At 38.9% G+C, this 288358-nt stretch overlaps 1 protein-coding gene across 5 annotated transcripts; it reads right to left on the bottom strand.

Annotated features, from left to right (window-relative positions):
- Positions 1 to 77911: 77911 nt before the first annotated feature.
- Positions 77912 to 270493, bottom strand: GRIN2A (glutamate ionotropic receptor NMDA type subunit 2A). 5 transcript variants are annotated; one of them, XM_074918787.1, is made up of 15 exons: positions 270244 to 270493; positions 269112 to 269379; positions 267226 to 267648; positions 166299 to 166891; positions 153009 to 153123; positions 139941 to 140146; positions 137849 to 138017; positions 137571 to 137724; positions 132831 to 132956; positions 130040 to 130269; positions 123488 to 123648; positions 106440 to 106627; positions 91910 to 92148; positions 88681 to 90341; positions 77912 to 85112 (listed from the first exon to the last, which is right to left on the bottom strand). In XM_074918787.1, the coding sequence occupies exons 3-15, from the start codon at positions 267628 to 267630 to the stop codon at positions 85097 to 85099; spliced, it is 4263 nt and encodes a 1420-aa protein (XP_074774888.1). In that variant the 5' UTR covers positions 267631 to 267648; positions 269112 to 269379; positions 270244 to 270493; the 3' UTR covers positions 77912 to 85096. The 5 variants fall into 5 exon arrangements, with proteins under 5 accessions (XP_074774888.1, XP_074774884.1, XP_074774883.1 ...); XM_074918783.1 differs by having other exon boundaries at positions 77912 to 90341; XM_074918782.1 differs by lacking the exon at positions 269112 to 269379 and having other exon boundaries at positions 77912 to 90341.
- Positions 270494 to 288358: the final 17865 nt, after the last annotated feature.

Here is a 288358-nt window from a genome sequence, read left to right as displayed (position 1 = left end):
ATTCACTCTCAGTATAAGTGCATATGGTATCCTCCAGAGTAAGGCTACTATCTGTTAGTTGCCAGTGTCTTGATTAGAGGAAGTATTATATCGAGGTACCAAAAAAAAAAAAAAAAAAAAATTAAAGATAAAAATAAAGAAAACCAAAGCTCTCAGTTGAAGTGGATATCCTTTCATTATTTATGATGGCCAGAAAATTTATTTACAATTGCTGGGTGAGAAGGCGGCAATGTCAGTTGGAAGCCAATTTTTAAAAATAGCAAAAATCACACTCTTCTTTTTAATATCTTTCATAGCATAAGAAATCCTGCAGTTATTTACACTAAAATGAATTGAAATGGAAAAACTGAAATAATTTAAATTTTTCCCAAAGTACCCCTGTTCCTGTCTGAAAGTTCAAGCAGAGGCCAAAGCCATCAGGGATCCAGGAATATGCATCCACATATTTAGGAAGCTCAGTGCATATTTCATAGAATTCTTGAAATAAACATACACATAAAGTGGGGTTTAGTTAGGTACAAGAATGGAGTATGGAGCAATAGTATGGCACTAACTCAAAGCAAGCACATGTCCCCAGTATTTTTACAATATTAATTACTATAACAAATCCATTTTCCTTGCATCAGAGGATACCAACCTATGTCTTTTCGTAGAATCACAGAATCATCTTGGTTGGAAAAGACCTTGAAGATCATCCAGTCCAACCATTAACCCAACACTGACAGTTCCCAACTCCACCAGATCCCTCAGTGCTGGGTCAACCCGACTGTTCAACCCCCCCAGGGATGGGGACTCCCCCCCTGCCCTGGGCAGCCCATCCCAACGCCTGACAACCCGTCCTGGAAAGAAATGCTTCCTAATATCCAGTCTAAACCTTCCCTGGTGCAGCCTGAGGCCATTCCCTCTTGTCCTATCGCTTGTTCCTTGGTTAAAGAGACTCATCCCCCCTCTCTGCACCCTCCTGTCAGGGAGCTGTAGAGGGCGATGAGGTCTCCCCTCAGCCTCCTCTTCTCCAGACTGAACCCCCCCAGTTCCCCCAGCCGCTCCCCAGCAGACCTGTGCTCCAGACCCTGCCCCAGCTCCGTTGCCCTTCTCTGGACACGCTCGAGTCATTCAATGTTCTTTTCATAGTGAAGGGCCCAAAACTGAACCCAGTAATTTTGAACGGATTGTGCCCATTAGCAGCTCATGGGCAGCTCCTAAGCCAGGCCTACAGCAAGTGATGGCAGACTGGCAGCAGGACTGAACTGACACAGTGGCTCCTGCTTAATATATCACCTCTGCTGGAAAAGAAAATGATCCAGAGGAACTTACATTAGCAGGATCTCTTAAGAATTAGCTTTCTTACTCTTGTACCCAACCTAACCTCACATGAAGCAGCTGGTGCCCTGACAAGCTGCCAGCTTTTTCCACCTATGAGTTATCCCTGTATTTCTCCTTCAACCAAATATGTGAAATGCAGATCTCTTCCTCTGCAGGTTACAGATAACAGCCAAACCCATTTCACACTGCATGCCCTGCCTAGGAAAACGGCAATCCCAAACCAGAAAAAACCAACCAGTGCTGACTCATAACATTCATCACAAACAAATGAAAAAGCGAACAAGCTAAAGCTGTATAACCTCGTGTCAGCTTAGTGCTGGTAAGGCAGATCAAACCCTTTTTGATTCAGTATCTCTAATCTAAGTCAGCGAGCACAGATGTCGTCTAATACATCAGTGAATCAGACTTTGCAGTTCCTTCTCCAGGAGGCTGACACATAGCACCCCAGGGAAGAGTCTAAAAGAAGTAACTGTAAACTTTAATACACTACCATATTAAGTGGCATCTGTGCTCCCTGGCTGGGCTTGTTTATTTATTTATTTATTACAGCATTCTAATGTTCGCAGAACTATGTGTTAAAGGAAATTCTTTTCTTTTAATGTAATTGAACCTAAATAGCACAGCTGCACTTGAAATTGGCAAAATTTGGGTAATTTCAATATTAAAGCTGCCATTTGTTTGCATTCCTACAGCTTGGTTTTATGTTACTTGTTTATCTCAGAAAATTCAGCACTCACTTTTTCACAGAACATTTTATTTGCATTGTCTGGCTTTGGTTGTTTTGTGTCATGGGTGCAGCACAGTTTAAAACTGAGAATTTCAAGGGCTCTCTGGAGTCAAGGGCAATGGAGGATTCTCTACTTTAGCAGAACACAGTTAGACCCACAGCTACTACCACTATATTTTTCAGCTCTAAATGATGTATCATTAAAGCAGAATATGTTTTCAGGCTTTTAAAGGCAGCATTCAAAGCAGAAGTTACTTAGCCAAGGCATCCTTGGGAGTACAGCTGTGGAAAGGCAATATAGCCCATTGATCATTGTGCCTCTTCAATAGAATTTGAGACAGATGATGTGCATGAAGATCATAGCAGTGTTGAAGAGATTTCTGCTCTTATTCCTCTTAGGCAACATCTCAAAGACATTACCATCTCTGTAAACTGAACAATACTAGAAAAATTCTTTGTTACCTACTATGAAGTATCTTTGTGCCAGCAGTGCCTTCAGTGGTACTTCAAAACTCCACATACAAACATGCAGAGTAATTCTGTTTCTCTTGCTACATATGGTAAAAAACAGTGTTCACAAAGACGTGAAGCAAGATTGCTCCTGAACTACTATTTCATGAAAGGACAACTGGTCTGAAGATTACAACATCAGTTATGTATACAGCACCAATAGTATTTTTGAATTCTCTCCAGTACTCTGTGAATGACACCAATAATAGTGCCATGTGTCGTTTCAATTTGTTGCTCCTTTGTTATCCACCTCCATTATCATGGAAAAAAGAAACCATTTCCTAAGGAGCTATGAGAGGACACCAAAATATGGAGAAAGCAAAGTTGGTCACCCATGCTGACAGAGATGAAGCCAAACGTTGGTCTTTAAATCAGTCTTAAATACCATCTGCTAAATATCCTGCAGTGCTTCCCGTTCTCTCCAAGGTAGCACCTTCATGCTACGTGTTTCCATTTTACAGAACTGTACTTGACCCCTAGGATACACCAAAGTGCAGCAAATTACATTAATTTGAAATTTATTTTCACTATAAACAGATTAAAAAAAATAAAATCAACATTTCCTGCTCTATTTTTTACAATTATTTATTTCTTGGTTAATACCTGGTTACTTTTAAGTCAAATCAGTGCCTTTGAACGAGTATATAAGCGTTAATGCTTAAATTATGGGACAGGACAGGACAAAAAAAACAGCATCTCTGGATGTGCAATGAGAAGGGTGCAAAGGGAAGAGCACACTTCCACTGTGACCAAGACGACTTGCATCAAAGCTTGATCCAATGCACTCCACGTACCCGTATTTCAGGTATATCTTTCAGTACATTTTACATTTCAGCACATATTATATCTCAGTAATATTTAATGTACACATGTGAAAGAAAAGAAGCTTTGATGTCAATGACAGTGACAAAAGAAAAGCAAAGTCTCCATTTCCACAGGGTTCAGCTTTTAAAAAATACTTATGAAAGTCATTGGTTTACTCTTTTTAGCTGAAAAAAACATAAAAGATAAATTATACAATGTTATCTGCAAATAGGGAGCTAACCCACTGAGATGAAACGATTCACCCAAGGTCACATAAAAGAAACTTTGGCAGAAGATAGAAGTGATTTTTGATCTCAACCTGATTCCAAAAGGCCATTCTCACACCTTGGGCTCAGGCAGCACTAACATAAACAAGCAGGACTGGAAATGGAAAAACAGGAATTACTTCATGTACTGTAAGAGCTGGCACTGGCCCATGAAATCACTTTATATGAACACTAAGTGTATAGCTGGAGATAGTTCCAAGCTGACACTAATGCAACCAGCAATATCATTCATAATCTGAGCTGTGCAAAATACCTCAAGAGTAAAAAAGCATCTTCGGTTAATGTTAGCTTGCACATTTCATGATATGAACCAAAGTCTTTTTTAACAGAAAAATACACTTGAAGTTGAGCAATGTTGCTTAGAATTTTTTTAAAACATTAAATAGCAGAGAGGTTTGCAGAGAAATCTCTGCAAGTGGTTGTCAGACTTAATATGCAACACAAAAGAATAGCAAGTACTATGGGTTTAGATTCCTGGTGTTTTCTCACATTAATTAGATGTGAATCTTGTAAATTATTCAGCATTTTTTCAGAAATATGTTATCCAAAGAGAATATGGCCCTGAAATTAAGGTAGAACACTAACCATTGCAAACAATTAATATAAACTCTGTATGACCGTGTACAGTACTGGTGTTTTCTTGTGCACAGTGTAGTGAGTGGTTCTTTGATATGGTAATATAGAGAGTAACAAAAGCAAGTGTCAAAATTATCTGCTTAATAAAATCTTTTCCAGGAAATCTAAAAGGTACTCTCCAACTATATGATATAAATCAAATTTTCTAGAACACGTTCATTACCATGGAAATGAGAAGATTCTGTACCCACAGTTACCTCATCACTTCCAGTAGGAAAAATAACTAACATCTGCCATCATCCCATTCCAGGGGGAAATGTGAGTGGTCTTTTAAGGTTTTTTTTTCTTACCACTCACTCAAACATGGACACAAATACAGAGACACTGCTGTAGGTATATCTAAGCAAAGACCAGTCAGAGAATTGCACTGCAATCCTGACAGTGGTTAGTTCATATCTTCTGCAATGCTCACCTCAGAAACGCTTGTCTTCTCTTAGATAAGGATGCCAGGGGAGTAAAGTATATAAAAAACCAAAAAGTAGAGAACGGTCTAAATCAACAACCCTATATAAACAGGCTATTTATTGAGACATATGCTTCATCGGGGGAAAAAAGGAAAACTGGTGACAGACAAGACACACATTTTTAAATGCTCCTAGAAGAAAAGTTGTCAATTCTGCCCAGTGAAATTCCACCTTCTGCACAAAGTTAGATAAATGGTAAATTTTCAGGGATGGGTTTACACTGCTTAATTTAATGCACCTAACAATAAGTGTTAAAGCTAGGGAACTGGCCTTCCTGACGTTCTTGCAGAGAGGAAGAAAGCAGACTCTCCAAAGAATGATTAAAAGTGATATGCTGACAGATTCCTACCTGCAGGTGGTGAGCCTGGGAGTGCTTTTCCTTTTAACTGCAAGGGTTTCACCTCCCACGTCATTCAACATTCACTTATTCACCACTTCCCAAAATCAATATTCCTCAACTTGGAGGTAACTGCCTGGTTTCCTAAGGAAGTTGTGCGCACCCTGTGACATGAAACCAGTTGTTCATGTTGACAAATCTGGCAGAGGTCTCAAAGCACTCAATTTCTACAAATCCTGTCAAAGCATATGTCTAGGCAAAAGAGAGTGACCCTACTACACTACACGCTGTGGCACAAGCACCAACTTTCTTAGGCATTAAGGAATCCATGCACAAACTCCACCTCCAGAGCAAACTCAAGAATTCAGGGTTTGTTTTTTGCTGTTAATAAACCCAGAACAACCAACAGAGCTGGACTTTTCCTCTGCAAAGAGAGGATATACAAATCAAACCACAAATTAAACCTGAAGACTCTGTCTTGCTTTATCTTATAGCTTCTTTTTTTCCTTATCATTAATTTTGCCTTTCAGTTATCTGGCATTATTTCCTTCAAAGAGTACTGCCTATCTGAAGTAACACAGTCCAATAAGAACTTCAATGCCTATTTCCAAAGAACTTCAATCTTAGTGAATATAGGTTTACTTGACAATAAAATGTCTCCCAGCTAACCTTAAAACTTGGAATGAGAGCTCGTTAAGTTGTGATTTATTTTATATGGCAGTTCATCTTAAAAAAATTAGAAAACAAAGGAAGGAAAATTGCTCTGTTCAGTTTTGGGCCCCTCACTACAAAAAGGCCATCGAATGACTCGAGCATGTCCAGAGAAGGGCAACGGAGCTGGTGCAGGGTCTGGAGCACATGTCCTATGAGGAGCGGCTGAGGGAACTGGGGGGGTGTAGTCTGGAGAAGAGGAGGCTGAGGAGAGACCTCATCACCCTCTACAGCTCCCCGAAAGGAGAGTCTCTTTAACCAAGTAACAAGCGATAGGACAAGAGGGAATGGCCTCAAGCTGCACCAGGGAAGGTTTAGACTAGATGTCAGGAAGTATTTCTTTCCAGAACAGGTTGTCAGGTGTTGGGATGGGCTGCCCAGGGCAGGGGGGGAGTCCCCATCCCTAGAGGGGTTTAAGAGTTGGGTCAACATAGCGCTGAGGGATCTGGTGGAGTTGAGAACTGTCAATGTTAGGTTAATGGTTGGACTGGATGATCTTCAAGGTCTTTTCCAACCCAGATGATTCTGTGAAAACATGGAAAAGGTTGGAAAGAAATCAATATTTTCCAAATTATTCAGCTGAAGAAAGAAAAAGTATTATTTGGGTCTAAACTGAAACTGTTTGATTGGCTTCAGAATGAAGTGTTTCTGGGTGCGTGTTCTAAAGAAGGATGGGACAAAATGCTCACAATTTTTAATTTTTTTTTCATTATTTATCTAATGAATCTAATGATTGACATTTGTCCAGAAGGAGAGAGGCTTACTTTCATTCACTGGCCCCTGCCCAGGTGAATTAACAACATTCAGTTCAAAACCTTACAAACTGCTAAGTTTTGTCTTCCACCAAAAAAAAAAAAGTTTTACCTAACTCAATTTGAAAAAAAACCATCTCCACTCTTTATCAGTCTACAGAACAAGCCAACAAAGCAGTAATGTAGCTGAACAAATTGAAGACATTTTCTTAGGAGATTCAATTTTCAGTTAATATCTCTTCTCTCTATCCTGCATATGCTCAATAAGCAGTTGAGGCCAAAGACTATAATGACTGTGTTTAGCATCTTTTGCTTTTGTCTTAAGCTTCACTTCACTTGCTCCCTTGCAAGTACATCTGCCTGCTTCTATCACGAAGACATCCCCTTTCAGAAAGGACACAAAAAAGCCATTTGTCATCCCAGAGGGGCCTGTATCTGGTATCTAGCACTGTTCTCTCACTACTATTAGATCCCAGATTAAGTGCAAGTTATCACCTGCCACAAATGTGAGGTTTTTTTCTTTACAGCCTGTGTCTTCTTGGAGCACAGTGAGAGGACAGGACCCCTGCAGCCCTTTATTCTCAGGAGCTGTAAAAGGACTTGACGTTGGGATGCTTTATGGTTAGAGGCTTCTTCAGCTCCAGAGAGCTGTAAATGTTTTTACCCTCAGATTTCTACAGCAGCTCCTTGTCATGTTCTTTCCTGTCAGTACTGCTCAGTTTGTTGATGTCTGGGGATGGGTGAATGCAAGAGCTTTCTACTACTTTTCAAAGTTTTCCTCCTGGGTGAAAGCAGATTCCCTTGTCCTCCTCTGACATTTCAATAGCTTGTGTTGAATCTGGAAAGTCTCTGAAAAATTGGTTCAGTTCAACTAATCACTCAAAAGACTGGAAACTTTTTGAGGATTATTCTAGACCACGGGGTTTAGCTTTTTCTCTTCAGTATTTGAGACTTTTTTCTCCCAAACAACTCTCTTTCCCCTTCTACCTCATCTCTTTTCTTTCATCTGAGCTCTGCAGCAAAGACAAGCCTACAGCTTCCTCCATTCCTATGTGTCATTGTCATTTCCAGAAGGAACCCAGGTACTCTGGTGTTTGTGTTTAACACAGCTTCGTGTGCTCTGCCTTGGAGGGAAGCAATACTGGTAAAACCCCAAAGTGGGCAGAATTTGATTTTTTCAGCCACCCTCACAAAAGTCCAACCAAAACAATTATCAGCAGCAATAATGTAAATCAAAGAAGCTGAATTAAATTGTTTACCCGTTTACCCTCTGGGAAAGACTGTTACATAGCAAAACATTGCTTGCTTCTTTTACCTAAGAAAATGCCCACAAATGGGCAAAACTGCTGAATAATTATTGATTTTTTTTTTACACAAAGAATGAGGGATAGGCATGCATTACTGACCCCTTAAACCCATTATGAAAAATTATTATCTTCTTACAATCCAAATAGTTGGAGGCCTAATTAAATTATCAATTTCTTTTAGGTGACATTCAATACAGAGGCCTCAAAGAGCTGGTAAAGAAAATACCTTGTCACCCTGCCAGAAGCTCATGCTGCTCAGCATGTCCTGTTATATGTCTTTAATCAGGAATGATGGCTGTTATGTCCCTTTTTTAAGAGAGACAATGCATTAGACTACCTGTGATTTGGGCGTTAGTCTTGACATTGTGGGATGTCAGGTACAGTACAGCCACATACAGTACACATATTCAGGTGAGAACAAGAAGGGGAACAGGGAGAAAATAGCCTAAATATAAAGGAGCTACTGTCCACCTGGGTTTCTGCCTCACTCACTTCACTGATCTCAGAGGGACTGACCACTGCACGGGACAGTATGGAATTTGCCATGCTACAGATCATTATTATACTTTTAATTTTTTAATTATACTTAAACTAAAAAGGTTTGGTTTTTATTTCGCCTATATGTGGTTTAGCAGAATCTTCCTTTCCCCCTCCTGACTGCCATGTGTTTACCTGAGGGGATAAGATCCTTGATTTACCAGCAGGGCTAATGACTGACAAAATGAGGTTCTTCTATCAATATTCCAAAGAAGATGGGCTGCATCAGGAAGCATGAACTCCACCCAAAATGTCAAGATTTCAAAAGCTTTCAACATTTTTTACTTAAAACGAAAGGAAACCAGAGATAAAAAGAGTAGAATCTGGAGATTATATTCAGGGCAGGGATCTGAATCTGTTTCCCCCATAGCTTAGTTTGAATATCCTGGGCTGTAAGCTAGCGTCTGTTCTGAGATCTTCCTACTGTCAGTTGATATGTTTCCACAAAAAGTTTTCATTTTGATGAATTTGCCAAGGAGACAGTTCTGCTGAAAATGCCCTTACCAGGTTTGTATTCATCTCCATGGTAATTCACATGTTTCTAGTTTCCATGCTGGCATTTTTTTGTGCATCTATCACTAGTACCTGCTGCTACAGAAATAATTCCATCTGATCCCAAAGTTGTGATTCTCCTGAGTTACCATTTGTGCTTCAAAAATCAGAGCTCTTCTGTAGCAGGAATCTGAGAAGGTTTAGCTAAAGTTGGAGGCGTGTGATCTATCACCCTTTCTGAGTCTGATGTTGGAACATGCTTTCCTGCTGGGCTCTGTCAGGCACCAGTGAGTGGACCAAGTAGGCTGAACTATGAATCATGGCATGGGAAATAATAATAGTTAAGACTGTCCAGTTTTCCATCTGCTCCAAGGGCTCAGACAGAAGTTATACTGCAGAAGCAGAATGCTACTTGCTATTCCACAATGAGCAAAGAGCAGCTGAAGATACCACCCAAGCCTGTTACCTAAGTTCAAATGGAAAAGAGCTGTCAGAAATTACGAAGGATAATGACACTCTCTGCACAGTTATCACATAGAAAGGAAAGGATAAGGTCCGAGCAAGAGTGGCAAAAAGATCACAAGACAAACTACTGCAAGAGAAGGCAACTAAATTCCACCTCAGCTGACCCAGCTGCTTTCCCAAGGTAGCGACAACCCTGTTTTTCTCTGTGTCTTTCCTGTTTACCCTTTTCCACATCCCATTACACAGGGATGTGTAAACTAAACTTTAAAGCTGCACCAAACACAGTCCATCTGCCCACCACGCACCCATGTACCTCTGTAAAAGGGTCAAGTTCAACTATCATACAGAGCCCTTACTTCCACACAACTTCTACCAGTATTCAGGACTGATTAAACACTAGTTAGCAGCTCCAGGAGCCAGGCAAAGCAAATATGTCAAGGCTAAACAGGTTTCAAATGCAGTGAAGATGTGTTAGAAAGTGTCCAGAATTGAGCAAAGAGCAGTGTCCATTCCTTCAGCTTTGCATGTTGATTCAGACCTTCCCAGAGCCACTTTCAGACAAATGACACCTTGTACCCAAAACTGTATTTGGAAGTTTTACAAGTGGATATATAATCAACATGTCAGCTAATGTTGAATCACTGACTTCAAATCAGAAAAAGTGCTGTGCTCCACACTTCTAAAGGATATTTCCAAGAGCCTTAGATCAAGATTAAAAAAAAAAAAAAAAAAAAAAAAAAAGTTAGAATAGTTTTAACTGTTACTTTAACTGTTATCCAAGAATTCTGCCAAAATAAACTACAAAACCCTAAAATTACATTAAGATGCTTGCAACTAGTGTAGGAATAAATGTATCCTCATGTGAAGTTAACTTAATACATGGAGAGCAAGAAAACTTTCTCTCTAAGCTTCATGCCAGGCTGAACAAAGATTTGAAATTAGTAGCAATTAGCAAGTATTTTTTGCTTTTAACAATCCTCTTTCCTCCCTCTAAACATTCCTCTTCTAAACAAAAAACTCTAAATTATTTTGACTGTCAGATCACACACCACAGCAAGTCAATAGAAATGTTTGCTTTCCTCCATTATCTTTCCTCCTGCAAAGTGTAGTGTTAGGACACTGAATTCACTTACGAAAATAAATGCATCACCTTTTAATGTGTGACTAAAGCATACAGAAATTTAATACCAGACACCAGCAAAATATACAGTGAGGGTTTAGTTATGCACTTCGATACACTTGAGTCAAGAAGGCTCTTTGTACAGGCTATTACAGCAAGCAGTGCCGTTATAAGTTGTCAAGCCTTAAAACATGGAATGAAGACCCCATAACAAAACAGACACAGAGATGGTAAGAATGAAGAGTAAGAAAAGATACAAAACACTTGCAGCAGGATTAAACAGAAGAAGTTGCACTGTGTTAGAAGAAGCCTCTGTTTCAAGAAAATATGTAACAATATTCAGAGGAACACAAAAAAAGAAAGGCCTGGCTTTTCTTCTGGTCTATTTTACTGCAAAAGTGCCACCAACATACAATTCAAATCTCCAGACTTCTGATATGCATTCTGGCTAAGACTGACACCAGTAGTAAGACTACTTTGAGCAAGACTGGAGAGCGCAGCACTATGATGTACTTGCAAAGCTGATGAGCAATAGCAACCTACAAACTGGGACGCTATTGGGATTAACTCTAAGAAATGTACCCAGGGAGACACAGGCTGGTAGGTTAAATAAGGAAATGGCATTCCCTTCCTCTAGATAACAGTGGTGAGGACTAAATGCAGCATTTCTTATTTAAATTATATACAGCTTGTATCTATAAGGGATTCTGGAAGTAGGCCAGTAACAAACATTACAGCATTAGGCTCGTTTATGATAGCTGATAACTGAACAGTAGAGATGATTAAAGGCATAAAGGTTACAGAAGCATTGAGGATATATCAAGATTACATTTTAATTTTATTAAGATTTTTCAAGGGGATCAATTTTGTGCATTTCTTTTAGCATATGTCTAGACCAGCATATGTCTGGATGAGACGAACACCATGATCAGAGCAAATAGAGTGCAGATTTTACGGGGACATGCGAATTGTATTGTTTCAAAGCCATTCTGTTTCACTCAGCATTACAAGTTAAGAATACAGAGCTGCAAATAAAACACACTGCAAAATTACTTCCAATGAGCATAGCTGTATAAATCCCTGGGTTACGATTGCCATCTCTGAAAACCATGACCAGTGTGATACAGCCACAATATCTCTGCTAGCTGTTACTGAGCACAGCCACATACAGATCTGTGCCATTACTTTGTGAGACCCACTGAGACCCCAGTGATTTCACACAGATTGTGGCCCTCCCTTTCCTCTTTCCCCTGTGAGCAGTCCTCAAGTTGGGATTTTCACAAAACAGACGTAGCAGAAATGAACAGTGCTAGGAGATCAATGTTTCTGTCATTCTTAAGGTAAATCCTGAAACTACATGGTCTTTTAAATGGCAGAGAAACACAGATGGCAGCCCTCATTCCCAGCCTGAACAGAGATGCAGGTGTCAGAGCATCTACTCTGACCTGTGGGGCAGCAAACACTCTTCTGGGCATAGGCACCTACATCCCTTCACAACCAAAGGAGAGATACACAGGTGAGCAAATAAAAATTAACAATTCATTAAAGTAAGGTGCCAAGTCCAGCTGATTAATACGGAAACGGAAGCACGTACACCCATAATTTGGTGAATTAGATGTTTGCATCAGCATGTCCTTTTCAAAGACCTGTAACTGTCTGACCATCATGAACACATGTTTTTCACATCTACATGTCTGTCTGGTGAAGGACCCAAAGCAAAAAAACTGTATTCAGCACAACAGCAAGACACCTTGGTGTCTGGGAGGGATGTTAATATAGCATGCCCATTACTCCAATTTAACCTGCTAGATTTATCTGAGAAGACTTGTGTTCAAAGGAAGATCACTCAGGGAACCAACCCATGCCTATTCCACTGAGCTAATAAAAAATAAGCCTTTGATTCCATGACCATATTTGTTCCATTCAACCTCTTCCAGGTGTTGTGGCAAAATAATGTGACACCTTTTCTGAAAAAAATGGCAATAATAAAAAATTAAGTGATATTCTCAAAACCCCATAAAGCACCAAATATCAGAAGCCAATACAGAATGCATAATACCTACTTCATAGTCCCACGCACTGCCTATCCCCCTTATCCTGCACTTCTCACTTCAAAGAAGCTTAAAATACCTCCCTGACTGAAAATAATTTCCAGACTTTGCACAGAGATTATTTCACCCATCAGTAAAAGGCAGTCATTTCTGAAGTAGCATTTAACAGAGCACGGCAGCCTGGAACAAAAGGTGAAGAATAACTTATTTAAATGAAATGTGGGAGGAAATCTAGAAAGGCAGAACTTTCCTTTCAAAATTAGCTCAGGATATTGCGTTTAAAAAAAAATCTGCACGTTGTGAAAATTACAACAAGCCGTTGAAAGAACAAGATCTGAGATGTTTCACGAGTTGATCAGTCCATCTCCCCCCACCATCCTGATATAGAAACTGCATATTAACTCCACTGCTGAAGGGTTTTAGCTAGAAAGGCACCAACTGCAGCTCAGATGCATTCCTTGGTGACCCCTCATCCAACACTCACTAGGCTAATTCAAATAGCCTGGGGAAATCAGACAACAGGCAATGCAAAATATAACAAGGCTGTCATTTATATGGGAGTTCTTTCTTCCAGCAAGTTCAAGGCTCATCTAACAGATTTGCCCACCCGATCGTGAGTTTGCTGACCTGAAGCAAAACCCCATGGTTTCTTTTTGGGAAGCTATTTTTCATGTTGAAATGTGCCCTGGATTCTCTCTAACATGTCCCTCTCAGCGTAGGTGTGGGAGCACACTGTGGGCAGCTGTCTGGCCTGGGAATCCTTCCCTTAATAAATGCACTTACTGCACACAAACAGCATTTCAGCAGCTTAGACTTTCCATCTGTCTGGATGGCATTTTTCCCTGCACCCCTATTAACAGATTTTTACTAAGGTATACAGCTACCAGGCTGTTGAGGGACTTTGCCAGTCATCACGTTGCATACAGAATAAGACATTTCTATTAAAGGCGCTCCCTGTGCCAGGAACCAAGGGCTGGTATCACATCCTTTGAGACTTTCTCACACCTGCTATCTAATGTAAAAACCACTGCAACTCAGAGAAGAGGAAAGTACAGAGCTCATGGCCACTGCAGGAGGGCAAGAAGACAGCTTGCATTGCCTCACATGACTAGAAAAGCCATGAAGTTCAAGTCATCTGGCTGCCTAAGGACCAACAATGGGAAGGAACACACTAGAAAAGGTTCTGATATGAAATTTCATCACATAGCAGCGTATGAGAGACACAGGTATCAGACATTAGAGTTAACTGTACAGAGCTGATCCCACACAGGAAAAAAATGAAAGCTGCAGCAAATGGACAATCACGTGACATGAATATAACACACTTATACTCTTTTTTCCTTTACAAAGTTTCTGTACTCTCAGTATTTAAATGGCAAAGCCAAAGGAAGGAAAGCTTTTCCTTTCAGCGGTAGTTTCTATGGTACCCAGACAATTGTCCATACTGTTATTTTATGATTTCTCTGCCGCTTTTCTGTTACATTGAGATTTTGTGGAGTGATGAGGAGTTGCAGGGTACAAAGCCTCTGGGCAGGAGCTGTTTGATGCCTCATGAGGTTTGCCCTTCTGAGCAGTAAGAGCTCCAAGACGCTCATCTGTTAAAGATGGCTACTTGCTGTCAGCTTACACAGCTTCCCCCAGCTAGGGAGGATGAAGAGGGTTGCTGGAATTTTGTCCCATGAAAGTTGGAGCTACTTCAGGGGCAATTTTAGGGCAGAGTGAAAGACAGATGAAGTTATCACTCTGTGTTAACAGGAATAGGTGTCTTTCTTAAAGATGTTCACAGACATCTAATGCTAGAAATATTTTTATACAAAAATTTAAAAAAACAACAAAGCAGTAACAGTCTGCTCAGTCAATAATTCTTTGCTTATCCTGGATATTCTCAGAGATAATTATCTTTGAAAAAGAGGTCATTTATTGAGGTTTTCCCCTCCCAATTAATTTACCCTGACTGCTTTTGTAATGAAATTAAAATCTCATTCTCTCTTTAGGATTTAAAATAATCTACTTCCTGAAACCAGGCATCAGAAAACCACATTATAATTTTTGTTGAAGAGTAAAGAGGACTAAATAAAGAGAGTTAAGTGCCTTCTTTGGGATACAATTATCTTTCATAGCTTAAAAAAACCCAATGGTGTAAGAAATCACATATTATAAATGATTAAACACTGCAACATGAAAATCAGCCTATAACAAAAACCCACTCTAGAGAATATACCTGAATACCAATATCATCACTTCCTCACATGATCAGAATTCAGGATTTGTGCATCCCTCCACATTAGGTGTTAACTATTCTAACTAAAGCTGATAATCTCTCTATCTTGCAGCAATAACAAGAAGGTAGAGCACTCCATTGGCAGCCTCAAGAAGGAAGTACATTCCCAAGTTATGATGTTGCAAGTTAATTTCATTACTTTCATGGCTGGAATATAACAACATTATTTTATAATTAATACCATTTGCTTTGTGTCAAAGCCTGGACTGTTTTCCCATAATAATAACAGGTGAAGAGTTGTTTAAAGGCTTTATTCTTACTGTTGGGGGGAAAAAAAATTAGTTCGGTTCCAGCTATCAAATAATGTAAACTTCAGTGTCACCAAAATAATTCTAACATCCTTAAATCAATAGTGATGAAAAGATAAACCTCTCAAATAGCTTTTTATTAAATCCTTATCTGTGTTAGAATACTAGGTCTTTTCTGACCTTGTCTTGGCCTATGTAATTCTCTTGGCCTCTAACAGAGAATCATTTTACTTAACATACCATTAGACAGCTCAAGTAGCAGGCATCAAACCGTGATTTTCATGACTGGATTTACTGTATGAGCTCAAGTGGACATAATTCAGTAACTTCCATAATAAAACGTCAACAGTTATGATGCAAATATACATAACATCACTTCAGAATCACAGAAAAGAGTTCGAAAGAATCTTTAGAGGTCTCCAGCCCACCCTCCTTCAGAAAACATCTATATGACTGGGATGGGAAAAATCCCATTTCTTAATGTTCACCGAGTTCAGTTCTGGCCAGCCAGAAAGAAGTCCACTGGGACACAAAACCCATCAGCCATCTCTAACACTAACAAAACCAGTACAACCAATAAAAATACTAACAAGTGTTTCTTTTATCAAAATTCATCAACAAAGCTAGAATTGAAGCTGGGATCTTTCAGATATTTTATGACAACCATAGCGACTGTGGTTAGTGCATTGTAGTACTCACAACATACCACTGGCTTCACCAATGGGACATGGGTCACCCTAGTTCTTGCATGATGTGTCCCAGCCCCATCGGGGTGTCTTGGCTATTATAGAGAATCTGAAATGCCACGACTCTGCTGTATTAAGTCTGCATCACTGAATCCTGAATACACATAATGTATTCGTTAAAAGCTTGCTTCTTGCTTGGACTAACGGGACAATCTCACCCAACATCCAGCTTTGGAAAACTACAGTTTATATTTGTTCAAAAATGTGAATTTCTGACCAAATAGATACATATCAGGGTCTTTCAGTATTTTATTTCATAATAATAAGGCCATTAAATCTTAAATAGATCTTGTGTGCAGGCTTCAAATTCTAACGTTTTGCAGAGGGGGTATTTAGTGCATGGTGGTGTGTATATCCATTGCAACCCACAGACTGATGATATTGAAGGTGTTCTAAGTGCCCCAAGTCCTTTCCTTCCTCATTTTTTACAAGTGAAAAGTAAAATTTTGTAATAGGCACTTCTCTGAAAGAGCTTCTTAAAATAGCATTTATAAAATGGCCTTTGGTGGATTGCTGAGGTTAGAAGAGAAATAAATTCGGCAACATGAAATAAAAACCCAGATAAGAGCTAGAAAAATTGTTTCTATGTCTTTCTTAAATGCAGATCTGCACAAAGTTATACATCACTGGGCTGTTTGTATGTAACTTCAAAAAACAAGCAGCAATGAGCTTGTGTGTGTGTCTCCACCAGCTGCACAGAGCTGTTATCATTTTCACTCGATTTTCTTTCCACTCCATATTTTGGCTCTCAGCCTATTGCGTATCCAAGTCTTCCAGTCCCCGAGTACCTCTGTCATCCTTCTCTCACCTTCCTGGGGCTTCACTCAAAGGCGTGCACAACCACCAGCCAGGGTTTCACATGAACCAGATGGAATCTCTTGCTAAGTTCATGCTAGTGTCACATACGATTCAACTCAGAGGCCAGTAATTAGACCCTCTCCTGCTTCTGCCTGTATTTCTCACTGTTGGACATACACAAGCATCTTATATAATATTTAGGCTGCCTCCCTAGAGGGTGTCCCTAGAGAAAAACTGCCAGTATGTACAAAGATACCAATAGCCTCTTCATGTTTAGTACAACAATGCAAATTCATACTAGCAAAGGAATTGGTGCAATCACTTCAATCTACTTTAAATACAGAAGCAAACTTCATAACAAATTAACTCTCTGAACTGCCTTCAGCCCCTTCCAACCATCACTTATCTCCTTTGCAAGGGCACTTACTGCTATGGCTTCTTAGCATAGTTTTATATTATCTGAAGACTACAAATTATTTTTAAAATATTTTGAAAAGGCAACCTTTCTTCAAAGAACTATTTCTCTTCTCTTGGTAAAACTGCTACTAAATATAAGCAATGCTGTCTTTGAAAACCTACAGAGAGCTAGGAAATGAGACATGATTCCTTAAATAGAGCTTCCTATTTCTGAAGTGTACCTTTACCTAATACGTCCATAATGGCTAGAAAAGAATAGGACTGTGTAGGCACTTGTGCGGTGCTAGGAATGGGGAGGAGGAGGTGTTGCTTGCCTAGACTATTTCTAATAATTAAAAGATTTTCATGCAGCCTTTAACCTACTAAAAATTATATAATACATATTAAATCTCCTTTTTCCAGATCTTCAATCTTCGTAATCCATCCAGTGAAAGTAATGCTATGATCAGCTGTCATTGTAGAGTTAATGATGAATTTTATAATTTCTTGGATATTTTTGAAAGATTATCCCTCACAAAGACGACCATTACTTCCTTCTAACAACCTGACTCATCACACCCAAAGTCACCTGTCAGCTCCTGCACATATCCCTTTATTCAAAAGGGCTTGGCAGAGATGAGGATTTCTCTGAAGCACCAAAGCCACTTATCTGTCACTCCCTCCCTCTATCCTTCTCTCTTGATATCAAACCTTGCTGCCTGAATTGCTATCACATCCTATTATTCTTCCTCCTCTTTTTCAGTTCTTCTCATTTGGCCTTTCACAGAAAAGTGATAGACTGCATTTTTTTATTTATTTATTTTGCCTGAAAGTTAAGGACATGTGAAGTTTGACTGCAGTCTGAATTTCAGAAGTGACTTCTGCAAATGGTGCTATAGTTTTTCCCATCCCGCCCAAGTTAAACATATAAGGCATTTGAAACATATTGCCAATTATAAGACTGCTTAGAAATGCCATATTAATGTATTCTGAAACACATTGCAGATAACATTTGTGGTAGATTATATAAAAAGCAGCCATCGTTTTCTCTTTAGCTATACAGGCAAATTCACCTGCTGTTCCCTGTATAGCAATGAAATTCATAGTGATAAACAAAAACTCCCAAATTCAGACAAGATGTCTCATTACCATGGCGATAATGTGCCTGATACTATTAGAAACTCAGTCTCTAGCTACATCCGATGACTTCTGGGGAAGGAACAAATTACTAAAACTCAAACAGCTCCACCAAGGTCTATTGAGAGACAGTCACCCACAAGGACCAGATGAAAAATTTTAGCTCTTTTTATCAGTGAAAGACACAAAACCAGAGCTTACTGTGTTGCTCTGTGATGTCTTATCACAGACAATCTGCTTAGATAATACATACTTGGTTCAGCTGGTGATTTCTGCTTAGAGGAATCTCCCCAGACTCACAGACTTCTTATTTCAGGATTGAACTTCTATATGGAAAGTGTCCGAGTGTGACATTTTGCACACTGCCTTGTGCACCTGGCTAGGAGTCTCTAGACTCTGGGATGTGAATATGCAGTACCTACTGTGTGCACCTTCTTCATCTTTCAGGGGAATGTTTTTTTTTCCCTTCAACTGACAGAGTCAATGAGTGCAATGTCTCAAAGAAAACTTGGAATGACATTTCCATTCTAGACAGAGGGGAAAGTTGAACAAGGGAGAAAACATGGATCAACACTCATGGACTTAAATATGACCTCCTATGGTCCCTTCCAACCAGTTATCCTACAATTCTCTAATTGTTTATAAATGCAAAAATCCAGGGTAGGAAAAGGCTTCCTTCTTGATTCTAATTTATGACATAGTGGCTGTTACCAATTATGGGTTTTGATAGTTATGCTTTCTAGTGGTAACCATAAACTGAAAAATAGGAAAAATATTTCTCTCCCTGCACTACCAACTCCACTTGGCTTCCTAAACTACAGACACTGATTCATACCTGTTTATAGGTCTCTCAGTTCTGTCTGCCTCCATTTGTGTTATCCTTCTGAATCTTCCAATTTGCAGAATAGAGGGGGAAAGAAAATGTTAGTAGCTGAAAAGCCTAGTTATTTGTTTCTCAGTACAATCTTTCTTCAGGGATCAGTAAGATCTTAGGCTAAAGACAGTCAATTTTAATCACAGTTGGCTTTAATTAGGAGCATTGTGACAATAACAGTGGATTTACTAGATTTGTACTGCATGACCTGGAATTTTCTAGAATTCAGTTACTTCATTACTAAATAACTTGTTTTGTCAGTTGTTTCAAGGCACACCATTAAATTTAAGCCAAAATACCCATATTCCAGAATGACTTATTTCTTTTGTGGCACTTGCTTTACAGCAATAAATTCTTAGCAGGAATTATGGAACTGCTGAAAGATCTGTTTCTGCCGACTAGAAACAACCCAATCCCATAATATGTATGCTACGTTCCAGTGTAATTCTTTTTACAACTTTGATTTAGGTCTGATAAGACAGAGACTCGCTTTTCATAGACTTTGCCGTGAAAAAGACACCAACCTGTTTGTTGGCTGCATCACACAACCTATTTCAAAAGGCATAAGCAGCAACACATGATCTTCAAACTACTGCAACACCGTTTCCTTGTGTTGTAACTGTGGTGCAGTCACTGATTTCACACAGAAATATCATCCTTTTGCCATCCACTCACCACAATATTCCCCTTGCCCACCTCCCCTTACAAAACACCAAGCAACCTCCCTGCTTCCAGACTATTTCATTCTTTCTGTGACCACAGGAAGTTTTCAGTGATGTGTGTCAGCTTTGGCGTGCAGCAAGAGCTCAGCTCTGAAACATCACAACCCTTTAAGTTCAAGAGGTATCCCACAGTGAAATGCCACAGTGCTAAATCATGCCAGTTTAAGTCAGAACAATGAGTAACAGTTTTCTCTACATCATACAATAGAAGAAGTCGGTTAAATCCAGACATGGGGAAGGGAAAAAAAAAGTTGACTTTATGAATAAGTCCTCCTGAGCCAGCTCTGCCGGCCCAGCCCAGGGCAGGAGGGCAGTGAGGCAGTGCTGGAGTGTGCCTGGTTTGCAGAGCTCTGGGACAGAGCCCTGGCTCACACAGTGCCTCTCCAGGTACACACAGCTCCTGGGGATGGCAGAGGAATGACACTGGGATTGCCTTTGGGATGTTTTCTACAGTTCCTGCACGACGGCAGTTCAGTTACACATATACCATAGTACAAAGCTTTTTAAGCCTCTCCTTTCTGCTCTGATCCTTTTGTATATGAACATGAGTATATTGAACACACATTGAGAAATTCCCTCCCACTAAATGGGCAAATTTTGAATGATTCAAACTTGGAAGAAAACTCTGCTCAGCCTGCCTGGTAAATTATCTAGCAGAGACAAAATTTTTCCAAGCTATTTTATTTTTATGTGTTTTCTTCATTTCATTATGTGTTTGGTTTTTTTATTTATAGTTTCTTCTTGATGAAAGATAAGTAGCAAATATATTTTCCCTTTTTATGTCATAAATATCTTAGTAATACAGGTGTATATATCAATAATATAGGTATATGATAGAAGTTGGTTTTGATTTATTGATTAACATTCACCAATGCTTTAAAAATCCTTATTCAGAATGTGATTAGAGGTTAATTGCTTTCTTTATCATCTGCAACGACATTGACTCTATATTCAAGTTCAACCTTATTCATACTTGCATCAGAACCTGATTTATTTATGATGTATCAATTTACAGACACAGGAGAGCATTCCATGCAATGCTAAACAAAAATGCCCAGAAAGCAAAAAGTGGTTTTACTGAAAATGACAATATAAGTAGCGGGCTCAAAAATCAGAAGAGAAAAGTAGGGAAAAGACATACAAGCAACAGAGATGGTCTGACCAAAATACTGTACTGCAAAGTTTCTATCAGTGACCTTGAAAAGAAATCATTTAGGTGAGCTGGTTCCATAGAAAGGTGCCATGAGCTGAAAAGACTTAGAACAAATGCAAATGCAGATGGACTCCTGAGATGGTTAAGAATTGCCACAACCTCGGTTATCACTGAGGGTACAAGATAATATAAAATTACTCAATGATCTTAATTTTACAAAACAGTTTCTAAAATCTAGATTAAAATACGTGTTTACATAAGTTTTTCCAACCATTCAAGAATTTCAGAATCTTAAAGTGGGGGCAGCTGATACTATTTCACATAGATTTGTATATGCAGTTGAAATAGTATTCAGAAATATTACATTCACTAGATGCACATGGATACGGACACTTCAGGAGTTGTAACTGGAATTGTACAGACTCAGTGCATGGTCTTGATCAAGAGCCTTTTGAATTCAGTAGGAATTACAGATTTTGGTGTCTCCAAAGAACAGTGCCCTGGCTGCTCTGAGTCTCAATTTAAGTTTAGGTTTATGTGAAAATACCTTCCTTAATTATAGGGTCATTTTGCAGATAAATTTCTTAAAACTGTGATTAGCTAAAATGTTGTGATGATAATTACTAGGTATACATTAGTTGTGAATAGGCTTCTGAATAGAACCTGCAGCTTCTGATTGGACATCAGCCCTTTTTCTTCACTTAATTTTAAGGTTCACAAGCCAAATTCTTTCTCAGTTGCTTCAAGGTGAATATGGAATAACTCTAGAAATCATCATTTAGTTCCTGAAATCTTGTTCTTATACCAAGTACAGATGACTGTATTCAAGAGGACAGCAGGGTGCCTATAGTTGCTAAAGAAAAAAATCCTAAATTTTTAGGATACGAAACACCAAAATATTCCAAACCTGAAGCCATGCTAAGTTTTAGAGAGTCTTTCAGAAACTTTAACTCTAAAATTATAAATCTAACATTAGATGCTGGAATCTATATAAGCTACAATCTATATAAGCTACACCAGGTTTTCTTTTATAGAGTTCATAATAAGAAAAATCTGATGAAGATAAGCCAAACAATCCCTATTTAAAGATAACTTCTCCAACAAACATAACTTCTAAAATTCACTTGTGAGAATTGTCTTATCTGCTTCACACTCAAACTCTTGAACCAAAAATTCCACCATTGACAATCCTGAGATTGTTGCGGCAATATTTTCTCTAAGCACTAAGAAGGCACTTGACCACATGGACTAGCAGTCCATATTCCTTCTCAAAGAGTCTTGGGTGCATTTTGAAGCATGCACATTTACTGTACTGAAACCACAGGAATCTGTCAACAAAGGGTAAGTGACGACACTAGAAAAGGGTAGCTTAAAACTATTTCCACAGATAAACTATTCCACTCTTCAGATAAACGCTGCCAAATATTATTACGATACGTTAACATTTTCCCCACTTTCATTACAGAGATATTAAAATTAAAAGTCCATTTTTGTCAATACGCTTGATAATTACTGACATCAAATTGCAATGAAAATCTCAGAACTATTTAAGGGATATACCCTATGGTTTTAACCCATCAAAGTTGATACAAATCTTTCCAATGAGTCAGATACTGAATAGTCAAGCTAGAACTACATGAACGTGATTTATTCTTGTTCCATTCAGGCACAAACACATCTTTCAATAGGCCTTATCTGTTCTCTTAGTCTTACCAAATGATGTATGAACTAGGATAAATCAGAAAAAGTTCGCCTAAAAATATGTTATTTCCATAGTACTGGATACACTGTAAATATTGGCGTACTAGGAGTGAAAAAAATTGCCATTTTTTTGTATCAACTATAAATCATAGGATGCTTTAATATCCAAATAGTCTCTGACATCATAGATGTCTCTAGTTACACATTTTTCATACTGTGACAGTTAGAAGAGGTACATTTTTGCATACAATATGACACCATTCACTTACACAAATCCATGAGAGCTATGAGCTCTTTGCTTATTATCGAGTCCAGTTTAAGGTCTTCTTACACACCTCTGTTTTATGCCAAACATGTTTCTCTTTACACAAACTAATAAACCTGCTCACTAGGCAGAAAAAATAAAGTCATCAACTTTTCTCAGCACTGTTTTGAGGTTTTGCACATACACCATTACAAAGAGGAACAGCAGGTTTGGGGCTGAAGAGAAAAAAATAAAAAGAATAAATCTGGTAGCATTGCCTGGTATCACATGCTGATTAGCATAATGCCTTAATCCCTTCTTGCTTATGAAGAGTCTGGCGCTCTGCCCACTTGAGCATTTCTTGCTCCACATGGTCACCTAAATTGTTTGATCTTGGAGGTTTCTGGACAGCAACAAAACATAATCTCCAGTATTCTGGGAACCCTGGGATGCAATAATTACTCTGCCTCTGCTACTCTGACCCATCTCAGCAATTATTTTGGCACATTAATGCCTATTGTTGTCACTCTGCTGACAGAGCAGAAAGATCAAGGTACCATCTTACATGCAGGTTGATAGTGCAACAAAGCCAAGTGTTTATTTTTCCCGTCTCCTCATCAATAGAAATATATCGTTGCTAATCAATCAGCCAGCTCAGCCTAACAACTCAACCACCTCTTCCAGCCATTGTCTCAACAGCACCCTTTATAAAGCAGCTATCATGTAGTCAAATACAGAGTTTAGCTGCTGTTCGTTCACCCTGCAACCACGGAGAAGGTTTCCATGATTCAGCCATTATTTGTTCTCATTATGGATTTTTTCCTTTTTAAAAAAAGGTATATAGGTCTTCCTCATTTCTGAATTGAGGCTGCCACTGGCATTGCCAATCCTGTGACCCATGATGCTTCCCTCTGAAATTCCCATGTCAGTCATGCATTCAAAACTATATCTAGCCATCCATCTTAATGGCACTTTTTCACTGCTCAGGGGAAAAGTGATTTTTAGTTTTCATTTGATTGATGTTGCAATGTTCAGAATGAGAACAAATGATTAGAACCGATTATAGAGTGGACAAGGATTCTCTCTCAGCCACCTGTTTCCAGAAAACAAAGGAATGGCAACATTCATATGCCATAAAAAGGAGCTATGTCTGCACCATCCTCCACTGAAATCTACCCAAGGATTATACAGGATACACAGCACATCACATCACAATACATCTATGGTGATATAATCTACAGAGGCACTCACCCTTTTCAAAATGTTACACATTCCTTGCATGACAAATCGGTTAGAATCTGAAGACAGATGATGAAAAGAAACCCCAGCACCAGCCGTCCTAAATGTGAATAATTTAATTTTAAAAACTGTTTGGTGGGCTTTGTTTGTTTGTGCATTTCAGAATTTAAAAACAGTCTTTAATTTGAAAAACATCAATTTTGATATGGCCAAGATTTTCCCCTAAGACTCCACTAATTAAAGGTCTTTATCCTGGAAATATTATCTCCACAAGACAGGCAAGGCTGAGCATCACATATATCTGTTACTACCCTGTGTCATACCCTCTCTTCGTGGAAGTCTAAAGGTATCGTACTCTTCTGTGAGAGAATTGATTTGCTATCAAACAGCAGTTTGCTCGCTACAGATGAACAGTCTGCTACTTTGAGCTCATCAGCTAAGATACACGTCCTTTTTGGAATATATACTCAAACAATAGCAATATATCAAATTCCTTTTTTCACTGGCTTAATATACACATGTGAAGAATCATTCTGCAAATCTGAGCCTAGTGTTGGAAAAATTAAAGCCAAGTAACTGGCTTGAATTAACTAATCCTCTCCTATATCACCAAATAATCTACAATTCCAGATATGTCTATCTTGATGGAATATACACCCTCTTACGTGGGAACTCAGAGTGAGATGATGTGGTGGTGCGGAGGACGGAGGAAGCAAGCAGTCAATTCAATGTGAATGATAGAGCAAGCTTCAACTTTATTGAAAGAAATCATAAGCACTCTACAATAACCATGCATACTACTCACAAATCTATTGGATACATCTAAAAGGCTACATTATAATATCCCAGCCCCTTGTGGCATTTCAGGTATGTCACATCTTCCTTCTACTGGCTTGCTTTCTTTCCCAAGGTTGTTTTCCATCACACTCAAGGCCATTGTGTACCTCAGTTTCTCTCTTTGTTAACATAACAGTCCTTTGTTAGCATGACTGTACCCTGGGTTTTTTCCTTTGTTTACATCAGATGGCTGCAATCAGCTCCTGCACAGACCCATGGCCTTGCTCTGCAAGCCATTTTCCAACATGGTGGTTTGATTCTGGCTAAATGCCAGGTATCCACCAAGTCGCTCTATCACTTCACCCCCTTTCCTCTTGTTTTCTCAACAAGGCAAAGAGGGGAAAGAAAATAAGATAGACCAACCCTTGTGTGTAAAACAAAAGCAGTTTTAATATAAGCAAAGCGAAGCAAAGGTCCGCGTGCGGAAGCAAAAAAAAAGAAAACAGATTTATTCCCTACTTCCCATGGAGAGGCGATGTGAGGCCTCCTCAGGATCAGGGCTCCAATACACGGAGTGGTTGCCTCGGAGGACAAGGGTGACCCCTCCCTTCCTCCTTTCTCCCAGCTTTATACTGAGCAGACGTCACAGGGTCTGGAATATCCCTTGGGTCAGTTGGGGTCAGCTGTCATGGTTGTGTCCCCTACCAAGATCTTGCCCACCCCGTCCCACTGCAGGGGGAAAATGTCAGAAGGAGCCTTGGTGCTGTGTAAGCACCACTCAGCAGTAGCCACAGCACCAGGGTGCTATCAACACCCTACAGCTCCCAGCATAAACCACAGCACCGTGAGGGCTGCTGTAGGGAAAAACCAATTCCAGCTCAGCCAGACCCAGTACAGATGAGGAAGACAGAAAGGAACACCGAGCATTTCTAATTTTTCTTTTATATGATGATCACATTGAAGTTTACAATGGAGAATGAATAGTACTTTGCAGAGGGGGAGACTGAGACGGAGAGCAAGATGCAAGATCGAGAGCATCTCTTGCAAGATGATTTTGGCAAGGGACCACGATTTGTCCTAATGCACTGACTTCAGTGGACCTTGACTAATATCATTGCCTTCTGTAAGTTAATGAAATATGGTGGTTCTTTTCTAATGCATTAATACAATTCTTACTATTCATATTAATATCAGCATATCTCAGTATTATCATACGTTGGCTTCCACCTCAAAAGATCAGCTGAGTAAAGGGAAACCTAATAGCACTCAATCTTCAGACAGATGCAGCTTGTTAAGAAAAAACATCTGCAGCAATCTGTTCCAATGGGTTCTTCTGTTTATTAAAAATATTTTTGAAAACATTTCCACAGATATAAGGAAAAACAAAGGCCAGATAGCTTTGATAATCCCTTTCTTTTCCAAAACATTTGTTAGTTATAAACATCATGCAGCTCACCACGCAAACAAAGGCAACAACTGTTCAAGTCATGCTAAGACCACTCCCTATCAGTCTGACCAATCCTTTGCTTCCCTGTGCTCCCTTCCCTACCTGTTTCTCTTTATTTCTACAGAGATTAGTGTCTTCTGGGGGCATAGCCTGTCTTGTTCTGTGTTTGGACACACCATATCAGGGTATCTAATCTTTTTTGTGAAGTACAGCACAAGTGTACTAAGAAACTTTGCTGAAATAAAAGTAATGAGCAATTAGCCCACACTAGGTACATTTCCAATTCAGTGTCCTAGATCAATGCCAGATTTCTCTGTATGTGGACATATGAGATATGCTTAAATATAAGGAGAAAATCCTAAAATATGAACTACCTAACAATTGCAGGTAGCACAGCTGAAGCAACACTTTCAAGAGATGGAGAAACCAGCACAGTGTTATCTCATGTATTGATTTATCACATTCCCCATGTTGATTCACTGTCTATCATGATTGGTTTCTTTCTGCTTTGCAGAAGTAATACCTGGATAGGCTTCTGCCTGAAAATTATCATCATCCTGGTGAAGAGGGGCAGTCCAAACACAAATCCACATCCTTGAAGAACTCCCAAGATGCTCACATTGAAAGCTCTGACCGTTACATCTCCATCAGAGTATTTAAGGCAGAAGATAAAGGTGAGTATCAACACACTAACAGCTTTTACTAAATTCTGTGGAACTTGGAAACGTGCATTATTCCCTGTGAAATGATGTGCGCTTCTTCAAATCAAGCCTTAGTTTAGCACTTGGCAAAGAAGACACAGGTCTTTCACATGTCCCCAGACTATTTACAGTAGGAGACCAGTTTAATTTTTAAGCAGGTGAAGTAAGAGCAGAGGTTGGCACTACTACATAACTCATTCAAGACTTAACTTTATTCAACAGGGTTCTTGACCACTGAGGTCAGACTATGTGATCAAGGAACAAGTGCTGTTCTGCTTAGGGAACCAAAGACTTCAATAACCACATTTTTGTCCCCTCATTTTTGACATTTGTTTTCTGCCCGTGGTTAGATTTTGCTGTAATTTTGTCTCTGAAACAGGGATGATACGCATTACCAAGAAGTTTTTTCACAGTAATTGCTTCAGAGCATCTGGGGAAAAAAAATAAAGAAAAAAATGTGCTCTTGTGATAATATTGGCTCAATTTCTCAGTGTTGGCAGATGACTGGAAACATACCCACATTAGTGGAGTGGTTTCTTTTCCTTTAATACTGTGTTCATATTTGTCAAATAAAGAGCCCAAGTTTCTTCCAGATGACAGAGTGTCTTAGTACAATCAATAAGAAATTCCTGAATAAAAGAATCTGTGCACATGGTGCCATTTTTTTAATAATTGCTTCATTTCAGCAAGGCACAGACAGATTGATAGAAGATCCATACATCAGAATTTATGCACGCCCAAAGTTTTTTTACTTTTTGAGATATTATTCTAATGAAGCATTTGAAACTGGAGCCAAAAAAAGTGTGTTGAGTTTACACATCTAGGCCATTCCTCATTGACAAGTTGACTATCTTTTGCCACAAACTTCTCCAAGCTACTACACGTATGTTCAATATCATCCAGTGTGATGAGGAAGATAAATCAGTTGCCTTTTTAATCTAAAATATACAATCATCATAATTAAAAAGATGATTATCAAAACAAAAATATGTGTATTTTAGAAGCATGAGGCTTATTCTCTTAATACCTTTCTCTTTCTTCCTTGGTCTAGATTTGCTCTTGAAAAAGAAGCACAAGAATATGGAAATGAGAAGTAGGGAAAAGAGTGAGGGCTTTCTGTTGTTTGGTTTGGTTTTTTTTTAAAAAAAAAAAAAAAGTATTTGTTATAAAGTTCTTTAGGGTTTGCCCCCCCAGAAGTCAGGATTATTCTTCACTTCTTTTCCATGAGTCTGCTTTTGCAAGTGGTTGTCTGGGGGGGTGGGGTAGGGGGTGGCATTTCTCCTTTTTTCAATAAGGGCATGTCCTGGTTTTGGCTGGGATGGAGTTAATTTTCTTCCTAGTAGCTGGTACAAGCGCTGTGTTTTGGATTCAGTGTGAGGATAATGTTGATAACACACTGATGTTTTAGTTGTTGCTAAGTAGCACTTACCCTGAGTTAAGGATTTTTCAGTTCCCATGCTCTGCCAGCAGGCAGGGGCACAAGAAGCTGGGAGGGAGCACGGCCAGGAGAGCTGACCCGAACTAGCCAAAGGGCTAGTCCATACCACAGGGCATCATGCTCAGTGCAGAAACTGGGGGAGTTGGCTGGGGGGCGGATCGCTGCTCGGAGACGGGCTGGACATTGGTCAGCAGGCGGTGAGCAATTTCATTGTGCATCACTTGTTTTTCTTGGGTTTTATTTCTCTCTTTGTTATATTATTTTTCATTACAATTATTGTAAATTGTTATTATATTTTAATTATTAAACTATTCCTATCTCAACCCATGAGTTTTACTTTCTTTCCTGATTCTCCTCCCCGACCCACCAAGGTCGGGGGGAGGAGTGAGTGAGCAGTTGTGTGGTGCTAGGCTGCTGGCTGGAGTTAAACCATGACAGAGTATTTTAACACTGTGCTGAGACCATATTGCTGCCACAACAATGCCCACAGAAGAAAAATGAGTCATAAATCCATTCAAAATTATTTAGCCACTGTTGCTAGAAAAAAATAAACACCCACCTATTTCTTATGACAATACTGATAGGCATTTGTGTTACCAGTCTCATACTGGTGTACCAGTGAACCACATGCAAATGGAAGAATTTAGTTATAAAAATACATTTATGCCACTGTAATTGTGTCCTTTTTAAGGACTTTTGTTGACAGAATGACACTACATGTCACCTCTGAACAATATCACTTTGCCAACTAAAAGCTGCTGCATATGTGTGTGGCCTTACTCATACCTTTGTTTTACTTAAACATCAAATGAAGAAGCAATAATTGTTCTGCCATAAAAAGCAGTGTGATTAATGAATATTCCAAAGTTTATCAGCAGACAGTTCAGGTGCAGAGACAAAAAAATTGTCTGTGGCAAATACTGTGCCCCATTCTCCTCTCTAGAAATTATATCTCATCTTGGTAATGGTAGAAATTATACTGCTACTGAGATTTTGTCACTAGGCTTAGCTGTTGTAGTCATCTTAAAAACACAAAGGTCAAATCTTCCTTGGAGCCAAACTTTTAGCAGCTAATTGGAGGTTTTTTTCCAACAAACAATAACCAGTTAACATATACTGCTTCTCTTTTTCACTCTTGACAGAGAAATAGCTCTTGGATGTTTCCTTCTTGTTAATATTATGAATGAGACCTTTTTTTAAGGGAACAGGGAAATAGAAACTGTATAGCTCAGAAGCACATATCATCAGGAGGAGGAGAAAAAGACTAATGATTTTCTACAAATTTAATTATGGCGAAGGAGTTATAAGGTCATGCTGTTGCATTAACATGTAAAGTCAAGCTTTGCTAAAAGAAAGACCAGCTGCCTGCTGGCAATGCTAAAGAGACACCTCGACCCTCAGGAATCCAAGAGATGTGGGTTATGCATGTCACCTGCTGTTTCAGCCTCCTACCAGCCAGCAGGTAGGGACAATGAAAACAGTTCCTGGAACACCTGAACACCTTAAGGCTATGGGCATTTTTAGTGTACAAAGCAGAGGTCGATTCAGGTTACAAACCAATTGTTTTGCCAATTATTAGGCTTAGCATAAAGGACACAGCCAGCACAAAGATGGACCAATAACCAAATTGTATTTGAGACAAAATTGTCAGTACATGGGTGAGCACTGGGGGTACAAACAAGTCAGATAATACACAATCGACATCAATCCCACTGACCCCAACAATGACACCACACGACCAACAATGGGTGGAATAAATGGTGAAATGCAGTCTCCCATAGAAGGGACGGGAGACAACCGAGTCAACAAGCCAAATACATAAGACCAAGGAAGCCACACGCTGAATCTCTACACAGCCCGCGTTTACAAAAGCCAGACCTGACTGGAGCCCAGTCCCAGGGAGGCAGGAGGTCCTTCCCAAACAGGGAACTCTGCACAGTGCATCCACCTCACACAGACACTGCCCCTCCTGCAAGTGGTCCCAGCTTTTATCCCTGCGTGGGACACTTGACCTTTGTTTCCTTACTGCGGGACACCTGGGGCTCCTTTACCCAATGGCTCTGTCTGCAAGGCCCCCGCACCCTGGAGGTAAGCCTAAAGGCAAACTCACCCCCCCTTTGGGAAGGGCTGTGGGAATCACCCAGATGTCAGCCTTTCACCAATGTACAAGATAATAACCTTGGTCTTGAGTAGAACTGTGTATTTCAAGGAACCAGTGCTAAATCTGAACCACAGATCTAGAGCTGGGTGATAGGGAAATGTCTAGGCCAGATCTTCATAACAGAGAGCACATCCTCATCTCTTACATGGAAAGCAGCAGATACCCTGTAACACCTGTGGGACTGCTTTCCCTGAACCCAGACGCTGGATCTTCTACGGCCATAGAACAATTCGTTCAGATATTCCACACATACTCCAGTACTTGACACACTCTAGATGAAAGTTGCTCACTCTAAAAATCATTTATGTATGATGCACCCTGACACACTAATCCATTTACTGGTAATACCATTTCAGTGGCATGGACAAATAACCTGCATATAGTCATTTACTTTTGAAATGGTGCAGGGAATTTTCACAAGCTCAATTTATCAAGGCAGATCCCAGAAAATGCATGCAGGTGTCAGTGGGCATGATGGACACCTTATGAATACATTTCCATGCATTAATGGCCAGGTACCATCTCATTACTTCTTTTCAGAATCAGTCTTCTTTACATGAAGAAATATTTCCTCAGTAGAACAAGTAAACTGCAGTGGCTAGCTGAGAAAATCCTGAACAACTGACTACTCATTATTAATTATGCTTTATTTGCATGTTAAATTTTGGTGGCCTTAGAAAAGGAGACAAAAACATGACTTATCCCAGTCATTAGGCTGTTTTCCTCATTAAAGACTTCTTTGCACACACCCACAGGATGGCAGAACAACTATAATGGAAAAGAACAAAGTTGAGAAGGATCTCACGAGACCCATCAGAATAACCCTTCGGAGATTTGCAGCCACGTCACTGCTACTTCCCTAGCTAACTTGTCCTCTTCATGACTGACACCCCTTCCTGGAGAAATCTTAGAAGAGTTTAAAATGATAATTCCTAAAAGACCTTCTAGGGTATTGACAGCTCACAAATTTCAGGATAATGCAGTATTTTATTCAGCCAAAAAACATAAGCAGCTTTCTTTGATACCAGTATTTCATAAAGGGCTCTTACTCCTCTTAGTCCTTATTTGGAGATTTCAGCATGAAGTTGCTTAAATATTTAGCCATCGATGGCTTTGAAGGGCTACAGAAGGATGTGATACAGAAATGCAGAGATGCTCTTAAGATGCAGATGCATCTACAGCTCTATCTTAATGTTTCCACCAGCAGCACTGCAGAGAAGAGCTCCACAAGGTGCAGGAGCCATGAAATACGTACAACATTCTTCCACTTCAACCTGGTTCTGCAAATCCCACGTTGATACTGGCTTGCACAGACAGGTATCGGTGCAGAGACCAGCCTAAACCAATACCTATCACGCACTTGTCTACTACACAAAAAACCACTGCATTTTTGCTGGCATTTGTTCCGGTACCAGAACCTCTGGCAAGTCAAAAACTTCAGTAAAACCAAACAAATTAAATACAATGCTGTCCTGTTTAACTGCCTTATTGTGCATTATCTCTCACCTGAGGAATCCCTTGATTTTTTCAAAGTTGAATCAGGTCTCTCACCTTTTAGGGTTGGAGGTACAGGCTGATGAAATCTCATGTAAATGATTTGGAACAAAAAGTTTTAGTGAGAAAAAATTTAGTAAATTAATGTGTCTTCCTTTCCAGAGACAAAAATAAATATATCAGAGGCAACATGAAATAGCTGAGAATAAAAAAAATGTTCTGAAGATATAATGGGCAAAATATTTTATCCCAAGGCCAAAGTTCACCAGTTTTCACTTTGATTTATTTATGCATCACCACTTTGGAGTATGGTAAAATTATAGAACAACAGTCTTCTGAAGTTTGACGAATTTGTCATGTCAACAGATGGGCTGTAAGAACAGAAGCTCTGAACTGGGATTAAGGATGATTTGGTCTTGAATGATTCCATCTAAGTGCTAGTTACAGTTAAAACAGCTAGATATAAACTTAGATCGTTATCCATCTATTATAAATCATTCTGTTCATGATGTTGCTTGTTCAGAAAAACTACCTATATCTCTCCCTGTAAACTTTCCCCCGCTGTTCTGATTCTTTGAAAAAATTATGCCAGACATTGGATAGGGGGATTAATATAGGCTGACCAGAAAAAGGGATGCCTTCCCCTCTTGACATTCCAGCCATCACATTGAGTTATGTTGCTTAAATCTAATCATAGCGTGCTACCTTGTACCATGCTGTTACACCTGATGCAATAAATCACTAAATCCTGTTAGAATCAATCTATGCTCAGCTGCAGTACTGCTATCATACCCCACTGGTTTGTGCTGTGTTTAAAAGATCCAGCAGCAAACTCACATTGCAGCAGTGTGCTCTGTTTCACGTGTGTTGGAATTGGTTTTGATTTAAGGGCATGGATTTGGGTGATCAAGACTTCACCCTGTTTGTATTTTGAGGATGAAGAATTCCTGGGACTAAGGTCCTTGACTGCTCTAGGAAACCTAGGTAGTTCTTAGGTGGAATGGGCAACTTTGGGACCCTCATTGACTCTCATGTGTATGAAATCTATAGTAGGTTTGACCTAAAGCTAAACTTAGCCAAAGATTATGTTCACATACATTCGTGTATCCAAATACAACTCCCCTGGCTTAGAAAATCACATTCTTCTCCTGCATGAACCAGTTCATAGCTGCAAGCAGACAGACATATGAAGAAAGCTTCCCATAAACCATGTCATTAACCTGTATCTCCAGCTGCTTCTTCCAGGCCAATACAACGTTGCCATACCCATCTGAAACATGCTTGTCCTTGTGTAACACTCATAGGCTACTATTTCCCAGTTTGGTTTGACAGAGTGCTTCTCTTGGAAATAAAATGTCATACATATGTGTATGTGCAGATGTCATTTCAGGTCTAGAAAACTCCAAGTACTAGAATGACCTACAGAAGAAGAGTTGTTATTTCACAGCAAAGCCTAACCAGTAATCACACATAACTTTGGACTGAAGCATCAAAAAAAAAAACCCAAACAAACAAAAAAAAAAAACCCAAAACACACCAAAACTCTACTAGTCTGTGACCACAGCTTTGATAAATAAACCTCCAAAACCAGGCAAGGTAATAAAACTATCACAGCTGGCATTGGGGATTACTAATAAGAAAAATGACTCAAATGTTAATCTGTTACAGTACTTCATTAATTAGATCTTCAACTTGTAGAGCACAATTTGCAGAAAATACTGTGCAGTTAGGTACAGTAATTTACACAAAGACTGCCTGTCATACTCCATTTGTTTGGCTCATAATTTTCTTCTCTGCTCTGTCTTATTCACCCATTAACTGTTACAATAATTTCCAAGCATGAATCTACTGTAGCTTTCAAACACTATTTGCACACCTCAAGGTGCACAGACAGTGCAAACTGTACAGTCAATACAAATCAGCTTTATTGTATGTCAATGCAAAGGAATAAAACCTAATCCCAGGCTTTCTGAAGCCTGCCATTGAGAATCTCTCCCTACAAATAAACAGAAAAAAACAGGCCAGCCATTAAAAGGAGATAGGACAATTTCCATCATCAAATGTCAAAAGCATTTATTGGAATCTCCTTCCTAGAGTTAACTTTGCTAGTGCTCTTTCGTGTTTTATTTTTTAACCCCCATAAGGACATGAAATATGCTAGACTCATCCACCAAATTAGCATATTTGTGTCTCTGAAGAGCCATGAACCCTATTCCTGGTCATACTCATGTATCTGCAAGCTAGAACTATCAGTAAAACGTGCATTACACACACATCCATCTTCCAGTGCTTGTCCCACCCAAAGAGGATGGGTGTGACCAACAGCCACACCTAGGGACCAGGGAAATTTAGCTCTAGCTGTAAAGAAATACAGCTTCCTCCTCTGGCAACTGCCACTGGTGAGGCATACGATACCTCTTATGTTAGAATGTTTCTGGCTATATGCAAAGCTGTAGGGATTCTTTAGCAGAATTTAGAACTAAATTCAGATATCTTTGGTGAACAAAAATTTCAATGAATATGTAGTTTTCAGAGCTTTTTTTGAGACAGGTCTAATCTAACCCATATTTTAAAGCACAACTAAGCCTATCGATAACGGCCTGCTCTTTACTGGGAGAATGCTCTTGTGATTTGCACATTGCTTTGCTGTAGTGCCTCCTTTAGCATTTTAACGAATTACTTCGCTGCAGATGGTAACAGAATTTTGGTTTACATTTGGGATTGCCTAATTCTGAATCCTCTAGAGAAGAGAGGACAAAATGGTATGATCCAAATGCTGTTTTCTAAAGCACAGGTCTAAACAACATAATCAAAGCATTCCTTTGACCCGTTTACACAAAATACACAGCAGTTTACAAACAGTCATACAAAGTGAGGATTCTGCATTGCATGCAACTCTTGCCCTCTGCTAAACTGACCTCTTAGTCAACACCGGGATTTTAGTATTACAGAACTGACCTATGACTCCTGTAGCTGTATGAGTTTTCCATCTCCTCATTCCAAACCAACCTGCAGCAAGCTTGCGGTAGCCTTATCTTCTTAACAATGATCCAATTAACCACCAAGCCCCTGGCCCACCACTCTTTGCCATTCGGGAACTGACCGCCTTGATAGCCACAAGTGTCAGAATATGCATTTGTATGGGGACTGCTCAATTCCCAGCATAACTGCTCCAGGCCTTTCCATTGGATCGTTTCAGACAAGTCCCTTCCCTCCCCCCCAGACACTGGCAGAGCAGCATTTACCTCCAAAGTGCCAGCTTCTAGGGCTCTCTGGAGCAGGTATCCTTCCCTGTCAGGCCATGGGTCAGTAGGCTTAAACAAAAAACCGGAGGTCTTCAACAGCTACAGATTGAGCCACAATATGTGCAATCCTGTGTAAACAAACCTCAGAGGGGGGTAATGAGTGCAGAACTGCAAAATTTAATTTGAGAAAAGCATGGTTTCACAAGAGTAGATGAAATCGGGGGGGAGGGGGGTGTTGATGTATTATGGAGTGAGATGGAGAAAAGACTGGTTGTCTAAAACAAACTATTTGTTCAGCTTTGGATAATCTATCCTCAAACAGCATGTTCCAAGTCCTAATACTTGAGCAAGTAAATATGCTGCCAGCCTTACTATACTCATGGCAATTGCCTGACCACAGCTAATAGGGTTATCAACAGAAGCATTAGGAAAAAAAAAAAACCACACACTTTTAAAAAGTTATAAATAAGACCAATAAAAAGAAAACCTACTTTTATCCTTCATTAATTAAGTTCAATGAACTTCCAAGTTTAAATGGGAGTGATCCAAGTTGCAGAAATTTAGTATACCTTTAGAGAGTTATCACTGCAAGTAGATACTTTCCTTCCTTGCTTACACCTGCCACTTTTCCAACTCATAATGTTATCAGTGTAATGTCACTGACATCTATAATTCCCATTTTAATCACACTGGACCCCAAAACTGTATTACATGTGGCACTAGAGAATGCCTTGAGTGTATTCCCTATTAAACCTGAAGATTGACAAAGATGTATGTACTTCTCATTACAAAAATACATTACTCATCTATATCTGTCGTAGAATGATTCATGAGCAATTCGTTTGTAAGCTATGCAAAAACTATCCCTGTTCAGAGTTCCTTTCTAAATTTAGATTCCACAGCAGCACACTTTAAAAGTAATATTAACTCAGTGATGGGATGTGGAACATTTTTCTTTTAGATAAAAATAAGAGGTTGTCTGTGGATTCTAATTAGTTCAATAAGCTATGAATGAGTATAACTAACTTTAAATACTAAGAATAATTTTGCATCCCTGCTCCACTAATTAAGAAATACCTTTAGTTGTAGCTGAACTGAAGGGTGCTGTTAACTGTAACTAATAAGCCTAGGCTAGTTTCGATGACAATTGAAACAAGATAAACACATTAAAACTTTTTTCTGCCTTGGAAACAGTAATGATTTAGCTTCACAGTCTTGCCTCCAGCAATGCTTTACATAACTGCATTTTATAAAATGTCATCAGCTCTTTCAGTGCCTGAGGACCTACCATGAGGGAATGCCATAGTTCTATATATGTCACATATTCTGACTACTTACCAAAATAATAGGAACATCATTAACTTGATTGACTGCATATGGATCAAGAAGGGTTAAAAAGCTCTTTACACAACTTGACCCCAACATAAAAGTTTAGAGAACAACTTTAGTTAGATTCAAATTTCCAAATGGACCTCAGTTTTGCCTTTGAATGTGCGTTGTAGATTTCGCATAAACTTGCATTTACAATTGAATGTCAAAAAATCTTATTGTTCCTTGAAATTAGTGTACAGACAAACATTTTCTTTCCTTCTGCATACGTGGACCCCAATTAAATATTCCAATTCAACAAGAAAATTGTTTAAATTCAGCACATTTTGATGGCAATAAAAGTCTTAAGTTATACTTTACCTGCTAGGTACTTATCTCCAAAGTGGTAAAATTCCTAAGGATGAACCTGACACCCACCAACGTTTATGGGACAGATGATCAGAGATTATGGGCTGTTGATCAGAAACTCCCTAATGACACTGAATCCCACAGAGCAGCTCTAGCATGAGCGTGTAGACATTCAGCATAAAATTGTTTCTGTCCTAAGCTTCTAGGTTTCCAGCTGTAAAACAGGAGCCTCGGCAGTCTTGGAAGACCCAGCTTAAATAGAGCTCTCAGTACTTTTTATTTTAAAATTTATTTTGGATGCCCTTCTGGATACAGGATATAGCACATTTCAAAACATCTGACTTAGTACCTCTAAAATAGATATTCTTCTGCTGGAAGAGGCATTACTTAACACTTCCGGAAGCTAATTTTATTATAACATTTGTACTTTGCACAAATTTATACATAAGTGCAAATTGAAGCAAATTTTTAACTATAAATTGGTAATTTGGGAAAAAATATGTCATGATTAATTAATAATTGCACTCTGGTAACACTGTCAAGAAGGCCACGTAGGTAAACAGAGATATTATGATTCCATATTTCCAGCAGGGTGCAGAGGAAAAAGAGAAAACAGGGAAACTGCATCTGAGAAAGAGACAGAAAAGTGTATTTACGTGGCCTTTCATCTCTGGCAGAAAACATGGTGATCTGGGAATTCACCTTAGCAATCTTACCATTAGCTCACAGCCTGCCTAAAATGCACAGCTGACTGTGGGGAAAAAAAAAAAAAAAATGCATACAGCTTGCAGAGAAAAACAACATCTTGTTTCAGTAAGATCTATGTATTGCCACAGGACAGTGACATTAAAAAACAGGAAGATAGCCAACAGCAGTCCCTATAGCAAGTTTATGGTAAGAGCTTGAAGGTATGTGAGCAGTAGAGAAATTCAGCAATTAGCATCTGCTTTTTGATTTTGTATTAGGCATTTTCTAGTAATAAGCCAAATGAATCTGAAAGCCAATCCAAATCATATCAACGCCATATTATTTCTCTTAGAAAAAAAAATTTGTACCAGGTCAAATATCTCAACCAATTGACAATAAAATTGAGAACTACATCAGTGAATAAAAAAGAACTTCTGTGATCCTGAATAATCCTCTCCAAATGCAGTTCATAAAGCACAGTGAATAAAGCACATCTGCAGTCTATCCAAACTGCTTCCCAAGGCAAGGTGTCTCATGAATCCAACAGATAAATGCATGCAAAGAACTGTTTATTCTCTAATTATTTTTTTTTAATTGCTTTTTTCATGTAATAGAAATGAGTACACTGTTCCACTAGGGGACCCAGAATGTTGCTTTCTTTAAACATTTTATTTGAAAAGCTACAGATCCACTCAGGAGTCAAAAGCAGCAGTCATTGTCTTTCACCTCACAGGGTACAGGTCAAATCCTCTCCTGTGTCATGTCTCAGACTCATTCAAAAATTGTGCCTGAAAAAAACTCCAATTTCTTTCATACTCAGCATCACCCCTATGAGCACAAAAGAGCACACAAGACCCAAAACACCGGAAAATCACATATTGGTGATATAAGAGTCAAATATTATAAGCTGTTCTTAAGGCCACATTGTGATTTAACCCTAGCCAGCAACTTAGTAGCACACAGCCGCTTGCTCACTCCTCCCACCTCTCAGCGGAACAGGGACAAGAATTGGAAAAAAGTAAAACTCTTAAGTTGAGGAAATAACAGTTTAATAACTAAAATAATATATTAACAATAGGAAAAGGAATATATACAAAAAGAGGGAAAAATAAAACCCAGGAAAAACCACAACACAGTTGCTCACCACCCGCTGACCGATGCCCCAGCAGCGATCCGCCCCCCAGCCAACTCCCCCAGTTTCTGCACTGAGCACGACGCCCTGTGGTATGGAATAGCCCTTTGGCTAGTTCGGGTCAGCTCTCCTGGCCGTGCTCCCTCCCAGCTTCTTGTGCCCCTGCCTGCTGGCAGAGCATGGGAACTGAAAAATCCTTAACTCAGGCTAAGTGCTACTTAGCAACAACTAAAACATCAGTGTGTTATCAACATTATCCTCACACTGAATCCAAAACACAGCGCTTGTACCAGCTACTAGGAAGAAAATTAACTCCATCCCAGCCAAAACCAGGATAGATCAGAAAGAGGAACACCTGGTGAGGGAGTATGCAGCTATTGTGCATTTCCCCAGAGCTGAAAGACAGACTATGGGGGACACTTGGTGAGAAGAATCCGTGGAGGAAACTGCATGACATTGCAGGGCAGAGATCTGCCCAAAGGCCAAATGGCTTTTAGCTCCTCAGCTCAGCCAGCCACTCCTGCTAATACCATTTGGTTTCAAAACTCTGTTAAAAAAATATATACTCAAAAGATTTTTAAAAAGAGAGTAGGGAGGGGAGCAAATAACCAGGTCAAGCTCATGGCATACTTAAATTGCCAGAGTCCCATGTCTTTAAGGTGCAACAAATATGAAAAAAAAACCCCTAAACTAAGAGAGCCTACATGAACTAACATTAGTACTGTGCCAGGAGAGAATATGCCCATTGGCAAAGGCAAAGAAAGAGTTGATGAATGATGCAACTACAACAGCCAAAATATAAAACCCTATTCCCCATTTGAAATTTTATTTAACAAATAATTTAGTCATGTCAAAGGCAGACATATCTGTGCTTCCATACTGGCTGCCCTACAGAGATGAGAGCAGATAATGTTAGCCAGGACTAAGCAGGATTCAAAACATCATGTTGTTTACAGTCATCAGGAAACTGAAGTGTTTCTGCTCTTTCTGCTTTTGGTGCTGTGAAATCCTCAGAATTCACTGTTGCCTACCGACACCTTTTGCAATGGGTCCTGAGCAATTTTTATCCCTAAATTATGCTTCCGTTTTGCTTTTATCTTTTCATTCTCTCTTTTGCTAGCTTGAGTATCACAAGACAGGAGCAAAACTTTTTCACATTGATCTTCATTCTAGACCCTAAGAACCAGACACAGGCACTAAACAATTGCCTCAGGAAAGGATAGGCTGCTGCTTTCAGTTCTAGCCTCTCCCTGCAAACAACACACTCCTCAAATTGAAGTTAATCTGTCTCTAAAGAGCAGCCTTTTTCATGTAAAAGAGGCAGGTGTGAATTTATAGCACTGGATTTCAGTTCTTGATGCCAGTGGGTCTGCAACCAAGCTTGGTAGAAATGAAAGCCTGAAGGCTTGATCTTGAATTAACTGAAAGTTGGTAGCAAAACTTCTATTAATTTAAGAAACACAGTCCTCTAGCTGACTTGCTCAATCCATCTACCAATACCCACCTTACTCCTTGCTTTCTATGCTTGTAGGAAGAACTCTGCATATTGGCTATTCCGTCCCTTTCAATATCATAGCGAGCTGTGCAGAACAGCCTGTTTTATCCAACAGGAAGATTTGTTTAACCTGAAATTTATTCCTCAAGACAACATTATCCAAAGGAAAGCTTATCATCTTAATTGAAAAAGATAAAAGAGGGCATAGATATGTTTCTAACATCACCTATATCCCCAAAAAAACCCAAAATATTACATCCAGATTTAATGAGTTATAGCTTCCGGGCTCCATTTATCTAATGTGCTATTGGAGATAATTCCCCATTTTCTGAATTGTTGTGCAGGAGTATGAACTCAGGTTTCATAAAAATTCACTCCAATTGCTAAAGCCATTTAAACTGTCTATGGTATCAGTGCTACTAATCACATTTCCCATCCATGTCCCTCCTTCTCTTTTCCCTCTAAAATCCAATGAGATGCATCTATATCAACATTAAGTGAATTTGTTTGCTGCCCAGAAGCCAAATTAAATGTGTTTTTTTATACTCAGCACTCACAGAATAGGGAGAAATAAGAATAAATGAGAGCCATTAATTAAATCTCACAGGGAACCACATTGCTGCAAATGGAAAAGAAAACCTATTTTTCCCGTAACTACTATTTTATGCTAAATGCATCATAATTGCTATTCAAGACCAGATTAAGAGTTTGTTTTTCCAGCATGCACTTTCTTTTTAATCTGTGATCAGTCTGAAGACTAAGTCTGACTCTTTGCATTCAAACCTAAACATGAGTTTTCTGAGTCATGGGTATATCTGTGGTGCAAGTGTGATTGCAGAGACCCAAACAACAAGGCTAAGCAGCGTGGTGCTGTATGAGCCTCCCAGCACAGGCTGTCATAGGATACCATTGTTGGTGTCATTCTGTGCTCTTAATAATAAGACCTTCTAAATTCTTTGTCCCATGTGCCCAAGTTAAGGAGGGGAGAGTCTCTACAAGACAATAACCTGCAACTGCAGCACAGATGCACCTCTTATTTTGTACACCTTCGGGCACATGGCTTCATAAACAGAGTCTAGGCCAACAGCTCTGCAAGCCTTAAAGTCTTCTCTAGATCTGGCCTTAGAAAAAACCTTTCCTTGCTAAAAGCCCTTCAAGTTCAAACATGGTTTTAATTTAACTAATCGCAAGACTTCCCCTTTCTAAGAACTTTGGGGTATATTATGTTGAAATATCAAAAATGTCAGTTTTGTTTTCTGTTCATTTAGGTATCTGTCCCAGTGCAGATTGCAGAGAACATCCTAAACATCTTAAAAATCACACCTTGTGTGAAACAGCTTTTTTTTTATATATATATGAAGAGATAAATCCATACAGTTCCAAACTCATCCCCCTTCATTTTGTTACATTACACACGTATGAAAACTTTTCTAACTTTTATGACATAAATTACAGCAGACCATATAAAACCAAAGACAAGACATGCTGGAAAGCACCAGGAGTCCCACATTCTGAAAAGACAACCTGTGTTGAGAGCTAAATAGATATTTCTTATCTTGCTCTGGGGCAGTGGAATCACTCCTGCTCCCTGTGCTGGGGATCAAACTCCCCCCAAAAGCCTGGCATTACTGTGACCTGCACATCCTTGCTTTGCATCACACAGGGATTACTAACAGGCAGCAGTTGAAGACAATCTTTTCCCCATGGGCATGCTCAACCCTTTTAATCCCCAAAAGGCTCAAATCAAGTAAAAAAGGATCTTTAATAAAGGGAGAATCCCAGATCCCAGCAGCAGGAATGTAATCCTCACATGCCTGTACTCACAGAGAAGGCCTGGCAGTGCCTGTGAGTGTCCCAACAGCTGCACAGATGTTATTTCTAAATTGTACTTCCCATCTGAGCAAGTAGTTAAACAGTATGATCGTATCCTCCAAAGCAAATAAGTTTCAAAGCCAAGTTCTAACAGATGACAGCCCAAATGAGATGAAAGAAAATCTTCCACTGAATACACAGCAGAAAGAGACCCCATAGTTTCAGAGTGATGATAACTGACAAGCATAAACCAGTCTGGAGACTCTGGAAAAATAATACCCAGAAATATGTGACTAGCAAAGCAAAGATACTAAATGTGTGTGTATTCCCCCAGCTATACTCATCTAAAGATGAAGCTTCTTTCTGTTCACATGCACACAAAAACTACAAAGTCCTATCATGTAGTCTAACACTGTGTATATGCACACATATGAATTCTATAACCAATGATGGGTTTTCCCCATAATTTAAATTAATTGTTCCCGTCCTCTCACAAACCAGAGGACAGACTTTCCCGTTTTCTATTGCCTTAAGGCTTTTCACCGAGATCTTGCTTCTAAATTTCTTATTCAACAGCCCCCAACACAATCACACACACACACCCCATGAATTTCTCTAATCCACTGTGAATCCCTATTTGTCTCTATAGCTCTTTACAAGTGGTTCCATAATTTATACCTTGCTTTACATGAAAAAATACTTTCTTTGCTTTAAACTTTGTGCCAACTTGTTTTCCAGTTCAAGTCACCATTGTTTTTTAGGGGCAACTACAGTTTACCCACATACACAGTCTCCTCAAAGCCCAGTTATTCTATTCAGAATACCTTTATTTTACCCACATATAGAAGCCACTCCATCTCTTTCATCCCAGATATCCCTCCCCTCTTTTATACTTCTGGTTTGTGAGGTGATGAAGTCAGAATAACGGTGCTGTATTCTGCATGTGAATGTGTGAATGCATTCTCCCATAGAGTCAGAATGCAACTTTTTGTGTTGTTCAACTTCACATAATGGTTTCTAAGACTGTATTTAGGTTTTGACTACCAATAAACTCAGGACTGATGTTTTCAGAGAATTACCAATTATTCAAGCTCTATCTCTCTGTGTGTACACCCCATCATTACTGAGGCATTGATGTATTGTTATTTTTCTCCTGCGCATTAAATCTGCATTTAGCCCAAGGTTTTGTAACCCAGTAACTCAGTATTGTGATATTTACGTTATAATTAGAAAGCTTGTAATTCAATTAACAACAAAGGGCCATCGATTGACTTCAATAACCCTTCCCTTCTTGCAATTACTCTGGAATAAGGAAAGGGTTGATCACGGCATACAAGAAGAAATAACCTTCCATAGCCATCTTCTTTACAGGTCCATAGAGTAACCTTTAAAGTCTGGTAAAGCAATGTTTTACATGACAACATCAATTCTGTCAATACTTAACTGGCCAAAAAGAAAATAATTTCAGTCAGTCACAGCTTGGAAAAATACAATACTATGTTCCCTGAGCTCTTTTAATCAAATTATACCAATAATCTTTAATGAATATTCTCAAGCCTTTAAGTGCTGTATGTTTTAACAAAAAACAGTGACTTTTCAACAAGTTGATCTAATTGTTTCTAATAAACACACAAAAAGAGGGAATATAACTCCACCAAATAATTACGTAGGACAGTTTGTTGTTTGGGTGTTTCTGTTTGTTTTTTTTTTTTTAAATGTGCAGAAAGAACATTCTCTGTCAAGTTAAAAATCAAATTCCTAATCATTTACAGATTTTAGGGTAATTTCTACTGAATCCTGTGGGTTTATCCCTCATAATGTGATTCCAGGGGACTTTCCAACATGGGATGGTAACATTTTTACACCAACTCTTCTCATAAGCAATGATGCACAAAAAATTGCATTTATCAGGCAGTAATTCACACATTCTCAAACATCACCAAGAGATCATAGCAAATTATATTGTAATGCATTCAAATCTCAGTGCCATTGCCTTTTAAGCAGTAGTTTTATTTTTGGTTTTCTTATAAAGTAGGATTGATAGCACATGGCAGTGCAGCTCTTGGGTCAGTGGCCATCTCCTGGATTGCGCATACTGCCATAGGAGAAAAGATGGGCTTTTCAAGTGCTCAGCACTGACCTAACCCCAAAGCAGTTTTATTATCAGTTTGAATGGAAGTAGCATTATTTTACTGCCAGTTTGAATGGAAGTAGCATCAGGCCAAGGGTATGTCAGGCAAAATTAAGAAGTATGAGTTAGCTGCATCTGACACAGGACTGCTGAAACCAGCATGGATTCAGAGCCATAGAGTCTAATTAAAGTCTAAGTACTTAAAGTCTGATTTACTGTACTAGAAATAATTCATTCTCTTAAAATTCTCTGCATTTCCTTTATTCTTATTGCATTTAATTATAATTTAAATATTTTTCCAGGCCAAGAAAACTGCCATTTGCATGTTGAAAATGTTGAAATGAGATGCTCTCAGCAGTTGAAATCTGTTTCTTAAAGCTTTTTCCACAGAAAAAAAATGGATCAAATCAGCCCTTTCCCACACAATTCCGGTTTTGACAAATTGGCATTTCTAGATGAAGTATGTTCTTCTAAAACATCCTGTTCAGTTCTATTTAAATACATTAAAAAATGTGAGCAGTGAAACTATGTGATGAAGTATATTTTATCTGGGGCTCAAATCATGAAATATTGAACATGGCTACAGGAACCTTACTCAATAACAGCTCCAACGAAACAAACCAGACCAAATTGGTTTCTGGAGTTGCGAGGAGAGATCACTTAGAGAAAGTACCTGTGTTGCAAACAAAAGCATTTTCATGTCATTACTTCTCTCAAAGGTTGTCAGAATATCTAACTGCTATTTCAAGTAAAAGGCAGGTAAAATAGTGTGGTTTTAAACTTGATAGTGTGAAGCTCACTGCTGCCCAAACACAGCCGATTTAGGATGGGGTTACTTACACACAGCTGGGACAATATAAATAATTATACTCAATTTCAACAGCTAATTTAGATCTTATTACATGTTGCACAAAATAACACTTACAATTAGGATAACACTGGTTATTGTACCTTAATTTTTTGGATATTTGGATTATTTCTCCAACATCCAATACTGGTGACTGCCATAAGCTAATCATATCCATGAGGCTAATCAATGAACATAGACTGAATAGGCTGAAATTTTAATTCTCAAGCGTTCCTGTTGGTTTTTTTTTTTCAGAAATGCATAATTCAGTTTTGTAGATCTTCATAATTTGCTACCCTTCATTTAGTTTAATAATCATGTAATTAATTCATTTGTTTTAAAAATTTACTTTTTATGCTTATTGTCAAATAATAGGATTAAAAAATTGTAATAAGGCCTCTACATTGAGGAAAAGATCTAAAAATAAGTAAAACAAGGAGGTGACAAGGAATACAACGCTTAAAATGTAAAATTAAAACAGGAATTTAAATTCTTAATTATGTAGGTGACCTATTATGTGACTAAAACAATGGGAGATTGATAAAAATATTGGCAAAAAATGTAAATCGGGTAACTAAGATTCTCAATCATGTCTTAGGTAATAGACAGTAGCAGCCTTCACCACAGTCGTTACAGCAATCAATTTTAAAGAAAGTCCTGGTAAAATTTAAGCCCTAGCAGCAGCTGACTAGAGACTGGTTTGCAACAGTCTGAGACTGGCAATAAACATTTTCTTAATATTTTTGAAGATTAAAGCAAAAAGCAATTAACAGGAAAACTCAACCCCCATACTGTAGCCACAGCAGTACGGTAACAGGCTAAAATCGAGGAATCTCTGTATGCAAACTGCTAAACTTTGGTCCAGCTGTTACATACCAAATCAACGCACGTTCAAAACCAGTCTGAGGGTCCAATTGAAGCCAACCCAGGAAATTCATCTCCTGTCTCTAGAAGATTGCCCAGAACCAAGGACAACTAGGAAGAGTCAACAGCGTAAAGACAATAGATATGAACTCTGGGCATAGAAACAATTGGGGAAAAATCATAGAACATTATTGCAATAAAACTTAATAAACCACTTGTTGGTTGCTTCTAGGTGGCTTCTCAGTGGCTGCTAAACACAGACCACAACTGATCTGCCCTGATCTCTCACACATTACTCTTTCCCCATTTTTCTCAGAGTTTAGACAACAGGAAGAAATCTCAGACATATGGGAAGAACTTCCACATGTCTGAAAAGTGCTATTGATTTGCAATTGATTAACAATTTCTTGCAAAGGTCACATCAATAAACAGATAAGGAGCAATGATACCTTGTGTTGGGCCCCTGTTTCAAGGATGAATTCACGGGAGGGGTCAGATACAAACAGATAATGAAGGAAAAGAATGTTAATCCACTCCATGTGCCCCCCCCACCCCACCCCCAATCACAAAACGTTTTTGCGCCACTTTTGGGACCTGTAACGTCCCTGCTCTAATTAACGAATCGTCATGGGTTTCTTTGACACATTAACAAATATCCCCTCTAAGTGCATGTATTCTCTGAACACCTGCATATAATTGTATTTTCCTAGCACATGCAAAGCAGGATCTGAGAGCGTAACGTAGCCAGAACAGACAGTGTCTCTCCTGACCAGAGCATCAGGAAGCAGTCTGCATTGCCATCTAACCTGATACAAAACTCATACACTCGTTTTCTTATTTGCTGTTCTTTGCTGTGGATTATATTGTAAATGATTAAATTCTTAATTCCTCAAGCAGTATTGTCTGTATGATTAGACAGGGAAGTGCATGGCATCATTTCTATCTATTTACTGCAGCACTTTTTTCCTGCTGCATGTGTGATAGGGATTCAGACTGGGGTGGTAAAATTGCTAATATTTACTATCAAGAGGTCTGGCTAAGAAGTTATCTTTACTAAAGGAAGATTCTCTTTGCCTAAAAGCTAACAGCCTGTGATTGTTTCCAACAGCCCAGTTCTAAACTAAGGGAATATTGCATGTGTCAGCCCAGGCACCACCAAAAGCCATCTGTCCATATTGTCATGTTATTAAAATAGGGGCAGTTAGCAAGGTATTTAAGTAGTCCATCCCACCAGGAATGGATACCTGGCTTTGTTAACTTTTAAATTATTGTTTTTCCTCTCCTCTTTCTTCTTTCTCTGACAGCATATAGGTTGGGTCTGCAATCACTTGGCAGAGAACAGGGCAGCGGGGGCGAGATGCTGTCCAACTGTTCTCTCACAATGATCATAGTTAATAAAACTTCTGTCTGACCTGTCCTAAATTGCACTTGCTTTATTACACAGTTGGATTCCCCAGATTCTCTGACAACATGTAATCACTATTATGGAATGGTAATGCATGCAATGTTGAAATTTATTATATAAATTATTTATACCACAACTGATTGGGAAATTCACCAGATAAACTACTCATGATTATTATTCTGTTCGCTCTAAATTTCTTCTGAATTATGTACCTCTGAGAACAGGTTGCTTGTACTTGGGAGAGAAATCACTGAACCAGTATAATCTTTACTTGACATGTCAAGATATTGAAAGAAGTTTGTACCAATTCTTCTATGATATAGGAGTGTATATCTAACTGAGGACCTGTGTTTAATATCACCATTAATAAATATTTTGTAAAGTGCTTACAGGCCAGGATGAATAAATACACGTTGCAGCCTATGAAAAAGTCAGATGTGGAAAACAGGCTATAAAATAAAACAGTGATATTCATGAGTGGAAATACCTGTCTGCATGTGCAATTTACTGATTTTATTAGTTTCCATATACCTGTAAAATAAGTTTGACCTTGTTCTAGCCCTCACATTATAGTAGCTTGTGTTTGATCAATTGTCCTTTTTATATGAATAATTTAGTTCCAGTAATAGCACATTACTCTGAGAAATATAACTGCAGGGATGTCTCTCTGTACTTAAGTATCACAATAACTAATGTTACAAAAGCAAGCTTATTTTCACCTGTTAATGTTTTCAGAACTAGCAGAAGATAGTATATCTAAATTTACATTATTTTTTTTCAAAAATATTTTCATAGTAAGGGCAAAAATACCTAAGCTTCAGTGATTTCCTTTTTTAAAAAACTTACATATGTAAGTATCTCTGGCACAGAGGTGAAAAGAGAATCCAGACAAATCAGCAATATTCCAGTTTGCTGGACAGCTGGAAAACAATAAAACACAAAGCCAATTTTGTTTGGATCAACCTGATTCAAAGAGCACTTGACCCAGAATAAAACAGTAAGTTGCTTCCCATCAATTTCCATTAACATTTAAATAAAGAAGGAGAACAAAATACATAAAAACTAAGAATCAAACTGCTTAGGAGACTTTTATCATTAAAAAGAAAATCAATACTGCAAGGGATAAAATCTGTCTCTTAAGATTCTCTAAACACACTTCAGTTTCCTTATTCTTCCAACCACACTTTCATGAATATTGCCAAAGATGAGCAAAACAGTATGACGTTTCAGTGGCCACTGCATGAATTTCTCCCTCATTCATCTAGTGGGTCTCCCTCTCAAAGGAACCACCTCATCAATTGCCTTGGAACTGTTACGCTGTCATTCATCAAGTTACTTGGGCCTAACTTCAGCCATTCTGTTCTAAAATGTTCAGATGTGCCTGAAGGATGTAGTTCTGGCTCAGCATGAACCAAGCATCTTGCCTTTTTACAGGTTTGGTCTAATAGTATCCAAGACTATTTAGCACTGCATTGAACAGGAACAGAGATATCTGTCAATCACACATCCATTTATATTGCATCCACAGGAACATCAGAGTGGTTTAAAGTTAGCTCAGGATTCTTAGTATCCTTAAAGTTAGAGTCATCTGCTGAGCTCAGACTGCAACAGCAGACAGCAAGGTGGAAAATGAACAGGAATAAATGCTTCAAATTAAGACAAAACACGAATGAAACAAATAGTATCATAGTAAATACACAAAAACCCTGCAGTGCTTCATCTAGCCTCTGCAAGGACAGTAGATTCTTTAAATGAATTGCTGTGTCTAATTGGCACAGCCTGCAGATACTGCAGGGAAAAACACTTCTAAATATATCCACCATTGATCATATTGGGAAAAAATAAGAGATTTGCTAAAGCAAAACACTCAAATGCGGGTTTGCTTTTCCAGAACAAGTGACCAGTGTTCTTAATGTGTTTCTAATGCTGTATTACCAATTACCTCGCACACACACACTCCACACACTCCTGTGAAGTATTTCTTTTACCTGTGACTCTGGAAATGCAAATACTGAATTGTCTGGGGGCTGGACTAACAAATCCTAACCCACCAGGCCTCTCCTCTGGCCCTGCCGCACAGGCTCTCCACCAGCCTGGCACATTTCTCAGCTCACTGTATATCCAAGCTGCTCCTTCACATCTCCTCCTCCTCCTCCCCTGCCTGTTTGTCTGTAGCAGCACTCCAGCCACCTCAGCTGCCCTGTCAGGTCTCACTTACTCTGATGCTTCCTGCAGCTGTGCACCTACACATGAGATAAGCCTCTCCGTGCCCTGTTTTATCACTCCTGAGGTTTTCCCTGCTCCTGTCACCCTGCACCACTTGTTTTCAACCCTGTCCTCCTCTGCCTCACTTAGCTGGGACCTGTAACCTCCCTCCCACCACTCCTAGTGTCAAGCTCTCCTGAGCAGGCTGGCAAAGGTGTCCTTGTCCAGCCTTCTCCAGGCAGATCCCATCAGGAGTAGGCCCCACCTGGGCACACCTGCTGTTACAGATGCTCTCAGTTAAACAGCCAACCACCAAAAATAACAAAAAATTATCATTAACACAGGTAACTAGCTCTCTGTAAATTACAGGTTCAAATGTCTGTGAGAGGAGAACAGAATGGCTTTCTAGGGTTTAATGGCAACCCAGAACACATAACAAAGAACTCTATAGGGTTTAACGGCAACCCAAAACGCAGACAAAGACCCGCTCCCTGGGGTTTAACAACAACCCCAAACACTTTAAAGCCCTGCTACCTAGGGGTTAACAACAACCCAAAATTCTTTGTCACTTACCTGACAAGTGAGGGCTCTCAACCTCGAGGACCTGCTCAGGGCAGGTCCAGACCCAAGGTACCTTGAGGAGTTTCCTTGGGCAGAGTCCTGACCCAAGGGGTGAGTCTTCAACCACAGCTGCTGCTCCAGGGGACAAGCTCCAAGTAGCTCCCCCTGGGGGACTCCATTTATACCCAGGCTGAATCTGACCTGTAGTCCATAGCGGCTCTCGTTAGCCAAAAGCCCCAATTGCCACAAGGCCCTGAGAACAAAGGCAGCCCAAAGCTGCTACACTTCAGCAGCCAAGAAGCTCTGCTTTCATTGAGCAGATGCACCTGCCACACCTGCCCTGCCATTGACACTCAGGGGGATAAAGAGCAGGTGTAATAGCCCCAGCGCTGGGCAAGGCCTGGCAGCCTCCCCACAGCGGCCTGGCAGCCCAACAAGCCCCCACACACCCCCAAGGCAGCAGGTTGGGGCCCTATACCTGCAGGGTGCGCTCTGCTGCTAGCAATCCTCTCTGCAGAGGTGCTGTTGGGGTGTGGCAGATTTCACCCCCAGCGGCTACCAGGACACTGAGCCTCTTCTGCAGATCCGCAGGAGGAGCTGCCTTTCACAAGGGGCAAGCCGCCCCCATTTTGGGTTTGCCCGTACCACGTGCGGCCGTGGGCCTTCCTGCGCAGTGATGATGGGGGTTCAGGCCCTGTCTGCCCAGGGTTCCCACGAAGATCCTGTCGGTCTCCATCCCTCACTGCTGCCACCCAGCCGGACTGCCTGCTCCCTCCGCTCCTGGCTCCTCGCCCAGAGCAGGACCCGCAGGCCAGGGGGTCCCCTGGGCCTGCCCCAGCCCACATGGCCCCCTCCAGCCTCAGGCCCTTGGCACCCGTGGGCCAAGGCCTCTGATGTGCCAAGGCGGCTGTCCCAGCCGGTGCTCGTCAATTCCCAGCGGAATGTGAGGAAGGCCCCTTCTTGTTCCCGCTGATTTCAGCGGTGCCATACTAGACTGAGAGAAGCCATTGATTTAGGCAGGAGCCGGGGTATTGAACGCCTTGCGAGATCAGTCTCTTTCACCGCAAAACTGTTTAGAAGAGCTCATGACATTCTCCAACTTCTAATTTGCTGAGGTAGTTTCAGCGAGTTGGCGTGCACCGCATGACTGCATTTATGAGCCACCCCCACCTCAGGGCTACCCAGACAGATCTTTATCACCAGCTGCGTAAGCCAACAATATATTGGTCCAGAGATTTTTATTGATACAAATCCTCCTCCAAGGTAATTTGTCTGGATCAAACTTTGCCATGTCAATTTGTAAACTTAATTAACTGTGGTCTCAATAAAAGCCAAGATTAGGAACATAATGATTAATTAGATCCTTTTAGGTAATGCAATGGTTGAATTAGCTAAATAAAAATAGTGGAGAAGCTGGCAAGATAACGCTCCATTGATGGATGTAGGTTTGTCCTACAAAAGCAAATGCAAGAAACATTATGCATTAGCACAATAGAAATAACTACAACATTAATCACTGGAAGTAAGTTACATACATCTTTTTACATAAAGGCATAACTATTGTAACGATCTTACCCCAGAAAAAAGGGAAGATTCAACTTCTCCATATGATGTTAGAATTTAATAATTATCTTAAATCTCAGATAAGGAAACAGGGACCAGTCCTACTAACCTAATATTTTTGAGATGGGATGTTACATCGATGAAGATAATTCACAATTCCTTTCTCTTATTTATGTGGGAGTAGTAGGCCTTTAATTAACCGGTATTGCACATCGATACTAATTATTATTGTAATGTTTTAAAGCTGTCCTGAGATTGAGTTCTTTTTTTTCTCCAAGCATTCTGGTCACTGGCAAGAGTTCTGGGAACAATGCAAACACTGAGTGTTATAACAGAAACCCTAGCAGGTCCTTCCTTTCAAGAGTTTAGAATTGCACTAATGCAGATTTCTGGGAACTGATATCTGAGACACCAGTTCCTTTATAAGCTAAAGCTCTTTCCTCTATCTTTTGCAAATTTTAATTTAAAAAAAAGAAATAATCTATCATCTGCTTGGAAAGCATCTTAAAAACACAGGATATTATTATGCAGTTATTAGAAGAGTTGCTACACAATGGTCAGAATTTCACAGGTGCGTTAAGACTCTGGTTTTACAGTAATCAGGAAGAAGCTTCTAAAGCTTAAATACTTTTGGAGGATTTAATCAAGCCATTGTATATCTTAGCATTTATCAACTGGACCACATTGGCAAATCGGATGGAGAATATTTCTTTAGGTCTGCAGGTAATTGGTAGTAACCAAATGGATTTAGCACCGGTCCCAATAGTCTATTCTAGTTCTGCAAAGACCTTGCAGGCATCATTATTTATTTGTCCATCTTTTCCCTTTCACTGTCTTTTCTCAGTATAGACAGTTAGCTTGAACTAAAAGCCGTTTTGATCTGGGTACAATTAAACTGTTTCACTCCTAGCAAAATAAGACTTCAGCCTAACTTAAGTTTTCTTATAGTAAGTATAATACAAATCAGAACATAAAAATGGCTGATTACTTTCTGTATGCAGATAAGGCAAGTTTAATCTGCTCCTTATTTTCCACAACCATTCTTTAGACTAAAAAGATTTAGAGGATGGATATTTCTCGTGAGGATGATTCACAGTGGTATCTGCCTTACTTTGTTGAAGGAAGTCATACCACTTGTTTTTGTTCTAACTCACAACATCATCAAGTGAGTTAAAGGCGGAATGAATTTGGTTCCAGATGTTGGGGCTATTCATTGTGACAGGCATTGTTCTTTTTACTAGCCAGTACTGAAATTTACTGACATTACTGTTGTAGCATAACTATGCCAAGTAAGTTTAGTTGTGCTTAATTGATTCCCATATGCATTTAAATCTGCAATGGTTGTGATAACAACTAATAAATTGTGAGACTGAATTTCATAGGTAAATTCTAAAATTATTACAGACAAAAATGTGTGAAATAGATTGACATAAAAAAATCAAGAAAATCCCAAATTTTGCAGAGCTTTTTAGGAATAGAAAAGTAAAACTATATGTGCTACCTCTTTTATTCTCACTACAAAAACAGAACTGCAGCTGAGGAGCTGACTAACTCTATCATTTGCAATGAGTCACAATTAAATGGAGGTTGCCAGACTCAATTAACGTATCAGTTTAGTGCAGATATTGTTCTGTCAAACTGAAAGGAGAACTGGTTTTCTCAGGTCCCAGGAGTTGCCTGTGAAAAAAAAACATACTTCATTTGAGCATTTCTACCTCCTGTTGCCACTGTCTAACAGTATAGAAACAAAAGCCTAAGAACTGCAGCCTATTGAGACTCCACACATTAAAACACATGTTGGCCAAAACCAGGCACAATAAAACACTTGCATGTCTGTCATAAGTCATCTCAATGTGTTTTAAAATCATTGGCTATTATGTTTTAAGAATGATTAATGGGGCTTATGTGTGTGTGTTCTTATGTGTTTTGTTTTTTTTTTTTTCTTTAAAGCAACTGTGGTAAACAAATTAAGATTTACTGAAAGTATTAGACTTGCCCTTATAGGTGAGCATCTGAGTGGATTTTATTATGTCTAATAGGCATTGAACCAAGAGTCAAATGCACTCTGTAAGAAACCGTAGGGTTTTCCTCCTCCACCCAGCCACATTTCAACAAAAATTAACATTCTTTGCTAACTGTGGTTCAAAGTGGCCAGCAGTTTGAATGTGCAGTGAGACAAGGGGCCACTGGGCAGACAGAACAAAAGCCCATAATCCTCCTTCCCTCAAGGAACTGAGCTACAACGTGAAAGTGGGGAAGGTGGTTAAAGAACGGATGACTGTGCAACCATGTGGCTACAGGAGTCGGAAGGTGCCACAGCAACAGTTGTTATGAGGCTTTCTTTCACTCGAAGGCACAGCACGGGACTGTTTTCCCATAATCAACTCCCAGACTAATCCATCCACGCAGCAGCCCTACTCTTTTCAAACCAGAGGAGTCAGCTTCTCCAGAAAGTTGAAACCCACCTGTTGTCTTCAGCTACAAAATACCCTACTTCCATTTTCATACATCACTTTAAAATCTACAAGCAGTTTGAGCAGACTTATTCTCCTGAAACACAGCAGGGCAGGGGGTGGTGTGTGGAAATCCATCACTTTCCTAGCTGCTTTTTATTAGAAAATAAAATTTTACAGAATCTTATGATTATTTTTTTACAGAATCTCAAGATTATATTTTACAGAATCTCAAGATTACCACATAAAGAGAGGAGGAGCTGCCAAACAATCAAGTCCTAGCATATTGAGAAGACAAACTTGCACTCATAACTCACCCCATCAAGCATTTGGTTCCCTGTTCAAGTCCGTTTCATGTCAAGGACATGAGAAACAGAAGGGAGCATTATCCTCTACCCCAGGAAGGAGTGTGGCAGGACTCCAAAGGAGGAGCAAACCCTGATGCTGTCAAAATTTTTATTTATTAATTTAAAAGTGAACTCCCTTTAAGGCAGCCACATACTTGTAATAAGAAAAATTGATAATTTAGCCACTTAGCACAATTTCAGTAAATGCAGCACAATCCCTACTCCTGAAGTGCAACGACTATGTGTTATGTTATAGCACAACGACTATGTGTTGTGTTATAGCACTATGTGCTATGAACTTCAGAAGAAAGCTGCCTCACCAAATGACTGTAGGGTTTTTTTCTCTCTCTTTTTTTTTAATCTGTTTTTGTTTACTTTTAACTGGAGAAGGAGTAAGTGCTGTTGCTGATCGCATTATTCTGTTTACCCCCTTTGGCAAAGAAGACACTAGCATTTCAGTGCCACTTACCCTGTCGCTTTTCATTCCCATTCCTCCCAGCCGTACAGACTCCCACTGCTTTCCGCTTGCCTTGTAACTAAGGCCTGTGACGCTCTGTAAATAAGTATTGTGTCTCTCAGCTAATGGTCAGGCTCCGAAGCTGACAGACAATTAACCATCTTTCAGCGGCTCTTGGAGCATGTGCCTTTGCCAGCGTTTGAACACAATCCATTAAAATCAGCTCTAGCTAAGCACAGATGTTTTCCTGATTGCTTTCTGCAGACACAAGAGCACAATGAAACCGGCTGCCTGTGCGCAAGCACATTTCCCAAACGTGCACTGGCCTCTCTATGTCAGCATGAATTTCATATGGGAACAGACGTGAATCGCGAAGGTGCAATGTATTTGTATTCATTACCCAAAGAAAATCTGGGAAAATAAAAAACAAAACTCCCAAATAAAAATATTTTCAAAAGTCTTTAAAAATCTTGCTACATTGTTAGTTTATAATTTATTGAACATTAGAAACTTTCAGTACATTGACCTCAAACACATTAGCCCTAGGGAATCTCTTAATATTCATAATAATCCTTATTTCTCGTTAAGAAACAGATAAACAATTCAGAACATTTTGATATTATCCTGTCACAGTTGCGGAAAGATTTTTACATTAACTGTTTAAATTTTATGGTACTGTCTGCAGTATTTTCTGCCTTGCTACAAGAACAAAATTAAAGGACAGAGGAAAAACAATTTTTTCTAGCAGAACTGATTTCCAGACCATGCTTTAAGGCTCAAATATTATGCACTCATGAAAGGATAATAAAAATCTTTAATAACTACATGGAAGTATGCCCTGAAGGAATGAAATTTAGAAGACATGAATAGGTCATCTAAGGGAATTTCTTTGTGATTGAAACTAGAGAAATGTTGACAGCTGCAAAGGAGTAGTAACTATGCACATTATCTAATGATGTATTTACACAAAATACTCAGACAGTCCTGGGAACAAGGGCCAGAAGATGGAACTAAGCAGGCTGAGGATCTACTTCTCACTTTCTAACACTTTTTCATTAGCAAGTTAACCTTGCATTCTTAGCTGTGTGGCCTCAAATGTACCCTTATCTCACTCGCCTTGAACCTACGGCTAGCAGACTCCTTTTAGAAGTTTTAGCTTCTAAGTCCTACCTAAGCTACATAACATTTGCTAAACAGTTAAGTGCTAAATTGAATGTTGCTTAGATAATATGGGAAGAGTGATATATATTCACACATATTTTTTTATCATTTTTCTTTTCCCTCCTTCGAGAGCACAAGCCATACCATTTCAGCGGTTTTCCTTTTTATTTTGAAAAATTACTTAGAAAATGAGGAAGCAATACCTCTTTTTCCCTAGTAAAATAATATCTTAGCATTAGCTACGAGTAAAGGATTCAGCTAAGACTCTGCTCACACTACCCCCACACAATACATGAGCATACAAGTGGGCACGCACAAAACCACTGTTGGAATGACTGGAAATGCGAACAAAACCTGTTGGGTTTTTTTTCTCCTGTTTTGTCTGCTCACAGTGATCCACTGCCATGTTTTTACATAATGACTATAACCAAAATCAATGAGCTTTCCACTTTTTCTTCTGATCTTCTGTGATCATTCATATAACCACTAGGCAACACCATCAGTTAGAGAACACTCTTGTGCTCCACATACCTTAAAGCCTTTTTCAGGTTTACGGAAACCTAGCAAATACCTCCACCTGAGAAGACCAACTAACTGAGGAACACCAAATTGTTTAAGCAAGCTACACAGCTGAAAACTAAGAGGCATGTAAGGATGTTGCACTTGTTCAGAACAAGTTTATCCGTTTATCTCAGACTCTGTCTTCAGCAGCGGTCACAAACAGGCCTTGATGTACTTGAAGCTTCAGGTGTTTCATTCACTGTGTCTGGTATTTATTTTAACAAAGCCATGACACATTAGACAGTTTATAAGAATTCAATCTGTTCTCTAGGCCTGACCACAACATGGGGGATGCTTTATAAAACACAAATGTGCAGCATCCATCAACTTCAGTCATATACAACCTGTCCTAGGCCTTGGTGGCCATACAAGAGCCTCGGCACAAATATCTGACATGCAGCTCAGGTGTGGTATAGGACACTTCTGCTCTTACTGCAGGCCTCAGCAGTCACAAGTGCTGGTGCCAAGGAAACCCACTCCATTTAATTTAATTTCCCAGAAACAAGTGCTATTTATGAGAAGTTTCTCTTCCTAGAATAAAGGAAATTTATTATAGGAATGGAGGCCAAATCCAATAAGACCTTGCTATGCAGATCTTCCATCATGGTTCAACGTACCGTGGAGTAATCAGTAGCATTTCCGTTTTGCAGGACTTTATATGTGAATAGATAAAAGGTTTTACTTCTTTCCAGACAGCAAACAAAGAAGATATCAGTCAGGAAATTTATTCAAAGAAAGTTTATAGTTCGAAATTATTTTTCCTGGTAGTTATTGGTAACAGAGACTTCAACAGCTCGCTAGTTAAAATGTAATTTAAATAGTATTCATATTTAAACACCAGCACTACTAATTTTGAATGCACATATTGACAAGTATCAGCAGATAACTCACTACTGCAGAGAAGTTAATAACGCAGCACCAAGAACAGGTGTGCTGGTTCAAAAGAGTTCTCATAGTGTAGAAAGCAAAAGCTTCAGCTAAAAGGAAAAGGCATGTTTTGAAATGCAGAACACTATTGCATGTGAGGTTCATAAGGGAATCAAATGAATGGATACAGCTCATTGAGTCAATAGAGTTCATCAGTGAATTTGTCGGAGTGTATTCTGACATATCATAAAAAGGCATTTGCAGATTTATCCAATAGAGCAAAAAGTTATTTGCTTTTCCACTAATTCTTCAGATTTGTCCTGCCACATTTGGCAAACAATGAAATTCAAACAAAGTTCTGTCTCTACATACCATATTCATTTACATTCACATTTGGCCGGGGTGCCATAAAAATCAGGTTACAACGTTAATCATTTATGCCCCTGAACATTTAGAATGATCAGCATTTTATCATCATGTATTTCACTTTTAACTTGAAATCAGTTCGATTTTTCAGTGACAAACTGGGAATTTTCTATTCAAATGGAAGCACTTCAAACTAATTTCTTTTAAAGCGTATAAACATGGCATACAACCAAACATTATTCAATTTACAACAGGCTTAGTGCCAAGACTTCCTGACAGGTATGATAAGGATGGTTGTCTCTTTGGCCAGAAGGTTGTTGGAAGTTAGAAACAAAGAGAAAACTGGAATTAATTGCAGAGAAAAAGAGAAGACTAGTGGTGTGGTTCACTTGGAAAACTGCATGCTTGTACAATTACTATCCCAGGGAAGGCAGAGGCTGTGAGAGGATGCAGTATGTCCTGGAGAAAAAGATGCACAGACCTACACAGGCAGAGGCTCCTTGGAGATGACCAGCATGTAGAAGTCACTAGCTTGAGACTTACATGGGTAAAGAGCAAATGAACTGTAATATAAGGCTTTTCTTCATTTCACCTGGTGATTAGAAAATTCTTTAGTGTTTCTGGAAGAAGGAAATTCAAAGCTGAGTGCAACATCAGGTGCTATTTACATACAGTTATAATAAAATATATATTTCCCTTGAAGAAAACACTCTTTCTCTTCTGCTTTCCACCCAATATCTCCATAGCTATACATTAAAAAAATTAAAGGTTTTTTTTTTAAAAAAAAAAAAAAGAAATTGAAAAGCCTGGTAAAGTGATTTAGCACAGTCAATCTGCCTGTGTTACTATGAGTGGGTAGAATTTGTTATCAGAAACAGTCACTTTTCCCCTAATCTTCACTGATTCCAAAGGCTTTCTACATGGCCACATCAAAGAATATCAACACTTAAAAGACATTTGTACGATAATATTAATTCACACACAATTCACACCATCTTTTGATCAGGATTACTTTGATTATTATAGACAAGATGGTTTATATTGATTTTTTTCACCCTCTCAGCATCATACTGTGTAATTATTTGCTCACCTAATTGCCATGAAAAATCACATCAGCTGGAAATAGCACTGGTAAAAATATCTTAAATCTGATTTTTTTAAAAAAATCAGTGCTCCTATAGAGTAGGGCTGAAAGTAGATATACATTCATAAATAATTCCAATTATGACACTAATGACATAAAATGCTGTGAATTTCTCCTGGCATGTGCTAAGCTGTTAGATTACAGTGAATGGCCTACAAACACTACAACATCCTAAAACACTATTTTTACAAGCTAGAGCTTCACCATATTTTTAGGATATTAGTCAACGTATCTTTAGGATATGGTTCATCATATGTTTGTGTGCAGGTGAAGCACTGCAGCCTAGTGATTGCAGCATAGGACCAGGACTTAAGTTATGGATTCATTTCTGTTCTTTGATGCATTTGATAAGTGACATTACAAAAAGTCTTTACAATCAGTTTGCACCCTGAGGACAGTGATACTACCTCTGTTATAAATGACTTTGAGATCAACTGACTAAGTGCTCAAAAATTACAATTGTGAGAGACGTGGCATCAGCAATGGGCAGATTTTGGAGTGCCAGGGTGGCACACTGTCAGGGTACATCATGACAAAGTGTGACCTTCTGGCTGGAGGCCGAGTGGGAACAGAGAGCCTCTGTTGTCCCATCTGGTTCACAGGATGCTGTAACTATGCTTGTAGGGTCTCCACTGAAAATTAAGCAAGAATAAAGTGCTCTTCCAATCTACAACGGTACCATTTTCCTACTCTGCACACACATGTCCTCATGTTCTAGGAGCACAGGGAAAATGGCGTGAAGAAAAGCGTTTGGTTTCTGGGTGTTCACATTCCTGCATGCACTCTTCCGAGATTCATGGATTTAGAAGTCTCAGGCTGTGGACACTCACTCTGCAGACCTGGCCCTCAGTCAGTGCTGGCTGTGGGTGTCACTGACCCCAGCTAGGCCTGCAAAAGATTGTCTGTCAACAGGCGAAACCTCATTCACTGTTGGAGATGGACAACACCTCTCTTACGGTGCCACAGCCAGCTGGCATCTCAAAGGGCACCCACCAAAGCCACCACGTTCTGCGTGGAGCATAACCAGAGTTACTGCAGGGTACTCACACCAGAGCAAAACCCTTATGAACCAAACCTCTGCAACACAACTCAACCTCACAGGTTTCAAGTCTTACCTCAATAGAAAGCCTATAGGCAAATACAATCACAGATCTGCTTTAGTATGACCACATTAAAAGCACCAGTAACACCCAGCAGCTTCACCAGTTACAGTGCATCAAGGAAAGGCAAACAGCTGGCAGATGATCCACCACGAGGTCTTGCTCTGAATCAGGAGCTGACTTCCTTTGCTGTGGCAAGCATTTGGCACCACTGGAGAACAACCCAAGCGATTGTATGAAAAGTGCCAACAAGAAATCCCATCAGAACAGATTAAGCAGTGCTCATGCACAGGTCTCGAAGAGCTGGAGCACATCACATCCCACAGAAAGGGGGATGGGACACCCACCCTGTCCCCTCCCAGCACCACGTGCAGAAGATTACCTGCCTCTGCAGCCTGACAAAATCTGTGGAAGTTCTCCAGAGGCAGAATGGACACACTGTTGTTATTAAACAAATTAGGGAAGAGACGTATTTAAGACTTTTCTCTGATTTTTTTCTCTGAAAATCCATGATAAACTAGCAAAGGATTAAGATTTGGTGATTAGCACCTGAATAATAACAAGTAATTATTTTTGAGCCAAACAAGGATAGAGTATCCTGGGTAATTTATAGTGGGTAATTAAGGTAATGAATGCTTGAGAGTCTATCAAATAAATAGTCCCTAAAAGTGTCATTTTAATAGGTGCATGATTATAGGCAGCACTAAAGAGGACTGAAACAGATACGCTGTACCTGTTTCAGATGTGTTTAGAAAAGACATAAATCTTATCACTTAAGCTGTCACCTAAAGTCACCATTGAACAGGGCCTGTTCCTCTAAGCTTGTTTACATGGGCAAATCTACCATCCAATTAACTGGTATAGGTATGCCAGAATCACCACCTATGTGAACACTTACTTTAGATGCTTTTTGTTTGGCTTGTCTTGTACCAATTTGCACATGATATAATTGAACGAAAAATGGGCTCCTGTAGTGTTTCTCCCCATGGACAGGTGAGCAGATGGAGGGATCCCAGCAAAAGAGTTCATCTAATTTGCTATCCCTTTTGGAATACAAGGGTAATATTCCACCTTTGAGTACAGTGACAGGAAAACAGTGCAAGCATGGACTAATGTTTCCCGTACCACACCTCAGCAGGATAATAAACCAGGGAAAAGCTATTTAAAAAGCGTGTCCTGCCACAGAGCTGTTGTGTACTGAATCTAGCACTGAATCAACCCAGTTTTATTTCCTATGTCCTCCGGATAGGTAGGAGTTGCTTAAGCAGCACTCTGGTCCTCTAACATCCAGCATGGGCAGCAACTCATCCGTCTGAGTCCATTTGTGTGCCTTGGCCAGAGAAATGAAGCTGCAGTAATGGTGAGCTCTTGTTGACCGGCTCAGCAAGCCTGAACATTATTATGTTTTATAGCTCTCCTCAGTCAAATTATGGCCATTTCTTAGCACATCTTGAAAAGGGGATGACTCTTCCTCAACACAAAATGAAGGGAAAATACAGCTACAGTGGATTGAGGAGTCAACGTACATGGCCAGGACCCATCCTTGCACCTGGGCCAAGGCTAGGCATGTCTCCAAGTCACTCTGGTCTGGGAACAGCGTGGATCACACCACCTAGCTCAGTAAAATAACAATAATCAATAATCTGGGCTTTGCAAAGATGCAGTATGTCCCCCTGTGGTAGGACCCTATGTATAAGTTTGAAAGTGATAGCATGTTGGCAAGTTGTTGGATTTAATATGGGTATTAAATCCCCCTGCTAAATGATAATATGAAGTTGAAAGGATGGACTATGTTGAAATTTCCTTAATGAAAAGCTAACTGCTCCTAATATGACCTGCTTCACCAAGAGTCTTATGTCATGATTAATGAGAAAGCATTACTCTCATTGGTTTTCAGAGGTAAGATGAACCTTTAATATTTAATGAAATGTCCAACAAGTATTAGAAGAAAACTCTAAGCTGCAACAGAATATCCACTTGCATGTCTGAATGTTAGTATGTACTGACCAACTAACCAGTTGTAACCACACTAGCAACAGCCTTATAAAATGAGGGAGAAGGGGGCTTACATTGTTCAGAAGCCAATCTTTGGATTAACTGCAGGTTTATGCAGTTTTATTTCACTTCTTCATTCATCTTCGTGCCTCAGTTTTATATGACCTCTTGGTATGATGTCCAGCTTGGAATCTGGTCATGACTGATGGTTTGGAAGGTTTCATATATGGACTTCCATCTCTGCTTTAATAAAATGCTGAGTTTGATGGAAAATTAATTCACTGAGCCCCTTTGATCTTTCCTCAAAGCCAGCATAATTCTGGTTTTTTTTATTACATTTTGTTGTCTGATCAGAAAACTGGTGCTCCTCAGAAAATTTCTCCCTGTGTTTGCACACTTCTTGAACGTCTGGTTCAAAATTTTGCATGCCTATTTGAAAGCATAATGAAGTCTGTGATTATCTATTTCTTCCAGGCAGTTCACAAGTGTTGATGAATCCTTACTATTACTTCCCATAGAAATACGGGAGAGGATAATTCTGCTATCTTAGAAAATACCTTATTTTTTCTCACATAGGCACAAGCTATAATACTCAAAGTAATTTATTTCTGTGAAAAAAATCATATGCTAGAAAAATTATTTAATAAGCTAAACAATTAATCACTACGGCAACCGTACAGATATTCTTTCCTAACTGGTAATTAATATATTGCTGAATATTTTTCAATTTGTTTCTGGAAACAGTACTGCAGGCTCCACTATTTGCAGTCAGCAGCAGCACTATCCTTCAAGTGTTCATCTCAACACGACCGGTGGCATTGTACTTTGTGCTCTCTTTCTCTCCTTGCCGTGCACTACACTGTGTAGCACTTCCCATTCCACTCACTGTAAGTTTGAATTCCAGCACTTTCTGCTCAGGGATCAAATATTCTGCTCAAATCAAATATGAAGGTGGCGAACATAAGTCATCTCTAAGAAAAAAAAAATGGTGGTATTTTATTTTCCTCTTCGAAGATAAGTATAAAGTAGCCTAAAGTTGGAAATATTCCTGTAATTTGATCTTATGATTTACATAAAGTGACTGTAGTTTTGGCAGAACAATTAGATAAAATGAACCACATACAAAAGCTCCGCTTGGGTTAAATGGCTCTACTCCAATAGGAGCAAGAAGAAACCAGCAGATTGCATTTGGGAAAGAAAGCATGAGCATTCATCTGACAGTGACATTTCAACAACTTCATCGTGAATTGTCCCAGTGTTAAATATTAGCTGTTTTTGCAGCAAAGTGTGGAAAGTGTTCCTTAGTTAAACAGCAGATTTTTTTGTTTCTTCATTTAATAACAAATAAATTATGAGGAAACTTTTGTTTTCCATCATCTTGAGAATTGTATCACTGTTTTGCTGGAAATAAGAGCAGTTGGCGTTTTCTTCATGCCAGCATATGCATGTGAGTTGAATTGTCTCTGAGTTGCAAGCGATAGCACGGTAGTCCTTGTGCCAGAAAGCAATTATTTACTGCACTGCAGCAAGGTTAATCTCGCAGGTGGAAGCCCCCACCCCACAGACACGTGGCAGCCGCATCTTCGGCACTAAAGGAAGTGGACTCTAGGGTAATTGATAGTCCCTTTAAGTAGTAGAGACCTGCCCTCCGGAAATGTTATTAAAATTTCCACCTAATTTTATTAAAAAGAACCATCTTTCTAACCAAATGGAGAAAATATAGAAATAAAAGGTGCAACCAGAAGACTATAAATGGATTTTCCTAATGTTCAAAAGGATTTAAGGCCTAAGGCAATTTACCACTCTCATACAAATGACTTTTTCTGTCTATTAGAGACTCCAAAACCTGCTGTGAATTGGGATTTACAAGACAGGCACAAAACTAACTTTTCCTAGAAGATCGAAACCTATTGAAGTACTAGAGGAAACCGTTGCAAACGCTCTCAGTGATGAGTCAAGAAACTCCAAGTCCTGCAGGAAACGTTGCACCCTCAAAGCAGGAGGTATAGTGAGGAGGGCAGTAGAAGCCTTAGAAAAACACTTTTGTTTTCACTAAGAGAACACCAAAAGTTGATGAACTGTCTAATTAACTAGAGAATGAAAGCTTTTGTTTTGAAGCCCGCTAGCAAGAAGCCCTCCATAACTACACACAAATGTACAATGTAGCTTCAAATGGACGGATGTATTGTCTTCTACCTCTTTAGCAATGCTGTCACTCGGGTTACATAAACATGCCATGCACACTGAATTTCACATCACTGGTGCTGCTTGAAGCATGTCATAACATTTTCCGGCCAAATATATACGATCCTCCAACTCATATATATATATATACTTGTATCTCCACTATGCAGTTAATGAGATACACAGCTGATAAGACTCTTGTTCTACATGAAAGCAAGAAAAACTTGAGTTATAGGGAGACTTTTCCATTTCATCAGTACTGTCACTTATAATTCCAACATTATGTAAGAAACAGGAGAAACTGGCTCTGATCTGGCTAAAGGTTAATAAATGCAGTGGTTGGGGGAACTAGAGCAGAAGAATACTAATGGCTCCTGCACCTGGAACGCAGCTTTCCTCTTCATCCTAATTAGCTTCTCCCACATCAGTGCATTTTCAACGCATTTGTGACCAATGCATTTATTAAATAATGCAGGTCTTTGGCTTCAGTAAGTCAAGTTTAAGTCAAACAGAAGAAACAGGGTGTTAACAAACGACTGACCCTGTTATCACTACTTAGATAGCATAAAATAATATTGACAGCTCTTCTGCTCCTCTGTCCCCTTAAAAAAAAAAAAAAAAAAAAAAGAGGTGTTTTTCTCTGGGCTAATTCAAAATTCCATTTGTTTATTTTCCTATGTTAATATTTTTAGATTTCTCTGTAAATATTCTTCTTCTCATGCATCAACAGATGACAATTTCTTGTGAAACCATATTCTCAACAAAATGTGAAAAAACTAAACTCAATCAAAATACTTTAGCAAGAGATTTCCTGGCATTGAAGTGGTCAGGAATGCACACATTAAATTAAATGTCTAAGGGCAAAGGCAAGGGAGAGGCTTGAGGAGTGATGAACCACTCATCTCTCACAGCGCTGTCAGCAAGTGCAACAAGTTACGTGCAAGACATGCACGGGATGAAACACGGCTCCTTCTCCCTGTCAAAGTGTCCTCCCCTGCGGTGGCCTGGGGTCACTGTCATGCAGCATCACGGGGCTGACAGTCAGCCATTGCACCCCTTGCAGCCGTGAGATGAATGATCTCTCCCAGACTCTGCTCACCAATTGCCACTTAATCAGCCATCTGCTTTTTGTCATTAGTACCTCAGCGGAGAGTGGCAAAGTAAACTGGTCAGAGAAATTCAGACCACGTTTTCATCGTGAGGTGTGCCACATCATTTCTTAATTCTCCTTTTGGGTCTCTAGCTCTATAAATGACTCCCCAGAGCAGGAGTGCAAACCCAGCTCTCCTGGCTGACCACCAGGTTTTGGAGACATGGCCTCCACCACTGGCTGAATAGTTTGTGGTTGGTGGCACATGTTCAGCAGGAGAGACGCTGCTGGTATAACCAAAAGAGGGTAAGGGTATAAATGGCACATTAAATTAGGTATCAGAGGGAAAGCCAGTGGAGAGAGTCTAGGTTTGGTAAACTGCTTTTTTTCTGAGCACTGTCAAAGTGCATGAGATGATGCCCTTCAAACCAGGAAAAAACCCTGAGAGGCAGGAGACCTCCCCTCCTGCTTCCTGGGGCTGCCTCGCACCAGGCAGTGACCTGACCACAGTGGGGCTATGGCCAAGGCTGAGGCATCTCCCTCCAGCCCTCCAAACCCCCATAAAATGCCTGCACTATAAGTAGGACTGTTCTCTTGATCTGTTTTCTTGATCCAATTTCTTTTTCCAGGACAGGGAACCCATTCATTCAGCAATGGAAAGGGGATTTATTTTTGTAGATAAGACGCAGAGAGCATCGCCTGTTGCCAGAAGGAAATCATATGGAGAAAACCCACAGCAGCAGCTGGTGCAGCTGCCAGCATTCCCCGTCTGCTCACCACTTGGACCAAAGTCTCTCTTCAGGACTGAGGATCTGCCTCCTCTTGTGAAGAGTGCTTCTGCCAGCACAGCAAGCCGATTCCAGAGGCGGAGGTACATAAAGCAGCAATTCAGCGAATCCCAGGCATCGTTTCTAACTCTAACACCAGGGCAGGATGTCTGAGAGTGGCTGAGGGAAATGCAGACCTTCAGCCAGTTCCCAGACATGAGCATGAATCTACTGAGCAAACAAATATTTACCTCTACAGTAACCGATTCCATGTTACAGTTATATGTAAACCAGCAACTGTGGGTAGGGGCTACTTCAGGAGGAACTTCCGACTGTTGTGAGCATGTAATAGATATTCTTGCCCTCCAAATGGTTTTGTTAAACCTCTGGAAGGGTTTGTTTTGGTAAAGTGTGAGATGTAAAGCTTTAATTCTATATACCTGGTGTTCCTGTGGCATTTGGCCAGGTATTTTCAAAGGGTTGCAAGCTTGTGGCCAGTGCTATGGAGAACCAAGCTTTACCAGTGACCTAGATCACATCCTAAAACAATGACAAACCATTGGTAGCATGCAGATGTGTTTCAAACATGCACTAAATATATTTTCCTTTACTTCTTGACTGAAAAAAACCTGATACCTCCTGTCCTCATTTACCTGCTGATGTCAGCTTGTGCCCTGCCCCATACAGCATCTGCTTTCTGCCATCTCTGTACCAGAGGCCCTCAATTGTTGTTCCTCTCTACCTTCTTCCGGGCACACGGTGAGATACAACCGTACACAAAAGTGTACTCCTTGCTATGAAATTAGTCACTGCTGCCCTTGACACAGATTCCTCCTTGCATCATAATGTTTAATACCAAGGAAAGTTTAATTAAATTTTGCGGAACTATGGCACAGGTAGCTCATTCGGGACTTGTTTGCTTCTTTTATTTAAATTTTCATTAGTCCACATTAAGTTACATTACATGTTGTAGACACTTTCCCCTTCTTGCACTCAGCAGATCAACTCAGACGCTTCTAGGATTGTAAACAATGCAAGGTAATTAGCCCAAGTAACACTTGCTGCCTCCAGGAGTGATTTTTCTCATGGTGTACCTCCTGCCAAAGGAAACCAGCAGCCCCATGAGCTCCGAGGAGGAGGGCCAGGCTGTGAAATTCCTCCTGGAGGCACATATTCACTCCACAGAGTCAGTACAACATGCATCCCTCGGAGTGAGAAATCCACCTCTCCCATTGTGGGAGGTGGTGAAAATTACACATACCACAACTTACATGTTTTAGAAGCCACAAACTCTGGAGACACTTTCATGCAGCTGGATGCAGTTACCAGCATTTGGGCTCTGTGTAATACCACAGTGTCTTTCAGGCTGAGAAAAAATGAGGACCTAGTGCTTATGGCTGTGCCTCCCCCAAGGCCACCCGATGGGGAAACCCCTCGCTGTGGCAAAGAATCTCTCTTGCCCGACCCACTGCTTGGGCTCCTCTGGCACACACGTGTGTGCTGCTGGGCAGGGACCTGAGCAACTGTAACTAACTGGGCTGAGAAATAGCTGAGGAAAAAGTTAATGTAGAGAAATACCTCTTTTTTATCCTGAGTATGGCCCATCTGGTTCATGCCAGAGTGCTTCCGCACATGGGCAGGTGAAACAGAAAAACTCCTCAGTCAAAACATGGCAGAAATACAACTGTTCAGTCATGAGTGTGACAGACCTGCCACGTTGCTCTTACAAACTTGGTTGAATGTCTTCCAGTCCTTCAGGCTTTTCCCACAACTTGAGGTCTTGATGGCAGACACCTTTTCCATCTGACAGCCACAGCCCCAGACATGGCCCTTTGCACAACCAGCTCTCCACCTTGCAAGTTCAGGGTGAACCAGGAAAGGAAAAAGCCTGGCTAAAAGAAATAAGCAGTTTTATTTAGTTTTTGTTTCCTTTGTGAAGACCATCACTTGCATACCCAGTCCTCCGATGGCCTACACAAGTGTTTGTGCCAGAAGACCAGGAGCTGAACTTTCCCAGATCACAGGGGGGCCTCTTCTCATGCTGCTGCTCCTCATCAGGGTCTCCTGGACTCATGCTGCAGTTCCCCAGGGTCTAACCATACATTGTTTACCCTAGTTTCTTCACTTTCTCTAAATGCTATCCTCTCAGTTTCTCCCATATCTTCCGTTTTGGACATGATGACCTACTACAGGGGTATATGACTCCTTCCCTCGTCAGATACTTCCTCCATCTCTTCCCATGCACTCAGGCCAGCCTCCCCAAGCTGGTCCCATCGGTTCTTGTCATTGACAACTGGACAACTTGAAAAATGTGTTTTGACTCCCTGCACTTTCTGGAAGGTTTTGGCTGAGCAGGCCTGGCCATAGGACAAGTGTTGGAAAGAAGGATCAAAACGAGTGCTTTAGTTAAGCAGGAATTTCTATCAACTTGCATTTTGGTGGATGGATTTATGTTATCTAAAATAACTGAGCAGATGGTTTTCAATCTGAGAAATCTATGAAATCTACCTGATGATTTGCAGGGAGCACAGATGAATGGAGAGCAAGAAACATTATTTAGAAAAGCAAAAAAAAAAGAGTCCATAATGCCAAAGAACAATGAAGGAATGTTTCCAGGATGGGGTGTTAATGAAGAGTTGCTATGAAAAATGATTAAAAGCTGGTAGAAAATACAGGCTGTGCAAAACTGATGTTATCAGGTTCAATTTCTTTTCAGTCATTCAAGGTACTCAGTCAGAGTTATTATAACAACCAGTCAATGATCTCAATAGTTTTCCCTGCCTGCATGTTTATTATCAGTTTTTTTCAGATTAAGGCAAGAATAGTGAGCAGCTCATGTTAAAATACAAGGTTATGAGCACATTTTTTATAGGTTATAAAAACTGTATTTGCCAAGTTTCACATTGTCACATTGCAATGGAAAGAAATTAGAGAGCGTAAATCCATTTGCAGCTGTACTTTATACCAAAAGTAACCATGTGGGGAAATACAGGATTTTAAAACATCTACTACATGGTACACTCAAGATAAGAGTTCCACACTGGGGAAAACACATTTTCAAAGTTTTTCAACCTGACACAGAAGCCAATGGAGTCAACGGCATCCTTGGTACCTGCCTGAGCAATACATACACTTCAGCTTTTTTCTTACACTGCACACACCAGCTGAACACAAAATCTGACAAGGCCTTTCATACCCACCACTTACGACCTACCCTGGCGCTGTCTGAACTGGAAGATTTTGTTCTCTGTGCAACTTGTCCTATTTTTTTTTTTTTTCAGGATATGAATTTAGTGTTAGAAGAAAGAAAGTAGTTCATTGCTCACAGCTTAACAAGTATTTCTGCATCGGCACCTGCGTAGACAGTTTCTCTCATGAGTATGAAAGGACGTAACATCAAGGATGGCTGAATTGAAACCCACCCCTGCGATGCTCCACCACAACTAGGACAAACCTGATGCCAACAAGAAAACCAAAGGTAAGAGCATGAGTCCCATTGCACGAGGCTGAAATTTAGTGTCACATCACCCATGCACAAACCCTGACGTGGTCCTGCCATCCCCACCTGCTATTTTTCACCAGGTCCTCAATTCATTAGTTATTGTTGCAGATTTAACATAGAAGAAATACATATCTGAAGGTGGGAAGCTTCAAATTATTTAAAAGTCCATGACCTACCTGAAGACAACGCTGCCAGAGTCCACTGCATACATATGGCTCCTAAAAACTTATGATGCTGTCTCTGTCTGTCGGGGCACATCACAGTCTGTATTCCCAGGAGGAGGTAAAGTAGCACAGGAGAAAAAGTACTGGGGAAAATGAAAAAAAAAAAAAAAAAAGAACTGAAAGAAAAATTAAGTGTTATTTATTCTAAAAAAACTTGCTGCGTCAAAAAAAGCGCACTTAATTTCATTGAGAACTAAACATCTTGATGACTAAGAAATTTGCCACATGTGTTTTTCTTCCCCTCTATACATATGAGGACAGCAAGGTGCCGTGTATTGAAACAACCTAGGCCTGATTATATTTTATTTGAAATTATTTTTCACAGAGATGGAAAGTTTTGAAGAGAATTTCCACAATTAGTTAGACTGCATTAAACCAGCTTCATTAATGGAATAAAACTTCAAAGTAGAGAATTTATTCCATCTGTAGCAATCAAAATGTAAATAAATACAATAATTCAAATAAATAATACAAACATTTGGGGGAATTATATCACTTTTGGGAGGTGTAACACACCGGCACATCAGGGAATGGAAAACTGGCTCATTCACACTCAGGAGATTCATCTGAATCAGATGGCAGCACTATTGAATTAGACGGTACGTAGCAGGATGGCACTACACCTCCCACTACTCAGACCCTAAATCAGTATTGCTGTTGTATAACGTGTTCTGCAGCACCTCTTATTCAAAATACAAAACTTTTATTCAGCAGTTGGAAGCACTGATCAGTGTAAGGAGGGCTTTCTTCTGATAGCTGTATGTGTTAAATACTATTTTCCTTAAACAGAGAAAGTTGAGTGGGCCACTACCAGGTTAGATGCTATACTATGAGCAGCTGCTGTGTAGCTGCTCCATCCTGTCTCCAACGCTGTCATGCTCTGACCACTTCTCTTTCTGCACTGGGAAACAAGTTTCAGTAGCAAACACAACTTCTTACTCACAATTTCAGTACTCCTGAATCAGGGTTTCTGCTATGGATTTTTTTTTTTCTTTGAAACAGCCATTTAATACTTTGTTTTCTGTCAGTGGATGGACGGTTTGCATCAACCTGTTGAGTTACCCAGTGACACTCGTTCCTCTTGCTCCTCCTGTCTGTCCCTCCTCTCACCTGGCTGTTCAACGACGGGCTCCATGAACAGATGCATTGTGGGGTTTGGCAGGGAAGGCAATTAAAAGACATCACAATATTAAAATAGGACTGTCACCATCTTACATCCACAGAGAAGTTTTTAGTTTGATTGGTGGACCATTAAAACGCAGGCCCTTAATGAAGATGTAACTCTGGCACAAAGATGGTTTTTGGAATATGAATCAACTTGTTCTGATTAAATCTCTGAAACCACTATTACAGAACTTTTTATAACCTCTCATAAAATTTGGATCCCTTTTGTTATAGTTAGCTCAAATTCTCTCCTTAAGTCCTCTTTTATGATCATTTTTCTCATGCTGAAGCTATTAAGAAGAAACAAAGTTGTTTCCTCCGAAGGGATTTTCCTTTGTGCCCTTGTAAGGAGGACAGAGCAATAATGTTCAGGACAGCTGCTCTGCACTGTACACAACCAACCAGCCAGGAAAAACAGTGAAAAATTAAGCCAAAAAAGGAAACATTTTCATATTCATGGGTCCCTGAGGACACTTCAATGAGTTCACAGGGTTCTAATAAGCACCAAATGTCACAAGCATGGTCCACCGAAAATAGCATGTGGAAAAGGCTTTAAACAAAAATGATCCAACAACATAACTTATACAAGGTTAAAAGAAAATGAAGTTTCTGTCGAAGATCAGGACAAACAGTCCAACAAAGTTCAAAAAGAGTAGTGTTCTCCATGTGTTGCTGATAATTTCAGGTCTGCAGCTTTAAAAATGATACTTCCTCCATCTGCTCACACTGCAAACATCTCTCCTCGCTATGAAGAGCAACATGGTGTTGGTCCTGTCAAGGATTTACAGTTTGTCTTGCAGGTAGTTGTGGAATGACACCAGTTTGGAGGCTTATCTTCGTTGCTATGTTTCCTCTCAGATGTTCATGGCTGCAGAGACGTGCTCTGCTTTGTTACAGCTCTCTGTACATTGGGCGTCTGCTGACAAATGGGCAGATACAGTGAAGTTATGCCAATAGCCTTCAAGGTAGGAGAAAAATTAGTAATTGGGTATTTTTAACTATTTTATAGATGGAAAAGCATCTGACCTCTGCCAAGACTTTAGTGTCTGCTCCATATAAGAAAAATGGAGACAGTAACTCCGGCAAAGATCTTACCTGAAAACTGAAGAGGAGATGGAGGAAAACCAACGAGGTGAAGTGACTCACAAGATCCCATGACATGGTAATGACAGGACCAGCATTAGAAACCAATCTTTGTGATTCCCAGTTTTGCTCCCAACCAAAAATGAAGCAGGACTTTCATAAAATCAGTCAGGAAGGCACAAGATTTGATACCCCAGCCGTACTAGCAGCATACAGACCAGACAGCTGTCCCTGGCACCTGGCATTCTCAGGGTCTGTTCAGCACACACGGGCAAAGTTCCTCTGGCCTTACTGACCACTGAGCCATCAGTCCCCCCAGAAATCATTCATATGATTGCTGCTAAAATCAGCAAATGAGGGTCTGTAGTGGAAGTACTGTATTCACATTAGAGAGGATTTGAGAAGCTGTTTCTTTAAAATATGCACACACATGCACAGACACTAAAAAATGGGCAGCCCTGACTTAGTTTCAATAACAATCACATTTCTAGACTGCTCAAGCCCCGCAGTGCCTGGTAAAGACTAAGACTCTGGGACCAAGTTTTCCCCAGGTTACACCGGTATGATGAAGCCAGTGGGAACACTTTGCAATCAGGAAGATGGAAGGGTTCCCAGGTCTCAATTGGTCTTTGTGCACATCAGTGCAGCCGTTCATGCACAGGCTGCCGAGCCAGAGTTACTCTGCATGCTCACTGGGGTAATAGACTGCAGTTCACTCCAAGTTAATCTGTATTTAATTCATCATGGGTTGCCCATGTGTAAATAACTACATCCCAACTTCCCGTTTAAAACCACGAGATTCTGTTGTTACAGCACTGAGGCAAATATGGTACAGCTCTACAGTCTGAAACAGTAGACCACAGGCAGCAAGAGGGTACAAGCATCAGGCTGCAGATCACCTCACATCCTACTTTCCCTCTCAGCCTCAGGAAGAAGAAATATTTCTGCAGAAGCATGCAGAACCAGCTGGGGAATACACTGATGTGAGCAATGAGCTGGCATCTCTGGTTCATATACACTCCAATCTACCCGCCCACTCCTCTGAGAAATATGTAAAAATACGACGATCAAATAGGGTTACTTTCACCATTGACTCAATTTCTCCCTATAAGACTGGTTCTGCTACCTGCATACAGCTCTCCAAAGAAGTAAACCTGTGATTTTATTCAGACTGCAGTACAAAAGAACTGAAAGCGTGTGCCATTTTCTCAAGGCATCAATATTTAATACCTTTCTTGATAACCTAAACTCATTCTCTGACATCAAAGCATTTAGTGGTCTAACCCAGTACATCACATTACATAATCAAGCTTTTTTTTTTTTTTTTTAATGCTGAACATTAACTCAGAAAGTCCTCAGCACGTGGAATGAAATACCACAACACATAGGCATTCAGGTCACTGAAGAATGTAAATCTATCCGACATCCCTTAAAACACACAACTCCTAGCCCTAGCCCTGGTCTGTAGGTGACCTGCCATTTCTTTGCTATTCCAAGCTATACTGATTTGAAGGAGATCTAAAATGACCTATCAGACTCAAATATTAAGGAAAAAAAATGTTAGTGTTTGGAAATGCCAGAAAATAAATACAAACAGGGAGAAATAATTTAAGCTATCCAAATGTTTTGAGTGCAAAAATAACATCTGGGAAAAAAAGGTTATGGGTGTCATTATGCTCTGAATACTGAAATCATCTTCTCATTGCAGAGTAGCAGTGCAGAAATAATCAGAATGTTAGTTTTTATAGAGACAGAAATAGAAAAGAACATGGTGATTACAATGCTTTTAACTAACACATGGAAATGTGCTGACCATGCAGGTCGGTTCAAGGTGCAGCTCACACTTCCATGATGTTCTATCAGGGACAGAAATGGAGAAAGCTGTTAGGAGTAGACAGAGGGAATGGGAAATAAGAAGGAAGGTGATAATATCAGAGCTGTTCAGTTCAGAGAAGAGATATGTGAAAGCAAACAGAAGTACAAATATAGTTAAGGTCACACTGGGGACTCCCATTTGCTAAGATAATAGTGCATCCCTGGAAAGGAACAGCAGTGGATTTAAAGCTGAGCAAAACAGGACCTGATTATCATCCCAGCATTTATATTTAGGGTAACAATCTAAATGGAGTAACAATTTGAAATTTGATTTTTCATTAAAAATAATTTATTTTCTTGGTTGGTTAAGACCTACTGTGAACTGTCCGTGCAGGTGAGGGGCATATTCAAAGTGATTTATGCCATTTTTCTGCAGGATGTTTAGAGTTGTCTAGCCCTATGTGAAAGTTTTTCCCATAGCAAAACCCCTCATCATCCTCCCCACCCCTGTTTTTAAATATAAGCTCTTCACGCACCTTTACATATAAAATAAAAAGGGTAACAGGAATTAACATGCACTTCAGTTTTCAAAGCCCATATTTGGAAACACTCACTGTGGCCAAATCAATGCAACAGCAGTTTTGTTCTTAGAGGAAAATCAAAGTTATTCTAGTCATCCACATTCCTACTACTTTTATCCTCTCCAAGGTACACAAATGGTTCTTCTTTTATAACTACAGTGAAAGAACTCGGAGGCATTTCAGCTACCAGGAGAATTACACCATTTGCCATATTTCTCTTGCTGAGAAAGAGGAGGGTAAAATCAGCATCGTGATACTGCGATACCACATAGAAGCTGTTTCTTCATTGGGCAAACTGCTCAGCAGATAAAACTATCCCACCTCAGAAACTGTCCGAGAAATGTCCAAGGTCTCTGTTTTCCCTTGAGCATAGAGAAATGCCTGTTATGGTTCCTACTTGTTTTGCTTTTCCCCGTGCAGGACGGAGGGAAATTGCTGCTCACAACCAAGACTCTGAAATGCCAAACATCCGCAGTCCCCAAAGTTAATAACGCTTCTATAATGAGAGGGTCTTAGACATTCAAACCTGGTTAACAGAGTGGTTTTACTCTCTGGAGTCCTGTGCGCAGATTTTCTATTCTTTGTATGTTCCATAGCTCTTTACATACGGTGTAAAACGTTACCAGCCAGATGGCCAGTATGCTGAGTATGTGGTCTTTGAAAATGTTCAGTCATCTCACTAACTGCCACATCTAACTAGCAGGCTAAGGTCCACTCTAAAAAGGGAGAAAAAAACCCACCAGACCTTGAGCTTTTGCGGCACAAAGGGGTTTCTAAGGATTATTGCTGTGAAATTACACCTGGAGCTGCATGGAGACCACTGGAAAACGTCTTTGATCTTGCAGTAACCTTGTGTAAGCAATGTTAATCATGATTGTTTTCTATGTAACTGTCTCCTGTTGCCTACTGCAATGCTAAGAAACTTCAGTGCATTAAAATAGTTATTGCTATCCCTAAGGAACGATCATTGCTTACTTTATAAACATAGAATATTGTTAATAATAAGATTTGAGCATGCTGATTTGAACAGACTGCAGTCAACCTCTGTTATGATCAATCTGTGTAAGCTAACTAGTTGCAAACAAATAAATAAATAGGCAGTAAATTACCCCCACAGAAAGATTTTTGGGGAACTTCTAGAAAGAAAATATGGAAATCAATGCAGAGACCTTCCACGTGTGCTACTTCGACTTCCTTCCTTCAGTGGAAAGAAGGACCCAGTTACAACCTGTGCAGTACTTTGGGAGATGCCTGCTGAAGTAGACTGCTAAGTGGGAGAAGAGCAGTGACAGAGGATCACACGTTAGAGCAATAATGCAATTTGTGGAAGCCATGGTTTGGGTTTTGTACTGCAACAAATCTGCAAGGGGAAACTAATGCTGGCTGTAAACTGTTGGAAGAAGCGGAGAGACAAGAGGCTAATGTGATCAATGGGAAAACTCACCACGATAAGTAGGGTGTATGGTGTTTCTGTACATAGAGATGAGCAGACTTCATCTGTTGGCCTTAAAAGAGGTGGTTTTGCGTCCAAATTACAGGAAGAGACTTGCATTCATACCGGGTGAATTGCTCAGTTTGCTATGAATGCTGCTGGCAGCGCTATGCACAATATGTCAGACTTAAAAAGCTTCTGTTTCCCAGTCGTCACTTAAATTTTACTTTTTTTTAGTAAGCAAAGTCTTAGAGGACTGATAGTTGCCATAGACACATCAGCAAAGACTCAAAAGAATCATCTGGGAGAATATGACTATCTGTGAACTAGATCCCAAAGGGAATCAAAGCTGAAGCTGAGATGACTCACAGACACACAGAGAGAAGTCGGCTACCCTGGCAGGGAGAGCCTGGGTACAAACACCAGCTCAAGAAGGCAGGAGTCACAACGGTGTTTCCAGATCGAGTCGCAAAGGCTGTGTCCTGCATCACCCGTGTCCCTACAGAGACTCCTCTTCCCTTCATGTACCTGAAGGACTTGAATTGGGCCTTCGGTGGGCATCGCTGCAGGTGAGCCAAAGCCACTCAGATCACCATGCGGTGTTGTGCAGAACAAATTAACCTGTCCCTTGCATAAAACTAAAGATTCAAGATCAGATAAAGATTCTATAACCTGGGCACACTTAATTTTATTTCATGAAATGAGGACGTTTGGATAAAAATAAAGTGGGGTCCCTTTAAGGCAGTTTTCTAGCAGAGGACTAAGCCCACCAGTCTTTACTCATTAAAAACCCCATTAAGGACAGAATTCCAATTTTATATCTCATAATATTTGTGCAGTCATGTTTATCTTGGGAACAAATAGATAGGACTGTTCTGCCGTGAGACATCTGTGAGTAACCTTTCACCTCCTGTCATGTTTATGTTCAGCACAAAACACGTTTATCAAAATGCTGCTTTGGATTTATATAATGACTTTCATCCCACTGCCTCAAAGAACATTATTCTATTTGCCAAGGGTTTGTTTATGCCCATTTTGTGGAATAAAGGAAGATTTTCATTAGCTGATGAGACAACCTGGAAAATGGGGTACTACAGATCCCCTTTGGTGGTCATGTGAACCTTGCTCCTCTAGCTCCCCTGGCCAGGCAAATGGCCAAATCTTAGAAAAGATTTTAATTGCTCCACCAAAACCTCTATTTTTATTTAAGTCCCGATTAACAAATGTTAAACAAGCTTGCTGCTATCAAAGCCGCAGGAGATGTGAGACATCACTGACATTTTTCCACCCCCTGCTTTGCTCTCCCCCATCCTCACCTGACTGACCTCGGAGAGCGCTGCCACGCCGGGAGCACCCGCACCCCCAGCTCTCCTCAGGGATGGCACCGCGCCTGCCAGGACACCGCCGCCTCCTCCTCCTCCTCCTCCCTGGGCTGGACACTGCCCAAAGAGCTCCTGCATTTCTGCAGCCAAGATCACCTCCTCCTGCAGGCCCAACCGTGTTTTGTGCATCTGAGGTATTTCAGAATACGGGAAAAAGGTGCCAGAGGTTAATGAGCCGCCCTTCTCTTAGCTCCCACGGCTCCCTCTGCTGAGGGACCACCATTCAAAGCAGACTTCTCACACCGAATGAATTTTTCATAAGTTAATTGTCTCCGTCCTTTTCATGAATTAAATTAAACTGGGAACATCAAGCATATACTGTCAGCTTTAGCTTCAGGCATCTTCACCTTTAGGTAATTTCTAACAGCAAAGGATGGCTCAAAACATGTGGCTGTTAACACCTTTGAAATCAAATCAACAAATAAGGAAAAAACAAAGGTAACCCTTATTCATACAGAATGCTTCATCTTGTACCATTTATCAAGGAAGACGGACAAGAATGATACCATTGTTCATTTTCATATCAATTGGCAGAAATTATCTTTATTAGAAAAATGAATTTTTCATATATTTACAATTTTTACATCATGTTATACTTGGCACATGTGTTTTCCTCAAATAGTTATATACATTTCGGTACACACAGACATTCGAGTCCCCCATTCCCTTAATGTTTTTCTACATATTTAACAAAAATGAAGAACACAATACAATTTGTAAGACAACCATAATAATTATATATTTCTCTATCGTAAAAAGTTTGAAGCAAACATTTTTTTTATTTTTTTTATTTTTTTAAGATATGTTTCAAAATATTTATACAGTATTAGCACTCAGTCATGCACTGGGTTAAAATATGGTCGGGGTGAACTGCTGTGAGACGGGATGCGTGATGCGGGAGAGAAGCGTGTGACTCCCAGCTCCTTCAAGCTGCAACGTGTGCTGTTGGGTAGATCCCACCACCACCAGGATTTCAAAAGCAGGGACAAGGGGGTGCAGGGGCAGCCGGGTGTATGCGTATCTCTGCAACACAACAGTCAAAACTGTGTGTGTACACACCCTTGTGTGTTAAAACTCATTTCAGTTCACTAAACCTATCCAATAAAACAAGCAGTAATTGGAATGTCATAACTGGGTTTTAATTATTCTCTTTTTTCCCCAAACCTTTTCTTTTGAAGAATGCATTAGACTATGAATCGTATAATGAAATTCTGGATTCCCTTAAACATTAATTTATTTCATGCTTGATTCCAATTCACCAATATTCTTTTATTTCTACTCTAACATCCTGATTTATTTCCCCAGGTGCTGAGAGGTCTTCAAACCTCTACTATTCTTTGCTATCAATTGGAAATTTATTACTTACCCTTTGGTTTGAAATATGACACTCTTGAGAGTGTTACAGTAAATTGCACTAGTAAATAACAGAAGTGATAGGCTCTTTAATTTACTGTGTATGGAATCAAACGGTTCTAAGATTTCTGGTAAGATGCTATTTATGGAATGCAAATTTCTTCTACTGCAATGTAGATTAGTGCTCCGTGTAACCAGTACAAATTAGTACCCTTGGAGTTTTTTCCCCCCTTCAGAACAAGAATACTTTTGCAACTGTACTAATAACTAATTTACTTTCTGAGCAAAATCCTAAATTAATAGTGTGAATTCCTACTTTCTCGAGATACAAATGAAACTAAATTAGTCTCAGGATGATGACTGAAGATCCAACACTAATTTTGAGTTACATCTCATTTGTCAGAGTTCAACTGCAAATAACTTCTAATCAAACTCAAAATAGCAATACATTACTTGAAACTGTTAAGAAATAGTTGTAAAATCTTTGTCACAATGCTGAATTTTTGTCTTGCCCCTCATTCTCCCCCAAAACTTTATACATATACATATATATAAAGCTTATATATAGCTTATATATGTACATGTATGTATACAAAGACTAATCAGTACAACACATTAAATTTACATTATTCAAGTAAACAGGTAAAAATGTTTTTAAAAGTGTAATTTGAGATTCTAAAATATTTCTGGTGGTTTTTGTTTAGCAGCACAGAAATATTCGTGTTTCATCTAAGCCAGCAAAAATCATTAAACAGGATGAAAGGAAGCACAAAATGCCCTTTAGGCTTTGTGTAAATTTGAATCTGATGAATTAAAATTATTAACTCACAGGTGAAGCGCTTCTGAGAGAACCTGATATGTATGGATGCAAATTTTGCATAAAAATAGTATACTTAGTTAAGAATCAGGTAGGAGTTTGCCTAACACATTAATGAATTCTGTTTGAACCTTCTGGTTTCAACAGGGAAGACACAAGATATACTGTGCATGTGCACGTGGGTGTGAGGTGTGAAGACAGAGAGATCAAGCTGTTCTTCATCAGTGCAAAATGGACGTTCTGAAATGAGTAAGACTATATCAAAATATTATAGCTGATATGAAGTATAAACTGTAAACAGTTCTTATTAAAAATTGCACTAGTTACCTTCCTACCTGCACACAATTTTACATGATGCAACTTTCATACCTTTGCAACATGAGGTTTAGTTTTGTTTTTTTTTTTTAATTCTGAGCATGAGCTGCTCTCTCTAAGGATCTGCTCTCTCATCACTTAGACCTCCCTATTTAAGTCAAAAGGTATTTCACCCAAGTTTGGAATCCAGACTTAGGCCAGGTAAAAATGAGCTAACCAAAAATCTTCTTCTTGCAGATGAAGGACTTGGAACCAAGTTCTTCTTGTAACAAAGTGTAGACAAAATTTGACCCTACAGAATTTTCTGTTTCTGGGTTAAGGTAGAAAATTTAATAACTACCCAACTCTCCCTTTGAACAAAAACTTGGTAATTACTTCAAAACAAATGATTTCAAGGTATTTTTTGTCATAAGTTTTGGTTAGAGCACTGTAAATTTAGAAAAGAAGCCGAATACCACAATCATCTCTTGGTCAAAATCTCCCCGTCACCAGTTACAGAAAGCTCGAAAGCCTGTGCACTGAGAAAAGTGATCCTGACTTAAACACCGCTGCTAAACACTGCCTCTGTGTGCAAAACTGGTTTTGAAAACTGCACAGTCTGCATGGAAGCACATACGGGTGGCCACTGGTGCACACACCAGCTGATCTTTCCTGGAAAGTTTTGCTTTTTAGGTATCCTTCCTCAGCTACCTTAAGCAACATGCTTAATGACCAGATGATCTCATAAACTGACACAGAATTTTAAAGTCAGTCACCAGGCCAACAGACCCTCTCTGGCCAAGAATCTTCAAAACAGTATGAGAAGACATCCTTTTCCTATGGCTCTGTTATTTATAGTGAGTATCATTTCCAGCTCTTTCGGACAGGAACTCTCCTCTGACATGTTTTCATGTGTCCTAGCACAATGCAGTCCAGATCCCAGCAAGTCCTTTAGCCTCTGTAATAGGTATCAAACACTACAACAAATGCTGCTAGAGGCTCTGTGGATCTAGGAGGTTTGGAAAAGAGAGAAGAGAATCATTTAAAATAAAGCACTGCTGAAATGTGTCCCACGGCTTTGGGAGATTGCTCACACATGACTAGGTTGGAAAGTGTATGCACGCACATGTGTGTATACTGTATATATATTTAGGTTAACAAGTTTAAACTATTAATAAAGAGCTTCTTATAGTATTTGGTAATTAAAATATCAGGCTTGTATCATTCAAAATAGTGCAACCTACATAGCAATATACAGGAAAATTACACACATTTTTTTCCTATTACCATTAATATGCTTGTGCATATCAAGATGACAGGATACCCTTTTCCATAGGATTAACCTTTTGCATATTTAATTGTATTCTTTGGCCCATTTTCCGGTGAAACCTCGTATGACAACGTAAAGACTTTGGCTTTAAAAAAAAGAAAGCTCCCTTTTTTTTTTTTTTTTTTTTTTCCAGTGACTTTCAGAAACTTAAGTAGAATTCAAATCACTTTAGTTAAAAATTATCATTTCCTCCAGAAACCACACACCCCGCAGCCTGTCACAGACCACCCACTAGTGTAGATAACTGTGAACCTCCAATTTAATTTTTTTTTTTTTTTCACTTTTGAAGATCATCTACACTTCAAATGTTGCACAACACATCCTCCAAAATTCTTCTCGACTCCTCTAATCTTGTCCCAACAGTGAACAAGCAAGGTCTCCTTCCCCAACAGCACGGGAAGGCACGGCCACCTCGTGAGGGCCTTTGACTACATCACTGAGTCCAAATACAGGGTTTGCAATGTGAAACAGAAGCCAAAATATATTCCCAAAAGGTTTTTGCCATTAAATACCATTATTAAAAGGGCTCAATAAAAAAAATTATCAGACTAAACAATCCTGTAGTAATGATGTAACACAAATCCCTTCAAAACAGCTACTCTTACGTACTGCAATGCACAAAACAAATTTAAAAATGTATTCTCATAATGCATTTGCTGAGAAAAACAGATCATTTCTTCTAATAGTACTAGAAGTGCAAAACAAGACATTCTCCATTAAAATTTCATGTCACTGTAAATATTACCATTTGCCACATTAAAGCTTAGTACCATTTATGAGAAGTGAGGAAACCTTCATCAATTCCCAAGCAAAGTATCATCTCACTTGGAACTTTACAGTGCACTGAATAAGTATCACAATATTTATTGGTATTTATTTTCACAGTTTTCTAACGTGCACATAGAAATATAATTTTTGAAATATATTAGTAAAAACAAATACTAATACAAAAGGGAAAGGACAAAACATCTAGGAGTATAACTGCTTATCACCACTACTTTTTAAGAGTTGGAGAGTCAAAACCATATCTCTCTTAAATATGTAATACTATATTTAGTGTGGTTATCTACTAATAAAGGTATTGCATGACAATGTTACAGCATGTTTATATTCTCTACTAACTTAGCATTGTTTTCAATACAGGTAAAGAATTAAGCAAAAGGAGTAAAAAGTGTCATTTAAGTGCTAAACAACAAAAACCTGGTAACTAGTGAGGTAACTTAATTTTACTTATATTATTTCTGGTTCTTAAATCATAGATATGACAAAATCATCACAAAATCAGCAGTGGATTCTTACAGTTGTTAGACTGGCATTCATTTAAAAAACCTGGTTTCAACCACAGCAGATATATTCTGCAGTATGTAACAAAAAAGCTCATGAACCTGCAAGAAGAACGAGGGTGCATTTTCACTGCATTGCAGGGCGATGCACGCTTGTAATCCTGACTTCCAAAGTTGCAGGACATTGGAAGAGCACATATTTTTAGAGAGCGTACTCTGTACACAGGTCGGGTGAAGCAGGGCAAAGAAAAGTTAAAAGCTTGACAGGTGAAATAAATGAGGAGCTTATTTACAAAGAGTGCAGTAACCCTCCCCAGCAGAGAAGAGAGAAGCAAGGCAGGATTTCTGCTCCCATTTAACAGGGCAACAGACACCAGCGAGCACAAACAACCACCTCTCCATCCCACAGACATCACTGCGACACTGTAATGAAGGTGAAACATGGGATTAATTTGACAATGAAAGCTGAGCATCAACAAGAATTTTACACTATGTACAGTATGCGCACACCAGACAGAAAAGTCTGCATGATCAGAGTGATGCAAGAGGGGTGACAGTCTTGAGGATACCCCCATTTAACCACAGCTTCACAGGGAACTCCAGCCAGAGCAGGTTGAGCCTTTCCTCTATCACACCATAGCCCTGTCTGTACTTGCATGCACGTCCGCAGATACATATACGGCTGTGATTAAACTCCACTCCCTCCTAGTGACAGCAAATATTAACATGTTGCTAATACATTTAAATAAGACAGTACAGGTGAGTTTGGGCAGGGAAATTACTCATATCGTAGATCACACTTTTAAAAGCCTTTATGCTCTTTCAGAAGTTCCTTCAGCACTGTTACATTTTGAAGGCTCAGCTCTCAATAGAAGGACGTTTAGATTGAAAAAATAACATTGGTAAAACAATTTATCACTGGAAAACCGCTTTTATGTTGCAAACCAGATTGCCCTCCAACAGGAAAGATTGCTACTTTAAAAGGACTTTTGAGCTAAGATAGGACTAGAGCTGGGAAAGGAAGAGTTTAGCAAGGGATGGCTGACACTCCATTTTGAAAGAAGCACACGGTGCGATGATTAACACGTAACACAATCTAGCCAAGCCACAGGATAGTTACTGTTCTATATAAACTGAGAGAATTTTGCCATAAAAGGTTTGTTTTCACTAGGTTTTATATATCAAACATCTTAAAAGCAATGTAAAACAACAAAAAGATTCACCTCTTGAATTCTTCCTAAATCCAAGCTGACTCTTAGACCCTTAGATTCGTACCAAAACTCCTGTTCTATATTGATGAATCCAGCAAGGGAAGGAATAGTACCAAAATCTTCCCCAAGACTAAGATGCATATGCTACACTGCAGAAATGGGAAAACAGCAAGTTATTCTACTAGGAATAGATTCTGACACTTTTATTTCATGCTGGATAGTCGTGTGGAATAAAGAAAACAATGATACCGCCTAGGCTGCGAGTACTGCAGAACCCACAAACCCAGGTGCTACTTCAGCAACTACTTGCATAAGCACAAGAACTTATATGCACCCGCAAGGTTTACCTTGGTACTCACTTGCAGATTTAACTAGCAGAGTTTTGAGGCTGGGGATAAATGGACCATTACTTTCCTAAGCCCGCCTAACTGAGGTGTCTAAGTTAGGAGCCTATGCTTTCTAAAAAGTGAACAGAGAGGTAAAATCTTTCAGGACACATCACACACACAACTGCTCCCAAGCCTCTAGTGCTCTGAAGAACCTTCCAGAAGGAGCTTTCTCTCTCTCTCTCTCTCTCCCCACTGGCAACAGAAGGAGCTGAGCCTTCCAGCACAGAAACCCAAAGCTACACACGCTTCCTTCAAAACAATGTCAAAAGATTTCATCAGGAAAAAAAAAAAACAACCCACTCCTGACTTCCCTTGTGAGCCTTCCTTCACGTCCTAAGCGTTCCTGAAAGATCACAGAGAAAGAGACATGTATTTATGAGATGCTGCCAAAACACGGTGAGCTGGCGGTGATTTCATTTCTGTTTGTCCACAGCACTTTTTCTCCTAACCAAGCTTCTTAGATAGCAGAATAATGAATTCTGAGCAAAACCTGCAAAACATTAAATGAAATTTTCCAGAAATACAAAAACTCTTAATGTTCCTTAGTTTTATCTTATATATTAAAATATCTTATTTCCATGCGTTTAAGTCAGTGGGTGACTACACTGCTCTAAGAAACACAAGCAGAACACAAAATTCATTTCAAAGTAAAAAGGAAAATTTACTGTGGTGAAAAGGGAAAGACAAAAACATGAAGAAATTCTACAATGTCTTTAAAAGAGGAAAAAAGCAAGAGGCAGGTATGTCTATGTAGCTGTTTTTACCTCCATGTACCTACTCCATTCCTCAGCAATTCAATATCCTGCCTCCATAAAAGTTGTCGTCCAGGAGCAGTGTAACACTACAGGACATGCTACCAAGAATGGCCCATATCATTTACAGCCTGATTCAGTTCCAGCTGGAGTCACAGGAAATCTTGGTGATAGGAATGACCAACAAACTGCTAGAGCTGTAATCAGGAAAATGTAACAAGTCACCAGCACCATCCAGAAAGGTACAGAAAGGATGGCCACTTATGCAGGAAGATTCTTTTCTCCTCTTCAAGAATAGCAGCAGCTGGAGTGAGAGAGAGGGAAATACAGAAAGTCTTGATCTCAGTTTAATTGAAAGTCAGTGCAAATATATCAACAAAGCTCAGGCAATAATCCGAATTCCACGCGCTCTACGGCTGAGCCTCACAAGCTGTGGCTTGTGGCTGTACTGTTGAAGATTTTTCTTCAACTTCTCAGCTTCTTCTTCTTTACACATATACATCTGCAACCACACCAGCTACTCGCCTACGACCCTACACTTTAACCTCTTCTTCCCCCTTTATTCACTCATTATATACCAAGATCAAAACAACAAATGCATGCAGATTCTTATTCCCTCTACTTTCAGTATCTGGTTTGTTTGGGGTTTTTTTCTTCCTTAAGGCAGCATCTTTTATTTCCATGTGAACAACTGCTGTGCAACATTATCAATTCCTCCCTCCGTCTCTTTAATTTGTTTTGGTTTAGGGGAGGTGGTTGTATTGCATATTTGCAGTTAATAATAATAAATCTCTACAGTCACCAGAAATCTGCTCAAATCAGAAAAAGCAAACACTGCAATATATTTCTTTGTAGCTAATTTGCTTGTACATTTCACAGAAGGATAAATCCACCTGGGTTTAGGATGTTTACGTTTGAATCTCAACAGATTACTTAGAAAATGTCATAAATGGGAATTTTTCTTTCCCACAACTTCACATACGGTACTTAAATATATATTGAATTATGTGTGTCTAGTTAGATATAGATGATACAAAAGACTTGGAGTGATCAGCGAATATTTTGAGAGCTTTAAGACGATGCAAAAGAGAAGAGCCACTGCTGAGTTTTATGATTCACTTGGTAAAATTCTCAGTGACTTGCATGGTATTTTTGATATCAAAACTGTCAGTATGATATCACAGCACTGTGATATAAGCAAATACCATATCTGCTGAAACATAACAGATAGTGCAAAATACTTAATATTTTAATCCACTAAGATTTGGATTGGAAATTAAAATTTGCCTGAAATATTTTTATTAAACTCATTACAACAATATTCATGCCTTTAGTCCATTTGCCTTCCTGTGGACCTAAGACAAACTGTATACCTATGTCTTTGGGAAAAGGTTTTAGCTCATAAAAAGTAGTGTTCATCCCACAAACACCCTGGCCCTGCATAGCTCGTACAACTATTCCTAAGAAATGTGAAACTCTCTAAGGGCAGCTAAGGATCTTCTGTTTAGAAAAACCACATCCAGTGAGGAACCAGAAAGCATACCATGAGAATCAGGGCCAATAACTGTGACCAAATGTTGAATAAAGAATACTCAAAACGTATTTGCTTTGGACGGTGTATAGCTACCCATAGATATGCTTTCTGAACATACTTATGGTAAAGTATACCGAGATTTTTGAAATCTGGGAAGGGACTCAGAAGCCCAAATCTCATTACATTTCATCCCTTCAAAAATATTGTCCTTCACCATCATGGTAAATGTATAAATACATTTGTAAATACCAAGAACTTGTCCTGGACTGTTTGGTAATTAAGTCAGCTTAAATCTGTTTAATTAAAAAAAAAAGTAAACAAAATTCAAGAAGCTGTATTTTGTCTATCCCTATACATCTTTTCTGTTATCTCCCATCTTCAGTATGCTACTCCAAATTAAACAACTTGCATACTGTACCTCTGGCATGCAGATACTACAATTACACCTGACAGGCATGATGCTGTTGAAAAGAGTTTCAGTTTAGAGAAAAGTTGGGGTAATATTCCCATTTTCCAGTTCACAGTGGTAATGGTTTCCCTGCTCAGTGTTCTTCAGTGAAATTGTAGGGAATAATGCTTGAACAATCTAAACTTGGTCTACACAAAAAAACCCTAAAGCAATTCTCAGAGTAGCAGGAGAATGGGAGAGCACCACCTGTTGAATTCTTTCAGTATTTAAATATATTAGCAATTATATTTACTTCTTTAGTTTCATTTAAATTTGTACACTCTACTCACGAAAGGCTTCCTCTCTTCTCTTCCACACTCCCTTATGGTTAAAATCTAGTGGGTTTTGGGGTTTTTTTTCAGTGAGGGTGAGGAAGGGTGTGTAGCAGATATTTTATTTGTGAAATAATCTGATTGAACTTTACTAGAAGTCAAAGTCATATAACAATGCAACCCTGTTATGTGAATATCTTTGTATACCAGTAAGTGATAATAAAGATGCTGCTCCCTAGTTATGTGTGCATATATTCAATTTATATAACAGACTTGATCGGAGAGTTTAAAAAAAATGGTCTGATGTTTGACAAATATGCACAATATTCTCGAAGGAAGTCCCTCGAGAGGTGTTAAACCTTCACTGTATATGCAAATAAATGGTATTGCACTCCTCACTGATTACACTGAACGTATGGCTGTCGGTGTTCAATACTGTATTAACAGCTTTAATACTATCAACATACAAATAATTAGATGTCACTAATATACTATGAACAAAGAACTACAGTTGGTTGGGGTTTGGCTTGGGAAGTGAAGGAACAAAAGAAATACTATACAGCCCTGAGTAATCACCAGTAAGGGGCAAATGCAAACTTACGTACACATTAGGCCTCAAGGTTACTAATAAAGTCCACAGCTCTAGAATAAGTGCCATATAGTGGTATCTAAAAATATATACTCTGGATTAGGCAGCTGTGAAATTTCTGAGAAGATGACTGCAGACTTTTCAATGAATTAGTTTGCAATGGTAAGTGCATGTGAAATATAAGAAAAGCATTTGTACATCAACATTAACCAATATCCATGGGGCTTCCTTTTGGTACACAGCAGTTCACATGTTTGGCCCTACAGCCTTGCCTTTTATTTTCTGTTAGTCTAGAGTGAACATACTAATTTTGTGCTAACACACTGTATCTTACTTATTAAGGTCCTGGGGTTTGGGGTTCTTTTAATTATTATTTGGCTTTGAAAACACTTATGAAGCTAAAATATATTTCGGAAGTCTAGCTTTCTGTTCTCTTTGAGAGTCTTGCTTTTGAAACTGTGCAAATACATTCCTAATTCTTTTTGTCTGTGTCATACTACATGCATACCGTATTGCTTATCCAGTACTAGAAAATCATTAAACATTTCTAAGGACAAAAGTACATTGAATGATAGCAACATAAATTAGAATAACCAAAATAGTAAAATCATTAGATACAAAACAGCATAGTTGCCAACATATATTGGGGCTATTTCAGCACAGCTTGCCATTTATATATAAAGCATACATAAATGGCTGGGGTTTATCCTTTTCAACAACACATATTTTAAAAGGATAGTTAAGAGCATACTAGTTTACCTATTCATGTACAAAAGTACATTGGGAAAGGGAGAGGTTTACTTATCGTTTACCATAGCAGGATACAGTTAAAGGATAAATTCTCCCTCTAAGATGGTGGCAACTATTTTTTCCCTATAGATAAAGTGTTCATGGAAAATTTAAACATCTGATTCAATGCTAAGCATTTTCTTATACACACGTCTATTGCTACAGGAATTTAAAACCCTTGAAGTTGAGTACAAGCTATTCCTATTTGCAACATAAGGCAAAACATGCTCTGAAATGTACATGTCATTATGGATCCGACCATCCCTGGAACAGTATGATGCTGTAGACTTTATGGATGACCTTAAATAATTATCATTTCTTCCTCTTGTTGGTAATGAATGTTTATAAAGATCAGCTGGACCTCGCCTAAGAGATAAGTGCTGCTCATCACGATACGAGTGCAGAAAGGGATTGTCATCCGAGTGAACAGTATACAGGGACTTGCTCCTCTTACTGTCCTCTAGAGTGTGAGTTACAAGTGAGGCCTTGTTGCTCAACAGTTTGCTTGAGGGAACACTAAACATGCTTGCATATGGACTACTTTGTAGAAATTTCTCTCTTTCTTTCAAGCTTATACTACGAGAAGGTCTTCCACTATCCATTTCCCTGGACTTATCAGCGATATTATCAACAGAATGTTGCCTGCTAATCCTCAACTTATTTTTTTTATGATATTGAAGAGCGTTATTTTGTGACCAACTATGCTGGTAGATTTCTTCAGGAAGTGATAAGTTCGTTGTATCCTGCAGCATCTGATCTTCTTCAATGTCATAGAGGTTCCCCATCCGCAAGCATGCGTCGCATTTATAGGGAGATCTGGTCGTATAGTGTCCCGCATAAGTGGGCAAATTGGAAAGACAGCTCCTGCAGTGGGTAGAATTCTGTCTGTATCTATCATTCATGTCAACTAGGGAAGTGTTTTTATCTTTTAAAGTGTAGTGTTTTGCATAAAGTTTATACTGGTCATTATTTGGAAGACTGTCTTCATTATGCAAGGGAGTCCTGTTAGCATGTTCTGCTTTCCTGTAGTTGTCATTGTGATCTTGATAAACGTCAGGAAACTCTATAGTTTCTGGAAGGACAATGTTTTCAACGTACTGCGGTGTGTCCAAGCGGAATCCTGGCTCCTTGTCACCTTCAATCGTGTAGATTTTATCCCGTGGAGAGCTCTGTTTGGTTTTCAGATATGTCAGTTCCACTTCACTACAGTCTTTTGGGTATTTTGATGCTACTGTCCTTTTTTTAAAATTGTCCTTGGTTTTGTGGTGCTTGTTGTTGTTTTCAGGTTCCATATGGCAAGTAGCTCGGCTTGAAGTCTCTGATACATCTGAATGGACAACCTCTTCAGGAAGGTATCTTTGGCTTTTCACTGAAAGCTGCCTGTTTTCATCTGACTCATTTTCTCTCTGGGAACCTTGGCTCTGACGTACAGATTCCTGACGTAAAGATTCAACAGATTTCCTCCAAAGCTGCCTGGGTCTGGAGTTCGCTTTTGCTTCTGTTGTTACTGCAACCTCTACTGTATTTGGATTGGACTCATTCAGTGTGAGAGGATGCTGGCCTTGGAAAACATAGTTGTTAAGATTGTCCTTGTGTCGATTGCCAGGAAGTGTCTGCAGTTCACTCATGTTGTCACCAAAAAAGTTGTCCTTTGTCTGAAGGGATCTGTTATCAGAAAATATCAAGTTTCCCTTATCCATGACCATGTCCATAATCAAGGAACCCCTCTGAATAAAATCAGCCGTTCTTTTGGGGGAGTTAATTCTTGAAGGATTGATATTGGTCATGTTTTTTGCTGTTCGCAGTAGTTTTAACATGTTGGTTTGGGAATTGGTCAAAGTAAAGTCAGGAGACTTCTTTTTTTCTTCAATGTGTACTCCATGAATGCAGCTGTAAATACCCTGTAATATGAGTAATATAAAACAAATTAAATCACTAGGTGTAAATTTTAAATACCTGCATTCTATTTTTAAGTAGCAATAAAAAGAAATTAACCATTGCTTATCTAATGGCTGGCAAGATTAAAAGTACATATCTATCCTTTTAGCATTTCCCTTCATCAATATGGAAGAATAATTTCTTCCATAGTGTTGGAACTGTAAAGGAGAAAAAATTGTCAGTGTTTAACTAACCAGTGGTTCACGTTGGCTTCCCTTGCTTACTCCAGAAACCAAGATGAGAAGGGACCCCAGAAGGTTCTCTAGTCTCATCACAAAACTTAGATAACCTTCAGTAACGAAAATTCTATTAACTTAAACCAGTGATTAAGTTACCCCTCGAAACAAGTCTGCAGTCAGGCTATTTTCTTGGAAGTCAAGGCACTCTTCCCTTTCACTGAAATAAAAAGGCTTCTAGCCATCATATTTTAGATTTTCTGTTTATTATCCTGGTACATATGAAAAAATCCCAGCTCTTTCTAAAGCCTGAATTTGGGTTCATCTTGAGCCCATCTTTCAACTCCAACTTCTGCAGTCACTCCTGGGAGCAAAACTGATACTTCTGACCCTGTGAACTTGTAATTCTCAGAAATTTGCCTTTGAAATAAGTAATTTTTCTCCCTCTGCATTGGTTAGGAGAATTTCACATGTAAAAGGCCAAAAGTATAAAGTTCCAATGTAAAATATGGAGGGTAAAGTGTATATGCTTTTCTAGACAATCTCCGACAGGGTAGGGCAGAGTCGTTTTAATGCAGTTCCAATACAGTCCAATTTACTCAACAGGGTAATTTCAGCATATTTTAAAGATTAGGCATTTTAGTATAATTTTCAATTCTCCTCAGCTATATAAAAAACCCTAGCAAAACCTATTACCTAATAAAAGTAGTATGTGTTCAAAAAAAGAAGACAAAAACCAACGAATTTGTCAAAAATATAGCAAGGACATACTTCCCTTAATTTACGACAAGTATCAGTCATTTGGATATGTAAATCGACTTTGGGTTAGTCATTAAAGCCTGTCTTAGTGTCTAACCAAATATAAATGATACTTGTGTTTGACTTTTTCTCATATAATTTATTCAAGTTTGCTATCAAGAAAGCTTGGAAAAATATTCCAGCATATTTTTACTACTTAAAATCCACTTGTTTAATAAATACACAAAGCTGAGAGATAATGTTTGTCATCCATTTAGTATTTATTTTGTATGGATTTTTTTGTGGAAAATCGTCCACTTCCTGCATCTGAGCAGCTCTACCATTTCTGCACCAAAATTTCCCTAAATGTATTTGTTTTCAGCATTTGATTCCTGATTATCCTGGCATATGATAATTCATAACCTGGAATAATCCAATGGAGAAAAGACTTCCCATGGAGTGCGAGTACATCCTAAGCCCATTGGCTAGAACATCACACTGATGCTCTAACACGTATTTCAAATGTCAAAGTGGGATTAAAAGGAAAGATAAAGTTTTAGGGAGGCAGCACTTTCTCTGTCTGTTGCCTGAAGGGGGAAAATGAAAGTAATACTAACCCTGCTGATTGAGAACAACAATCCCGGCCTATCTGAGCAGACTCCAGTGAAGCAGAATCTAAGTTTCCAGTAAAATAAGTGTTCCCAGACAAAGGTTATTAAACTGAGTGCCATGGCTGCTGCAAGCATGTAAAACACTCCTGCCATGTTGTCAATGTCCAGCTGGCTGCTCATGACTTCATTCTTCTCATTGTGGCAAATACCAGTCAGCCACAGGGTTTCTAGCTCTTCCATTTCCCCTAGGGAGAGCAAGGAGTAAAACCAGTTAGAATGAAAAAGTTACTGCTCACAGGATGCGAAAATCAGTTTAAAAATACAGCACACCATTTAATGCTTCATTTGTGGAGCACTTTAGTCTTACCTACCGAGGATTTGCAAATATAGCAGATTTCAACTCGCAGCACCCTAGTTTCAGACGTCCTCAGATTTCATAAATTACGTGGGAAGCTGGCTGCTCTAGAAAGCAGGATCTGTGATTTGGGTAAAACTTTCTTCTGCTTGCTATAACTAGTATCACTTGTTCCAAAGAGTAGAACTGGAGGGTTCCCATCCCAGGGGATTCCTCCACCCCATCCACAAGAGCTGCACCCAGGAGGCTCCTCCCATCCCAGTCCAAGAGGTGCCACCAGTGCTGCCCAGCTGATGAGGACTGAAGTTTGCTAGTGAAACACGCACACACCATCACTTGTGTGATTCACAAACATCAGTATTTACAGACCCCCCAAACAGCAGCCGTATCTGTGCCCAGACCCTATACACCCCTTACCCTGGCACCAGCTTGGAGCTCAGGCCTTTACAGAACTCCCCTAACAGATCACATCTGCCCCCATGCTCACAAACACCAAACAGAAAGCAAGATTACATCAAAACCAGCTAGGAACGGAGTTTAGTAAAAGGATGGGACAGGCTGCAGCAATTAGACACAGGGCTCAGTCAGACAAACATCCTGACACACAAACTTTTATGCCCCCTCTTCTCCATTTTCCTACACTTGTTTCTCCCTGATCCACTCTAACCTCTCTCTTCGGTCCTTCCCTTATACATCACAAAATAAATTTCACATTTTCTAACAACCCCTTTAAAACATGCCATAAGAAGTTCGTTCTTTCTTGCGAGACCCACGATAACCTTATTTCCCTTTTTTGGGTAAGTTGCAACATTCTGGCTGAAGCTCTCCTGATATTTCTGGTCTTTGCTATTGTCTCTAGTATTTTTTGTTGCCCAGGGTTTGATTTATTAGCGTTCTGGTCTCTTGTTTTACTTTTTATTTTGAACAGCCACTAACCAGACAACCTCACAATCCAGGTATCTACATATCCTTTATATCCACATACCCCTTCCATATCTTGACTCCAGCCTCCCAGTCCAAGATGTTTCTGCATGTTAAAAGACAGACCATCCAAAACCACAAAGGTTAAATGGCAAGTTTAAAAACTCAGCACGAGCAATAGCACCCAGGTCCAGCAGTTGGCTGCCCCTGGATGCTGCACCGGGCCATCACTGCAGCAGTCACTAGTCTCATTTTCTCTCATAGCTGGCTGCATTTCAGTAATAGGTGAACTGATTTGAAGATGCAGTTTTAAACCACTTTCTGATCTGCAAGCACTTTAAAAAGAAAAGACGTTATTTAATCAAAACTTTCAAGTTTTCTTCCCCATAATAATGTTAATTATGGCAAAGCAATGACAATTCACCAACACTGGATGTAAAATCACCCAAAGCATTAGGTCTGGAGGTTACAGTAATGTTATATTGGAAATGGAAAGCTTGACTAGCTTTACCCATACAACACATGCAGCAAGTGAGGAAAAATACTTGTATATGCTACAGTATTAACAAAATTTACTGTGTTTCATAGGCCACCTGCTTTTCTATAGAAAATAACTGTCACTTAATGCCTGAATACTTTCAGGAATACAGTATGTCCCTTTTCCTGTTTATTTTTTAAAAATGTAATTCTAACTAGCACTATCTTTCAAATGCAGTTGTTCTCCTGGCTTTCTGCCTCTCTTCAGTTTTTGTTTGCCCCAGGAGACCTGGGCGATGCAGTAACTGCAAACCCTTCTGATGTCACATACTCCCTCTCTCTCATGGTGCCCTGGACACCTCCCTCTGCTCCTTCCTGGCCCTCTGGACCACCCGGCCTTTCTTCTTATGGTCTCCTCTGGCCTTCTGCTGCTGCCACTGCCAGCCTCTTGGGCAGCAGCAGAAGAAAAATAAGTAGTACCATCACCTGCCTGAGGTGAAGCATCCCTGGCTTCTGGCTCTGGTTATGCCATATCCTTACTGCCATTAAAATATTTCATCTACTTAAAGCTGTGGAAGCAGATCTACTCTCTCCCTCTGTTGCACATTGTTAGACTCAGAATCTGTATTTTCACTGATGAGATCCGGCCTCAGATGAAGGACACTATCACTTAACAGTGGTTGTTATTGCCAACATGGACAGAGGTGTGCAAGAAATTGTAACTGTTCCTGCCAAGACTGGGTTTTATATTGCATGATATATTCATTTTCAAACGGTTAGTGTTGTTCTTACTGAGGCATTGCATGTGCATACATGTCTTTTTACACTCTTGGGGATATAGTCAGCTGAGTAATTCTATTATTATTTTAAATTACATAAACTTCACTGTTTCTAGAAAATACAGCAGGCAATACAGAGGGCCAGAAAGTACAATATTAACTGGCTTGGTGTGTTTCCCAGTTTAGGACATGGCTTCAATTTGGGGGAAGAATTCCCATGCCACAGATCCTTAATGCTTACCCAGTGATTAGGGAATACATTTTCAGTATTATAATCCCTACATCATTGAAGTAAAGATCAGAAAAAAAATGGCTAGAAGCTATATTAACGTTCCAGCTACCTTCAGGCTAGACTAGAAGATCATTGACCTGCTGTGCAAGAGCATTTTGCAGGATAGAGTGCCAGGGCACTAGGAAAGCTGCAGCCCACAGATAATTTGGATGTGTGAGTTGAAAGTGGAACACAAGACTGTGATGGAGAAATTGCTTCTCATGGAATGTGAAGGAAAATTTGAAGTAGAAAGTAAAGTACTGAAGTACTTTAGCAAAGACATTCATTTCACAAATTTGTAAGATTATTCGGTTCCTAGTTTAGCTTTTGCTTGAAGCATGAATTGAACCTCTACATCTGAAAAAGATGGTGTATCTTCTTCCTGGTGCTCCCAGCACTCAAGCTTCAAAACACCTAAGAGCATCCCCAAAGAAGTAGGTAAATCCTAATGAATCTTTAAAAGTCTTCTAATCCAGGACATAGGGACAATGAATTATTAATTGTAATGGTATAGATATTGCACATTGTTGCTACATAGATAATTGGGGTTCATTATTGCATTTCCATGTCTTAGAACATTTGGATTTCTTTTGCTCTGCTAAACCTCAGTGGACTGTTCCCCTCAACTCCCTTTCAAGTCCTCCCCAAGGTCTGTAAATAAAACTCACAGAGGCTAGAGAAGAGAAAAGAACCCAGGCCCAAAGAGAGAGCAGTATTTCTGGTTTGTGCATTAGTAGCTGAAGCTCTGACAATCAGCCCTCATTACTTCCCACAGGAAAATTCACATCTCCCAAGATTGTCAAACATCAACTCGATTTGACTGCTGTGCCCTTTTACAATTCATAACAAAATTCACAAAGGAATTTAAACCTCTTTTTTATTACCGTTTACTCTGCATTTCTTTCCCTTTGGCATGTACATCTAAAGTAACTATTGATAATCCACTAACCTTTCCAAAACATCACTACAGAAACCAACCAGGCTTGTTTTGAGACCAGATAAATGACAGTGCCCTGACAAACTACAAAGAACAAAACATCCTAGAGTCTCGCAGATCCTGCTGCTGCAATATCCCTTCCATTATATCCGACAATGACAGAAATCGCTGTTAATTAATACCCAAAAGCAATCCACAATGTTATAGATTGCAAAGCACTGTGAATCACTGGATTTTCGTATTTATGAAATGACATTATCTGAGAATGGACAGATTAGGCTGGTAATTCTGGTCTATATATATATATATCAGTTACCATTTACAGTATGTGTTTATATACATGTGTGTTTATACACACAGAAACAGGGACACAGACAAACAGTTACTAATTTAACTGTAATAACACTTCAACATAGCTGACCCTATAAAACCAGCAAAAATACCCAATCTATTTATTGCTCTTTCTGCCCATTACGTTTTACCCAAGGTATTTTTATAATATTTTTATTACGAAATCTTCAAGTACGAGGCATTTTTAACTGGGGTGTTGATTCATTCCTTACAAAAATCAGTCATTTTCAAACGTGGCCTGGAGTTGGAATTCAAAACATTGAACTTTGAGACTAGTTAAACTTTGGTTCAGAAAAAAAAAAATATTTAAAAGAATCAAGTCCTTCTGGAAGACTGTTGTTCTTTCAAATCCTTTTGGGTGAATGTGTAAGGTGATGACACCTATAGCAATATACTAGTCTTGGCGATTGAAAGGCCAATAATTTGTGATTACGAAGCACTGAAGAGTTCAGTTGTCTCTATGCGTGCATAATTCTAATTGGCAAGAGCTCCAAACATTCCATAAGAAGGACCTTGGAAATCTAAGTCAGCAACCTCAATATATATAAAAGCCAGGCTTCAGTGAACCAAGTGTTAATGGAGTTCAAGTCTGCATCTAATAGGGCGGGTCTCAAGTTACTTATAAATATTAATCAGATTTATTTATTGTTTTCACTTCAGGCACTTATCAAAAACAATGTAATGCCACAGTCATTTTCTACCTTCATCCATGCGTGGACTAGTTTAACGATTAAATGAATAGTTGCAGATTTCAGCAACAAAGTACATCATGACACCAGCACAAGATTAGAAAACGAAGAGTTCCAATATATTTGACAAAAAAAAAAATAGTGTTTATTTTCTGCTTAATACGTTCAGAGTATATTTAACCTACAAAATTCACAAATAACTGCATGATGCCTACATGAAGATATTTTTAAAATTTCTATAGCGCTGTACCATAAAAAGTCTGCCTCGTTGACAGTGGAAGAACAAGTATAAGCAAGTATTTTAAAGATCCATATTTCAAGCAGTGTTGAGCCTCTGCATTATTCACTCAAAACACAGTATGGTCTTCTCTAATAAACTGCAAAATTCTAGCACTCTCAATGACAATTCAAGACTATTTACAATATTTTTAGGTTACAGTGCAAACAGTACTTGGATCCTTTGTAAGTCTCTTGGGTTTGTTCCTATGGCTATGGTGCTCTCTGCTCTGGCTGCTGTTTGCACAGAAACATGCCAGTTAGCCATTCTGACTGAATATCCCAGAAGCGCCTTTCTTTCTACATTTTAGCGTAACATTTCTAGCATATTTCACACTTTATCATTCTGGGAAGAAGTGATAAACTGTCTACTGTATTCCCTGAACAATTTCTTCACAATAAAAACATCATTATCCAGACACAGAAAAGATACAGATCAAAGGGTAGAATCACATGCTTTTCCTCATCATAGCTCTTAGCAGTTTTTGCAGGCTGTGGTGTCATTTGTCCCTGCCACCACCCTCTCAGAGGTGAAAAGCATGCTGCCCTTTTGCAGTCTCTGCCATTGTCTCTGGAGATGCGTCCATTCTCAGCGATTCTTTTAGGGGGGTTACTGGTGTCCCCAGATTCTGTTCATTTCCTAGGCTCAGCATCTGGTAAGGGTCTGGGATCCTCCCTTGGTTCTCCGCTTTGTTCATTAAACCACCTTCCTGAAAGAGGCAGTGTCTTCCCAAGTGATGGGCCAGCCTTGAGGTACTGACAGTTAAAGCTGTCTAATTTATGGGTCATTTCACTGATGCAATTTTGTTTTCTGAGTGCTTTTTCCCCTCTATGTCTAAACGTGCATTCAGGAAGATGCACACATACTGAAAATTACATGTTATTTATAAAAAAAGAGAAATCTCAAACCCACATAACCCATCATTCTCCACATGTACTTATAGAAAAGCAGTTTGGGGGAAGATTTTTTTTTTTTGAGATGGAATAACAGTTTTTCAATACTTGTCTGATGCCTGCCTTGTGATTAGTAAAAAAAACCCAAAATCTTTCATTATCACCCAAGTATGTCCCTAGTTACAAACTTGCCAGAAATAAGCAAGCACAAAGTTTTATAATTACATCCAAAAAGAGAACAAACAGACTAGGATCACTTTCTCTGCTGCTTATTTAAAAAGCAATTAATAAAATCAACTTGCTCTCTATTCCAGGAAAAAAAACAAGACCTCTGAAGCTTGAGTGGCACCTGAGCATCTTCCCCTCTCCCTGAGGATACAAATGTGGGGAAAACAGAGAGATGTGGAGTCCAACCCTGTATCCTCCTGATGGCAAAACCAGGAGTGTGCATTGACAGTCGGTAAGTAACAAGCATCAGAAGTGCTGCATGCCTGCCTGGTAGTGCCTCCAGCCCCCAACTCCAAACCACAGGGCTTTTACCCTTCTCCTCCCCACAGCTGCTGGCTGACAAGCACCAAAGGGCACAGTCCCAGCCAGTACAGTCATGGGCTGAGCTTCATCCTGGTAGAAAAACTCCCCCCAAAATCAAACAAAGCCCGTAATTTACTTCCTTTGATCTTCACTCTTGGGAAGTAAGCCAAGCCTGGGCTGGCTTTCAGTGTGATTTGGGAATACAGCCAGATTAAGCGCAGACTCCTGACAGTCCAAAATAGCAGTCAGAAGCCTGAGACACGGCTTGGGTTTAAAAGGTGTGCGGCATTCAGTCACCTCCAGGGGAAACAACACCAGCAGAAGTTTGAACAGGGTTTGATGGACGGAACTTGAAGAAATGATAACAGAAATATGACTTTGGACCTACCTCTACACATGAAATATGCCTGTCAAGAAGCCATTGAATAAAGAAGTTACATGAGGGAAGAATAAGCAGCAAAATAAAAACAGGGATTACAGTCAAAGCACTGACTAAGTGGAAAAGGAAACAGAAATGGGCCTAGGGAAGAATTTACTATTTACTTGTGTTTAACTTGTCTACATTCTCTGCAAGAACAGCTATCCTATCAGAGGAGTAATTACATTAATTTTATCAGATGTATAATTGGAAAATCAACTTTTAAATTTTGATTCTCTTATTATCCTCCAAATAATGAAATTAAATTGCTAAATAATTTGGTTTAATATTTTTGTAAGCACTAAAGTCTATAATTCAGAGTTCTTACTTTTCTTCTTTAAAAGACAGGTGGCTTTCTGCTCTACTTTAACCATGTAGGTTAAAGCCACAGGTTCCTGGAGATAATCACTGATGGTTCACAGGCTGCCTCAGCTGCTTCCTTGGGTACTCTGGAGGGGCATTTTCATCAAGTTCTTACCTTAATTTTAACTTTTTATATTATTCTCATACATAAAGGGAGAAGAAATCTATTTTATATGTCCCTTCCAGATTAAAAAAAAAAAAAAAAGATGTTTAACAGTCCATGTGCAGAATGACAATTTCAGGGTGGTTCAGAGTATCAGCCTGTAATTGCCCCTTATCGCAAACCAAAACCTGGCACTGAGGTGCCAACAGAAGAGAAACAGCAAATGTAAAACAAATCGAGGAAAAAATAATCTAATGGGGGTTTCTCTGGCAGTAGCATTTCTAAAATGGGCTACTGCTCCCTTGAGCAAGGGTGAGAGATTGGGTTTACACAGCGAGATCCTCTGCGCAAAGCCCGTGGACCGACCCGAGCTGGGAAAGCCCCAGCGGGGAAGGTCACCCTCCTCCGGCTCCAAGACACACTGCCTTGCATGAATGAGAGCTGTCTGCTGCCTACAGAAATTAATTCTCCCCTATATTGTGTTGCTTCACACACTGCAACCATCCCTACCTAAGTGTACTCTGCATATTTTGCAGGAGCATGCCTGGGACAAGTAAGGAAAGGATGCTCTGTCCAAGCTGAGCTGCAGCCTGATGTCTTTGTTGGTTTCTTGGTCAAGTACCACAGAGCTCTTGTGTCAGCCCATCCCCTAGACTTGTATAAGGTGCAGGGCAGGGGGAGGCCACCCCGCAAGAGATCCCAGTGCATGTGACAGAGCAGAAGGTGCAAAAAGAAACAGGCTGGTACTGACGGCATAAGGGTGGTGACTCCTGCACAAAGCGCTAACCTGAGGTTCAGCCTGAGGAGCCACCATGCAAGTGAACTGATATATGCAAATTATAGATCTTGAATAAAAGGGTTAAATATATACTTTCAGATTGGTCTGATGTAGGGCATCATCTTAAAAAGATTGTGGCTGCCCTAGCAGAATCGTCTGCTTATTCAGACTGGACAAACAGTTTTCAAATTAGGAACAGACCGTTTCCTGCTTACTTTGGTGAGAACTCCCACTAAGCGATGGGGGAGGAAGGTAGCACCCCATCGCTTGGAGACCCTAAAATTAGAGGCTCTTTACCCTGAATATAGGAGTCAGAAGCCAAATGGGTTACTGTGCATCTGGTTCAATAAGCTCATCAGTTTCAATTTGACCTAGTTAAACATGCAGCATGTTTCATAGAAAAGATTATATAAAAGCGCAGCAACTTTTTGAATTCAGTCTGGATCCCCCCAAACAATCTCTCTTACTCTTGTTTTCTGAGTTATTTACCCCCATAAAAATAGCAAGAAGAACACAGATGACTGACAGCAGTAAGCTTATTGTGAGCTAATGACTGCACTCTGCATGCCCTCATTAGTTAAGGATGAATTAACAGAACTGCTAAGCACAACTTTCAATATTACAGTCCCTCTAACTCTTGTACAAACACCCTCCACTTATACACTCACACTCTCCAGTCACATTTGTTCCACCCACTGCTTAAGGAGGACACTAAATATATAAACAGAAATCACTGGGATTGTGGGTGTATTCTGCCTGAGCAGCACGCACTGAAAATATGTCCTTATAATCGCATATGTATTTCCTTCTTGGTCTTTAACAGCCAGCGTGAGTCACACTGCTACACTTCCTTATAATCTAGACAGCGATTTGGAAGGCTTATGCTAAAATATGAAAAAAAAAAATAATATAGCAATGAGCTTTCCTCTTACAGATGTAAGGGGGCAAATCTCATTTCCACAGTTACCTATTATCCATAAGGAGTGGGAAGCAATTATCCACCCAGGAAAATAATTCTTAGTGTACTAAGCCATCCCAAAAAGCACATGAAGTTTAACCAGATCTGAAAGTTATTAGGAAGAGGAGAACAGACTCTCTGTGGAAACTCAAACCAAAACTAGTTTTCTTCTTTACATCTCTGTGTCTCTAATTGCTTTTAAGGGTTAAGGGCTTAACACAGGTGCCCCTCTTTTCCTGGAGATCTCTTCTAAAACCTTCTAAGCTCAGAACCTGCAGGCAGTGCAATACATTACAAATACCTCACATGAGTAGATGCTTAACTTGGCCAGCTGGCTGATACTCTCCCACTCCTCCCCAAACTCGCTCTCTTTACCCAGCATTTTTCTGTTCCTCATTTCCATCCATTTCTGCTGTTGTGCATCTTTCACCCCTCTATTTCTGCTGCCTCCCCCATAGCTAAAGGCTCCTTACTGTCTTTATCTCCATCCCATGCACACTCTGAAACCTGCTTACTTTCTTAACCCTAAAGCAGTTTTGTCATTTGTGGTTCAATAATCTCATTTGCTCACAAATGAAACAAAAAAAAAAAAAAAAGAGAAGGGAGAAAGACAGGAAAGCGAAAGGGGAAGGGGAAGGGGAAGGGAAAAAGGGAAAAAAAAGGGAAAAAGGGAAAAAGGGAAAATGGGAAAGGGGGGAGAGAGAGAGAGACACGAAGAAACTCTTCTCACCTACTATGCACGAGCGATTCTGCTCCATATTGCAAAGACATGATGCTATAGGTTTCAGCAATGTCTTTCAAACTACTTTGCGGAATATTTTTAGAAAAGTACCGCTCTGCTTTAAATGGCACCTTGCAGCCCAAGCCAGGGGGCAACTAGCAAATACCTGGGCCTTCAGACAGCTGGCCAAAAATTCCTACTATTGGAGGCTGGAGGAGCAGGGGTGCCTTCACAAAACTGCCGTCCAGCAGTTACAGACTGGCTAAATCCCGCAGGCGGTGTGCCTGCGCGTTCACGGCACTTACCAAAGGCCAAGCTAACACAAAAAGGCAGTTGACAGCTGCCAGGGTAACGTGCTGGATTCTGGGTATGTCAGCCTGCCTAGCTGCACTTTACAGAGGTTTATAAAAGAAATCAAAGCACGTATCATGCGATTCTTCAGTGCACAGCATTTCTGTTCTGACACATTCCTGTGGCTGTGGGCGGAAGATCCAAACAAAATGATGGTGTTGCTTCTTAGCAGCCATATCATTTCAGTTGCTTTTGAACTCCTCGGTGCTTCTATTTCTCAACAGAAGATTGAGAAATAGTCTTCTGTGTCTCAGTAGAAATATTTTTATTTCTCCGCTAAAAAGCAATTAAAGTTTTGTCTTGTGACCACAGGAAGCCAAAAAAAAAGCACAACCACCACTGCACTTCAGAGAATCACACTGATCATCAACTACTTTAAACAAAACTGCAGATGCTAATCATCAACTGGAAGTTTTTGCAGATAATGAGATGCGATGTACAGATAACAAGATGTACAAAGCCAGAAATTCACTAGTAATACACTTTACTTATATCCTTTATACAAAAAGAAAGCAACTCCTAACTTCATATTAAAATGATTCAGTGTTCCAAAGCAATTAATCTTATACTAAGAAATGCCCCAGAAAAGAAGTGATGAAATATTTTGGGGATAATTCTATTTCTGAGACAACTAAGTAGCTATCCTTTAAATTCCTCAGCAACTCCTTCCCATCCTCCTTCCCTCTGTCTCTTTTCCTCTTTGTTAGAGTAACAAATTTGGAGTCTTGTAGCCTGCTTCCTTCCACTGAGATTTCAGAGTCACTTTCATAGCGTAATTGTTAATTGTCGGTATAATTTGTGCACCCAGTAGAACTATCCTCAGGCTCAGAACACTACTCATGTAAATGTATCAAGTCATCCAGTCTAAGCTTAAAGTTTTCCCTACCACAAACCTACATCCCTCTGTATTTACCTTATTTTTTTTTTCCAGTGCCAACTAGATAAAAAAGAGGGTTCAAAGCCTTTGTCTTTAATCAGAAAGAGCATCATGCTCCTGCATGAACAAGTCATTAATACTTCAACTGGATGTTTTACATTAGCAAGGAAGAGGGAAAAGGTTCCTATCCACTGTGGAAAAATTTCATTTCAATGCGTAAGTGAACCGGCTTTGATAAGCAAATGATACAGAAGAAGCAAGGAAAAATCAAATGGGAAAAATTAAATGAGAAAAATCACAGGAGAAAGACACATGAAGAGGAAATTGAAAGCTCTAAAACACATTTCAAAAGTCTGTCTTAGTACTGTGTAAATGGAAAAGAGATGAGATCATGGCTTTTTGTAGGTGCAGTCAAGTATACTTTTAAACAAATTACTTGGTCTTATCCAAATATCTAGTATCATCCAAAAGGTTCTCTCCTCTTATTAACATAACACTCATCTGAAGAAAGTGTGTTTGTTCAACTCATTAGGATTTTTTTTCTTATGGTTATGAAACTCATTAGATTTATAATCATTCATTGAAATTATTCAATACTGTGATGAATGTTCTATAACATATGCTTAATAATTCAATACTATCAGATGCTTTGCTGTTTTATGTTCTTAGAGAATAATAAATCCTGTAGAGCTTGCAATTGGCTATACATATGAAAAAAGTATTTCTGCCTTCATTTGTGTTTGTCTCTTTATTTAAACAACCTCACCCAGACTGCACCAGGAGTATCATTTTAGGATGAAACTTTCCCCCCAACCACAATTGCTTTTAGTCTAGATAACATCAAAGTGATTTTTAGTGACACAGCAAAGTGATGTTGGTCTGAACTCTGGGTTCATCCCTGCTAATTCACCAAAACAGAGTTATGTAAGTTCACAGCTGAAAAGATTACTCATCAAACTACTGGTTAGACAGAGATTACAAAATCAGGTATTGCTAGTTCCAAACAATCACTCTTTATACTTAATTTCTTGGTGTTTTGTTCAGGTTCACCCGCAATGTACTTTATAAATCAGTAGAAGAAATTTCAATTTCAGTATCATTCTTAGGAGGGTTTTTTAGTGTTTTGGGGTGTTTTTTTTCTTTTTTTCTCCCCCATTTGGTTGGTTTGTTTTTTAAATTATCACCTAGATCTGTGACACAACAAAATGAGACAAGGTAGCAAACATTTCTGGGACTAAAGGAAGCATATCTACAATGATTCCTACACATCATGTATCTCCAACTGTTATTCTCTTTAATAGCACCCACACCATTTTCTGGATGAAATTATGGATCCTTTACAAGAGAAAATGAACATTTTAGAATTCATGGGTTGTTCAGAGTACCTTCTAAAGGTACTGAAAAATACCACTGAAAAAATTCCATAAAGACATTCACAATCCCGATGGTCTGTGCATTCAAAATTTTTGCTTATCTTCTGAAGTAATATCTGAGCAAGACAAACATGGGAGCAGACATTTCATGACAAGGTTTCATTCACTTGGGTGCATCTGTATCTACTGCAATTCTATAAATTATTCATACGAAATTTTAGTACTGGGGTTTGTATACAATTCACTTGTATTATTTTCAGCAACTAAAAACGGGTTAAAGATATAAGCATTCCTATGCTATGTAAATCCACAGATTAAAGTGTAAATGCACGATAAGATTTTTCCCTCTTTCCTCCCATCCATTTTTTTTCCTGATACTCAAAGTGATGCCTAAAAATGCCCTACCTTTGGTATTTTGGTGAGCTTTTTCTTGAATAGCTTCACATACTTTCCCTTCTATTTAATTTATTTTCTTTCCCTGTGATTTCGTTTCTTTTTGTTGGATGAGAAGTATCAAAAATGATGAAAGAGTAAGCATGAAGAAAATGCAAGGTGAAAAGAATGAAAAACTTCAGTGATGCTCTGGCCACATCTAGAGGGGCTAGCCCCAAACTGAGAAAGACACCTCAGATCCTCCTTCAGGCTACAGAAGCCTTTTCTTCTTTAGTATGGGACAAATAATTCACCTTCTCTGATTTAAGTTCCCCATCTAAATATGGGTCAGATTTACAACACCTAACACGTTGTAATAGTATCTCACAAATAGAAAAATACTCTATTCACAAAATACTTTCAAATTGGAAAATAAAGCAAATATTTCAGCCAATTGCAACTTTTAAAAACAAGAGTATGCAATCGATTGAAACCTGGCTGTTAGAGGTCATACACTCCTTCCTTAGCAGAGGTAAGCAATGCTTCTTTAACAAGCCTCTCTAAATCCAACAGTTCAGTAATGGTAACACTAGTATCTCTATATGGACCCCAGACAAAATGCATCAGTCATGATTACATCTCTGCCAGTTGTTTACTATTATAATAGGAATAAAATCCATGTGCTGGCAGACTAACACACTCACTGTCTCCAGTCTGAAAATTAATGTCTCAGTTTTTATGGAACAGGAGGCCACTATGCTAAGGTCCTGCACTTTGCCATTTAAACTGTCCTATTATACAGAAATTTACCACTCTTAGTCTCAGTGACATGGTATTGGTGACCTTAAGTGCATATTTATTTCTTCAATAAAGCCCTTTTTTTCACTGACAGAGAAATGTAAAGTTAACACATATATCTATGTAAAAAAAAAAATCAAAATTATCATGTAATACACACCATAATTCCAATCTGATGGAGGATTTTAGTCAGTTATAACAGAAATTTTTTAAGCCACCATGTTTTTATTTGCACGCATGTATGAAAGACATGAAGTTTCACTGTAGCAAAGACACATTTCTACAATCAAAATGTAGTTGAAGCACTACATGGAGAATGAGTCATTATTACTGTCTACAAATACATCAAAGATGTGCAGTAAGTTTTCTTGTCCTGAAGGGCAGAAGTGCCAAGAGGACATACAATTCTTCTATTTTTGTGTTAAAATGAAAAATATCTGTTTGAAATCCAATAAAACCAGTCATCCTACTTCAATTTCATAAACATTCTTTTACCAGAAGTTTAAATTAATCCATCCTGGATTAGGGACCACTCACACCAGTTCAGAACTGAGCTAAACATTTTTAAATAGCAAAACAGTCATGCTGAAAGATCAACTCATCTACCAAGTGAAAACTCCTCAATAATTTCTCAAAGGCAAAAAAACAAAAAAATAAAATAAATAAATTTAGAAATGCTCTCTAACATTGAGGCCAGTGTTACTTTGTGATGTGTATGAAAACACTTTCTGAAAATAGATGTTAACGTCCTTGGCGGTGAGGTGAGTTAGAACAGAGTGGAAGAGAATTTCTGTCTCAGCATCGAGAAATAATTTTACTCATTTGTTTCTGTTGTTTTTAAAAGACTGTAAGAGAACAGTAGTAAAAGGCTCAGAGCTACTAAAATTTAATTAACTGTGCATACATAGAGAATGAAAAGAAAGGAAAAAAGATTGGTCCCTACCATCTCCAACAAACTGAAGGAGGGCTAGATCAATTTGTCTCTTCCAAGGTGATCCTTTCTGAAGTGCTATTCCATAGCCCGTAGTGGCAAAGATGTACCCACTCCCTATTGTCACAAGTTTGCAGCCTTCATCTCTTCCAGCCTTGTAATTCAGCACCGCTGCATCGTAGATGAAAGCATCCAACTTCCTGAAATAAAAGAAAACATTTTACAAACCAAATCATCAGGGACAGCTGTTGTCAGACTTCTTTTCTCCTTGATGTTAGGACCTTGTTGAATATCACATGGATTCTTTGATATCATTAATACATCTACTGCTCCACTGTATCTAAAATTAACAAAAGGCATCTATTTTAGTGAGGGGAAAGTAGGACACACAGTTTTGCATTTCTATTTTAAGGGACGCTGTTAAAAAATACTGAGCAGGAGAAACCAAGCTACAAAAAGTCTTGCCCTGTTATCTTTGTATCTTTGCTCTCAAAATGGATAATAAATATCTTGAGGTGCAAAATGATCTCCAAAACCAACAGAAATGACAACAGAGAATTTAGAATTAAAACAACAATAACCAATTAGCTTATTTAAAATATTGAATGAGGCTGAAAATACGACTTCACCAGTTTTACACACACACTTATTTTATGTCTCTTTCCAAAAATAAACAATTAAGGTGGAGGTTAAGTCCCTGCTAAGACAGATGAAGATATTGGAGCATATCTGATACAGCTAAATCCTACTTAAAAATTATAGAAACTATTTCTTTATGATTCACAGTTCCAGGAGGAATAAAGGAACTTGTGGAAAAGTTTAAGCCTTTCAGTCCATCTTTCAACCCATGTCCATCTCATGTTAAACCAAGAGAAACATCAGGAGAGAGTGAGGTTGTTGGATTTAGTGTTCTCTTATGAAAAAAACCTGTAGCTTATTGCTTCCCTACTTACCCCAACGGTCACCATTCAAGTCATCAAACTGGAATTCAGTGAAGTAGTTAATTTAGAGAAAGTACAGGTGGCTCATGCAACCATTAAAAGAAATATCTGGGCCATCATTTCCTTTGTTTTTTCACTCTACCCTAAAACCCAGCTTAAAAGTCAGTTTAGCTCCATCAGTGCTAAAAATCTGACTCGCTCGTTCCTTTAAATGGGTAATTTAACATAGAGAATACAATTGCTAAACATCTGGTAGGCGATGTGTCACAAATTCAATCTGGAAATAAAATATGGATGGCTATCTCGCACTGAGGGTAACTAAACTGGAACTAGGCAAGAGGGTGCTGGGGTACTGCCCAAGCCTGCAGTCTTCAACACAAGAGCAGGCAGTTTTCTAAATGATGTGCTTTGATTCAGCACTTCGGAGACAATCTTTGGTTTGTGTAGAGAGAAAGAACAAAAATCCATATTCTTTGGGTAGGCACACAAGGGAAGAAAAAAAACCCTGCTTGCCCTACCCTCAAGCTGCTTATAACATTTCTGATCTACAGCAGACATTTACCATAATCAATACAATCCAATCTCATGCTTTTAGACCTCCACAGTTATCTGTGGGGAAGGAAGGACACTTCCCCTCTCAGTGGCTGCCTTTGGCTCAGGCAAGGGATTGGAAGGTAATGCTCCTCTCTGTGGGTACAGACACTGCTGCTACCAGACAACACTCTGGAATTTGTCATCTGTTTATTCTGGGATTTATAGTTTTGCAATGTAAGCATATAAAACACATGCTGGTAAACACAGAGAAAATATAGAGTCAGCTATTCTTCTGTCAAAACAGACTCAGTTAGAAATACAGAGGAAAAAGATATCTTTGCTAAAGACTCCAGGGCGAAAGCCCTGTGCTACCTCAGAAATCATGCTCTTCATATGCAGCTTGCCTCCTTAGGTATTGGCCAGTGTAATAAAACCTTGGGACAGAAAGACAAGGCACAATTGCAGTTTCAGTCACTTGCTGTGGACCCACATCCCAGCTTCCCAGAGAGTCACATGTCAGCTGCAGTGGGTACACACAAGGAAAGCGGGTTCTGAAGATGCCCAAGGCTTTACTTCTGAGGGTTTTCACTACTTCTCTAAGGTCACAATAAATCTCATTACACAAATCGATTTAAAAACATGAGGTACTTTCTTGACAGATGCTGAGTGCTGAAAGGTTCTGTTATCAGGTGCTGCCCAATGTCTGAACTGTAAATCAAAAAGTTGATTGCCCTGAAAAAGTCTGGCTGTCTACAAGTACAAACTCATATTCAGAATATATTTTCTCCATTTCCAACATAAATCTTATAAGCTCTCAAGGCTTAATTATCTCTTCATCATGTGCTGATTACACAAGTACTCTTCCTTGCAAAGCAAAGCTTCAGAACATGATGTACCCCTGCAGCGTGGGCAGGGAGTAACAAGCCACGACTGAAGCTCTCAGATGTTAGGGCATCCAACTCTTCCACCGCCAAGAGGTGAACTTCCCCACACTCTGAATTTTTAAGAACTTTCAGGCAACTTTAAACCTTCCTCGATAAGAGTTTCCAAAAACTGAGACAGCAAAATCTGGGCAAGTCTGAAAATTCGTCCCTTTCTGAGTTGTTTGCTAAGAGCATAAGCTCTGAAGACAAAGCGGGCATTTGCACAGGCCGGCAGGCTGCTGGGGCCACAGAGGACTTTCCTTCCTGCTATGTCTGCGTGGTGAAAGCCACATCTGCTGTTTTGCTTGGCACCGAGGGAAGAGCCAGGCTGCATCATGGCAGGGATTGCTGGACGCTGTAGCACATCCTTGTCTCGTCATTCTCAAGGCAGGACTGGCAAGTCTGGATCTGTGCTCCAGCTCTCTCCTTTCTTCTTTCTCTTCTTTCTCTACAGATGGATTGGCAAGCCCCAGGATCTTTGTTCTTGTGGCAGCAAAATTCAACTGTGCTACACAGCTGAGAAGCTTTGTATTGGTCTGAGTGACGACCACTCTGCTATTTAAGTTACATATTCACTGTAAAACAGCTTACACACACTGAGTACAGCTCCCCACATCAAGAAAAGCTCAAAGCCTCTTGCAAACCTTAGTCATGTAAAAATGAATCAATTAACTTGTCATTTCAGTGCAGCCACTTCAGTGGGTGAAAAGCTTTGTCACATTGTGTAGGTTTAAATAAACTGCTAAGAATTATTAAGAAGATGAAAGAGAACTATAGAAACTGGAATGCAGCAAGAAACAAGATTTATAACTGCCATGAAGTAGCCAAACGCACCAGGCATCTTCAATGAATGCAGGGGAACAGGACTACAGTGTTATGACTCATCTGAGCAACTGGCAGGTTTGTAAACTTCCTTGGAACTACTGCAATAATCCTAGCTAGGAAAGGAAATAAACATTTGGAATATTTATATAAGAGAGACTACAAAGGCAAATGTCCTTCATTACCTAGCAAGCACAAAGAAGAAAGGGGATGGGGAGAATAGTAGCTCACACAGCATAGGAGAACATCAGGCGTTATAAAATTATGAATTGGAATAGTTCTAAAAAAACCCCAAAGAGCACTACTGAATGTAATGATTTGAAGCTGGAGATCTGTGAAGAACAAATGTGGATGGTCTTGTACCTAAACATTTATGAGTCACCAAGAAGTATTAGATCTGAAAAATCAGAATAGCTATTGCAAAACCCCATCCTCTGAAGTGTAGCTGTACACATTCAAAAATGCCCGTGTAAAGAAAATTAAAGGAAAAGGTACAGAAAAGCAATTTCAGAAATGCTAAAAACACTTCCCTATAATTTTCCCCATCTTTATTATTGGCACATACTTTTCATCAAATTCCTATGATGAAAATTGGAAAGCAGGATTAGGAAAATGCTCCTTTATTAGTCATAGCTTATTGCTCAACAACAGAAGCATAACTCACTTGGAAAGATGTTACTTTGCTTCCTTAAACAACTATGTGATCCTTCAGCAATTTTGTTTTCTTGAAAAAGAAACAAGAGGGAAAAATCTAAAATGGCAATCTGCTTGGTAGTTCTGGGGACACAAACAGTAATCCAGCACACTAGAAATCAAACTCTTTCAGTTCCTTTGTGTCCTGCTATGACCTGTGTTGTAGTATTTAGAAAATGAGAGAGATGCTTTAATACAGCCCCGTTTAATCACATTCTTCTATTTTACTGTCAAGCACTGGAGTCTACGGAACAAATAATAATGTGTTTCCGTTGAGGATAAGAGAAACTGGAGCATGACTGAAGTCACCTTCCAGTTTTCAACTACTGCAGTAAATCCAAACATACAATATCTACAGCAGAATTAATTTCTTGCTAAAGTGGGTCCCATTCATCTGTCAGATCCAAGACATTAACTTCAGAATCAATTTTTCTCACTCTCATTTCTTTATGTTTTCTAACACGCTAAATATGTTATTTTCATGGCCAGACAAAAGCTGTGGATTATTGCTAACACAGATTTGACTTACACAAAACCAGAACACATGTAATATATGAAGTGCACCATCACAGCAGTTTGCTTGCACTGCATTTTGCTGTAAACAGGTGTATTGCAATGACTTTTCTACATCATTTTTGATGAACAGTACTTTTTAACTCAAATATGCACCTTCTGGGGCTTATTCTGAAAAATCAAAAGTCAATGACATATTTAAGAATAAGTATACATTGTAAATTGTATAAATTTTATTCTGAGGAAAAATAGTTAATGAAATCTGATCTATTTTTTATATTCGCCTAGGTGACTTAAAAAACTAAGACATTCCTCAAATTTGGTTGCAAATAAATGTAAAAGAGACTACAAAGATTATTACACAGCAAGTGTCATACCTACCTACTAAGGCTCCAGTCATGTCTTTTGAAAGGACAATATTTGAAATTACTGTTTTATTAAAAATATCAGACAGCAAATCAGTGACTCCTTAAACAACAATTTTAACACTACATTTGCCTTCACCTCTTTAGCCCCACCCGCATCATTCAAAACACTTTTACCCATTAAAGCTTTGTCTCCTGAATTTTCAATTCATTTTCAATTTCATTCACATTCAATTTCAGCTCATTTTCAAAACATTCTGGAAAAAAACCCCACTATTTTTCAGCTTTTTTGCTTTTAAAAATGAATTGCATAGTCTGCAGAATAGATGCCTTAAATGACCCTTAAAGTAACATTTATAATTTGATATTAGGCAAAAAAACTGGTAACCACTTAAGGCTGGATTAAACATAAGCATATATTTTAGAGACCATCTATACCATTGCTGGAAGGCAGGAAGTGCAAAAATATTGGTTTTAAAATACGATTGATTTACACTACAGATTATCAGATGTATTACAAATTTAATAATTTACATTTTATCCCTTCTTTATCCAGAGAAGAAAATAAATGAAAGTATGTCAAGAGTGCACAGTGAACGACACAACATCATTTGTGCATCTCTAAAACTATGTCCGGGGGATCTCATACCAACAGGTCACTATGGGATGATGCAGCCATGAAAGGGAAACAAGGCTGTTCTGAAGAGGAGGCTTCAATGAAAATGCTCTAGAGTGACACTTTGATATTGTTGGAGCAAGAGAAGCAGATATTTAACATTTAGCATGAAGGACTGATTATATCTTTTGCCCAGTTTTGACTAAAATGCATTTCAGGTTATCTGATGGCACTTCATCACGAGCAGTGACTTTATCTTTTAGCACATATTCAAATAGCTTCACGCAGATCTTAAGTTCACCTGCAGTGGATGGATTTCTTGACATTGCCAATTCATTAGGTTGGAAAATGTAACAACCACCCCCCTGCAGCAATGCAGGTTAGCAAAGCTTAACCCAGTTAAATGATGAACTCATTAGCGAGAATGAACTTTCAACTTTTCTCCCAGCTCAAACTGCCCTCTCTTCAATCTCCACACAGAAAATGTAGACACAAAATTCAAAAGAGCAATCTCTGACAGACATCAACACCATCATGAAAGATTGTGGAGGCTTCACCTCACCTCTCAGGGCAATCTCAGGCTGCCGGAAAACCCTCCTGCACCGCTTGGATGTGGTTGCCTGAATGGACAACCCTCTTCACTCACAGGAGCTCCCATTCACCACCCCTCTGAACAGCCACCTTCCCAGTCCCTGTAACATTTCCCTTACAACAAAATAATGGAAAATTTAGTCTGCCTTTGTGGTGAATTTATACTGTGGAATAGTGTCCCACTTCAGGTCTCAGAAGCCAAGCAATGAAGTACTTGCAAAGCATCAGTTTATCAAAATATAAAATTTGAAAAGTCAAGTAGGGGGAATATATTTTTAGATTAAAGGTTTTGTCCCAGTTACAATAGCATAATGAAGGATAAATTCAGCACATTTCATCAAGCACCTGATCTCATCCCCAAATCAAACGAATACTAAAACTCAGAATAGCTTCTCAAAAGAAGAGGGGGTAAATGGGATATAGCTACTTTCACCTGCTCATTTTGTTTCCAGATACTTTGTCATATTTAAAAACATTAGATAGATAACTGCATTACCTAAAAAATGATAATATAGACATAGGAGATAACCTTTTTTTAAAAAAAATAAATTAGAAGAGCACTCAGGTACTGAATAAAGGAATCAGAAATAAATCACTATAAACCATTTTTTTTTTCCTAGAGGCAAGTTGCTATGGATCAGCTGAACAGGAAAGACAGAATTATTTTTTATTTTATTTTTTAAAAAAAAGGTAGAAGTAAAAAGCAGCACATTTATATTATGGCCATGATGAAATTCCTGAGAATTGTGACCCAGCTTAAAAGGACATGATGATGTCTGGTTCTGTTTATAGGTAACATGAAACTATTGAGGTGTGAGCTTCCCCAGACATTTCAATGAGTGCCTTCGTAGATCTCAGTAACCCTCTAAACACCAATATTCGCGTTTGCCTGTTCTTGAAAGCCTGTAAGAACCAACCTCCCCCAGAAATTCCCCTGGAACAGCACATTAAGTTCTACCCAGTCCATTCTTTATTTAGACTAAACACATGTGGATGAAATATAAGAATGTGAGAATAACTGCATTTCCTGAAAGGACAGTAAGTGATGGGGAAACAGGGATCAGCCACCAGAAAAACTGATGCCAGAAAATCCTGCCACAAATGGAAATGCCATAGGAAGTCTTATCTGAGCTGCCAGCTTGGTGGCACTCTGTAGTCCAAACCCTGAACTCTGCCCACTTCAGTGGGAACACTTAGTGGTAAAAGCAGGAAAGCTATGCTGATTCAGGCACACATTTATTTTAAGTTATTAGCTTCCAGAAATGATACTTCAACAAGCGGATCATCTGAAAAATGCACCTAGATGGAAGATCAAATTTCAATGTTTTCATATCTCTGCAGTCTTTCGGCACAAATAGTAGTTGCCTAGTTGCAAACCAGCTTTCCAATTCCTAGCTTGGGTGACTACAGTTATAACATCAATTGAAAATCATTCCCCTCAGAGTGCAATACCAAAATGAATATAAGAATGAACACGGAAACAAATATTAGATTGAAGTCCAAAAGAAACATCGTAAGGAGAGTAGAAATTACGTTACCCCGGCCATCTGATGCCAGAGACTGGATGAAGCTATTGATTGCAGAAGTTGCCTGAACACAGTCAACCAGGAGAGAAAATACTGAATGGGCCAAACTGGGGGTTTTTTAACAGAATGTCAGAAAGAAAATCATTACTCACATTATTAGCTCCTTCAGATGGTTTGAAGGAAAGCGTATTTGTACAATAATTTAGTATTTATTGTCAAAATTGGTCGGGATAAATAGACATTCTGGAGCACGGCAAACATCTTGCTCTCCCAGGTAGTGTTGGATCTTTGTTCAGTGCTGTTTGCTGTTTCCCCAGAGGTTATACGGTTAGGAACACCCCTACATGGGTAGTAGATCCTTACTGGCATAGACTTAGGTCCCAATAATCTATGACACTAGCAATAAATAGATGCTTAAGGAGGAATAAAAGAAACAAGGCATGATACGGATGGTATTGTCACCGAATATATCTTCTTGGCTCCAGATGAATGGGTGTTTCATGAGCTGCAGGGTGTACTAAATCCCATCAAGTTTAACAGGTGCCAAATTATTCACCTTCCACCAATTCCTTCAGTTTCTTTCTGAGCTTGTTTCAATTTTGGTATTCACAGTACCTGATCTCTAGAATGTAACTCTGCGAATTTAACTGCACAAATGCAATATTCTATCACTACTGAACATCACAGAGGTCTGGTGCCAACCAAGGAAAAGACACAGAGAGAGATGAAGAGAGAGAGGAGAGAGTAAAGATGAGAGACCGACTGACGTTCACTTTTACTTTAAAAATGTCTCCAAGTATTCTACAGTTGTGATTATTTCAATTTGTCAGAACTAAAGAGTACTACAGAACAACAATTTCTGAAAGTATTTTACATTTCTATTTTCACTACAGCTAAGAGGCAGAAAGTATTCAGGCATAAAATATGATACTCAATACACAATTTATGGCAAAAGTTGCCTGAACTTAGTGTTTCAGACGTGGTCTAGCTCAGTTTCAGTTTTCATTTGACTGAGAAAATTAAAGCTCGGTTCAGCTTTGTTTCTAAGTTCCCATGGCCCTGTCTCACAGCTCTACTGAATTTTTTATTTTGTCTTTCAGACCAGCTGCAGAAATGGATGCTTCTAAGTATCAGCATCCAAAATTGTCCAAAAGTTATATCCAGAGAAATGGTCTAGTGGGTGCCTTTGTACAGGAGTAGAGCAATCCAGGAGCTAGTTAAAACACTCCTCTAAGTTATTTTATATTCCTGACTATTAGTTATAAGTACCATTGACAGTGAATTACCTGAAATATTAATTTCTCATCTTATGTCACACATCCACATTTTGGATTTATCACCTGCTTAAAGGCATGATCACCTGGCGCAATAAAATGCCCTTTCAGGGTTTGGCAAAAATCTTTTAAATTAATACCCTACAGATCTGATGAAAATACAGACAATAATTTTCTTAAACCTTTCTCCTTAATGAAATAACATTTAGAGATACAAATTGGATTCATCACTCAATACTTTCCTTTAAAAAAAAGGCTAATTCCTATCTTACATTTTAAGTTTTGTTGTAATAACCGCTGATGCAGACTCAGAAAATTATTTTGCCTATCACATGTGAATAAACAAGTTTCCAATTCAGTAGTTTAAACTGGTGAATTCTCAGTATCCCAAAAGATCTCTAAGGCTTTCATAATTTGAAAGACACCTTGAAAGAGGAGAATTAATAGTTCAATTACAGGCTGCTGTTTCAGTGACATCTTAAAAACGTGACCGGAGCAAGGATCACCCATCTAAAAACTGATTATTTCAGTTGTTGTATTTGATTTTTTTAATCCTGTTTTTGAAGCTTATGAGAAACAGGAAACCCAAGCAGGCTCGGAATAGAGAACTTTAACGAGTAGGCCATGAGAAAGCAGGAAAACATCCAGTTCTTAGAAGGATAGCTGGATATTAAAGATTTGATACATTATTTTGAAATTCAGTTGCATAAAGCAGTGTTTGTGCTAAAGCCGTCTCCAGCATAGCTTCTGTGTTCATGTATCGTAACAGGCATCCAACAGTGGTGCAAGCAATAAATTATTACAGACATCTCACACTGCCCACCAACTTTCCCTTTCTCCCTCAAACATATTTCAGAGTCAACCATCTCTGGCAATTTCTTAAAAATTTGGTAAAAGAATTGCTATATGTACTGCAACTTTAAAAGTCTAAGAGAAGAGTGAATATTCTCCATTACAAATACTGTAAGGTGTTGTCAATCAGAAACAGTCAAAAAATATTGAGCCACTAGATTAAAAGTTTAAAAATTTATGTCTGCTGAACATTTCTTTGAGTTCTGGTTGCAGGCTGTTATTATCTGCCCACAGGAATGATGAACTTGTGCTTTTTATGAAAAATTAAAATACATAATTTTTCTCTCAAACAGGTAATTTCTCTCATAGCTTTCCCCCCTCTTTTTAGGTGAAAAGGTATGAACCACAGAAAGAATAAAAACCAGAAAGCTTTTCCTTTGATGAAAATTTTTATGACAATTTTTCTGTATAAACAAACTGAAAATACTGAAAAAAAAAATAAATTGTTTTTTGCATCCAAGCGGAGATGTCAGCTGGTTGCTTAAAAGACAAGTTTGTTTTGTGTTTTCCTTTAGGCACACCACCACTTTAATTGACAGACCTAATTAACAGAAGGACCTGCTGGGCACAATCTGAAATGTGTTCCAGCTGACAGAAAGGGAGATGTTTGCCTCCTGGTTATGCCTGTGCCACGCTGTGGAAGCTGCCAGCACAGCCGCTGACCAGTTTGTATCTGTTCAGCAAACAACAGAGTGGGCAAAGCTGTGAACTAAATAGAATTATAAGCACCGTAAGCACAACAAAAAGCTAATTCAGGTTGATAAACATGAAGACTGAGGGTTCAAAGGGCATCAGAGCCTTCTAGGGTTTTCTCTTGCACTTTCTCAGCTTAGTACCATTAAAAAAACTCAACATGTTGCTTAGTACTATTAAAAAAATCATTAATAATCATATTGTTGTTTTCACATGGTAGAGTGTGCTTCCAGGGAGGAAATAACTTCTCACGCCATTCACACTTGTTCCGTCAGATACAGAATCACAGAATCAGCTAGGTTGGAACGGACCTTGAAGATCATCCAGTCCAACCGTTAACCCAGCACTGACAGTTCCCAACTCCACCACACCCCCCAGCGCTAAATCGATCCTACTCTTCAACCCCTCCAGGGATGGGGACTCCCCCCCTGCCCTGGGCAGCCCATCCCAACGCCTGACAACCCATCCTGGAAAGAAATGCTTCCTAATATCCAGTCTAAACCTTCCCTGGCGCAGCCTGAGGCCATTCCCTCTTGTCCTGTCGCTTACTACTTAGTTAAAGAGGCTCATCCCCAGCTCTCTGCACCCTCCTTTCAGGGAGCTGGAGAGGGTGAGATACTTTCAGGTGTTCTTCTAGCATTATTATTTATCATTAAAAAATGCTAAGCATTAGAACTATTACGTGTTCCTATCACAGCAAGTAGCAGCTCAGGACACATTTGCAGGCCAATAGCATCTTCTGAGGGGACAGCTCGAATCTGATAATCCCCTGCATCTGAGGCCGTGGCTGCTGAGGGTCCAGCAGGGGAGAAATAACCATCACCACAGCATTCCTTCCAAGCAGCTTCATATTTCCACCAGGCTGCCACAGGCCACTAGGGAACAAGGTATTAAACTCGATGTGTATAAACAACCAAGCATAGCAATCTTTAACAGGAAGGCAGATGGAGTCCCAAGTAAACTTTAGCATCAAATCCCTGAATATATAGTGACAGCTGGGGCTGTAAATAAAAACTGAAAGCAAGTCATGACAGCAAGGGGGTCTGCGGCTGTACAAGGGGCTGCTTGCCTGTGGAACACAAGGGATTCATTACTGCAGTTTCCTTGAAGCAAGTTATATTCTGAGCTTTTTGCAATGAAACTGAGATAAAGTCCTCACATCAACATGCTGCTATAACACAGCATCAGTTAGACCATCTCTTTTCTTGAAACAAGATATACACTGTGTGATTCTCAGCTGCAATCCTCATATCCAGGAAAATTAAGGAAGTGAAGAAAAAATTAGATGGATTCATCAGTGACAGGCAAGAGACAAGTGAAAGTTTCCCGTTTTATCTCTATAGTAAGAAGAGACTCTCCCAATTAAATTTTCTAAGTTCAGCCATTAGCAGTTAAATCCCAGACAATATTCCAGTGTAGATGTGCTGGGGCAAAGGTGGGAGCATGAAATGCATTTCCAGTTTACTGCCATTGCGTTTTCTCCTCTTGACAGTTTTAAAGCAGCAGACACGGAGAAACACGACATGCAAACTCAACAGCTATGGGCTCATACAGCCCACACCAAAAAATTACAACAAGTAAGGTGAGTTTGCTTGCAAAAAGAGAGCATTCTTTAACTATTACCTCCTCTGGAAAAATACAGCAAGGCATACAGAAGCACACAAACCCAAACAGCCACTGTAAACCTAACACAATAATTAACTACTTCCTATTCAAAGACTTACTCTGTCTTGAAAAAGCAAAATCAATAGGATCTGTCTCTCTGGTGCAGAGGGTTCTAGAAATGTAAATTAATTAAATGCAGCATAGACAGAAATGCTTGCGATGCATTTTTAGAACTTTATTTGATCAATAAACATCTGAAGAACACAGAGGAGCCACCGCAGCTCTAACAGAGCCGGACTTCACTCACCAAGAATACATTAGCTAATGTCTTACAGACTTTACTCTTCAGAATAATGCTCAGGAAATCACTGCCATTTCTGTTTCATTAAGGAAAAGGAAAAAAAAAAAAAACCAACTCTGGAGAATTCCTGAGCTCTTCAGTCCTGCCTAAAGAGGAATGTGAAGCTCTACAAGTAGCACAGTGCATGTGGTTCAGCTGATCCCTTATATGCACGAAATTTAGGGAAAAACACCAGTACATTTCTTTACAAGCTTGTAAAATCGTGATTACTTTCAGTACTAAACTGCATTGAAAGAGGGACAGTATTTTGTCTTTTTGAAAAATATTAAGTGTTGCTTGAGTAACAAGATGCATGAATTTTGCTCCCTTTTAACAGGCCTCGTTGCAAACTGATAGCTTTTAATTAATAAATACAGAAATTCTGCTGTTGTTCAAATGATCTTTCAGCAGCATTCTGAGAACTGTATGTGGGAATGTCAGAAATAAGACATTATCGACAAGTGGTAGATATTATCAAGACTTTACAGATAATTCTTTTTTATTATTTTCAGGAAAAAAAAGGTTGCTTTCTTATCAAACAAAGGGGAAAAGCCAATATAGATGATAAATTTACCTTCACCATTGATAGCAACAAGCCTTCATGAGTAAGCTGCAATGAGCCCCCCCCATGGGGATTCACCTGAAGGAGTAGGTATAATGTCAATGCCAGTCTAAAGCAAAAATCTCATTTCCATTTTGATTTGCAGTATTTCCCAGTTGATTCCTTTCTAGAATGATCTTAAACATTTTCAATGCTAATTGAACAAGATAGGTCAAAGCCTATTGCCCATGTAGTGAAGTTGTTTGTTCTAATTTAAAAAAAAATAACAAAAAAAAAAAAAACCAACAAATGCAGATGCTTTCCTGGTAAGTTAATATTTAAAACACTATTAGCTTCACCTCTCAAAGATGAAAACAAAGGGGCTGGGTATTTTGTTCAAGGCTTCCCAGACACGGATGTATGCACACATCTCTGCATGTACAGCAATACTCCAACACAAGACCTATCTAACCCCTACACCAGACCAGGAAATAAAGGCAGGAACGTAATTTATTTTATAAACATTTCTATCTGTATTTCTGCCCTTGAGGTTTTTCCTGGCCACATTAGTGACTGGACTGAAGCAGCTGACTTTTCACTTCTTGTGAGAAAGCAAGATAAAAAACCCAGATTGTTTTTCAATTTGTTTTCAGAATGAGGAAAGGGACATAAGCATGTCTCCAACAAAAAAAGAAATCTTAGAGAAATCCGTGCATCTGAAGCTTTATGTCTCCTTCCCACTTTTTCCTTTCAGTTCAACTCAATAATATTATGTATTAAACACAATGGTCTCAAAGATCAAGATATTCACATACATCTCAAGAGGCTAACACTAATTAAAGCTGATCAAAAGACTTAAAGAGTTTGAGATACAGCAAAACCAGGCTGAACTGTGACAAGAGACTACTCAATAGTTTGATTCTATTTAGATCAGATGCCACGTGTAGCATTATTCAGTCATTAAGTATTGCCTGATTGCTAGTATTTTTTGCTCTACTTTAAAATTAGAATCAAAAACTATATATAACTAATTAAAGGGGAATAAATCTTATGTCTTCAATTAAGCAAAAGTAGTTTTAAAAGTGAGATTGGAAATACATACAGGTTATACAAAAAATCTTCAGGAATAACACAGGTACTACTTATTTTGATTTGCAGCAGCCGTTATCAACCAGACAATCTCTGCAAGTCCTTCCCAGGTCTATAGTCTGTGATTGTACAATTACCAGGTAGTTCATATGGAAGAAAAATTGCTTCTTGTATGCTACCAATGATGAGGGTGAAAAAAGATAAAAGTGCAGGAATAACTTTGAGAACAGATAAAAATGAAAACAGACAAAATAGCTGTAATAAGGTAAACAAAACACATCCATACCGAAGAGGAAAATAGAAATTATATATTTGCTCAGAAGCAGTTTGAGGAAGGAGACACAGGTCATCCTCAAAACAGAAGTGGCAACATCGGCTCCATGGGTCAAGCTGTATTAAAAATCATGGGATCAAGCAAAGTATAAAAGGTGAAAGCTTGCTCAAGTCTAGATAAGGATGAAAGGGCAAACTTTACATGGAACGGAGACACAGTCTGACCAAATAAGTCACAAGGGAGAAAGGAAGAAGATAAAGCATGGGTATATAAAAAATGAGGAGTATACTGAGGAACAGAGCTGAAAATTTGGTAGAAAAAGTGAAAAATTATGTTTTTGAAGAATATGAATCTGGAGAAGGAGAAGAGGTAGGGACTACCAAATACCTATTCATGCTTTTCTATTCTCCTCTCTACAGAGAATCCAAGTTATTACAGTCCCATATTATACAGTCTCACCTCTTTCGCTCACAACACTTTTAGCTCCAGAGATCCCTGAGGTGTCATCAACGTGAACTGCATCACATCCTCACCAAATATCTTAGCCAAAAGGAAAATGTGGGTGGGCTCAAGGTGCAAGTGACAGGTGAGAATGACAGAGCCTGATCGGTTTGGACACCTAAATGAAATCATCTTTCCAGAAAGAGACAACTCTGAAGCAAAAAGAAGGTACAATCATGCTGCACGATCCATAACCGAGTTTACTGCCCACGATTACCACATTGATTGGGTCTTTGCACCCTTCTTGCTCTGCAGAAACTGAAGGCAGAAAATATGTAAGCCCACTTGACACTACTCTCCTGCTGGAATGTCCAAACCTGTGGTATAAGCAAACACAAAGTGACACTTCTATTGTGGGAAACTTCAGCAGCTGATGGCATGCTGTTTAATCCTTCTGTAGGTGCCATCAGACAAAATACTAAGGAGCGCAGCTGTATGTAGCAGTTACTTATATTGATCTGGAAAACCCCGCACATGGCAGCTTATCTGCACCATCTGCTGCAGAAATGTCAGTCACGGGGAGCAAGGCAGACACCTGAGGGTGTCCACACTGAGAAATCACTTAGAAGAGGAAAGAAACTTCAGCAGGGGAAAAAAAATCTATAAAAAATTAATAGCTTCTGCTGTCAAAAGGACTAAAGCTTTTGAGGAAGAGCAACTGGCACAAGAACAGCCAGCCTGAGTTTTAGTGAATATCATGAACTCCCCTGCAGTCAGGTAGCAACCTCCCTCCCTCAGTCCCTTTTCATGCTTGTGTCTGACAGGTGGCCTGATTTTAAATCTAACAGCAGTTTTCCAGAGCTTTCAGTGCCACAAATGGTTGGTGAAAAGTACAAGGAATATAAATGCCTTAAACTAACTATCCATCCAACTGAAGAAGTTCTAGCAATGGCTGAAATTAAGGATATCTTCTTCTTTAAAACTTCACAGCGGCAACGGTAGCATTCAGCTGACTATCTATAATGCTTAATCTAGTTGTCAACACAGGAAATATAACTTGCACAGGCTTGGGCAGAGCAGGAGCTCTGCCTCCCATTTGGAAGACCTTGGCCAAGGTTCATCTCACGTTATGATACGTGTCTATGTTAGGATAGGACAAACTGTGACTGAGAAATGGCAGTTGAGCATGCCTTGGGCAATGATGACAGAGGAAGTCCAGACAACAATATAGAGACAGCAGAGAGGGGAATAGTAGGAAGGATAACTTTTTAAAGAAGGGAAGTGCACTCTAAGGAAAGATTTGGGGACTTCAGGGTTTTTTGCGTAAGAAATATGTTACAATCCCCTACATGTTTGGGAGAAGGAGAGTAAAAATTAAAAGGTCAAGCAGTTACCAAAAAAGGACCAAAAGTGACAGCTTAATTTAGTATAGGAAAAAATGTGTCCTGTGTTGACTGTAAATAATAGCAGGCGAGATGTGCCTGCCTTGAAACAGTCACTAGAGTAGATGTACTTAAATCCACTATGGGTGATTTAGCCTTCTCACTTCAAAAAACCTGAACAAACTATATTGATAAATTATTATTATTGTAATGCAGTATTATTAACTAAAATACAGACTATTATCAAGCCTATATGTTTAGAAAAGATTACTAGAGCTAACACATTCCTGCCACCCAGATGAATACTGATACAAGTAGTGAGTCACTCTCATACTTTTTGATGATTAACAATGAAAATTCAGACTCTTTGTCCAACCAGGCAGAATGGGCTGTTTCAGAGGGATGGATGGCACTCAAGCCTAAATCTCAGATCTTAAGGAAGAAGGACAATAATATTTGCCAGAATATTTACCAAGATTGTCACAAGCAGGATTAGATCTCAACAGATTTTCTGAAGATCGAAGTCAATACTTCACATGTGACAGTAAAAATGTAAGAGTGGACCTAAAAACATACTGAAGGGACAAAGAGGTTGAAAAGAAATAACAAGTAGTTGAACACTGGCCAGACAAACAAGTTTTGTCAGAAATTCACCCTGTGAAAGCACATTTCTGAGAGAGTTCTGCAAAGGTAATGAGGGACTGTACAAAACATCATGTTCCGTGTTGAGCTCCCACCCATATCCAGGTCCACCTGTATCATCTCTCTGTAAATTTGAGAAATACTAATTCTGCTCTTTGAATCTATTTTACATCGGACATCAAAGCTTCCATGAAATGTTAAATGTCATACGAATCACAGGCAATCATTTTCCTTTTGGATATCCGTACAGTGCAGTTGAAAAAAAAAAAACAAACCAAACCAGTCATATACTACACAGCATGCCTGACATCAGTCTGTTCTGTATCACTTTAAGTACAGATCAATACTTCTCAGTTTCTGCAAAGTCTACTGTATTCTTTAAAATCCACGGAAAAAAGCTTACCCAGTTTTCAAGCTGACCAAAGCATCTTCAACTCCTTTCTGGTTATACTTCGTCATGTAAAGGTGCATATCAGGGTAGTTGTTTCTGATATTCCTCTCTGTGCTTCCATTTGGGACCGTTCCAAATCGAAAAGGAGGTGAATAATCATGCGGCCTTTGAAACTAGGGAGAAAAGGTAAAAGCAAAGTGTTTAAGGCATTCAAAATGTGAAGAAGGGCAATTTCAGGTTGAAAAAACCCAAAAGTTGTATAAGCTGCCTCAAATTTCTTCCTCAAATGCTGTGGGTTAATTCAGTGATATTATACCAGAAAGTGTGTCTTCACACTGACTGAACTTACAGAAACATACACATCCAAAGTAAAAACAGCTCAATTTTGCCACTCTAATGTGACTTTCTCCCACGCACTGTAATATAGCAGGACAGTAGAAACTGGAGAGATACTGTGGAAGATGTTCCTCATCCGCCAGCATCTCCCTAGAGAACCCAAACTACGAGCAGACACACTGGCAAACAGGAGTCAGAAGAAAACTATTTTGTTGGTAGTCATTTTGCGCTACCATCTCAGTTGAGACATTGTGGGTCCCCACACAAAGAAGGCAAAAGGATCATCTGCACTACTTGAAAGGGCACCTAACCCCCTGCTCCCGGAGGGGGCACAGGGTGAGGGCTGCCTTTCCTTCCACCACCCTGACTCAATGGGAATAAAAGTCCCTGCATCTTCCAAGGGGCTCAGCAGCTACATCACTTGACAAGAAAAGGGTTTCTGAGACCCTCACACCTATAATCCTAGTCCCTATATATTCCTACAATTTAAAACTACAAATTATTTACTTGAGGGCACACAGGTTTATTCTATAATTTTACTCTATATTACTATTGCATCAGCACAGACAAACAAGTCAGGGAATATCTGCAGAGGAATAGCAAGGCACCCTCAGATTTCAGATTTGGAAATCAGACAATCTCACATAAAATTTTGCTAACAGACCTGAAAATTTAATATGTGCCTTTTCAATAACTCCCTTTAAATACCAAGTGACACTTTAGGATTGAGTTGAAATATCTCTTTAAGAAGTAAATGAAAAAGGCCACTCAAATTAGAGAAACTATTGGCTAATGAGGAAATTCAATTGAGCATTGATAAAAGCAGTCACCCATGAATTCCATAGTAAAATGCACTCTGTCTTTACTGTTGGTTAGAAGAGCAATTTATATACCCTGTGCTGCAAGAGACAGCTAATATTTATATAGCTGCTGCTTCCTTCAGGCTACACAAGTAACAGCTCTCTTTTTAAAGTTTGGTCTAAGGGCATAAAGTATTCCCAGGATCCAGTGCCAATTTGCAAAGAGAATACAAATAGGCTTATACAAAAACTGGGAGTATTTTCAATTCCATCAAACCTTGACTGTGAAATTATTGCTGCAACAATATTTTCATGTTACAGAACTACAATTAAATGCTTCATTTTAATTAAGCATATTTTGACAAAGCAGAAAGGAATGAACTCTACTTTTCTCTATTCGTTTAGCTAACAGATGTCTTGCTTTTCTCATCTTCCTTTTTCACAGCTTTACTGTTTAAATTATTACTTTGCTACTACTTTACACATACTAATTGACCCATGCACTAAAATTACACTGTATACTAGTCATGGTTCTTAGTCTGTATCTGCTATTTCCTTTTTTAAGTTTATTATGCAGCACTGAAACAAACCCTGCTCTTAAATACATGTCCAGGGATTCTACTGATACAGGTGTAGCTTGCTATTAACTTTATTTAAATCTACAGATAATGAATCCCTGAAGTAGTGAGATGGCTTCCAATATCTGTATCAAATTTGCCAGTCAATAGAACTGGAAAAAAAAAAAAAAAATTAGAGAAACTATGTCTATTTTAAGAGCTGTAAAAATTGCTGCTGCTCATACACCTGACATTTTTTTGAAATTCAGCTGTGGTGAGCATTCTGCAAACTCAGTTCCTAATCCTGGGGTATAGCAGTGGAACTGGGGGAACAGGGATATTATGGTGGAGTACCCTGGTAATTCAGAAATGGAGTTTGGTTCTGAATATTCTCACTTTTCAAGGACATTCATATGAGTTTAAGACGTTGGGAGCAGTTTCCTCCCATAGGAATAGTGGAAGGAGCTGAGGTATGTGTCTCAAATTGAACATTTGTGGAACACAAAAATAGCAGGGGAGCAAAGATTAATAAAAAGTACTAGTTCATTCAAAGATCACAGGGATCACAAGCAGATGAATAATTCCAAACACCATACACAGACTGGAGTTTCTTGGCACAAGACACCCAACCAAAAAATTAAAAGTCACGAGGAGATTGTCTGTTACTACTGCCTGCCCACGGATTATTTGTAAAGAAGAAAGGGTTTAAAATCTTTTTACTAACAGTGAACTCATAACTAAGGTGTACAAAGTTCTCATCCATAATTTTAAACTTATATTCTGTGAATTGACATCTCCTGGAGAAGCATATAGGCTCTGTGATTGTAGCAAAGATCTACATGGCAGGCATGAGACAAGAAAGAAAAAAGGATCAAGTCTCTACATGCACTCATTTTCCCTGAAGCCCCATGATGGGAAATAAAATATATCATCTCTGCTAGGAAGCAATTTTCTTCCTAGACATTTTATGAAACTTTTTTTTTTTAAAAAATCATTAATAAAATCCTTCAATTGAATGCACAACCCCTGCTTCAATCACAATTGTGGAGATATCCACTGTTATTCAGAAGACTAACCAATTCGTTCTTGTTTCCCCATGCTCTGCCAGCTGCTAGACCGGTGGCACATGGCCACAAAACTCTGATATTTTGCTTTTATTTTGTTTTACCTATATACCTTAACAAAACTGACAATTTCATTAAATCGGTAAAGTGATCTTTCACAAACATTAAATACTGACTTAATCTGAAGATTTGAATGCTTGCCTGAAAAGGTTGGTATTCAGAGCAATTGTTGTATTTCTGGAGTATTTTAAGGAACTGTGGAAAACATTACAAAAACAGTAGAAAATAGTAAATATTAACCCTCTGCTAACACAGATATTAACAGGAATTATGGCTGGTTTGGAGTGATAGAAAAATACCCATATTTGAACTCTTTCTTCTTTTACCGGATGGAAAACACTGACAATCTGATTTGTGATCTTTGAAAAATACAGCTATTAGTAATTCCAAGACTATTATTATAATCATCGTTTAATGAAACACAGTTGATCTCTACGCCTGACAACCCTCAAAAAGCCCTTTAAAGGTCTAATGTTGAAGTGGAGAGATGGACTGGGGAAAGAGGGTCACCCCCAACTACCCCATCACCCATGCTGCCTGTTAACCTCAGCCTGCTCTGTTTTCACACAGACATATTTCTAAGTAACTACAGAATTTGTGATATCTTATTGCACAAAAATATAATGCCAAAGTGCAAGAATACTGTGAATCCTGCAAAAATACAGAACCTGTAAATGGCATAATTAAGGCTTCCTAATAAGGTTGAAGAGAATCCCCTAGAGCACACGCATGTGGGGCACTCCTAAAATGTTACTGTGCGGAGGAATCACAGCAGATAAACACTCTGCAAGAAAATTCTGTCCACTGCTATCTCCTCTCCCTTAGTAATCTCATCTCCTGTTCATTACATGAAAGAGGCGTAAGTGATCTCAGAAGTAACCAGTGCTATGAATGCCAGCTTTGCTGGATGCTTTTGGACTCATTTTCTGTACCATTTTGTGAGCACAAAGCTCTTAAAAATCTTTTACATACACAAGAATGTCAAACTATAATTTTCTTCTCATTTTCTGAATCATTTGAGTTTATGAACACCCACCCCTAGTAACTCCAGTACATGCTGTGCCATGTACTTCTGGGTGACACATAGATGACATGGCGTTCAGAAATTCATTAGCAACATTATGAATGTTGAGGAAACTATCAAGAAGTCTTAAAGTGAGGAATGGTAAATAGAACGTTATCATGTGTTCAGCAAATCTGGTGAACCACATGCTAGAGCATAACACATTTCCTGAATGGGAAGATACTGACTGCTGAGGGTCAGGGATGACTGCTCAGAGAGAGAAGGGTTTTTTTCCTGGCTCCTCTTCTCTGTAGTCTATCACATATGGAGCTGGACTGAGAAACCCCAGTGTCTCTAATTTGGAATAATTTATTTCATTCACAATACAGCATTGACAAAAGAGCTCAACTCTTCAGCCGTGGCAGTAGGAAAAAGGGGAGAGCAGGAAAAAATCAGATATCAGTAAACTGATTTACCAGCCCAGAAGGTTTTTTCAAAAATTACTGAACTCCTAGACATGACTTATTTTAAATTAATCTTACCCATACTTCTGGCCTTTCTCACTGGTCTTTGCCTACTACTGCTTTGCTTGAAGCAAGGGTCAGAGTTCTCTACTGAAAAACAGTAAAATTTTTGCAAATTCCTGAACTGTCCCCCTACCAACAACATTGCAGCAACAAGGCAAAGAGGGAAGAAAAACAATATAACATGAATCAGATTATATTCCCATAAATTATCCTAAATTATTTGAATTTCTAAAATCCAAGAAACCACGCAAAACCTGTGTATGACAAGAAGAATGTTTTGAACTAGACCCTTGCTTTTCTGGACTTCTGGCTTGTTAAATTTAATCAAAAAAGGCATGGCTCCCCTGATTTATCTCTATATGCTTCAGGCAAAATTTGAAGAACTGTAAAATAAAAACAAAGGTAGCAGATCAAATAAATGATCAGCAGACCACACAAAACCAGATGGTATTTTCTGATTCAAGTATTTTTCTATTTTTGTTTTGCTTTTTTGTGTAAATAACATCCTACTTAGGAGAGAGAACAGAAAAATTACAAAAATAAGGAAGTTATTAGCCAAAAGCTACAGAACAAATACTGACGTTTTCCTAGCCCATAGGTGAGAGTGGCAAACAGCCAGCAGAGAGAGGAAGGTAAGGGTGCACTGGCAGACCCAAAGGCTAGTGCTGTGCCAGGTGCAAGCCAAATCCTGCCAAAACCCAGACCTCCCAGGAAAACGCTCTGTACTTTCTCACAATCAGGAGAAAGACATTTCTCAGATTCTTTCTTTTTATCCTCAAGAGAATAGCTTTTATCTGTCTCTTATGAAGAATGCTATCGTGAAATAGAGGGATATTTAACAGTCTTCATACTCTTTCAAAGGTTTTGTGACAACACAAAATGAAAACAAAACTACTATCACTTTTTGTTTCTTTTTATCTGTCTTTCCTCTAGCCATGCTTGCAATTCATACTTTGATACTTCAGGCAATCAATCAAAGGGTGGTCATAAAAAGCAGTTAAAACAAAAAACAAACCAAGGCTACCTGAGCTGTTGCCTTCTTTTGAATAATATTTTCCTTTATTTTCTGTCCTTTGAGAAAAATCCCTTGTGAAGTTTTCCCTTGCGCTATACTCAATTTAAATATTACTTCATGTCAATATTTAATTTCATTTTAAAACAACAGGGGACAAACTTGAAAACAGCATGCCCTTCGTGTATTTTGTGCATATCCATCACATCAATAATTTTGGAAATGGACTTCAATCCCTGCATGCAATACCACTATTGCAAAGCAGCCATACAAATGAAATAAAAAAGAAGCGATAGCTGGGTTTCTTAGACTTATAAGACTATTGATTAAAATCCACAAGTACAAAGATCTGGGAAGTATACTTTCAGCAGAAGAAAGTTCAGTCAAGCTAGAACAATATGAAAAATAAGCATATTTATTATTTGTCATTTTGTGTGAAACTCAAGTAGGGTTTAAGTGAACTATCAGCGTCTACTGCTCAAAGTGAAATTCTCCCAGAAGTTCTTGAATTAGGAAAGCATCTTCCACAAACACATCAAAATTCTGTCCCTTATCCTATGTAATTTGCATCTCACTTCAATGTGATAACACAAAACCTGAACTTTTTGTATGTGTTTATTTTCATTACAGAATGTAAATTTTACAGAATGTTTACAGACAGTATGTACCACTTTTCATCATTTCTCTCTTTTTTTCTTTGTGCTGGCACCACTTTAAATCTGAATTCTTTCTATAACTTCCTTGCACACTACATAGAAAGCAAAAAGACGTATTTTCAGGAGCATTAACTTCCAATAATTACTGGATGGTTACTGGGTTTATGAGTATTTTGTCAATTAATATATTATTAATATTCCACACAGAGATGTTCAAGTCATTTTAAATATGCCTTCCCTGCATTCAAACTGACTTTTTCATTTTTCAAGCTTTTTTATGTTGGTGAGGCATTCCTTTCAATCAAACAGGAATTGATTGCCATCACACAAAATAAAGGCACTTTTCAATTAATGGAGTTACTCTTGAAAAGGCAACTCAAAGACTTTGAAAACAGTCTGATATTTTCATGCTTTGGGTCTTAGGTTCATTCACTGGAATGAAATCATCCAGTTTTAGCTTATTATCTTGGTCAGAGTTTTTTTAGGACAAAGTACAAATTTGTAGAATTATGAAGAATGGACTCTGACCTCTTTGAGCTGAAAACCTACCTTTTTATCACTCAGTCCAGTCACTTGATCAACAAATTCCTCTTGAATCATAAATGCAGCTAAATTGGCAGTATAACTGGCCAGGAAAATAACAGCAAAGAAAGCCCAAACTGACACCATGATTTTACTCGTCGTCCCTTTGGGGTTTTGCACGGGCACAGAGTTGTTGAATACCAAGCCCCAGAGTAACCACACTGCCTTTCCAATGGTAAAGGATGGTCCATGGGGATCTGTAATGGCAAAGAATGTTATTTTAGTTACAGTTAAATTAAACCTTGGCAAGATACCCTACAAAATAACAACAAATTACTCAAATATATATTCACTGTACTCCCAATGGAATCACAGGATTTCCCATAGGGACTCTCTATCGTAACGACATTAATTTCCATATTTGTAAAAAACGATTCAAAATTTTTCTATGTGGTATTTAGTTCAAAAATTTTAAAATGAAAACGGAAAACATAGGTTTGGAGGAGAAGCAAACTGGTATGTCTCTTGCAGTAAGGTGTGTGCCATGGTATTGTCCCTTTCAGTCTTCTGTGCCAGTGGACATGGAAAATGGAAACCTGTGGGTTTAAGTATTCATGATTCAATTCTAGTACTTTTCTTGCCCAAATTATTTTTTATCATCTCCAGTCGTCCATTATGTAGCTGTATTTAAGATACATCACCTAGTTTTAAGCAACTTTGCACTCAGAGGGCAAACCAGTAAGTCAACACAAAGGAGCTACCTGTATAGACACATAACTTAGAGCAAACCAGACTCTGGTTACCTCACACGTTCAGAGTCAGTTCTGTGGCTTCAAATGTGTTGGCATTACAGGTAAGAACCTATCCCAGCTAATCCATTCCATAATTTTTGTTATTCCTGTCTTCAGTCAGCTTTTAATTCATCCCAAATCAAGAAGTGGTCAGCACAATGCCCTCACGCCTGCACAGTGGCAGAAGTGGATTAGCAATGCTATTATCCACTTAAAAGGCTTTATTTGTAAGGCCCTGTGAGAATAGAGGGAATTTTGTTCTTACCCAGCTCTAGCTAAGTACAGTGCAGTCATCACATGCTGCTCATCATCTGGGCTCCTTTTATCCTCAGTGGAGAGAAACAGGCCTCTCCTGACTGTGATTCATTTTACCTTTTAATAAGGATCTATTTTTCAATTAAATGTCACTTCAGACAATGCACTCTAATGCAGACACCTGTACTATCACCTCCTTCCCCACCCTCTGCCTTCATCCAAGGAGATGCACATTACAAGCTCAGATTTAGTTATTAATTTAAATATGTTTTATTTTAATAATAATTTCATTACTGTTAAAAGAATAAAACCCAAAGTGGGTATACTTAGTGTATGTTCTCATTTCAGTATAAATGCTCTCTAATACAGTGCAAATCTTTCATGATACAGTCAAACACATCTTAGATTATCCTCTTTCTATTCTGCAGCAGTGCTAAGAAGATAGAGTGCAGTAAAATAAACACAATAGTGCTGACTTTTGGTTTATGAAACTACCTTCTAAAGCCGATTGAGCTGATACAGGGATAATATGTATTTTCTGAGCAACAATGATAAGGAAAGTATATGCCAAGAATGGAGTCCAAAGTTCTGTTTATGCTACTGGAGTTCGTACTACCGTTGAGCTTCATCCTGCCAATGCATAAGGAAAGAAGTAATCTACATAAAGATTCCTGTTCAGTTTAAACTTCCTGTGTTCCAAATGAACAGCAGCTGGATTCACGGCAAATCTCTAGAGCTAAGTTAGGATGGGCTAGTGCCATAATATGCCTTTATAGCTGTATGTACACTAAATAATCAATTCTAGCGCATGAGGTGGCACAGAAAAGAACAGCCTAGCCCCTAGATCCCCAGGGTCTATATTCACCTTTGATTTCCCATTCCTAAACACAGTGTTTATTTTGGACAGAGGTTACACATTTACCACCTTATCAAAATGATAACATCATCTGAATATTACAATAACCCTCTTTTTCAAGGAACGAGTCAATCATAATCTAGAAGAAACTATTAGCTTGTAAAAGTCTCCAGAACTTGTTCACCAAGTTGGAAGATCTCTTCTTATAAAATGGGGAAAGTATGACTTAGAAATTAAAAACAGGCTACACTCTCAACTGTAAGTAAAGAAAGGGAAGGATGATGGCACCACAATACATGAAATCCTCATTTTCAGGGCAAAGTGCTAATAATACACAACTGAAGCTTTCACTGAGAAAGGCAAGCTCTGTATTAAATTTTTTGTGCTGGTATATTTTGAAAACGAAGTTTCTATAACCATGGATGCTACACAGAAAGAAGTGATGCTTTTCTGCCACTGCCCTCATTTCAAGGCTGAGTTCATAAGATTTTTTTATAGGATCTACATAAAATTATATACAACGTAACTGCTATTTTTCAGATTATCCACCAAACCACACCGCTTTAGCTCATTTTCTCTGAGCTAACCATGAATTCATGAGTCGGGAGTCTGTAGAACTTATTCCAATCCTTTTTTGAGCTGACACTCTACGACCGATACAGTGTACTAACCAAGCACTGCCTGAATGTGACTCTCTCTGATATCACTTACCCTTCCACATGTCTTTATTCCAATGAATTAGAATACAAACATGAGCATATAAACCCTCAAGAAATCATATTTGAAATGAAAAGCAAACATAGTTTCATAGCTGCTTTTACTGCTTTATGCCTGTTATTTTAAAAAGATCAAGGGCAAGGGTTGGAAATACATGATTTTTTTATAGCTTTAGGATTGTGTAAAATGGAAAGCTTACCTCTCCCTTGTGCTAAGTTCCTGTTATATCCCACAGGACTGAAGTACTCAAATATAAAGACAGCCATGGCAGACACAATGAGAAGCATCACAAACATCATCACCCAGACAGAAGCACTAAAAGGTTCTGCAGCAAAACAGACAAGAGAAACAGAAACACAGTTCATTAAACCAGTTGCAGCACAGGAATTCAAATGTCTTTGGCTAGGCAAGCCCAGCAGCTTTCTTTAAGTTAGCTTTTACCAACCAAAATGTTGGCAAATAACTCAACAGCAATATATAAAGAACTGCAGTTAGTATATACATCCAAAATTCATAAAGTCTAAATCTTAAATGGAAGTTGCAATTCAAAAACAAAGGCTGCACACTTTTCTTTCACAAAGACTTCACTGAGTGGCAAATAATTGGTTTGACTCGCTGCTTATTAAGTCTACAATCAGGTAGCCCATTTCTATTCATCCTGAATGTTATCAACAGAATGGTCCAACCATTATGACTGTGTTTCTGCACAGCAGAAGCAATTAAGCATATGTTTAATACATTTGGTAATTCAGTGAAGTAGACTTCTCTCTTGCTTTCTATCCAACAAAATGTGTTAGGGAAAAAAGCTAAATAATTGCATTCAAGCCATTTTTTTTCCCCTCTGTGTTCACTTTCTTCTATCTGCAATGAAAATGTTGTTTTTACCAATTGCAAACACATCCTTTTGAAAGTCTCATTCTCATCTAGGAGCACGTTTCTGAAATCAAAAGATTTTCATGGAAAACTGAATGTCAGTTTGAATGACAGAAAACCCATGATTAGGTAGAAGTAGGTTGGAATAGAAAATTAAAAGTAGTTTCAAGTATCAGACTAAGCACCAACTTTTTGAAAGGATTGGATACGGTAATGGTATGGGATAACACAAAGTTCTTAAATGTCATCTTGCCCAAACACAAATTCTCTGTCATTTCAAGGAGTCCCTGTGGTAGCTGTCATGGTGTAAGTATATACATAAGAAAGGTTTTGTATGGCAAAGTAATATCTCTTTATCAAGGCGGATTATTTGGGGGTATTTTATATCCTAATTTTGGTAGATAATGCAAGTGTGAGTGTGGTTTGAAGTTTGAGAAAAAAGATCTTAGTATACTATTTCAAATTAGGACAAAATCAAGAAGCACTTGAAATCACAAGGAATTAGTGTGTACCGATGGTTTGTCTGTTTTTGAAAGCCATCCATCCTAGCTTCTTTGTCTTTGAATTTAAATTAAGATTTGAACCACTGAAAATTCTTCCATCATTGCAAAAAACGACTATGAGTGAGAGTTGAGGTGTGCTAAACCCATACGAACCTTGCCCGAGTTAGCACGAATGATTCACCCAGAACTAGAATGAAGCGTAATAATTTGGGCCCAAGCATGGAAAACTCATGAGATCATTTGCCTTTACTACAATTTTTTAAGAAACTTGGAACCAAGAAAAGACCAAATTCCAAACAGCACCAGGTGATTTTGGATGCAAACTAAAAGGGCAGGGCAGGGAAATTTTAAGTCAAACTTTTCTCTTTCTGTTTTTGAGATGAGATTATGGAACAGTATATTTATTTTATTTTACTTTTAAGAGAGGTTATGAAGTTCTTTCAATTACTATAATTAATTGTTTGGAAGAGAATAGTAAGTTCGCAAAATAACAGAATTCTTAAAAGGCAAAGAACAGGTAAAGGACATTATGTAGCCAAATAGAGTTAATTAATAACAAATATTCTATGAATTCACATATTAATTCTATTCAATTGGAATTCACATAAAACTACCATACAATTTTGACAGCATTCTCATAGAAGAAAGCAAGGCTGATAAAATTTATCAAAAGCAACAGTGTAGAAACAGCAGCAGTAATTTGTCAAAGTCTAAATAAGGCAAAGGCCAAAACAAGCTGATGTGAATGAGCTATAAACAACAATTTAAGCAGAATGCTCTTTAATAATTTAAGCAGTCTGGTAATGAGGTGGAGGATTAAAAGGAGCAACAGGAGAATAAAAAGCTATTTAGAATAGCAAGCAGTAAGATTGAACAAGTACAAAATAAATTGAATAACAAAGTCGATCCTCCTGTCATATTAGAGATCAAATTACACATTCAGCACTGTTCTTTGATTCTCAAAGGACAGAAAGAGAACCTCCCTCAGGCAAGCAGCAGGTTTTATAAGAATTTTCAATAAAGCTACGATACGGCAGAAAAATACTAATATATGACTTGCCAGCGTGCATGTCAAATGATTGGCAATGGAGAATATTGGGCAATTCAGAAAGATGTCTTACTCCACTAACTTCAAGTTTTACCTCCCACCAGCAAAAGCAATGCTTAATACATAAAATAAATGGGGGCATAGATTTCCTATTTCACCGATGCCTTCAAAAAAGAAAACCGACCTCACCTCTGAGCTTTCTCCCTCTTAATATATCGACATTTGTATTTGAGGTTTCCCTTATTTTGTTTGTTTAAATAAAGTTGACTCAAATCTCCACAGAATCTTAAAAAAAATTTATTCGTGGATCTAGTCTATATGAATTTTAGTATGATATAAAAATGACTTAATGTGGATAAAATTCTCATTTGAAGGAGACACCCCCATCAGAATCAGAACACAGCAGATAATGAGGAAGAGGCTGTCAGCCCATCAGTTACTTAGATCTATTGGATGCAACCACCAAATGGAAAACCTAGTTCAGATAAAACCCTGTATTTGTCTGCATTCATAGTAACAAATAACACAACCAGATATTTAACGAACTCTAATCAAGTGCTATTTAAGAAAAAAATATTGTATTTGACAGATTTTTTAAAAGCCTTTTAAAAGGATTATGTAAGATGACTCTGTTAGACATTCACTTAATTGAAACAAAATCAGTCTGTGAATAAATTCAGTTATCTGCCTGAGAGTATTTTGCATAACAAAGCATTTTACTACTATGCACACCTCTTCGAAACACACAGTCAATTCCGGTAAAGTGGCAGTTTCATCAACATCTAAAAAACCAGAACATACTTCGGAGAGCACAGACTTGATTTATTGGTGCAGTAAATCAGATTTCTTCAAAGTAATGCTATTCTATAGAGCTTTATAAGAAGGGGTTATTTTTACTTTTTGAATTATACGTACACCCAGCTAAACCAATAACATTAAATGCATTTTAGAAATCTAATAACTATGTTGTGAAGAATGCAAAAGCAGCATCTCTTTAGATGGTAGCTGTAAGCAGATTTTTAAGAGGTAAGCTGAGCCTGTGATAAAAATCAACTGGATTTGCAGCATATTTAGAAAACACCCCAGTACTTATATTTCAAATTATAATTTCAGCATGCTGCAACTGCAATTTAAAAAATGAATTCACTTTACAAGTCAATGACTTATCAAAACGGAAAGACACTATCTGAATATTTTCATTAGAAGTATAGCCTCTTATAATTTCATTTAAAGGTCTTTCATTCAGTAAACAAAAATATTAACCACCAACAAAATCTGTTTAGGTATCACCGTGTTTGGGAAGTTACTTGATTACTCACTGTGTTATATTTATTTGCATCATCTCTGTAATGTGCCTTTATGGAACAGGTATGAGAAAAGCTCTCTGCCTAACTGACGGTTCTTGTGCAAGAAAACCCAATTATTTGCTCACTTGTAGCTTACACTACACCAACAATCTGTTTCTCAATGGCCCCAAGTGATTTCAGTGGAAGTGAGGAATGTACACCTAGCAAGTGTGTTTCTTAAAAAGAAACCACATAATTGGTGATGCAAAACTGGCATCACTGCTGGCTCAATAGACTTGAACATACTAAACCATTCTGTAAGATATCTGGAAAATACTGGGTGTTCTGGTTTTTGGTTTGGGTGGGTGGTTTTTTTTTTTCAATGTCACTTGAATTATTTTAGCATCACTAGCAATATTTTCCTGTGCAAAATATCTTTACAAATACACCATGAGGAACATAACAACATTGTGAGCACTTCTGATCCATCTCATGGCTCATTCTCTTTTCAGCTTCAGGTAAATTCAGGCTAACCACCAACTACAGAAGTAAATAATAAGCACTGGAAGAGAAGGAGAGGGAAATAATGGAAGGAGAAGTGAGCAATTGAAACAAGAAGCAAACAAGGAAAGAAGACCAAAGTCCTTGTTTCTTTATATCCCACCTCCTTTCTGCTCTATCTCCAGTGTTTAAGTGCATCATCACAACTCTGCTGCTCAGTTGCATCAGTGGAGAAAACACTGAGAAGTTCTCCAGTGAAGTATAATGGTGTTCAGAAACCAGAGGTAACTGTTGTCAAATTAGCTGTCAGATCTCTTCTAATCATAAGGAAGTCTCTTTTGCTTAACTATTCTACAAGAGTTTTTAAAATTATTTTGTGAATGTGAATGTTAAAAAGATATGAAACCATTTATAAACAAGCATAAATTAGTTTGTAAAGAAGCAGTTTTTGAGAAAGTAATTTTTCCAGCTGAAGATTTTGGGGGAATTTCTTTGCATATTGAAATCGCTATCATTGGTTTTCACTTACTGCATCTGAAAACAACAGCACTATCTTCTTGTGCTAATAATGATGTTAATCAGCACATCAACACGGTACAAACTTCCTAATGTAAAATTCAAAACTTGACAGAAACATGTCAGAGCTCTATATAGCTTAAACAATAATAAAACCTACCCAGCTCTATAGAAATGCAATTAAATGATCTGGATGGGTTGGAGAATCATACCTAGAAAAGCAGATGGTGAAACTGTGCCATTGCTCCGTGACACCATGACACTAATCCCAGTCTCAACAAACGGTACTGAAAAGTCAACCACTTCAGAGCGTTCTTCGTTAATAGTGAGAGACCCCACAGCCATAACTGCACGATGATATACCACCTGATCCACAAAGAGAAGACACCACCAATATTACTCAGTAGAGAATACCTCATTTCTCCAAAAGAATTAAAAATAAACATTGCTAAGTTCTTACTTAAGAGCTCTTTTACCTAACAGAACTTACTTCACCAATCATTCCATTCCACACATTATTGACTTTTTTGCCATGTTTCCCATTAGTCACCAAATACAGGTCATATGTGAACTTGACAGTTTTAGACAACTTCTTCAAGATATCGATGCAGAATCCTTTGCAGCACTTCTTTACGTTAGTTCCCTCATTAGTTGAGTTGCTGTCAAGAGAGAAAAAAGACATAAACATTTCTACTGGGAAAACAGAAGAACCACAACAGCAAGATTCAGCTACTGCAAAACAATGTTTTGTCATACTTGTGAGTGACCACATTTTTCTTAATTGATGGAGAAATAATCCACAGGATGCTTTATATGGTGTTTGTAGCTCTTACTAATCATAATGCAGTTGCTTAATAAGAAGATAACGGTAGACCTTATATTACATTGTACGACCTTGAGTATTGTGTCCAGTTTTGGGCACCTCAATACAAGAGAGACATCGAGGGGCTGGAGCGAGGGCAGAGGAGGGCAACGAAGTTGGGGAAGGGCCTGGAGAATAAATCCTATGAGGAGAGATTGAAGGAGCTGAGACTGTTTAGTTTGAAGAGAAGGCGGCTGAGGGGAGACCTCATCACTCTCCACAGCTCCCTGAAAGGACATCGTAGAGAGGTGGGTGCTGGTCTCTTCTCACGGGTAATTAGTGACAGAACAAGAGGGAATGGCTTTAAACTGGAACAGGGGAGGATCAGACTGGACATTAGGAAAAAATTTTTCACAGAAAGAGTGGAACAGGCTGCACAGGGAGAGGGGGGAGTCCCCATCCCTGGGTGTGTTTAAGGGTCGTTTAGATGAGCTGTTGGGAATATGGTGTAGGGGAGAACTTTGTAGAGTAGGGCTGATGGTTAGACTCGATGGTCCCAAGGGTCTTTGACGTGCTTTCTGCTGCAGTATCCAGTCTACCGCACTTCTCCACCAAGACACGGTCTTCTCTTACTAATGTCTCTTTTACACTCCGATTAAACATTTATTATTTCTAGTCTCAAGACATAAGAGTACATGTCATTTAGCAACGGCAGAACTTCCCAACATGCAAGCTATACAAAGGCACAGCTGTTCACTGTAATGAAAATGTATGCTCAACCTTTTTCTGCACTTTGAGAAAGCGAATTTCAGGCTGCCCTTGAGTGCAAAGATGAGGGCTTTCCCTTTATTTTTTTTCTGAAATGTTCATTTCATGACCTCTAGAACCTTTTAGAATAAGCGTCTTCAGAAGCCAAGGCAATACTTTAGGGCCTTTGAAAGAATTCAAAATTAAAATAAAACTAGTTTAGAACTTGACTAAGTACAGTTATGTCAAAAAAAAAAAAAATGTTCCTCTGGACTTCAGGGAGCATATGCACAACCATTTAGCAGAAACATGCATTATATTCCCTAACACCTGCTTAGTAAAAAAATGTTATTATATGCAGTTCATAAATACATAGAGTGAAGCACAGAATGAGTGAAACAACATTGATAAATGCACAAAGAAAATTTTCCACTGATTTCTAATGACTGCTCCGAAGTTATAGAGCAATCAAAGCAGTGGACTTTTCTCTAGATGGTACATCACAGTGATATTTGATGCTGCAGTAGTTTATCCTGTACTAAATTTCAGCATAAACATAGATTTTCCACAGGAGTCATTCTCAATTTGTTAAAGACTAATTAAAACAGACATATTTCAACATAACTGGAAACAATTCAAAGAGGACTCATTAAAGGAATCCTATTTTAGAACAAATCTTCTTTCATGTGACTGAAAAGGGCTAACTCTAGTTGACTTTGAATTCACTATAAACTTACTGTCTTGTCCTTAATTCAATGTGACTTACATATATAACCAGAACCTTCCAACTCACTAAAAAGGAAGATGTGCAAACAAGAGCATACCATGTGGTAAGGGGAAAGAGAAGGAATAAATGAAATATAGAAGGAAGAGCAAAGATAGGAAGCAAGAGAAAAAGATCAGCAAAGTATCAGAAAACAATTATACAATGAAAGAAGCAAAGGCAAGAATTTATGAGAAAATAGAGGAATATATTTTGCATTAAGAAAAAAAAAAAAAAAAACAACATGATGAATGCTGTATATTTACTTACTTAATTTTGACAAATTTACGACATGGCACAGTGTTTTTTTGGCAACTTTCCATCAAAGGATCCACATCCTCAACAATGACAAAGGGAGCCTCCTCCAGGGTGACAATACTCAAATGGTTATCGTCTGGGTCGCTGTCTGCGAAAGAGCTGTACCTTGGCCAGACAGAGTACTTCAGGCTCAGCGAGTTGTTCTCCCATTTCCCCACCTGAAATGCCAAGATACACAGGCTGCTGGTATCTACTTGCTTGTTTTCAACAAATGAGATCTAATATTAAATGTGCTGGGATATGGGTACAGGAAACTACACTGCAGAGACAGTTGTCTTGGGGTTTTCTTATCAAAATTATCTTGGAACTTTTTAAGTAATTGCATGAAGTGAGAAAATGCACTGTGGTACAGACAAATAAGGTACCATTATAGACTGGATAACATCAGGTAACACTATCTACCACCTGGCTATAGTTGCACTGGAACTTGATATGCATCATTTCCATTTGAGCCAGAACTCTAATCAGATATTCCATTTGTAATCAGGATCAACTTGCAGTGATAAGAGAACAGTTCTCAAAAAATCAAACCAAACCAACCAAACAAAAAACCCTAACCCCACATCCACATCAGACTGATGACCAAAGTATCATAATATCATTTCTGTATCTTCTCAAAAGAGAAGACTCTACTATTATATTTTGAAAGCCATTGTGAAAGCCCTTACCTAGGGTTCCATTGTACCTGAGCCAGGCCAAACCACCTTTTTAGTAAACACAAGTTCAACAGTACATGATTTTGTTCTTATTGGAAATGATGTGTTTTATTTTGCTTTAGTTAATGACAACTGTTTGGAGACTTTAAGAAAGCACACCTCAATTTACATTAAAATTGTCTATTTGTTATAAACTATCCCTTCTAATTAATGTTCATTTCTTTCCGCTTCTAGAACACCAGAGAGGACACACGATTTCAATATTTTGAAAACTCTAGCATTTTCTTCCTCAGATTCTGTTTAACTACTTTGTATCCATAACACTAATTGCATGTTTTATCCCTGTAGCGATGACAGATAATATAAATGAGCTAACAATCCACAAAATTTATAACCTAATGCATTTTAATAACTCTTCAGTTGCTTAAGCTAAACAAATTATAACATAATCATGAGACTGCTAAAATATTTGTTTTGCAAGGAAAATGGTGGTAATTAACATTACAATGACACACTCAGGTCCTAAAAAAGAAACAAAAAAATTGTCACCTACCTTCTGTCTTCTAGAGACTCAAAAATGAATCACAAAAATTCCCAAAGAACATGGTTTATATCCATTCCTATTTAGGGAAGCATATAAGTACATGCCCTTTGCAGTTTCCTTTCCATCCTGTTTATAAGTCAAGACGTTTTGCTGAACTTTAATGTAGGAGGCAGAAATGTCAAAGCTCTATACACTTAAATTAGGAAATTCAAAATATCTCAAGGAAATTAGGAATTCACACCTAAATCAATGGGAACCAGGCACAGGATTTATACGTACATTTACAGTATGAAATTTAACCAAAACACAATGGAAGAAGCCTTTGTGAGAAAAACTATTTCATCACAGGGAAATAAATCTACTTAACTCTCTATGAGGCAGTTGCTTTGCAAAAATAGTTTAATTGTCAAATTATGGTATATAATCGCATTCACAGCAGAGTCTGTGCTGGTTTACGTTAGCTCACACAGTGTCGCTCATATCTATGCCCTAAGTGCCCCACGAAGTTGGCCATCTGGAAGTGGGAGATTTCCAGCCAGCTCAGTACTTCAGTCAAACAGCAAACGTGCCAAGTAACACAATGAATTTCAGAAGCGGAAAATGCGTCCGACCGTCTGCCTATTCCAACCAGCAAGAAGAAATGAAATGTGACTGAGGCCCCTTTGCATCTGGGTGTTCAGGACTATACCAGGGGCAGCACCTGCCCTTTGAAACCCCTCCTTGAGGAGACAGGTCTGCCGGGTCCTGAGGCACTTCCCTCCGTAAGCCACCCCCTGTGTTTGCATCACGGTCACACAGACCAACAGGAACACGAGTTGCCACCACACTGTGAGCTTATCTGATCCTACCAAAAATATAACGACTGCTTTGATGCTGTTTAAAGAGGAATCATGGCAGTCTTTCATACTTCAACTGGAGTAACTGCCATTTTATTGTTCTGAGGGGGATATAACCAGTCATAATTTTAAAACAGCTGAATTCAGAGAAATGCCAGTTTCTTTTGACATTTGTATCTGTATGGAAGTATTATGTGTTGAGCAAATCTCTGAAGTTTGGTCCAAAATATTTTTTCTGTTGCCTTCCATGGAATTATCTTAATATTCACTTCTTATATCCTTATTTTTTAAAAAATCATTAAAAATTAAAACCTTGCCTTGAGTCTTAGGGGCATCCCTACTTCTCTGCCCAAAGAGGTCTACTGCTGCAGTCCCAGGCTGTCACAGTGACTTCATCTGGGCTTTCTATGGTGCACAAATCACACGGCTCTTGCTGGTCAACCAGTACAACGAGTAACGCAGAGTGTCAGAAAGCACAATGAAAAAAGAAAGTACAAGAGAATGATACCATTGTCATGAAGAGTGGTAGAATAGCAAAAGGCAGAAAAGCTCTGAAAATCCTCACTGTTGGGCTGAGAATGGCAAATGAGGAAGAGCAGTAATTAGAAAGTCTGTAGGTCACTCCTTTTGTCTGGGAAATGTTTGTGTTGTATCTGTCTATTCTAATTAATAAACGGTTAGCACAGCCTTTGGATTTGCTCTGCTGCTGAACTCACAAGTTCCCATGTTTATTTGGTATTTTGATTTTAAAACAGTTACACAGTTTAAGGTTACAAGTTACACTTCAGTCATTCTGCTACAGTTTTGAAGGATCAAAACCACTTTTTCATTTATTTTAAGTGGAGGGTAAGAATTGAGTTTTATACAATTAAAGCAAGTAGTCAAAATATGGGAGGATTTTTGTATTTGTATTACAAGCCTCTTAGATTGTGCAGAACTGATTATAGCATTGTTATTAAGAATATGAATGGTATTAATTATTTACGCAATGTTTTGTATCTTCATATATTATTTAGTTCTTTCAACATCCTTATGCAATATCTAGTATCCCTTTTTTACAGGGTGAAGGGTTGAAATGACACAGAAAAGTTGTAGAATAAGCAAAACTAAAATATGAGCATGTTCGCATCGCAATAAAGAGAATTTATGAAATTGCATCCATCTGTAGGTGTCCTGAAGGATCAGCATTTATCTCACTTATGGAAGTCAGATCTAGTGTCAGGTCCAGTCAATATCTGTTTTGAATGCCTTTTAAACTTCATATGCTTATGGAAAAAACCAGCAGGTTCTAACAACTACCCATGCTCATTGTATTTCACAACATTATAAAGAGGTCTGCTTATATGCAAACCCAAATGTTAAGTCCTTATTCAACACTGACTGTTAAAGTGGCTGATCTATGACAAGAAAGGAAAATATGTGAGTTAAAAAAAGCATGCCAAGTCCTGGTTTCACCTGTGAATGTCATTATAAATCCTGTAGAATATGAAAAAGTTAATGTGTAGAATGTGAAAAATAGAATATGAAAAGTTCCGTTTCTGCTCTCAGTAGGAGACAATGGTGCTGTACGAATAAACCATTTTACAGTGAAATAGTTTATCTGCCTGGAGAGCTTCTAAATTCACTTGCCTCCAGTGTTTTGCAGCACTCATTTTCAATGTGCTACTTCATGATCTTTATAGCTACTGATGAAATCAACTAAATGTGGCATCCTCTGACCAAGTCCAAGCATCTAGATTTGAGGTAGAAGCGCTCTGTGTCTGAATTAGCATACTTACCTACCCAGTATTGGTATCCCTGATACAGAAATTCTTTATGCAGCATCTTCTAAATTTAATGACAAAATATTTGAGCACTAGACCACATTAACTTGCAGGTGAAACTACAAACCTCCAATATGGAACAGTAGTGAACAGTAACTCTACATACTCTTAGCAGAGACCAGAAACAATTTTCCTAGTCAGTCTATCAAAGACTAACAGGTCCACAAAAATAAAATAGTGGTAAACTCACATGAAGGATGGAAACACACTGTCTCTGCTGTGGAAATATTATCACTGTAGTGAAAAGTTACTATCTTATTCTTTCCATCTGCAGCCTAAAACTTCCTACTTCGATCGATCTCAAGGGAACTCTTGGCCATTCAGAAGCTTTTTCTTATCTCCTCAGTCTTCAAGCCATCACTGCTTGGAAAAGGGTAGCCCAGAAGACAACAAGGAGTTAAAATACTGTATAGGTCTGCTAGGTTTCCAAAATTATATTTTGCTAGGGTGGGAGATGAGTAGAAGAGAACTTTTCTGAGGATCATTTCCATTATCCTAATTTCTTGAAAGAAAACAGCTTAGAAATTGGGCGTTCTACTATTCAAAACATAAAACCACCATTTGAAACAGCTTGTAAACAGAAATAAAGATGTTTTAATAGAGACATTGCACTTATAGCTCTGGACTTGCTATCTAGAAATACATGCTAATCTATCAGAATAGGTAGAGATAAATGTGAGGTGAAAGAATTACAATGACTCCATTCTATTGCTTTGTTTTGTTTGGATTACTGATTCATAGAAATTGAATTTTTAACTTTTTTTTCTCTGAAACAGAATGAAAACATTTTTAAGATTTCAAAACTTTGTGTTGGTCAGGATAACCAATTCCCCTAGCTTCTGGAAACAAGACTACTGCCCCAGAGAGCTCACCTGAAAGCACAGCTCATTAACAGTTCACAACCAGAGACAAGTTCCTACTGAATCAAGAATAATCTCACCTATTTGAGTTGGTGTGGCAGGCCCAGCCATCCTGAATTTAAAATGAAGCCATTATAAGATAAAACATTTATAAGTGGTGTAGCCACTTGCCAATGACAGGAAATTTAGCTGTAGATGAATCAGGGCAGTTTGCTTGGTCCTACCTGCACCCCTTTCCTCACCTAGTTTTTTCCTCTTTTCTGGAAGATTAAAAATATTTAAGATCCCCATCAATCCCAATTTTGGTGTAACACAAAGTCATCTTCACGTTCAACCATTTGCTTGTTCAAAACCTCATGTGCTGTGTAATCATTTCCTTAGCACCTCTAGGCACACATAGCACATAGGAAAAATATAGCTACTTTTATGAAATGTGTTCTATAAAGTCGCTTTTTCATTTAGGCAACATGACTTCTTTAGAATGACAGCCATTTAACAGAGCATTAAAAAAAGCACAGGAAGAACATTTGGACTTCTGGATTATGCAACCTAAAAGATGAAACTACTGAATAGTTCAAAGACAGGTCTGAAAATTTGATTTATGCTCCAACCTTAAACCCAATTAACTACATTTAGTTACGGTCTATAGCAAGCCAAGCAATGGAGAAGAGAATAGCATGCTTAGAGTGCAAAGAGCACAAAAGTGTGTCTAGAAAAGAGCTCTCCTGCTTAGACTTCCTAAGAATCCAATTAGTAGAGAAAGTATGAATCTCCTACTAGTAGAGAAATTAAAAGTGAAAATGAGCTCGCTCTCAGCAGATACAATGGAATATCTGTGCTGCTAGATTAAAAAATGGAGGGGGAAGGTAAAATGGCATTAAGGAAGATTTTAAAGTAATAAACACAGTAGAGTGTATTTGTAAACCAAACATTTTAAAAAAGAAAATTCAAGCTGAGGATAATGCTCAAAAAATGTAGACATGCTCCATTACAGAACTGTGAAAAACTGCATGCAAATACATTTACTCTAGAAATAACACAAAATATCCAGAGATAGATGATAAAATTCTGTCGTTCCCAGTCAGACTGATAACGATGTGGGCTCAATCCCAGAGAAATACAGAAGATGGCCCTCACTTGAAAAAAGAACAAGAGAACAATTTTTAGGAAAAATCCTTGCCCAAATTATAAAAATCCTTATTTATGGCCAAAAAACCCCAGGACTCTCATTAAAAAATCCAGTCTCAATAGCAAATCAAACCTTTGATTCACTATTGTATGTGAATCAGCTTCAAGTACAGACTTGCAATGGTACGTGTACCACTATATTTCTTTTGACTGTGTACATTCTTTCCTATTTTCTCCATCTTCATATGCAGTCTGGAGTACTCCCTTTGGTTTAATCTCTACAGGATACAGGAAGGAAAGCAGAAAATGGCTGAGAGCACAGAAGAGCTTGTTTGATGTCAGACCGAATTAACAATCATAGGATCCTCATCTCATCCCCCATTGTATGAAGCACCTTACGAACTCCCTGTATTACATCGTTTGACCACCTCATTTATTTGACCGCCTATTTATTTTTTTGAAGATTGCGGCTGAGGAGGGTGATAGTGAAGTATTTGGCGTGTTTCTGTGTAACAGATAAACATAGTAAGCCTAAAACAGTCAACTTGCAAAGTTACACATTGCTGTACCTCAGAGAGACCCCTCTCCCACTGCACTCTAAAGCTGTCTCTAAATAACACAAGGATGACTGACATAATCCCAACCACACAGCCTCACAGAGACCATCGGATCCAAGAAAAAGAGCAAGGCCAGATCCTGAGCAGAAAGGGAAAAGAACAGAGCATGTTCTCCCTTGTGTGCCAACGCTGGCACGAAAAGAAAGTCTGTCACACCAGCATATCTCACAGAAAACAAACAAATAACTCGGTCCTATCACCCTCTTCCCAGCAGATGGGAACTGTACGCAATACACAGTCATCATCCTTTTGTAAGAAAAAATGTTACATGACAACATGGATACTAAATGCACTCCCAGGACTACTCGACCAAATCTCTGAAAAGAGAAAAATTTGCAGGGATATTCTTTCTACGTTAAACAGATATTACAAATATACTTTTTGAGCTGTCTCACTTTTGTGAGGAAAATAATGCTGAGCAAATGCAAAATCTAACTCATCTTGATTTAAAGACAAACTATTTATTAGGTTGTTTTCATCACACTTTTCCATTTAAAAGGAAGAGCTACTCTGGCAAGTTTTAAGTCAATAACTAGAAAGCATAAATTGAGGTTTTTGGGCTAGCAATACCAGGCAGCTGCAGAATAAAGCATAGGAGCAAAACTCTTTCCCCAGAAGCAGCATCTGTTGTATACCTTCTGCTGCAAACCTTTGTGTCGCTTCATGTTTCTGAAGGTCCATATTTCACAATGACGCTCTAAATTTAAATGACAAAATATGCTGTGAGCACTTTCACGTCTTATTAACAGGCAGTGTTTTACAGTCCTGCAGGAAGATGTCTGTTTAAAGACTCTGAAGTTTTCAAAATTTGCTGCAGAATCTCATATGGGGTATGTAAATGTACGGCTCTTCCCTCATGGCTGCTCCTTATGCTGACAGGAAGGCACCAATGCTGCGACCAGCCGGGCTCAAAGGCAAACACAGTATCCAGAGAGATTATAAACAAACAGGATGAGAAAGAAAAGCTACCACCTCCTGTAGTCTCATTTTTCAATACAGAATTCGCACTCACCAAATCCTCAGCGACGGGTATAGTTTTGGTACTCGGAAATGTCCCAACTAACTCCACGTAGCGCAGGATTTCAAGCCCATGCCAGGGAAGCTATTTAAATGTTATGTCATTAGAAAGGAAAAGAGCTAAAAAAATTGACAGCCCCTTCCTCCACCTCCCAGCTACAGAAGACTTTTTGTCACCTCTGCACTCAGTGATCTTACAGCTCTCCAGAAATGTCCAGCTATCCATACCTTTACCTCCAGAGAAGACGAGCTGCCCAGAAAGTCTTCCTACTCTTTAACCTCCTCTCAGATATTAGCTGTAAAGACCAGGAGCAAAGCACACTCCCTGCTTTCCATGGTAGCCGCAATTCCTGGGAACGCAGGATTTAAGGAACGCTGCATAATGATTGGTGTAATTCAAACCACTCAGTACAGTAAAGGCCTTCAGGCTAAGTAAAGGAAAAGCCTTTAGGCTAGGTAAAAGCTCACTGATACAGAAACAATACACAATTTTCACTTGACAGTGTCAGGAGAGGCGTATTTACAGGAAGACTAAATACACTAAGCAACAAGGATAGAACAAAGAAAATGACAACCCAACAGATGTTAAAGAGCATGCTGTTCCTGCTATGGGCAAAGATAATATATCATGTTAGGCCACAGAGCTACTGAAAAAGGTATACCGGCAAAAGGATGATTAGACTGTGCAATTTCATCTGTTCTAGTTAAAATATATGCATTTCTTCACAACTTTTAGGGAATGTCTATCACGAGGCATAAATCCTTCCACTGTCATAACTCTTGCTCTGAAATCAACATTCTGTAAGAAGCTACCCTGTACCATCCCAGTGACTTTTTACTATCACAGTATTCTGACAAAAAGTTCTGACAGAAATCTGACCAAGTGTTAGGGTTTTGTCCAGTGAAGTTTCAGCCATACCATTAGATATGATAGCTGTCTTTTCTTGGCTACATGATGGCGGATGTTAGTAGCCAGATGGAGCTCTCTGTGAAGACCTTGGTTCATTTATTCCAGGCAGGAATCACACACCCTCTGCCCACTCATTCCTACTTAGATACAAACGTGTACAGCCTCACACAGAGCTTGTAAATCTGGCATATGCTACATAATCAGAGCAAAATCAAGTTCTACACTAAATCTTGCATTAATAGAAAGTTAAAGATGATTCATTACATTTAGAATAAACCTGGATATAAGTAACGGTTCTCGCAGTTGCATTTAACCAGTAATTGTGGTACACAGTGCCTGCTGCTGTTGCTTCTTGTAAAAATTCATTGGCTACAAAAATGCAGGACATTTATATCTCACAAATTCACCCAGAATATATTAACTTTAGCTGTATCTCTCTGGGAGCAGCAGTAAAAATTGTTTTTACCCTGGAATACACTCATCTTGAAATGCTATACAGTCCTCCCTACCTTACTTAATGTATATGATATGCACAGCTAATTAAATCACCTAATTTTGCCACTGGTAATTATATACTATTTTAATATTGGATTGATTGGGTTTATTTCCACGTTAAAAAAAAACCTAACAATAAGAAAGACTAACAGGCTGTGAAGTTTGCAACTCAGTGAAGTTAACGGGCTGGGTGAGGCACCCAGGTCACACCTCACTGAGATAAGCTTACTGGGGGAGTTGCAGCTGGTACTGCTGGACCTCTGAGGATTTTTTTAGCCCTAGCACAGTGTCCCTGCAGTGCTTTGGTGATATTTGGGCAACACTGTTAACTCCTGTAATTTTATCAAGTTTCACTGAAACAAGCACATTAAGCTTGTCTTCTTAAAAATCTCCTGCCTGCGAACAGCAGCCCCTTTGCCTGTCAAGATTAGCAGCAAGAATATGAATGTTGATGTCAGAAGTTTGAGCAGCTGCTATAGGATCTGTCAAAATATCTTGCTGGATGCCTGATGAACATGCCCAGAAGTGATTTTCAGTCTTCAAACTATTATCATCCAACCAGCTTTTTTCAGAATCTGATATGGGACAAATCCCTCAGTCAACCCCATTTACATGTGAAGTTACCACTTCAAAGTTTTGATACTGAATAATTTGCAAAGGAAAAGGAACTTATTTTCCTAGAGGTAAGATGTATGCTATTCAACTATGGTTGAATGGATTTTCTATAACCTCAAGCCTCAAGTCAACTATATCAATTTGGAGACCAAGGAAAAATTGTATTTAAGTAAAAGCCAATTATTACACTAAAACCAAAGAGAATTGAGTTTTAATATTAAGTCTTGTATTTTCAGGAGAATACTGAGTAAAAAAATCTTCCCATAAACTACAATTACTCTTTCTTACATAAATAATAAAGTAGCTACTCGCAATCTCTATGTACATTAGTTATATTACAAGGAGTAGCAGGCTGATGCATTGTCAGTTTTTCCATGAGTAAATCATTTAATTCTAGGATTTAGACTCTCAGACTTGATGTTTACATATAAGATTGAGGATCTTTACTAGGACTACAATAAAACAATTCTGTGATACTCATTGCAATACTGTAATTGGAAGTAAAAGCATGCGCCTGGCTGGAAACTCGAAGCAGGAAATGTTAGTTCTCAGATGAGTAACTTTGACAGTTTTAAAATTGAGCAAAACAGCGCAGGAAGAAAGGAAGAAGGAGACAGAAATTGGCTAAGAGATATGGGGTGAGAAATGCAACTTGGGAACAATGTCGAGACAAGACTGGAGAGATGTTCCAATAAACCAAGGGGTGAGCAGGGGGTTCTCATGTCTCTAAGTCAGAGGAACTGTTGCATTATTTCTGAAGCGCACAGTGACGCTCTGCTGATATAAATGCGGGGTGCTCCGAGATAGCCGAGAGCTACATCCAGCTTGCCAGGAAAATTGATTAGTCAGTTTACTTGTCTTCATCCACAGAGGCAGGGATCAGCTTGTGGTCAGAAGAATAATTCTGGTGGTGACAGCCCGTTCTTGGCCGCATTTCACTTCTCCCCTCTGACATAACTAAACCTGGCCCCCTTCCCACAGTCCTACGCCAGAGCAGCAGACGCAGAAGCTGCACTAGGGGCAGGCTGTCCTGGCCCAAGTAACTCCTCTGGCCTCCTATCAAAAGGGCTCTGAAGCAAAGGGGCAGCTAGGAGCAGATGCGTAATTTTTTTTCTGGGCAGGAGCCTTCCTTCAGTCACTCTTTTATTCCTCCTAGGAGTCTCTCCAACATGACAATAAGCAGGAAAGGATTTATCAGATGGAAAACTGTGCTCGGACAACGTAAGCATCAGCCTACTGAGAGTCTTGTATCCCAGTGCAGCAGGTGGGGTGTGCACTGCTGCTGGACAACATGCACAGTTAGATCCAGAAAAACCTGCACTAAATCTATTCTCTGATAGGGGAGTCGCTTGAAGGTTAAAACAGGCTCAAGTTATTTCTTGGAAATAATGTCAGTTCATATATCGGGCATTTCTTTGTTGTTGTTAGCTCATTTTTCAAAAACATCAAACCTATCTCCCCTTGTCCTTTGAATGGTCTCTTTAGAGAAGTTTCAAGGTACAAAATGTATTAAATCATTATACCATAAGCATTGTTGGCTGCCTCTCTTAACCATTTTCTCCCTTTGGTGCTTCATACTAATATTCCCCAAGTAGTATAATATTCTTTTCCAGAACATTATATATGATATGCAGACTGCTGAAGAATTTTAAAATAGGGTAAGACATTTTCATAATGGTTACTGAGAAAAAGATTCATTCAAAGATTCAGATTGACACATTTGGTTAAGATTAAATTTATCCAGAGAATTAAATTTGCATCAAATGAACATAAAGAATTACATAGCATAATCTAGGAATACTCCTAGATGCATGACTAGCATATTTACTGAGATGTCCTTCAGTAATTCTTATTTTGTCATTATTATTCAACATCATGAAGAGTCTTGTGGTTTTATAAACTGGAGTTTTAAGTTAATTTTATGGGATCCATAATAAGAATATGACAAGAAAAAGAGTTCATAGATTTCAGCAGCAATTTAGATAATGCAGGATCATGCTTTATGATTTTAAAATGAAACTGGTGAACGATACATAATGTATTTTTTCCCCACAGTGTCATATCATAAACATTTTCTAAGGTCCCCTGATTTTAAAACATGGGACCACAGATAACCTGAAAAACTCAGAGCCAAAACAATAACAAGCTGAGATGCAAGTTTTAAAGAAAAAAATTCTCATTATAAACTCCTTTCTTTTATTACTTGCATCTGTGATTATCTCTGATATTAAGACACTTTGCTTTCTAGCCTATATAGAGGTTTATGCAGATCACTTGCCTACCAGGAGAACACAAGTCAAGATTCTGAAGGTTTTAGGCAAATGTTACAGGGACTATCTGCCAATTCAACAGGAAATCCACATTTTAAAAAAAAAAAAAAAAGTGTACTTTAAAATTGGCCAAACAATACAAATCCAAGCAAATAAAAGGACTGGAGGCAATCCCAAGCACAGACACAGGCTGGGCGAGGGGTGGATTGAGAGCAGCCCCAAGGAGAAGGACTTGGGGGTGTCAGTGGATGGAAAACTGACTGTGAGCCAGCAATGTGTGCTCACAGCCCAGAAAGCCAACCCTGTCCTGGGCTGCACCCAGAGCAGGGTGGGCAGCAGGGCGAGGGGGGGGGAATTCTGCCCCTCTGCTCTGCTCTGGTGAGACCCCCCTGCAGTGCTGGGTCCAGCTCTGGGGGCACCAACATCAGAAGGACATGGACCTGCTCAAGCGGGGCCAGAGGAGGCCACAGAGATGATCAGGGGCTGGAGCCCCCCCTGTGAGGACAGGCTGAGAGAGTTGGGGGTTCAGCTGGAGAAGGGAAGGCTCCGGGGAGACCTTAGAGTGGCCTCCCAGTACTTAAAGGGGCTACAGGGAAGGTGGGGAGGGACTCTTGATCAGGGGGTGTAGGGATAGGACGATGGGTAATGGTTTTAAACTGAAAGAGGGGAGATTTAGATTAAATATAAGGAAGAAATTCTTTACTGTGAGACTGGTGAGAGACACTGACAGGTTTCCCAGAGAAGCTGTGGCTGCCCCCTCCCTGGAAGGGTTCCAGGCCAGGTTGGACGGGGCTTTGGGCAACCTGGGCTAGTGGAAGGTGGCCCTGCCTGTGGCAGGGGGCTGGAACTGGATGGTCTTCAGGGTCCCTTCCAACCCAAACCAGTCTATGATTCTATGAGTTGTCAAGATATATAAACCTATCCAAACTTAGGTAGTTAGGCCCAAGTTTCTGGAGATTTTTCAGTGATCCATTTAATTTTACTAAATTGTAATAATAAATGCAAGTGTGTTTCACAGAAATCTTCTGAAATGCACATGGCTTATCTTCACTGGTATGCATTGCTTTCCCTTAGACCGACTCAGAATAAGGTATAATTATCTTTTCTGAACTGTTGTGACAAACCTGTAGAATACAGTAGAATATCATCATTGACATTCATGACATTAATCTGTCTACTTGACATTAATAGGGTTCTACCAAGTCTCTCCTATCTCCTCTCACGTCTTTTACCCAGAGGTCATGCTCACCTTTTCCCATTCGCGATCGTTGTTCAGTACTATCACCACCAGCCTGGGGTGTGCCTGATAACCATCTGCTGTGAAGGACAAATCTTTACCTTCCCAAGTCACATTCATCATAAACCTAGAAGGCAAGGAAAAAAAGTTTATTGAAAAATTAATGAGCTGTCCAGCAGTTAATGAGCACACTAGTTCAGTCATCAGAACCACTGATGAAATACATGCACCAAATCCTGCTAATGCTGTGAAAAGCCTACGCTTGCAGCATGGGGACTCAGCATTTCAAGGCATCCCATAGCAGAAGACAAAGCAAAACACTGTTTGCATATGATTTTACATAGAATTCTTAAAGCAGCTTCCACATTATGTATGACCTGTACACTCCACGAATAATCTTTCTGGCCCATTGCACAAGCTCACCAGTTTTTCAGGATTATTTTAAACATGTCTACATCAACTCTGTGTGTAACATTATACTATTATCTCATTAGACTAATACATGGAGTAAGTGCACCTACTCTGGCTTCACCTGCCTATACCTCCAGGAGTCAGTCAGCCCTTTCTGACACTGCATCTATACACGGTGTCTTTGTGACACTTGGATAAATTCCACTAATGCCTTCAGCCAAAACCAGACATGAAAACTTTGAGGAGGCTGATAACATTTCAGTTCAGTAATTTCAGAAAGAAAAAGGATACATAAACTTTGCTTGTATTTAGGTTAATTTTCAGTGGTTTTCTAAAGATACATACACTAATTAGCACTTTGAATAGAAAAAAATAAAGGGACTCAGAATAAAATGTACAGGAAGAAGGAGGATTTTTAAATTTTTGTTGAAAATGTCAGATCAATCCCAAATTTCCTGCCTTTAGACTTAGTCATTTGAGCACTGAATCAATAAAACTGTTTATTTACCACAGGCTCTTTGTTCAGCTACAAAGGAAAAGACTTAACTGAAAATTTTGTACAAATTTATGACAACAGAAGGAAATGACTCAGTGCTACAAGAGGTACCTCTTCAAAGATGTGCCACAGTACTCTTTTGCTTTCTCTGTTCTCCTGTATTGACACGCTAACATGCATGTTCTAAGGACAGAATACTGCTCCTAAGTAATCCCGTCATTAGCAAAAACTACATCATCTCTACTGAGTTACTGCTCTGACCCGGGCTGTGCCCTCAAGGAACACTTATGAACTCTGGCGAATAACACCACAGGTGGCTTCATGAACCCTGGCCACGGCCCAGAAGTGCTCCACAGCCAGACACTGCCAAGGACTTCATCTACCCTGGGGTAGGGATCTCGGTTACTCTACTCATCACCTTAAAGACATCCTTCACCTCTGTACATTCCTACAGCTTTTCTAGCCATAGATTTTTCCCTAGAAGTCTTAAATTCCTTATTGAGTTTATACAAATTCTAATACAGTCTACTTAGTTTTTCCATTCCTGATGAATATGCCTAGTTTTTAATTTCTAACTGCTGCTTTCCATTCATCATTGAACCATGTACCCTCTTCTCCAAAGCACTGTCCTTTCATTGATTCAGAAACGCCAGCATTCTGGCCATCTAACAAAACTGATTCTCCTCAAAAATAATTTTCTCTCAAAATTTTCCACAGATTTATAGCATAAATCCATGTTTACATTTGCTCCAGTTCCACATAGCTTCAGTGTTTCTCAGTGAGAACAGATTGTTTCCACCGCTCCAGGGTCAGAAAGAGTGATGAGAAATTGCAGTTTTTATTTAAAGCACAAATACAGGGAACTTACTGCCAAGAATCTGAACTACCACAGCACACAGGTCAAGCTCCCCAGACTGTGATATTGAAAAAAATCTATCATTTTATACATTATCTGAAATTCTGTCATCTACAAAAATTAGGCATGAAAGGGAAGAGAGTAAAAGGCTGGTATTGGCATTGGTGTTCTTTGGTCATGTTGAAAAACATCAAAACTCTGTCTTGACTGTCAATGGGAGCCTGACAGGGCTCTCCTGGGGGTGAGAGGTAAAAACTGCAATTCAGCATCTCAGAGATCCCACGACACATCCAGAAGATAACGTGCCCCCCACCTCATATCCATGGTCTGAAGTTAATCGCACTGAACTGCACTGAATTCTCAGCATATTTCATCAAAAGAAATTCAGTCCAAGTTTTCACCTAGGTGCTCTCCTTCTGGAATTCAACTCAACACCAGTATTATTCAATCCTGCAAACTGATATGTTTTGAAGGGTGTTAAAATTACTTTAACTGTTCTTCGTACATTTCTCTATAATATTTTATCCACAAACTGATAACTGCTTTACATTTTTCTTTGTTTCATTGTTTTTGTAGCAGCATCGTCTCCTGGTCAATCTGACATAGGCAAAATTCTTCAACTCCACACTCAAAGGAGAAGGTTTTGAATTGATAGGGCTGCCCAAAAATCCCAATAGAAGCACCACACTAAATAAAATTATACAGACCCAGAAGAAATAATGGTATTGTATCAGAACAGTTAGTAATTAAATGTGGACTGCCCTAAACAGCCATATTAACATCATTCAGCACTGGTTTGACAGCAATTTGTAAATTCACCCATCGTAATAACTCATATTTTGTGGCAGACTTTCGGCGTGAAAATTTTCCCCTTGGCAGAACTTTGCTTTTCAGTTGAACTAATTTCTCATATATTACATTTTTTCATCCAGCACTGAAAGAGCTTGCTTAGGAATAAAAAGCTTGTTTGCCACCTTGAAAGGAAGTGGTGAACCACCAAACAGAATTTGCTTGTACACACATGTGAGAAACCAGCATAACGTTTGCTCACTGCTGAAAATCAAATGCATTGTGACCCAAGGAATAAAATTCCCAAGAAGTCACCTCAGGGGGAAAACAAGGACATACTGGGAAAACATGCACTATTGTATTTGTACTTTTGCACCCTCCCTCACAGGTTCCCTCCCAATTCACACATGTGAAATAACATCCTCCACAATGAACACAACCTCTTGTGGGGCCAGGCAGAAATCACCTGATTTCAATAAAACTGGAAGGTGAGCGTTTTGTGTCCTCCTAAGGGCTGGACCACAAACACACATGCTCTACTACATCAGTGTCCAGTTGGGTTTTTAATTACATTGGTGCCTGGACTACAGTTGAACCCTTCTTTTGTGTAGTTTGGTAAAATCACTACCCCAGGTTTCAAACAGTCATCATATTTTGGGATTAATTTCCAAATGCTCTAGTCTAGAAGCTAGTCAAGGGCCATCACAAGATGCGGTGCTGTAGCTGCAGTGATGCTCAAATGCTCCAAAAAGACAGATGAACCATAAACCTAAACTGAAAAACTGAACACTATTTTTAAACTGTGTGAATTTACCAGCCATTTAGTAGTGAAACACATCTTGCAAGTTAAAAAAAAAAAGTCCCCAATCTGTAAAAGCCTCTTAAAATTGTATTGTCTGAGTCATATACAAAGGTATCAGTGAGTGATGCAGTCTGAGGTACCCCAGTTTCTCAACGTTGCAGCAATAAAACAGAACTTCAGAGATTCTTGTTTTCCCAATCACACTTCTGTGTGAAATTCATTAGCTGCCTGAGTTCTTCAGAAACCAGTGCCTACAATCTACATTCCCTTTTGAACTGTCGTATTTCTTCCACAAAGGACAGAAGTCCTGCTCTGTTTTTACTGGCCAAGATCTTAAACTGCTTGTCTCTACAGAAAACAACCACGTGCTTTTCTGTTTCTGATTTTAGGAAGAGTGAGGAAAAGAAAATATTTATATTACACGTTATTCTTCCAGAGTTTTAAGTTTGCCCAAGATTTAATTCTGTCCAAGATGTCTTTGGCTTCTGAACTGGTCAAAAGGTATTTCTGAAGAAGTTTTCAAATTGCATATTCCTGTTCTTAACTAAACGAGGTGCTTGATTATTTAGGCTTGTTGCTTTAAGGGGGCAATTCAAAATACATCTTGGATTAGTAGTTAATCTGTTTTCATAGCTCGTTAATGCTGTAACCTTTACAAAGACACGACAGCAGAAGGCCTAGGGATAGTAATATGACACTGAAGTCTTAATTAACTTTTGCAAACTGAAGTTTGTGAGTAAGATACCCCAGGTGAAACATGTATGAAAAATGAGATTTTGGGGGGTAGAAATAAAGCTACTCTCACAGTGAATCCAAACCAGTTTTTTATCATGCAAAGAACCTAGTCTGTACTATATATTTCAAAACACTTTTAAACATTTATACAATTCTTTTTTGCTTGTCACCTTCCCCAACAAAACTGAAAAGACAAGTGCTGAAACACCATAGCAGAACATTTCCCATTGTATTCACAGCAAGCCTTTGAAGCACCAAGGTTACAAACTGCTCTCAAGGTTTCCAACTTAATTTTTATAGACTCAGAAAGAGTAAGTAATTCAGATAAAGCTTCAGATTAAGGCCAAAACTATGAAATACTTATCCATGTCAAAAGTATGACTATCCAGAAAGACAGAACATGTTTGAATAAGGTGGGGTGTTCTACCCTGTAGATATTATATTACAACTTAATTGGTTCTAATTTCCATTAACAAATGGGGGAAGACTTTGCCAAAAGGATCAGACCTCAGTTTTTAGAAGACCATTTGCTAGGGTACAATATCGCTGAAACAGAAGCACCTTTCTGGCCCATCTCCTTACAGATGACATGGACTTTCTTTGACCATAAGGTGTTTGGTCAGGATTTCCCATAATGTGTGAAAACAGTTGAAGCCCCAGTAAAAACCATGACCACTCCTGGAGCAGACTTTCTGCTTCTATGTTACACAACAGCAAACAAGTTTGCAAGCTATGGGATTTCCTTTTGATGTTTACCATGTATTTTTATATACGTATATGCAAGATACACAAGTGTTCCCCTAATAGATGCAAAGATTTGAGAGCAAAAGCAAGGTTTAGTGGATTCTGTGGTGGGCATTTTTTTAAGGAAAAAGACCCAACCATGTAAATTATAAAGATCACTTTATTTCAAAGAAAGATCAGTCCTAGCCCTGGCTTCATAAAGTTCTGTGGGGGATGTGAGAAAACAGAGACAGAACGAAAGTGCAACACTGCACAGGAGAGCAATCCTGCAAGGCTGAAGCAGGTGTGATGTCACCTCTAGAACGTCACCAGAGATGGTGCTCAGGGAAGTTCCACCCGGCAGCACCCTCCACTTGCTGTATCTTTAGGATACAAGCCAGGGAGCATCCTCCCAAATATTCACGTCCTCAGGATGGGCACTCTCACGCCCACCCACCTGCATCTCAGAAGACCCTGCAGCACTACTTCACAATTTATTTCTCCATCAGAGCAAGCCAAGCTTACTCCTGTTCACCCATTAAAAGCAGTGAGCCAAGAGATTATCCCCTTGTTTCTTCCTTTCAGGGTAACCTTTGCCACAGGCAACAGCATATGAACCAGTCCCTGGACAAGGGAAAGCCAAGCTGAGGGAAAACCCTGGCCAGAAGACAAGAGGAATGCAGATTTTTGAGATTTGTCTTAGAAATAAGTAAAAAATACGGAATACAATCTGGAAGCATCCCTCAGAAGCACTGCACAGCCAGGAGGAAGCGCTGCTGTAGAGACAGGATAAAACCAGTCTCCACATTGAAGCAGCAGCACTCTATGCTTGCTGAGGCCAGACAGGTCTATTTATGCTTAAAATAAAACTGAAATACTCTTCTAAAAAGATGCAAGGATCATAACATTAAAAAGATGTCATATGTAAGAAAATACTTTTACAAATGTGTAAAACTTCAGGGCATCTAGAAAAGTCCTGGATTTTAAAAGCTAGCAATTGCGTGCATGTACATACACTGACCCAGGAAGTCCTTGGAGCAGTGGAAAAATTAAAACTTATTAATTAATTGATCCCTTAAAAATAAATACATACAATGTAGTTGTGATAATTATTATACATATGACAAAAAAATGCTCTCACCAAAACTAATACAATTTTAAAAATCCCCTCTTCTCCCATCCAAACTGTTTATTTTCATGTTTTCTCCATGTTTCTTTACTTCATGTTTATTTTCTTTCCATCTATCCACTGAAATACAATATCAAACTGTCTGTGCTAGGATCAAGTTGCACAACTGAACACAATTAGACAGCAGCTGCTTTTCCTACAGAAAGGATCCTCCGGTTTCTCCCCTGCCAAGGTTTAAGCCGCCTTCTTCACTAGCCTCTTTTCATAACATTGCAGTATCTAGCAATAAATAAATTGCTAGACTAGGCAGCTGGGGAACACGTTGAATTCCCAGGGTTACCTTTAAAGCTTTTAACTGTGGCAGGTGCAAGTGTGACCATGAGAGAAACTGTGGAAGCAGCAGGGGCACCCCAGGGTGCAGGAAAAGTTGGCCAGGGGGGCTGCAGAATGGAGGGAGTGCCCCCCATAAAGGAATTACACCTTAGAAACCAAAAGGCTCATGCAAACATCCTCAGCAAACATCCCGTGGTTTTAAAAGCAAGTTCAGAGAGCGGAAGCACAAACTGTCTCAGATGCCCTTTCTTTTGGTTATTCTATTTGCTCCTTCCTCTTCTCCTTCATAATTTTATACAGATTCAGACTTTAAAAGTAGAAATTCAGACTCGTTGGGCTCAGGAACAGAGCCAGCTCTCCAATAACAGGCTGGTTTATAATTAGTGTGAAATCCACCTAATATCCAGCTCCCAAACAGTCCACTGCCTGGGAAAAATACAATGGGTGAGGCACAGGCACTAATGAAAACGTATCACTCCTAAGCTACCTCCAAAGAAGAGAACGGAGTTACTAGACCTGTAAAATAAAGCACGCAGCCCGAGCTGCAGGGAGCAGAAAGCCTGTGGGACTCCCCGTGGCCTTGAGTTGAGATCCACACTTCGTCCCCTCATCCTGCAGCCCAGATCAGATAATCAAACTTGACAAATTCCTCAGGTGTCATGACCAGGGACTGTCATTTTTTATTTAGTCCCATCTTCACCATGGAGCAGTGTTTCAAATCCGTGACAACCACAGGCATTGAACAGCAGAGACTAAGGGAAATACAGGTTTCATAAAAGAAACTCTCCCCCTTCTCTCCCAAAGAAGGAATTTCCAAACTGAGATTTAAAGGAGATAAAATGCCTCACAACCAACGTGTCATCTGGTGATATTTCTCCTTCCTCCAAATAGTATGAACCAACTATTTTAATAATCTAGACAGCCAGCCTGTCTGGGTTTGGCATTCACCCAGCACCATACCTAAAAAAGCAGGAGTGAATCCAAATTTTGTCTTTTCTTCATCTTGTTGAGGCTCTGAACTACTGAACTTCCTTACTATGATTCTACTGTGAAATTTGAAAGATACTTATCAATGGAAACCCCAAGACAAATTATTTATCATTAAGATTTCCTAAAAAAGATCTATAAAATTACATCAAGAAACCCTGAATGTAAAAAATATGATATGTGGTCTGAAGTACATACAGAAATAGGAATAGGTCTGAAACAGATCAATTTTAAACAATGTAGCAATGCATTTTTCAAATAGTGAAGCTTTTTTTAAAGACAATTTTATACCTTAGGCTAGTAGGATTTTTTAAATTTTTTTTTTCCTAAATTCAAATCCTTTGCAATGATGCAAAGAGAATCCTCTTCCTCTTTGTGTGTACTCCTCCTCCACTTCCCCCAGGCCTTGCTCTCCTGAATATAACTCCACAACGATACCCTCCTTTGGAGCTGTATCTCCCTAGGCCTTGAGCCAGCAGGGATGAATTAAATTTTGGGAACAATATGCCCAGTGACTGTGGAAAAAGGAATGGCATGCCAACTACTTGCACCTCCTGCCAGCTGCTCCTTAAAGCATTAGTTGCCACGAGGCCTGGAAAAGTCATTTTGCCCCAATTCTGCCAGACAAGTGACAAAACTCTTGGGGCATCCTTCTGAAAGGGAAGGAAGCAAAATTAGAAAGGGTCCAGCCCCCTGGTAGGGTGCCACAAGACCAGTGTAACTAAACACCAGAAGGTTAGTGAGTTAACGTTATTATTAGCAAAAACATTTCATAAAAAGCACTAATATGGTTACATTTTGCTACAGCACCTCAGAAGCATCCCAAACTCTCCCTGTGAAACCTGCTCGGCTTCCCGCAAGGGGATGGTGTCTGCAGCAGCTCTGTCTCCCAGAAGCTTCACTTACATTTTGAATTTTACATTTTGAATTTCAAGGCCTGCTTTCAACCCTGCTCAACTCCAGAACAGAGGCCATGCTTGTTCTCTTGATTTAATTTTTTTTTTTTTAAGGCCCTAGTCTGGTAACTGTTCAATACCTTCTGCTTCCTAAACTGACCTAACCTGGGAGAAAATTCTGATACAGATTTTCCATAGTTTCTTGAATCACTTCGCAGTAAACCAGCGCCACATTGGGATCTCTTGGGTGGAGTGTTTTCTTCCACAACTCCTCTTTTGCTGCTGGTGAAGTTTAGTTTTACTTTTGAAGGAACACGACAACAGTTTCATAATTCAGTTCCTGCAATTTAATGCAACTCTATGGAAAATGCCCTCATAATACAGAAGAGGGCAATTACAGCACATGAATTAAAAAAATTGCAAATATCTAGGTGTTACTGTTTAAAATCAGCAGTAGGTTACAATTTGTGTATCCCCATGTACCAGTCCAGTTGCTACAATACTACTAGGTCTCCTGATCACAAAGCATCCACACACAAATTAATGAGGCTAAGTGGGATCCTGCCACTGACAAAGTTTTTTCTTGTCTTGAGTATCTTTTCTCACTCATTTCTTCATGTTGACAATAATAATTTCTTGTAATCCAGGACATTTGAAACTAGTTGTTAACATTAAACCTAGGGCTGGCAGCTTGGTCCTCATCTGGTGATGCTTCCCTAAATATACTGTCCTCCCTGGAAATCCGCTGGTCCCTGCATCCCTGTGGCCTTGGCGCTCCATGAAGGTTTGCAGCATTTAGGTGCATCATCCTCATCTGTTTCCATAGAGCAGCATTTGCAGTAGCAAAGGAGAATAAGCAAATCTAGCAGCATGCAAAACCTGAAACTTCCTCAAGCTTTAAGTTATCAAAAATAAAGTACTAAATGAAAAACATACTCAAATTAGATGTTTATGTAAACAATGTGACTCCCGAAGCTCGGGTTACAGTCTCAGATTATCACCCCGCATGCAATGCACTCCTGTAAGCACACAGTGGTTCCATTCAAACCACAGTGGGATCACAAAATGGGAAAGACAAACAAAATATCCTGGAGAGTCTGAAAGTAAATAACGTTGTTTTTCTGCACAGCAAGTATGCTCCTAGTGAAAGAGCATTTTGCCTCATATATAATTATTAGTTAAATAATGATACATCTTCAATCATACAATAAAGGAGATCATACTTATTTTTCTCAAGTCTTTTGACAGAACTTAAATGAACAAATCCTCTGTAAATTGGCTGTTGATCTGTATGCAGGAAAAGATTAAACAGATTTGCTGGATTATTCAGCAAACCATTGTGTCCATTTAATCCCTGATTTTGCTCAGAAGAGAAAATTTATCTGTCACTGCTAAAAGCTGGAATCAAAATACTGAACGATGAATGACTATCAGGAGTAGAGAGACAGCATACCCTTGCCCTCCGAAGACACTGTTCCATAGCCATGCTGTAAACTAACAGCAGCACAGCAGCACGGACCAGAAAATGAACCGTGTGGTTGTCCATGGAAAGACGGGAACATTGGGTAGCACATTTCAAAAGACTGTTCCCACCAAGTCCCCAGGTTTTTAAAGGCGGGTGACTCGGGGCAGGATCTACTGACGCATTCACACCTGGCCTTTTGCACTTCACATTGCTCCTGCGCCCTGGTTCGGTGATGACGAATGAAGGAAACTATGCTTGGGAAGGGTATGAACTGACAGCCCGCTCAGAGCTGTGTAGACAGCTTTCTAGCCCTACACCTTCACTACTGAAAATAACATGAGTCTCTAAATTGTGCATATTAATTGGTTGTATTTGGTTAATTGAAAGTAATCAAATATAAACACCACGTGGTAAACGCCTGACTACCTATGGATGGACACATCTTTTTGCTTTTCAGGATAATGACAACAGAGCAACAGCTTGGTCATCCCCATCCATCCTCGTTCACATCGAAGTGGTTGGAAATGTTGTGAAAAGTATCTCCCAGGGTTATGACTTCTATAAGCAACATGAGTACTCTTCTAGACAAAGTAGAAGCATTTTTATTCACAAAGCAGCAGCATTTTCCACTGCGACTGGCAGGGTTATTTTGGTTTGCTGTTTGTTTGCTTACTTGTTTTCCTTTTCTGAGAGAGAGCAAGCATTTGTTCAACTGACATTGCATTAATGAGCTGCTAATTCTATGTATCCTGCTGCGCTAGTGCCAGTATTTCACACGGTAATATTTTTCTGCCTTGGGAGAATTTGGGTCTTACACAGATGGGAGAAGATGATTTGAATCAATACACACACACATATATATATATATGTATGTTTTCTTATTGCATTGAAAATGATCCCTGTATTTTAGTTTAAATCCTTTATTCACAGGGAAAAACTAGTTTTCCCATGTGTATCAGAAATGAACATTGATCAAATCATTTCAAAAACTAAAGCAAACCTGATTTTTTTCTGAGTCTAGAAAGCCAATAAAAGCATCTTGGAATTGTAGAGACAGGGGATGGATAAATTGTGTGCTTCAAAGCATATATATCTTCAAACCAATTTCATACTCAAAGGATTTGAGAAAGAGGAAGGAGGAGCTTCCACTTCACAGCCTTCTTTACATAGAATTTCTTTATAAATGGAGATGAAAATCACTATCTAGATGCGGAAAGTCACACATAAAGCATTACCATCTTCCATTTACAAGCAAATTAGCTATTATGGCATAGCCTTAGAATACTATGCCGGGTTTAAAGATGAATTAGAGTCTCATTATAATAGATGGAGTCTTAAAATCCTGGGGTTTTGCTCCATTCTGGAGCTTGCTTTTGCTCAAGTATCACCTTACAGAGCCTTTTCCCTGCTTTCCACTGAGCTGTCTCCTCCTGAGTTTGCAAGAAGTGTCCCTTTGTGCAACCCTACTTCTGTGACACCCTTTTCCAGCATGAACAGTACAGCAGATCCCAAATCCATAAGCTGTTTATAATTACTTTAGCCCTTCTCACTGTGAGGATGCTCCAAAATCCTTTGTCCAACTGAACTCGTTAATACAGCATCATATACATTTATCTTGCAGTTTATAATATAAAGCTGCACTACCTGTGACCTGAAACTTTGAAGATTACATTTCAGAATAAACCCCCAATTTAGGCATTAATTTGTCATTTAAGGAAGAAACCTACAATTTAGTGATGAGGATAAAAAAAGTACAATGAATTTATGTAATCCACCTTGGCATGGAGCGACTGGTCAGCTCCCAGAGATTACTTAGCACTGCTAAATGCTTGTATATACTTCCTTTTCTGCATTATGTGACAAGAATAGTCTTGGAGAGTTATTACATAAGAAGGACTACTTAAAGTTTATTCATTTTAGTACAATTTTGACATTTCTAAATTAAAAACAGCCTGCTGCTGGTTCTTGTGGTGTCAGAGAAGCTCAAAGAATCTCCAGTACAGAAAATATATTTTCACTTCACAGCTCAGTGTTTTGCTTTGGGAAGTGACTTTATTAACCACAGTGCACTATATTACAACTTTTTTCTATTAATAATTTCTATGTGCATCATGCACTGCACACTTCAGAATCTCCTGGTGAAGTCTCATTTCACTGCTCTAACACTCACAAGTCATATTCTTGTAGTCATACAGATTTAATGAGAAAAAAAAAATGATTGTTTGAAGGTAGACAACTTATCCTGAATATCTAATTCAAGTCTACACTAGTATATTACCCAAACAACAGGGTAGGAGTCCTTTTGAAAACAGGTTCAAGTTTTTGTGGCCCTTCCAACTGAATCACAGTATCTTAAACAACAACACTTCTGACAACAGAATACAGTTTAACTTTCAGAGAAACTGGTGTTCAAATATTAATAGTGGACTTCTTTGCCACTGTTAAGGCACAGAACCTGGTTAACGGGATGCTATTAGCTTTCACTTTTATCTGGCATTGCCAGCACACACAATAACTGTCATACCAAATGTCATACTAAAGGCAAGTCCTAACTAAGAACTGTGCAAGTTTCTGAACTTTGGTCACACTGTTTATAAAATACATGTATGAAATGTTAGCATCCATTTACTTGGCTTTTAAGCAAGTTTCTGAAAAATACTGTGCACAAATAAGCCATTTTCATGGAAAACAACTGCTCCAGGACATCATATGGCAATCAACTCCTAATCTAAATATGCACCTACATCTCAGAAGATTAAAAATATTCCACAATCTCCTATATGAAGTCAGCACTGACTTTCCTTCTTGTGCCAATTTTATCCCGCTTTTTTGTAGAAAACACTTCATCTGCAATATTTGATCAGAATAAATTTCATAAATACTGTTTAGTAGCTTCCATATGAGATATTGTGAGGAGTTATTAAAAAATATGCAAGATTCCCTTTACTTCCTCTCACAAATCAGGTAAAGAAATATATTACTGTGTAGAAGTAATCAAGAGTACCACATCTAAAAGGGATAATTAAAAAGAAAAAAAAAAAAAAAAGCAGCAAAGAATCCTAATATAAACCTTGGCAGTTCTCATATGACAAACTGTTTTGAGAAAACATCCACATCATCTTGGATTAATGCAGATTAATTTTTGCAGTTATTCTAGTGGAGGTGACAAAAATAAAATCCTCCCAAGCAGAAGTGACAGATTTCAGTCATTAGGTGATAAAAGCTGCCTAACTCATCTAATACTTCTGTAATTTCCAGAGACACCTCTTTAACGTTGCACATCTCTTGCCTTCTGAAATACTACCAGGTTGCTGCTGATGCGATTGAGGCATCGCCTCCAGAGCATTTTGGCAATTCTACCTCAAAGTAAACAATGGCACAATTTTATTAACTGAGCATTATACTCCCTAAGATCAGTTTCTGGAATCTTCTACATCAGATCCAGAGCAGTATTTCTTTTCCACAGCACATGACATCATTTACATGCACAGAGTTACTAGTGCAGCAAGTCCTCTTGCATGTTCCCTTGGAACACCTGAAAATCACTGCTTAAAAACGGCATGATGGGATTAACAAAAAAAAATATTCTCCTCCAAGAAACATATAATGGCAATAGAATGGAAAATTGCTAAGGTTACATATGGGAAAAAAAAAAAAAAAATAAAATCACTAAGTCTTACTTGTGCAAGGTGTGAGATGGCCGGTCATTTTTCTCCAGTTGTCCATAGCAGCTAGTTTTTGCTTCTGGAATGAATGAATATTTTTCCAGCATGGCTGATGCAGCAGTGGCAATAATCCCAAGGCCATCCCGTACCCGAGCTTCTAAACTGTAGTCCCATTCATCATAAGATGCTGAAATGAGTCCTGAAGGAAACTCCTTGGGAGTGATTTCTGTGTTACCACTAACAAGGCTGGGAACTATCCAAAAGAAATCATAGCCAGTAAGGCCCAGGGAACGAGCCTCATCCAGTATATAGACAGCTTCATCCTTGGAACAATACAGCAGGATGACGGATGAATGGATTTTCTTCAGCTGAATTTGGGTCTTGGCATCTCCAAAGGCGGTATCGAGTATGATGATGTTCTGCATGTCCCAGCCCACAAAACTATTTTCCACTGTGGTCTTAATGACATTGATGAAGTCTCGATATCCAGGGAATGTGGTGGTCACCAGAGAGAACACATGCCAGTCATAATCCTGCATGATCTTCAGCATGATGATGGCTTCTTGCTGGATGGAAGCCCCAAACTGGAAGAACGTGGACATGACATCCTAGAATACCAAACACAATGAAAGATTACTGATTTTGTACAAATCTGAAATGAACAGAATTTCTAATTCTTCTGCTCTCTTTGGTCCACCATTGCTACCAAACTTATGTTGCATTCCAATAACTTGATGTGCCCTATCATACTCGTATCATTAGTAAACAACACTGATCATAAGTACCACAGCTAATTAAGATACTTGCCAAAAAGTGACAAACAGATATTTACGTAGGAAATTCCTGAGTGCCTGATCACTTGAAGACAACTCAAATCAGTACTTACTGAGGAAGCTCCCTAGAGACAGCCACCCACTGTTAAACAACCCATCTCCAGCAGGCAGCTTTAGATTCATCACACTTATTAGGATTGCGACCAAATAAATTCACACCAATTTTTAGTTACAATGGAAATAAATTACATATATATGAAGAAGCCCTGTACTTCAGGGTCTAATTTCTGAGGGATACTTCATTTCCACAGGTTCATTGGACTTGGTGGAAGCTGTCAAACCCTGCAGTAGATTTATCATCCCCAGGTACTAAGTTCACTCCTGTTCCTGGGCTCGCTACCAACCATGCTCCATTCAGAGCACATGGTCCATTGATGCCTGATGTAGAATTAACACATGGACGGGACTCCAGGGACAACCAGCAGGCTGCCAGTGTCCTTGTTAAAGGACTTAAATGGAAGGAAATCCAAACAATGGCCTCACAGGCTGTGACTGGTAACTGCACTGACACAGCTGTGCTGTCGGTTTGCTAGAAGATTTGTTTCTAATATTTGTTTTAGGCTTTTACAGTATTCATAATATTTTATACAGCATAAGGGCAGGTGCCTTTTATTTTTAACAACATCTATCAGAAATAGGCAACACAATAATATATTCTGTTGGCACTAAATTTCTGAGCATTTTCATTGGTCTATTTTTACAAAACCACTGCAAGATCTAAATTTATTTTTTAATTTTACATTCTAGATTTATATACATCACAATTATTAGAGTACCAAAACTATACACAGGAAACTATATAATTCTTTATTTTTACTTTATTTCAGTATTTATTCCTAACCAGTAGGGGCAACTTAAGTGCATCATTTTCAAATACAGAAAGCATGAACTCCTGCTGAAATAAAAGCTTCTGATTTAAAAAAGAAGATATTAACCACTGAAGATTTCTTACACAGCATTTACAGGAAAGACACACATGGTGCTTTTAACTTAAACAGTTTTATGAACATGATTGCAAACTGCTATCCTATTTTACACTTGTGGGGAATAGAAACAGATTAATTGACTTAGGTTTCATGGCAAGATGGTGTTAAACATACAATTATTAGTGAGAACAGTAACTCAGCTCTACAAGTTCTCTATCTTATCTATGGAAACCTATTCAGAGCAAACTGAGTGCCTATTTTTTTTTTAATAGATGATGAGGAGTGATATTACTTCCCAAATGTTAAGAACCTGACACCAGGATTTTATATAGGTTGACAGCAATAGAAGTCTTATGACTTGTGTCAGACCATGAAGAGTGATATCAAAGGTACAAAATACACACCACTAGTGGTAATAAAATCATTTGCCATGGCTTCTTTGGTACCTCAAAGATGTCATTTTGAATGCCAGGGCCAAGATTTGAAGTGGTTATTGGTTAATTACAGATGTTATAAAACATATCGGGGAAATGAATTGAATTAGGAAGATTTGATAGCTGAATCCTTCTAGGAGCTATTTCCCTGTGGCCTGCACTATATACTTAAACAAAGAAACAAATGAGCTATTTATCTGGGGACACTTACAGATAAAGAAACCGAGCACACAGAAAATATGCTCAGAGTCAGCATTTAATGGTTTAATTACTGACTTACTATTACAAAGTAAATTAGATATCTAGAGACAATGCCATGAAACAAAAGTTGGCTGTAGCTTCCTAACTGAACATAAAAAAATATTGTAATGAAAAATCAATCACTTCAGTTTTCTTCTCTAGCTCTTGTCTTATCCTGGTTTTTACTTGAGATTATGCTAAATAACAGTAAAATTAAGTAAGTACAATAATTTACTGTAAATTAAATAGATTATTTCCATTCCTTTCACTCTACGTCATTTCTAAATGTGGCTTATGGCTACTAATGTAGTGGAATAATTCTTTCATGTGATACATACACCTTGGTCCTTCATGCATCACAAGGAACTTCTTCAATAAGGCAACCGAAGATGAAGTCTTTTAGTGCAAAAAAACAACGTACTTGGATATTTCCAAGTATGACCTTTCTAACTAGTAAATACAGATTTTTAAGCTAGACCAGTCACCTTCCTGGGCAAAGAACAACGGTCTTGTGCACAACAGCCTGTGTTACCATTACAGGAGTTTGACAACAAAAGTACTAAAAATAAATCCTTTCCTTTTGTAAACATTTAGAAAAAAATCATTTATTAAAGGGATTTTAATTGAACAGTTTTGTAAAGTTCACACCAATATTACATGAATCCTTTTCACATAATTGTGAATGTGAACTTTAGTCGAAATCAGGCAATTAATATCAATTTGTGATCAGAATGGTGAAAAAAAATCATAACTATATAGTGAAGACAAGCTTGCGTTCAATGGAAATACAAATATCACAAGCAAGATTCTCATCTGAAGAAATGTAATATAGTTGCACTGACTTCATGTGATGCTTTCATAGAGCTGAAGATCTGACTGTATGTGTTTACAATGAATTTGAAACAGATGGAAGATTACAAGCAAATTGCAGCCTTAGGAACTTCAACAGATATTTAAATTCCTATAAGGAGAATATTCAAGGACATATTATCCATTAAGTTTAGGGGGGGGAGAGAGAAAGTTTAGTGAAGATCTAGCAAATAAATAAATAAAAGTATAAGAGATTCAACTATATATTGTATCCTTAAACATCTACAGAACTGTCCATTTTGGGATTTTTAAAGCTTCACATTCTTCCTGAAAAGCATTATCATTCCTCTGCTTTATACAGACTTAGTGTTTTGTGACACATATAGAATTTAAATTCTATTTTTCTATGTTCAAAAGCAAACTAAATTGATGTTTGTAAAAAAGCAAAATTATTCAGCTATTTTCATTTAACTGTCATCTTGTCATCTATCAAGACATCCGTCTAAGTCATTGCTGAAATAGGAATACAGATGTAATATCAGATGTGCTTTATATGCACATCAGAAATACGTTCTTTTGCCTCCCTTAGTGGCCCCATCTATTGAGATTATCTGTGGGGGGTGGAAGGAAGCTGTACCACTTATCCAATACAAGAAACTTTTATACAAAGGAATTCCACAAATAAATCTCAAAGCATGAAAATCCCGAGATGTTACAGTGATATGAATAAAAATTTAGTTAGAAGCAGTTGTGGAAATTATTAAGTAATGCTTTATTTGATTTTTCTGTTCTAGTTTCTTAGCTGGATTCTACCAGAGCCATGTAAGCAAAAAACAGCAAAGAAAAGAGAAGGAAAAGAACAAATGAAAATTTTTTGTTTCTTTCTGTCTTGTACATGAACATAGAGTTTATAGCAAAACATCTCCCCATATGTTTCACACCAGAAGGAAGTAATCCTACAATTGCTTCTTGCTTAACATTATTCTTGAATTTTGTATACAATAAAAATTCTGTCATTTGAGGAGAAGAGCACTTGAACATTCCCATGCCTGTGCACAAAACAGAGAAGCTCTTTCTGGTGCTGTCAATTCACAGATTAATATAACAGAGTAAGTTGGTTTTTAATTAGTGTACCAAGTCTGTAATCTGTCACTGTTGTCAGAATTGCACATTTCACTTCCCCAATTCCAACAAATTACAGGAGTATTTCTCTCGAAACCTCAACCTCAGCTATTTTCACGATATCTTTGTTTCCTAGCTCTAGCGTTTCCATGAGACCAGCAGGGCACATTCCCAGCTGCTCTAACAGCTGAGGTAAGGCCTGACAGCAGTTTATGTCTACTAGGGAAAAAGCTGCAGTACTTGGTTAGTTAAGGAAAGAAACATTTGTTATCTAAAATAGTATACCTTTTGTTAAATGAAAATGAAATGCTAAACCAGAACAAAATAGGGGTCAACATAAAACCAAATTGATTTTTCGCTTGGCAGTCTTGTTGAGGACAGTTGTTTCACGGGTAAGACAATATTATGAGAGAAACCAAAAGCAATATGAAACACGTTTTAAAAAGCAATCCAGAGGATGATTTTATCCTGCTAGAAACAAGTTTATTATGACAGGACTACAAGTAGGACTTTAAAGTTATCTTAATTACTTCATTCTTACTCACTCTGTATCTTCCATAGAGATCCAGCAAAAATTATTTTTCTCTTATTTTAAACCACTGTAACTTAAATATAAAAATAGAATATCTAAGGCATGTCATGCTAGGTCTACATATACCGTGCAAGCTGTTTCCTGTTTAATGAATTATAGTAGTTATTTGGCATTTTTATGAAGAGTCAAAAAACTGAAAGCCAGAAATTAGTCATGAATTTAAACTGAGTAATTTAGCATCACATCAAAAATATAGAGAAGGAAATTATTTGTGCCAATCTCAAATGTAGGTAAATAATGTAACTTGGTACCATTTCTCTTGGATTACTTGAAATGATGTATTGATCCCCTGGTAAACATGAAGTGAACCATTAACTCTCATCAATATCCAGGTTGCAGCCATACAGTCTTCCTTTGTGGTACTATACAGACCCATGCAAAACTTGCAGTAAACACAAACACTGAAGCGCAGGAGCTGAAAGGAAAACCTTTCCTCCCAAGACACCCTGCACATTTCCAAACTCTTAAGTTATTAAATTCCTGCCTCTATTCATTAACAGTATAGAACATGCAATTCCCAACACAAACATCTCACCGAGGCGCCCAGGGAGAAAACTCCCCCATTATCACCATGGGAGCAATTTGGTAGAAATTAAACAAAATTATGTACTTTCTGGCAAAGCACAGCAACATGTGAGGGTGGAAATAATTTACTAGTTATTACAAACAGCAGAAATTACTCTCTTCCCAAGGACCTGGCAACTCCCTGGCGTCCCACATGGCAAAAGCATGCACGATCCTCGCTGGCAGGTTTCTCTGCTGCTACTAACCTCCGGTTTAGCAGCTGCCCCCCTGCCCTCCCACATGGGCTACGAGCTGCCTGGACCTCAGGCACCCCCCACCAGCGCCCTGCATGGGACCCCCCACTGCCATCACCCCAAGACCAGCCCAGCTGCAGCCCCAGTGGACACTGATGTGTTCCTTGTACTCAACCTGGAGCCCGACTCGTCTCCCCATCCTTGTCCAGCAATGCCTGGGCCCCCGTGCCAGCCCCCTGCAGCACTAGCTGAGCTGGCTGGGAAGGAAGGAGGGGGCAGCAGGGCAGGGGCTCTGCAGAGGGGGGGTACATGGGCTTCTGCAGACCTCATGCGAGAGGTTTTAAGTTCTCCAAATCTGTCCACATAGACCTGTGAATGTGTTACACCATTTGTCACTGAGAAGACTAAGGTCTAGCAAAGCTAGAAAAGGAACAGAAATTTTCTTACTTTGTAATAACTGGTGCAAATGCGGACCCACAAAATGTATAAAGGTCAACAAAAAGGACGAACCAAGGCCTTACTTTTTATTTCGAAAGTTTGCTCTTGGAGAAGAACATTCAAGTTGAAAAGGGCAGTAACAAGCAAGGGAGTACATTATGGCTTTCCAACACCTGACATGTCCCCTTTTATTATTTCAAGGAATAAATATCAGAGAAACATGATTTTGAAAGGTTAGCACCAGCTTAATCAAGCATGTTCTTTCCCATTTCCAGAGGGAGCCTGTAGGGATTCATTTTGCAGAAGCTTCTGTATTTTCAGGTCATGGTTTTATCCTAAGAAATTTGCTAGATAACAGATAGGCTTTGTGGTTGTTTTTTGGGTTTGGGTTTTTTTTTTTTTCTTTAATATATCCATTTAATTTTATACTACCTGCTTGGCTTATCAGGGCCTGCTACAAGACTTGAAGTTGGTCACTATTTTTTTTCTATGCCAGAATAGCAATTAAACAAATATAAAGGAATACAAACAGGGTTTCTACAGATCATTGCAGAGTCCACTGGTTTTTGCTCCCTTACATTCTTTGAATAATACAGTGTCATGTCTAATGCATTAAAGTAACCCAACACGCCATTACAGTGAAACAACATCACTTAATTATGGAAGAAGACTAGTTTTGCACAGAGCTCATGAGCCATTCCCTGGGCTGCAGCACACTGTCTGGGTTTTCAACACACCTGGGTTTTCTTTCACAGATTGTTCAAGCATTGGAAATTGCGGTGTCTCTGTCAGAACTCCTATTCATCCAGGAAAGGCAAGTGAAAAATGTTTTCAGTGGCTGAAATGATGTCAGTAAGTCTGTGACCGAACTTGATAATATCCTGAAAAGATTCATGTGAACCAGCAGGGACTTCTGTGTGGTCATTTGGTGAAAAGTTTATGCATAAGATGTCTCCTTTCTAGATAAATTTCACCTTCCTCAGTTTCAGAAATGTCTTACACTGTGAATATTTCAATGAGGAAGGGCAAAATCGTGGTTCTACAAAAAGGCAGTGTGGAGCAGGCTGTACCATAGCTATTTGGATGAATACCAGCTATTGTAAAGATTTTGTGTGAAAGAGAATCACAACATGTAAGAAGTGGAGTACTGAAGCCTGCAAGAAAGATAAGGGAGAATAAGAAGTATTTTCAGACAAATTATATTTGCTTTATATCTTCAAATATTACTTGATATAAATCAGTCACTCTAACACATACAGGATCATGTGGTGCTGCACATCAGTGTAAAGTGTTAGCATCATCCTAAAATATTTTTCCTTTATGAAGATATATACAAAAGTTTCTCATTTCCTTTAAGTATTTCACCACGAAAATAAATATGGAAAAATTTATGTGACCTAATATATCAATTAGCCAGGAGGACAGCTTTTATGCCATAGACTATAGCTGAGGATAATTCCTCTTATGCCCCTTGTCATGACTGAAGATAAATGTTTTGCTGTTTTTTAAATTTAGGTGTCTGATTCCTCATGGTTTGTACAAGCAGCATCCTTCTGCTTTATTCATGTAATTAGTCAGCACTAAACTGATGCAAGTAAATAGTGTCTTGAAGAACACAAAAAGACCTCTTTTTCCATGGGAAAGTGACTTTAAATTAGCCATGCAGCACATCTTTCACCTCGAGGAACACCTGAGTTCATGTGGAGAGCTCCTGAGTTTGTCACAGAATCACAGAATCACTGAGGTTGGAAAAGACCCTTGGGACCATTGAGTCCAACTATTGGCCCTACTCTACAAAGTTCTCCCCTACACCATATTCCCAACAGCTCATCCAAACGACCCTTAAACAGACCCAGGGATGGGGACTCCCCCCCCTCCCTGGACAGCCTGTTCCACTCTGACCACTCTTTCTGGGAAAAATTTTTTCCTACTGTCCAGTCTGACCCTCCCCTGTTGCCGTTTAAAGCCATTCCCTCTTGTTCTGTCACTAATCACCTGTGAGAAGAGACCAGCACCAACCTCTCTACAATGTCCTTTCAGGTAGTTGTAGAGAGTGATGAGGTCTCCCCTTTCACTGTCCTTTCAGTGAAAACTCTCCAAATAGTTGTTATGAATGATGGGGCAGCAACTGGGAAAGTTAATGACTTTTCAAAGACAGAAAAGGCAATTGCTGTGAAGATACCCCAACAATGCCGGTGAAAGTAACTGGCTTTCTGCTGTATGGAAACATTCATCTGCCAACAATTCACACGGGATATATCAAAACAAACTTGTGGTGGCAGCATTAGAGAAACATGGGATCCTGTTCTTGTTCTCCCCACAACAACGTGAGGAAGTTTAGAACAAACTGACGATGATCTCTTCTGTACAGATTACCTACCTGGATGAGAAAAGTGAACAATGAAACGATGCAATAAAATGAGGTATGAAGAATCCCACACCGTGATTTTACCACAAAATTTTACAAAATGCACTTGTTGGAAGAAGGAAAGCTTAGAAATATTTTCAGAAAAAAAACAAAAAAAAAAAACAAAAAAAAACCACAACGCACCATTTTTTAGAATCATAGAAAGCTTTTCAAGAGGTAACAAATAAAAAGTATTAAGAGGACAAAAGTGAGCTTGTGAATTAGCCCAGTGAAAGGCAGAAACTAAGGAAATCCAGCAGGGATAGACACAGATGTCTGAGGAAAGGAAATGTCTGGATAATTTTCCTCTCCTAGTATTGGTATTTCATTGTAACTCACATAATTTACCTCTAGAGATAAAATACCACAAAGACATCAAACGAATGAAGAAGACCAGCCAAATGAGCCAGCTGGGTTTCTGGAAAATAAATAAAAATCTTGGTATATAGAGTATCCATCCCCGCTATCCTGCTCTCTTATATTCACACTGGGGCTTTATTTACCAATGTGCACAGTTTCCTAACAGTATTGAGATACGACGTATTTTACAATCAAAACAGCATGCTGGGCCATGTGGAATTTCTCCCCTTTCTCAAGTTTCAGTCTGTGACTATAAAGAATTATCTATGAAATTAATTAGTTAATTTACTTTGAACCACATCTGCTCCTATAAGGACATCAGAGATGAGCTTCTCTTGATTCACTGGAACTTCAGTGGATATAAAATCAAAGCGTTTAGGTTACAGTGAGTTATTTCTTGGAGCAGACAGCTAGTTCTAATCATAAATCTTGAAAACAATCCCGCTGTTAACGGCCACGCTTACTGAAAACAACCTTGTATATGGGGTTCAACTGTCCAGTTTCAAAATGAGTCCCTGAAAGCCAGGTTTCGGTACAGGCAGATGGATCTCTGACACAAAGGAAGATTCTAAACTTTCCAAGGAACTCCAAAAAGAGAAGCAAATGAAAAAGCAGTGTTTTATCTTCCTCTTTCAATAAAAAAGTGAACCTCGCTAATCTGTATTTTTTAACTTTTCAATAAATAAAATTTCATTCTAATAGTTTATACATATTTTACTGTCCCAAAGGATTATATCATTAGTCTTTAAAAAGTGCAATGGCCATATCTTGTCTGATTAACAGCTTTTTACAGCACCAGCCTAATTATTTTTTCAAAATCGGTCACCTAAATCAATTTTGCTCTATCCCAGCCATAAGTTTAAACACGTACACAAATTACCTTGAGCCATCCACAGAATATGTTGGAATCCAATCTACTTGACATATTTTTGGGTATCTGCTAAATTAAAATACGTAGATCTGGTCATATTTTTTCAGTTTAATGGTAATGTTTTGGCTAAGCAAGATTTCATGTCTTTACCTTACTATTGCTGTGGAATCAAAAAAATATGGTTTTTGAATAGCTTACGGAAATTTTCAAGAATCAGTGCTGTGCAATAACTCATCCCTGGGACAAATTTTCATTTCAGCTATTTACTGAACATAAATAGTTCTAGTTAGTTAATAGTTATATCACTAACACACTAACCATTTCACTTCACTGTAAGATGACATTACAGAGTAATTTAGGTATATATTGTATACTCCAACCTATTGGAAATGTTGTTCAGAGCAAGGATTTAGAGTGGTTGAGGACAAGTATGATTCTCTGTTCAAACTTTCTATCTTATCTAGTACAATTATTGCACAAGAAGACCCTGCAGTAACAACCTGGTTACAGCTCATGCATCAACGAAATTTGTGAAAGAATTTTCATACAGTTTTTGTCATTAGGAGCTTTAAAACCAACACCATCCAAACTTATTAATCCTGTAAACAGAATCAAAACCTTACTTACCCACAATAATATTTAAATATGCTATGGCCAAGAATCCAGCATTAAATCCAGAATCAGTAGCAATTTATCATTTAATGGCAGCCGAATCAAACCAAATAGGCTGATTACTTATAGTGTATATTGCATGTGTGCCTAAATGCCATGCACTATATAGAAAGATATGCATAATTAAATATCAATAAAAATGCCTTAAGACATCATCTCCTTATCTGAAAACATTTGGTCTTAACTGAACACTAAAATACTTCTCACTTGTATTGATGATGATAAGCCAGAAAACCATTAACTAAGTCATTTCGATACAGCTACACTTAACAACTAAAAATGAAGGCAACAAACAACCTCCCCCTCCACCCCCTTTCACCAAATGGTAAGTATAAAATATTAAGCAAATAAAAGAAATATCAAGCGAATTGAATTTTTACTGTGTGCTTTTCCTTTATGAGCCAGAACTCTCGGACTAGTCACCTCTGTGTACCCAGTCTGCTTCAGCAACACTGGATTGAAAAGAGAAATCCAACAGCAAGAGGCTAGCTGGGGAGGACAAACAGATAGACAGATGGGAAGGCAATTTTTTAGGAAGAAGGCTGAACAGAGTTCAAGGAGCCATTCAGAGCAGCTCTCCACGGCAACAGAGATTTATGGGATATAATCAAGTAGCAGAGGAAGTTGATGATAAAACGAGAGATTCACGATTCTTGACCTTTTCAAGAACACATATGTATTTTGGTTCCCCAGGTAGTTTGGGTGGTAAACAAGAAGAGGTGCAAACCTGACTCACCTGCCTTTGGAAGGCAAAGTCCAAAAACACCACAACTTATTCAAAGCATGCATGCTGCTTTGAAATTCTTCTAGAAGGAAGTGTTTCAAAATACTTGGTATGCTCCTCTGCTCTTATGTACAATCAACAGATCTGAAGAACAGAGGGTACTCAAGGGAAATACCATTTATGCTTATCCTTTATATTATCCTCTTTAGGCATCACCTTTGGCCTCTGGGCAAAGCTAGAGCCGCTCTTCTGTTATGCTAATAGAAATCACATGCTTCCTCAGAACGATCAGCCCATCAGTCTAGCAATGAATATCCTTTTCCATTGTACAGTTAATAGCAGCAGGTCAGAAGTAAATTCAGTTACAAAATTCCTGATATGTATGATCTGTATCAGTATTTACGTATCACCCTAGCTCAAGATGAGAGAGTGGATAACTGTATCTCTTATCATAGAATGGTTTGGGTTGGAAGGGACCTTAAAGATCATCTAGTTTTTAGCCCCCTGCCATGGGCAGGGACACATCTTAGAATGAATGCTACTGATAAGAACATAGCCCAGAGTACACAACAATGGATGATACTTCACAGGTATTCACAGAATCATATAGGTTGGAAAAGACCTTGAAGATCATCCAGTCCAATGATTAACGAACATTGACAGTTCCCAACTAGACCACCCTAAGTACTATGGTAACCTGACTCTTAAACCCCTCCAGGGATGGGGACCCCCGCCTGCCCTGGGCAGCCCAGCCCAATGCCTGACAACTCATTCTGGAAAGAAATGTTTCTTAATATCCAGTCTAAACCTTCCCTGGTACAACCTGAGGCCATTCCCTCTTGTTCTATTGCTTACTACTTGGTTAAAGAGACTCATCACCAGTTCTCTGCCACCTCCTTTCATTGCAGAGGCTTTGAATAACCATAGCTGAAATCACAAAACAAACCACATTTGTGTTAAGGTAGTTGCAAAGTCTCCAGTACTCAGAGCTACTGCATCCATATGAGAAGGAAACAGGAAGAACATGAAATGAGGAGGAATGTGGAATTCAACTGTAGGAAGATACAACAGTTTTGCGGTATCAATGTGCTAACCAGAGAAGGATATAAGCATTTAACGTTTCATTCTGTGATGGATGGTAAGGTAATATATCTACAGACAAAAAAACCCTCTGTTGCACCTACTTTTTCTGACTCTACCCACACTGTTCCACACCTTTGACTTAAATCTACATTTTCATTTTGGCATTCTGTTTAAGGATGCATCAACTTATTTAGTCACAAGAATATCACACATCAACAGATTTGCCAAGCATTATTCCCATGAGCAAATAATATTCTGGGCAGAAAAGTTTCATCAACATATATTCAAATTACTGAGATTTTTATATGGGCAGTAAAACTATTTATTCTATGAAATCGCTTAGTTCAAGTTACTTTTCCTTAGTTAAATAGAGGCAAAATATCGTTAAGCATGCTTCTGATTTACAGTAAATATCAGAGGGAAAACATAACTTCAGGAAAGGAAATGTTCAAAATGCTAAGTTTAGGTCCTTACAAGGCATAGTAATTCTTTCTAGAAATTATTACAGATTTGACAGTCATACTAGATACAGTAAGTACTGCACCGCTATAGCAAACTAAGTATCTCATTCTCAGCTATAAAAAACCATGTTTGTACAATGTGCAGTACAGTGTGAAGCCATCTTCCTTAACATGCACAGTATATTTATACTTTGAAGAGAGACACATAACAACCCTTGTACTGAATACAAATAAGTAACAAAGCATATTATTTGGCTTGATGTTTTTAATGCTTTATTCATTGCATTTGACAACACTGTGCATACAGCTCTTTCCTAGACAGGTGCAACACCACACAAATCAATGACTTCTGTAGATTCCTATGAAAATATAAAAAGAAACCAGTTTTTCTAACCTAGGTAAGAAACACAAGATTTTAACTAATCTCAGTATAAACTACAACAGTTAATAGCTTTCAGGGATCCATAATGCAACTAAATTGTAAGTACCTTCACATCTAAATTCAAAAGGAGTTCAACAGATTCCAAAGGCAAGTATGCTCAGGCAGAAAGGAGCATCTGCCCCGATGGGAGTTCAGCCATGCCCATTGTATTTACACTCATACATGTGTCCTCAGAGAAGTGTTTAAGTACTCAGCTAACTGAAATAGATTGTCTACCAATACGAAGTGGGGGTGCTTGCTCATTTTCATTAATGGAACTGTGCATCAAAAAGTTTTAGATGCCAATCCTTTGGGGTTTTTTTGGTTTTTTGGGGTTTTTTGTTTGTTTGTTTGTTTTTTAAATAAAAAAGCCTTTTGTGCAGGAAGGCTAACAAACAAAACACCTGTTCTTACAAGTTAAGTGCCTTCAGTTCCACACATAAAAGATGTGTACTCATTACATTTCAGGGACCTTATGTAACATAGCTTGTTAAGAAAGTTGCAATTGCAGGTTAGATTTCGGTGTAATAGGCACAAGGGATCGTGCTTCGCCTTAAAACTAGTGTATACTGAATTGTCTCCATTTGTGTCCCCTAGTGCTATACCTCAGAACAGCAGTTTTAAATTTAGAGACTACAAGATTGCTCTTCTTTTGCAGATCCTTTAGAAATAACCCATGGACCTTCTGATGTCCACAATCCAGTATGAAAAAATACTGCGACTTGAAAGCAGCATCCTAGCCATTTCAATCTGATACTTGCTATTCACAGAAGGTATAATATTTCACTATAATTAAACTTCTTATCAAAATGAGTATTTTAGGATTGATCCTCAAACTTGCCATGGCTTACTGTGACACGATGTACTACCAAAAAGGAAAAAGAAGAAGCTGTGACCTAATTCTTTGCAATATAAATATACACCACCAAAACTCCTGGAATATGGGTGAAATGTAGAAGAACAGAGGAAGACTTCACTGCACAGCTCTCACTAGGCAGTTCAAGCACTCCTTTCCATGAATCATAATTCTCTATATAAAAGCAATGTGACCTCGAGTTTGCCAGATATTTCATGATCAAGAAGATGAATAATGAAGCTGAACTGAATCTCCCCCTTTTGTGCAAGGAAGATGGATCAGTGGAGTAAGCAACGATTGTCCTGCGTTCAGGAGCAGACACAGATTATTTTAGGGAGAAAGGTGTTGATTTTCCAAATCCCTACTAAATAAGGCAGTCATCCTGCACAGTGTGCATTGAAAATTGTGAAAGAAAAGAAAAACGAGGTGCAAAAACTATGTCATATCGCTTGACATGCTCCATTCCACAGACAGTAGAATTTCTCCCACACATGAAGATCTTCAGGAGATGGATACATGGCTTGCTTGAAGTCCACGTGAGATCTGTGGTTCTTCTCACTGGACAGACGTTTGTTGCTACAATTAGTCTAGTCAATAGTTGCAACTACAATAGTTGCTACAATAGTATGTCAGTTCATTAGAAATCTCAGAGAAATAAGCAGAAACAAGCTCATGTACATAAAAGATCTGTTCTGATCCTCCCTGATTTCTACGGGAGTAAATGCAGCTGCTGAAGTTCAGGACAGGAGCAGGCAGTAAGAACAAGAGTGTCACCATAAGACATGGAGAGAACAAATGACCACGTCTGCATTACCAAACACATGCTGCAGGGAAGGGGTCAACATCCCACAGCGTGCATCTTTTTTTCTCTACTCAGCCTTCCTTGCACAGGGCAGCCTGGTACAGACCTCAAAATCACTTGCAAGGAATTCAGAATCCCTGAGCTACTGCAGAGGACCTTGGATAACAGGAGTGGAGGAGGAGAGCAAAATCCCATCCATTGAAAAATGAGCAGTGCCTCAGCATAAACCTGGACAAGAAGGGGAGCTGTTAGAAAGCACCACAAGAGACAGGGAACTGGGTATGCAAGTACCTACTGACCCATGGGCTGAGCTTCCTGCTCCTAGCAGACACCTTGCTAGGCATCCCACAAGTAAAAATTTCATCTACAAGACTGCTGCCTCTGAAAGCCATTTCTGGTGACAGTTCAGCTATTTCCATCACAACTTATACTAGTTCTGCTGTCCAGAGCTGACACAGAGCCAGAGACAAACATTCAGCATGTTGGAAACACCATTAGAAATAGATGAATAGTACATAACAAATTAACAACTTCCTCATGGGGATCAGCAGATTATATTTTTTTTTCCCCACTATTTGTGGATTATGTATTATTAATAAATATTTGGACAACCACTTGATAAAAATATTAAATATAAAAGTTTTACCCAATTTTCAACAAAACACTTTCATTTGAAAACATAAACGTGAAATCCTCTGTCACTTGAATTCGTACTCTCAGAAAATATAAAAAAGCATAGAGCGGAAGTAATACAATGTGACAGGTGACTGGACACAAATCACAAACAGTTAAGGAATACCATTTACAAAAGCCCATTTTCTTAAAGTTAATCATCCTTATTATTAAACAAATACCAAGAACAACATGGCTTTAATGAAAATCAGTGAGGGCCAGCAAAAGTTTACCTCTCTAAATTACAGCAGTAATTTTCCATTATTCTTAGCAATGCAGTTTAGCCAGCAATAATCTATCGCTTCAGACTCTTATTTGCACAATGACCATATCATGAAAAGGCATTTTCACAAAAGCTGCAATTTAACAGCTATCAATCTGCAGAGATATAACAGGTTTCCTTTGTAATAAGGAGTACAGCCTTAGAATAAAGCAGTGTAATGCATTGCCTTGTAAATCTGCTTCCTGGAAGCCTTACTTTTCCCCAGTGTATGTAGTACCATCATGTTACAACACCACACCTCATGAAATGTCTTTAAACCATCCATACAGTAACAGTTTCTAGACTCCTCTTTCAAGTGACCATAAGTCTGGTCCAAATGTGGTTTTACTACTACATATGGATGACCATGTGTTGCTATACATACTCATAATACAGGATATAACTTTACAATATATCATGTTACTCATTTTATCTCAGTGTATCAAAGGATAACACATCATCTGACTGCAGAATAAAAATTAAAGCTGAAAAAACTGTAACTTATACAGTAGTCTGATAAAAAATTCAAACCTGTAAAATATACTATGTATAGAATTATGTACACTGAAAGACTACTGCACAGAGTGCTTCATGCTTCTCCAGAAGGTTAAGCAGCACATTTTCCTTTAGTTTTTTTGTCCAACCAAACTCATAAAGGAGTTATATTTATTATTATACAGTCACTTCATAGAAACAAGACACACTAACAATTTCTTACTACTATGAAAATATCAAGCAGCTTGTGACGATCAGTTAAAATAATAATCCATTTGATTCTTCTATAAAAAATTGTTTTTTTACAACCTCACCTAAACCCACAAGAAAGAACAGATTTTAGGAAGTATTCATGAGCAAAATTCAACACAAAGCACAGAATTAAGTAGGAATAAAAGTAACTTCATTAAAGAAATATACAGATACTTGGTGCTATGGCAGAAATATGCATATATGGAAAAAGTATTGCCTGCTCATAAGGAAAGACTCAAATTATTACTTGAAAATGAGACTACTACATCGAAATGAAAGTCAACTCAGCGATGATATTTGTACCTACACTGGTGCGTTGGAATGGATGCATAAGGGATATTCTCATCAACTCATTCATATAAATTGGTATACAACATGCAGAAGAATTTGAGAAGACAGTGCTAAAAATGATTGTAGTTTCTTCATCAAACAAGCAGAAGAGATACAAATGAGATACAAAATGGGGCATGATTGCTAACACCACTGTCTGGGAAGACTTAGTCATCCCTTCAGCTTCTTTCAGAGAAGCAGTTCAATGCACACAGGTGCATTATGAAGCCCACAGCTAGGTGCATATTCCTACTCAGAAATATGAAGTAAGTTCCCAAACTATTTGAATATTTTCACAGTTTCTTAAGATGTTTAACACATAGATCTTCCTACCCCCCACCAAGAAGCAGCTGAAGAATGTGTTTAAATGAAATCAGAAGCACCTTTATTTACTGCAAAGCTTTGGACGAATTACTGCCCAGTTCAGAGAGATGGTGCCCATGCACTTACACTCTTCAGGATGTCAGACAGTCTCAGGGTATTTGGTGACTGAGAGAAGCAGAAGTTTAGTTAGTGAATGTGATTCAGTTGGCTATATACTTTTAAACCAGTTTCATTTATTCCCTTCACCACAGAAATCAGAGAAGTCAACCTCTCATGCTCATCCCCTGGATTTTGGAGCCCTGTCTCTACACAGAGACGAGGATGTGGTCCCATACTCACCAAGAGCTTAATGTACATCTTTTTGAAAGGATATGTTGACCAATTTCTATTATGTACATTGAGTACTATAAAAAACTGGGAGAGGGAGGGTAGGGATTGCGACAGATAGATGATAAATCTAGATCATTACAAGTAAGCCATGATCTTTAAATAACTGCTGTGGGAAGACAGAGCAGTCACACCATTACCAATTTCTAACTAACTGTAGGACATCTTGGCTGAATGGAGCTTTCTATAAATTATGTTAGTCTTCTATTATTATTTGGACTACCATTACTTTCTTGGCAAGGTATGGGATTCAACCCCTAGACCTTCAAAACAAGTCTTTTAGCTTCTAATCAAAGTTTGGGAGAGCACACTGCCCCAAGACCTTCTCATTAACATGTTTTGCCATTGCACAAGTTCTGCACTCCATGATATACAGACTGGGAAATCTTGTAAAGCATGAGAACAGAGAGCTTGGCAGACTTTGCTCAGGTTTCTCAGGCCAATGAATGATAATCAATATTAAAGCCTGCTGTGTTTAAAACTATTTACCCAGTGTTTCCCATCCCTCCCCTTTAACTGACCTCTAATATGTAACCTCCCATTGGCAGTAGTCACCCTTGTGGTGCAGCTGGAAAAAAGATTCATCTGAATACTCCTTGTTTGCATTGGTGAAAAAGCAGTCAGGCTGTCTTAAACAGGCTCCTGTGTCTCATTCATCTTGAAAATGGCCAACTCTGCTCTGAAGATGATGAGGGGTGTGCAGTGATTTTCAGTGCTGCCAGAGCAGTAAACTTGAAGGAGAGGGATGATACTGCACAATGCAAGGACTGGAGCAAGGCATGCAGACTAGAGTGAAAGAACTTGATTCTGCAATTATCATCTGATCATAGACTTAGTTTCCTATTATTGAAGTTTATTAAACTAATTACACCTCTAAAGTTTAGGTTAGATTCAGAGATTGTACTGACATTAAAAAAATTTGCTAGTGATTATATCATTACAAATGTCAGCGAGATTCTAAATTGCTAACTGCAAAGCAAAGCAAAAATTATATCACATTCCAGTTCAAAGGAATCAGATCGGGCAGACTATCTCAAAATCATGTCTGACTATTTAAACTCATATTCAGGTTTTATATGTTCTATCTCTGAGCTGTAGCACAAAGGGACTATTTGGAAATATTAAACATATGCTAACACTTTAAATTTAAACAAGCTTTGCATTTATTTAATGCAGTATCTGCAGGTAATGTATTACACATCAGCTGTTCAGCTTCATTCTGCTTTGCACTGTTATTAAGACATTGAAATCAACAAATAATTATTAAATTTTTTTTTTTTTACTGCCCAGCATATAGATATGACATCCTCTTTTCGTATTCTGAACATACAGCCCAAGTAATGCTGTTACACTAGAAGAGAGAACAGGTCTCTGACCATCCCTTGGTATTTCTAATTTGGCCATACAGAGCAGCCCAAGAAGTGCCTTTTTTATTTGTTTATTTGGTTGTTTTTTTGGTTTGGGTTGGGCTTTTTTAATATCTCTGCAGAGAGGTATGAAAACCAACATGTTTAAGAACAAATACTAATGATGCAACCAATCAATCAGTGTAACCAACTGAACATGCTGGGTAAACTACATGAAAAGAATAAGCCAAAAAGAAAAACGAATGTCATTTCCATCAAAACATCACCAAATGCATACACCTTCCAAACAAGTACTGGTGATGGCTGGGATGTAAAGTCATGACATTAGGCATGATTAGCATACCTCCCTCTTGCTTAACTGAATGCTCACCAGTATCCAATTAATTTGAGGGTTATGAGTAAGTGACACCAGCTAACTGGAGTTATAGGACTGAAAGTAAAGGCTAGAGCTACAAGAACCTCTGGAATCATCTGTTCCTCAACCAAGTTCTACCTTCTGAATGGTCACAAAGCTGTCCAATTCCCCACAGGATACTCTCAGTCTTTTCCAAGTCATGTCATCATATATAACTAGGTACTACTACTACCACATCCAACATTCGGAGGTTGTGTAATAAAAGTCTGTTTCAGAGCAAATTTGTGACTATTTATTACAGAATATAACAACTGCATATAAAAAATATGAACAATAACACAATATACAATGCACAGACAGAATCCCTACATATACCCCAAAATACTCGTATGTTTATACACACATTTGTATACACAGGGCAACAACATATTCCTCCTGTCATACTGACTCCATCATACTAAGTGGTATCTTAGTAGTTGATAAGTAATTTGAAGAAACTATGAAACCACTGCAGAACCAAAGAAGTTTACTACTTTAGTCATTAAAAGTTTAAGTAGCAGACTATTTTAATTAAGCAAGTTTTATAATGCCAAAACTACTGCTGTTATTTTCCAGTAGAGGGCAAAACCAGTGACTTCTAGTTCACTTAACACGAGAAGAACATTACCTATAAATTACCATCAGTCGAATTAAGCACTAGAATAGCAATACTGATCTAAATGGATATTTTGAAGACTTGTGATGAAGTGATAAAGCATTTTATTGCTTGCTTGTTTGTTTTTTTCAGAATCCAGATCATGTTCTGAACTCTGCATGTATTCCCTCTCCAATGCAGGCCACAAATCCTCTCCATATCCCAATTCCCCTTCCACAATCCTGCTGCCTTCCAAGTTTCTTTCCAGATTACACTTCAGACTTGCCAAAGTCATTTAAAGTTAATGAAGGTGGACTGGCTGAAATTTTCTTCAGGCTACAATTTTTCCCCAGTGCTTTCATCCCTGTCTCTCATGTCAGTAATATTCTGTGTACTGACAGAAACTTAACTTCACTACACTCGCACATAGGCAGGTTGATGAAATAGTACAGAGGAGAGTAGCAAATTTCATACCATATCATGCACATCAAGAATACAAATACACACCTAAGATTGCAGGGATGTTCTTTCCTTTAACACTGTTAAGAAATTAAAGACCTCATCAATTTCCAGAATAATATTTCCAGCAGTTTTTCAGAAGCAAAATCTGAAAACAGTCAAGGCCTGATCCAAGATCTCAAACAGTTCTAAAGCTGGTCAACATCCCTGGCTGTAAAACCTGCACTTCTAATTGTAAATGGAAAGCAAATACCCATCTTGCTATCTGTTACAAATTATGCAAGCCTTTTCCATGACATTATAACCTAAATGATTTTTTAATTTCTAGATCTATGAGGGATCCCAGTAGAGTCATTATGTTAAGAGTATATTTCTCCAAAATACAGAGGCTTTTTTCTTATGATCAATATACCACATTCATCACCAATAACAATCTCTGAGGTGTTCAACTGTTCAAATTTGTCTTAGGAAAATATGATCCGAAAGACCAGACAGCGTCATCAGAAGGCAGCAGGGGTGGCAGTGGGGGCTACTGGAGTTTAATGGCAGAATTATCCCCGAACTGGCATATGTTCATAACTGCTTCCAAACATAACCCAAACACATTTTAAAGTCTCTTGACCAGGAAATGCCATATTATGGTTCATTTATTGAATTACACTTCAGACAACCTTTTTTTTTTTTTTTTTTTTAAGATTTTACAAATGCACATGAAAACTTGCAAAATGGTATATATAAACAATAAGTGGGAAAAAAAATATTTTTTTCTTCATCTCTGCAGATCTGGCATGCCCTGTTTTCCATACATACAAATCTCAGATTAGAAAAATCTGGCAGTCCAAATTTAAATTTAAAGCCTTGCAATACCTGAGTGCTTAGTTGGTTGACACTAAGGAATAGAAAGCATTCACTTTTGCTAAAGAAAAGCAAGTATCTGTCTCTTTGCAACAAAAAGGGTGCAAACCTCTTTCATAAGACTTTAAAAATGTGAATCTTAATTTCCAGATCTGTGAGGGACCCTTTAAAATCTCCTGGCATGATGTTTTCTTGGGTGAGGAACCTTGCTGTTTTGTGGAAGGCATTTTCTTCTGCCATTAAAAGGCTATGATAGAAATCACTTTTGGGCTTTTTGCAAATAATGAAGAGAAAATTAAATTCCTCCTCTTTTAAATGAGTTGTTTTAATTAGAAGTGGAAGAGAGACATAGCTCCCAAATGACCCATAGTGCATGGATCCTCATTTGAGACAAACAAAAGTGTCATCTGCAGCAAGAAAAGCCTGTTTGTGGGTGTTGAACCCCACGTGTGCTGAGCCATAATGATGATTTCTGGAGTGCTCACAGCTAATTTACAGGCTTACCATAAACATAGCATTATAGTGTTTGAATGATTCCTAAACATAGAGGAGTTTATCCCAACACGTCTGTCTGTAATTATCATGTTGAAGGAAAGCAAAGCAGACAGAGTAATCACATATTAGAAAAGTGATTCCTGGGAAAATGCCATATAAACCTTTCCTATTTCTGTCCTCTCTTCCAAACCCATTTCAAATTTTTTGTTACTTAAAACATTTTAAAATGTCCACTTATTACAATAAATCCTTGCCTTAAGGTTAAAACCATTTGAGTTGGGGGGGGGGGGGGGGGGGGGAAGCTCATTGCATAGGGAAAGGTCTAGCTAAGCACATCCACCTTAGCTATCAGTTTGAACCAGAACCCACATCGCACAATAATTTCTGCCATCAATTTTGCTTGCCCCAAAACTGGCACATGCTAAGTTATCTGTTTCTTGTAGGTTAAGTTAAAATGTCTGACTGGAATTGCTAATTTTTTAGCAAACAGAAAACCTTCATTTTTAGATTGGAAAAGCAGTGCTGATTAGATGGCAGTGATTATAAAGTAGCTCAGCCAGAGATGCAGTGTTTGCCGCAGATACACAGAAAAGTCTCGCATCAGAATTTATTACACTAGGCTGTCTGGATCAGCCTGCTCCCAGGCTTGCCAGGCTGTCTAATGGATCCATAAAAAGACAAAGCAAGTTCACAAGTAAAGATGAGAAAGTCCTGTATCACTCCCATCCTACTCCTCACTAACCAGGTATTTAAATTTAGAGAGCACACGTGTAAGCTGCACAAGGCAGCGCTTGGGCTGAAGGGCAGGTACTAGGGGGTATGAAGCACACCAGGACTCCAGCAGCTGCTGCTCAGCCTCCTCCCCTTGCAAGCACAACTTACCAACGTGGCACATTATCTCTCACCTTCAGAGGCAACCCATCGTGCTCACTACCACAGCCGGCTGGGCAGCATCAGCCTTAGTATACCTCCAGTGAAGATAATTCAGAGAACCGCAGCACAGTCTTTTATTTCAAATTTTTGGGGTTTTATTTTTTATTTTAAATAAACACGTTGGCAGATCTAAATCATATACCGAAAAAATTGACTCAGTTTTTACAAGAACTAAATAGTAGGTAACTAGGTTTCAACTCCATGTTCTACCTAAATTCAAGAAAAAGTTCTCAGCAACTTCAGCGTCTGTCATCTTTGCCTCTAGTGTACCAAGGAAAATGTATATTCTTTCCATAAACGTGCATTTTAAAATGTATTTATTACTATTTTTTATGTGACATTTAGTACGTTAGTATAGTACTAAATAAAAAGTAACAATAACATATTATTTATTATATAATTACTACTATTAACAGAACCAGTTAGTGTGATTTACCACCTCTGCTATGCACTGAGTTTTAACCATAGTGATACTGTATCATCACACCTTTGATTTGGCTGCCCAATTCAATGTAACAACAGTTCAAGCTGACAAGTCAAGCCAGAAGAAACACACACACTCAATGCTTAAGGTGTCAGCAGGTCTGCAGGCAGAATAGAAGGGATCTCTTGCTAAGAAACACCTGCAGTTCTGTTCTCTTGCTGGCATCCTACTCTTTGGTCATTGCCCTCTTTAGTTCCCTGCTGCTTTTCACTGTAGTGGAAAAGATATAAGTAGGGGGAAAAAAAAAAAAAAAAAAAAGTAAGGTTTCAGAGTTTGCTGGTTGGTTTTGTGTTTGCATTTTTCCCCCTATTTTCTATGCATTCATATATCGTTATCCAAGTAAAGAGGCAAATATTGCCACTTAGCAAAGCACGTTCAACAAAAAGCACGATTTTAAGAACGTCTCTTCAAAACTGTGACCAAACTGCTCTCTCCGTTTAGCATTCAAGATTCTTTACATCAGCTTGGAAAATGAAGTGGAAACAGGCACCCAGAATTAACTAGGTTGCATCAAACTTTCATTCTGAGAACATACATAGATGCACCTTTATTCAAACCCTGTTGGAAAGTTATTGATTTGCCAAATTTTCATATGTGGGAAAAAGCTATTCCATAATACCCTCAATTTCTCACTCAGGGTCCTCAACCATGGACTTTTCTAATAGTCCACCAGCAAAATTTGCCTTCTTCAAAGCGTAATTTCCATATATTTACATACATAAGCCTTCCCTGTATACATTACATTTTTTGTCAAAAAAATTCTAATGACAGAGAAGAGATTCTACAAGCAGGTATTATGTGTCCTTTTATAACTCTAAAGCCTTCAATGATAGTCCTAATGAATAGTGCCTCTGCAAACATTTTTTACGACTGCATCAATTAATTTGGCAAGGTCTGTAAAGCAGTCTAAAAATCGATCTCTTAGAATTTCAGAAGACACCTACATATTTACTTGTGCTTTTGCAAAATGCTACATCAATGCTGAACAGTGCAAGAATTTAACATGATATTAGTTTAACCTAGCATTGCTCCAATCAATAAATAGAATTAGAATAATTTACTCTCCCATGACTAAATGCTGAATTTAGCAGTTTTTCCAAATACACAGCCAGATGAGACCAGAGATTTAATTTCATTAGGAGTGCTTTTTGCTGTGCTCTTCTAAAACTAAATCTAACTTTTCCATGAATAAATGCAGCCATTAAAACTGCTTTGTAATTTTAGAGAGCAGTGTTAGAGCCAAACTGTCCATCAGAATCAGGTTAACAGTAAAGAGATCATATTCACTTTTTGTTTCACTAAATAACACTCAAAATAATACTCATGTAAATAAATAACTCAAAGCATTATTTACTTAGTGTTAAGGGAAGTGTCACATGGGCCCCACTTGGCTATGAAGGCCCTTGAATGAACCCTATTATCTTAGGATCCACAATCCTTTAAATTGCCATCAGCATGAAGCATCACAAGATCAGCTGTGGTTTGAATCAGGCCAAACGAAAGAATTTCTCTGCCACCATTTTCAGCATGGAAAGCTTTCCTCTTAAGTAAGATGTTGTCTGTCACTTGGCACAGCAGGGAGACAAAACTGTCAAAGAAACCATCTATCCTTATCTTTTTCCTTTGATACTTGTAACTCTGTACTTTGCACTGCTAAAGGCTTTAAATTCTTTTCCCTTTAGCAAAAAAAAAAAAAAAAAAAAAAAGTGTGTCTTACAAGAATAAAACATTATTTGGTTTAACTCACTCTACTGCAGAGAAATTCCTCTGAAAGCTAAGTGCCCTTCTCAAGGCTACATGCACTGCAGGAGTAAAATGTCCTGTGGACCCAAGGCTCAAATTCGTGAAGACATTTAGGCAAGTGCCTGGTTTGGTTAAGTTCAAAGGGATATTGGAGCCCAAATTCCTTTGGGATCCAGACCTTGGTATATTCTTCATACATACGATATTTTCAAAAGTGTTCTATGTTTAATAATTGTCAGTATTCCTCTGAAAGAAATATCACAGTTATCTAATACCATCTACACGTATCTTATCAATAGAGCCAACAAAACACAGTAACTGTGAAAGCTCGTGCATCCTACGGATTACATCGCAGCATCCAGGGAACTAAGGGTATAAAGAATAGAGATCTTAGGTGAATCCCAGAGCTGGCTGCTTTGTAGTGGAGGTAGAGTTTCTGAAAGTTGCCAAATGGCAACTGCAGAGCCTTAAGGTCCTTAGAAACTTCAGAAGAGGGACTGGTATAAACAAAGCTGTAGACTTTACTTTGGAAATCCTCCCCTATTCTTTACTGGTAAGTGTAGCTTCACAGATCATCACATCCCTGTGAGAGCCAACTGATGTCATACTGCCATTTATCTTGTACTGGACCTACGCTAGATGCACAACATGATGAATTACAGGTGGTTTTATACTGCCACAAGGAGTTTTCAAACCAGTTTTAAATATGACAGAGTGGGGCTAGAAGGAAGCACAAGCTTCAGAATTACAGAAATCATAAGCTGACACAATTAATCAGTGTGTATAGAGAGCAAACAACATTCATAGGTTGTGCAAGTATCTCCAAAGACCACCAAAAAGCAGATCATCTTAGTTCACCACTCTCAACTTGTGTGAAAGTCAGACCACTTGCAGAGAGGGATGACTGTAAATAAAAACACACAACTGAGCTACCAAGACCTCCTACCTCCACCAAGGAAACTGATAATATGGTCTTTTGATGTCAAAATTGAATTCATATTAAATCATTCATTATTAAAACAAGTGGAAAATAGCATTTCTTGGTCTTACGGGAATAAGTAAGCATAAGAGCCATTCACAGGGAGAAATGTTTCAGCAGAAGGTTGGAACTAAGCCAGAAGCAGGGCATAGTCTCTTCCCAGCAGTCAGCAAAGCTCCTACTGAATAAAAGATTGAGTCATGGCTGTATTGGCCAAATCCCTACCATTTCCTTGTGCTACAGGACTGATGAGCAAGAAAGCAGAAATCCAGCATTCCCCATGTTATACAAGGACTCTTACATTCAGCAATAGCGTGGCCAGCAGGGACAAGGAAGGGATCTTACCCCTGTGCTCAGCACTGGTGAGGCTGCACCTCGATTACTGTGTTCAGTTTGGGGTCCCAACTACAAAAAGGCCATTGAATGACTCGAGCGTGTCCAGAGAAGGGCAACGGAGCTGGTGCAGGGTCTGGAGCACAGGTCTGATGGGGAGCGGCTGAGGGAACTGGGGGGGTTCAGTCTGGAGAAGAGGAGGCTGAGGGGAGACCTCATCGCCCTCTGCAGCTCCCTGACAGGAGGGTGCAGAGAGGGGGGATGAGTCTCTTTAACCAAGGAACAAGCGATAGGACAAGAGGGAATGGCCTCAGGCTGCACCAGGGAAGGTTTAGACTGGATATTAGGAAGCATTTCTTTCCAGGACGGGTTGTCAGGCGTTGGGATGGGCTGCCCAGGGCAGGGGGGGAGTCCCCATCCCTGGGGGGGTTGAACAGTCGGGTTGACTCAGCGCTGAGGGATCTGGTGGAGTTGGGAACTGTCAGTGTTGGGTTAATGGTTGGACTGGATGATCTTCAAGGTCTTTTCCAACCTAGACGATTCTGTGATTCACCAGCACCTTTGATGTCATTGTAGTCATTGGTTTAAACACTGACAATGTATCTTTGTCTTTGCAAGAACCATCTTGGTCAGCAGACGTTGTGCTAAAGTGAGAGAAGAGCCTTTCCAACCAGCATGTAGGCCTCCTGGTATGAAAGTTGAGATTCTTTTCTGGACATGACTCTCCTCTGAGATTGTTAAAAACACTTTAAAGCCCGGGACTGCTGTATGCAAGCTCCTCACAAATTTGAATTAGTAGTTGCCAAGCAACTTTGAAAAGATTACCATAAAAATTGTATAGAAAAATAATCACTAATGCATACAAAAAGCACAGGAGTTTCTGGAGGAGTAGAAGAAAAAAAGGGAGAGAGAAGAAGGACACCAGGAAAACTAAATTTTCAAGCTTACCTTAAGTATCTGCTGTCACTAAATGCAGTTCTGTAAACAAACCACAGCTCCATAACCATCTAAATATTTGGAAATTTTGCCAACAAACAGGAATAGCAAGCTTCTGAAACTTAACTGGAGTTCATGCTTTTGGAAAACAGCTGCTTCGCCTCCTCAGCTACTACTGCACAGATATGTATCTTAAAGACACATTGAGATCTCTATCCCACAGTCCATCCCATCAGTCAGTCCTTCACACCTGCATTTATAGCCTCATCCTCCTTCCCCCACCCTCTAAGCTGACTTCCCTAGGGAAGATCTGGAATAAACCTAAACAAAGTTCAGAAATGGCTAACTCAATAACTGCAACAGCTTTTTTAGAGGTTTCTACACTCTTATTGGAGGTTACTCAAGTTTGAATTACATATATAGCCATTTCTTATCCTCAGCTAAAGCCACCACTGTACTGCCCTTTGGCCTCAGCATTACTGCCACTAAAGGGACAAATTTAAGTACATTGTCATGCACAATCTGTTCACTGGTATGCTAAAATGGTTTTAGAATGCAAAACACCATTTTATAAGACAAGGCAAAGGACAATGAGCTTCAAAATGTTACAACTAATTTCTCACTAAGAATCTTATGAAATATCATTCCCAATAAAAAACAGTAATTTCTCTTGCAATAAGATTTAAAAACAAAAAAAAAGCTTTTCCTATTCAAAGAAAGAGAAATGCTTGAAACATCCAATAAAAGCTAAACATTACCTTTCAGTTTAAAAGTAAATCAAGACATGGATACGCACGTGTCTGAGCATGTACAAAGACTCATCAGAAGACAGAGAAAATACACATTACTGACTGAATAGCCAGGACCACAAAGTACACTCTTAAATTACACCCTTTCCAGCCAGGCAGAACAATGCCTCTGGAAGCAATATGAACAACCTGAAGTTTTTATTACCTCATTCCATTTCCTTGGGGCCTTAGAGAGAAAAGAGATACCACAGAGTGTATTATCTGGATGTCTTGTTTCTTGGATTTTCTGATCTTTTTGATAAGCACACTTTGAAACAAGAGTCCATAACATACAAAATGCATTTTCTAACACTGCAATAGAGTCATATTTTCTTGCTCCCACTTGTCATCATTAAAGTAGCATATGGTCGAAGGGGAAATTACTTTGAACCTGCCACTTAAGGACTACTGCCCTAAACAGGGGATAATATATGCCTGAAAACAGTCAGATGCAGGAGTGCTTGAGAGCAGCATGATAGAATAATATTACCTGAACAAACTTCAGTCACTTCATCTCTGCTTAATTTTTATTAGTGCTGAAATTCAACAAGTTCTGAGGTTATATGGTTACATTAATCTAGATAATTTGTATTTTCACAAGAGGGCACACAAGGAGGTTAATATTTCATGCTACCTATGGAAGGACCAGATGTTAAAATCTCAAACTTCCAGGACCTTGAGGCTGCAGCTATTACCAGGCTGCAACATGTACAACAGAGGAGATTCTGATCCCTCAGCAGAAATTAGAGAACTCAAATCAAAACAGGACAAATCAACTACCATACCAAATCTTATTTCTTATCCCTGGCAAGAGATGAAGAATCCAGGCAGTACATTACCAGCTACCCAGGTCTAAAAGGCTGTGCTGGCTGCCAACACTTCTTGACCTGTTTCTTCACAACTTGCCAGAAAAGGAGAAACAGTATGAGGCATCTGATTTACTGTCGTGCAGGGTACAAATGTTTGCTGACTGCACAAGGTATAAATTTTCCCTCTGTTCCTCATATATATTTCAAGGTGTTAAACTGAATTATCCTCAGTAAGATAAATTGTGCATAAACAGAGCATTTGTGATTATAAAGTCTTAAATAGACCATTCTGCAACGAAATAAAAGGTTGATATTATGAGTTTCACAAAATCAGTCTTACTTGCCCCATGTCTTATCTTTCTAACAACTGGATGCTTAGAGCAGAAGTGTTAATTCTGTTTTTTCTGCCAAACCTTCAGCAAACAGTTTAGCCTCTGATGTTCTAGTTTATGCAAGAAAGAAAAGTGTCACAACTTAAAGGGAAGTACAGCCTTGGTATCTAAATGGAGAAGATCGAAGGGAACCTGATAAAACAGTAAAGCCATGTAAGTGTGCAAGCCACCTGATCTCCAAAGTCAGAATTGCTTGGACCAGATGACATACAGAGGCCCTTTTGAAGCTGAATTTTCTTTGATTGTTCAATCTACATATTAATTCCCCAATGACAAAGGAACCCTTCGTGATTAAGAGAATTTTGTTAAACTTGGAGACTTATATCCAAATGTGTTGAGTCATCACAGTACTCCATTTCAAAATATTACCATACTGCCCTATTTTGACACCTGCTGCAGTTTTATATTTACATCATTGAAGAGGGGTAGCTAATTGCAGTGTGCTTACACAGAACCATTCTGAGGACAGCACAAGAAAAATCAGTTCTTAATCAGCTTCAGAAATACTTCCTAAGCAGTCATTTTATTACATCAGAATTTCAAATCATTTTAACAAAGGGAGCATATATCAACAAGAAGTGGTGCAGCATCCATAACTCCTATGAGTTGAGCTAATTTGTCAACTTAAATTTGTGGAAGCCTTTTCAGCACATAGGAATTTAAATTATGATTATAGCAGCATGCAAGCAACTCTGCAGAAAGTTGCTGTCACTGAGGTGACACATGAGCCTCCACAACTCAGAAGGTTGGTGCTCCTGTCTCATTTCACAGTGATACAGCAATCACCTGCAATGCCAGCACAGAATGAAGCCCCAAAGATGATTAGTTCCTATAGACTAAAGCTAATGTATTTGGCTGAAAACTGCTAGATTTCCTCATGCAGTTTTTACAGCTATGTGCCTCCACAGCTTCCAAAGCTCTTCATTCTTCCAGCCTTGGTGCCCAGTTTTGAGGCACGATCAGGAGAATTAATCAAAAAGTTTAGCAATTATCACAAAAATAGTTACTGAACTCCCCAGGACAGCAATGAAAATGCATAGATCCTTCTTAATTATTGAGTGATATTCCACCCATCAGCAGACAATATAAATGGCTTAACATCCATGCAAAAATCACTGGAAGGAAAGATACAACTGTACCTGAGATGGGTGTCATAAGACAAAACAGAAAAAGTATCTTAGCTGAGAATGCAAAATGGTTCAAAATACTGGTCTTAAACCTGCAAGGATAGCCCATAACTGCTGAATATATTGTATCAATATCAAACAATCATGCTCAAAAATAATTACTTCTTCTTAGAATATTAATACACAGAGGCACAGAATCACAGGTATAGATCAAAGCACTGAAAAACTCGATGCATTTCATATCCTGTCACAGGATTTCACCCACATGAGCTGCACATGAATGAACAACGTTTCAGTGACAGGTCCTTAAACTCAGCCTCAGCCCTTCCAGCTCAGAAAATTAAACCGTTCCAGTCCGGTGAACCTGGGCAGTTGAGAGGCTGGCCACAGGCTGCTCCTTGGATTGGTGTCAACCAAACATGAGCACTTGAAAACAGAAATCTCCAACTGCTGCTTTTATACTCTTTTTAGTGAGAAGCAGAACAGTTGTGGACACCAAGAAGCGAGCACTGCCTGACTAATTTTAAAAGTCTAAGCAAGTCTTTTTGGAGTACAGAAGGAGACTGTCTCTAGGAAAGAGCTACAAGGGAGCAATGCTTTAATGAGGAGGGTCAGTGGTAGAGAACAAAGTGGTAGGAAAATAGTATTTTTAAACCAAGTAAAATGTGGACTGGATCAAATACACAGTAAATTTGACTTGTGATGGTGTCTATCAACCCACTACAAAAAGCCAAACATAGCATTCAGACATCATCGCTTCCAGGACTGCTGGATCCTACCAGGCATGGTAAAGAGAAAATTACCATTAGCAATGTAGCATTATTTTTAATTGACCCAAAAAGCCAGCTGTCAAAGTGTTTTCAGTCTGCCAAATGAGTTTTTAGGTGTGTGGGAGGACACCTAAGGACTTTAATATGTTTCTTACAAAGAAAATATCCATTATAGTGGAAAATGGAGTGAGAACTTAATCAAATAGATGAGAAAGTGAGGAAAGCCTCCAGCATATTCTGATAAATTAAAGGTTACATTCACAAGAGTATTACACTGTGTCTGTGATCAATTCCTATGTTAGCTATAGATTAAAACAAACAAAAAACCCAGCTCCATGCCTGTGACATACCCCATACAACGGTACCCAAACCAAGAACCACCAACAATTATTCTGTACGTAATTTCTTCAATTATGAAGCTTAGATTGGTTGAAGAGTTGGGAGAGAGGGTCAAAACCCACCAATATAGTCAAAGATCTAAAACGGAACTATTTCCTCCACAGGCGATTTAGAAACTGGCAGTAACTTGTGACATCAGTGGGTTGTGGCATTGCAGGGTTTTGTGAACATCTATTTTTGTGAGCATAAAATGTTCCAAGAAATTTTCTCAAAATGATGGGGTCATCCTCACTGTTCTCATCTCAAAATCTTCTAGCCTCTTCTTGTAAAAGAAGTGAATGAATTCATTGACAGCTGCATCCTCATCCAACGTTAACTAGTTCTTCCACCAAGTTAAGACAGAGGTCTCAAATGCTTCTGGAACAGAACAACTTGGGCTTTCATTCTGATCATATTACAAGTTCATGCCATACCCAGGAAATACCTACATGGGCACATTTTTCCACAGTCATTGCCTTTTGAAATTCATTCACATTTTGGAAAGAGGCCAAATATCATATACTCTTTACAAGGTTGTTTTATAAGCTAGATTGGTTCCTTGATCTGGTTCATGGCACAGCCGTACAAACATTGTGCTGGCACAACAGATGTCTGGGGGAAGGTGAGGAAACAGGCATGCTTCATGTTGTATTGCTATCAAAAACAACTTACCATGAAGTCATAGCCTCTGTATACAGACAATATACAAATAAATCCAAGATGAAGTCATTTAAAAAATTTACAACACCCTACAGACACAAAGAAGCAAAACAAAAGTTTTCCAATACCTCCCATTTTCTGTAAAGTCTTTATTGTTCAAAGATAGTCAGCTGACAACAATTAAGAAGATTCCAAATATTAGCTTAAATGAAAAGAAGCTACACTACAAAAAAAAACCCCAAAGGGATCCAAATGCTATCCTGTCATTACAGTCAAGAGGAAAAGTACTGCTCTAGGCATAAGGCATGATACCAAAAAATCTGACAACACTGCACATAAGAAGTGATTAGAATACAAATCCATTATGTAACACTGATATTAAGCAGGGTTCCTTCTAGCCTAAGATCAGACCATGGAATGTGCTATTTTTGTTTTGTAAAAGACATGTATATCTGAAGCCCAGGAAAGGCCACTGATACCTAGCAGGCTTTCCCTGGCAGACAGTCCTTCCCTGAATTTATTCCTGCTTGGACTACATTATATACTTTGGAAGGAGATGAACCTAAATTCTCACATTTTCAGTGAAGAAGTATCCATCTCAGTCCATCCATCACATTAGTAAAATCTTCCAATAATTAATTACTCTGGGTTAAAAACTTGCCTGTCTTCCTTAAAATTAAACTCAAATATCTTTTATTGCAAATCTTTGTTACTCAACTGAAGAGAAGGCTCTGTTGTCCATTTAATTATGTACTGTGGTCAAGACACCAGCTCACATTCTGTTGGCAAATAAAATATTATTTTTTAATTTATTGCTGAAGCAATGTTTCCAATTTTTGTAAGTCTTATGGTTCTTGTGGGAGAGAACGGTGTGGACTGGTTGCTTCCACATGCGCCGCCCCCAACAGATTGCCTTACTAAAATCACCAGAACAGGACAGGCAGCTCTTACAGCAGTCACCCTCGGCCAGGAACAGCTTCACTACTCCTACTCAGAACTCCCTCACTGTAAAAGACACTATTGGCTCTTTCACCCATAACCTTGGAGTTTCTAGTGGATAATCAGCAAATGTAAATTTTCTTAAGAGTCACTGTTCTAAACATATGCCCATAATTTTGTTCTAGATGCCCAGCTTAAGATTTAGTCCCAAGCCTCCTAGAATTACATCTATTTAACATAAATTTCTATTTGGAATTATATTTTGTCATAGACATCTGTAGGATATTGTGTTGTTAGTCAACTGAAAATATGACTGCTGGATGCTGTGTAACTTTTGTCAAGAACTCATCAAGCATAACCAAATTAAAGGTCTTACAGAAATATATTTCATCAATACTATTAATTTCATTACAAATTAAAAGTAGCTTATTTTTCACTTTAACTGACACTAATTATGTTACTCTCCTAATTTTCTATTAATAAGTCACATATCAGGTGTTCTGCTATTTTACCTGGAACCGATGTAAAGCTGAAACAAGAAAAACCCAGGTCGTTCTCTTTACCCCCTCTGGTACATATTTAGTGCTCCACAATTTATATCACAAAAAAAACCCACCAACAAACAAAAAAATATCTCAGCTGTAATGCTACAGAGAACACCTTGCCCACTTCTTGGGTGTTAGATATATGAAACTACTGATTTTTAAATGTCTTTTTAGTAACTGTTATGTAGCTTGTGAATAACTGTTGGTGAGTATTTCGCTATCATTCTATGATTTCTTCTGCCATTTCTCATTAAGTTTGCACGCCCCAAGTTTCAGATAGAGGAGTGCCCCTAAAATACTAGAATTTTACTCATAATCTAATTATTTTGATTATACTGAGATCAATTTATATAGGAGATGCATTTTTATCAGTCTTCTGTGCAATTGCTCAAAATGTAGGGCTACACACAACATATAATCATCTCAAATATAAGTTTCTGGGGATAAAAGCTATAGAAAAGCATCTATCATTCTTGCTGTCAACACGCCACAGTTCACAGGGTGCAGTAGCACCTCAGGGAATGGTTTAGCTGTTGTGGATTTTCCCAGCATCAAAACACATTGCTGACATAGTCCATTCCCTCAAAAGTATATACATATAACAGCAAATATACTGTTAATAAGCTATGGCTTAAAACTGCTTATTACTGATACACAGACTGCTGACTAGGAGAGAAAAAATTATTCTGGAGGGGTACAAAGAATCACAGCCTACTTACCCAGCCTGCCTACAATGACAAGCTAAGTAAAATATATCTACAGAGACATCAGCTTAAGCAGAATGTTCAGTACAAATTACTTGCTCCTTAACCTAAAATATAAAGGGTTGTACTTTTATTTTCATTTCTGGAATGCTTAAATGCCCAAACCTGAAATACAGAAGTTACAGATTAATCTCTTGGAAGCAAAGTTTATCAAGTGATCTCCTTTAGCCAGAAGCAACTGACTGTACCCAATGCATGCACTGGTTATAAGAAAAACAAAGATTTAGACTTAGACATACTTTATATACATTAACAACATCCTCATGACTAGAGTCCTACCTCCTATGTAAAGTATTTCACTGCATAAAAATTATCCTGTATTTAAGTGAATATGGCACAGGATTTTTGTACTGTCAAACGGCAGGAAACTCACTGCTCTGCTTTACTTCAGGTGCTAGTTATATATAATTGGACCTCTGATACATTGAGACAGTGAAAGCATTTCTCAGTTCTCAAACTTCATGCCCTTATTTAATTATTCTGCACCCTCAAGCATAAAATGCATTATTTCACGAAGTGCTTTTTATTTTCTATTGATAATTTCCTGATTGTACTCACTGACTACAGCTTTACACCATGAAAGCTTCTGTTTTTAACTTGTCTATTTTCTGCAAAATAGATGTAAATTATAAGTATCCACTAAGAGAATAAACATCTCCTGAAAACTGTGTGTTTGATTACTAATGATAGAAGACTAAAAATATTCCATACCTTCTTAACTGTAATTACCACAGCAACTGTAAATCAAAATCAGCTTTAGAAGGCAGATGGAATAAATACAGTAGAGTCCCTGCCTGGAAAACCTTATCAAGGAGGGGCAGGAAAGTTTTTGAAGTAGTTTTACTCACCTGACCCTCACACTAGTTAGGATGGTATGGCATGGCACTGTGCAGATATGCCCAGACAGTAGCTGATCCTAAACTAATAAAATAAATACTGAAAACATATGGATGAATGGGAAACCCTTTTTCCATTCCATCAAAAACTTGAGGGGAAGAAAAATCCCAGAATTGGTATGAAAAACTAATCTCAAAATTCTAGAGCACCCCAACTGAAAGATTAGCTTATTTAAACAGAGGTGCTCTATTTTCCTAGCTGTCACGCATTCCATTTTTACGTTTTCATATAACTGATATTCATAAAAGTTATTTAAACTGAATACTTGTGCAGAAAGTGCATAAATGGTCTGTCTGGGTATTTCTGAAACCTTCATAATTGCCTCAGGAAATCTGTGGAAATAACGCACTGTCCACTATCTGAGCTTACAGCATTTCCACACTATCAGCACAGAGACCAACTTTGCCATTTTCAGTGCAATTTTTGGAGGATGGAAAATGGAGAGAAACTACTATCACTTCCCTTCTTTACATGGTTTTTCACAGTCTCTACCTACACCCGCCATACTTTTGCTACTGCTTTATCATCTTTAAGACAGAGAGTTTCCTCTGAAGCACAGATAACTTCTTTATTTTGCCTAAACATACTCATTTTTGAGCCAGTATCTAACTAGGAGCAGGAAGTCTCCCACTTCAGAAAATGTCTTGAATTTCAATCCTGTGTTTCTCTTCCTCCTATTCATTCAGGACCTCTGTCCATTAATACAGCCTTAATACAGTGTTTAATCTTTCATGATTTCAGGAGTTAGAGTGATTCATTCAGACCTGAGGGTTCTTGCTTGTCCTGTGTGGTGCACCAAGAATATAAACCCATTATTGTGGTGTTTGGCTTTACCATTGTCAGATACTGCTACTCACAGCTGAAATTCCCCCAAAGAAAAAGCGCCACTTTTTTTCCCCTAATAAAGAAAATGTCAAAACCCCTAATCTTGACAAGTCATTTTGGTGCAGAGTACTGCACAGTTCTTGTACAACAGCCTGTAAGCCAAGTTCTGCTAATTGCACAGTTAATTGTCTCCGGAAAGACTGATAGGAATTTCTTCACAAAAAAAGTTGGCTGTATACGGTAATAAAAGATATCTGAAAGTGTTACTGTAATTAAAAAGTCTTGGAGACACTGAAAAGATCATGTTGTGGCAAGCATCCAGTATACAACAACCAGACGCCAACTCTGAAACTCCTTAATATATTAAAGAAGAATAATGGGACTGAGAGAGAAATTACATCCAAACTCAATCAAGCCTAAAATGAAAAAAAACAAAACAAAACAAAAACAAAAACCAGAAACCAAAAAACACCACCCCCCCCAAAAAAAAAACCTCAATCAGACAACAAAACAACAAAATAAAACCCCAGCCTTTCACTCCGCTTGTAAGCTATTAAGTTCTCACAAAAAATCCCCAACATCCCAATACTCTGAGAAGACAGCTGCTCTGATTATAAGTACAGATGAAGACCAGACATTATTTCTTAGGGTTACTATCAGAATGAGCCCTTTACATCTCACATCTTCCTCTTTTCTGCTGTGCCCTTTTTGCACCAAGTCCTGCCCTGCTCTCAGGCACCCATCCTCTCATGATTGCAGTTGAAGGAGAGATGGTTGTTTTCACGGAGGTCCAGGCAGGACCCATCACCTGATGGTCTTCACGCTTCACTCAGATGTTTGATACACAACAGGAGGAAGCGTACAGAACCACGCCTGGGTGAAAACAGGCGATTGAAACAGATTTCTTTCCTTGCCACTCAGCATCTTCAGTTAGCAAAGACTGTTCACCTCGTTTAAATTTGAAAAAGAATATTTCTGGGCATTCACTATCTTTATTTATTGCTTGTCTTTCCCCAGCAGCAAATGCCAGCTTATTTATACTGAGACCCTGATAAAATCTGTGCAACACCTGTCACGCTGGAGTCTTCCCCAACTTTTTCTGAGTAGAAGAGTCTGATGTGACTTGATATTATACAAATCTCACTTTCTACGCTGCTACTAAAAACTGCCATGCCAGTTAGAGAATTGCCCAGACAACAACAAAGACTGCTTGAAGATGGTAGTTCCCTGAAGAGCCGCATTTTTTCACCATTCTGTGCTCCACACTGGATGCTCTTCACAGCAGTCACCATCGGATCTGACAACAGCAGAAGTCAGCATCCGCCTGTTACACAGGCTTCCCCTTTAATAAAGCTCAGAGTTTGAGAGCTCATCCTCAACACTGGTACTCCAGGTGTGCAGAACATTTAGCTGGTGCCACACCACTAAGTTTATACGTTTTATCCGCAGACTTCCAAAGATGCAAGAGTTTTACAGAAACATGAGTAATGCCCTTTAGACTGTTTCAATAGAATGATACTATTGCATTTTTTAGCAGAGAATGAAATGAAGCAAAGTGGTGAACGTAAGAGAATTTCTTTCAGCATTGTAATTAAAAACACAAATGAAATAAAGACAACTCAGGTAAGGGTAAGGAAGAAAAAGTCAGCATTAATCTGAAGAACAGAGGGTTTAAATAACTGACAAATATGACCTTACAAAACTTCATATTTATAACAGTACCAGGAGCCCAGCACTGCTGATCTTCCACATACTGATCTGACTCCTTGAGAAAGCATCCACTTTGCAATATTTACATTATTTGTAATAACTCAGGGTTTCCTTTTCCTAAACCTGTGAGTTTTCTGCTCATATCCCAGCTCCTCAGGATAAATATATTTTAAAGAGAGGATTTCAAACAAATAGAGCAAGATGCTAAGAAAATAAGATGATTGAAAAAGAGAGTTACGACTAAAAAAGAAGACCACTTTAATGACTGCTGAGTGGGCCTGGGACCCAGCCGATCTGTTTCTTCTCCCAGTTTCCCATCCCATCCAATTAATAACTGCATATTAACAGCTTCTACATAAATTATGTCTAAGAGACAGATTACCTGATTCTTTCCTGCTGAGATCTCCACCTAGAAATGCCCTGGATGCAGGTGATTACCTGGTACCAAGAGCAGCCAACACTCGTGGCAGCTGCCAGGCCAACAGGGACTGGGGCTAGGGCTCAGGGGGAAAGTTTTGACTGCACTATTGTCAACTGAAAAATGCTGCTTTCTCTAAACCAAAGCGATTTCATGAAATTTTGTACAATGTAGCTCTTGCAAAACAGAAACAGTCATCCTGTTCAGGCATTTTCAGAAGCGCAGGGGAAAAAGCTTCAAAATTAAGAATGGCACTACAATTACAGCTGCTTTTTCTTCAGGATTCCTGCATTTTAAGGGTTTGCTTGTGTAAATTATCTTAGACTGCTGAACAGGAGGGCATATTCTTCTAGTCTTTCAGAGTGGGGGGTTTAATTATTATATTTTTTTCTCAAAAGTAGGCAATGCCAAGATCTTTGTTTTATTATAGCCACAGTTATCACTATGGTCATGTGTGATGTCAGTTCTCATTTTCAGGAGGCAGTTCTGTGACAGGCCTAAACTAAGAGACATGCCAATCCACACAGAAACACCTACTGAGCATAAACAGACCAAATTACTTCGTCAGTGCTACAAAACCATTTCTGGCTATTTAATAAAGCTTTTTAAGAAAAAAAGCACCCTAGGACCAATGTCTTTTCATTCAAAATTCATGAGCTCTATTAATCTATCAAGTATGTATTTTTATTGGATCTTAAATAGCTCCCTGAAGGCAAGGACATTTTAAAGCTAATTAAATAGAAACTGCCACATTCACTGTACTCGGTGCTCAGCTGAGGATACTGCTTCCATGCCTAGCTACTGAGCCTTTTCCATTAACATGCTAGGAAACTTTTTCAAATTACACGTAAATATACAAACTGATTAACAAATCAGCCGGTACGCCTTAATTTTTATACATCTACCCATTAAAAATATAATAGTACTGATTTAGGTGGTGACCTTAAAACGCTTTCCAATATTTAAACCACATTTCCTCTGACATGCACAGCTTTCTAAAAATACATATAAAAATGCCATTCCAGGGCTGACATGTCATATGAGGTGAATTTCTGAGCAAAACCCTAGCATCATTTCAGAAGGTTGAGAGGGCAGTACTGTTAAATGCTCTCCCAGGAAGATGAATTGAACAGGTGAACTACTGAAGCGGCCTCAATAATAGTACCTAAAAGCCTAAAAAACACATCCTGCATATTAAAGATATGGAATAGCTATTGGCCATTACGGATGGAGAGTATTAAAATAGATATTTATTATTTATTGATGAGGATGGGGAAACTCATTTTTTTAATAGACACAGATGGAATACAAGTTAGTTTCTTCAGTGACAATTTCACTGATAATTTTCACTTAAGATTATAAACAATGGACCATTTTGCTATGGATCACAAGGTTTCACAAGCAAGATACTCAATGAGGAGAAATTTTGCCTGTCTGAAATCATTCCTCATGTAATCACACTAAACCTCAAGGCAATTCTACTACTTCCAGAAACTCACTGGCTCACTCAAAGGAAAAAGTCATAGTTCCCTAGCACATATTATACGGGAGAGCACATATTATACGGGAGAGCACATATTATACGGGAGAGCACATATTATACGGGAGACAAAAGTGCTGAACAGCTTACCAAGCAGCATCAGCTAATTAACATCGTATCAGCTCTAATTGGAAGCGATTCAGCAGTCTCAGCTTTGTAGCAGAAGTCTTTCCAGGACTCACTGATGTGAAAGGCTAATACTGACACCAGGGAGTGTATAGTTATCTAGCTCTCAGATCCTAGAAGAAAGCTGTACAGTAATTGTTCACTGGAGAGTGGTCTGGAGTCACCGGCAAGAGAGAATCCAGCAATTGTGTTGCTATTTTTTTCATGTTACTTTACTCAAACACCCTGTTGCAAGCACAGAATTACACGGGCTGGCTAAACCACCTCTGTGTCACTCGGGGGTCCAGAACAGGAACAGGATCAGAACCTCAGCTCCTTCAATGATTGGAGGTCCTCTGTTCTTTCCAAGTTACTTCATGCAATCTGCAATCTAAGACACATATCAACTCAATGTCCATTTCTTACGGAGTAATACCAATCAGCATTTTAATTCTTTTAATGAAGACATAATTAATGCTTGCATTTGTCAGGTCATGCAAACTGTGACCTACTTCTCTGCACTGCTGTGAGTAGTGAGAAACTAATTAAAGGTACGTTCTGATGAGAGTCTTTGTGTTGACTGTGGGCATCAAGGAGGTTGCCAAAATAAGCCAACAAAAATGAGACACCTTTAAAACCAAAGGAACCTCAGCAGCCTCTTACTGGGTATTTTCTACATGTTACTGCCGTCCACCTAAATAGAAAGGGATGATGAAGACTAGCAACTTGAAATGCTCACCATGATCAACCTATTAAAACATATTAAATTATCCCTTCCTTGCTATCAGATACAAGTTTTAGAGGATCTGTTCTAAAGGACACATGAAGGACTGAGACCTTCACACAAACCCATACAAAATCCTTTAACTTACCGTGCTGTGGTATAAACATGGCAATGCCCACCTTCCTAAATTAGCTGTTCAGATAGAAGAGTATTTCAGCGTTTTTCTTCCCCACAGATGCCAATAGGTAGTGCTCAGGAAAACTATTAAGCAGGATGCAAAACAACTTAAACCCAAACCAACTTGCGAACTCGAGTCAGTGTGTTAAGGCGTGTACTTAAAAGGGAAGGTATCCCACACCTCTTTCATCCCACAGAAGTAGTGCTTAATATACGGAAAAAAAAAAAAAAAATGTTCCAGAAGAGAAGGTCCAGAAGCACTAATGGAAGCCTGAGCTATTTTACAAAAGGATTTCTTGCACAGAAAGAGTACAGCACTATAAAAATGAGCTCCAAGGACACATTTCACATTTAAGTAGAGTCCATTATCAAGATATAACATTTTCATGCATCATTTTATATTGAGAAAAGCTGTGTAGTCTGAGAAATGGCAGTGTCTAGCTCTTTCTGGCATAAAAGTCTTCTGTGTTGTGACAGTGATACAAGCCACAGATGAAAATTTAGCTTTTCTCTTAGACCTATTTCCCTATCAAGTGTAAAAGTCCATAATTTTCCAATTTATTTCAGAGACAGCAACAAACAGATGGACAAAACCTTGGCTTCTGTCATGGTATTCACATGTCCTGTGACAGCCTAGTCCTCCACTGGGCCATCAGCAGCCCTTCACTGTCACACTTACCCAAGAGAAATGTGTGACACTGAGTGACATCCCATCACAGAGCCCCAATTTCCTTTTTCCTCCATCTCCATCATTCCACAGGGGCCTTAAATATCTATATTAACTGTCTTGTTCCCTATTTGATAGCTATTTTAAGCTGTATTTCAAGATGAAGCAGTGACTCAAAAGACTGAGTATTGCACTAAAAATCTGGATCTAAATTCTAATGCTCTGTCACTTAGAGTAATGCCTCTTGGTCCTGGTCTCTACTGCAGTCCACTAAATCACTGTGACGGTAAAATATCTAAAGTAACAAGGAAGCATATGATGTAAAACATGGTCAGAGTAGAAAGATTAGAAAGGAAATATGAAAAAAGAAATAATTTAAGTCCATCTCAGGAGAGACAAACTGTGAAACTGTGAAAGCCAGACTGCCCAACAGAACACTGGTGATTCACAGCCGCCGTACCTTCCCCACAGCGCAGAAGGCAAGCATCACCGCAGTGAAAAGCTTTTTGTTTTCATGCATCATACTGATAAGCACTGAGAAAACAATGGCAGAAAGCTCTTAATGCCTAAATAACTTAGTACTAATCCTGCTGAAATCATTTGCCATTTTAGGAAATCCCACCCGAATGGATTTAAGTAATTAGCTCTGTTAATATCAGAGGGTTCTTCTTTTGCCTTAAAATCATGCAAGGTATGTAGAGGGAGCATCACCTGCTTTAACAGAGCCAGTGCTCTCTCTAGCTTCACTCTGAGATTCTCTTCCTCTTCCCTGTTCTTTCTCTCCTATGACCTTACTTAAAATACTTCAGCCACACTATAAAAACTGTCTTAGAAAAAGGCAATCACTAGCCCATTGGACGAAAAATAAAACATTTTTTATGCTTACCAGTTATACCAGAACTTTCCACTGGAAAAATCTGAAGGTCTCAATGCACTTTCAAGCACCTAATCCCTTGGGCTGAAGACCTCTTGCTAGGAGATAAAAGGTCTAAAACTGAATGACCCCAGCGGTACTATTATCTCAGAATTTTTAGGAGAGGGCCCTGCAGGTCAGACCTCAGGAGAATACACAGGGTTGGATGAGAAAATAAGGCCTGTTAATGCTGCTTCTCCATCTGTACAGTATACCAAAAGGGTTTCAGTATGCAGAGTGCATGATGCTGGCTCATTTTTAAACTGATAAATCCAGCTCCCAACTTATGCTCTAAAACTTACTCAGGGTAACATTCAGAAAAAAAGGCCAGAAATGCTAATGTTCTGCACCAATGTACCTGAAATCACCTAAAAAACCTCTGCTCTCCAAGCCAGGAAGCCTTATGCAAGCTAAAATGAACAACAGACTAACAAAAAAAAAAAAAAAAAATAGGGCTTATTATAATGAATAAAACATTTCAGATTTTAGCCTGTAAAAATTAAAAAGTTAACGTGACAAGAGGCAACTGAAGTTCATTTCTTTTTGGATTGTGCATTTGTGTCACTTCAACTGTATATAAAAGGTTCTTCCTTAATTCATACGGGTTTTTAGTAGTTTGCATAATGCAGATTCTAACAGCAAAAACCAAGTAGAGTCTATAATATGACTTCATTGCAGTTGATAGAAATGGAACAGCAAATGAGGCATCCATCCAGTATCTACTCTGAAATGAAAGACATTATGACTTACCAAATTATGTTGGATCTAATTTGGCAAAAAAAATAAAAGTCACTGTAAGTTAAATCTTTCCTCAAAATTACTGTCAGAAAGTCCATGTAAGCATCAAAGCAGTACGAGGATGAAATCCTAAATCCTGTTTTATTATTAATACAACTTCATTAACACCTTTTGTAGTAGTGATTTCTACATATCTGAAGAAGAGGGTTTTCATTTTTAACCTCAGTACTTCACTGCTACTCAGTCTGTTCTGAGGTGCTGTGGCAGAGCAGCTGCTGTTATCTTGATTTTACCTTCTTATTTTGTCTCTGATTGAAAAGTCACCAAAACAAGTTTCTGTTTATTTGAAGCTAATATGTAGGCTGCCTCCTCTGTAAACAAAGGTATAAGCAGACTACTTAGCATGTTAATGTGCTAGCAAGCCAAGAACATTCCTACTTCATTCTCAGGGAGTCTCATGCTTTAAGCATTTTCATCAGTGATTAAAGTATTAAAGCTTATATTGCAACAAAAATACTTTTCAGTTTTCTGTCAGTCTTCTGACTCTTCTGTCTAGGGTTTCAAAGCAATTTTCTGATACAAATAAATTAATTCTCAATACCCTGCAAGGTAAGAAGTATCTTTGTTTTTCAAGGGGCAATAGCAATGTACTGAGCAAAATGCAGTCACGTTTGGAACTGGCCTAAAGTCCAGACTGCAGACCTGGAAAACTGACAGAATATTTAACTTCCAGCTATGGTTTAGGCTTCACATACAGTCCATACTTCTGAGAATCAAGACCTATATTTCTTGATTCATATAATGAAAATAAAAAATGACTGAGGGAATCAATCAAATGAATTACAAAGGCATATCAGATTTTACACCCAAGCATCAATTTTTTAAACATATAACTCTGACCACTTTCCTACTTCCAAATCCATTAAGTATTATTTCATTTGCATTCTCAACTCTGATACTTCAGAGGAAGTACAACTGCCAAGGCACAATAATTAAGATTCTCCCTTGAAAATAAAATTGTGTGAATATAAGTGGTCACAAACTTTGAAGCTTGAAAACGGGAAAAAAATTAGCTTCATCTTTTCAGCATTTGTATTTTTTCCAACACACACTTAAGGGTGCAACTTTATGGAGTTGTAAGCATTCAAAAGATGCTTCCAAAAGAAGCTATAGCATTTGATAAGCCTGCTGAGTTTAGAAATATTAAGAACACAGTAGTGTTCAGATGACCCAAAAAACATCAAACAATGATTCCCTACCCTCTAGACAGAAACAGATGACACCAAGCAAGAATATAACTGTTTCTTACTAACAGATGACAGGAAAATTGACTAAATGCATTCTGCTGTTCATCCTTGCCACCACTACATACTGGATGCCCCACTGACATTATAGCCAAGCAGAGTCCTCAGTATACATTTCCAGATGAACGAATACGCTAATATGAGTGATATAATGACATCTCACAGTATCATACAACTTAAAGTGTCATGCAGCTTTTAAGTCAATATCTAATTAATCGACTTATTTTAAGCAGCAGCTATGACTTCCTATAAAACCTCACTTGCCTTGTGCCCTTACAAAATCCTGCAGCTGATTCATGAAAGACCAGCACAGATAGCAGCTAAGGTTCAGTGCAGACAAAAAAGGAGTGAGGGAAGTAGAATTACTGCAAGGACCTATTATATAATTTCAGTGGACATGATCTGTGGCTCCTGAGTTAGTATGCTATGTTAATAAATAAGTACTCTCTCTTTTCCTAATAAAGGTCATTTAATCCTTAGCAAGAAAAACATCTTAAGGTAGGGGAACAGCATCTTGAAGGTCTAGGATTTTACAATCACTTTCACTGTCACCAAAAAATAGGATGTGTGGATGCCTGAAAGAACTAGGTATAAAAGAACTCAGCAGGAGTACACAGAACAACTATGATGCCTGTGATCATACAGTATGCAGAGTTATTTAAGGAGTTTAACCCAGAAAATCCTTCATAATATATCTAATCAAGTAAGCAACCAGTAACTGATCTTGTTAATGCCTGCTTCCAGTCTCACAAATAAAAATTATCATGTCCAGTTTGAAAAAAATGTGTCCTAATAAAAGTGGAAGTTGTAAATTATTAAAAAACTTCTACCTACACTAGCTATAGCATTGAAATGAACCTTAAGCCACTGGACTATGAAGCAACTTCATTTTATTATGTAAGCAAAATGCCAAGTGCTACTTCTATATTTGTATAAAAAAGCCACTAAGAAAATATGCCTTCAGTTAACTGCTCTTTTGCCACTTTTCACTTGAGCGTGAAAGCAAGTAAGGCCTCATCAATGCTGCCATCTACAGAGCGCCTCTCCATACCAAATTTTTTTTTTTTTTTTTTTAATTAAGACTTGGAGATTTTCATTGCCTGATAATAAACAGCTTGGACACCAAATATACACCACCTCAGTTTCTACTTGCAACAGTCCCAAAGAGAATTATATTCTATGCATTTTTTTTCCTGGGGGGAAAAGGAGGAAGAGCCACAAGATAACCATGATTTCCAGACAATTTCAGAGACAGTCACATCCACTCACACTGCTGTGGCTAATGTCACCTGCAGTAGTAATGCACCACGCACTTCAGCAGTTTACAGGGAATATAAAAGTTGTGGAAGAACAGCGAAAGATTGGCACATAAATAGCTGAACTAAAACTAAAAAAGCCTTCAGTGTATCCAGGAACATTTTTACCTTTCTTTTGCTTCTCCACATATAAAAAGTAAATAAATATATGAGTAAAATAAATAACTCATTTTGATAAATGCATTCTATCTCAAAATATAACATTTTCTATTTCATCTACCACTACAAATGCTTCATGACACAATTTCTAACTTTCAGAAGGTATAAGCAAATCTCTACACAGAAAAAGTTAAGTGAAAAATATGATAAAAAGTAATATATAAATACAACAAAAGTTGATAAAATTATCTCTACAGCAACTTTTTTTTTTCTTGTTTTACAGTAGAGACAATAACCTATACAGTTTGAAAAAGTGTTTTGAATTATATTTACTACAAATTCAGGCAGCTTTCTTTAATATAGATAAATCTCACTGTAGAAGGTACAATTATGGTGAAAACTTTGTCTTGTCTTCAGTCAAGTCTTCTGTAAACAGCAGGTTTCAGCGTGTAAAACCATGTTTCAGCCTCAAATACACTAAATCCCATTTGGTATGTTCTCTTCTGTAATCACAAAATGCACTCCAGTTAGGAAATTAAGTCATAATTGTTCATGCATTTCCAGTGCTAGACCTTTAACTAAATATACAGTGCCAGGTTAGCTCCTCAGCCCCAGAAATGTTGTTTGTTCTGGCAGAGAGTGCGGGCCCTGCTCCAACACCTCGCCAGTCCGTTACAGACACGGTAACCGAATGCAGACAGGACTCATTTTCTTCTGCGTGTGAGATTCCTCATAAGGTGTATTTGGCTGTTCAAGCTGCACAGGTTGCTGGGACAGTTTGAAAACCAGGAAAGAAAATTAAGGCTTTGCCAGAAAGCATTTCTGAATGCTGCTGGGGGAGCATAACCACAGGAGCTTGGTGCTGCTTCCCCTACGGCACAGCTGACTGTCCTCTCCCTCGCCCAACCCCTCCTGCCCAGGGCAGCCCTTCAGAACAACGGCCCTGCCTTTTCCAAACCTTCACCCTGTTCACAGCCCTGCTCAGACCAACCACCTCCTGCACTTCCACCATGAGGGACACTCATCTTCAAGATCTAACATGATCACCCTGACGCCTGTTCACAGGATCAGCCAAAAATTCCAGCTGAATCCTTCACGCCATGTCTGCGAGTCACCCATACTGTATTTTTTAATTCCAGCAAGTTCATATTCTCCTACTGACTGTGATCTTAAGCAATGATCTGACGGCTAAAACTGATCATCGTAAGGAAAGTGTACCCATAGGATTCATCGCATACATGGTGAAGCCCCTGATTTTCCACACAGAGCCCCAGCCTGTGCTGAGAGGGGACTCAGCGGGGGGCTGCAGTAAGCACACATATCTTAGACGCTGAGAAAGTTTATCAAAATGTTAGCAAAGCATCTATGTTACATGATTTAGTTGAACCCAGCGTGCAGGTACCTGATCTCCACAGTGGGTTTTACAGGCACACACATGCCCTCTCACAGTGGCCATCAATTCCAGTAAATGACATTCAAAAGTAGAACTTGTCAATAAAAAGGGTGGCATTAACTTTTAAAGTTTATGCTCAGGAACTCACAAAATTCAGCCACTGGACAGTAACATTCCAGTCACTTTTGTACAGCTATGAGATATTAGGGTAGATCAGAGACCCAAGCTGTACACACCCATGAAAATATAATGGTGTGTCACACGTGCCGAGCCACTGGACATCTATATCTTTCCACTGGTTTTAGCAAAAATAAAACTTACTGACTACCAGGTGAATTTTTCTACCATTTGGCTGTAGCACCACATACCTGAGGCTGTGCAACAAATGCTTCTGCAGAGCATGGTGCAGGTAGAAAACCTACCAGGCTGACACGCAGGGATGTATTTCTGCTTTACCACAACACTGAACAGGCTCTGAACAGATTTTAACAAGTTGCCCATTTTACAGAAAACTTGAAGGAAGAAATCCAAGATACTAAAGGCCCTTCTGACCTCCATTTTTAGCTCCATCCCCTGCATTCGTGATATACCACACGACAGAAGGGTATAACAACACAAGCAACAGTGAAGCACAGAAAATGTTCTCCCTTGAGCACGTTATCAGGCACCATGAGGAAAACATGTCAATAAGCTCAAACAACCAAACAACACATTTGCTTTAATTTTATATGTAAAGTTTTGCACAAATTATGGATTGGATAGAAGTTGTTTCTACTCTAACTTCATATGAATTTCAAATACTTAGTTTTATTTTTAAGACAACAGTTATCTAGAAGCCAAAGATTTAGGCAGCCTATCTTAAGCCTGAAAACACAAAATCTGTTGCAAGCAAAACTGACTAGGCCAGCTCTGAAATTACCAGCACAGAGGATATGCTTTAATTAGAAGGTTCTTGAGGACAACAAGTACCTGCCTTAAAAAAAAGATGTAAGAAGTTGCCAAAACTTTTCAATGGACATGCAAGACCTCACATGGATGAAAGGGGAAAATGTTTTAAAAAGGTCATGGTAAATAATCAAGTTTGGTGCTAATCCTGTAACCAAACATGGTTACATATGGAACAGACATTGCTAGAAGAAACCTCTATGTAAAAATTCACCTTTTTATTGGCCTTCATTCAACTTTTCATTGTGTTTTTACATACTTGCCTCCCTGCACAAACGTTAAAAACATCTTATGAAAGCCATTCAGGCATTATTTTATATATTCAGCCCACAAGAAGCAACTTTTCCCTTTTCTTTTATTCTTCAACTACAACGGAACATCAAAATTACAAATCAAGCTATATAAACCACTGGGAGAGGTATGCCAGCCCATATCACATCCATTTGTTCAATTTTTCTGCAAAGAATGCCCTTTGGCAGTTCACCCCTCAGAGTAGACACCAACTGCTCTGTGCATGTACATGTGCAATCTTTCTTAACCTTTCAAAGGCTTTAAGCACAGGAATTTAGATAGTTACAACATAAAGTCAAATCATTTTGCTCCATCTGTATGCCAGACTATAACTGGAAAGGAAGCTGCAAAAGTGGATCTTTTTGCTGAAGGTCTGGGACAGAAGAACCACCCAATAGTTATGTGCAGACTGAAAGTTACTTCTGATCCACTTAGTGTGCATTAGTTTTATTTCCAATGACATTTTGGGTGCACTAGTCAATGCAGCATCCAGGAACAGAAGACGTAAGATGTAATGAAAATGTATTATTAAATCTCTCAAAATCCCAAACCTATATGGAATATACATAACATCAGGCAGCCTGCTACATCTCAAGGAGGTAGTAATGTTATGTTATTCTTTTTGAAAATAAATCTAAAAGCTCGTTTTTTTCAAGAAACTATGCATCAGCACCAAGGAATGAGTGAATTCTCTGACACTGCTGAATTACCATCTGCCTGCAGAGAGAAAGTCCACAGAAATGGCTAATGTACCAAAGCACAATGAGGTGAGCATCTAACAACACGAGGCACTCCATGCCCTCAGCACACGTGGGATGCCAGGTGCAGAACAGCCTCTGGAGCTCCCCGGGTAACATCGTGCCTGTTTTAGTGGGAAGCTGGCTACTTACCGCCATTTGAGGCTGACTGCTGAATTCAGTGTGACATCCAGCGTAAAACTTCTATAATTGCTCAGTCATAACCAAATATCTGTATCAACATCACTACGTTATGACTTCTGATACTCGCTGAAACTCCTCCTTGGAGCTGGACATATCTCAGTTCTCCTGACTGTGAGATCACTGCCCACCAGTTCAGTGAGACTGAATCCTCCTCACTTTTCCGTCACTCCTTCAAGGTCTCCACACGTAAGGCACTTAAGCAAAGACTTACTTTAGGATCACTGACTACGCAGAAAGAAGCAGACCTGGTTGTTTCACTGCAGTGAGTGAACAACAGTCTTCTCATCTTCAAGATCTATCAAACTTACACTTGCATCACAGTCTGATCCCACTAACAATCACTGAACCATCACTTCTCCAAGTCATTGTCACATTCATTTTGCTCACTTCCTCGAATAATATAAAAATACACTTGCCAGTATCCAGTCATATTTCAATAAATCTTTTTCATGTTAGATGGTATCAATGCACTCACCTTTGATTTATTTAAATAGATGCAGTATTAATAGGTTTTCTGATCAGAAAATAGTTTGAAGGGGTTTATGTGAAACATTAAAAATTACTATTTGATCTAGTCTGCAACTCCTTAAGTATTAGTGAGAATTCATTTTAATAAAGGAAATAGCCAGATCAAATATATGACGTCTATGAACCACCTTCTAATTTTTTACCTTATAAAGTGATCCCTGTATGCTATTAGACCTAACATAAGCTCAGTGACCAGTCCTTGCCTGCTTTCATTTGCCAGAGCAATGAAACTCCATTATCTTATTTGTCTCTACTTGAATCTTTGTGCTATAATAAAAATGCATTTGATTTCGTGCAGAATTTGTATGCTTTGGCAAGCTCAGCAACAAATCACAGTTTGCATCTAGAGTAACGTTTAAGTATTGTAGCACGAAGCTGCACCTACAGAAGACTTAGAGACTTTCAAGTCTGGGACATGCCTTGCTTCTGCCTCTCGGGTGTCTTTACTTCCACAAGGTTGCACTTCATTGCAGGGTTGACTGAGCAAAGGCTTGTGAAGTTGTCCCTTGGGTGCTCCCTCATCTCTGATCATGCCTGCCTAATAATTTCTTTTTTCTGAGATAACCATGTTCTCTATCTTTCTGTCATAAGGAGAAAAAAAAAACAGCCAACCAAACAAAAAGAGCAAGTTTCAAGGTTATTAGAAGTGCTTTATAATTAGTAACTATGGGTATTCTCCCCAACATTTGCTTGCTTAATAAAAATTCACCCTCGTTTTTTGTGTTGACTTTTAAGAAACTTCCAACATTTCACCTTTGTGTGAATTTGTTGAAAATAAAAAATTTAATGCTACCTTTCTTTACATAATGATAATACACCATACAGTTATATAGCACATTTAGTTTGTATAATAGCTCTTCTGCATTTTTATCTGCACAGTTGTTTGAACAGATCTTTAATGTATCCCAGAAAATGTGAGAATTAACCGAGTGCAGGCAGAAAAACAACTCTTATACAACCCTAGCTTTGAAACGAAAGACACTTATCTCCCAGTTCAGCAAAAAGGGATAATAATATCCACTGACCTTTTTATGGTGTTTTTTCAACACAGAGACCATATTATTTTCTAGAATTTTCCAGACAAACTTGTTCATGCATTATACAGGTTACCCACCTGGACAGAAAATCTAACACATCAGATTATGATTCATTTACTGTATAGCAACAGGTCATCTGCACAATTCAGTGGATATACCAAGGATTTCCAGGTGGCTTGGGCAAAGATCCCAGATGCTGCAATTCTAGCAAGATAAGATTTATGGATTAAATAAAGACATTGAAAACCTGTATGTACAGAAGCCTTAATTATGGGTATTCTTAAAATAGTCTCTATTAAAGCAGAAATTTTTCTAATGTTAAATGTTTAATCATTAAATTATTCCTGTTACAACCAGAAAAGTTTGTTTTACAAATGTGCCGTGGATTTGGGGGTGGGGAGAAGCTCTACAAATTCTTCTTACTACTGTTCTACTACTTTAATTATTTCAATGCATTTTGATTTTTGACAACGGTATTTTTGTTTTATACCAATTGGAAATTCAAGCTAATAACGCACAAACACATGTCCAGCATTTGCAGCTTTATAAACCATTTTTAAAGCCAACAGGTGGTTCCTGATAGAAGCAGCTCTCCTCAATCAGCTGGACCTAGCTAATAGGTGGTACAGAAGCTCATGATCCACAACACTGCCTCTGTGAGACACAGACACTAAATGAAGCAGACTTCTTTCAGCCTCCTTGGCTCAGAATGATTACTGAACAATAGATCCAGCAAACAGCAATCTGCTGCAGAAGCTGGGAATAACTTGGACTCCTACAACTGTGGTTATACACTACAGCTAAATGACTTGCTCAGGTTCACACAGGAATCGGCAATCAGCAGAGCTCTTCAGAGTTTTAGAGTCAGTGAATGCTCTGTCCTCTTCCCTCCCTGCCTTCCTTGATCTCAACCCCTTCATTTTCCCCTAGACAAACTGATAAACCAATAGAAAGGTCTCTCTAACCTCTGTCAGGTGACAAAACTGAGCACAGACGTTGATGTCTTCTCTCAAGACATAATTTTCAAGATCACAACACAAAACACAGTCATAATTATATATATAATAGCAATCCATTTTTTGTAAAGTAAGAAATCATATAGTTACAAATCTGTCACTACATTTGCAGCAAATCAAACACACTGACTAGTTTTGATCTTCTAACAGAGCTCACACCAGCAAATCACATTAAAAAACCAGCAGCATCCTTTCCACTGGTGGTATGTCATCTCATTACCCTGAACAGGAAAAACTTTGCTTGGAAGTGCAAACTTCTGAAACCCACATTTCAGAAGAGAAACTCTTTCCAAGAGGAAAGCAACAATATAAATGATCAGTTACTTAAAGAATTCTTCACAGAATCAAATCTCTTAGTTTTATTTTGCCACAGGTGGATTCTGGCCAGACTACAAATGGCCCTGGATAACTCTGTATTTAAAGAAAATTATTTTTTGCAATGACTGATGTGTATGTAACAAAGCCATAGGACTTGGCACAGTAGGTGGTAACATTAAAAACTAACTCAATGTTGTTATTAAATTCCTATTTTTTTTTAAAGATTCCATCTGCTCAACTCTATTCAAGTCCTTTAAAATATATACAGCTTAACTCCTGATAGTAAGATGTAAAATAATAACTACAGTGATTCTGGACCAGGAATCTCTTGATAATTACAGAATCATAGAAACATCTAGGTCGGAAAGGACCTTGAAGATCATCTAGTCCAACCAATTACACTTATAGTAGATTCTATGTGTTTGACCAGCACATTAAGTACCAGTATTTTAGTGAAGTACTTACAGGTTTATCCCAAGGAAGAAGCACCCAGAGGACTCATCCATTCCACCTCTTTTGTATTATTTGTGCAACACTTTGTAAGGCCCTCTGTACAATTCTCCTCTATTTGTCTAAGACAAGTACAGCTATTGAATAATTGGATCCTACTACTATTTTGGTATAGAGAACATTAATACAGACTGAAACAATCAACCATAAATGAAATTCAAAAAGACAAAGACCTGGTGAGGTCACTAAGGTTTATACCAAAGAACCATCTGCCTGTGGTCAGGTACACTGATGAAAAGTTTGCGTGTACCACCTCAAAACTATTCATGATGACAGCAGAAGCACAATTCTCATTCAAGGCCAAGAAATAGGGGAAACAATCCACAGGCAAACAAAGCTGCAACTAACATACGGGGTGAACAACCATGCCCAGACAAATGAGAAAAGCCAGTTCTTAGGGGATCAGTCAAGCATTAACTATATGGTTTCACAGACGTTAGACAACCAAAAGCAACCTGGAGAAAGGGGTCTGGGGGTGCTGGTGGGCAGCAGGCTCAGGGTGAGTCAGCAGGGTGCCCTGACAGCCAGGAGGGCAAACAGCATCCTGGGGTGCCTCAAACACAGTATAACCACACAGTCACAAGAGGTGATTATCCCGCTGGATTCAGCGTTGGTGAGGCCTCACCTTGAATACTGTTGCAGTGCTGGGCCCCACGATTTAAGAAGGATGTGAAGGCCCTTGAATGTGTCCAGAGGAGGGCACCAAAGCTGGTGGAAGGGCTGGAAGGCCTGTCCTGTGAGGAGCCGCTAAGGACTTTGGACTTGTCTAGTTTGGAGAAAAGGAGGCTGAAGGGTGACCTCACTGCTCTCTGCAGCTTCCCAAGGAGAAGAGGAGAGGGAGGTGCTGAGCTCTCCTCCCTGGCATCCAGTGACAGGACGTGTGGGAATGGTTCAAAGCTGCACCAGGGGAAGTCTAGACTGGACATCAGGAAGCATTTATTTACCAAGAGGGTGGTCAAACACTGGAAGAGGCTTCCTAGAGACGTGATCGATGCCCCAAGCCTGTCAGTGTTTAAGAGGCATTTGGAAAATGCCCTTAATAACATACCTTAACTTGGTCAGCCCTGACTTCATCAGGCAGTTGGAACAGATCATCATTGTAGGTCACTTCCAACTGAAATAGTCTATTCTATTCTAAAATTGGCACAGCCTGACCAGTGCAACACTCCAGGGTTTTTGCTGTGCACACATATACAGCAGAAAAAAACAGAAGCCTAGTTTCCAGACTTACATTTGTGCCATTTCTTGCCCTATATCTGAGTGTGGAAACCATTCTTAGAGTTACAAAATAAACAGTACTCCACCTCATTCTGAACTGCGGGAAGATAGTCTTTCCCCTGAAAAGGAACTGTGATGGAAACCTCAAATCACCCCACCATGGCAGTCAAAGTGCAGGTGAAGGCTCTTCTTGGCAGGATTCAAAGTAATGGCTCAAAAATTAGTTCCACACTCACCTTTCCCCAGAATCAAGTCCCTTTTCTTCATATCAGAATCAAATGTTTTAAAAAATGTTAAAGATCCACAGAAGTCAGATCACTCACAGAAGGTTTAACAGTACTTTAAGAAATGCAAAAAATGCAGCATTTCCTATGTAATTCCTATGCAAAAAGGGATTACATAGTCTGCATGGAAGCAAACTTTATCATGTAATTTTACTACAACCAGACCTCTTAAATAATTGCAAGATTTTCCTATTAACTTTGCCTTTCCAGCTGCAGAATTCACAAGGGGACTTGCTGCAACAAGCAGGATTTACAGTGCACCTGGTAGGAAACAGATCTGGTTATTGATAAATGTTACTTGGCATCCTAAATGCTGTGAAAGTTTGTTCAGGATAGCTCATTGCTCTCCTGCCATCCATCATTCATTCATGGGACTAATTTAGTTAAGTCATTGTTCTTATTTTAACATTTTAAAAAGTTTTATATAACCCCTGCATTCTAGTATATTAATATTACTTGGGTGTACGGACTTCATTTTTGTGTTCGATTCAGATACTTCAAAGATGAACAACAAAAAAAAGGTAGTTTGGAAAGACTTTGTTCATACTTTTTGTGTCAAGAAAACTGTATATGGCTTGTACATGTGAGATGAGCAGTTCACCAGGGCATGCTTTGCTATAAAAGTAGATGCCTGAGTTATCTATTTTATAAACCTAAGGGACTTTATTGTTTTAATGACTTACTCACTGATGACATTTAGCTTTTTTCTTTTTCTTCTTGTAGTGAAGAGTAGTACAAGAGATAAGGGATGCTTGTAAAAGTATTTTGGCCAATTATGAACCCAAATAAATATCCTCAATTGCCTATGGCACATAGATGTAATTACACAATATATTTCTTCTAAGGCATAAGGCTGTTTAGAGATGTGGTTGAATAAGCACATCAAAATATGGAGTTTCTCAAGAGCTGAGCTGGAAAGGTCAGGAGAAAACTATTAAAATCTGGGACTTCTTTCACTTCGGAGAGAAGAAAAAACATGACAAACCATAGAGAAGGGGCAAAGTGGAGAAGGAGATGAAGAAAGTTATTATTGTAGAAATAGGTTCATTTGTCAGAAGCAGAAATTGAACTAGAATGTTATCAAATTATATTATAAATTCAATCGTTGGTATTAGTTCAATTGCTGGTATTTATCCTCTACCTGTCAGGCTTCTGTATGCATCATCAGGGTTTTGCAACCTCTTCTATCAGGGTTTTGCAACACATCTATTTTATGCTTAATATTCTTTTCTGGTTCTTTAAACCACACAAAGAACCCCCTCTAGAAAAGCCACATGTTCATATTCCATACCATATTCCAGCGTAGCAAGCGTGCTGCAATGACCATCCCTCTGCTACCAGTGAGGAAAGTGAACCTCTGCACCTCAGAGACTAACACATTTGCTATTACAGGCTTGAGCAACAAAGGTGAGATGCATAAAAAAATACCAGGCCAAGTGCACAGGATGATACCCTGCTTGGTGGATTGCATAAACACCTCTTGAAATACTGGATATGCTAAGGAAACTGTGCTACGTGATGACTGTCTTGAGAACACTTATGAGAAAACATGATTAGAAAAGTAAAATCAGGAGAGAGAAGACCAGTGTGGCTCATTAACAATTCCACTTAAACCTAAGAGAGAAATCATGTACAACGCTTGTTGGCTGGGTAGGTAAATATATATATCATGGAATATTTTATATTCTGCTAAGATGCTCGAGTCCCTTAAGACGTTCCTCTTGGCCAGTCACTTCTATTTCAGATCACCAGTCTATAAAAAGAAAGAATATATACTAGCACACAAGCAGCAAGAGCTAGTATCTATATAAATAACTCTCAGAAGATAACTGCCCACTCCCTATCATCTCATGCAAAGACACACAAGGAAATCTAGGAGTTTGCAAGAAATCTGCTTCAGTACAAAATTCTGCTTGAAATCCTTTTGAAGTAGGTTGGAGAGCGGAGGTACAAATATGAGAGAAAAAGTCACCAGTTCTGCATCCAGTAACCTCTGCAACACTTTCAAAATCTGAATTACCCAAGGAGTATGCTGCAGAGTGCCCACTTCACAAGCACACCACAATACCCACAGCTAACAGATTTGGTTCAAAAGAGCTAAGAGCAGTCAACCAGTTAAACCAAGCCAGCATGGAGGCAATGTTGAAAATAACACAAATGTCTTGAGCTGAAGTCATTTACATGGCTGCGTTTTTTGCTGTTCTCAGCTTTCTCCACAGCGCTAGACAGATTTTTCCTGAAGCACAGAATGGTCTTTTCCTCGAGAATGCTTGATCAAGCCAGTTCTCAACAGTGCTGAACTCTGACACAGCCATGTGAACTGTCAGCTAAGGCAACAGTGAGAAGGATCCTCCCACAGTATGGAATCAGCCATAAAGATAAATTTTGCTTTAAAGCCTTTGTTTCCTCATAGAATTTAAATTCCAGTGGTTTGTATATTTAATTCTTTCTTAAAGTATTCTGCTTTTGGCAGTTAAATGAAATTAAATTAAACCTGAATTTTAAACCAAACAAAACCGCAAACAAAAAACAACCTTTAGATTCCAGACCATGGAGTAGGGAAGTAGCCATATCCCTGGAATGAGGCTGTCTTCTGGAAAGATACTTTATGTAACACCCTCAATGGTCTCCAATGGTGTTTATGAATTCCCCCACTAATGAAATGGATAAGTACACTGCAAAGAGGTAACTATAAAAACTGTAAAACAGAGTTTTCATTTTTCTCCATGTGTTAATTCCAAACAGTATCATTAAACATATCTTTTGCCCAGCCAAGATATTATTTTATTGCATGCAGTAAACTCCATCCTGGTCACATCAAGAGATTTCTTAAATGACTGACTTCTCTAACTGTCTAGCTACTAACCTCTGTGGGCTTTTTACCCAACTTGCATGAGAAGGGTGTTTTTTGGAGAATGCTGAAAGACAGAGGGAGTTTTACTAATGGCTATAATTACACGCTCAGGGTAATTTAGTTGAAAATGAGCTGCACAGTGTTTTCATGTGTCTCTAATATTGCTATATCTCACTATAGGGGGGATATAGGGGGAGAAGCAGGAAGTCACAGGGAACCTACAAATTAGATAAATTGGATCAAAGCTAAGAAAACCATCTGCAGATTTACCTGTGACAACCTGTTTGCCCAACAACACCGGCAGTGATGAAGCAAACAAGCACAGCACTAGCATATGCTGCTCAAGAGACAGCAGTAAACCACAGTGGAAAGCAAATTTTATTGCTAGGTCCTGTTCCTAAGTACCATCAAAATGTTTTCATATTTCATCACAGAGAGCGTGCACTGTGTATTAACACAGTGGCAGAGAGCCACAAGTTAGCACTGTGGATGAGGCTTAATCATTCACCTCTACTGTCCAGGCAGGCAACAAGTTCAGAATAATATGAGGACATGTCTGTTCCTACTGTTCAGTCTTAAAATACAAAAATTATATCACTGAATTCCTGAATCAGGTTAAAGATCTGCAAAACTCTCAGTCTTAAACATCTCCATTATTTCTCTGCTTGTCAAATTCTACACCTTTGATTCACGATTACTCAGAAATCACTCTATACTGGACACTCAAAAGCAAGAGGGACAAGTGTGGAGGGAGCAGTGTCGTTGCAGAAGAAAAGCCAAACCAGAAAGCAGCAAAGGTCTTCCAAAGAAGGCTTATCTATATGCAGCGATGGCTGCCTGCTATCTTACCGAAGAAAAAAAATCCTGCTCCCTCCTTCACTTCATAGAGGTTTCATTTGTTTTTCAGAGAGGAATAGTGCAGCAGGTATTGCTACAACAGCCTGTGACATAGAACATTTCCCCCAGACTCCTTTCAAGCCCCACAACCTCGCAGCTGCCCAGCACAGGGGTCACAAGGCTGTCATATAACAGAAGCAGAGAGAAGCCTTTCACTGTTGCTTCTTTTTCTCCATCAGCAGTCAAGGGTTGTGCAAAGGCCCTTCTGCCCTAAAAGCTTTTACGTGGATTACCACACAGCATATATCCCATCACCTAGGGTTTATAAACAAGGTTATTAACACCCACCAACATGTCTGAAAAGATGCATTCTCCAATAGAAGCACATCACATCCAAGCAGAAAGGATCACTGGATGTTTCCCATGCCTGTCTCACCATGGACCATGCTCATCTCACCATGTTTCCTGGGTGCTGTAAACAGACCACAGGCTACAGCCCATAGATCCTTCAACTTAAATTGGAATTGATTCCATTCCGTGTGTCATATTTCATTTATCATTACTTGAATTATTACTGCATTTCCCTGGAGCTGCAAATAGCTTGAACCAGACTCTTCCCTTGTTCAGGAGACACCGCAGCAATATCTTTCTACAGGAGGGTCAGAGATTTCTCTAAAGTCTACGATGAAACGTATGATGTTTTCTTCAACCTCTCGCTAGGTACGCTCAGTATGCTTCCATCTGCGACAGATGCTCTAGGCACACAGCAGGTACTGTACTCATATTTAACATGTAAATTGGCACGGCTTGCCCAGGTACCATAAAAATGGACAACACCTAAAAAATTAAATATCAATGAATACATTTGGAACGGGGAAAGCTTTCCTACCAGAATTCTCCCTGAGAAGGACAAAGCTCTCAACAGAGAAAACGAAGAAAAAGTAAGAAGCTATCAGGTGGAAAAAAATGCACCTCCTTCAGAATAAATCGTATCCTTTTCCATATCTTTAAAGGGCACTGCTAAACATAATGACTAACATTGGTGATCAGGTAAATCTACTGAGATTGCTCCACATAAAAGCAACTTCAGAGGTTAAACGTTTTAATTCCAAGAGAAGGCTTAAAGATTAAGCAAAATTGCATTGCGAAGTGCTTTGGGTAATGACATCTTCATAAACGGAGACTACACTTCTGCATAACTGCCTCCATGTGCACATACACCTCTGCTTGTGTATACAAGACAGCTCTCCTCTCTGTAACAGATAATGATTATATCTCTACATTTAGAATCTTCTCCCAGTTCTTAATATAAATATTGGCAGATGTTTTTACCTTTGTTGCAGAGAGATTAGTCTTTGGCAAGTTGCAAACTTGTAAGTTAAATGAGAACACTGCAGAATCATGGGAATACCAGCACTGGGAAACAGACTTACATAAATTCTCTAAAAGGAATTGCAAACTTTTTGAATTACTAGAACTAGGACAGTTTTTGACAGCTGATTATTGAGTTCTCATGTTGGACAATGTCTTGGAAGACCATCTAGAGATCTGGCTTCTGCCAGCTTTGGCTTTACATCAGCCAGTATTTTCACAGTTGGTGACAAAAGCAAATCCAACACTACATCCAAAATGATCATTCAAATATGTTTCACCAATGCTAGAAAAAGCTCTTTACACTAGCCTTAACAATAAAAAAAAAAAAGTCAGATTTTTACAGTGAGATGAGTAGTGGAGAGTATCAGCAATTGTTTATGTATTTTCAGGACTATAAGATGTATTTTTAAGAATGGAGCTTTTTTGCAAGCTTCACCTCAGACCAAAGACCTTCTGATACGTTTCCAGTCACAAAAGCTTCAACACAGCTCTTGAGCTAGAAGGTGGCCTGTTTTAAGCAAAGGGTTGTTCAGTGATAAGCCACTGAACTTTCCTATGGACTTCATTATATTTTTTGCCAGCAAGACAGAGACAAATCTACAGAATGGACAATGAGATAAGTAAAAAAGTCCCGCATAGAGAACCAGTGTGCCTTTTGTTCAAGGTCTAGGACTCAAATGTCCATATTGATTATACTCCAACAGCTGTGCATTCAAACACTTGCTTTCTCAGCACTATGTAAAGATTAAACAACTTCAGCTTTTTGAACATGGGAATATTTCAGTAGCCATTTAACATTAGTCCCAGAATCAACAGCATAGTCTGAAGCCTTGCCTTTGCATGAATCCGGGCACCTTGTAGATCTAAAAGACAGTAATAGAACAGGAGAGGCTAGACAACAGCTACAGAGCAATCCAGCCAAAGGCCAATGTCAGCAGTGAGATTAAAACATAAAACTTGCAGTAATTCAATAGGTAATAGAAAACAAGATACCGAACTTAGATTGTCATAATAAGAAACTGTAAGCCATTTTGAATGGTGGCCCATCCGAAAACTGTAACGGAACGTGTCAAAAAATGAATTTTCTGAATATTAATGGTAGTCAGAGAGTTCTCACTTAAACATCTTTCTATTTTCAACCAGCTGTAAAAGAATGTACCAAAAGGTAGGAGAAAGCCATTATCATTTTGTGCCACTTTTATAGACACAGCACAAATCAAGACAATCTCGGTGAGGCACTGCTAAGATTTCACCTATAAAACTGTCTGCCATTTCAAAACTCAGCGGTAGAAGTGTCAGACAAAAGAAGGACACTTAAAGAACAGAAAATTACTTAAATGGCTAAAGAAATGGAATTATGACGAATATATTAAAGAAACACATTTATACTTCTGTAGTTAATAAAAAGGCTAAGGGGGAACTAAAATTTGATTAACTGCTTTTCAGATCTCAGTGTGCTTCACATACTACATCAGAACTGAATGGAGCTTCTCAGAGTATGTTCTGATTATCATCAGTGCTGCAAAAACACATCCTTGTGTCAGGAAAAACAATCCTGGTTAGCCAGAGGAAAATTATTTCAAGCAGTATGCTCACCAATGAAAAAAAAAAACCCAACATTTCTATAATAAACAGAGAAATTAAGATAATATAGTCCTCCACTATTGATTTAATTGAAACCATATTAAAACTAGCAGATAATAAAATTTTACAACACTGAATTAGACTCTAGAAGATTATTAGATTTTCTTTGTGCTTCTGTAATCAGGTACACTGATACACACTTCAGCCACTGAGTTCCTATCATACTGTGGACTTATGTTAAAAAATCTGGAGTTCTGGATTTGGATTATTTATACATTTACCTCTTCACACATTCCAAATTATTTTTTAAAAAATTATGTATATCCAGAACCCATGGATTTTTACAGTTTAGGAAATTTCTTGCACATAAGGTCAGAGAGAAAAGACAAAAGTTGAAAAGCTATATTGGAGCAATTGTTTACGATACTAAAAATTAGTTTTAAGGTCATTATAGGGTCAAGCAGTATTTTATTTAATGTTTCTGTTAACAAGTACTCACATATATGCAGACTATCTTCACTTGAAATACCCTGCAGAGCCTGCTGGAGTAGCTGAGTAGACCCAAGTGGAACTTGATGATCCAAGCTACTTTTAAAAAAGCTATTATTATTTATTTCTCAGAGATTATATCGACTTCACCCAGAAGTTTTATTTTCTAGCACTTGTAAGACTACCATTAAAAAATATACTTAGATTAAGTTATTAGTAAAATATCGGATTTGGGGGATAGTCTTGCACTTTAAGTCTTTTTAATTTCATGCTCTAAAGCCTGAATTTTTAAACTATGAGCGTACCCCCTGTGGCGTTGCAATTCTCCACTTTTTGGCCCAGGATATGCCAATGAGACCCAGTCTATACCATTGTATAAACCAGTCACATCTAATTTTCTATCTTGGACACTGAGTTTAAGAAAAGTTTTCAAGCCAATTTAAGGTTCTCCAGAATTCAAATGGAAAAAGTGTATAAAAAAAACCTCAAACGTAAATAAATAAGCAAATAATCCCAGGACTCATGCAATTCTTATTCAAAGGCACCTGCAGCCCACTGTATTTACATTCCTGCTCTACATAAAACCATTTTCAAAGAAAACTTCTGCTTGAGAGACAAAGGAAGGAAAGACTTGGTTCAGACAACAGTAGCAAGTGAATGCAGATGCCTTATTCTAGGCATGGGGGATTCATTCCTTGCTTAATATTGCATTCAGTTGCATGATTTTTTCCTTTATGTAAACAGATTTGCAGCACTCACCATATTTCAATCCTCGCTTTGTTTTGCTGTCTCTCACTGAAAGCACATCATCCTTGAAAATGCTCAGACCAGAAAACTAGGACAACTGTAACACTTGATCATTCCTATATCATAATCTCAATATAAACACAACAGTGAAAAGATAAAAATACATTCAGCTGAAATACATTTCTGTTGAAATCTAAGGAAGGTGTTGCCATCTGTATGTATCAAATACCAAATATTAAAATAAAACCAGATAAAGACATCAAGGTAGGCAACATTTATATCACTTGAAATGCTGAATCACACCAATTCTGAGTAAGCTGCAAGTGGTACAACAGCAATATCCAGCTTCCTCTGTCCTTCCACTTTTGTTTCCAATCATTTCTTACTAATGTTTCTAATTGTTTCTTATTAATGCATATAAATACCTGAAGGGAGGGTGCAAAGATGATGGAACCAGGCCCCTTTCAGTGGTGCCCAGTGCCAGGACCAGAGGTGAGGGCACAAACTGAAACACGGGAGGTTCCCTCTGAACATCAGGAAATACTTTTTCACTGTGAGCGTGACTGAGCACTGGCACAGGTTACCCAAGAAGGTTGTGAAGTCTCCGTCCTTGGGATATACAGAAGCTGTCTGGATGCTGTCCTGGGCAGCCTGCTCTAGGTGGTCCTGCTGGAGCAGGGGGGTTGGACCAGAAAACCTCCAGAGGTTCCTTCCAACCTCAACCATTCAGTGGTTTTGTTTCAGTGATCCAACAAATCCTTCAAATACCCGTGCACATCTCCATGAATGCTCTGTGGTTAATGGTGCAGCAATATTGAAATAATGAAACTACAACTGATGAAAGCCATGTTAAGAGAACAGAATGAGGAATCATCAGTCCTCCGGTACAGCAATCTCAGCCCGTGGGCAACTTATTAGGGCAAATTAGGCTAACAGCTGAACTGCAGAAAACACTGATTTACACAGGGCTGTTAGTCTGTCAATAATATGGTAAAATACATTTGTTCTGAGGTGTATATGTCAGAGGCTATTTCCTCAAAGTATCTAATGAATAAAAGAGTAGGACAGTGCTGTCATTTCAACTTGGATCAAACCTCACATTTTATATACCTTGCAGGATTCTTTATAAGTGTAAGCAACAGTATTTTGTTATCTAATAAATTAGGTATCTTCACTGATTTACCTGCACAGTGCAGAGGTCTAAAGAAGCCAGTACATTCATAGATGGGATATTCTTTTCCCAAAATATCTTTTATATGCTGATGGTCATGCTCCTACAATGTGTGAAACTATGTAAATGAGCATGCTATAACCTAAATTTCTTATTTGACATCTAAGTCAGCTCCAAATGAATCAGAACAACCAAATTATTTTTATAGTGAGGGTGACCACGGAATAAATACCACCGTTGAAAAAATGATTCTGTAAGTAAGCTTCAGCCATGAGAGTAGACTGATATAATGAACCTGGCGTGCTTCGCACTTACAGACCTCAGTTATAAGGAAATGTTCTACATTTCCCCTTTGGGAAGAGGTGAAATATGCTCCACTGAGCCAGAAACTCACTGTTCTTGATTCTTCTGCCTCAGGTTGACTTGACTTGGATATTCCCTCTGTAAAACTGGTAGAGTCATAATGGGAAATTCCAAAGGAAACAGTCACATTTCTTCATGTCATGTCATAAAGTCATGGTGGGTTTTTTTTTTTACGTGTCTGTGTGTGTATATGTGTATCTATTTTTACACACACACACTTCAACAACACTTCATTCCGCCTTCATCCCAGTTTCCCTATAAGGAGGTTCAGCATCAGGCTGGGGACTGCAGCATGCCTAGCCTTCAGCAGCCATTTCAGAGCCACAGACACATACATCAGCCTGCCGCAGAGGAAGGGGAAAAGCTCCTCACAACCACCTGCCTCCCCATACTCTACACAGCATGGCTTGCACTCCCACCCCACACTGTCCCATTCATCACAGCTGCTCTAGTTGCTTCTCCATCAAAATAGCCCTTTTACAGAGACCAAGTTTTCACTTGATCCCTCTCACCCTTTGGTAATGCTGAGTGAGGTGCAGACCTGAACAACAGATCTATCACAGGCCAAGAAGCAAAATATTCCTGAACTTGTTCCAGGTTACACCAAAGTCCTTAAATGGTTTGCCCTTGTTCAGAACTTCACCACTTTGCTTTGACACATATGCCAGACTTCAAAAAGTCATCACTAGTTAGTATCACATGTCCATATAAACAGATGTAACCTATATTGTCACCAGCACTGTCTGGAAGAAAGAAGAAATGGTGCCAACCCTTTTTTCTACTACTTCAAGACATTCTTCAACTTGTGAACAAGAGCTCATCAAAACAGTGCACAGCTTCAAGTTACTAAATTGGTGAACTATTTCTCCAGGAAACTGTCACGTTCTCAGGACATGATTTTCCTTGTGACTTCAGTTCTCATTGCTCCTATATTAGACTACAGTAATTCTACACAAACAAGGGGATTTTGTTTCCAGTATTCTAAAGGATAAAACTCAACGAAGGTTCTGTTACACATAAGAACCATCCACCATGTAAAATCTTGAGCACAGAAGATGCAAAATCAACTGTATCACTGTTGCAAGAGAAAATCCATTAAAACAGTTATCCTTCTCAATATCTGTTTTACAGATAGGAAATTTATTCATAAATTATCACAAATATCCAGGGCCATATATAAATCCAGCATGGTATTGTTACTACTAGAACTAATGCATGTAACCAACACTTCTTGTGTGGCTGGAAAATACTTCCTCTAAGCCCATTATGTCTTATTCTACTAATAAAACAACATTCCTTTATTCCTTTACTGAAAAGGGGGGGGGGGGGGGGGGGGGAATCAAAAATATAAATCCTGCATCTGAAAGCTTAAAAGTTATAGTCCAGTCCTCCTCACCAAGGTCCTGCTATTCTCTCTAAATCACTTTGTAATCTAGACAGTCTGGCTACATTGCCAACACATCAATTATACTTTGCATGGTTTGATTGCTAGATTTATTAAATTCAATATAATTAAGCGTGAACCTTTTAGTATGAAATCCATATGCTGTAAGTACAGGAACAAGTATGTCTGAAACTTTTAAAAGTTAATCATTAGTAAAAGAAAAGTATGATTTTAGATCTATAAAACAGTTATACAAAGCAGACTACATTTAACCTTATGGAAGCACAATGGGCCATGAAGTACAAAGCAAAGATCAGTATTCCATGAAGTTATAAATGAGACTAAAATACAGACAGACATACCGACTCCTGGAAGATCCAAATTTAGTCCATTACAAATCATGAGTAGACTAGAATAGTAACTCATTTTTCTGCTAGAAATAGCTAATTACAGATTCAGAACCAAGTTCAGCAAGCTGTGCAATTACCAAAATACAGACAAATTGAATGACAGGTATAATTTCAGTTGTTATGCAACTGGAAGAGTGCAGGGAAGACCAAGGAAAGCTGCTCTTGGCACTTGCAGAACTGCTGTTAAGATAGACAGTCCCATTCTTCGTAAATGGTCATTAGTAGCATTTTGACAGTTTGACCAGAAGAGATACTTATTAACATGAAGGTTAATTTGGTGTTAATGACTGCTTAATTTCACAGATCTTGCCTGTACCAGAATAGCAATGCTAGTTTATTAAAGCAGCTATATCCATTTTTATCATTTCTTCTTTGTAACCTTTACAGTGTTCTAGAGATTTTTTTTTTTAAACTCTCAAGATTTCTCTAGGAAATCTTGTAGAATTTGTTACATTAAAAAGCCATAAACTTAGTCGCAGCAAGAGATGGTTGGCATCAGTGCTGTCACCACTGTGCTTTTAATGTAATTCACATTTTGCCCTTTTTAGTGATAGTTACCGGTTTTGTGTCAAGAGTTTAGAGCCAAAATTGTCAGTATGATTCCCTTTTAATCAATTACATTTCTTCTCAGAGCACACTCTGTTAAGCATAAGACAAGCTAAAGCTGATAAAGGTTAAATTATTTTAAAATCAGTTTTAAAACAGTTCACTATTTCTCTAATGAACAAAACAGTCCATTCTTTCTGATTCATCTTTTCTGTTTTTTTCATAATATTTATATAATGAGGTAATAATAATTACCTCTCATCATCTAGAAAAGGGAGGACAGAAACAATACTGCTAATTCTGTAGCCCTGACCAATCCCCCTTGTGCAAGCACACAGATCTTATGGAAAAAGAGTATGTCCCAGGAATTTCTCAGAAGGTATAATGAGAAACAGGTAAAAAACTTGCATTGCTCCTAAACCATTTAGTGCTTTTAAATCATCATCTTATTCTACCTGTTCAGCTAGAAGCATGAAGGTGCCATGAAGTGACAGTACTTTAATTAGGAAAACAAGCTGCCTTTACCTTAAACAGTAAGTCTCTGGATACCCCTCTAAATGCACTGAGAAGTGTTAGGGTGGGATTTTCAAATTAAGGATGGGAACTGTGTTGTAAACAAAGAAAATGAAGAACAATCTGAAGCAGAACCAGGCTCCCACTGTTCCCTGGAAATAAAAGAAATCACAGCCTCTTACAATGAGCGTTTTCCTGTAGCATACGTTGAATTCAGAGAAGAGCTGTACATTCAACACTGTCTAACACTGAAAAATCCTGCTTTGTAGATGGTAAAAAAGCCACTCTTGGTAAATAACATTTATTGCAGAAATAAATAGTGTAGATTTGTCTTTGTAGACAAGGTAAACAATATTGATATCTCATGTTCATATCACTGAAATAGTGTGCTATTTTATCTCCAAAATGTAGAGCCTGGCATGAACTATATTAATCAATGATCATGATGTAACGTGGTCCTTGAGAAAGGAAAGTTCATCTCAGGATGCATCGGGCAGTGACTGCAGCACAGCTACAGAAATATTAGTGCTAGGTGACAAAGCACTGATGAACAATCATCTGAAATACTATTTTGTACAATTCTTGTTACCCACATTCAGGAAAGATACTTGAAACTGTACAAGTATAGGAAAGGTAATAGGGATAACAGGGCAAATCAAGAACCCATCACACAGGCTGGTTTAGCCTAGCAAAGTGAAGGCTGACAGAGACACTCTTGTCTGCTGTGTGAATGGGATGAAAGAGGAGCATTAGAGAAGTGTAAGAGCTGTCTAAATTTAAGAATGCTGCTTATATAGTCACAGTGTATATGAGGTAACCCTGAATAAATTTAGGTTCAAAAATAAAGGTGTCTAACCATGAAAATAAAGAGGCTATCAAACATCATCCTTTTAAAAAAAAAAAAATTGTGTGCACCAAGCAAACTTTAATGTAATATTTGCACAGTTCATGAGGGATTTTGTTACACAGTTCTTATGATGGAAGCAGAGAGAAGTTTTTGAACAGGAGAGGAGATTTCCTGATAAAAACTGGTAGGGTTGAAATGTAAAGAGCCAACTTTGCAAAGAGATTCTTTGACTGTCAGTCACAGCCAACTTGGAAACAAGCTCACAGTAGACCATGAGTGCATGGGCATAGTGCAAAGGTTTTCCAGACGAACCGAAACATTCCTTTCTCATCCAAAGAGGAAAACTAAAAAGATGCTGTCAGCTTCTCTGAGCATTCAGCACCAGGCACAATTACAGGACAGTTAGTCTAGCACTATGCTATGCTATTATATTTAGATTTCAAACCAGATGGACACAATCTAATACTTAAATATTAGAATTTTCTGCTTGAATTTTAAATAGATCGTCTCAGTTCTGACTCAGTCTCAGACAAGTGGTGGCAGTAACACTAGAATTTACATAAAAGAAAACCACAATGGATTACAAATTCAGTGAGAGGATGGCAAACTAGACATAAGGCTGAAAATTTTAAAACTTTGCACAATAACCTGAAACACGAGTAAAAGGCAGAGGGCTTTCATCCAAATACAATATTTCATTATGTTTAAGAACATTCTTGTCAAAACCAAAATTGAGTTATAAGATGAAGAGAAACAGATGATGAAATAAGATCTTCTTATGTTCTACTCCACTAGAAAAAAAGCAGGTAGAGCTGCAGAGAAAAATCAAGACACAAACCTTTTGTTGCACCTTAAGCCTTTCAGGTTTGCTTCCTTCCTCCTCCAAAGTAAACTTCCCTTAAGCTGAAATCACTCACAGATATACTCGCAAATAGATTCTTAGTTGTATACAGAATTCTGTCCAAGGTCAACTTTGGCAGAAGTTTGACAATTCCCATCTCTAAAAATGCATATTTTACAAATGGCCTTCATTTTAAGCAGTGAAGACATCTGTTTGTACAAAATTACTCAACCAGCACACTTCTGCAAGCATCTTTTCTCAGACAGCTTTATTGGTTTGCTTTACATTTAACATAATGTTAAGAAACATAAGAATTTTTCTAAATTTGTTAAGCACATTTGAAGGAGTATATATTTCATTAAGATAGCATCTTAAGCCAACAGTAACATCACTCATTTTCCACAGTAATCTCTGACGCACTAGGAAATATATGCACTGCAAGTACCTAAGTACTGTACTGGAACAACTACTGGTACGCAAGGCCACAGCTTGGACACTCAATCCATGTCCTAACAGAGGGGAAGAAGTAATCAAAAGAAGCTTACCAAGCTTTCTTATAATAATCAGTCAAAGTCATTCCTTATCCTAATTCATTGTCTCATGCGAATTGTAGCTTTATAGGCAAAAAATCTTATTTTATTGATATGCCAAAATCAATAGCTAAACTAGTTCAACAATCAAAAGCTGTCTGCCCTCCAACTGGTAGCAGACATGCTGAAAAATACTTTTAACTCAGGTTTCTGTGGCCTAGATCAGCACTGTGGCAAAACTGGAGATGAAACTAACGTTAGACATTGCAGGAAAAATCCTTTAACATTTACAAAAGAAATTTTAAAATTAACCAAATTCGTTCAGCCTCTTCTAAAGTGATTATGCAACACACTATAAATTTGAGCAGTACCATCTGGTAGGAAGATGTACAATGCACATGCATCCATTATTCGCACATTTTCACACTGTACCAAGCCTCTAGGGGAATATATTTTACCATGATATTTGAATTGGAAAACATCATTTAAGGTCTCAAATTTGAAAGGAAATGGTTTGCATTTAGATGCAGTTACAGAATTAAAAGCTAAACTCATAATACAGAGTAGCAATGATATGCACATTTTCTAGTAAAATGGGTCAGGACAGAAGGGTATTTACATCACCATTTTAAACATCTAGTTAAGTAGCTAAATTTCCTACACGGACACTGCACAAACCTGACTTAGGTCCACCGAATGACCTACTACTCTTCACTACCTGTTTGGGGGACATTTTTAACTTCAGCAGAAGCAAAATAACTAAGGGAACTGCAAATACTATGTAGTAATTAGATCCACATCTCAATGCTGAAGGCTTACTTGATTTCAAGATCTCTTTCCTTCATTGTGCAATTGGTGAGTACAAAGCCAGTCTAGGGGATGAAGACTAGAAGAGATTATAACCATGCACTGCAAGACATAATTGTAGTAGCCCAACACTCACGTCAAAGGATCATGCTGAAATTTTGCACTGAAAACCAAACCATGGGGAATTTAGGTTCAGATAAAAATTATGTAGCTTACTTTCCTCTTTTTAGACAGCAGTTCAAAAAAAAAGCTATTCAAGGAACTCTATAAAAAATTATAATGACATGTATATTTACAGCTATTACCTATCCAGCTAATTGTCTCAAAAAGTTTGAAATAATATTAATTTTAAATATTCCTTGAGTTAATGGATAGAGCTTTTTCTCCCTGACCATTTCGCCTGACTAGTATCCAGTTTATACTGCCAAATCCTACAAACAACTGTAGAGGCTTAAATAAAATAATCAGAATAGTCATGAGTTCAATACCTACTGTAGGAGCCTCAAGGCTAGCAGTCTTCATATCTTCTTTCCTATCTACATTAAGAAACTAGACAGGACCAGGTGGCAATTTTGATGGATGTTAAAATAACACTTTGCTATATTTATGAAGTTGCTTGTGTATTTAGTCTACAAGCAACCATTACTTAAAATTAAAATGCATATCTTGTATTTATTAAAATAGACATCAGATGGGAGTTCTTGTTGTAGAGTCATGAAAATTTAGAAGACTGTGAGAACATGTCAAAGAACCTCTAGTGACTCTGGCCTATTTCTCTACAGAAGGCTGCTTCACACTTCTTTATAGAGTAAAGAAAACACTATGAGAAAGCTCAAACTCATCTGTTCAAGGTGTAAAATACATTACAGAAGTGTGATTAGAATCAGTAAGAGAACTGTTGGGATTTTCTCACTGGGTGCATTTATTTGAATGTCAGCAACTTTAATCTAGATCACTCATTATACAACAGGACCCTACATGTTCAGTGATATTATTGGAAAGGCACCTTTTCAACCTGGATGTGTTGCTTCTCTGTTAGTTCTCAACAGAGCTTGCACAGCCAACCACCTTTATAAAACTCAGAAGTAACTTGCACAAATTAATGAGTTTTATCATTAAATACCCTTTTAAAATATCATTCAAGGTCATGACTATGCCATGAAATGTTTTTCTACAATATACATTTCCTTTGCATAAGCATATTTGGCAGGTAATCTCACTCACAGTACAATGAACTTCCTTCATCAACTCTGGTTTAATTGCTACCCAACACACACACTCTTTCCCTATTAATGCTTTTTGACAAATTCACTGCACAACAATTTTCATTACTTGTCCTCTCACGCAAAATGGGCCATTATTTCTCAATCACAGTAAGTTTTCAAAATGAACCAGTTTTTAGTACAGATGGGTGCGGGTGTTTGCAGTATAACATTTGGGATATTACCTGATTATAGCTGATACAGTTACAAGTTTGTCAAGCACAGCTGAAGTCAGAGTAGTAAGCAAAACAGGCTGTCTTCTTACCATGACATTACTTGAGAAAATACTACCTGCTGTTGTTAAAAGTAACAGAGAAGACCAGGGTTTTTTTCCCACAAACAAGACGCTGTTGTGCCATCCAAATGGAACAGAAGAGGTTTTGAGGACCATTACTGCATAACCCTTCTGTGACAGGGAAAACATATCTGATTGTAGAAATAGCTCAATGAAAGAATTTATCAGAAAAGGTGATTTACTGAAGCCTTTCTCGTGCTGTTTCTTCAGCTCAGGTAGAATTCCTGGAGTTAGACATGCTTTCTCTGCCCTACCAGGATTCAGCTCCTACTTGTCTCCAGGAAGGCTCCAACTTTCTAGTCGATGAGTATTTACTTACACAAAACAGAACAGCACTAGAGAAATCTCTGTAAATCCACCCACCCCTGCCCCCAGCCTGGAGTTGATGCCCATTCTGAAACGAGTTCATTCCAAATTCACTTTCCTGCATGCCAGGGGATTATCACAGGCCTCTGGTAGTTGGTCAAAAGTCATTCATATTTAACAGTAGAATACTGTGAGAATCTTTTAGGAAACTGCAGGAAAACTCTGTAAGAAGAGGGTAACTGAAAGGAGGTGACTTCTCATGTATGACATGCAGTACTGGTTTGGAGTTTGTACAACCTGAAAATTCTATGAGCAATTGCATAACCAGTCCTTTGAAGTTATGGACCCTCTTCACCTGCAATCTAAATACGTGAAAACCACAACTGCAGTAATGAAATAGGTATCTATACATTTGTGTGGCCAAATACGAAGTTTAAGAACTAGGGTCCTAGACAAGGAAGATGAGTTTGCACAGATTCCCATCTCTCAGCAAAAGCAAGGGTTACTAGGATGTTCTTAAAAGTATCATTCTTAATTTAAGCTGCAAAATAAAACCTCTCCAGTGATCCATTGCATAAACAGTTCATTTGCATTGATTCAGACTTGCTCTGTTTGCCTTCTGGTCCAGAAATACGACATGAATGAAGCTTTCAATGAGGTACTTAGGAAACACCAATAATAATTTACACTCGAAAAAAGGTGCAACCTCTTTTTTATATAGCTGACTATAAAGCTGCAATTTTTCCTCTCTGGAAACTTCAGGTAGCTATATATTGTATTAAAGTATCAAAAAAGTAATTTCAGAAAGTTTTTCTTTTCAAGTATTTTTTTCCCAGTCATTTTAACAGGGTAAATTAAAATCAAACTTTTCTATAAAAAATGAAAGCATAACTCTAAAGGGAAATGCTCAAAGTTGATCCTTGATCACACGTTCTAACGTTCTAATTCTTGGACAGTCTTAATTTCATTACATTAAGGCAGAAGGCAACACTTGAGATACTTACAGAGCCTATAGGTAATTGTTTATGTTCTCTCAACTGCAAATTAACTTTATTTATACATATGAAAACTCACTCTAAGGTAACAGATGGGAGCTTCTGTGGGAAATATGCACATAAATTTTAGGTTTCATGTGAACTGTAGATGAAAACAAGCATACTGCCTCAGATTGAAATCTCCCAGCTGTATTGATTTTTCAGAATGGAACATGACTAGGTTATTCACAGATGCTCTCCTCCCGCAGCAGCAAGCTGCTCTCCCTCCTCTCACGGGGAAAGGGGCACTGAGGAGACGCACTACTGATGGAGCTGGGGGGAAAAAAATTACTCCAGACATGAGCTGCAATGGATCTGAATGAAGAAGGAAGGAAGAGGACGGAAGAAATGCATTTGTTCAGGAGTCTGGGAACTTTTTATTTTTTAAAGAATTTCATTCCTCTTCTCCTCTAGGCATCTCATTCCCTTCATCATATATGTACATATAACTCCACTATGTGGCCTGTCTCAAACAGCTCTCCTCTCGTCATACACAGCAACACTAACCATCTCCTCTGTCTCTCCCTCACCCCAGAGGAGTGTCAGTCCCAACTATCAGCAGATATTCCCTTCATCCTCTTCACTGTCTGGTCCCCTACAACCTTCCCAAAAGCCCTGCACTGAGCCTCTCTCCTCCCTACCCCAGTCCCAGCATCCACGGCAGGTTCGCTGCAGCTCCCACAGTGCATTCCCTACCTGAGCTCACCGCTACCCAGGGCAGAGGAAAACCAAGGATGCAGGGCTGGCCCAGGCAGGTTGTCAGTCCACACCAAAACAGTTTGCAGAATAATCCCAATCCAATCCCCACAATTCTCTTCAGGTTGTCTTGTCTCCCACCTTCACAAAGTATTATGTTATGCCCAGAGAACTTTTAAGAAGGGACTGAGCAGCGAAGCATGTGTGGTAGGAAACATGTGGTAGGAGACTCCAGCTTAGATTCACAGGACTGGTGATTTACACAGGGATGGACACAGCTGACCTTTTCTTTTATTAGCTCCATTGACCTCAGCTGACAAGCATCCCAGCAACTGAACAAGTAGGGATGCATAACCAGTTAATTAACCCCTTCTCAACAAAGCCCCAGTACCTTCGGGCATCATTCAGTAACATTATTATTCAGTAACTCTGTCAGTGGGACATCCACACAGACTCTGCACCAAACATCATGCTGTAATAGTCTGCAGGAATTCTGTTCATGATCTTAGGACAAAAGGATATTAATCAGCAATTTTGAGCAGAAACATTTGATACAGTCACAACACACTGCCAAGGAAGATTTACTTCTTTAGTGAGGCACAAGATTGCAACTGCTGGAATTCTGTCTCCTAGGCATTCGAAGTCTACAGCACCTCCACAAACTCTAAGTTTACTCAACTAGAAAAACTAAAAATAAACCCAAACAGTAATGATGTGGCAGACTGACATTCATAGATGCTGAACTCTAATGCATATCAGCGCTGACCTAGAACAACCAAAGTTACAAGGGAGCAAGCACACTGTCATTTCACAACCCACAGTTTGCCCTATATAACGGAGGGGCACTTTACTGGCCATAAGTTGTAAAGAAAACCAGCAGTCAATCACTGTCATAATTACAACTCCTTTTTCTCTTACTGTATTCCTCACAGCAGACAAGAAAACAACTCCTGCAATTCCTCCCAAGGTTATTCTGCACACTCCCACACAAGAGGATTCCTAATCCTGTAGGTATGGATCAATGGAAGTTATGAATCACACAATTTTAGAAACAACCAGTAGACTGTCAAGAGTTTGTACATGCAGCTGATACAGACACCAATCAACAACAGTTTCCCTTTTAACTCCACTGCCAGTGACAGAGTTCCTATCTCAACACAAACTCTTAGGCTGTTAGCTGTTATCATTAAGGCTCCAGTGGTGGAACCAGTCCCACACCCCGAGACAACCGTTCTGGTGTTATTTACACGCATGGACATGAGACCCACATACCAGATCAACTGCACAGAAATGGTACACAGCGGCTCCTAAGCGCACAGAGCAGCTACGGTTGCAGTAGGAACAACTTCATATAGACAGATTCAGATGTTCCTACTGGATGGTACTCTAATTTTCCCATGAGACAAGCAGTTCTGACAGTCCCTGAAGTTTGCAGCCGGAAGCCTCATATAAGCAACAAATGAAGCTACAGCAGAGAAATGATGGCTGCTAAGTCATCATCTTGAGAAGCAGGAATCACAGATGTAGCGCTCCTGTGACATCACGTTCAGACACCTGCAAGCTCTCAAGCAATTTGTGAAAGAATTAACTGTAAGATGTGTAAGATAGGTCCTTGCTGTAGTAAACCAGGGAATTCCTTTTGTTAACCTTCAGTGTACAAAAGGATGCAAAACAGACAGCACAAAGGGAACTCTTCTCCGTGAAAAATTCATCATCTTTTGCAAAATATTGAACCCAAGTCCCAGCTTTCCATTTTTTGTAAGGAGTTTTATGGCTAGCATACCAATGCAGCCATCCTTAAATACATCAACCAGATGTAAAATGATACAGTAATATCTTCCTGAATATTCAGAAGATCAGTTAATCAAAACTGCTCTATCTCAGAGGGATCATTAGGAAGCACAATTCTCATTTCTAAACTGCAACTTCCAATCACTACTGATCATTCTAGCAAATATACCCAACTATTATGTTCATCCCACAGCTTAAGTCATCTCCCAAATGACTGCTGCAGCTTCCAGTTTCATTTGTTATTTCCTCAGTGGTGCAGTTACGCATGAACATAAATAATTATGGCACAAAGAAATGCAAAGTTATGAAAAGCATCAAATAAATGGGATTTATTCATACCAAAATAGTTTATATGTGGTAAGGCATAAAGTTATGACATTAATTATAAAGTCATATCTATTTTCAATTTCAAAACCCCAGTTTAAAAATAAACCTAAAATTGATCCATAATGTTCAGTTATTTTTAATGTTAGTTGCCCACAGCCTCAATTTCCATTTCAATTGTTTAAGTCTACAGGATGTACATTAAATGTGACAAAAGAAAGACGTTTATTAAATCAAAAGTACTTCCTCTGAACTAAAGCAGAAATCCACACTCTCCCCTTGAATGCAAACCTCAGTACACCCTGATAGGTGTTTGTAAAGGAACTTGCATGTTTTATAAAAAACCTCCTTCTGTTCTGCCAGCCTTGACTGCACGTGATAATGTGCTTACTTTACACCAGCACCTAACTAAAATTTGGAAACAGGTACTAGTGGGGAAAACGGGCTTGTTACCACACAGTGTAGCTATGAAAATTTATAGGGTGGACTAGGAAAAAAAGAGCTCTATTTTTACCTGAGCCCTTAATTCACATAAAAATTAAAAGTGAAACACTACACCTGCCACAGAATGGTGGCTGGCTAATCTTCAGGATAGCTGCATACGAAAAAAGCAAAATTCACTTACATATCTTAGAGAAACAGTGAGCCCAGAGAAGTTATCCCATATACCACGGATAAGTTATTCCAAAATGGGCTCCTGGCATAAGAAAAAAGTTGAAATTTCCAAGAAATAGGAACCAGAAAAAGCCACAACCAAAAGTTTTACTTCCCTGATGCTTGGGTGTCTTGCCTCTCCTCACCATTATGTAAAACACTTGAATACAACATGCTTAAAGTGATCTCATTCAGTAATCTCTACCAGGGATCTAAAAGATGCAAGAGGTTTTTTACAAAATCTGTCTTCAAGCCATCAACTAAATATTCTACAATCCATGGGTAACAGCCCGGAATGAAACAGCATGCTGTATTCTGGCTTTGTGACCCTGAAGCTTTAAGAAATTATTTACATATTCATGAAGATCAGCTTGAATTTCAGAGATGTTGCTGCAGAAGATCTACACCCCAGAGAGCAGTCATTGCAACCTCTTGGGAGGAGCTCCCCGGGAGGGAGAAACCTGATGTTGTGAGAGTCAATTGCAGGAGACCATGAGGAGATGATGAAGTGAAAGCCATTGCCCAAATAACCTCCTCAGGTGCAGCCTTAGGGTGTAACTAGGAGATGGGGCACAACCACGACTGACAGCAAATAAAAATACTGGAGTCAAAGAAAAAGGTGGAATCGAACTGCAAGGAAACAATATCCGAGTTTTCACCACTTTGAAAGTTCTTTGGCAGAGGAATCTAGTGAAGTGCAGAGCCCTGAGGCTCTCCATGTTGCAGGGGAAATGCTGCAACAAGAAGTGCAAAAGAAGTATTTTAAGGAAAGTCACTCTAACACGAAAAGAAGAAGTCATCCCACATTTTCATGCCCTGTTCTATACATCCTCTCTGAAAAGCTATCTCCCACGCACAAAGTAAGAGGAGGATGGTCTCACGTATTAAATTTTACAAGTTAAATTAGGAATGTAATAATCCTCACTTTTTTTTTGTTACATATTTTAAATAATTAAGCAACGGAAGCTACTTGGCATCAAGATACCCACTCCCAGTATAAAGCAGCAGCTTGCGCACAGCTGCGCCCTCAAGGCACGTTCCACAGGCCAGCCCGGTCTGCGCTCCCTCTCGAAAGAAGGCAATCGCTCTGAAGGAACTGTCACCATTAATGTCACTGTAACAGGCACTTCTGATGTGTCACCAATTTGAATCACCAGGAATGAGAGATAAAGAAAGCAAATTTCACCATGCTTACAGACGAACACTTTATTTAAAAACCTTTCAAACAAAATAACCACTGGCCAGTTATTTTGTTCCCAGTCATGTCTATTCAAGGAAGCATCCAAGTACCTGTTTATGTGTCATTTTAACACTTGTAACATTCCCTACAATGAGCCATGGATGTGCAAATGACAAATGTCAAACGCTTCCACTTTTTTCAACTTATACAAAGCATATGAATCATCACACTATCATGCACATGAAAGCCAAAGCTAAATAGAGTTTATTGTTAACAGATGTCTCTCTAGAACTTTTTTTGAACTATTATTCTGGAAGTCTTTCCAAAGATTTAGCCACATCTCATCTGCCTCCCCTTGACACAGACCTTGTTACAAATCGTGAACAATGATGCATCGGAGGTTCTGCCCCATCTCAGAGGCTGTACCTGTTGTCTAATTCTCAAGCATGTTCAATATTGCTTGTCAATACATAAGCTACAAATCCAAAAACGTTGGGATAAGAGTTATATATCACTTGTGTTAGCTGGCAAAATCTTGAAGCTTTTCTGCCCAGCAGCTACCAAGGCTGGGTAATAGGTTCTCACCCTCTATTTATACTTTGACTGACAGTCATGCCAAGAGGGAATCCTTTCCACTAAAACTAATTGTTTTACCGAAATGCTGCCAGACAGCTCCATTACACCCCTGATGTGCCAGGGGGAATTATAGCTTTTATTTGCACTTTCCTCAAAATAGCTCAGTACTTCATGCCAAGATGGGGATCCTGACATTATTCACAATTTGAAGGAGGCAAGCTATCAGTTATCTTTAAACAGAGCACTGTTCCACTTTCTTTTTGAGAAAAAAAAAATATTCCATATTCCAAGAGAGGGACAGTTAATAGCACCGACCACTTCAAGGGTATTTCAGACAAGAACAATCTTTTGTAAATCCCTAAATTACCTGCCACAAGCATATGAACAGGAAGGATCAGTTGAGATCCCTGTTTAGAAACTCCTTTGGTAAGTAGTTGTTGATTGCTTTTTTTATGTAAATGTACTCCATTTTCACCTTTTAATATGACAGAGGGAAACACCTTTCAAATGGGAAGTGCTGCTTATGTTATAATGAATTTGCATACACTGTGCAGCTACATTAACTCATGGAGATTTCATAGCATGGACTATATAAAACACATTTCTTTTAGTAATTATAACACCTGTTCACGCGATAGGCAGAAAAATGTATTCATGTATATGATCATGTCAGTTTTCTCCCTCTGCATCAGTACCTCACAGCCCAGTTTTTTCCCCCATAACCAAGTATCCTCCCATGGTCTCACTTCCCATTGTCTCATTTTAACTATGATAGGGTGAACTAGTATTAATTATCATTAATAATGATGAGCAAGTTAAAGGGAAAAGTATAACACAGACAAAAAGAGGCAGCAAGAGACTTTTTACTGGACTAAAACCATTTTATCCAATAGCATACTCCTTGCAGGACTTGTTTTGCACACTGTCACATTACAAAAATTCTCAGTTTTGTCAATTATCTACAGACACACTGGTATTATTCAGATGGGACACAAATTGTCTCTCCTTGAGAGACATGGCCACCACACAATGAGCTCCGTTCGCTTTTTAATTTTGCACACATACTGCCAACTTCAGTTTGTGAAGCCTTCTTTCAAGGCTGTTTGCTTCATTTCAGATTTCAAAGCACAATGATCTTTCCTCATACTGTGTTTTGCCCAGTGGTTCTCCTGTGCTATGCTTACCCTTCTCAAAAAGTAAAGAACAGAAAAAGATGCAATGATATAATGCAAAACCTGATTGTTGTGGTACTGTGTTGGAGTCTGTATGGTACTAACATGTAAAGTTCTCTGATTAATGTTAGTGTCACACATAATGTTATGAACTTGCCCTAAACAATTCAATAAATTATTGGTATTATGCAAGAATAATAATTGAAGATCAGGGATGAGATTTATTTCTCATCTTTCATAGGCCAGTGGCACAGGGGTAAATACTCTTACAAATATGAAAGGAATAAATACTTTAAACAGAAAAGCATCATTCAAGACTTCAGGTATTATTCTGCTTTTACTATATGACATGCATATCCACAGTTTAACTCAGTGGATTAATTGCAGCCTCACATCAAGAGTATTTTCACAGAAGAACATGCTAACACTTGCTTAATAGCTCACAGTATCAATATTAGTGTAATATTTCAATAGGTACCAGCATCTATCTCTAGCTCAACTGATCTACTATAGCAAGGTGTGCCTCAGCAGAAAAAACATGGTTCCTAAGTTTGTTCTCAATGCACATGCAACCATGTAAATGCTAAATCAAGCTAAGGAGAAATAAACAAGTTTGTTTGTCTTTTACGGTAATGAAAAGCTATGTTGTCCACAATGTGAGGCCCAAACAAACACAGAAGGGGAGCATTTCACAACCCATGCATTATTTCATAGGTACTTGTGCCATATTGAATATTTGGACATGAAAATCAAGTTACTTGAACAGCTAGTGGATTACGTGTCTATTGGGAATATTTGGTAATGCAAAATTAATACTCAGACCCAGTACTCTACTGATCTCAGTTGGGATTTCCAGCTTATTTACCTGATGCTCTTTTTGCAGTGTGTGCCAGTTTTAGCTGGGATAGAGTTAATTTTCTCCACAGTAGGCAGTATGGGGCCATGTTTTGGATTTGTGCTGGAAACAGTGTTGATAACACCGGGATGTTTTTGTTGCTGCTGAGCAGCACTTACAGAGTCGAGGCCTTTTCTGCCTCTGAGCCCACCCCAGCAGCGAGGGGCTGGGGGGGCACAAGGGGCTGGGAGGGGACACAGCCGGGACAGCTGACCCCGACTGACCCAAGGGACATCCCAGCCCACGTGGCGTCGTGCTCAGCAGATAAAGCTGGGGCAGGAGGAGCAAGGGGGGACGTTGGGAGCGATGGCGTTTGTCTGCCCAAGTCCCCGTGAGGTGCGATGGAGTCCGGCTGTGGGAAGCGGGGAATGAATCCCTTGTTTTGCTTCAACACTTCGTCAAGGCAGTTCCCAAAGAGAAACAGATCATCAGGATTTTAATCAACATGGCAGGTATTTTAAATGCCAGAGGAAAATATGGATTTTCATCTACCTGGTGTGGTCAGTAAGAGACTGTGCTCACTGGACTAACCTGGAGAAAATGGGAAAAGTTAGAACAGTAAGCACCAGAGTGGGAAAGTATGTTGGGTTATTGATTTTCCCCCCTGCCGCCCCTAAGACTAAGACCATACAGCTGGCAGAAACTACTTTTCTGACAGCATGAATAATAGGATCCTCTGCTTCATTCTGTCATAATGCTTTGGCTAGTCACTTCTTCCAAATCTGTGTGTCTCTTAGTGTCTGCTTCAACTGTAAAATATTACAAATATACACAAAAATTATCTATGAGCAGAGAGTACATGGTATAAGCTAACACTGCAGCACAGTTCAACAGTCCAAATGTGAAATAACAATGCAGTAAAAATTGCTGCTATTCCCAAACCACAGATGAAGTTTGGGAAAGCAGATTTACTGTCTCTCAAAGCACCGAGCTCTCAGTACCCACATGAGCAGAGGAACCTGACCCACATACCCTTCTCTAGGAGTCATGCCTGCAACCTTTCAAATTCCTCCCACGTCACAGAAATACCTCTTCATTAGCAGCACCACTTTCTGATCAAATTTATCACTTACCAGGACTAGTTAATCACCTCTTAGAGAAAAGCAGCAGAAAATAAATACATCAATAGAAGAAGACATCACAGAAGACAATCCATGTATCTGTTGTTCATATGCGAGCAACAATTATTTACACACTGGTATCTGCCTTTGCACTGTACTTAAACCCTTTGAGGATTACAAATTTTCCTGCATGTCTATTCAGGCATTTAGGTACTTACAAACTTAAATGCTCACTCTGGGAACAGGCAAGTCCCAGGGTCTGATTTTAAGTGCATGTTTTATTTTGACTAAAATTAGAAACTCTGAATACATGGTGGGTTTTTTTCAAAAGCGCCATTGAACAGAAGAGACTAGACAGACAAGACTTCATTTGCTGACTTGCTAGATGTTTCTTCCTGTTTTGGTCTCTTTGCAGCATGTTGATCTTCACTTTGGAAAAAGCACATGGTGAATTCTGCAAATTTGCTGTCCAAAATAGCACACAAAGCACAACTGCCATTCCAAGGCACTTCCAACGAAACTGAGGCAAGAGGCCAACTCTCACTTTTAGCAGAGGCAGACCACAGGCAACTCAGCTGAGGCCCTGAGGGCTTCTGTGTGCCAGTCAGACTAGATCAGATGCAGCAAAGGAGCAAAGGAATGTAAAAGACAACTTAAACTCAAAATACCTTTCCAAAGCTCTTTGTGCATCTGCAGAATCAGGTCTAGAACACAAAGACCGTGCCAGCATGGGGGAGGAAGAGGGGAATTAAGGCACCACTGATATGAAGAACATACAGCTGAAAGCAGATGGCGGTCCTCAAAATCAAAAACCTAAACCTCAATTGATAAAGGAAACAAGGGGAGAAAAAAAATCCAAAATGGTAAAAGCATTCCCAATCACATATTTACAAGAATCAGGGGAACTATAACATTACACAAATAATTATTGCCATGCTGTTAGAACTACATTAATGAGGAAAATCACATGTGGGCTCAAGTCCACGAAGCAGATGCTTTTGTGGGGAGGTAGAACTATTATAACAAAAATGCCCCAAGCAAAAAGATACCAACTACCCTGCAGAGTCAGGGAATGAAGCCTTGGGTGTTCAGAGGAACTGGCTTTGTTGGTGTACCTGGAGGCAGCTCCAGGAGTTTTGGCTGGGCTAGTAACACAACTTTGTTTCATGACTCTGCACATGCTCTCTCTCTTCTGTCAGGTAAATCGGTAAAAATGGAAATCCTAAGTGATAACGGGTTTACTAATGTAATAATTTATTGTAACTAATTTGCTAAATTAAGCAGGGTGGGTGTTGTAATAAAAACTATTGTAACTAATCTGCTGGGCTGGGCAAGGCGGGTATGGTACACTTGAACGACCTGTAAATGGTAGACAATTAAATGTAAAATGGGCCATTCAGATTGGAACAATGTAACCGTGTCTCCGAAACCCCACCTAACATTAGATGGGAACAATGTAACTATGCCTTAAAAAAAAAACTCCACCAAGAACTGATAAGTAATTTCTGTTTGAGAGAAAAAAAAAAAAAAAAATCCAATAGGAGAAAAGCGCGCCAAGAGACCAAGGTTTCGAAACTTTCAAAAGACCCAATAGGAGGAGGACATGCACCCCAGCAACCCAAATGATCCAATGAAAAAGAGCAGGACAATCATCTGATGAGAAAGACTGGTTAAAGACGATGACACAAGAGTATAAGAACGCGGGGTTTTTTGAAATTCGGGGTGCGTGTGGCAGAGCTGCGGCTCTCCATGCACCCAGCGCTGCTTTGCCTATTGCCTCTCACCCAAAATTGATTGAACCCAAATAAAAATTTTTTTTTTTTTAAATGAAAATTGGCTTCGTCTGATTATAACACTAACACAGAGATTAAGCCATGTACTTAAAAAAGAAATCCATGAACTTGGACACAAAACTACAGTAACTTTTCCCAGCACTTCATACTGTCTTATTTAATGACATGAGTAGAAACAGAGCACACACTTACTTTCTTTTTCAAACCGAGATGTATCCTTCTTTTTACCTCACTCCCACTGCAAGAAAGCAAGGGTCGTTGCACAAACAGCAAAACACTAAAACCACGATGTTGCTCTGACTATTTTTCTTCTCTCCCAAAAGCACAGGTATGAGTGCCTTAAAATTTCTGAAGCACTTCTTTTACACTTGCACTGGCCTTTTCTTTCCACATGGCCACATATTCTCATTAGTAAGCACTTTATCACAAAATAATTGGCTTCTGCAGGTCCCTGAAAATGAAACAGCTGTAAGAGGTAAACAGATTATGATAATTCCAGTATTAATGAAGTCTGGAAGAAGTCTGTATTGCTTCAGGGAAGAAACAGGCTGGTCACTTTGAAACAGAATTTTATTCAACTTGCTGTTCAGCCTTTTTTGGTGCAAAAAAATATTTATACACAGTACTACCCCTGTGTTACAGACCATATGTAGCATTCATTAGCACATCACTTTAACCCTCCTCTGCAGACACAGTAAATTATCAGTAAAGACTTTGGCCATTTCATTAAGGTATTATAGGAAGAACATTCCATTCCTGCAAAGACACCATTTCAGTTCTTTAAACCCAGCCACATAGAATGGCAGAAAAATAATGCAGTATAACTAATGTTTTTTATAGTCTTCCTTCTCTAATGTTCTGCTGTGTATGTATATCATGTCCTGCACTTACAGCAGAGCCTCTCTTTGGAACTGAGAATACATCCTTACCCAGCTTGAATCTGCACAAAAAATTACGGATTCTGAAATGCATTACATTCTGTAGCCTTTTTTAAGAGCTATTCAATAATAAAATCAAATTCTCAGTGTTAGTAACACTGATTTCCAACTGTTCAACAATGCCAAATGAAGTACATTGTCTCTGAGGAACCCTTCACAACTGAAGGCTGTGCAAGCTCTGTGAGCAGACACCTGAAATCATCAGTTCCTCAGGATAGCTGTGTAGAAAAACCGCAGTAGCCCAGGGGAAAGAGTCAGGAGAGATTTTCAAAGTTGAAAAGGATATTTATCAATATCTCTAGGTCTCATTCTCTGTCTCACTGAGTTTTTGAAACTCTTTCTCACCGCTTAAGTCAGCCACAGATGGAAGTGGCACCATCCGCATTACTGCTGCTCGAGCCACACGGCAACTGCTGGCCTCCAGGCCCAGGGCTGTGCTCCCCAACATGCCCGTGGGAGCACATCTGCTACACACACACCACCCACAAGGAGCACACCCAAGAGCAACTTATCCTACCTCTAAGGCTCAGGTTTCCACCTGGAAGGAAATAGTTAGTTTGCTCCAGGTACAATCTCAGGAGGGAAGTAGCATCAACAAAGTGTGGTCAGACAAAGGACTGGGACCAGGACCCTGAAATGAAATTACAAAGTGCCTAAAATCCAGAAATATGCTTATCTGTATGCTTATCTAGATTATTTTTTCTTTAAATCTAGGTAATTTCTTTTAAAATATATCCCCAGATATGAAGAAACGTAGTTCTTCTACATCTCTTCACGGATACCATTCCATCAGCTTTGCTCCCTCACTAAAAAAAAACAACCATTGTACTTACACAGCAATTTCTACTTCCTTGACCTGGTTACTTACAATAATCACACTGCCATTACCTCTCTATATTCCCTGCACACACATCAGCTCATGCCATAGGACATATCCCCCACGTGTCATGGACCTCACTAGAAACCCTTTCTCCAGAGCACAAGAAAGAACTAATGGATTTTGCTCTATGAACTGAACCTTTGAATAGAAGTCAGCGTATTCAGCAAGTCAGTTCTCAGTGCCAAAGTTGGTTGGTCTAGAACTCCTGATTATTTACAGAGACAGAAATACCACCACAGGCTTGAACCTGGAAAGACTTATTTGATCATTAAGATGTTTTAAATCTTTCTGGTATTTGGAGGTCATAACATTAACATCATTGGAAGAAATTATCACAGTAACTGATAACAGGCAGAGGCAATTGGGTAGGAGTGAGAAACTTGTTAAACCTGATAATCTGCAAGAACATGAAGAACATGAACACTTTATGATTCGCTTCTACATGCCTATGTAACACAGAAACCAAACAGAACAAAATTAATGCATCCTGTGGAACATATTCATGCAAATGCAGCACTAATGGCTTGGTTTTCCAAAGGAAAACAAGGACAGTCAGTTACTGGAAAAAAGCACAATGGGAATCTGATTTTTACATAATTATGTACACATTGCTATCAAGCAAAACATCAGATATTCCCATGCTTGTCCCACTTCTGTCTTCAATACACGGAATAGGAATGAATGTTCAGCACAGCCATTAAAAACTGCAGCATTTGTGTGTCCAGCTGTAACTGTAACCCAGACTGCCCAACAAATTTATGTAGTGTACACCAATGCATAGCATGTCTGATATGGATGCAGATTATGGTGAGACTAGAACACAGAGCTCAAGGCTTTCACTGTTACGAATACTGTAACCTTCCAACCATGCAGCTCCATGGCTGTTAACAGGTTCTCTTTTTCCCTAATAAAACAGGATGACATGTGGCAAACAGCGCTGTTTTTCCAATGTCTTCATCGCATCTCTCAATAATTCTGCTGCTGCCTGAGGCACAAAAGAATAAAATACAAAAAGGCAGAAAGACCCAAAGAATAGTCATAAATTCTACTTAGAATGAAAACGTAAAATTAACATTTCCAAGAAATAAAAAATATATCCTTTTCTAGGAGCTGAAGCATTATAAATTCTTAGGACACAGTTTACTATATTCTTACAAGGATCCCAAGGCCAGTCTGTCTTTCCAAGGCTGATAAGCACAGTCCTTGCCTTTCTGATCAGCTGTACAGCAGGATTCTACTCATCCCCCTTCACCAAATCCAGCATTTATATAAGCCTGGCTAGATTTGGAGACAATCTTATTACAGTATTGGATGGTTATCTCAAGCTTTTTATAAATGTAAAAAATGTAGGATTAGAAAGAACTTTATGCTGCAAATCCTCATCCTTCTTCATTCATTGACCAGCTTCCATCATAACACTAGCTGGCTTCTTGCCATTCCTCAACTTAATTTTCTTTCTAAATACTATTCACTACTATCAATTTCCCACCCAAATGATGCCCACCTTAGTCTCAGTCCTCCTATCAACTCATTTTATGTTTAATCAGCTTTTCTTCATCCTGTATCCAGCTACCATATCCACCTCACAGGCTCATTTTTACTAGATTAAACAAAACCAACTCACCTCATCTCCTGCAAGTGAGACTTTCCATTCTCCCATCACTAAAGTAACTAATTGCTAAATCCATTACAAAATTAGCCAGGCTTTTTTAGAATGCGAGAGACTAATTGCAGACAGTGTTCCAGGAGTTCCTCTGTTTCCTGCAGTGGAGTGAAATTGTCTCTATTTCCAATAGCAACACTAACAGAAAAAAGTACAGGAAGACCCTGCCAGTTTCTGGCCCAGAGAAGTTTGTTGGACGTAACCAGTTCTTAGCAAGATGTTCCAATTTGGTCCTAGTAAACAGAATGCTATTCTTGTTTTACCTTTTCATTTTTTCTAAAATATCTATTTTTACAGTGTCTCAAAGCTGATAAATTTATTAATACTACAAACCGCAAATTTAATCTACAATATGCTAAACTATATATTGTGGTTCCATAAACAAAGTATGGGGTTTTTTTTTTAACTGAAATACAACGCAACCTGGTGAATTCAACATACTGTCTTTTAGCTGTATTCTTATTCTAAGAAAATTTCCAGTCCTGGTCAGACATAATTAATATTCAAAACCTGAAATAAACAGCCACAATGAGCAGCACAGAGATTTTAATCCTATCCAACCGGTCATGGAGAGAACTGCTAAAATCTGGGTTAATCCTTCCAATCCTTAGTCAGAAATTAAAGTCTGTGCAATTGAAATGGTATAGCAGAATTAGATTTGCTTGTGGTAAGGATTCAATTAAACCAAAAATTAAGATCTGAAATAGCTTCAGTTAAAATCAAAGAAGTGCATTTCTACTGACAGATATTATAATCCAGAAGAGGCATTGTACTGAGACCAAACTCATAGCCCTTCTCTCCACAGGAAATTAATTTGGGACAAATCCCAGACACTGATTTTCAGATAGGAGTTTTGTCAGAAAAGAATAAATCAGCATTTCTCCAAAACAATAATGACAACTGCTAGACTGGAATGCCATGAGTAAGGCACAGCCTCCGGTTAAGAAAACCACAGAAATGAAGACAATTACTTAACATTGCAATTTTATGAAGCAGATTCTCACAAACACCCTAGTGGCAATTTTAACTACTTTATATTTGTTACTGTACTCAAAAACATGACATACCCATTAGATGTAAAATATTTATCTCATATCTATTTATCTGTATTGGGCAGGGGATTGTTTTTATTTTTAGCAAACTGAGAGATTACACATGTCAACACAGAAAATTTTAAAAACGAAAAAGAGAAGACACCACTCTCCCAGGAGCAATTTCTCTTGAAGCTTCTTTATCATTTGATTAAAGCCTGCACAAATCAGGCTGGACTAAATCTAAAATATAACAAATAGTCTGTCTGTGCTGTTGCAAGTCTTCAGACTTGTCTATAGACAATTTATGTCAAGCCTGAAGTTTATGGTTGTTTTCCTGATGAAGTTATATATGAGATCACCTCGAGACCCAGAAAGCCAGTGCTCCCCTTGAGCCTACAAATGCCACGTCTGTGCACTTGTGTAGCACATCACACTGCACAGTTACCATGGGAGGCAAAAGCAAAGTGGCAGTAAAACTTTCAGTTACAAACATTTAAGGTCTACAGCAACAGAACAGAGGCAAATATTCAGCTGTAGCCCCCATGCCAAGACAGCCAGAGGTTTCAACCTATTGCATAAGCATATTTCTGTAATCTTTGTTGCTCCAAAGCTGGAAGCTTTTACTTGGGCAAGGCTCTTTGAAGTTGCTTTGGGAACTGGATCTCTGCAGATGGAAAAACAAATGATTAAACCAGCTCAATAGGGAGTCAGACTTACTGTACACACTTGATTTAAAAAGAAGCTAAAGGAAGGAGAATGTGGGTTTTTTTAATACAACACTAGAATGCTTGTTAAGAAGGAAAATATACCACCATCTGAGCTAAATCAGAAAAGCTGTTTTAATAACAAAGTTTTTAACTGGGTCGAACATGCAAATGAAACCTTAAAGTGACTTCGCAAAACAAAAATCTAATTACCAAAATGAAATTTAAATAGAGTATCGGGTTTAACTTAAGTAAAACCGGGTAACATGCCGACAAGATATTTCTCCAGCAGTCCAGTTAAGTCATTTGAAGGAGAGCACCCCGAGTACCCTTGCAGCACCAAACCACTCCTTTAACTAGAGACTGGTCTTCTAAGCAGAATATGCCTTAAGGACTTTCCACCTCAGATACTGAGGCTATGTCTGCATCGTTATGCCTTTTACAGAAAGAACATATGAAGCCCCTTATTAGAAAGGCAAAACCCCCTCCATCTTCTTGTTACATTGCAGCATCCAAATCTTCAGGAAAAGCATTTAAGTAGGCATCAAAGGACTAAATATTTTAAGTATTTGCTTAATTTGCACTTGCTCATAGTCCTCTACTTCATGAAATCAATCATGCCACAGCCAGGATCCCACAAGCAGGATTTCTGCTTTCCATGTGGGACTCACACATGACCTGGATGCTCTCTTTTCGTAGTAGAAGTATGCTCCTTGGCATTTATTATACAAACGCCTTTGCTGACCTAGAGAATTGTTTTCCACATAAGTTATTTAAAACTAAGGTTTTGCGTGCCTATTACTTACTTATCAGACAGTAAAAAAAGCATTAGAGGTGGGAAATGAGCAAAGTATATTCTTATTTTGGCTTAAATCTTCCACTGCTTTCAGGCAGTGTTCACTGAGGTGTCCACTGCAGCTTAACAAATCAAAAGGACTTGTATCAGAATAAGGATTACTGAGCTGGACCATTACATTTTATTATTGGATGAAATAACTCACTATTTTAAGATCTCCACCTTGTACTGTGAAAAAGGTAAACCAGAAAACAGTTCCTCTCCAGCCAACAGTCATCTTATACAAGGAAACACACTTAAACAGAAATAAGACAAGCACACAAAAAAGACTGGTAAGGCTTTCAGTGACCATTAAAGGCATACATGTTGCAAACATGTTGCTGGTTACAGTTGGCTCCCATAAAAACTTCCCACATGTTCATTTAAGTTATAATTCAGAGACCATGGGAGATGTTTTTACAAGAAATTGAGAATCTGAGAGTATTTTTATATAGTGAGAAGCTATGGAGTAACTGTTCAGGATATTTTAAATGTGAAGATTTTTTATGTACACCTGTCCTAAGCCAGCTATTTCGTGTCATTTCACTTATTCACTGACCACTGGAAATAATATGCTATAAAATGGTGATAGATAGTAAAGAACAACAACAGGAAAGCTAAAGAGATTGTAGCCAGAAGACTGTATCCTATAAAAAGTTAGAAAAGGAAAGTGTGCAACATGACTTTTAAAATTGTTAAGACTCGAAAAATGACAAGATGAGTATATCTGGAAATGGCTATGAAGATCATCTGTTGACTTTAGCCAACCTGGGGGTAAAATCATAAACTTGTATTTTTCCTTCCACCAGTGAGCTTACCCTGCAAAGAGCCAAAACTAACCTTGTCTGACACTTTCTTATGCTCTGTTCTCCGAAGACATTGCTCATTTTCAACCTCATGATACAACCAGTCATTTAGGCGACATCAGTGCTTATGTAATTCACAATCCATAACTTTGTTCTGTGCACATAACTACAATTAAGTAAGTAAAGTAATGGCCAGTAAACATGAGTCTCAGAATATTTTAAAGCAATAGCAAAACACATTGACATACAGGGGAGACTGAAGAATCAGCGAGCCACCTAACACCGTGGAAAGCAATTTATTTTCATATATTTTACCTGTCAGTCTGTCCTGTCTCCAGGTATTCTGAGGCCCCTAATTAGATCTGAAATTCAGATTAATTGAATTGAAAATCAGTTATAAAAGGGAATCATGAATATATCTTCAAATGCTAGTTCCTAAAAATCCAAGGGAGTATGCACCCCTGCAAAGCACCCAAACAGAGTGAACATACACACGTAGAAAAAAGTACATTTATTACTACAAATCACAGAATTATTTAAAAATCTTCTGTTCTCTACAGAAATTGATGTTTACATAGAAGGACATCAGCACTGGACACAGTATAAAAGTGCATAGTAAAATGAAGGGAGGGTTGTATATAGGAAAGCCGATAGACTAACCCTATCCCAGAGGTTATACTAAAGGAAAAAATAAAAGCAGTAGGGCAATTTTAAATTACATCAGAAGAGAAGCATGCAGACTCCAAAACATCAATTACCAGATACTTAAATACAGCTTGGGCTTCCTACATTGCACCAGGAAAAAGCAAATGTCCCCCTGTATGAATATGTAAAGCTGATCAATGAATGCAGAAGGAATAACGCAAGACAGAAGAACTGCCCAAGGCCAGGAACCCTGAAGAGATACCGGGATGGAAACTGTTCAGAGTTTTGAATACTTTTGGTTTTCTCATACTTTTTCCTTCACAAATAGATCACTTTCAGCATCAGCAATTTCTATTGCTCGTTTATCACCACCTCAGCTCTCCACCAATGTTACCCTAGCTCACCTGGTTTAGTTTCTCATCCTTTCTCTGCTTGTTAAATATAAACAAGCTTGGTTTAAAGTTGTAAAAGTCTTCACCTTCTTCTTGGGATTCCAGAGAATTTTTATTTGCTTTAACTAATCTTATTTTAGCACAACTATCACCTGTGCTCTGTGTCCACTGAAAGAGTCCCAGTACTCCTAACATTAAGGGATACATAATTGTGAGCTGAGAGGTATATTCTCCCCTAGCCAACCTTGTTTATCCTAGATGTCAACTAAGGCAACAAATGGAACTAAACCAAACCCCCACCCTAACTCTAACACCAGGGTGACAGTCAAGTATAAAGGAGAATAGCAAATAGATGGGACACAGATGAAGACAGTGTTAACAGGAGGGTGTTCTGAAGCAGCTGTTTGGTGGAAGATTGCATACAGAATGGACTGGATAAGAAAAACACAGTCTAAGAACAAGCAAAGGAAACCAATGTTTCTTCTTACAACTTCTGTACCGCTTTGCTCTTACGTAGTTAAGTGATAGAGCTTTATGTTTTGCATGCTAAGCATTGGAGTCATCCACATCTTTCACTAGAAACCAGAGTCCACAACAGGAAATTTCAGCCTTTTTGAAGACAACAATCGTTAAAATGCAGATGGAGAAAGGAGAGCGGAGGCTATGGTAAAGAGCAAAACAAAACAAGGGACAGGGTTGGCTTATATACTACAAAGGTTATGTGACTACTGAAAATAAACCAGACCATCCTAAATGGTTCTTGACTAGAATACAGACACTCTCCAGAGTTTTTGCATCTGTTTTCTTATGATGAATTCGCAAGCCCTATCTCTTCCCAGGTAGGTACTTCATATAGCTCTGGTGCCTCTGCTAACACAATTTACCCAGAACTCTTAATTAGCCTCACACGCAAAAAATAACATGTAATTTGTCTGGTAATTATATGTTTCTGTAACTCCTAAAAGTAACTCATTACAGGAATGTCATGCACTTAGAACAGATTACCTTAATTCTATTTTCTGTTTATTCAATTATAACTGTCACTGCTAATTGTATTGTAAATTGTGTTGAGCTGGAAGGTGGCTACAAAATCCCAGCTCTTTTCTCTTTCATAGTGGTTCTACATATGCAGTGTGTTTCCACTAGACACAAAATCAATGTAGTGAAAACAAAGCAGTCCTACTGTTAATTCTAGTCATGTGGAGAGGCAAGCTGGTCAGCACAAATAGACAAAACTTTGTATCAACAAAATTACAGGCAGACATCTTGAACCAAAAGTTCGGACACTGAAAAAAACCCACACCAGTGCCAAGATAAGGAAACAAAAGGAAAAGATAAGCGGCTTCCCACCCAGCAATCCCTTGAATGAAACAGGTTTATAGAAATATCTTGCTCTGAGATGCACAAAAGGCAGGCTATAAACAGTTACACGCCCTGAGCAGAGGCCACGGAGCAAGACCAGCATTGGTGTCCTCAGTCATGCTGCAGCAGGTAACTTGTGTCAAGGAAACAGTCCAGCCTATCTTCATTAAAAGCCTGAAAGGAAATAACTATCCCAAACCTATGTGATAGAGATAGAAAGCCTAAAACACTGACTGAAGAGTTATCTGGTAGTAAAATACCTCCCCAAGAGAGCTTACTCAAAACCTAGATTAAAGGATACATAATTCTAACGTTGAAAGGTGTATGGTCTCAATCTGAAAAAAAATCTACTTTATCCAGGCTACTCAGAGATGGATGTATGTGATCCTACTGGGAAATTACACTACCGACAGCCAATTCAATACACCAAACCACAATTACTTGTAGGCTCCATCATGAGGAGCAGATAAATCGATGTACTTGAAAAATATTAAAAGCATGAAGATGACAACCTTTTCTTTTCTCACTATTCCTCTCCACCTTCAGCAAGGGAATCTGGAAGAAAGCAGAGAGAAGAACCTGCATGTATACAAAAAAAAACCAAACCCAGACCTAGCTTTCTCAGACCTGATCATGCCTAAATACAAAATCAAAGATGACTTCCAAAATAAATGGAAGTAATTTTGGAGCTGTATGCAGAATATTAGTGTTTTAATCAAATCTCATCCACAGCTCTCCAGTGTGCTTCTTCATGTATTACAGCCCATAGGGACTGCACTTTTGCTTTGAATTTGCCCCTGTCCAAACAGGTTAATCTTCCTAAGCATTCTCTGTTCTATAAATGCATAATCAAATTGTGATGTTTCACTGGTGCCCATGCTCCAGAAGTTTAGGACCAGTCTATGACCTCAGATGTGTTGCTGGGTTTCCTAGGTCAGTTTTAGTTGTCTCTGTGCCTGTTGAGGAGAGGAAGGGAGTAGGGATGGATTACATTAATTGTCTAGATATATACATTTATGAATTATTTCTTTAATCTGCACATGAAGCTTAAAGAGTCGGAATTCAAATGAAACTTAGCCACAAATTTGGACTAGAAACTGTTGATTTTTTTAAGTAGTTTAAATCTATCACAAAGGTTGATTAGGGAACCTTCAGCCCTGTGTATTCCTCAGCCTACCCCAGTCAACAGCAATGGACCCCTCATGTTTGAGGCCCAGAAGGCACAGACCTTTTTTCAGAGGAATTTTGCTCTTCCCTTAAATAAGAGATAATTTGTACACCTGGGACTCCTCCTCCTTCCAAGCACTTTGATCACTTAACCTTCATGTGTATGGGAAGTACAGGGGAAATTGCTGTTGGGAAAGGTGAGACAATCTTTGCAAGTTTGCCCAACACAAACTTACAGCTGCTGGACATCAAGTAATGTCCATGTGCAACTTGGAGTATCACATCTGCCTATCAGGAAACTAGATCATTTTCCTGTCAGTTGTTCAGCTTTTATACTACATTTCTTCTACATGCTTCAATTTCTTTTTTAAATATTCCCTCTTTTAATCAACCTTATTTCCAGTTCTGGCTTCACAGTGAGCCTATGAGTCTCAACTCCTCCCTGACCCAATATATTAAGTCTCAGGATAGAGGAAGATACCTCACTGTGGGCCTTCCAGCACAGCTGCTTTGAGTGCAAATACTCAAAAAGAAATGCTTGCTAGTTGCTATGCATTTACACAAGAACACAAAACCTTTTCCTAGAAACAGTGGGGAGACCCAAGCATACTCCATGAGCAGCACCACCTCTCTGGGGCCACGAGACCCCCAGCCAGGTCTTGAGAAGCCAGAGGGGCCCTTGGGTGGAGGGTGAACATGCAGCACAACTGGAGTTCTGCACTAAGAGAATAAAGCCATGTCCATTTTTACAAACCATGCATCTAGCTTATGCACCTCAATTGCAAGCACACGTTTTTTTTCTCTTAAGGACATTAAGTCTAAATCTAATATAAATAGCCAGGGATGCTGCTGCAGTTTTATTTATTTCAGTGAAGTACAGAAGAAAATATCTCAAGGATTTAAACAAACAATATGGTGACAGATGGTATGGAGACAATCCAGGCTGGCCTCACTCAGTAAAATCCACACAACCTCAGCTCCAGGAAAGAGGGGAGGCAGAGGAGGAAGAGGAAGGGGGAGGAGGAAAGACAGAGAAAAAAAGAGTACATGCAAGCTGGTCCAGATGACCACAAATTTCTAACAAATAAAACCAGTTGCGGACTGCAAAGGTTTTCTGTTCATCTATATAAAGCTCTTTGTAACATCACTGATGTAAGCTGATCTACCTCAGATATCTTCCAAGCGAGTCCAAAAACAGTATAAAGAAATTGTTGAAATTAAATTGTTAGTTCAAATAAGTGATAAAACACACTATTAAACTGTCTATTCAAATAATCATAAGCATTCTCTCAAAACTAACAGATGAAACATGAAAAATGTTTGACATGATATCAAGGACCCCTGTTCTGTTCACTGCATAATTTTATTAGGATTAATATTTTCAGGTATATTCTCTGGATATATTCTGATTGCCAGACATGACTTATGTGCTTTATAATAGCCTATTATTATTTTGTAGCTAAAAGGGAATAATTTTGGATTTTATATTTGAGAATGTCCTTGGGGAAAAAAATTCCAAAGATGTTACCAGGAAAGTCTGCAAGTAGAAAATTACGCTGAAAGTCTGGTGTCCTACTTTTACCACTCAGGAGACTGCTGTGTTATAATTACCTATAGGCAGGCAATAGTCTGGAGAGACTGCTACATCTGGAGATGATCTACAGCACTGACTTAATAGCAGTTCTAATATGTGGTTGATCAAAACAAAGACACTTAAGGATTTCTGTTTTCAAGAACTGTAAGAACAGTTTGAAAAGAAAGCAAACAGTACCTTTGAGATGAAAGTATATTGCTCTTCCTGCAAACAACTAGATCCAAGTGAAGCCACTCATCTCTCCTAAGACTGGCTTATAGGATCTCACCCTGCACCCTGGGCTCAGCTGCAACTATGCAACTCAAGCAAGCTAAAAAATAGGAACTTACACCTTACGCTACATCAAAAAATCAAGTAAACTCAAGAAGACTTCCATTTCCTACAATCTGCTTATTAGCTACAGAAATTCCCAATCTCTTCAAAAATATCTTCTTAGGGAAATTAAACCAAATATCCTTCCCTTCAGCTCCATAAGTGTGACAGTTCAAGTCTACTCTCACAGTATTCCAGAAAATCCTCCATGTTTTCCTTTGTTAAATAAAGAAGAAAATTTTTGTGTGGACAACAATGAGGAATATAATCATCTCAGAAATAGCTAGGAAATCCTTTAGAAAAGAGAGTGGGAGAGAGAGCAAGAGGGCAAGGCTCACGTCATTAATGTATGCTCCTCCGAGTTCCGAGACGCAGCTCAAAGCAGCAAACACTGCAGCTCTCCCTCTTAAAGCTTTACTTTCTCATAGCGATGACAGTACAAGAATAGTAATGTAAACCAGCATGCTGTATCATAACCGCCTCACGCTCCCAGAGCGCTGGCTCTTGTTGAAGAAAAGCACAAGATATTGTTTCCGCTCACCCCATTCACCTCAGTAAGACAGATTTCAAGTATGTTTTTAACCATTTAATAGCAGTGATTATGGCATGTGTGCTTAAAGGTACAACTGCAGATGACAAGCCTAGTTCTAAAAACCTTTACAGATGTGCAAGACAATTTATTTTTCATAAATATAGATTGACTTTTATGGAGATAGTCAAGTGAACACAGATTTGCAAATGGTACATTTTTATTGCAGATCAAAATAAAAATGAGAATATCTAAAAGTTATGCTTCCCGTAGCAGCATTAGTAGAGCTAGAAGGAAAATCAAATTCAGGTGCTTCTTTAAGAGGCAGAAGCTGGAAGTATTGTGTGCAATGAATAGTGCAAGCTACTGTATCTAGACCTGAAACAGCAGTTACATGAATACAGGTATTTTTGCACCAAAGCATGCATTAAACTACAGTTTAATCTTCCAGTCTTTTACAGTACCAACCAAAGCTAAAGTTAACATGCTCAGGAGTATAGTGCCACACACATGCTAATATTAGATTCAGTAAGGGCCAGAATGAAAAGTTACAAAATTTAAATTTAAGATTTTTTGTAAAAATACAGGACTGCTTTTACAAGCCAGCTAGATGAGCTGGACAGAAATCTACATAATGCATATGGAAGACATGCAAATTGATGATCAAACTAGATGAAGTATGATCTCCAGAAAAGATTCTACAATAAAAAAACTAAGCCCAAGACCCCACATTCATCTCAATTATTTTTAAAGCATAAGAATTGAAGCACAGTTATGCATAGTGCAAATGTGAAGTGTGGCTTTTCTTTTTTTTACTCTTTTTTGATATGATCACTGCGCAAAGAAGTTGTAAGACGTGTAAAGGGACCTTAAGAGCCATGTACAAAGTCATATATGGATGAGTGGAAATCCTCAGTACCTGAGCCAGGAGTCTGGGTGTGCTTTGATCACAGTTACAAGGCTGGGCCTAGAGTTCTGGTTTGCACAGGTGCAGTATGGTTTTTGTATCACAGGAATGAGGAAAACCAAAGCAATTGCAGCTATGTCTGTAGTGAGCTGAAAATGACAGGTGATGCAAACATCTGCAAGTATTTCAGCAAAATACCTGAAAAATATCCACCAAAAGAATGAACAAGATTTTAAAGTACAGTTTCACTCAGTACTTATTCAGTTATGACGCGTTAACAAATACCCCAGCAGCACTATAGGACACGGGGGGGGGGCTGGCAGAGGAGATGAACATGAGTCAGCAGTGCACCCTTCCGGCCATAAAGCCTAACCAGGCTGCGTGAGCAAGAGCCCAGCCAGCTGCTGCTTGAGGGATTATTCCCCTTCCGTACTCCTGAGGCCACATCTGCAGTCCTCGGCCCCGTTTGGGGTTCCCCCATCAATATACCCGAGTGAGTCCAAAGGACCGGAGCGTAGGAGGTGCGAGAAAAGGCTGAGGGAACCTCCCCAGAAAAGAGACTGGCACAATTGCAGCCTACAACCATGCAAAGACAGAGTTGGACTCAGGCTTAGAGCAAAAGAACAAGAGCCTGTGGTCACAGCACTGAGGGAAAATTTAATGCACTATAACCAAAATAGCTGCATGGTGAGAAAGGTTAAATACTGGAACAGATTGCCCAGAGAGGCTGCGGTATCTACATCCATGGAGCTATTAAAAATGTCACTGGACAATCTGATCTGACTTTGATGTTAGCTTGTCATGGAGCTAGGGTTGGGCTAGACAGCCTCCAGTGATCCCTTCAAACCTCAGTTGCTCTATGATTCTATGTTTACTATTTTCGAGAAGGATGGGAGTGAAAAAAGGAAAGCCAAAGGTGATGGTAGATGCAAAAGGGATTTTATACGAAACAATTAAATGTGTTCATTGTCAATATTATCAGCAGAAAGACTAATAAAGAATGTTAATTTAACCACATATAGTACTTATTTTTTGGAAACAGAAAAGAAATCTTTTGAATAACATTTCCAGAGCTGTTTCAAGAAGCATCATGTTGTAATAGCCCTGCTGGAAAACTACCTTCACCTTCAAAGCTGTTTGGCTGCGCAGTATAACTGCCAGTACTTCCACAACAGTAAAATGCTTCAAGTTATGTATTTCAGAAAGATTTCTAATGAGAGATTAGAAAGACTTAATTTTGCGATATGCAAAAGCAGTATGGTTCAAAGACACTAAGGATTCCTGAATGTATTTATAATACATAGGGGCTTTTTCCCCACTTGAGAAGGAATCAAATCCTTTAGTTTTGCAACAGAACTAACCACATTGTTCTGTTTTAGAAAAGTATCACAGACACTACCACTATCATGATAGCATGTGGTGAAACAAACATAACTAAGTTTAAAACCAAATGCTTAAGTCAGGAAACATTTCCTAAGTAATGTTTGGTTAGAGATCCCTCAAATGTCAACAGATACAGGATGAATGAGCAGCCAGACTGTTTTCAGCATCCTCCAAGGGATGCTGATGCACAGCAGGTTGGCACAGATGCCCCAGACAATTCTCAGCTTGTTTCAGCAGACTATCCCACAGCTGAATGTGTTTTAAGTCTGCGGCAGAATTGGGGACCAAAGCCAAGGAGCAGTTCAAGTGAAGGCAGATCAGCTAGGTTCAGAAGACATTCCAGTTTTGTTGGCTTCGCGTGACTTGTCAAGTTTCATACTCTGTATCAAGCAAACTCATCTCCTGAGGTGGTGCAGGCAAAACTTTCACCAGCCTGAAGCAGAGCACGGCCAGCTGCGCCAGCAGAGGAGGCAGTCTACACAACACCCCCTTCACAGCAGATGTTCGCACGGGGACTCAGTACTTCAAAAGCTCTATGTCCTGCATTAATCACTGCATGCTCCAAATGTGGGCATCTCTCATTTAGAAACCCAGAACAACTTTTTCTTTTTTAAACAGATGGCTCATCGTTTCAGATTCACATTGACATAGTATTTATTAGCCATAGAGAATATGGCAAGCTTATCTACTCCGAGTCATTCCAGTAGAGTCTTCAGCAGTATAGAGCATTATAGACAACTTCTCATTTCCATGCCTTCAGTTTAGTTCATGTTTAGGACAGTTAAGCATCATATAACAACCACTTGGCACAGAATTCACCGAACTGTTTGCCACCTTTGTGTCAGCCATGCTTGTTGGACTACAAAGAAGCAGGTACTACACACACACACTTTGAAGTAAAAGTCATCTAAAACACAGTACCAGCAAAATGCCACAGGGGAGGCAAATATCTGTTAGAGCCACATAAGGACATAAATGAAATGACCTTATTAGAGTGCCAGAGAACTACATCCACAAGCAGGAGTGAGACCAAGCATCTTCTTGCATATCCAGCCATCTCAATGTATGAGACAAAACAGAAGACTTTAAACACCGATCAGCTTCACAATTTAGCCAACATCCATGTGTTTCAGCTAAAATCCTGTCACTGACTTGGAAGGCAGATTTTACATTTGCAGACCTTCTCCCTCAGACTTCATCTCCTCTGCCATTATGACAGCACTGTGAATTTCACCTTCAACTCCCAGGAGTTCTTTCCTAAACAAATGGTTAATCGAGTGTCATATGCATGTCTCATTACTGTGATGTTCCAAACCCAGCTGGAAGACATTGCACATTGCAAAAGCCAAGTTCAAAATAAAGGCAATTTTAATTACATGAACAAACAATTCCTTCAGCCCATTCAAGCTACTGAAGACAGCTTTGTTAGAGTGTCTTAACACAAAAAAGAACAATTTTGATTTCCCTAGTGGAAATCTTAGAAGCCAAGTTTCAGCACAAAAACGTTTTATTAGCAAACTGTGATAACCCCTAAAATCAAAGACAGTGATACAATAATGACTATTAGCATACAATGAAAAGAGTATTAACTTACTGAGACAAGAAAAATACAATCTATTTAATTTTCTAGAGGCTCCTACATAAAAGTAAAAAATAGATCTGTATCAGTGACATCCTGCATCTGCTACCGAGTGTGAAGTCGATTCCATAAGGATTTCTGCCAGTGTTTCATCAGTCAGCACTGGCTGGGATCTTCAAATGTTCTTATACTGGCATAGAAAGTTGAGTGAAATATGTATCAAATAAAATTCCTAAATATATATAAAAAAAGACAGCTTCATAAAGATGGGTAAATCTGTACAGTAGTTTAAAAGTACATGAAATAACTGCCTCTGTAACTTGGTCGCTGCAATTACATTTAAGATAGTAGTATTGACTGTAATGATCTTTCCATATAAATCAAGATGTCAAAGCCATTGTTATAGATTCTTTGCTACAATTCAGCACTTACTGTCCTCCCCTTGTATGACATAAGTTTAAAGGAAGGCTGTTCAAAGTACCAAGAGAGACAGGTCTCTTATCCCAGTGGAAAAAGTCTTTCCCAGAGGTGAAAAGTTTCTAAAGTTCAAAGCTGATTCCTCAATTGTAACTAATCATTGCATCTTTCCTGCTTCTTTTTCCCCCCCTCAAGTTATGAAACAACATATCTGGACCACTTCATTTTTAGATGGATTCAGAGAGCAGTTTACTATTCAAAAGCCACTTGTAAGGAATAACAGTATTTAACGAATAAGAAACACTAAAGGGTACACATGCCAGGAAATAAGTTACAATTAACACTGAAATGCTGGAAAACCAGTAAAGGACTTCCTTCCCACACTTGAACTCCCTCTTCATCTATCCTCTGAGCTCCTCTCAGACTTTCAGGCCAAGCAGCAGCCCATGAAAGGGAGCTGTCGTGCACGGTACTAAGCACCTGTTCCAGAAACAGCAGCAATCACTTCACTAGATCAATGCTGCAGTGCCAGCAAGGATTTCTTAAAAATTCTTACAATGTTAAGGAACATGAGCTGGGTACATGAGTCACTTTTGTCATTCCAGTCTCACAACAGATTATATAAAGAGATGTTTTCCAACAAAACAATTTGTCATTCTCTCCAGACTTCAGAGAAGCCCATTGTGAATTTTTATGAACTACAGGAAATCAGAAGTATCTGGCTAGCAAAAATCTAATGTAATAAATACAGTGGATACAAGAGCTGGTTCAAGTTTGTAAGACTACTTAATTTATAACCTGTAGTCCATCTTAGTATGATTGTCCTATCACTACTATTGTCCTCAAATACATTCAGATCTATTGCTTGCTATTTCTTATAAGAACACAGAATATCGGCTTATAATTTTACATCTTATGCCTAAAATAATTTTATGGACCTACTATTTTGAGGTTGGTTTTATAGCCATATGTCATATTTGCTAGTAAAATTTCTAAACTGACCAGCATTCAGTGTACTGGAGAGTTAAATTTCATTAGGACTCCTTTTACAACAGACAGAAAGTTGAGTTTCAGGCATGAACCCCAAAATATTTCAGAATATTTGATGAGTGATCAATGAGGACACTGTTCCATATACTTTTTCTTTTTTAAGTACCGAGCCAGAATTAGAAGCATCCTTTTTGAACTGTTTGTAGTGATTATTCACAATAGAGACCAACACAGTGAAAAACATTACACTAGCAACAGCTTTTTGTAGATTCTCCTACCTTATCTGCCATTATCATGGAGGCCCCGCCATGAATTCCAAGAATTGGAATAGAAGTCTGAGATGAAATAAAATCCAAAATCTGAGCTACTGCCTCCTGGTCAGTATCATCTCCAAAAACCACTCCATGGATCTTGGTGCCTGACATCAAGTCGCAAACATGTGTTATGATGCTCTTAGGGTCAGTCTGGTTCACCAGAAGGGTCACTACATTGACATCAACAGTCAGGTCTGCTGTCATTTCTCTGGTCCAGAGAGCTCTGATATCTCTCTCTGTGATAGACTTGGTCCTTCCCAGAATCACTGCAATGTTCAGGATGGGATAACTTTTCTCCGCTCCAAAAACAAGATCCAAAGGCGCCAGAAGAGCTTGGAGTACCAGGAGCGCACAGCCAATTTTCCTCATCTTTGCCAGCTTTATCCCCTGTAAAAGCGATCACATTGTATGAGAAAAACAGAGAAGAAAAACACATACACTCTATACATCTAATGAAGGTTTTAAACAGAAAGCTTCTGGACACAATGCAAACTTCAGCAGCTTTTTATAACACATTCTTCACCTTAGTTTCATTTCAAGTCTCTTATATGTCCTCAAAAAGTTGTCTTGCCAATGACAGTATTACAACTGGTCTCCTGCAAGCAAGGCAGAAAATGTAGCACAAATTCAGAGAGAAGACCCATTCAAATTCTTCCTGGATGGCCAACAAAATTAAAATGACTGAGATCATTAAAAAAAGACATTATCATCCTTCTCTATAACCTTGCTGTTCTAAAAACGGGTGAAACACAGAAATATCTTTTCCTTTGTCCTGAACGTCTATTTAAAATTTAGTCACAGTCTAATAGGAAGAGGTGCTTTAGCTCAAAACCAGAGAAGTGAGCCAGAGGTCTGCTGGAAACCCCAGTCCATGCACTCCATACAGCTCACAGCATCCCAGAACCATGCTGTTTTACTTCTGAAGATCTCTCCTAGACAGGTGCTGCTCAAGCACAGTCTACTGCATTTCTGGAAATGATTCAGAAGCACAATATTCTATCTTAATTCTTCTCCCTCCTCTTACGCAGCATTCACTTGAGCATCTCAGAACTGCTGATCTCAGACACAAAGTTGTCACTGGTGTTGAAGGGGAGGGTGTTCCATAAATGAGCATCACTGCATTGGTTTACTTCATGCCTTCACTGAATCTCTGTAGGGGGCTGAATATAGACAGAGTAGGACGGGGAGAAAGATGAGCCACAGGAGTGATCTGAACTATCTGAAGGAGGGAGAAGAGGGAGAGAAGGTCTGACTCCGCAAGATCACTCTCTGTTTTCGTGCCCCGGGGGATTTCCACCCCCATAACTGGCTCTCTGCTAGCTGCAACAAGGGACTCCCTGTGCCACATAAAGCCAAGCTTGTTGCAAAGCGTCACGGAGAAAAGAGTAGCGGCGGGGCTGTCCAATCAGGGGTGGCACTTGTCAGCTCTCCCCTCTCATCCTGCCAGCCCTGTCTCCATCAATCACAATCATCTGCTGCTGAAGCATACACCAAGGCAAGGGCTTGCTGTATCATCGCCTCCTTTCGAGGCAGACACGGAGATGGGCACTTCGAGAGCCCATTTAACCGAAAATCCCTGCCGCCGTGCTTCCCCGGGCACTGCGCCGCGGGCCAGATTCCCACCGCGGCAGCACCGGCGGTACCAGGGAAGCGGTGGAAATACACCCCCCTCGCCGCCCGCGGAGCCGGGGATCGGAACTGTAACACTACGCGCTCACACCCCCCGCCCCGGGCCCGCCCCCTCCCCGAACCGGCTGCGCCGCACCGGGCAGCGCCCGCGGCTCCCCGGGCCGGGGCGGGCGGCGGCGCCATGGCGCCCCCTGGCGGCCGCGGGGCGCCGTCCCACGTACCCAGCGCCTCAGGAGTCGGAGCGGCGGCGGGTGCCGGAGGGGCCGGTGCGGCCGGAGAGGCCGGTGCTGCCGGTGGAGCCGGTGATGCCGGAGGGGCCGGTGGAGGTGCAGGGCATGCCGCGGCCGCGGGCATGTCGCGCCCCTCGGTGCCCGGGCTCAGGGGCGGCCGCCGCGCCGCTGGCCGCACGCGTGATCCCCGCCGCAGCCTGCGAGCGACATCGCGTCCCGGGAGAGCAGCTACGCGGACACGGAGACAGGCAAAGGGGGGCTGGACACGGGGAGGGGGGGGGACGGGACGGGACAACGGCGGGGAGAAGAGGAGACGATGGAAAGCCGTTAGTCGGGCTGCAGACTGCACAGGGGAATAAATCAATAATACATATCGCGGTCTCATGTGGCAGGTGAACCGAAATAAAGTGACTAGACTCAAAAGTTCCCCCCGCCCCCGCTTCGCTTCGGAATAAATTCAAGCTCTTTCCCGACAGCAGCGCCCGTGAGCCCGCAGCCGTCCGGGAAACGTCCCTCATCCTATCCAGGTCAGGAAAATCCTGGGCTCCCAACTGCCCGTTTGCTCCCGAGAGGATCGCACGGGTTTGAGAGACATCCAGCCTGGAGCTAGAAGCGAACTAATTCACATGATCGAGGGCAGGAGTTTTCTTGACAGGTTCAAAACAAGCCTAATCTGGAAAACAGCTAAACCGGTGTGGGGTAAAGCTCTTTTTCATCTTGTAACGGAACAGATTCATTCTCAATTGTTCATAAACCCAGGGAGACACACTCTAGCAGATCTCTCCACGAAAAGCTCGGATTGCTTTGATTTTTCATTCACGATTTCCATTAAATACGCATAAAGATACTTTTCCAAGCAACCCCAGTCAAACGTAGGACGCTGGAGAGCCAGGCGAAGGGAGCCGGCATTCCCCAACCGCTCCTCGGTGCTGGCCAGAAACTAAGAGCCGAGCACCGAGCCCGGAGAGCCGGGGGGAGCCCGGAGAGCCGGGGGAACCGGGGGGAGCCCGGAGCGCCGGGGGGGAGCCCGAGGGAGCCCGGATCCCTGCGCGGCGGCCGGTGCCCCCAGCCCAGTCCCAACTGCTGGGCGGCGATCAGTGCCCGCCAGCAAGGCAATACTTACTGCATTCTCCCTCCACATAGTTCCAGTTTAAAGATCCTCAAAGTCATTTCAGTAGATTCCTCTGCAAACAACGAAGTGGAAAATAGGTCCCTTAACGCCTGGATATCATCCTGCAACTTGTTCCCACCGCAGTAAATACAAGCCCGGCAGCCCTTTATCGCTTGAAATCCCGCATGATCAAGTTTTAGCAGAGCCATTGCAACTGAGATTTGCTCTTTACTTTTGGCAGGAGGTATTTAAGCGTCTTCATTTTTTTTTTTTTCCTCCTCCCCCCCCCCCCTTTTTTTTTCCCCCCCTCCGCTGCTTAAAAGGCAATTGCAATGTTGCTGCAGCAGTTCCCCAGGACGGCAGCCTCGGAGCCCCCGCGCTCCTCTCAGCTTCTTGAAAGCGGCGGGGACTGGCACCGCCGGTTCCTGAAGGTGCGGCGGGATCCACCCGGCGGGGGCCGCCTGCGCGCCGCTGCGGGATGCGCGTCGCTCCGCGCCCCTCCGCGCCCCTCCGCTCCGCCGCCCCCGGCCCCGCCGCCCTTGCAGGGGCGAAGCTCACGGGCGCCTTGTCAAACCGAGACGAATCGCGGCTACTTTGAAGGCTTCCCCCCCCCCCCCCTCCCCTCCCTTTCCCGTTCTGCTTCCACAAGCACCAGCGAATGAGTCAGACCCAGGCAGCCGGGGGAGGGGGTGTCAGATCTGGGGGATCAGTGAAAACGCCAGGTTTGGGGCAGAAGAGTGGCAAACTTGAGCACTCCTCCCACGTTAACAGCCCCAGCGAAAGGCTGGTAGCCCGGGAAACCCCAGAGTGTTCCTTCCCTTGATGCAGGGGCTGTCAAGCAGAAAGCCCTGCCGTGGGGCTCAGGGGAATGAATGTGGAGCAGCAGCTTCCGCACCAAAAGCAGCCCTAAAAGCTCCAAGCCGCAGCCAAGTATCACAAAAATGCTCTGTAGAAGTTGGCTCCATCTGGGCATCCCCGCTGCTCCATCTCCCCTTCGACACCCCCCGACACCCGAGCATTCCGCCGCCCCTGCACCCCTGTGCCAGGCCCGCCGCGCTGCCGAGCGGCTCCTTCCTCCCCACCAGCCCCCCCTGCGCCGCTCCCTGCCCCACCGCACCCCCCCACCGCCCCCCCTGCCTCCCCCTTCCCGCAGCCCTGCTCCAGCTGCCACAGGGTAACTAACCACCACAGAGGTGACACCCCCGGCCGTGCTCCGGCCTGTAGAACCAGACCTATTTCCACACCGAACCCTTCCGAGGAAGGCCAAGTCACATGCTTTGACAGACCCACTCAACAAGGCCAGAGGAAACCTTTGGGCTCCAACAGGATAATGCCAAGCGTCCACTCACTGAAATTTGCTTTTCACCACGTTAAGACACAGAATACTGAGAACTGGCTCCCAAAGACATTTAATAACCTATCAGTTTTACTGCTCTCAACAGTCTCTCCATAAAATTCCCCAACAGGTCCATGTTTGGGGTTTTTTTCTCCTTTGAAAGATCTTATCTCCTAACTTGGAGATTACTTCCTTCGACATTGCATTAGTCTTTCTAAGCAAAGCAACTAAGCAGCTACAACTGTGCCATTTTTTAAAAAGATGTTTGATGGTTTAATGCATCTTTGCATTTCACCTTTGATGCACACTTTCCCCCTGCAAATATTACGGCGATGTTTGCTGTCAACTGGAGGTAAGGTTGCATCTCCATCCTTGCGTAAGGGTTATTTCAGTGTTATCATTCAGTAGATTTTGATGAAAATCCACAAAACCAAGTATTCAACATCCTCAAATGCAAGTGAAATTCACAATAGCAAAAAAAAATGTGGTTAACATTACCATATATTTAAAATATTAAAAATTACATGGTGTCTTTGGAAAATACTTGGTATGCAGTATGCTGTGTACAAAACATTGACTGAATTTAATAGTTTGAAAGACCAATACAAGAAATAGCCAAGTTTTCCAACTTCAGAGCTATATGATTTTCATTAATCTAAATGTAGACATATTTTAGACAAATTTAACATTAGTTCAAATATTTTTCCTCAATTATAAAAGTTTGTGAAATATCACATTAAAATTTAGTCCAAATTAATTTACAAATTAGAATTAGAATAAAACATAAGTTTGCCCAAACACATTGGGACCAATCTTGGCAGTACATATGCAGTCTTCCCAAAAGCCTCACTGAATTCAAGCAGATTACTGCCTACAGAGTTGAGTAAATGCTGCAAAATTAGACTGCTATTTTAGTAGACATCCGTAGCCCTTTCCTAGGTATATTTGCACAGTTTAATTTAAGATTAAAGGGAAGAGCTGCAAACATGGTAAGAAATCAACTTCACTCAGCAGAAACAAGAAAACAAAATTTGCATTTAAGTGTCTAATTTACCCTCATAATTTGTGTGTAAAAAGGGAACACTTATTTCAAAAGCAGTGTAACAAACACTCACATCCCTGCACTTGGGAGATTAAGTTACAAATTTAGTATTTTCATGGAGAACATTTATTCTGAAAGGCAGATGGATTGATACATAAGTGATTTCCTTCTCCATACAAACAGCTGCATACTTATCTAAAAGAAGCTACAACATAACTTCAAGAAGTTTGGAATCCTGCACTTCTGAGGATATTTTCCATCTGGGGTTTCCCTACCTCCTGCCTGCTACATAAACCCGTATTTAAAGGTCAGAAACTTTCTTCTTACTCAGTCCCTCCCAAAGCAACACTAAATCACAAGGTGGTTCCCCTTTTCTGAAAAATTACCTGTTGCAGAGTACACTTGTCAACAGAAACAAGCAGCCAAATTATCAGGTACAAGCAATGCTTCCAAAGGAGGCAGGAGAGGCAGTGGGGTCTAATGGTCTGGCACAAGGCAGATTTCTGTCTCTGCTGCCGACTCATTAGTGACACTGCGTCTATTACTTTCTCTCCATTTGCTTTACTTTACCAGCTGTAAAATGCTTACCTCCGACACCACAGACAGCTAAGGTCAAAGTCAGATTTCACCCCCAAATTCAGGAAAACTCCATCATTTTCTCTTGCCCTTAGAAAGAGCAGTGTTAAATAAAGTAAGTACAATCACCCTTTTTAGAAAGAATTTGTTCTTATGCAATGACACCAACGTTAGCCAAGAAAAATACTCCAACACATTAGATATCAAATTATTGCCGCTCTGTTTTCAATAGAGGTAGTCTTTGTTGCAAAATTTAAGCCATGATTGAAGAGATCTCTAAAACAAATTGCAGATCTACTCAGTAACCCTAATTACATGGAAACACCATTATATGATACTTCCTATGTTTTGTGATACAAAATGGTAACAAGAGATTACAGGTAACTGGCTAGGTTAAGGGAGAAAGGCTTACTTAGAATTCATTTCAAATTTAAAAATGTTTCTCGTTCCAGCAATAAACTCCTCTTACGCATAGGGAATATTGCCGTGACCAGTAACAATATGTTTACAAGCATCTTATTTCAGCTGCCCTGAGAAAACTCTCCAGCAAGAATTAAAAGGAACATTGATGCAAAGTCATTTTTCAGTACCACACAGCATCAAGTCTGAATGAAACCACTTGACTCGATGAAAACTTAACGCATAGCAAACAAGGATACAGTAACATAAATTTACTCTTGGGGGGCAGCAAAGTTACATACGTGCTAAATGAACTCAAAGTAAAATTGGGAAATAACTCAATTGTTTTCAAACTAAAACATTTGGTCACAGATGGCCCCCTTACTGAAAACTGGCTTAGCTCCTCATTTGGCAGTGTCCTTTCTTGCACAATTTACCAAGTCATGCATGAAATGATGGCCTTAAGCTACTCTCAGTTTTGCAAAGGACATGAGCTGGCTGCCACAAAAAAAAAGGAGGCAACATCACTGACTGGAGCTTGAGGCTGTTACAGCACTTCAGCTTCTTGCAAACAACCCTCAGCAGGGAAGGAACACCCAGGGGCAGTTCAGCCAGAGTTCCTCCTTCCCACCTCACCTCTGATTATCAGACTTATTCGAGATTCACCAGGACTGTGTCTTTGCCTCTTGATAATCAATTTCCCATATCAAATTAATCTTTACCTTTATTTCCAAATGCTGCTATGCAGTTCCCAAGAGAAATTCTCTATCTCTGGGTAATCACCCAATTAGTCAAATTAACTCTGAGGGTCAAGCCAGAATTTCATCATGAACTCTGTACTTTTTAATTAAAGCTGCTCTATTAAAGAAATCTTTGTCACAGCAATGCAGCCCTGTGAAGTCTGTGTCAGTAACAATCCCACTACACATTCAACTGTCTGCACAAGATCTGGACTTCAGGGAATTGAATCAGGTGTAAACACCTAGTTTAAGACTGCTTTTCTCCTGCCCTCCCTGCTCTCCCCCAATCAGAAATTGTGAAATATCAGTATATTTCTAATAAAAACTTCTAGGAATACCCAAGAAAACACTTGATCACTACATAGTCAGTACAGCTTGTTCATTAATAACTAGAACAGTAGAGAAACAGTAAAAAAAATGCCATTATTTATTTAGGCCAAAATATGATCTCCTAACCCTCACTGAACTCAGTAAAAGTGACAAGCCTTTATGAATCAGAATTTTTTAGAATACTATTTTAAGTCATCTTTTCACTTATCCCTGAACCATGTAAAACCAGCTGTTCTGTACCTATTTCTGGAGAGTGAGATGGGCCTGCTAGCCAAGCTGTTACTGGCTTAACATTAGTCCATCTAATGGATGCTCAGATTCTTGAAGTGTATAATGACAGGAGTAGTTTTACTCTTGCCTCACAGGGAATATGCTCTGGGTCTCCACATTTGAGATGGACTACGGTTATAGAGATTTTACATACCTAAAAAAGCTCCTATGTATATAGCTGACAAATCTTTTCAAAAGTTTTATCAAAAATTTGTTTTAAGTCAGAGTTTACTATCATGCTGCTCTTTTGAGGAAACAATACATACTTCTAAAGCCTAGCCCCTTGTGTAAGTACACAGGTATTAGGTATTCAAAGGGCTAAACAGACTTGGTAGGTTTGAAAATATTAATCAGAAAAATACCTTATGAATCTTGAAGATAGGTGAGCTACTGGTCTTACCGATATTAGTATTACCATAAAACAAACTTTCACGCAATATTCTGATGCTATTTCACTTAAAGTTTGATTGAACACAAGGAAAATTACTACTTATGACTGATAAGACAGCAGTGACCTCTCACACATTGTTCACTGGTGGCACTTGTTTGCTAAAAGAAAACTGTACTGAGTGGGAAGCACCAAGATGCCTACACTGCATCTGCTTCTCAGGGCTTCACTAAGCAAATTTTTACTTAGGGAATTGAGACTTTTCTAAATCCAGAAAATCAAATTTAGTAAAGGTCAATGGAAGCTTCTTATCAACATAAAGTTACCTCAGCTCTAGCTGGAAGGTATTTTTAAGATGAGTAGTATTTTGCTCCTTGCATCCAACCCAGTTCTCAGTTGTAGGCACTAGCTCTATTAAAACTAGATGCTAGAGGCTTATGAGACATCTGAGCCAGTAGGAATAGATCCAAGATAGAAAAATCTCCCTTGAACTTAAATTACAGTTCCACACGATGAGTCAGAGCCTTCTGTCACCTATTTCTGCCATACATGTTACATGGCTTTTGTTCATATACAGGAATGCTATTAAGCCACTTGAGTGTTAGTTTCCTTTAAAGTGCAACTGTCACCACTCTTCTAGGTTCTGCATTTAGTCTGCTCTTGCTCCAGTCTAGAGTAACCCCATTCCTTGCTTCCTATAGAAACAAAGCCTCTTGCTTTTTCCTGCCCAAAGGGAATCCTAGGCTGCAGTTCTCTCTATACCAGTTGTGATTATTAGTAGATCTAATTAGTTTCATTCTATTGCATTTTCAAACCTTGCATGGCTTAATCTCACTGGTGGGAACAACAAACAAGACAAAGGGGCTTTAAATAAACTAACATATTAAAACATATTTGTCTCCTACCTAAAATGCAGGCTTAGCTTACTTAGATGATCACATTTCTAGGAACTGATATCCAAAACAAGTATTACTGTAGTTCTGGAATCTCCCTCCAAGAAATGCAAATGCTACTTCACCTTCCTCTAACTTTTGTCTGACTGACAGTAGCTCTTAAGCCTGAAAGAACTGGCTTCTGCTTCTTATGGCAGGGGAGATCAAGTTGGATGGCAGAAGGAAGGATTCAAGGAATTTTTTCAGGTTGCTAGAAATACAGGAATTGTCTGCTCTCTTGCCTACCTGCAAGGTAACTTGTACGGAATTTAACCCTTACAAGAAGACACAGGTTTTGCTTGTGGTGGTTTCTGTACTGTCAACAGTTACAGGTTTAAATAGGCCTTTTCCCAGAAAAGTTACTGTTGACAATCCTGTTCTTTCCTCCTCTCCTGCCCTAAGGGGATAAAAAATAATTCATTCGTGTATGAATCCTGCAAAGAGAGGTCAAGGACTGTACAGGCTCATTTTTAGCTTTTATACATCATTACCTCTAAACCTCAAAGGTCACACTATTGCTTTAAACACTTGACTGGACATGGGATGCTCCTAGTTCTCCAGGTGTCACACAATACGGTTCTAAGTTGCTTTGAAAAGGAAGTCAGGTTCAGAGGTTGAGATTTATGCGAGTCCTACACTTGGGAGCCTCAGTTACACCAGGGAGGATATTGCTGACTGCAGACTTCGCTTGCAATATTGCTATGATCTGATCTTTCCAAGCTGGTTCAGTGTCCAAGACAGTTCTGTTCATATCCAATGATGTAAATCACTTGCACAAAGATTTGTGCTGTTTTCGTATTTGAACACAGACACCCAAATGTGTTTTATATTTAAAATACACATAGGTGCATCCTCTCTGATAAACTTTACTATTATAGCCATTAAGAAATACAGAAGCTGAAAGCAAAACAAAAGCATTTTTTTTCCAAATAAGGAGTCTTCTATGATTTACTGGAATGACTTCATGATCATCACCTCATTATAGCAACTTATATGGATATGAATGAAATCTATGCTTACATTACTGTCATTCACTAAATTGAGTTCAACTACTCTTTGAAATACTGCTAAACAATAGCACTGATATATCAACACAAGTATTAAACTTCTTTTCAAACTCGTAAGATAGACTCAACTATATGCTCAAGTGTATATTCTGAACTATAAATATCCTCAGTTTTGTTTTACCTGACCTTCTATATACTGTGCACACATTCAGTGATATTAGAACACATGCAGGGTTAGAGGTTCTTTTAGGCAACAATTACATATGCAAAATCATCTAGACAAATATAAACATCTGAAGGTAGTTTACTAAGCTATTGAAGAAATTGGTCCCAGACCCACATTCTGGAATTAATATACAATTGCTTAGTTTTTAGAAGCCAATTAACTGGAATCTTGCTTGGCAGACAGTTGTATGCTATCTATTCTCACACAACTATTTCTGTTCCTACCAGTCCTTTCTATAACACAGATTCCAAAATAACTGTGATATATGTAGGAACAAGAATATTTTTCTAGTTTAAGCTTGCCAGATCTTATCTTTCATCTGCAAAAATCAGACAGATTTCTTGCTTTCTTGATTTTAGCCAGAAAGCTAAAATGTTAGAAGATGATAACCAAAGAGATAAGACTTCTTAGACCTTCTTGCTAAGTGGGGAACAATGCTCTCTTCCAAGGTACAGAACACTGGGCAAGGGTTCACGAGCCGCTCCATCTGTATTTACCCTGTATGGCGATTATCTTTACATAGTTGATTGACTCCCATATCAAAATCCACAGTATGTGCAGGAAAAACAGCATGTGCTTCTGTGGTAATCCCAAGTTAAAGATACTGACTATAAAAGAGCTGTATTATTTAAGAAATTTCAAAACACACTGGATTTATGTTCACTCCTATGCAAGTATTAAAGTAATAACTGTTTGACCTCACTGATCTCACTATTGTCATAGCCCATCACAAATTTATTTCATGGTTTCAAGTTCTCCTCGACACAATTCTGAAAAACTTTAAACATCATATTTTTTAACAATTGACTTTTCTTCTTTGTTGGTTATCAACATTCATCCTTGAATGCTGGTGTAAGAGAGTTGTTCATCCTAGACAAACACTTCAAGGTTCAAAAGCAAAATGAAAAACAGACTCCATGTTTAGCCTTCGCAGATTTCCCAGCTATTTTCACCCCAGTTCAACAAAATTGTCTTTTTAATAACACTAATTCCTAGATGGGCCATTTTTTTCCAGAAGTGAATTATAAAGTTGATGGGGGGGAATTTTTCCACAGTAACTCCATTGGGGGGGTGGGACAGGGACATCATAACGCTCCGAAGCAGGAGCTGGCTCAGTTTCTAAATAGGAGGCATGGAGTGGGGTTTAAGCAATTGATTTTATTGCTTCATTATTTTGAAAATGTCTTCCCCCATTTACAAGGGTTTGTTTGGTGTCTTCAAACCTTTATCAGCTTCACTAGCCATCAGCATGTACACATGCATAAGGGCAGATTTACAGATGTTCATTTTAGCTCATCTAGAACATCAGTTTCAATTACTCAAGTTACTTTGCCCTTGCTAACATTACGGCATTTGAAACACGCTCACAGTTAACATAATTCCCTCATGCTGACAATCCTGAGAGCTTTGATGTTTGGCATAGCCAGTTCCTCTAGATTTATGTCATTAAAACGTCACCACCATCAATTACACAGGCACTCAGAAAGTTAAAGACAGTACTTATGAGAGCAGCGTTATTGAAAAGAGTACAGGAAGATGGAGAGAAAGACTTTCCAGAATAAAAGGTTTTTTTATATCAGTGACAAAAACAAATTCAAAGGTAATAGGGAGGAGATTGTTTCAGTATGCTTTCTAATTTAAACCAAGCATCCTGGTTTTTACCTACTACTATTCCAAGTGATACACTTCCACCTTTCCCCCCACCATCAGCTACCTCACTCAATTTCAATGTATTTAGATTATGCCAAACCAATACAGAAACATTATAAACGTCCCCACTAACACCTTGCACTGTAACTTCAAACCACTGCCACTTCTTGCCACACTGAAGTGGTGCCTCAAGCCTGAACTTGCTTTCTGGTTTCTTGTTCTTCAGAGGATTATTAGCTCTTATATCTTAACTACTCTATAACAAAGTGAATGTTGTCATCTGTGTATCTGCAGAAGGATAACCAAATTTAGCCTCAGATTAAAAAAATTACAACTTTCCACTAACTTCTCCACACACCTTATTAGCAAGTACATTAGTTAAGAGAAGCAGTGAACACCTGAAGACCATCTGACTATCTTTGTGCAATGAGACACCTTCCCACAGCAAGGTAAGAGATAGATTTGCCTTCTATTACATCTCCTTTGACATCTCTGGGGTCAGTTTGAAAATTATAAAACAGAGCAATGTATCTGACAATACACAACACCAATAATTACAGTACAACTGAATAAGAAAGTAGTCAAGATAGCTCCCCCCCCCCCCCTTCGAGTACAATCTTGATACATAAGAGATGTCCTGGAAGAATCTTAGTGGGGCATATTCTCAAGAAAAGCACCACTCAGCTATCCTCTTAATGACAGAGGCTTTTGATTCCTTAACAGATCACCTAAATAATCCATTGTTGTCGTTTAACCCCAGCCAGCAACTAAGCACCAGGACACACATATACAAAACTGCTACACATTTACTATTTCAAAATACATCTTTTCATGCACACAGTATAACGTATATATTCTAAATATATCACATCAGGCAAGATTGCTGAATAATTTTATTTTTCTCCAACCGATCATAATAGGTCCATGAAGGTTTGGTACTTTCAACACACATGAAGTTTTTATATTTCTTCCTTCTTATAAGCTTTGAGATCATCTGCTTTTTACCTTGATTTAATCATATGTTTTGTCTGTGAATTGTTAACTCAATGCAGTGGAGCAGTGGCAGGTCGAATGCCTTCACAAGTACAACAGCATTTTTGTAAACAAAGTGTATTTTGCTCCCTGAAGTTCAATTAACTGCTGAGTTAAACCTCATCTCAAGATGATCAATTAAGGCACTTAGACTGCTGAAAGAGAAGAGCATGGGCACGAATAAGGCTCAATTTCTAGAGATAAGCGAATAGTATTTTCTCATTCAGACTGGTTTCCAAGTAAGTTAATTTTTTAAGTATGAAGAATAATATAAACACACACTTGATCTGGGAAATTAGCACAGATCCAGAACCTTTGATTTAATATATAGATCCATAAAAGACACTACCTTATGATAGGAGGGAGCATTAAGTTAAAATTCTAACTGAAGTTATAAACATTATAGTATGAAGCACTCAGTTTCTAAAAGAAATATTTAAAAGGTAATCAATAAATTCTTCTCTAAAGGGCGAGTGATTAATCCTCTATAAACCCAGTTGATATTTTACTGAGAAACTGCAAGTGGGATTGCTGCAGAAATAAATTGTTTCCCCTATATTTCTTATATTCAAATTATTTTTTGTGTGTTCCTGTAGAAGGCAGCTATGGGCCATAATAACCTGATTTGCCATTTAAAATAAAGTCCTACCTGACAGTTGTTCACTTATCCCAAGATGAAGATTCAACCTATAGCAATACCTCAACAAACCATGCCCTGCTGCAGCTAAACAAACACACTGACTAGTGTCACACAAAGATGTGTTCTAATGTCTGCAGAGAACACCGAGAGCCCACCACATCTCATCTTCAAGAAGCACATGCAGAAACAGATTGTATGTATCGCCTTTGGAGCATGCAATTGTTAATCTAAGTACATGAAATCATATCTATTTTTAGTATCAAGTATGTCACTGTATAAAAATGCATCTCTTGAAGTGTCATATGCTCAAAATAATTTACTTCATTCACAAGGGCTTCTGAATAGTTAAAGCTCTGGCTAAATCCCAAAATTCCACTATGACTACTCTTATCAAGCTGAACAGCATCCCACTGTTCGACCTCCCTCTGAGAAAAGGAACAGCATGATATAATACACTCCCTAAAATGGATGGAAAGACGGTCTAAAAGTCAAAGGACATAAGAACTACTCAAGGGGACAAAAAGCAACTCCATACATTGTCCAGAATGGCAATTACCTAACAAATGTTGCATGTCACCAGAGTACAACAGTCTTGCATAAGCACAAAGCAACTGAATGCTGCATGTTTTTCTATAGGAAAGGTAAACTTAGAACATGAAAACAGCTATTTCAGCAGTTACCATGCCTTCCAACTGCAGCAGAAGAGTGACTAAGCTTGTTAAAACTGTGTACTGTACAAACTGCTTGTAGAGTCATTGGTACTAATTCAACCCAGTGAGAACTCCTCTGTTCGCATGTGGTGTGAATGCCAGTCAAGTTTCTTACACTTTTACAGGCAGCAGTGAAATAATGTATTGAAAGCCTGAATTGTGATCAAACCAAATGCTTAAAATTTCTCAGACTAGGTTTAAAATCCAGCCCTGCAACTGTACTGCAGTTTTCTCAGTTGGATCTAGAAGACTCTATTCCAAAGAGCTTCCTGGTTGGACACTTCATTGTAATTCCTGTTGCACAAGCTAAGGAAAAATTTCTCTGTGGTTCTGTCTAACTATCCAAAAAGTCAAGTCCAGAATGATACCAAACATATGATGGGGGCATATTTGCTCTCAGAGCAAAATTCTAGTCACTATGTAGAAGAATTCCCTCCAACTGTACTAATAGTGGCAGAGTATCAGTGGGACAGAACAGCAAGTAAAGCAGTTGATTCTAGTCAACTGCCTTGTTTTACAAAATGAAGTCTACCCTGTATGAAACAGCCCAAAGTTAATGTTCAGCATAAGTAAGTTATTTTGGTTTGTTTCTGCATGGAAACTACATTCAGAACTGGGTTGAAGATTTCCAGTGCACAGCTATATTTATATTGTTTACACAAAAACTGTTTGAGAAGCTATCCACATACTGTCCACACCAAATTACTTTGTCAAGGTATGATCTGTAACTACTCTTGAGTCATTAGCATGCAGTCCTGATTACTTAGTAGGCGTCTAACCACAGGAAAGGAAAACAAATCATGTAACCTCGTGCTGATTTAAAAATTGTTACTGGTGTAATGTGATGTAAACTGACAATGCATTGCAGTTCCAGCACTGCATTGCATCAGAGGTGAAACAAGCAGGCAAAGAAACAGAGCTAAGAATAGCACATTTAATTCTTCAGAGATGGTCACAACAAATAGGAAAAACAAACATAAATTAGCCAGAGCATAGCTAGCATTGAAGAAAACCTCTTGTTTAGGTCTTCACCAGACTAGTCTGCTTGTGGCATGGGAACATTTATAGAAGATAACAAACATGCAGTCACAGCATGTGTGCACATGAACTGCCTTCAGTTACTCTGGAGTATACACACAAGCAAAACAATTACAGATGATCCTTCCCTTCTTCCCTGACCCTGGTAAAAAGTACTTCTCAAAACCTTTCTGAATAGAGACCAACATTTCAGTTTCACTGCCTGGAGATTTGAGGTTTTTTGCTTTGTCAGATGCAGCACTGGAATTGCTTTATTTCTCCTGATGCTCTTCTAATCAGTTTGTGAAGGCTGTGAGCATATACTCCAATGCTGGTCATCTATTTAAGAGCCTGCCAAGTTTATAAGTGGAATCATAGCTTCTTTCCCTTTAAAAGTTTACAGCTACATCACTGCCATAGCCCGCCTGGAAATGTATGGGGAGGGAAAACAAAGGACGGGAAGTATATGCCACTCTCTTTGTATCCCTCTGCCCTCCTCTACACACACGAAGAGCTCAGATCAAATTACTCAGGTTTTGGCTGCCGTTCCCAACTCATAACTGAGTTTGCACTTTCATTCCACTATATAAGTTTTACATTCAGGTGTTTTTTCCTTTATATGGTTTTGAGGAGGACTTGAAAGGGAACCTAAGGTATAGCCAAAGCAAGCTGGGTCTCACTGAAGCACAGGTTTCACAGGTATCACTTCTTGTGAAGCTATAGTACTGGCACTTGTGAAGAACCAACTCGGCTTTGTATACCAGGACAGACAGAAGAATGGTTTTACCAACCACTTTTACCCCAACGTTCTTCCCACTGCTTCAGCACTGGGACCATGGATTCACTTCCATGGGTCTGAGTTTGTATCTCAGTCCCAACTATTCCCATCACTTTAAATAAGTGAAAAGGCACTAAGCCGAAGGGAAAGAGATGCTGCAGCCCAGCCAGGAACCAACCTGCCTATAGATCTTAAGTCTTTCACATCACATCCTTCTCTTCCCAGCATACTAGCATTTCTGTATGTGTAATCATTCTGAACCAAAACTATGTTGTCTTTGCAAAAACTTTAAAAATTTATGACTGAAAGAAGCTAAGTGATCTCTGCGTAAAAGTCAGGATGATAGAGAAAATGTAATGTGTGGGATTTTCTCTAACCAGAGATGTTTCCCCCACTTGTATTTCAGCATCTCACAATCTCTTAATATGGTTATCCACACTCTTGTGATAGAGAAAAGGGGCAAATGTTTTCCTATCAGCTTTCTTGGTGATGAGTCATTGAGTCTTTCTTCCTCAGCTTCTTTATCTTTACTGAACATTACATAATAATATAGAAGTGTTCTGTTTCCCATCAAGGAATGTCTCACATTTTTTTTTAAACACATTAAAGCTGATTTACTTTGAAGCTTTTGTTTGTCACTTCCCCCAACAGAAGCATCACAAATATTGTTGTGCAAATGAAGCATATTTTCAGTCATTGGTTAATCCAAGACAGGAAAACAATTTTATTCATTTTAAATCAAAACTTTACTTTGAAGAAATGCTGGGATATTAACCTTTTAAATTGATATCTAAGCAAAATAGCATTGTTTCAGAAACATCAGGACAAAATTATTTCTGCAACTGAACAAATTCAACAGCATTACACAGCAATCTGATACCTTTGGCTGGCCCAAATCTGTATTTTCTACTGAATAACTAAGTGGCCAGAAAAATATGGCCCAGGAAATAGAACACATTATTAACTTTTCACTTTGTGTGCCCCTTTATCTGTCCTGGTTCCTCAAAAGAACTGCCAGTCCCGTAGGACCCCAGTGAAGGCTCTTCTGCCCTCTTCATGAAGTATTTTGAAGGGATCAGAGAGGAGTAATTGCTGTTAACCACTAGATAGAAGTATCTAGTAGTATCTACCTCAGCCTTACTCCATGGGAGGGCAACTTTTGTATGTACTGAGTATTAAATATCTTTCTCCATCAATGCATTTTTTGGAATGTTAACCCATAATAAGCTCTATGAACACTGCCTCTGATATCAGAGATGATAAATAAACAAAATTCCACAAAATTCCACATAGAAATGTATTAGTTGTAGAAGGAACTTAGACTTTAAATTATAAAAATATTCCCCAACAAATTCAGTTCAAATTAATATGACAGAGCCTCTGTCCTGTGGAGGGAATGTATCATTTGTATGAAATTTCAATAAAAGACAAGCTCTACGTTATAACCTCAGAGAAACAGAAGCATCATCATTGTTGCAAGTTCAAATTTTTAAGCAACTATGCAAAACAAAAAGAAATTCGTCAACATTTTATTTTACCCAGAATAGCTATACTTTAAGTACAGAGCCAGTAATATTAGCAACTCCAAGATGTAATAATCTCATTACAGAGAGGGAACAGGATTGGTTTATTTATAACATTATCATGGATACTAGCAACACATTAAAAAATATTTAACTGTTTTAGTGCATAATCACAAGAAATTAATCTACTGATGAGCAGATTTTCACTGTTTATAGTGTGCATTAAAGGAGGCCAGACAGTTTCTCTTTGCCAAGTTCTTTTCTGCTCTTTGAAAGCTACAGCAATATTTGTAGATGTCACCATTCTAGAGCCCATACTGAAAGGGCAAGACTAAGCAATAAGGAACGAGCTGGTTACTAAAGAAAACTGCTTGAGTGTGTCTGTACAGCTTCATTTGGTAAATAGCAGTAATTTGTTCTCTCAACTCATGAGGTGCTGGCTATTTTGTAATGGATTATTCCTCTCTCTCCATACTTGAAAAACTGCATTTATTTTTTTGTTTTGCCCTAGTTTCATTATTATAAATGATTACATTTGAATCAGCTTCTGACCTAGATCTTCAGAAACAGAGTATTTCCAAGCTAGAATTCAGAGCTTACATATTCTCACTGACAGCCTCAGTTCTGGGACACAAGTTTAGATTAATGGGAGGGAAGGGGTATGAGGAAGTATTGGGTATTGACATTTCTTTCAGCTAGGCATCTGGAACTGAAAGGGACAACAAGCAAACACAGAAACCACTGCAGCCATAGTGAAGAAGTGGGTGAAATCAGCTAGTAGACCCAATTGTACTAAATAGCTACAATCCAGAATGTTGCATTCAAGGCCAGACAGAAGAAATCTCTTTGCTCAGCAGGAATGAGAAAAGGTCTACAATAAGAGCCTGGTTTTGTTTTCAAAACTTAAATCACATATGACTAATTTCCAGGGCTAACAGGACAGCAGAAACAAAAAGTCAGCCATATAATGGTTTGTTCAGAACCCCAATTTTCATCAGCTAAATAAGCCAATTTCCACACAATCAGTTACGATACCCAGCAGATAAAACAGATGGGTAACTGGCCATTCACAGCCCATTTCCATGATACGCATTCTTGTGGTCTATAAATAACAGAGTAGGGACACCTGCTTCTTGGCAATGCAGTAGAAATGCCTCTATTCTCTTCTACTTTCATCTTGTTCATTATGGATAAGGATGAAAAGGGATAAAACAGAATTAAACAATAAAACTTTTCCCTTGCCAAGACAACGCGTATTCTGCCACTGCAGCCTCAGCACAACTGGCAAACAGCAGGTGCCATCCACTCACTTGACTGAAAACTACTCACCATCTCCAAAATTAAACATACTCTCAGAGATTTCATGTTGGGTTTTGTTGGGGGGGTGGTGTATTTTTATTTTATAGATGCACTTTCTTGTAATTGCACTGAAATCACTACTAAACTGCTACCTATCCTTCAACTACGCACAATTATTCTATTAAATATTACTTGTTCTGCTCTTTAAGTCTAAGTTAGAAAAATGTCATGCTGCAAAAATCTGGAGAGTGACTCTGGCCAATTCATTCATTCCTTCTCAGCAAAAACCCATAGGAGCCATCCTCCAGGGTAAGAGGATGGATAATTTCTGGTGGACCTGCCAAAGGTGACTGTGGCCTTCTGTTGTGGACACAAGCAAGCTGGTAACGCAACCTGCTCTCTCAGGAGCCATTAGGATTTCATCAGTTATTCAGCTCCAACCAACTCACATCTTTGTGAAATTTATTAAGTAAAAGAGCACCTGAAATGCACTGAACACAGGCAATTAGGGGAGAGGAAGAGGTTTCTGCCACTGAACACAGATGCAATTAAAGAAGAGACTGTTTCAGCTATGCACGTCCCACAGCTGCATCATCCAAAAAACAAAAGCCAAGAGGCAAAATTCTTTCGCAATGCAGAAAACCAGCCAGCACTATCTGCCAAGGGCCCTTTCTATGGCTGTTGTATTTTTTTATTCCAACCATATGCACCTTCTTTGCAGATCTGGATGAAACAGCTCCTCCCCCTCAAGACTTGCAACCCCCTAATCCATCAGTCCAGCTTCTTCGCATCTGCCACTTGAACATAATCTTTTTGCTATGTTTACCTCAGATGCATCTCTTTCAAACTCCCCAATGCCACTTTGGTCTATTTGTTTTCATTATGAGCTAATCATAATTTCATTTCCCTTCTGGTTTATTTTCCCCTCCTAGGTATTCTCAGTATCTACCTACCCCTCTCACTTCGTAACAGAGAAAACACAGAAATTTCTCAACAGGGTGCTCCTCCAGTAAATAAATGTTTCCATAGGGAGTACCAGCTCTAACAAAAAAATACTGCTGAATTTCCAGTCAGAACCAGAAGCTGGACCAGAAAAGAAAACAGCAAACTGATACTAACCTGGAATACACCCCCCCAACTCAAAGTCTCAGTTTACATAAAGTCAAAGGGATAGGCTTCAAATTTCAGAGCTTTGGAGGAAGCTAATTTACCTCTATGCAGAAGCGGAAAAAAAAGTATCAAAGTCAGAAACCAAATTATGGAAAATGTGAAAAAATACTGAAAAATACAGTTAACTGTCATTCAAAAAGAAAAGAAAAGGAGGACCTGGGGAAGAAATAATAAAAATCCACATTCTTCACAACCAATACAGCCACAAAGAATTTAGTCTTCACTAATGATTCATGTGAGTCTCCCTGTAATCCCACCCTTGCCTACTCTGTTCTCCTATTGGTCTATGCACTTTGTTTTATGTATTTTATTAATTTTCCTAAATTGAAACTTATTTTCTAGCACATATCTATGAAGTTAATATACCAATAAATATATTAAACAAACTGCAGACCACAATTTTTATGTTTGCTTCCCAACTCTAGCATTTTGCATCACAGGCTGCCCTCAGACAAATGTGTCATAACCGAAGTTGTTATTGTCATCATTTGGGCTCTCAGCCCAATTCCATGCAAAATTAAATGACATGCAGCTAAACCCCTTAAGACTAACCAATTTTAAAAATAGCCAGCATACATTCATTCACACCACTGACAATGGCGTTAGACCAATAAACTCAGATTCACAGACTAATGGCCTTCAACAAGCAAGGAATTCTGGCCAAATCTGGAGATCAATGGTAATACCCTCTGTTGCAAAACATGAGCCTGATTTTTCTACTTAATTGTTTGAGCAAAGAGTATTTTACCTCCAACAGTTTCATGTAAGAAATAAAAGAAGTTACTGTTCCGTTACCAAAAAAAATTCTTGTCTCTCTACACTGTTTAACTATTATACTGAAAATTTAAATGTTCAGATTTTCAGAACTGCATAGCATGATTGTCATGGCTAGAAGTCTGTTCAGATAATCATGATTGCTTTAAACATTTCTGATCAGGTACTGATTCCGCAGCACTAGAAAACACTTACTTACCACTAAAGCAGTTCTGAAACAAGTAACATTTATTCAGCACTAGGATAAAGCATTTTCAAATGTTTATCTTCCAGCTCTGTATGAGTTCC

This window comes from Athene noctua, chromosome 15 (assembly GCF_965140245.1).
Source record: "Athene noctua chromosome 15, bAthNoc1.hap1.1, whole genome shotgun sequence".
NCBI lineage: Eukaryota > Metazoa > Chordata > Aves > Strigiformes > Strigidae > Athene > Athene noctua.
This window is presented reverse-complemented; position numbering and strand designations above follow the sequence as displayed.

Excerpts from the sequence above, each read along its gene's own strand:
- GRIN2A (XM_074918782.1), bottom strand. Across the intron at positions 140,147-153,008 it reads ACGATCGCGAATGGGAAAAG|GTGGGGAAATGGGAGAACAA; the intron begins GTGAGCATGACC and ends TTGGCATTTCAG. Across the intron at positions 138,018-139,940 it reads CGTAAATTTGTCAAAATTAA|CAACTCAACTAATGAGGGAA; the intron begins GTAAGTAAATAT and ends CTCTCTTGACAG.